General features: G+C 46.0%; 80 protein-coding genes across 82 annotated transcripts; 47 read left to right on the plus strand and 33 right to left on the minus strand.

Moving 5' to 3' along the window:
* Window positions 1-393: 393 nt before the first annotated feature.
* DFL_005595 (uncharacterized protein) lies at window positions 394-1,168 on the plus strand (the record flags this gene model as incomplete). The annotated part of the gene is made up of 2 exons (XM_067634878.1): window positions 394-643; window positions 741-1,168. 2 exons carry the CDS (start codon window positions 394-396, stop codon window positions 1,166-1,168), a joined length of 678 nt encoding a protein of 225 aa, XP_067489365.1.
* Window positions 1,169-2,354: 1,186 nt separating this feature from the next.
* DFL_005596 (uncharacterized protein) lies at window positions 2,355-5,010 on the plus strand (the record flags this gene model as incomplete). Its single annotated transcript, XM_067634879.1, has 4 exons — window positions 2,355-2,674; window positions 2,766-3,208; window positions 3,261-3,632; window positions 3,686-5,010. The coding sequence occupies 4 exons, from the start codon at window positions 2,355-2,357 to the stop codon at window positions 5,008-5,010; spliced, it is 2,460 nt and encodes an 819-aa protein (XP_067489366.1).
* Window positions 5,011-6,536: 1,526 nt separating this feature from the next.
* Window positions 6,537-7,589, plus strand: DFL_005597 (uncharacterized protein; the record flags this gene model as incomplete). Its single annotated transcript, XM_067634880.1, has 2 exons — window positions 6,537-6,954; window positions 7,021-7,589. The coding sequence occupies 2 exons, from the start codon at window positions 6,537-6,539 to the stop codon at window positions 7,587-7,589; spliced, it is 987 nt and encodes a 328-aa protein (XP_067489367.1).
* A 1,407-nt stretch (window positions 7,590-8,996) lies between these two features.
* On the minus strand, window positions 8,997-9,863 carry DFL_005598 (uncharacterized protein; the record flags this gene model as incomplete). The annotated part of the gene is made up of 3 exons (XM_067634881.1): window positions 8,997-9,645; window positions 9,717-9,764; window positions 9,829-9,863. The coding sequence occupies 3 exons, from the start codon at window positions 9,861-9,863 to the stop codon at window positions 8,997-8,999; spliced, it is 732 nt and encodes a 243-aa protein (XP_067489368.1).
* Window positions 9,864-10,576: 713 nt separating this feature from the next.
* DFL_005599 (uncharacterized protein) lies at window positions 10,577-11,362 on the plus strand (the record flags this gene model as incomplete). Its single annotated transcript, XM_067634882.1, has 3 exons — window positions 10,577-10,771; window positions 10,851-11,281; window positions 11,344-11,362. The coding sequence occupies 3 exons, from the start codon at window positions 10,577-10,579 to the stop codon at window positions 11,360-11,362; spliced, it is 645 nt and encodes a 214-aa protein (XP_067489369.1).
* A 322-nt stretch (window positions 11,363-11,684) lies between these two features.
* On the minus strand, window positions 11,685-13,281 carry DFL_005600 (uncharacterized protein; the record flags this gene model as incomplete). The annotated part of the gene is made up of 4 exons (XM_067634885.1): window positions 11,685-12,087; window positions 12,153-12,452; window positions 12,516-12,785; window positions 12,851-13,281. 4 exons carry the CDS (start codon window positions 13,279-13,281, stop codon window positions 11,685-11,687), a joined length of 1,404 nt encoding a protein of 467 aa, XP_067489370.1.
* A 938-nt stretch (window positions 13,282-14,219) lies between these two features.
* DFL_005601 (uncharacterized protein) lies at window positions 14,220-15,225 on the plus strand (the record flags this gene model as incomplete). Its single annotated transcript, XM_067634886.1, has 2 exons — window positions 14,220-14,633; window positions 14,707-15,225. 2 exons carry the CDS (start codon window positions 14,220-14,222, stop codon window positions 15,223-15,225), a joined length of 933 nt encoding a protein of 310 aa, XP_067489371.1.
* Window positions 15,226-16,066: 841 nt separating this feature from the next.
* On the plus strand, window positions 16,067-17,738 carry DFL_005602 (uncharacterized protein; the record flags this gene model as incomplete). Its single annotated transcript, XM_067634887.1, has 2 exons — window positions 16,067-16,509; window positions 16,601-17,738. 2 exons carry the CDS (start codon window positions 16,067-16,069, stop codon window positions 17,736-17,738), a joined length of 1,581 nt encoding a protein of 526 aa, XP_067489372.1.
* Window positions 17,739-18,148: 410 nt separating this feature from the next.
* DFL_005603 (uncharacterized protein) lies at window positions 18,149-18,925 on the minus strand (the record flags this gene model as incomplete). The annotated part of the gene is made up of 2 exons (XM_067634888.1): window positions 18,149-18,811; window positions 18,872-18,925. The coding sequence occupies 2 exons, from the start codon at window positions 18,923-18,925 to the stop codon at window positions 18,149-18,151; spliced, it is 717 nt and encodes a 238-aa protein (XP_067489373.1).
* Window positions 18,926-20,070: 1,145 nt separating this feature from the next.
* Window positions 20,071-21,874, minus strand: DFL_005604 (uncharacterized protein; the record flags this gene model as incomplete). The annotated part of the gene is made up of 3 exons (XM_067634889.1): window positions 20,071-20,840; window positions 20,904-21,607; window positions 21,672-21,874. 3 exons carry the CDS (start codon window positions 21,872-21,874, stop codon window positions 20,071-20,073), a joined length of 1,677 nt encoding a protein of 558 aa, XP_067489374.1.
* Window positions 21,875-25,638: 3,764 nt separating this feature from the next.
* Window positions 25,639-26,252, plus strand: DFL_005605 (uncharacterized protein; the record flags this gene model as incomplete). The annotated part of the gene is made up of 4 exons (XM_067634890.1): window positions 25,639-25,678; window positions 25,757-25,781; window positions 25,857-26,096; window positions 26,147-26,252. The coding sequence occupies 4 exons, from the start codon at window positions 25,639-25,641 to the stop codon at window positions 26,250-26,252; spliced, it is 411 nt and encodes a 136-aa protein (XP_067489375.1).
* A 957-nt stretch (window positions 26,253-27,209) lies between these two features.
* DFL_005606 (uncharacterized protein) lies at window positions 27,210-29,106 on the minus strand (the record flags this gene model as incomplete). The annotated part of the gene is made up of 5 exons (XM_067634891.1): window positions 27,210-27,294; window positions 27,349-28,598; window positions 28,658-28,753; window positions 28,806-28,869; window positions 28,940-29,106. 5 exons carry the CDS (start codon window positions 29,104-29,106, stop codon window positions 27,210-27,212), a joined length of 1,662 nt encoding a protein of 553 aa, XP_067489376.1.
* A 583-nt stretch (window positions 29,107-29,689) lies between these two features.
* DFL_005607 (uncharacterized protein) lies at window positions 29,690-30,246 on the plus strand (the record flags this gene model as incomplete). The annotated part of the gene is made up of 2 exons (XM_067634892.1): window positions 29,690-29,755; window positions 29,824-30,246. The coding sequence occupies 2 exons, from the start codon at window positions 29,690-29,692 to the stop codon at window positions 30,244-30,246; spliced, it is 489 nt and encodes a 162-aa protein (XP_067489377.1).
* A 1,155-nt stretch (window positions 30,247-31,401) lies between these two features.
* DFL_005608 (uncharacterized protein) lies at window positions 31,402-33,189 on the minus strand (the record flags this gene model as incomplete). Its single annotated transcript, XM_067634893.1, has 5 exons — window positions 31,402-31,624; window positions 31,956-31,976; window positions 32,038-32,439; window positions 32,499-32,669; window positions 32,732-33,189. 5 exons carry the CDS (start codon window positions 33,187-33,189, stop codon window positions 31,402-31,404), a joined length of 1,275 nt encoding a protein of 424 aa, XP_067489378.1.
* A 3,711-nt stretch (window positions 33,190-36,900) lies between these two features.
* Window positions 36,901-38,124, plus strand: DFL_005609 (uncharacterized protein; the record flags this gene model as incomplete). Its single annotated transcript, XM_067634894.1, has 3 exons — window positions 36,901-37,131; window positions 37,196-37,610; window positions 37,676-38,124. The coding sequence occupies 3 exons, from the start codon at window positions 36,901-36,903 to the stop codon at window positions 38,122-38,124; spliced, it is 1,095 nt and encodes a 364-aa protein (XP_067489379.1).
* Window positions 38,125-38,393: 269 nt separating this feature from the next.
* DFL_005610 (uncharacterized protein) lies at window positions 38,394-39,656 on the minus strand (the record flags this gene model as incomplete). The annotated part of the gene is made up of 3 exons (XM_067634896.1): window positions 38,394-38,419; window positions 38,504-38,574; window positions 38,638-39,656. The coding sequence occupies 3 exons, from the start codon at window positions 39,654-39,656 to the stop codon at window positions 38,394-38,396; spliced, it is 1,116 nt and encodes a 371-aa protein (XP_067489380.1).
* Window positions 39,657-42,478: 2,822 nt separating this feature from the next.
* DFL_005611 (uncharacterized protein) lies at window positions 42,479-44,377 on the minus strand (the record flags this gene model as incomplete). The annotated part of the gene is made up of 4 exons (XM_067634897.1): window positions 42,479-43,371; window positions 43,437-43,764; window positions 43,831-44,002; window positions 44,325-44,377. 4 exons carry the CDS (start codon window positions 44,375-44,377, stop codon window positions 42,479-42,481), a joined length of 1,446 nt encoding a protein of 481 aa, XP_067489381.1.
* A 1,929-nt stretch (window positions 44,378-46,306) lies between these two features.
* DFL_005612 (uncharacterized protein) lies at window positions 46,307-47,648 on the minus strand (the record flags this gene model as incomplete). Its single annotated transcript, XM_067634898.1, has 2 exons — window positions 46,307-46,951; window positions 47,016-47,648. The coding sequence occupies 2 exons, from the start codon at window positions 47,646-47,648 to the stop codon at window positions 46,307-46,309; spliced, it is 1,278 nt and encodes a 425-aa protein (XP_067489382.1).
* A 2,530-nt stretch (window positions 47,649-50,178) lies between these two features.
* Window positions 50,179-50,821, plus strand: DFL_005613 (uncharacterized protein; the record flags this gene model as incomplete). The annotated part of the gene is made up of 4 exons (XM_067634899.1): window positions 50,179-50,389; window positions 50,464-50,654; window positions 50,717-50,727; window positions 50,788-50,821. The coding sequence occupies 4 exons, from the start codon at window positions 50,179-50,181 to the stop codon at window positions 50,819-50,821; spliced, it is 447 nt and encodes a 148-aa protein (XP_067489383.1).
* A 1,216-nt stretch (window positions 50,822-52,037) lies between these two features.
* Window positions 52,038-52,967, plus strand: DFL_005614 (uncharacterized protein; the record flags this gene model as incomplete). Its single annotated transcript, XM_067634900.1, has 1 exon — window positions 52,038-52,967. One exon carries the CDS (start codon window positions 52,038-52,040, stop codon window positions 52,965-52,967), a length of 930 nt encoding a protein of 309 aa, XP_067489384.1.
* Window positions 52,968-54,274: 1,307 nt separating this feature from the next.
* On the minus strand, window positions 54,275-54,634 carry DFL_005615 (uncharacterized protein; the record flags this gene model as incomplete). The annotated part of the gene is made up of 1 exon (XM_067634901.1): window positions 54,275-54,634. One exon carries the CDS (start codon window positions 54,632-54,634, stop codon window positions 54,275-54,277), a length of 360 nt encoding a protein of 119 aa, XP_067489385.1.
* A 1,944-nt stretch (window positions 54,635-56,578) lies between these two features.
* DFL_005616 (uncharacterized protein) lies at window positions 56,579-57,618 on the minus strand (the record flags this gene model as incomplete). The annotated part of the gene is made up of 6 exons (XM_067634902.1): window positions 56,579-56,718; window positions 56,783-56,885; window positions 56,953-57,105; window positions 57,175-57,209; window positions 57,336-57,363; window positions 57,568-57,618. The coding sequence occupies 6 exons, from the start codon at window positions 57,616-57,618 to the stop codon at window positions 56,579-56,581; spliced, it is 510 nt and encodes a 169-aa protein (XP_067489386.1).
* An 803-nt stretch (window positions 57,619-58,421) lies between these two features.
* Window positions 58,422-59,342, plus strand: DFL_005617 (uncharacterized protein; the record flags this gene model as incomplete). Its single annotated transcript, XM_067634903.1, has 1 exon — window positions 58,422-59,342. One exon carries the CDS (start codon window positions 58,422-58,424, stop codon window positions 59,340-59,342), a length of 921 nt encoding a protein of 306 aa, XP_067489387.1.
* Window positions 59,343-59,492: 150 nt separating this feature from the next.
* On the minus strand, window positions 59,493-62,038 carry DFL_005618 (uncharacterized protein; the record flags this gene model as incomplete). The annotated part of the gene is made up of 7 exons (XM_067634904.1): window positions 59,493-59,949; window positions 60,008-60,705; window positions 60,783-61,081; window positions 61,170-61,651; window positions 61,707-61,828; window positions 61,890-61,913; window positions 61,988-62,038. 7 exons carry the CDS (start codon window positions 62,036-62,038, stop codon window positions 59,493-59,495), a joined length of 2,133 nt encoding a protein of 710 aa, XP_067489388.1.
* Window positions 62,039-62,596: 558 nt separating this feature from the next.
* On the plus strand, window positions 62,597-66,852 carry DFL_005619 (uncharacterized protein; the record flags this gene model as incomplete). The annotated part of the gene is made up of 8 exons (XM_067634905.1): window positions 62,597-62,677; window positions 62,762-62,949; window positions 63,018-63,072; window positions 63,141-63,742; window positions 63,804-64,230; window positions 64,285-64,440; window positions 64,510-65,083; window positions 65,141-66,852. 8 exons carry the CDS (start codon window positions 62,597-62,599, stop codon window positions 66,850-66,852), a joined length of 3,795 nt encoding a protein of 1,264 aa, XP_067489389.1.
* Window positions 66,853-69,863: 3,011 nt separating this feature from the next.
* On the plus strand, window positions 69,864-70,973 carry DFL_005620 (uncharacterized protein; the record flags this gene model as incomplete). The annotated part of the gene is made up of 1 exon (XM_067634907.1): window positions 69,864-70,973. One exon carries the CDS (start codon window positions 69,864-69,866, stop codon window positions 70,971-70,973), a length of 1,110 nt encoding a protein of 369 aa, XP_067489390.1.
* A 257-nt stretch (window positions 70,974-71,230) lies between these two features.
* Window positions 71,231-71,708, minus strand: DFL_005621 (uncharacterized protein; the record flags this gene model as incomplete). Its single annotated transcript, XM_067634908.1, has 3 exons — window positions 71,231-71,473; window positions 71,574-71,614; window positions 71,681-71,708. 3 exons carry the CDS (start codon window positions 71,706-71,708, stop codon window positions 71,231-71,233), a joined length of 312 nt encoding a protein of 103 aa, XP_067489391.1.
* A 536-nt stretch (window positions 71,709-72,244) lies between these two features.
* DFL_005622 (uncharacterized protein) lies at window positions 72,245-72,960 on the plus strand (the record flags this gene model as incomplete). Its single annotated transcript, XM_067634909.1, has 2 exons — window positions 72,245-72,439; window positions 72,547-72,960. The coding sequence occupies 2 exons, from the start codon at window positions 72,245-72,247 to the stop codon at window positions 72,958-72,960; spliced, it is 609 nt and encodes a 202-aa protein (XP_067489392.1).
* A 579-nt stretch (window positions 72,961-73,539) lies between these two features.
* DFL_005623 (uncharacterized protein) lies at window positions 73,540-73,875 on the minus strand (the record flags this gene model as incomplete). Its single annotated transcript, XM_067634910.1, has 1 exon — window positions 73,540-73,875. One exon carries the CDS (start codon window positions 73,873-73,875, stop codon window positions 73,540-73,542), a length of 336 nt encoding a protein of 111 aa, XP_067489393.1.
* A 128-nt stretch (window positions 73,876-74,003) lies between these two features.
* Window positions 74,004-75,501, minus strand: DFL_005624 (uncharacterized protein; the record flags this gene model as incomplete). The annotated part of the gene is made up of 5 exons (XM_067634911.1): window positions 74,004-74,108; window positions 74,172-74,547; window positions 74,601-74,688; window positions 74,755-75,029; window positions 75,479-75,501. The coding sequence occupies 5 exons, from the start codon at window positions 75,499-75,501 to the stop codon at window positions 74,004-74,006; spliced, it is 867 nt and encodes a 288-aa protein (XP_067489394.1).
* A 1,022-nt stretch (window positions 75,502-76,523) lies between these two features.
* On the plus strand, window positions 76,524-78,239 carry DFL_005625 (uncharacterized protein; the record flags this gene model as incomplete). Its single annotated transcript, XM_067634912.1, has 3 exons — window positions 76,524-76,542; window positions 76,607-76,892; window positions 76,952-78,239. 3 exons carry the CDS (start codon window positions 76,524-76,526, stop codon window positions 78,237-78,239), a joined length of 1,593 nt encoding a protein of 530 aa, XP_067489395.1.
* Window positions 78,240-79,637: 1,398 nt separating this feature from the next.
* Window positions 79,638-81,019, plus strand: DFL_005626 (uncharacterized protein; the record flags this gene model as incomplete). The annotated part of the gene is made up of 2 exons (XM_067634913.1): window positions 79,638-80,052; window positions 80,115-81,019. The coding sequence occupies 2 exons, from the start codon at window positions 79,638-79,640 to the stop codon at window positions 81,017-81,019; spliced, it is 1,320 nt and encodes a 439-aa protein (XP_067489396.1).
* Window positions 81,020-83,350: 2,331 nt separating this feature from the next.
* On the plus strand, window positions 83,351-83,951 carry DFL_005627 (uncharacterized protein; the record flags this gene model as incomplete). Its single annotated transcript, XM_067634914.1, has 3 exons — window positions 83,351-83,416; window positions 83,559-83,852; window positions 83,922-83,951. The coding sequence occupies 3 exons, from the start codon at window positions 83,351-83,353 to the stop codon at window positions 83,949-83,951; spliced, it is 390 nt and encodes a 129-aa protein (XP_067489397.1).
* Window positions 83,952-86,719: 2,768 nt separating this feature from the next.
* DFL_005628 (uncharacterized protein) lies at window positions 86,720-89,219 on the minus strand (the record flags this gene model as incomplete). The annotated part of the gene is made up of 5 exons (XM_067634915.1): window positions 86,720-87,673; window positions 87,730-87,896; window positions 87,959-88,418; window positions 88,574-88,928; window positions 89,098-89,219. The coding sequence occupies 5 exons, from the start codon at window positions 89,217-89,219 to the stop codon at window positions 86,720-86,722; spliced, it is 2,058 nt and encodes a 685-aa protein (XP_067489398.1).
* Window positions 89,220-89,700: 481 nt separating this feature from the next.
* Window positions 89,701-90,288, plus strand: DFL_005629 (uncharacterized protein; the record flags this gene model as incomplete). The annotated part of the gene is made up of 4 exons (XM_067634916.1): window positions 89,701-89,732; window positions 89,825-90,015; window positions 90,078-90,158; window positions 90,227-90,288. The coding sequence occupies 4 exons, from the start codon at window positions 89,701-89,703 to the stop codon at window positions 90,286-90,288; spliced, it is 366 nt and encodes a 121-aa protein (XP_067489399.1).
* A 40-nt stretch (window positions 90,289-90,328) lies between these two features.
* On the plus strand, window positions 90,329-91,502 carry DFL_005630 (uncharacterized protein; the record flags this gene model as incomplete). The annotated part of the gene is made up of 3 exons (XM_067634918.1): window positions 90,329-90,399; window positions 90,463-90,529; window positions 90,603-91,502. 3 exons carry the CDS (start codon window positions 90,329-90,331, stop codon window positions 91,500-91,502), a joined length of 1,038 nt encoding a protein of 345 aa, XP_067489400.1.
* Window positions 91,503-92,899: 1,397 nt separating this feature from the next.
* Window positions 92,900-93,166, plus strand: DFL_005631 (uncharacterized protein; the record flags this gene model as incomplete). The annotated part of the gene is made up of 1 exon (XM_067634919.1): window positions 92,900-93,166. The coding sequence occupies one exon, from the start codon at window positions 92,900-92,902 to the stop codon at window positions 93,164-93,166; it is 267 nt and encodes an 88-aa protein (XP_067489401.1).
* Window positions 93,167-95,898: 2,732 nt separating this feature from the next.
* DFL_005632 (uncharacterized protein) lies at window positions 95,899-97,110 on the plus strand (the record flags this gene model as incomplete). The annotated part of the gene is made up of 4 exons (XM_067634920.1): window positions 95,899-95,921; window positions 96,070-96,198; window positions 96,272-96,656; window positions 96,730-97,110. The coding sequence occupies 4 exons, from the start codon at window positions 95,899-95,901 to the stop codon at window positions 97,108-97,110; spliced, it is 918 nt and encodes a 305-aa protein (XP_067489402.1).
* Window positions 97,111-98,977: 1,867 nt separating this feature from the next.
* Window positions 98,978-101,656, minus strand: DFL_005633 (uncharacterized protein; the record flags this gene model as incomplete). The annotated part of the gene is made up of 5 exons (XM_067634921.1): window positions 98,978-99,976; window positions 100,037-100,335; window positions 100,398-101,115; window positions 101,173-101,272; window positions 101,331-101,656. The coding sequence occupies 5 exons, from the start codon at window positions 101,654-101,656 to the stop codon at window positions 98,978-98,980; spliced, it is 2,442 nt and encodes an 813-aa protein (XP_067489403.1).
* Window positions 101,657-102,221: 565 nt separating this feature from the next.
* On the plus strand, window positions 102,222-102,593 carry DFL_005634 (uncharacterized protein; the record flags this gene model as incomplete). Its single annotated transcript, XM_067634922.1, has 1 exon — window positions 102,222-102,593. One exon carries the CDS (start codon window positions 102,222-102,224, stop codon window positions 102,591-102,593), a length of 372 nt encoding a protein of 123 aa, XP_067489404.1.
* A 245-nt stretch (window positions 102,594-102,838) lies between these two features.
* Window positions 102,839-103,825, minus strand: DFL_005635 (uncharacterized protein; the record flags this gene model as incomplete). Its single annotated transcript, XM_067634923.1, has 1 exon — window positions 102,839-103,825. The coding sequence occupies one exon, from the start codon at window positions 103,823-103,825 to the stop codon at window positions 102,839-102,841; it is 987 nt and encodes a 328-aa protein (XP_067489405.1).
* Window positions 103,826-106,970: 3,145 nt separating this feature from the next.
* DFL_005636 (uncharacterized protein) lies at window positions 106,971-112,520 on the minus strand (the record flags this gene model as incomplete). Its single annotated transcript, XM_067634924.1, has 10 exons — window positions 106,971-107,630; window positions 107,692-107,985; window positions 108,051-108,551; window positions 108,649-110,364; window positions 110,420-110,752; window positions 110,826-110,983; window positions 111,076-111,481; window positions 111,602-111,641; window positions 111,715-112,129; window positions 112,223-112,520. The coding sequence occupies 10 exons, from the start codon at window positions 112,518-112,520 to the stop codon at window positions 106,971-106,973; spliced, it is 4,821 nt and encodes a 1,606-aa protein (XP_067489406.1).
* Window positions 112,521-114,378: 1,858 nt separating this feature from the next.
* On the plus strand, window positions 114,379-115,829 carry DFL_005637 (uncharacterized protein; the record flags this gene model as incomplete). The annotated part of the gene is made up of 2 exons (XM_067634925.1): window positions 114,379-114,941; window positions 115,007-115,829. The coding sequence occupies 2 exons, from the start codon at window positions 114,379-114,381 to the stop codon at window positions 115,827-115,829; spliced, it is 1,386 nt and encodes a 461-aa protein (XP_067489407.1).
* Window positions 115,830-116,638: 809 nt separating this feature from the next.
* On the minus strand, window positions 116,639-117,232 carry DFL_005638 (uncharacterized protein; the record flags this gene model as incomplete). The annotated part of the gene is made up of 1 exon (XM_067634926.1): window positions 116,639-117,232. The coding sequence occupies one exon, from the start codon at window positions 117,230-117,232 to the stop codon at window positions 116,639-116,641; it is 594 nt and encodes a 197-aa protein (XP_067489408.1).
* Window positions 117,233-117,600: 368 nt separating this feature from the next.
* On the minus strand, window positions 117,601-118,282 carry DFL_005639 (uncharacterized protein; the record flags this gene model as incomplete). The annotated part of the gene is made up of 3 exons (XM_067634927.1): window positions 117,601-117,799; window positions 118,031-118,119; window positions 118,187-118,282. The coding sequence occupies 3 exons, from the start codon at window positions 118,280-118,282 to the stop codon at window positions 117,601-117,603; spliced, it is 384 nt and encodes a 127-aa protein (XP_067489409.1).
* Window positions 118,283-121,007: 2,725 nt separating this feature from the next.
* Window positions 121,008-121,727, plus strand: DFL_005640 (uncharacterized protein; the record flags this gene model as incomplete). Its single annotated transcript, XM_067634929.1, has 2 exons — window positions 121,008-121,282; window positions 121,367-121,727. The coding sequence occupies 2 exons, from the start codon at window positions 121,008-121,010 to the stop codon at window positions 121,725-121,727; spliced, it is 636 nt and encodes a 211-aa protein (XP_067489410.1).
* A 3,441-nt stretch (window positions 121,728-125,168) lies between these two features.
* Window positions 125,169-126,295, plus strand: DFL_005641 (uncharacterized protein; the record flags this gene model as incomplete). The annotated part of the gene is made up of 4 exons (XM_067634930.1): window positions 125,169-125,216; window positions 125,287-125,574; window positions 125,647-125,883; window positions 125,945-126,295. 4 exons carry the CDS (start codon window positions 125,169-125,171, stop codon window positions 126,293-126,295), a joined length of 924 nt encoding a protein of 307 aa, XP_067489411.1.
* Window positions 126,296-128,585: 2,290 nt separating this feature from the next.
* DFL_005642 (60S ribosomal protein eL6) lies at window positions 128,586-129,512 on the plus strand (the record flags this gene model as incomplete). The annotated part of the gene is made up of 3 exons (XM_067634931.1): window positions 128,586-128,684; window positions 128,962-129,285; window positions 129,360-129,512. 3 exons carry the CDS (start codon window positions 128,586-128,588, stop codon window positions 129,510-129,512), a joined length of 576 nt encoding a protein of 191 aa, XP_067489412.1.
* A 947-nt stretch (window positions 129,513-130,459) lies between these two features.
* DFL_005643 (uncharacterized protein) lies at window positions 130,460-131,639 on the plus strand (the record flags this gene model as incomplete). Its single annotated transcript, XM_067634932.1, has 2 exons — window positions 130,460-130,648; window positions 130,722-131,639. The coding sequence occupies 2 exons, from the start codon at window positions 130,460-130,462 to the stop codon at window positions 131,637-131,639; spliced, it is 1,107 nt and encodes a 368-aa protein (XP_067489413.1).
* Window positions 131,640-132,374: 735 nt separating this feature from the next.
* DFL_005644 (uncharacterized protein) lies at window positions 132,375-133,995 on the minus strand (the record flags this gene model as incomplete). Its single annotated transcript, XM_067634933.1, has 3 exons — window positions 132,375-133,522; window positions 133,593-133,740; window positions 133,804-133,995. 3 exons carry the CDS (start codon window positions 133,993-133,995, stop codon window positions 132,375-132,377), a joined length of 1,488 nt encoding a protein of 495 aa, XP_067489414.1.
* Window positions 133,996-137,438: 3,443 nt separating this feature from the next.
* Window positions 137,439-139,850, plus strand: DFL_005645 (uncharacterized protein; the record flags this gene model as incomplete). The annotated part of the gene is made up of 3 exons (XM_067634934.1): window positions 137,439-138,744; window positions 138,800-139,744; window positions 139,810-139,850. 3 exons carry the CDS (start codon window positions 137,439-137,441, stop codon window positions 139,848-139,850), a joined length of 2,292 nt encoding a protein of 763 aa, XP_067489415.1.
* Window positions 139,851-144,303: 4,453 nt separating this feature from the next.
* On the minus strand, window positions 144,304-147,035 carry DFL_005646 (uncharacterized protein; the record flags this gene model as incomplete). Its single annotated transcript, XM_067634935.1, has 7 exons — window positions 144,304-145,106; window positions 145,160-145,690; window positions 145,748-145,827; window positions 145,883-146,068; window positions 146,126-146,644; window positions 146,715-146,818; window positions 146,883-147,035. The coding sequence occupies 7 exons, from the start codon at window positions 147,033-147,035 to the stop codon at window positions 144,304-144,306; spliced, it is 2,376 nt and encodes a 791-aa protein (XP_067489416.1).
* A 6,406-nt stretch (window positions 147,036-153,441) lies between these two features.
* Window positions 153,442-154,589, minus strand: DFL_005647 (uncharacterized protein; the record flags this gene model as incomplete). Its single annotated transcript, XM_067634936.1, has 6 exons — window positions 153,442-153,614; window positions 153,695-153,755; window positions 153,815-153,852; window positions 153,957-154,063; window positions 154,148-154,160; window positions 154,544-154,589. The coding sequence occupies 6 exons, from the start codon at window positions 154,587-154,589 to the stop codon at window positions 153,442-153,444; spliced, it is 438 nt and encodes a 145-aa protein (XP_067489417.1).
* Window positions 154,590-155,637: 1,048 nt separating this feature from the next.
* On the plus strand, window positions 155,638-156,018 carry DFL_005648 (uncharacterized protein; the record flags this gene model as incomplete). The annotated part of the gene is made up of 3 exons (XM_067634937.1): window positions 155,638-155,687; window positions 155,787-155,846; window positions 155,922-156,018. The coding sequence occupies 3 exons, from the start codon at window positions 155,638-155,640 to the stop codon at window positions 156,016-156,018; spliced, it is 207 nt and encodes a 68-aa protein (XP_067489418.1).
* Window positions 156,019-156,582: 564 nt separating this feature from the next.
* Window positions 156,583-157,608, minus strand: DFL_005649 (uncharacterized protein; the record flags this gene model as incomplete). Its single annotated transcript, XM_067634938.1, has 2 exons — window positions 156,583-156,948; window positions 157,018-157,608. 2 exons carry the CDS (start codon window positions 157,606-157,608, stop codon window positions 156,583-156,585), a joined length of 957 nt encoding a protein of 318 aa, XP_067489419.1.
* A 1,424-nt stretch (window positions 157,609-159,032) lies between these two features.
* On the minus strand, window positions 159,033-161,492 carry DFL_005650 (uncharacterized protein; the record flags this gene model as incomplete). Its single annotated transcript, XM_067634940.1, has 4 exons — window positions 159,033-159,619; window positions 159,681-159,934; window positions 159,997-160,766; window positions 160,821-161,492. The coding sequence occupies 4 exons, from the start codon at window positions 161,490-161,492 to the stop codon at window positions 159,033-159,035; spliced, it is 2,283 nt and encodes a 760-aa protein (XP_067489420.1).
* A 359-nt stretch (window positions 161,493-161,851) lies between these two features.
* Window positions 161,852-164,027, minus strand: DFL_005651 (uncharacterized protein; the record flags this gene model as incomplete). The annotated part of the gene is made up of 6 exons (XM_067634941.1): window positions 161,852-162,668; window positions 162,727-163,335; window positions 163,407-163,500; window positions 163,566-163,696; window positions 163,772-163,872; window positions 163,944-164,027. The coding sequence occupies 6 exons, from the start codon at window positions 164,025-164,027 to the stop codon at window positions 161,852-161,854; spliced, it is 1,836 nt and encodes a 611-aa protein (XP_067489421.1).
* Window positions 164,028-166,136: 2,109 nt separating this feature from the next.
* DFL_005652 (uncharacterized protein) lies at window positions 166,137-169,152 on the plus strand (the record flags this gene model as incomplete). Its single annotated transcript, XM_067634942.1, has 5 exons — window positions 166,137-166,824; window positions 166,889-167,648; window positions 167,708-167,719; window positions 167,778-169,045; window positions 169,100-169,152. 5 exons carry the CDS (start codon window positions 166,137-166,139, stop codon window positions 169,150-169,152), a joined length of 2,781 nt encoding a protein of 926 aa, XP_067489422.1.
* A 1,453-nt stretch (window positions 169,153-170,605) lies between these two features.
* Window positions 170,606-172,950, plus strand: DFL_005653 (uncharacterized protein; the record flags this gene model as incomplete). Its single annotated transcript, XM_067634943.1, has 6 exons — window positions 170,606-171,184; window positions 171,293-171,359; window positions 171,434-171,606; window positions 171,708-171,818; window positions 172,000-172,586; window positions 172,728-172,950. The coding sequence occupies 6 exons, from the start codon at window positions 170,606-170,608 to the stop codon at window positions 172,948-172,950; spliced, it is 1,740 nt and encodes a 579-aa protein (XP_067489423.1).
* Window positions 172,951-175,659: 2,709 nt separating this feature from the next.
* On the plus strand, window positions 175,660-177,211 carry DFL_005654 (uncharacterized protein; the record flags this gene model as incomplete). The annotated part of the gene is made up of 5 exons (XM_067634944.1): window positions 175,660-175,787; window positions 175,849-175,860; window positions 175,931-176,094; window positions 176,208-176,336; window positions 176,400-177,211. 5 exons carry the CDS (start codon window positions 175,660-175,662, stop codon window positions 177,209-177,211), a joined length of 1,245 nt encoding a protein of 414 aa, XP_067489424.1.
* Window positions 177,212-179,648: 2,437 nt separating this feature from the next.
* Window positions 179,649-181,150, plus strand: DFL_005655 (uncharacterized protein; the record flags this gene model as incomplete). The annotated part of the gene is made up of 3 exons (XM_067634945.1): window positions 179,649-180,005; window positions 180,085-180,949; window positions 181,011-181,150. 3 exons carry the CDS (start codon window positions 179,649-179,651, stop codon window positions 181,148-181,150), a joined length of 1,362 nt encoding a protein of 453 aa, XP_067489425.1.
* Window positions 181,151-182,105: 955 nt separating this feature from the next.
* Window positions 182,106-183,798, minus strand: DFL_005656 (uncharacterized protein; the record flags this gene model as incomplete). 2 transcript variants are annotated; one of them, XM_067634947.1, is made up of 2 exons in its annotated part: window positions 182,106-183,264; window positions 183,371-183,798. In XM_067634947.1, the coding sequence occupies 2 exons, from the start codon at window positions 183,796-183,798 to the stop codon at window positions 182,106-182,108; spliced, it is 1,587 nt and encodes a 528-aa protein (XP_067489427.1). The 2 variants fall into 2 exon arrangements, with proteins under 2 accessions (XP_067489427.1, XP_067489426.1); XM_067634946.1 differs by having other exon boundaries at window positions 183,371-183,600.
* Window positions 183,799-184,466: 668 nt separating this feature from the next.
* On the minus strand, window positions 184,467-186,641 carry DFL_005657 (uncharacterized protein; the record flags this gene model as incomplete). Of its 2 annotated transcripts, XM_067634949.1 has the most annotated exons (2): window positions 184,831-184,846; window positions 184,918-186,641. In XM_067634949.1, the coding sequence occupies 2 exons, from the start codon at window positions 186,639-186,641 to the stop codon at window positions 184,831-184,833; spliced, it is 1,740 nt and encodes a 579-aa protein (XP_067489429.1). The 2 variants fall into 2 exon arrangements, with proteins under 2 accessions (XP_067489428.1, XP_067489429.1); XM_067634948.1 differs by having other exon boundaries at window positions 184,467-186,641.
* A 728-nt stretch (window positions 186,642-187,369) lies between these two features.
* Window positions 187,370-190,168, plus strand: DFL_005658 (uncharacterized protein; the record flags this gene model as incomplete). Its single annotated transcript, XM_067634950.1, has 4 exons — window positions 187,370-188,837; window positions 188,894-189,788; window positions 189,844-189,915; window positions 190,126-190,168. The coding sequence occupies 4 exons, from the start codon at window positions 187,370-187,372 to the stop codon at window positions 190,166-190,168; spliced, it is 2,478 nt and encodes an 825-aa protein (XP_067489430.1).
* A 2,853-nt stretch (window positions 190,169-193,021) lies between these two features.
* DFL_005659 (uncharacterized protein) lies at window positions 193,022-193,786 on the minus strand (the record flags this gene model as incomplete). The annotated part of the gene is made up of 2 exons (XM_067634951.1): window positions 193,022-193,525; window positions 193,583-193,786. 2 exons carry the CDS (start codon window positions 193,784-193,786, stop codon window positions 193,022-193,024), a joined length of 708 nt encoding a protein of 235 aa, XP_067489431.1.
* An 8,382-nt stretch (window positions 193,787-202,168) lies between these two features.
* DFL_005660 (uncharacterized protein) lies at window positions 202,169-203,828 on the plus strand (the record flags this gene model as incomplete). Its single annotated transcript, XM_067634953.1, has 6 exons — window positions 202,169-202,200; window positions 202,275-202,392; window positions 202,475-202,540; window positions 202,764-202,902; window positions 202,967-203,681; window positions 203,768-203,828. The coding sequence occupies 6 exons, from the start codon at window positions 202,169-202,171 to the stop codon at window positions 203,826-203,828; spliced, it is 1,131 nt and encodes a 376-aa protein (XP_067489432.1).
* Window positions 203,829-203,868: 40 nt separating this feature from the next.
* Window positions 203,869-205,035, plus strand: DFL_005661 (uncharacterized protein; the record flags this gene model as incomplete). Its single annotated transcript, XM_067634954.1, has 1 exon — window positions 203,869-205,035. One exon carries the CDS (start codon window positions 203,869-203,871, stop codon window positions 205,033-205,035), a length of 1,167 nt encoding a protein of 388 aa, XP_067489433.1.
* Window positions 205,036-205,896: 861 nt separating this feature from the next.
* Window positions 205,897-208,347, minus strand: DFL_005662 (uncharacterized protein; the record flags this gene model as incomplete). Its single annotated transcript, XM_067634955.1, has 1 exon — window positions 205,897-208,347. The coding sequence occupies one exon, from the start codon at window positions 208,345-208,347 to the stop codon at window positions 205,897-205,899; it is 2,451 nt and encodes an 816-aa protein (XP_067489434.1).
* A 487-nt stretch (window positions 208,348-208,834) lies between these two features.
* DFL_005663 (uncharacterized protein) lies at window positions 208,835-209,658 on the plus strand (the record flags this gene model as incomplete). Its single annotated transcript, XM_067634956.1, has 4 exons — window positions 208,835-208,909; window positions 208,981-209,221; window positions 209,295-209,383; window positions 209,452-209,658. The coding sequence occupies 4 exons, from the start codon at window positions 208,835-208,837 to the stop codon at window positions 209,656-209,658; spliced, it is 612 nt and encodes a 203-aa protein (XP_067489435.1).
* Window positions 209,659-210,751: 1,093 nt separating this feature from the next.
* On the plus strand, window positions 210,752-211,257 carry DFL_005664 (uncharacterized protein; the record flags this gene model as incomplete). The annotated part of the gene is made up of 3 exons (XM_067634957.1): window positions 210,752-210,754; window positions 210,881-210,906; window positions 210,984-211,257. 3 exons carry the CDS (start codon window positions 210,752-210,754, stop codon window positions 211,255-211,257), a joined length of 303 nt encoding a protein of 100 aa, XP_067489436.1.
* A 2,060-nt stretch (window positions 211,258-213,317) lies between these two features.
* DFL_005665 (uncharacterized protein) lies at window positions 213,318-214,284 on the plus strand (the record flags this gene model as incomplete). The annotated part of the gene is made up of 4 exons (XM_067634958.1): window positions 213,318-213,478; window positions 213,535-213,686; window positions 213,773-214,047; window positions 214,105-214,284. 4 exons carry the CDS (start codon window positions 213,318-213,320, stop codon window positions 214,282-214,284), a joined length of 768 nt encoding a protein of 255 aa, XP_067489437.1.
* Window positions 214,285-215,987: 1,703 nt separating this feature from the next.
* On the plus strand, window positions 215,988-216,905 carry DFL_005666 (uncharacterized protein; the record flags this gene model as incomplete). Its single annotated transcript, XM_067634959.1, has 4 exons — window positions 215,988-216,150; window positions 216,339-216,451; window positions 216,524-216,769; window positions 216,843-216,905. The coding sequence occupies 4 exons, from the start codon at window positions 215,988-215,990 to the stop codon at window positions 216,903-216,905; spliced, it is 585 nt and encodes a 194-aa protein (XP_067489438.1).
* A 1,050-nt stretch (window positions 216,906-217,955) lies between these two features.
* Window positions 217,956-220,086, plus strand: DFL_005667 (uncharacterized protein; the record flags this gene model as incomplete). The annotated part of the gene is made up of 4 exons (XM_067634960.1): window positions 217,956-218,347; window positions 218,436-219,110; window positions 219,174-219,588; window positions 219,664-220,086. The coding sequence occupies 4 exons, from the start codon at window positions 217,956-217,958 to the stop codon at window positions 220,084-220,086; spliced, it is 1,905 nt and encodes a 634-aa protein (XP_067489439.1).
* Window positions 220,087-222,013: 1,927 nt separating this feature from the next.
* Window positions 222,014-222,976, plus strand: DFL_005668 (uncharacterized protein; the record flags this gene model as incomplete). Its single annotated transcript, XM_067634961.1, has 5 exons — window positions 222,014-222,088; window positions 222,283-222,355; window positions 222,413-222,657; window positions 222,732-222,797; window positions 222,884-222,976. The coding sequence occupies 5 exons, from the start codon at window positions 222,014-222,016 to the stop codon at window positions 222,974-222,976; spliced, it is 552 nt and encodes a 183-aa protein (XP_067489440.1).
* A 1,597-nt stretch (window positions 222,977-224,573) lies between these two features.
* DFL_005669 (uncharacterized protein) lies at window positions 224,574-226,027 on the minus strand (the record flags this gene model as incomplete). The annotated part of the gene is made up of 3 exons (XM_067634962.1): window positions 224,574-224,979; window positions 225,039-225,681; window positions 225,742-226,027. The coding sequence occupies 3 exons, from the start codon at window positions 226,025-226,027 to the stop codon at window positions 224,574-224,576; spliced, it is 1,335 nt and encodes a 444-aa protein (XP_067489441.1).
* A 1,776-nt stretch (window positions 226,028-227,803) lies between these two features.
* DFL_005670 (uncharacterized protein) lies at window positions 227,804-228,589 on the minus strand (the record flags this gene model as incomplete). The annotated part of the gene is made up of 1 exon (XM_067634964.1): window positions 227,804-228,589. The coding sequence occupies one exon, from the start codon at window positions 228,587-228,589 to the stop codon at window positions 227,804-227,806; it is 786 nt and encodes a 261-aa protein (XP_067489442.1).
* A 1,214-nt stretch (window positions 228,590-229,803) lies between these two features.
* Window positions 229,804-232,321, plus strand: DFL_005671 (uncharacterized protein; the record flags this gene model as incomplete). The annotated part of the gene is made up of 3 exons (XM_067634965.1): window positions 229,804-230,231; window positions 230,313-231,317; window positions 231,388-232,321. 3 exons carry the CDS (start codon window positions 229,804-229,806, stop codon window positions 232,319-232,321), a joined length of 2,367 nt encoding a protein of 788 aa, XP_067489443.1.
* A 1,682-nt stretch (window positions 232,322-234,003) lies between these two features.
* DFL_005672 (uncharacterized protein) lies at window positions 234,004-236,522 on the plus strand (the record flags this gene model as incomplete). Its single annotated transcript, XM_067634966.1, has 5 exons — window positions 234,004-234,184; window positions 234,252-234,553; window positions 234,625-234,674; window positions 234,727-235,167; window positions 235,241-236,522. The coding sequence occupies 5 exons, from the start codon at window positions 234,004-234,006 to the stop codon at window positions 236,520-236,522; spliced, it is 2,256 nt and encodes a 751-aa protein (XP_067489444.1).
* A 541-nt stretch (window positions 236,523-237,063) lies between these two features.
* On the plus strand, window positions 237,064-237,624 carry DFL_005673 (uncharacterized protein; the record flags this gene model as incomplete). The annotated part of the gene is made up of 1 exon (XM_067634967.1): window positions 237,064-237,624. The coding sequence occupies one exon, from the start codon at window positions 237,064-237,066 to the stop codon at window positions 237,622-237,624; it is 561 nt and encodes a 186-aa protein (XP_067489445.1).
* Window positions 237,625-238,390: 766 nt separating this feature from the next.
* Window positions 238,391-241,322, plus strand: DFL_005674 (uncharacterized protein; the record flags this gene model as incomplete). The annotated part of the gene is made up of 6 exons (XM_067634968.1): window positions 238,391-239,181; window positions 239,242-239,281; window positions 239,336-239,462; window positions 239,532-240,526; window positions 240,609-240,872; window positions 240,954-241,322. 6 exons carry the CDS (start codon window positions 238,391-238,393, stop codon window positions 241,320-241,322), a joined length of 2,586 nt encoding a protein of 861 aa, XP_067489446.1.
* Between the last annotated feature and the right edge of the window lie 2,484 nt (window positions 241,323-243,806).

The following is a 243,806-nucleotide window of genomic DNA, read 5'->3' on the forward strand; positions in this document are numbered from 1 at the left end:
TCGATATACCGCAATCATGATATTGCAGTGACTTTCTATTAGCATTGCATATATTACACATAACTCTAGTGATTGGTATCAATTATTTTAATGACCGCATTCGGTTTGCGATATACCCATGATCATACACGATGTCTACTCCATCGAACCCCAAACGGTGTAAACTCCGACCGTTAGGAAAATACCACAAATCAATGCGTTGTTTAAGGACCATTTCAAAAGAGGAAATTTATTTCGGGACAAACCTGATAAAACCGCCCACGCGTTGCATATCAAAGAATGCATTCCTAGAAATGGACATGCTGCCTCGTCACGACATGCGAGCTACTCCATCTGAGTTTGTCCATACCATCCCAATCCGAGGGTTCCTGCCAAGGGTTAAACGCACACAATATGTCATACCAAACCTCAACATCGATATCACGCTATATCCTCCCTTCCACAAAGCCGTTCAAACGGCTCTGGCTCCGATGGAGGGCAATACGGTTCCCATGGCGTAAAAGATACTTCATCGGGATGGATTTGGAAGGGAATACCTTCTGGGAGTTTAGAGATCGGTTGGTGGCGTATCGGCCGAGGAGGATTATGGACTTTAGAGGAGGGGTGCATAATTTGGTTAATTATTCGGAGTTTAAGGTTGATCGTACGTATCTCTTTTGGAAAGAAAATTGCCATCACGATCTTTTTGAAAGTTTTGGAAAGGAAGAACAAAGGCTGATTGTTTTGGGACAATTTTATAGCACAATGGCATCAATGGCTGAGAGCTACAAGGGTAGAACCGCCCAGTATTCAGGAGTTACAGGATGAGGTTACACGACAAAAAATCATGGTGGAAAGGGCACGGTTGGCGGATGAGAGGTGGGCGAAGGCGGGGACATTGTTGAAGAAGCCTAGTGAAAAGGAGGTTAGGAAGTTGGAGGCTAGTGCGAGGGCCACTGAGGCTTCGGATGGGAGTTTGATAGGGAAAATTCAAGAGATGGAAAGGCAAAAGGAACGGGTGGTAGAGAAAGTCGGGAGAGAGACAACGGTTCAAGATATGGAGGAAAGGTTGAAGGTTGAGAGGGAGAAGAGGGAGAAGGGGAGGCCGTCGGGGCCGAGTGAGGAGTTTCAACCGGCGGCTTGGACGCCGCAAGCAGGAGAAAGGGCGGAGAAACAAAATGCATCTTGATGCTAAGTATATATCTATTTCCGTAGATATGGCCATCATGAATGATGTTATCAAAAGCAAGTTTGTCAACAGGCTATATTATACCGGCAAAGCCGGTATACGGCAGGGATGCCATTTCAATATCCTTCCTCGCGGAACCAGATCCGAGAATTGTACATATGCACACTCATCGGAATTGAAAGCGACCCGGAATTGATATTATATTGATCACTAGGTCGAAACCATGTGTTTGCAAAGCATTCGGCTTTCTATGTTTTGAGCCCACCCCTCAAGGCTCGCATGGGATATGAATACTATCCAATAGCAGCTAAATAAGTATAAATGAGGCAGCCACATGGTCTCGTATAATAAACTCCAATGCAAAAGTGCGAGAAGGCGCCGAATACGAGACCGGGTTCTTGCCTGACCAATTCGGCCCAATTCTCCGAACAAGACCCGCCGGACCAGTCTTCAAAAATCGTCGTGCTTGCGGCGCTAAAAAAAATTGATTTGCAACTTAGCGGCAGATGCTACCTAGGTAAGTACAATGTTAGTATAGTTTGGTATAGTTTGGGAACTGCACAGCTGTCGAGAACTCCTCCGGATGCCATCCATATTGGGCTAGATTGTCGACAACTTCGGTAGGACCCCAAGCTGGACTCGCTGCCGCACCGAAGCTAACAGATGCAGCTATGATGAAGCTCGCCGGTCGATTCGATGAAGTATATGCAATGCAGTTCATGGTGTCGTTAGTTTGGTGTGGTTTTACATGTGCTGACATGGGAGGGGCCTGTTCAGGTTGTTGGCGCCCCTCTTTTGGGGGTGCTTGATAGAGTGCTGTTAAGAGACTCCCCCCACTTTGCAAATTAACCGCAAAGCCCGATATCAAATTGAAATTGAACTACTCGAGCTCTCTGTCTTTTGCGTGCTCCGTATACCATACAAAAATCTTTTAAATCTCTCAACCGGTGATATATCTTCCGGTCTTTTGTCTTTTCGTGATACCTTTAGGGTCTTTATAATCACTCGAAGCAACACGACGTCACCGGTCCCAACAACTCAACTCAAACTCCAAACTCCCCACCTCTCTCTCTCTTTCTCGCTCCCCTCTCTTCCTCCTCCTCGCTACATCACGAACGTCCACTTACCTTCATTTGGTTCACGATCTCGATAGTTATCGATAGACATCTCACTCGTCTTTCACACAATGTCCGCTATACCGGACGAAGACCTCTCCATTCCCATTCCTGCCTATCCTCCCCCACGAGAACAGCAACGCCATGCTGCGCGATCCGATCCCCCACCCCAAACCCGCAACCAACAGCGGTTGGGTCAGTACAATATCGTCAAAACCCTTGGTGAAGGTTCTTTTGGCAAAGTCAAGCTTGCCGTCCATCAGACTTCCGGTCAGAAGGTCGCTCTTAAGATCATAAATAGACGAAAGCTCGCGAACCGAGATATGGCCGGTAGAGTCGAACGTGAGATCCAGTATCTACAACTGTTACGGCATCCTCACATAATCAAGCTGTAGGTTCCATCGTATTCAGATATATGTAATGTCCCAATTTTCACATCCAGAGTTTTAATCATGGATTGTTTTCTTTTCGGTATGAGGCAGATACTCCGTCATCACCACCCCTACCGAAATCATCATGGTCATCGAATACGCCGGCGGCGAACTCTTCGATTACATTGTCAAACACGGCCGAATGGACGAAACCCAATCGAGACGTTTTTTTCAGCAAATAATATGCGCCGTAGAATACTGTCACATTCACAAAATCGTCCATCGTGACTTGAAGCCCGAGAACTTGCTACTAGACGATAATCTTAATGTCAAAATCGCAGACTTTGGGCTATCAAACATTATGACCGATGGCAATTTCTTGAAAACCAGCTGCGGTAGTCCGAATTACGCTGCCCCGGAAGTTATTTCGGGGAAGCTGTATGCTGGACCCGAGGTGGATGTCTGGAGCTGTGGGGTTATTCTCTATGTTATGCTGTGTGGGAGGTTGCCGTTTGATGACGATTACATTCCGACTCTCTTCAAGAAGATTGCCCGTAAGTCGATATCATCGACTCGTGTTCTGATATGCTGCTGACAATTGAACAGAGGGTACATATCATATTCCCACATATCTATCCCGGGAATCTGTATCACTCCTCAAAAAGATGCTGGTCGTCAATCCTGTCAACAGAATCACAGTTGCCGAGATCAAACAGGACCCGTGGTTCCTAAAGGATCTCCCAGACTATCTATGGCCCCCAGCCCAGGAATTCCTTGACACCGGCGTGGATCCATCGAGGATTCTTGCCGCTTTACCGAAGCCGCCTAAGCAGCTGCATGACAACCTTGTCGATAAGCTGAGTGACAAGCTTGGTTACGGGAAAGATGACTTGGTGGATGCATTGGAGCGACCTGAACCTAGTGCTATCAAGGATGCGTACGATATCCTCAAACACAACTATGCAATGCGGAAAGATGGTATGTTTCCGCCAACTACCTCATAGTGGATTATACTGACAAAGATATTGTAGCACGCGCATCGAAAGCACCGCCATCATTCTTGGCGCAATCGCCACCTGCATGGCATGCATTCCCTCATTCACCACCTATTCAAGAAAGTTTCACACCTCTCAGTCCCGCGGGCAACCGTGGTACCCCTTCACCCGGGCCAAATTCTTCAGGCGGGACAAATACTCCTCGCTCAGCTGTATCTAGCATCACTTCCCCAATAATGAAGCTCACTCTAGGCGGATCAGACGGTGTTACCAAGGACGACGTTGGCGCCCCAGCCAGCAGTTTGACTAATCCTAACATCCCGCCAAACTCCACAGTCTCAATCTTACCCACCAGTCTTCCAGAATACCATCGAGCATTCATGAAGGGCGGTCCCGGAGCAGCAGCAGCTTACCAACAGCAGCAGGCTGCCCAATCCGCCGCATCAGCATCTATCCCCATCAAGGAATCCCGTCGTATTCGTTCGGTCTCAAGTCGATCTTCTAGCCGACCCGACCCTATGACACCCCTTAATCCAGCCGCGCGAAAGTCGAGACCCACGAAATGGCAGTTCGGTATAAGATCGCGGAACCAGCCTCTCGATGCTATTGCATGTATCTACCGTGCTCTTAGAAAGTTAGGCGCCGAATGGCTTGTACCCGCTCAAAAGGATGGTGACAGGGGAACAGATTACGCCAATCAAGATCGGCATAGTGGCAACGAAAATTCGAATGATGACATACTTGAGCCCGAGACACCGCCAGGTACCCGTCGTGATGGAAGTAACAGTCGAAATAGTTCTTCGTCAACTTCATCGTATCGACAGGGCGGCGGCGCGGAAAACGAGATTCCAGAGGACCCCTGGGTGATTCATTGTAGATGGAAGAAACAGGGGTATAAATATACCACACCACCCAGACCTTCCTCTGCACATTCGAATTACAGCAGTGTAAGCCGGGGTGGTGCAGGTGCAGCGGGAGTGGATGAAGAAGAAGAAGCAGTCTACGTGTACATGGAGATACAGCTCTACCAATTGGAGAGTAATTTCTACTTGGTAGATTTTAAGTGTGGGGGGTATGAACGGGTTGATGCCGAGGGGAATGTAGTTGTGCCGAAGGAAGTTGAAAAGGTGGTCGATGAATTGAGGAAAGAAACTGAACGAAAGGGGGGTTTGGCGGGGACGACACCGGCAGACCCTAGAGCGGCGATGATGGAGAGAAGTAGGAGTACTAGGAGTGCTAAGAGTGAAAGCGGAAGTCAGTATAGCGGGTGGAAGAGTATTGAGGAGAAAGAGATCTCAAGTCCGTTTCCCTTTTTGGATTTGGCGGGCAAGTTGATAATCCAGTTGGCCGAAGCAGATTAAAAAAGGGGGAAATTCTGTGACTTTGGGACGAGTGTTGGGGGAAGGTTGGGATAGAAAAAGCTTGCATTGCATGCTCTGGAGTTTTTTGAATCTTTGTCTTTATTGGTTTATGCTGATGCTTTAGGTTCTTTTGCTTTGTAGTTAATATGTTACCGTGGACGTAGCGAGATGGGTAGGACCGGGTTGGGATAGGCATGCGTCTTTTTTCTCTTACGGTTGGCCTTAAGAGCGAGTTTTGGCCGTCTTATTCTTCTTTCTTCTTTAAAGGTATTATTTAACACTCGCTACTCATTTTCTTCGGGATCGTAGTGTTACTTTAGATAGGATTGGTATACAAGGTGGGAATTAGGCTTAGCAATCAATGTCAAATAGGTTTTCATGCGAATGTATTCGGATTCTGTAAAATGCCAGGCGGGGGTTACCTTGTGTACCAGATAACCACCGCCTCGCAGTTATGCTCGAGGCTAAGCTTATCGATACCATCAATGGCTACCTAAGCACACTGATTGTGTCTAGAACTTTATGCTCCAAACTTTTGGTTTTGGCTGAGCCGGCACTCATATCATTTCTAGGCTATACCGCTCCGTCAAATACTAGTCCGCAGCCCATCCAGGTAGATATTCTCTCGAATCAACTGAGTTTCCAGTACCGGATTCTGATGCGCACGATATTAAAAGGCGACGAGGATGCAGAGCAGCGCATATGTCGACCGTATGGCTGAGAAACGATGGAAATCGCAGCAACCGATTCCACGCTATGCAAGAACGTGCGATGCGTGTTTTCTTTCATTTCAAGACTAGTATTGGTGATACTAAACCGCTATCCGACTTACGAGGGGTAGCTGTGGTTTACTCGAATATTGTTTCGCCCCGAAAGGTCGGGATCTATCCAGCTTTATCTCTCATCATGCGGTCAATGCTCCTCGGTCTATTATCATTCTCTACAGTTCAGGCGTATTATATGACCTATTTTTGCTTGTAGATGCCAGGGCCAGGCCTGTTTCAAATCCCCCCGGCGAGATCAAACCAGAATGTATAGAAGAAAAGAGTTACTCAATCGGTAAATTACAAAATAATCCGGCCTCGTACTTCGATTTGATATTTTCATAGCTATCACTCGATATCACTTTATAGAGACACAAGGCTTATGTACTATTATACAGACTACCTTTTTGCCCAGCCGATACTTTATTTCGAAGTACTTAATGGTCACTTGGGAGACAGATGCCGTAATTACATGCTGGCGCGCCATGGCGACTGTAACTTCTCGGAAACCTGTGGTATTTTATGTGTTGCTGGTAGTTCTATGGTCTTCCCGCGGCCCATGATCCCTGCAAGCTTAGGGCGGCAACCATGACCTCATGTTTCGCTCATTTGGTTTTTACGGGCGGCTTCTTGCCGACAACTTTTTTGTTACCGACAAATAGAACCCGTTGAATTTCAATTACACTTGATATTATGACATACGAGGGAACAAAAACCAGGCTTCATTGAAAACAAAAGAATCAAAAGATAACAGATCTCGCGATGCTACCAATTCGAACATTAGCACGTACCGTACCCTCGAAGCGCCTAGTACCCGTACTAGCTTCACAATTCTCCACGGCTTCCCGACTCGCGCTCCCAAACCGGAAGGATATACCTTCGAATAACGATCCGAAGAATCCAAATCAACCGCATGTTCCGAATGTAAACTCCACATTAACCACCGAGTTCCCATCTGTTGGGAAGGCGCCACCGCCACCGGAGTTTGTTGGAACTGTGGATCCGAGCTATGCGAGTGGATCTAAGTTTCCGACGGCAGGCAAGGAAGGAGAGGTCAGTGGGTCTGTTAGGTCGGGTCATGGCGTTCGAGATCCTTCGGAAAGCGAGTGGGCGAAGTTTATCGCTGAGCCGATTAAGCGTGTTGGAGAGGACGAAAGAACTATGAGAGCTAGACTGGTTTGTAAGTGTAATCCGGCCGAATTTATGTTCATACGACCGGCTATTAATGATTTATTGGGTACGGTAGACCAATCTCGTAAAAGAGGTATTCTGGAAACCGACCTGCTGCTCTCAACGTTCGCAGACGAAAACCTGTCGAAGATGTCGATTGACCAATTGCGAGAATACGACTCGTTCCTCAACGAAAACGACTGGGATATTTACTATTGGTGCACTCAAGATCCTCCGGTGGATCTCACTGACGCTATCACACAACCTGACATACCTACAAAAGACGAAGGTGCGGTGACCGAGACCACAGCATATAATACTCCATCATCGAAGAAGACGGCGAGCCCGGTACATCCGGATGGGAAGATCCAATCCCCGCCCGGGCCTCAGGGTCTTGGAAGCATTGAGCAGCCTATGATGAACCGTGCGGGTTCTTGGGGAGATATCAAGGGAACCAAAGCCGTCGGCGGGGAGTGGGCGCAGACAGTTGGAACCGTCAAGGTTGCGTATAGACCTGTGCCGGAAAAATGGCAGAATAGCTGGGTTTTAAAGGCTATCAGGGATCATGTTGAGGGAAGGAGAGCTAGGAATGGAGGTGGCGAGAAGGCTAAGGGCTTGGGAAGGATGCCAGAGTTGAGGGTCTAGAGACAGAACTATTTCTTAAGCTTAGCTGACGTTGAAGCGGATGGGGTGTATACAATATCCAGATACCATTTGGAGCAGGGCGGGTTTGGCCGTCCCTTTAAGAGCAAAGCAATCATTAGGAAAGATATTCTAGCGCTAGTGATAATACTAATTGCATATATTAATGTACCATTCTAGGATACTCTCGTTGCAAGCCACCGTCCGCACGATCATCCAGGTTTATGATACCTGCAACCTAGGAACTAAAAACGAAGCCGGGATAATCATGGATATGCCTCGATCCATGCGAACGCATTCCAACGCTGCGGTATCTGTTGCACTTTAAACAAAAGACCAAATTCGTAATCCGGATATATTGACCTCCTCCCAAGGAACACGTTCGAGGCAAACATGATATCTATTATCAATTCCACCAGCAGAGGTACGTTCCCTATACCGGTCTTATAAACAAAGAAGCAGGTAGAGGAAGCAGCATACTCCCTCATCGGGTCGTCGAAGGGTCAAGGATAAAATAATATACATGCGGCCGAAGTATCGCAATTTGTTCCATCTCCAAGGATCTCGTTGGCGGTCCAGGACTAGCCGCTCCCCATTCGACAAAGGTTATTATAACCTCGAACGTATAACTTGATTTTGAGAATTATATGTCTGCTCTTCCTGCAGATTCATCCCGAGCCCATGATATATGTGAATAATATGTAATTTCGGCAAAATAATAATGTTTTAAGAAGCTTTGGAAACGCCATAGAGGCTTCATCTTCACGTAGTGCCCTCGAATAGTAACTTCTATCCCGAGACATCGTTGTGGTCTTTCCAGTTCCGCGGCTTTGTCGATGCACGGGAGGGTCCCTAGGTTATCCATCGAATATTCGGAAAGAAGAAGAGAAGTCCATGGGAACTGGAGGCCGCTTAATATCCCAACTACTAGATCTATGAGGGCGTGCTAGTGACTTCCACCATTTCACGAACCTATACGCCCGAGAGAGCATCAATCGCTTTGATCAAAAAGAGATAGATTATTTCTTTTACCCAACACCGAAAGGCTAATGAACATGAAATAAAGCCACAGAGAGAAAAGAAGTAGAAGAAAGGAAGGAAAGGGGAGACCGCTGTTCACCGGCCCACGATATATATACACATCATGAACAGTAAAAAAAAGGAACCAAAACATCATCGGAAGCAAACTCGTATGCACGCCATGAATGTTTCTTTTTTCCGTTTAAATCGCAGGAGCAATCTAAGAAAGGTGAATGAGAAAAACGCACTCTTGTGGTTCCATCAGCTTGTTCAGTGCATGCAACAAAGATGAAGACAAAAGGAAGTGGAGAGAGAATGATATCCGCCTGCGCCCGTCGTGGTATCATAGTCGGAATTTCTGCGGCCTTGGTACCCTATGGGTTGTCGCCACTAGACTCCCATTCCGGCATCGATACCATCCGCTTTCGGTATCTCTTCCCTAACCCTTCTCCAGACGGACTTCCAATCGTCATTGACCCTCTCGACTCCTCTCGTCCCGATTAACCCGATATTTCGTAGCCTGTTCAGCACCAATTGCATGCCTTTAGTGCTACTACCCACATGCTCCGTCATTCTCCTTGCCCCGAGGCTCTCAATTGACCTCTGCACCCCCTCTTTACCCCACCCGAACCCAAAGTTGAACAATCGCCTCTTCTCCGGCTGTGGTTGAACCTCTTGCATTTCCCCTTCAACGGTCTGTTGAGATTGTTGTCTTCGATTTCCAAATCTGCTGTCGAACCTAACTGTCGTTTGAACATTCGTTCCGGAACCCTCGGAAGCTGGAGTATAAACCTGGTGCTCAACCACGCTTAATATGGACGTATGATCCAAATTTCGTGTTTCGGTTTCCATAACCATGGTGTGTGGGTTTACTCGTGATGTTTCAAGGATATAAGAGTCGGAGACGGTGGGCAGCAGACGGGTGAGCGCAGCGGGGAGTTTTCCGCGTTTATGGTGGATTCGGACGGTGTGAAGAATGCCGGATTCATCGACATGACGGGAGATTACATCGGAAGAGATTACATGAGTGGAGTATGGACTGTAGGGATGGATACGTTGTTAGCAAGAGATGTAAGCGGTGGTCGTGTGAGGGGCCTACATATTACGTACTTTGGGTATCGGAGGAAATAAGCAAGGGTGACGGCGTGCCATGTGTAACTATTATAAGACAAAACCCGTGTTAGTAATCCGTCAATTAAAATATAAGACATTGAAGACATACTCATAGGAAAAGCCATTCTGATAAAACTTGACCATCTTGACGGATATGAAGGACTTTGAAAGGATATGAAAAAGGTTGGGGAGTTTTCCTTATCGCATGTGAAAAGAAGTCAGTAAGACTCTTCACGTCGGAGTATAATAAGCGCACAGGCTGCTTTAGCTAGACAGCCAAAGAGCTAGCGAAGGGGTCTTCCGTCGTTGGTGTCTTCAGATTGAATCAATGTCGATTGAAGGAAGAGGAGGAGAGGTTGATTGGATGGGGTGATTGTGGTGTCGTTGCAAGCAAGTACTTCTTTAGCCGGCTTGCTGCGGCTCGCCTACCAAAAAAGCTTGCCAGTGTGGGGTACCTTAAATCCGAGTTGAAACCATTATATCCGAGTTTCCTTAAAACCGAGTCTGGACGGTGTTTAGGTCACATGACGTGTTGTGACGCCAAGCCTTCAGGCGACACTCGCAAAAGGCCAGCTTAACAAACCGTCCCGAACGAAGCTGCTGCGGAAAGAAGGACGAGAAGAACCCCGTGAAGGTCCATCGACGACACGACAAGACAAGACAAGCGCACGGCCATCGCCACTTCCGTCATCACCATCTCTCCTCCTCCTTCCCGCTAACCCCCGTTTCGTTCTTCTCTCACGCCAATTGATACGAAAACTCGGAGGGGGTTCTGAACTCTCGATAGCAAACGAGCTCCCTGAGCTTTAGAAACGATATCCCTAAACACACCCTGATTTGGTACACACATATACACAATGAAGTTCCTATCGACGCTTGCCCTCCTCTCGACCACAGCCTCGCTAGCCTCGGCGCTGAAATTCGATTTATTCGCTCAGAATCAAGGTCATCGTCACAGATGTATTAGAAACTTTGCAGCCAAGGACACGCTTGTTGTTGTCACCGCTGTCATCGGCGGCAACAAAGGCGACGGGCAGAAAGTTAACATTCACGTAGGGCCGATATACTCCGATAATTATGATTGTAAATACACACACGCTGACTGTTTAATCACCAATTTCCATCTTGTAGATCAAAGACGCTGTCGGTAACGAATACGGAAAACCCAAGGATGTCGTCGGCGAGACCCGCATGGCATTCACCTCCCACGCTGACGCCGCATTCGACGTCTGCTTCGAGAACATCGCTACAAACTATCACCGTGGGGGTAACCAACTTTTCCGTCCTGTCGAATTGGATGTAGACATCGGTGCGGATGCACGTGATTGGAGCGCCATCCAAGCTGCCGAGAAGCTAAAGCCTGTCGAAATCGAGCTGCGAAGGATCGAAGAACTGGTTAGCGAGGTTGTTAGCGAGATGGAGTATCTGAGGACTAGAGAACAGAAGCTGAGAGATACCAATGAGAGCACGAATGAGAGAGTGAAGTGGTTTGCTTTTGTGACCATTAGCACACTGCTCGGTTTGGGGGCGTGGCAGGTCATATATTTGAGGAGTTATTTCAGGTATTTCTACCCTCGGCCGGAAGCTGTCCGCCAGGAAGGCATACTGACACTTGGCACTATAGGAGCAAGCATCTTATCTAAAATACGGCTGGAACATAAACCAGTACCAAGATGGCATACAATACATAATCTCTTTCTATTTTTGCGCATATATATTGTCTGTCCAATAGGCGAATTCTTCGTAATTCCGCACCAAAAGCATCAACTACCCCACATCGTACCTCGTATCACCTTGGACCTATACGTAACTCCGCCGAACTAGTATCCGATCTAGATACTCTCATGATTTTTTTTTAAATTATCACAGTACTCCCCTGGATGCGCTTTCGTACCAACTGATATTGTCTAGATCGTATAAACATCCAAGGTGTGGTATCAAGTTTAACTTGTAGGGTATAATCCTCTATTGTGCGCTCTCTTTCGCGGCGGCCGCGGCAGCAGCAGCCTTTTCAGCATCCTTCTTCTCCTTCGCAATCCTCGCTCTCTCCTCCTGCTTCTCAATTCCCCACGTCAAAGGTCTAACCTTCATAAACTCATCCAATTCTTCGTCACTAACGGTCTTCCTCCTATCCTGGAATCCCTTAACAAACCCTTGTAGAGTTTCAATGCACATCTTCTTCAGCTCTCCTGTCAGTAATTCACCCTTTCTGTAGGATTGTCCAATATTTGCCAACTCTTCATCATCTTCGAGGAAGAATGATAGGTATGCATAGCTCACGTCGACATCTGGGTTTCCGCCGTATTTTCGCTGTTCTTCGATGGATGTTTGTCCGCCGGAGAATGCGTATCTGTTAATCTTTCGTTGGCTGGAAAAAATAACTTTGTCAGTATGACTATGAAAACCGTGGAAAGTTTGTGATCGTATACATACATCTCCTTCGCGGTATCAGTCATATAGATGCTGCTATTGGGATCACTAGCACTCATTTTACTTCCTGGACCCCCGAGAGCCGGGAAGAACATTGAGTGAATCAATGCTGGTTTCTGGAACTTCAATCGTGGAGCAGTATCTCTCGATAACCGGAAGTAAGGATCCTGATCGATCGCACAGGGGATAAGACATGGTATCGACGCCACTTTCTTTGTGTCGGTGCCAAAGATGTGTGGGAAAGTTGTGGCGAAGGCGGTAGCGATCTGAACGGCGGCGAAGAAGACTTTGCCAATGTTTGCGCTGTGGTATTTCGGTGAGTTAACTTGTGATGAAAATCGATGAGATCACAAGGGGGGGGCATACGCATCATCGAATCCAAACACGCTTTTACTCTGGTTTGTGGTAATGCACTTCGCCACTGCCATGACGTTCTCGTAGAAAGCTCCACCCATGAAGTCAAAATCGCTAAAAATGAATGTCTTTTTCGGATCGAATCCTACGGCGATGATATCCTTCGCATTCTGTCGGGCATATTTCTTGACATCCGGAATCTTAAGTTCCTGCTTGAACAGGAACTTCTCATCGTCTGTCAACATGATTACCAATGGTACATCGAAGACTTCTTGCAACCACCTGTAGAATACCCCATCAGTTAGAGTCGACCACGGAAGCACAAAGGCCGAACAGAAGTTCCATACTTGGTAAACAAAAACGGAACCATATGTCCCATATGCATACTATCCGAACTCGGTCCTCTCCCCGTATACAAAAAGAAAGGTTTTCCCTGTTCGTATCGATCCAATATACTTTCCAAATCCCGATGGCTGAAGAAATACCCTCTCCTTAAGAAACGATGGGGTTTATGACCAGTCACACGCTCAAATTTGGCCAGCAATTCAGGTGAAATCTTGCGTGTTCCAAACTGCTGGATGAGTTTGTCGTAATCGATCGCTTGGACTCTCCCATCCACGACAGCGCCTTGTACGTTCCATGGATCGATGTTTTGTTCGGCGTTTGAGGATTGTGCGGTTGTAGTGGGGTCTGTGGGAGGGATTGTGGTGTCACTTGGAGTGGCTATTGGGGGGTTGGGGGTTAAGGAGAGAGCTTGGATGGATGGTGGGCCCGACATTTTGGTGGTATTTCGGTCGTGGGAGTGGTGGTGGATGTGAAAGGCGGGGTGGAATTCGCGACGGATTTCGATAGTGGGGTGTTCGACGAATCCGCAGGAACCTTGCTAGGGTAGCAGAGTTGTTATGGGTCCGTTTAATCTTCAATATGCAACTCAATTGAAAGGTATGTTTCACCGCTAGAGGAATTGAAGATACGGTTGCAGAATAGTAAAGAGTAAATCGATGGTCCAGGTCAGATGAGGCTTTGTGCAAGCAAAGACAGTCTTTAGCCTGAACCTCTTTATCAGTTTCAGGCGGTGTGTTGTCTGTTGGTTTGATTGCCAAAAGTTTCCGAATTTGGAATGGTTTCATGAGATTTCCAACGTCGTCGACAACACGCGGTTCAGATCTCCAAAAGTATGGATCTACTTCATACGCGTCCCAACTTAGATATATCGCATGATAGCGATAGTCTTCTAGCAAACACTTGGGCTTGAACGTTGTACTCCAATACCTAGATCGTCATTTCTTCTACAATACCCTAACGTTCGCATTTCACCGCATTCATCCGAACCAAATAACCCCCCAAACATCCTTAAATTATAAAACACCATTTATATACCTCCAGACGGAAGAATTATGCAAATTCCCCCAGATATCGCTCGCGAGGGCCTCCTAACCGGAACTGCGGGGTCGCTTCCCGGTTGAAATGGCGAGCGCTTCCTTTACATCCAGCCTGACAGGGAAGGTCTCACCCCGAGGCCATAACCCCTGTACCTTGAAAAATAACGAAGGACTTCCACGGTGGTAATATATCGTGAACCACGGTTAAAAATCCCGGTGGGAGACCAGTGTAAATTCCATCCGTGAAAAGGGAAAATGTATTTAAGAAAGAGGATTCATCCTTTGGCTTCCGAGTGTTCAAGGCTGTAGTTTAAAATCCAACGTAGTTAACACAATGGCGTCGAAAACCCTTGTAGCGCTCTCACTCCTCTCCTTCGCAACTGCCCAGGCTCCTGCTTGGGGTCAATGTGGAGGAATCGGTTGGACAGGCCCTACGACCTGTGCATCGGGCTCGAGTTGTGTAAAGAGTAACGATTATTACTCCCAATGCATCCCTGGCTCCAGTGGCGGTGGTACTACAACAACTGCTCAAGCGACTACGACGACTACAGGAAGTACCAGTGTGAAGACTGGATGGGAAGAAGTTATTGGCGAAGGAAGTTTTAACAGCTTCGGTAGTTTTTGGAACTACCTCTACCCTTGGGGATCGGATCACAATGGATCCGCAAGGATGAAGCAGGATAAAGTCTCCGTCTCCGGTGGAGTTTTGACTCTGAGAGCGGATAAGCTTAGTTCGCAGGATGGATACGTATGTTTCTCTTTAGAACTACCTTATAAACTGCGGGGATGGAGAATCAACTGACCTGATCCCCTCAAAAAAGTCCACCGCCAACCCCAAACCCGCAATCTGGTACTGGTCCGGCGCCGTGCACGCCAAATCCACCGTCGTAATCAACGACCAATTTCCCAACTGGGAAATCCGCGGCGAATTCAAGGCCCCAACCACGAAGGGCACCTGGCCCGCCTTCTGGCTAACAGGAACCCAATCCTGGCCTCCAGAGATCGATATCCTAGAATTCAAGGGCAACACCGAGAACTGGTTTAACACTTTCCGCAGCTCGTCCGATGTTAGTACTACCAAGGCAAACGTGGGTAATGCGGCATCCACGTGGCATCAATATAGAATCTGGGCGACAAAGTCGAATGCGAATGATGTTACGGTACACTTTTATGTCGATGGGGATTGGAAGGGGCAGCATAATGCTGCTGGGTTTGTGGGAAAACCGATGTGGATTATTATTAATTTGCAGATGGAGGGTAGTTCTGGGAGCCCTGGGCCAAGCGGATCGACTACCTATCAGGCGCAGAAGGTTTATGTCGGCAGGAGTAGAGCTTATTAGAGAAATGATGGATAACGAGGGTGTAAATTCGGATGGGAGAAGAGCATTGTAAATATCTTGGGTGCGAGTATGGCTTGCGTGCGAGAGTTAGCTGTTTGTACATAGTGGCTAGTTCCGGGTCTATTGAAATATTTTAAATTTTACCTCGAGTCACCATCAGCCGGTCCGATGTGTGTGTTAGAGAATACAAGGGCCATTATTTAACCAGTCTGCCTTTTCAGCACCCTGGGAGACCCGCAAACTCTATGTAACAATAACAGATTGCGCTATCACCATTGGAATTTCAGTTCTTCAGTTTGAAAATATAATTTCACTGTTGCAATCGAACCTTTCGCCTCCTGAGCCATTCCATGGAACCAATTATTCGCAAATTAACTCATAGTCCATGGTACAGGATTTTATATCTTCCTAGACGGATATGCGGGCCTAGGCACTCTTATACCCTTGTATATAAGAGACCAAGATAAAGCTTAATTGATGTTGCATTATAGCAAAGTTCCCTTTTCTCCGTATATATGCACATATACGCTATTTTTCCACATCCTTTTCTGGGAAACTTCAGCGGGGAAGCCCTTGATAATGGTGAATATCAGCCAATTGTTATTCGAAGTCGCGAAATATAGTTTTAGATGAATCAAAAAATGCGGGGTGCCGGCCCGTTCATACGGTTCGTAGCGTCGGCCCCTCAAAGACTTGGACTCGAGATACAATGGCAAACTGTATTCGTAGGCGGATATAAAAGAAGAGAGTCCTGGCACCCGAAACCAAGGAATTCAAGCAGAGGCCAAGTTGGCCAAGTCATAAATTTATAATTTTGAATAACAATCTTAACTATCTCTAAATGCCTACCCTCTCGAAGCTTTTACTAGCCGCAGGTTTTGCGGCATCCGTCTCCGCACAAACTTCCATAACCGTCAATGTCGGAACAACCTACCAAACCATCGAAGGCTTCGGATTCTCGCAAGCCTTCGGCCGCGCCGTCGAATTCAAGACCGCTCCTTCAAATATTCAAAAACAAGCATTAGATCTCCTGTTCAGCACTTCCACAGGCGCAGGCTTTTCTATCATCCGTAACAGGGTTGGGTCAGGTGGAAGCGGTGATAGCATCTTACCTACCAACCCTGGCGGTCCGAATGTTACTCCTAAGTACGTTTGGGATAATGATGATAGGGGACAAGTTTGGTTCTCGCAACAGGCGAAAGCTTATGGTGTTACTACTGTGTATGCCGATGCATGGAGTGCGCCTGGGTTTATGAAGACGAGCGGGTCGGAGACTACTGCAGGGTATGTAGTTTATCACATACGCGAATTCTTAAAAGAACATGGAGGGTATGGTTTATAAATGGAATGCTGATATCAAAATCGATTCTACTAGATATTTATGCGGTACAACAGGCCACACCTGCTCCTCCGGCGACTGGCGACAGGCCTACGCCAACTTCCTCCTCCAATACGTAAAATACTACGCTTCAATCGGCATAACTGTCACTCACCTCGGTTTCCTCAATGAGCCAGATTACTCCCCCAGCTACTCTCAAATGCAAATAAGCACCAACGCCCAAGAAGCAATCTCATTCATCCCAACTTTATATGACGCCGTTCAAGCCGCGGGCCTCAATACCAAAATAACTTGCTGCGATGCCATGGGGTGGAGTATGCAGAGAACATATACCACCGCTTTGGTTAACGCTGGATCCACACAATACCTTGGAGTGATCGCAGGTCACTCGTATAGTAGCGAACTTACATCTCCGATAACTAATACGATCCTTCCAAAGTGGAACACTGAGGCGGGCCCGGGGAGCATTCAGTTCACGACTACGTGGTATGCAAGTGGAACCCAAGCCGAGGGTTTCACATGGGCGAACAAACTTGCGGTTGCAATGGTTAACGCGGATCTATCCGCCTATCTATTCTGGGAAGGTTATGAATGGAAGCAACAGCAGTCTGCTTCGCATCTTGTGGATACGGATGGCACGAACGCTATCCCTTCTGGTATTCTTTGGGCGTTCGCAATGTGGTCTCGTTATATCCGTCCTGGCGCAGTCAGAATCGGAGTTACCGGCTCGATCGCAAGTACCATCACTGGTGCTTTCAAGAATACAGACGGTTCGATCGTGGTGGTGTTCACCAATAGCGGTAGCTCAGCTCAATCCGCAAAGGTTTCCTTCAACGGTTTCACCCCGAGCTCCGCAGAAGCCTATGTCACAAACCAAGGAAACAATTTCAAGTCCACCACCTACACGTTGTCAGGCGGCGCTGTTACAGTTTCCATTCCTGGCAAGGGCGTTGTTACAGTCAAGTTGGTTGGTGGTGGATCTAGTGTAACTACTACCGCTGTTACAACTACTCGAATCACTACTACGACGCCACAACAGAGCACCACGGGTGTAGACCCTGTAGGTTGTCTACAATGGGCTCAGTGCGGTGGTATTGGCTGGACTGGATGTAGAACTTGTCAGAGCCCTTACACTTGTAAGGTACTGAATGACTATTACTCCCAGTGCCTGTAGAGATGACGCACAGTTGTGGACGACGGGTGCTCATGTATATAAAGGAGATATTGACTACCTTGCACATACTTCACAAATCATCGCAACCAAATCCTCCGGACTAACTATAAATAACTGTCAATTTTGAAACCAGTATGTGCAAATCGATAAAAGAAAGCAGCCGCCCAGCTCTGAATTGATACTTCATAGCAGAAAATCGAAATGGACTATATATACAAGTAAGTATCTTTTGAAATCGGACCTTGATTGAAGACAACACTGTCGTATAAGCAAAACCTCGCCGACTATCAATATAAAAGTGTAGCTGAGAATGGACGAAAAAACCCAATGCATACAAAGTAAGAAAAACGCCGAAACAGAATAACCCGCCCCCAGAGCCCAAAACGAAATCCTCCCAAACATTCGATAGATCAAAAGATACCGTTGACAATTTTACCACCGATAGTAGCACCAGCTCCAAAGATCGCAGCATTTCCGAGTTTCTTGCCGAACTTCTTGCCGTGTTCCTCGAATTTGCTTGGCTGATTTTCTTCACCTGGTGTCGGCTGGCTGCCCCCTCCGTTCGCAACTTGCAGTGGTACGTTTCCATAGCCATAGCCGTCCTTTTCAGCGGTTGGTGCGGGTTTGACGTAGTCCTTAGGGAAGATACCGGTCTGACCGGTTGCTGGATTAACACCGCGCCACCAGTCGGCATTTACATATTCGGTAACGTTGATGGTGTCACCGGGGTTAAGAGCCAGGTCACCAGCATCGCTAGCGTGGTATTGGTAGAGTGCTGTAACGATAGAAAGCGTTGGTGGGTGGGTATATGCCGGAGGAGCCTGAGAGTAAGCAGGGGTTGGGACCGGACCTGTCTTCTCGTCGTAGGCTGAACTGTTATTGTTGTAGGAGGCAGTGTTATTCTGGGCTGATGGAGCCGGCGATGGAGTAACCACGGGGGTTTCTGCCCGAGCGATGGAGGAATTTGTTAGAACGGATGTTGTCGTTGGGAGGTCGGCTGGCGGTAGATTCGAGAGAATGGCGGATAGTTGGGCACCGGTGATGTGGCCAGTGTCGGAAAGGAATTCTAGTTCCTACGATGATATTAGTGACAATATCGTGATATCCTCGCATAAGGGAGTCACAGTACATACAGATCTGACGTTTCGGAGGGCCCTGGCGGCCATGGCGGACTGGAAGTCGACCATCGTGACTGTGATTGTGATTGTGACGGATGTGGAAGGATAGTGCGGTGTGGTAGATTATGTGTTGAAGCCGGCGGGAGTCGGTGTCTACGTTAACTCGCTTTTGACTGTGGTCGGTATTAATTAAAAGTTGACTCCAACCAAGATCCGAAATGCGATAGTTTACGTGAAGTCGAGTCAAAATTCCAAAGAGGCAAAGAAATCCGCATTCGCCAGCGTTTACGGTTGAGATATATGATATTATCGTCAGCAAAAGAAAGGAGTTGTTCGCTATATATAGCCGGCAGCACGGAAAGACAGCTACCGAAACGGAACTGTCCTTTGAAACAACCCTGTGGATGCCATGCATGGGTCGTGGCACAGCCTTACTATCAAGACGTTAATACGGCATCCCAAAGCGCACGTAGGCAGGGAAGCTCCAGTGCCCTCGACGGATACGTAGGCATGCAGCCAACTAGTCGATTCCCGATAGCTCCGTGTCTCGACAGCATTGGCGCGAGTTTATCAAAAATCTCGATGTGCTCTGTATGTACGAGCAGGAACGTAAAACTTTGCAATGCAATGCATCTGACGAAATTCGACTGCATTTTTTGTATGCACACGATGCCATGGACTTCGTACAACATTTTTAATTTATTTTTAACCGCAGCTCGGAAGCTTTATCGCTGGCAGTTGAAGAGTGATTTAATTTCGGTTGGGACCAGCTTTATAGACGGGGTTAGCCTCGCACCTGAACGAATCGCCATACAGACTGTCGTTCCACACACACCCCGCCGACTTTTGTGAATTTTTGACAAGATTACGACCTCTACTTGAGGAGCAGGGTATGGCTTAATCAGATTATTATTATTATTATTTGATACGCATATGCTATGTTACGTAGCTATTGTATCATTGTACTGAAATATAAAATATTGGCATAGCGGAGATGTCATAGATATTAACATGAATTGATGTGAGTGAACTGAAAATTCTATAAATCCCTTTGAAAGGGCCCGAAAACGAAGTCTCTGTCGTTCATTAAGTATGTATGTATCAATACACTGTTGAAGTAAAGTCCACCGGATGACATCCAATGTTGCGCTCCTGAGATCTCGTAATGTTAAGTTCCGGAAAACTTCGGTCGGGACTGCTTGCATAAGTGATAGTTAGAGCTCTCCATCACTGTCCACCACATCTTTGTGATCCTCTCCATGGCATGTTAGTTCGTCAGTCCCGCCCTCGCCCTCGCTATCAAAATAAAGCCTCCTTTCCATATCACAGCTGTCATAGCTGGACACCGTCCCATCCCTCCAATGCCCAACCATGGTTCCTAACCTGGCACCTTCTTCTAAACCTCCAGCAGTTTCAACATGTACCTCTCGTAGAAACCCTATTTGCTTTAGAGCTTTCTCAGGGTCATCCATGCTCCCTGCGTGAATGTCCACCATTCCATGAATAGTCGCTGAAGTTCGATACGTCAAACTGCCACCGCACCATGAACAAAAACCACGGTAACTAGTACGTCCATCACGGGTTGTGACAGCAAATTCTCGGTACGGCCAAGGGATAGGAAGAATATTGTTTTGTGGATCGCCGTCGAAATCCTCAGCACCGCTTTGTGAAGTACAAGGCACATGGGATATGTCGGATTCTTGTTGCTGAAGAAGCTGCGTTTCCCAGCGAAGAATCTCGAGGGATGAAGGTTGAGGAGGATTAGTAGGTGGGGAGATCATATCACATCCCGTTGAAGTTCCTGTTTTGTTTGGAAGTTGGCATACTTCCTTTACTACTTCTGACTTTGGGGTATCAGGCTTAGGAACAGATACATCCAAAGGTTCATCTGTGGGCGGGACCGAAAGTACTAATTTCTCTTTGCCCTTTGTTTTCTCCTTTTCCATCGATGACATGGCGGCCGACGCTTTGCCTTTCATTTTCGCTACAACGATATTATAATTTTAGTGATCGGTCGGTTACTTAAAAGACTGCTGACCAAACTTACTCCAAAGTCCTTCTTTAGACTTGGTCTTTCCCTTTTCTTTGGTTTTTCCCTTATCTAGTTGGTCAACAAGAGGTGACTGGATTCCTAGTGTTACCGATGGCGATGGATCCTTCGATGTTGAGGGAGCCGGAGATACAGAAGCAGTTGTAATCGGCGAAGCTTCGCCGGAGACAGTAGGCTTCCCACCCACTCCTCTTTCCCTCTTCCATATCCTTCTGTGGTAACCAGCATTCCCACTCCAAGCCGTCATGCCCAAGCCTGGCTTCTTGCTCGTCTCCCAAACCGGACTCTTTGGTGTCCGTACTTCACTCAAATTATCTTCTTCATAGCAACAACATCCTGTTGCATTATCCACACCCGCAAATTCAGTGTCAAATTCCGGGTCCTGCTTGATCGCCTCAAGGGTACTGTGCAACCTTGCAACCCTTTTTGTAACCTTCTCTGGTAATTCCTTCGGTTCAGAAGTTGAAATCGAAGATTCACCATCGGTGCTTCTCTCTGGGATCGACCTGCTCGCCTCTGCAATCGGCGCAGGAGTATTTGATGCTGACCTACTTCCCCTCCTCCGTCCGATTGAACTTGCAGGGCTCTCCGGTTCAGGTTCCACAAGCTTAGCCCTCGAGGTCCATTGAACCATTTCCCGTGGGAACTTGAGAGATGTTCTGGTAAGAGCCGAAACAGCACATTTGCATGAATGGCAATAACTGTATTAATAAGTCAGGACACAATTCTTACAGCAGCTACTTGAAACATAATACAGACACTCACCAATGAGCAAAACCCACAATCTCCTTATACAACTCCGTCTTCTGGAACTCAATCGAGAGATTAATCTGATACCTAAGCAGCGAGCAAAGACATCCTCCATCGATCACAATCGGCACCAACTCCTCCTCATCCTCAACACACAAATCTTCCTCAACATCAACTGCCTTCTCCTTCCCCTTAAGTTCTGACGTTCCAGTATCCATTGTATCTTCTCTTCCCGGTGAGGTAATGTAAGAAGTACCAGAACAAGACTCCGCAGCCGTAAAGGAATCTTCAGCCTCCTTTATTAGCATGATCACAAACCTTCCTCCAAAGGTAAGCGTCTTTTTTATATAATATCGTCCAATTGATAAGAGTTTCGTCACAATATAATAATTAGTAACTTTACCAACGTTACAACCTCTGGTCGTGAGCAATTTTGGCCTCCATAACGATACTCTTTTTATGTTTCGGTTCAGAGACTGGTGGAAATATTAGTCAGCAGGGACATAACTCGATTAAAGCTTAAGGCTAAAAAAGTATGGGCCCTCGACACTCACGATATCAATGGTTTTGGTGATAGTTTAATAGCAGTGGAAAGAATTGGTATGTATGATCGAATTTTATTCCATGGCGTTGTGTTTGAGGGCTATAGCTAATACCCCAGAACAAAATAAAACCTCTGGAGTTTTCAAGGTCCCTCGGAGAAAGTCCTCAAAATCCAGGGTCGAATTTAAAAGCCCATGCTTTGCGTTGCGAAACGTTGCGAATACGCAGCATTGACAGCTCCAGCTTCAGATGACTCAGGCCCAGGCCGGACATCTGCGGCGCCGATTTCGACTCCTTTACCCGTTTTATATCCTATCCTACGAATGATATTCGAGGTATATATGGGTTAGAAATGCCACCATCCCATCGGCTTGCTTTGGGGAAAAGCCAGGGACATGGATCGGAATATACACAAAGTAACAAGTCGGCTGCGCCGTTCCGCAATACGCGTAGTCTGAAAACTTCGCTAGCAACCAATTGGCTCTCACCCGAAAAGCGAATCATTTATGTGAAGGATCACGATAATATTCTGGGGGGATAATTAGATAATATTAATTGCGAATGCTTTCGATACCGGTGATGATTCGCTAGGCTCGAAGGCGTTCTGGGACGGAGTGAGCTCCGGCGTCGCGGCCAGGAGGAAAAGGCTTCAAACCAAGATATATGCATAGAAGATTAAACGAGTTTCATGATTATTAGTCTGCGCGGTTAACTTGAAGTACCGGCCTTCGATCATAAGCAGTTAACAATGTGCATATATGGTCAGCTGCACAGCGACCTGCAATATCGAAACTAGCGGAACTAACCGCATCATATCGATGGCTTTGTCAGCAATCCTACTTGTTGCAATTTACCGTCAACACGGAATTTCGAAATACTTTTTCGAGAGAAAGCTATGGCTAGGCCTTTCAAATGCATAACGTTAAGCTGATGGTACAAGCAATATACGGGCACAGTTCATAGAAAATTATGCATTTTAAATGAAGTTATGAGGGCACTGGTGCCCACAGAATATTTTTATAATTTATGGGCGAAGAGAAATATCTATGCAACAAATACTTAAGCTTGCAAGTACGTATTCAGGATAACTACTACAATAAAGATCTTAAATTGCACTTCCAGTTTTATAAAGTAAGGGGCATGGAGGGAATTTTATAGCGTTCTGGTGGACGATATAAATATGTTTGTATGTATCCGAATGCTGTACTTCATATCCTAGTATAGAACAAAATATCATAGCGCCAACGATCTACTAGTTGGTAACTTGAGAAGATAAGACCAATTTTTACTAAGTATTATAATTCTTGTCTCTGTCTAAATCTTTGCCACCCTCATCATCTTTGTCAATTTTGTTCTCGCCATTTCCACTATTCTCATCATTGTCATTATTTTCTTCGTCCTCATTATTCCTCTTAATTTTCCCAAGCTCTTCACTCTACTGATCACTGTTTTCGGAGGGATCAGACTCATACCCAGGATCTCTTTCTCTCCTGAGCTCCATTAGGCACTTTATTTCTCCTTTACTATCTTCGGCGGCCTCTGTGGCTATCTGTGATAATCCCAGATCAATAAATCTGACACCGGATTCGGAGATTGTAATGTTCTCAATTCTCACGTCCCCATGAAGTACCCCTGCTCGGTGTATGTTTCTCAAGGCCCGTCTGACTTGATTCCAAAAGTTCGCCGGCAGCATGATTGTAGCTGTAATCTGACCGCAATCCTCCAATACCAACACTTTCAACATACCCCATATAGGGAGTTTTGATACAAAAGTTAACGTTCGTGATCTGCTCCTCTTGGGTATTCTTACCTAAGCAGTCATAATGAATCATCTTCTCAGACTCCTTTTCCCAACTGTCCCTGACACCGATTCCATTGTTAAAAGCATTTTATTCTTACGCATTGTTACTTGTGCACGAGTAATATCTACGAAAATACATTTGCAGTTCAGGATAGCTATCTTTCAGCCTATTGCACTAGTGGAAGCTGGCCTCGCCGCTATTGCGGCGTATGACTTGTATTATAAATTGACTCGGACAGTAGAAATGTACAAAATTTCACAAACAAACTCATATATGCTAGCCTCACTGAAAGATGAAGTTTATTATTCACCACTCCATCCTCCTGGATGGCTAGCAGTAGCACTTCGAAGTATCTGGTAGTTACTGTAGTTTGTAAGTTTTTTATCGTTGCGATAGTATGTGACTATTCCGACCGCAATCTGAACTTCGAAATCTGGCAAAAAGATTTCGATATCAATGATTTGCCTGATTTTCTATATAGGATAATAGATCGGTTTTCCATTCCAAGGTACTCAATCAAAAGTTAGAAGGTGACCCACATCTGTAATTTTAATTCCTTTTTGAGGAACTTTGCGACTACTTCCTTGTGAAGAGTGTTAAGATCGACCGAACTATCTTGCTTGCTCCTGCTGCGCGCTGCTGGCAACAGTTCTCGCAGACGGCGGGATCGACACCCGCGAAGTCGTAGACGGTTCGACAATCCCCGCGCGATCTCCAACTAGGATCCTACCAGATTACCCTTTGAAGCGTCGCCTAAAATAAAACTAATAACATATGACTTTCCGTTGAGGGTGTATCTATCTCATCTGGAAGGTTAAGAAATAAAGTTGCTACTAGGAACGGTAAGGGCGGGTAAGCTTACTTGTCGTACATAACATTGGCGACGTAATCGTTGAATGTGTCGGAACCGTCTAGTCCGGTCGTCATCTTCTTAGTATCACCACGACTCTCAGCCCTTTTTTCCTTGCCCCAACCCAGGAATTCATTTCGAGCGATGCCGCGTGACTTATTAATCCATAGCACTGCTTACCCATGCTTGGCAGTGGGGTCATTGGGGGTCCCATATTGGCGCACGATAGGCTCAAGCAATTGAGAATGTAGAGATCAATTGCAAGCTCTGAAGCACAAAAAGAGAGTATTCACCCATTGATTGCGCATTGAGGTCCTATCTTTTTATTCCCCTTCAAGCTTCATCTTATTTTTTCAATCTGTGGGATTAGATCCACCACATATCTACGTCTCATACTAAAAATCATATCAAGCGACGCTTCAAGTGCGGGTCATCATACTGAGGTAGACGATGTAAGTTGAATTTACATAAAATGTGTGCAGCCTGCGCATAATCTTGAATTTGCGCGGCCAACATAAGCTGATCTCTTGCTTAACCTTTCTAGGATGCTACCGCGGGCACTTCAGAATACGATTCACTCTATGGCGCCGATCTGTACGATACATGATCCTTCTTAAAAAAGACGAGGATAAGGGCAGCTCTAGTTTATTCGGGCCCAGACTCTACCCACCAATGACATTATGATTGTACAGTGCTTCCGTGACTACATCGTTGATTGATTCCGTCAAAGGTGTGAGATTAAATTCACGTTATCCCTGTCGACGGCATTCATTTGGGTAGCGGTCAAATGGCTGAAAGGCTCCCGGATGCTGAAGTGCTTGAAAATGGTATGCCTCAAGAAGAAACAAAATTTTGGTTCGAATATAGAGCTTTTGCAATTAATTACTAATGTCCATTCACTCTAGATATTTCACCTATTCAACCTAGTTGGTATGATATATGATAGAAACTTTGGGAGCTGATATCTGGCAAATCAAAGGGTAGTACTTACAAGACAAATTTCAGGGTCCCACCAAAAGTTTTCTTCGAAGTCGACGACTTCAACGGCCCCTGGCTCCAAACCCCCAACTCCTACGACTTCATCCACGAATGCGACTGCCACGCCGCCGTCAAAGACTGGGGCAAACTCGCCGAAAACGTCTTCAAAACCCTCAAACCCGGCGGGCAGAGGGAATCTCAAGAGCATACCGTCGAAATCACCACCGACGATGACTCAGTCCCCGAAGATAACATTTTGAAACAATGGTACACGAATCTTATCTAAGCCACCGAAATCATCGGACGGACTTGCGTAGTTGCGCCGCATATTTTGGGCCGAAGGATCCGGTTGATAAGGAGATCGGGGCGTTTAATCTGATCAATATGGTGAATGCGGCGGAGGACTTTACTACGACTGCTTAAGCACGTATTCTCGGAGTGAGTACTTTGAAGATATCGACTTGAACGAGGCCGTAGAAAAACCAAAATATGGAAATCTAGAAATCGATTGAAGCGACACAGGCTATTGTCGATATCAAAAAGAACCTCCAGAATAAGAACTTCCACAGGTACTTCCATTTGTAAGTTCTCTGAGCACTATGTTTACCCACACCTCGATAGGGGTACCAGTATAAATTATAACTCTGATCTAGCTCTGTTACTTACGGCCAGAATATACACCAGTACTTCGCTAGCCATTGCCCCCTGCAAACCTCAATAGCAAAAATGAATTACAGTTAACGAGTTAATGAAACTCACATCAAAATAACTGCGTTGAACCTCGAGCTTCAAAATCCAACGTTCCGAACTAGCCCGCCAACTTGCTACTAGCTGCATCTGCACCCTACGTGCATTGCATCTCGTTTGACGCACAATCGTTTACATGCATGATGGCGTTTTAGGCAGCAGCTTTTCTTTCCAAAGATTCGATATCAGATCATCAGTGCATACATTCTACCAACTCACCAAACGTCTTTTAGTCAGACCGTTCCAGATTCCCTTGCATACCCCTCCTCACTAGAGTTGATAAGAGACATCTCGTTTTCTTGCCGATGTCGCTGCTAATCGGAGCTCAAGATAACACGAAATCCCAATCCAATTTTTGGTTATGGTCTATATCCAATAGAGCACCGACTTTTACCCACGCTTTTATCGCTGACAGAAACAAAAAACCAAAAGCCAATCCGTCCCAAACTATTGCAAAGAAACAAAGGGCAGCGTATCATTTCAAACGAAACAAAGACAGAGAACTACAAAAAACGGATGGTGAACATTGGAAGAAAGCAAAGCTATCGACGCTGGATCGAATTTGTGAACCATCAACAACAACGCCGTTCGACCGCATATTTCGAATTAAGATCGCCGAATGATTCTCGTCATTCATTTCTGTCCTTTCGGTCCGATAATCTGTCTTCGAGCTCCAAATGCCACTCGTTCAGTACCTTGATTGGCACCGCCCATATATCTATCACCTGTCAGCTTTGGTTTTTAATAGGATGGAGGGAAGGTTGTCGCTCACCCATACTGATGAATATCCCACGGCATCTCTCCACCCTCCTTGATCTCCTTATCGGTCATGAGTTTCCTATCTTCCTGTAGCTGTTCCTGATTTCGTTCCCACTCCTTCTGTCGCTGCCTTTCCAGCTCCATTTCCCTCTGGACAACACTCATGCCACCTCCAATGGGTTTCGAAGAAGCGCCCTTGAATCCCCATCTTGTACTAGCCAATGGGGAAGTCTTGGACGTTGCCGGCGTAGTACTCCTAGGAGGTGTAGCTGGTGGTCCTGGAGACTTTCGTGGAGCTTCGGCGGCATCGTCTTCATCCTGCAACTCGCGTTGTCGCTGTGCGGCTCGTGCACTGTGGGTAAATGCTGGTTTCGACGTTGGTTTTGGCGGAACCGGACGAGATTGATTCTCTTGCCAGGCACTTCGGAGGGCTGCTCGTTCCTCGGCGTCATTTGGTGGGATTACTGTCCGTGTGTTAGATTTCTGAGATGGTTGTTGTTTCTCGAGATAGGCCTTTTCTCGCGCTTTGGCTTCCTCCAGTTGTCGCTCAAGCTCCTTGATGCGATCACTTTCCGAGGAGACAGCTGCATGCTCTTGATTCAAGGCCCGGAATCTATTCGCCTCTTCTTGATATTCCCTGCGATCCTGGGCAGCCCGTTCAGCTTGCAGGCGTTCTTCGTACTCCTTTCGCTTAGCATCTTCCTCCTCACGAAGAGCGTGGGCTTCCTCCCGAAGTCTGATTTTCTCCTGTTCTGCTGCATCTCGCTCTTGAAGTTCCAGATCCCTTTGTGCCCGTGAAGCCTGCTCACGTTCCGTCTGCCTCTTTCGCTGAAGCTCTTCTTTCCTAAGCCAGTTGGCTTCCTCCTGTCTCTGTCGCTCTCTCTCTTCTTCGGCGGCCCTAGCGTCGATTTCCTCCTCGTGTTGCTTTCTCCTCTCCTCTTTCTCTCTTAAACTCGGGACGTGAGGTGCAGCCGTTGTGATCTGCCTCCTCGCACCCAGAACAACACCTTGGGTTCCTTGGGATGCACCACCCATGTACCCATACTGATGAATATTCCATGCTGGAGCAGTCGTGAGTTCATCGACGGGTTTAGACCACGAGGAAATGGCTGTTTTCGCGGGAACAGGTGGTTTCGATTTGCCAGTTGCGGAAGGGGAGATAACGGATGCTTTCGGACCGATAGCAGTCGGGAATGCGGAGGGGTTTCGAGAATGAGCGATTCGAGAGAAGGCACCGATGGTTTGAAGGACTTGTGCTGGATCCTATAGATCGTTCAATTAGGAGGTGTATATCGGGTAAGAAGTGTATTGTCGAAATGTACCTTGAAATCATAGAGGTCGACGGTAAGGAAGAGGTCGTGCTGTGAGAGCTTGAGTACGTCCTGGCAGACTTTCAGGAACATGGCGATATTCTCCATCTGCGAACTTGTCAGCTCGGTTTCTTCCACAACATTGCAATTTTAAACTTGCCTGTACGAACGGCATCTCGGACTTCTTTGGCTTGGTACTATTTGGCACCAACTTGTTCGCCAGTCTAACACCCAGGAATCCATCAGTCAAATACCCCTAGACAACTCCGGAGCTATCCGAGCTATCCCACATACCGACACAATACTGTTCCATCGTGCAGGGCGTCCATTAAATCATCAGCTGGTAACTGTTCGCCGAGAGTGCTTTCGATCCATGATTTTGCCTCGTTCGAAGCTTGTACCGTGTACTTTCCCAGCCGGAGCTTCGCAAGGTCCTTATCCAGGGAAGACACAGACGCCATGTTGATGGTAGGGGCACGATGGTAACGCTTGTAGAACTCGAACGTCGCTATCGTTTAAGCTGTTATTGCTATCAGGTGATTAATCAAAGATAATAGGACTGGAAAGCTAGGGTAGATAGAAGGTAGAATATTGTAGAGCCGTAGACGCAAGAGAGATGACGAACGAAGGCTGATAGCTGTTGGAGCGAAGAGGGATTTTAAGCTTACAATTGCACTCCACGCTAAGAATAGCAGGCATCGGGTAAATGTGGGCCATCATCGAGTTACCACAGCCAAACCCACCACCACAACCACAACCACAATCACTAACCTAGCTCTGAACCATTGACGGTGATGTACAGCTGGAGGGGCCTACGTACGCTAATTTAAGCCTCAATCCAGACGCCAAAACAGGCAGCTAGCTTTTCGCCGTATCCTTTTTTTCTTTGTCCAGGCCCACAAATTTGCGGCTTTGAGTAGCAGTTGGTGAATTAATTCATGCGAGAGTCATCGTTATAAGGCCACATCTCGCGACTGCATGTATGTTACATGCACCCTTTCACCCAACATCCATCTACCTCCATACAGACGGAATACCCATATCATGTCGAACGAAGTAATCAAGACGGAACAGCTCGACGCAGAGCGTTCGTTGGCCGTCATTCTCATGGTATGTATATGTCCAGTTAGATGTCATTGTATGTGCCGTATAAAGCTTGCGCTGACATGTCGATCCAGGAACTCGAGAAACTACACCGTCTCTCACCTCAAAATCTGCCAAAGTCGCGGTTGGTGGCCATTGTCTCCCGGCTGCCGACTGCCCAGGATATCCTTGCCCCCGCACCAGCCTCCACAGCCACAGCACACGCTTTTGCAACACTTGGATTCCTCAAACGTGTGTTGATTTCATCGATTTTTAGGCTCTGGTGGATTATTATCTATGGGCTAGCCTTGATTGGGGGGACAACAGTCGGACTTGGCCTGATGATCTACTTTTTGACTAAGCTACCGTGGGAGACTAGCTTTACGGCGGACGGCCAAGGCTGGCAGAGACACAGTGACGGATACTATTATTGGGGACAGCCGCAGGACAGCTATACGAGGACGGCGCAGGCGACGGTCCGAACGGAAATTCCGGAGATAGAAGGCAGGGAGCTGTGAATTTTGAGTTATTTAAGCATAATATAAGTATGAATAAACTTGGTCTCGTACCTTTGCTCACTTCCACTTCATTAGTCATCTATCTAAGTGTATTTATCAGAGTTACCGCCACTTGTGAGATCTAAATCTGGAAGATTTTGTGCAATCTCCAAATCGTTCCTCCTCCCAATCTTGTAGATAATCCAGATCTATTCCCATAAAATTTTCGATCCTTTCTGGGGACCTGCCCGGGAGGGATTCATCTAGGCTTTCGATCCGTTCTAAACCTGCCTGCTGTAGAGACGCTTCCCAAGCTCATTTATTTTCTGCGTCAGGCCCTGATTTTAGTTCTTCTTCTATTGCCCCTCCTCCTTCTATTACCTCTCCTTCCATTGGCCTTGTGTCCCAATTCCTACTTTGGCTTCCCGTGCGAGCCTGGGGCTGCTGAAGTGGAGAAAGCAGGGCCGTCCCCGTTTGTGGCTGGCCCGTATGGTTCTATGATCTCCTCGTCGTAACTATCTACGTAGATAAGCTCGGTAGATAAGTGACCTTTGCGCGGAGGAGAGACCCCTTTTGGCCCCAAATTCTGTGCGATTGTAAGTGATGGTATCAGTGTATCTTGAGTGACTTTGAGTTCAGTCGAATCATCTATTTCTGACAAATTCGACAGATCCAACAATGCACTCTTCTTTGGACTCTTTTTTCCGGTTTCGAATGTAGCGGTACCTTTACCTTGTGTTCTCGGTAGCGGAACTTGGAAGTTATCAGTCCCACCTCCTTACGAAATAAGGACATATCTCTCGATGTCGCCAGTTTCACCAGGACCCATCCGAGTTCAACGTCACTAGATTCTTTATTCAGAGTCAGCCTCGCCACCTCATCCATAAGTTTTGGTGTCGTCAATCCCGCCTTCAAAGAACCTAGCCCAAAAGCACTTCCTGGGAAGGTATATTAAGCTTCTTTTGTGCATTCAGCCTCAATATCTCCGACATTCTTTGCGTACCCGGCAGCCCCTCCGTTGGCTTTTTTTGGCGGCTCCGCAAGGTGTCCCAAATGCTCGTAACCCCCAACGGAATACTTTCTGTCTAGTTTTTCACTCATTGGTGGCGGCATATCATCCTCAACTACTACTGACGTCTCATCTTGGACAGGAATAATCCGATCCGCGGTGCTGGATTACTTTGTGGAAAATGAAGTCGCAGGATCGGAATCGTGATCGTGATCGTGATGTAGGAGCGGCTCTCTGGTAGATGGGAGTCTGTAGCACTCGTACCAGCGGTTACGGTCCACGTGGGTGACTTGCGGGGTTACGGAAGTTCGGGCGAAGCCGATGTAATACGGTCGAACGAGTGATGGGAAGAGGAAGATTAGAGCGTGTACCAAGGTGCTGGCCATCATCCTGTCCAATTATATTACCGTAAAATGGAGGCCATGCATGCATATAGGTTCGTGGAACTACCGCGAAGGGGGCGATGCTGCAGTGCTATGCGTTCACATAGCCAAACCAATAAGGTCATGTCGATACTTTACAATTGAAATCATTTTTGTGACTCTTGAAAACGCCTGATGTAACGCCCTTCCCTCTATAACAATTCAAACCTTCTTCGCCCATATCATTAAAAGGCCACTTAATATCAGGATACCCTCAAACAACCCTCTTCACGAGGAGTTTATCGAGAGACCGCCTTTTCTCCGCTCCAGCCTCGCAATCATAAACTTCACAAACACACCTTGTATAACTCTTCCCGCAACTGAAGATGCCTGTTAGAGACCGTTCTCAATCGCCTACGAAAGGAATGATAACAAACTTACTGAGCCGCCGGCATACCAAATATCACATGCCAGAAATACTCAAACACCCTCCCGGCATCCTCCTCATCAGTTATCAACAGCCAATCCATCAGCTTCTCGTAAAACGCCTTTGGTTGCTCGTGGACCTTTTCTCTTGTAACAGCAAATTGTGCACAGCATGCAACACCGACAGCTTCAGGGTATGAATCATTTCCGTACATATGCCCCCATAGCTTCTTCCAGCCAATTTCAATGCTTCCCTTGTCGAAGAATTTAGCTTGGGGGTGGAGTTCGGCGGGACATCCTGGATTCGGATTACAGCGGAGGTTCACGTAACCCTTTTCACGGACGTTGTCAAGGCGTAGCAAGTTCAGCATTTTGACGGCAGAATGGTCTGCGGATTCGGGGTCATTGTGCCAAGCACTGGAAAAAGCTGTCAGCTGTAGACCCCAAGCTTGTGAAACATTTCATAAGGATCATACCGAGGATAGCCGTCTTCATGGGCGTGAATGAATACATTGATATCGGAAAGATCATCGTAGAAGTCGATCAGGTAGGTGAGATAGGGCATCGATTCTTTGCCTTTATTGACTAGCACGTGGAGGTAATCTTTATCCGTCCTACTGTCTACGGCGTATATTGCTGGCCTCCAACTATATTTCTGGAAAGTCAGCTACCCAAGACAGGTGAAAACGCTTTGTGAAGTATGACATACTCTGGTAGCTTCTCTTTAACCCATGTTGCATCTTCTTTCCATGTCTTGCCCATTATAACCGTCTTCTCATGTTTTTCCTCGCCGGTTGGCTTTTTGGATCCAGGAGTAGATGATTGCACAGCATCCCCAGAAGGCTTTGTTCCAGTCGGTTTCTTCTCCGCTTCGGACATTGGAGATTCTCTCGCAGCTGTTGGGGTTTCGGTTTCGGGCGTCGTTAGCTCACCCTCAGGTATCGAAACCTCAGTTTCCGGTACCGATGAAGGTGTTGCTGCCGCCTCCACTGTCGATTCTGTTTCCGAATCCGCAATCTCGATATTCTTCTCCTCCCATTTCTCCGTAAACTCCCTTATAGGTAACAGATAACTCCTCGCGTTTAGTTTGTATAGCCATAGGATTAACAAGACCAAAATTGCGAGGCTTGCAACCTTCGTTTGGCCCAGCCGGCCGGAATTTAACATTGCGCCGATAATTGCGATTGGGCGTGAACGCTCTCCAAATAATATCCTTCTTATGATGCAACGGCCGATTTGCCCCGATGATTTCTATTTTGAAAGCTGGTTCGATCAATCCACGCGTTGGTGTCGTCGTTAATTTTGAGTTTGCGAAGTTAGTATTGCGTGGAAGTGAAGACGTGGGGACCGCGTGTTGCGTGTGATTATGATCCTGGTTTCGTGTAACAGGTCTCAGCTGCAGCGGCACCGACCAAACTAGGCTCGAAGATTCGACGTCGCGCGCGAACGAAAATACGGAGGTTCATAGGTCAAAAGACCTCAGGAGAACTTGTGATGAATATACTGACAGATTGGAAGAAGTGGACGCCAGATTGCGCCGGCAGAAAGCTAGGTTAATTGGCGGGAAGATTTCGATTAATTCAATGTTGCACCTGCTGGGCCAATCCAGGGGGTTTTAGCGCGAGAAGCTAACGTCCCCAACAACAGATGGCCCGCACACGTAACCCCGGTTGGAGTTGGGACGGGTCGTTGGATAAAAGAAAGACACATGACCTGTGCCGCGAAACCGACTTTTGTACGGAATTTGTGCGAGCTCGAGGGGTTAGGTTCTATACTGTTAGACAAATTTGCGGACTTCGAGATCAATATATGCCTACTTTGGTGCTTATGTTTATTCGTGGGCCTAGCAGGTTAGATGTCTGGACCTGAAACGAGCCCTCTGAGGCACATGCGGCTTAAAATCTGTATCACATCGAAGGAAGACTTCTTTAGCTCAGCTCAGTTCTTGGCCCCTTTTATATCGATGGCTCGGTTAGCGGCATGGGTTATGGGATATGGGAAATTATCATCGAAAGCATGTCGCACGACTCCACATTTCGCACTAGCTGTGGATAAAATACCTATGCATATGCCTCTCGACAAAGTAGGAAAGCATGCGGGGCGAAAAATCAATTCTCAGGCCTAAGCAAGCTTTTTCTTTTGATTGATCCGTTCTGGCAGGGACATGTACAATAGAAATACCAGTCTAGGCTCTCGGGTGCAGGCATTTCCACCAGCAAGCGGCAACTGGTTGACGATTTGCAACTGCAAGCTCAAAACTACAAAATAGCCCTGCTATGGGCGCAAGCATGGAAACCCATCCCGTCGACACGACATCCTAGCCGGTGGCTTTAACCAGATATAGCTAACCGCAAACGCTCATTGGTTGGAAACCTGTACTGCTGAACAACACGCAAAAATGCGACACCGGTGGGTGGGCCCAAGAGCAAGAGGCCCTCATCTGCAGCTAAGCACAACCCTGTTTAGGCTGTGGTGTTGAATGGGATATCTTAAGCGTGGTAGCTGTTACAACGTATGTACATACATGTAGCGATTTCAATTCAATATTGTTCGCGCGAATTAAACTTGGTCCATATCTCAATTCTGTAGGCTATCTTGATCATCCTGCCTGAAAAGTTTCATCAAGGTATCAAAATCAATTCTTGGTGTTCCCGGCGGTTGACCTGTCTCGCCAGCTATCGGATTGCTATTCCCAAAAGTAGGTCCACGCACCTGGGTGCTTCGGCTGGATTACTGGGACAGCATCATTGAAATTCATTCCAGTTCTAACTCACATCATAGAGTAAAGGTAGAAGTCCTGGTCGTTCAAGTCCGAGACGTATCGCGGTGGATTACTCTCGTCTGTCCGTACCGGTGGGGGGCCACTTTGCCTAACCGGGATATCCTTCTCGCTCGGTGTCTCACGTATCCGGTGTAATTGATCTTTCCTGGCCTGTACCAAGCTTTTCGGAGGTGTGTTCTGGTGCCGATCTTTGACATTCTGTTTCAACTGAACCCTGTCCGGTTCGAAGGTTTTTTCTTCTCTTGTACCCGCCTATCGAGGGGATCATCCGTAAACGTCTTTTTCAGTGCTCCTTTACTATATCGTGCCACTATCTCTTCGAATTCTGCAAGTTTTCCGTTCTTGTCTCCACCGCTTTGGCCTTGGATATTTACGGCCTGTATAGGCGGATAAGATTGTTGTTGAGCCTAAAATTGAAGGTATTATTCGGGCTGAGAAATTGTGGTTGAGGAATATACTGTGACTGGGTTGTAACTGAAATTGTCCGGCAGGTCGAAACTAGTATTGGTATTGATATTGGTTTGGCAAAGAAGGCAGTATTTCTTGAAACCGAGGCTGAATATCAATCTGGTGTTCAAGTTCCCCTACTAGTACACCATCCTGTGGAAGATAAGGTCTCCCTCTGGTAACTAGCCTTGGGTCGGATCCGAATTAGGAATCCATTCTTGGGTCGATAGTTTTTTGATTTTTCATAATAGCAGGTCCCCTATCGATATTCCTAAATGAAATATAGCTGTCAATGGTACCAGTTTCCCCCGGGAGAGGCTGAGTTATATCCGGGACCTCCACCAGGTCCTTCATATCCGGACGCGCCGTGCTGCGGCAGTGATAACACAACGCTCAGCATTCTCAGGCCGACCAGAGAACTCATCAGGACATTGATTCGTGCCTCTATAAAACCGATCAATTCTTTCCTGAACGTTTCGTACATCATCGAGTTTGGGAAGGGGTAGCAGTTCGGTAGATTTCAAGCCGAATAGATCTTGTACAACCACCGGGTCTTTCCTAAACTCGTCAAAAGTTATTCTCAGCGCCGTCAACGCCCGTTTATAGATTCCCAATCTGCAGGGTCATCTGATGACAGATTATATCGCTTGCTCCACGGCGGTACAACGACGTTTCCCGTACAGTAACTTGATCGTGTAGGATCATCAGGGAGGTGTGGTATATACATCGATCCAGCTACCATCCTCTTTCCCTCCTCGTAAGTTGGGCGCCTATCCGAAGGCTTGATATTTTGTAATTGCTCATATAAATCTATTGCTCGGTATTGGGAATATGACGCTTCATTTTCCCCTGCTCACCAAAATTTCAGATTACCGACGGGTTGACCTGAAGTTGTTGTAACTTTTTCGACGTACGTTCTATGAACATCCTCCCACAACTGCTATGCGTCTTCGATATTTTCAATACTCAGTATGGCCTTAGTTACTTTTATTTCGCTCAGACAGCCTCAAACCTGCCTTTCGGATTATGTAATTTATCCAACATTTGAAAACTTGTGAATGTAAAATTGTAGCTGTGGGCCTTTCGCTTCCTTGCCTGATATTCCTGTTTAGTTTTGATTGTGTTGCAGTTGCTACAAGTTTGTTTGGGAGTTAGTACCCCATTATAGCGTCCGGCTGCGTTGTTCCATTCCCATTGAATTGTGGCGGATAGACTATTGACCTTGATTTTGTGGCTCTCCAGTACCACCTCGAGTGGCCAAATACTTTTTGGTAATTTTTTGGTCTCTCTGAAGATACTTAAAAGACAAAGCTCTAGGTAGCAAGCGACATTACGTTGCAGCCACGTTGTATTTTGAGGTGTGGTTGCGTTGTCATACGCTTCGTGGCCCAGTAAATGCGGCTGAGCTCGGCAGGCGTAATCCGGGGCATAAACAAGGATCCCCAGATGCACGTTCGCTGTCCACGGTTGGTGACTCTTCCTGGGGCTCACCGAGATCACAAGATCAAGAAATTCTCTTGAAAACACTGGCTTCTCACAGCCTATTATAAATTCACAATGATTCCCAAACTTCGTCCGCTCCAATATCAATCCAAATTAACCTCCAAGACCCTAAGGACCAACCGCTGTACTCCCAAAAGTCTCCCACGATGGCGTCCATTATCAACAACATCATTGGCTATGCCACGGGTTCTGGCACCTCTGGATCCGCCGGCGGCAATGCCAAAGAATCTGCAGGTAAATCACAACAACTAGAGTTACTCGGAGAAATCGAAGAACTAGAACCTGAAGAATACGAAAAGATCGAACCTTTATTCCCTCATCTTCAGAAGGAAGGAGATCCCGTCGCACGACCGACACTCCGTAGGGTAAACTTTGAGGTAAGCTGAATCAGATCATTTCCTATTTCGAAAGTACAACGTCCAACAACACTATTATATCTAGAACTCCCCATTATCGAAATACGCAGATTTGGAGTGTTATGCCGCTGTCGTTGACAATGCGTACACATCAAAAGAATGCGATGAGCTGTTAAGAATTGCCGAGGCATCTTCGGCGGAAGGGTGGCCGATTGCTCAGGTGAATATTGGAATGAACCGACAAGTTCTCGATACCAGCTATCGTAACTCGGACAGAATTATATACGACGACAAGGCTTTGGCAGATAAGCTGCTTAAGAGAATAGAACCTTTAATAGCAAAGGATATTGGTTATATCGACCCGTTAGATGCGGGCATTGGGAAGGGTCCTTTGGGTTGGAAGGGATCTGCCGCTAAGAAAAGAGCAGACAGCTTCAGAATGACACGGTTGAACGAAAGACTGAGGTACCTTAGATATCCCGTCAGCGGATTTTTCAAAAGTAAGTTTCACCCAAGCTCATAATGTTCGATTGCAAAGGAAATACGATATTAATTAGAATAAAAGTGCACTGCGACGGCGCCTACACAACACCAGACCACAAGGAGTCCTCCCTTTTCACATTCCACGTTTATCTCAGCGACAAAACCGGTGATGTACCACTCCAAGGCGGTTCCACAAGATTTTGGGACTACGGAGCTCATTTGAAGCAAGAATTATCACCAGCGCAGAGGAAGAAGAGAGGGATCCCAGAACCGGACTACTACGATGTCGCACCTATTCCAGGAAGGGTGCTTGTTTTCCAACATGCGTTCTTGGTCCATAGCGGAGAACCTATTACAGCTGGTGTCAAGTTGACGATTAGAACGGACTTTATGTTCGAGCGGATTCCGGATGATGAAAAGGAGATTGAATATCGGAAGCACCTACAGAGGAATCAGTTGTTGGCAGATGAGATTCCGGTTGATCCAAGGGATGAACTAGTTGAACCAGAACCATCTCCTACAAATAACTAAATATGAAAGGGATAAGATCGTGTAAAATAAGATAATACACCTTCTGGCACTAAAACCGTAGTACCCGTATAACTTAACTGCAGAGGATTGATCACTTAAAATTCATGTACAGGTACATACTTCCGTCCCGTACCAATATTCATTTAGGCGGAAACCTGAACAGAGAATTATGTAATATTATAGGAAGAATAGAATCATAGTGGCATACCCCATACAGATAAATGACACGGGCGTAAGTAATTAGGAAAAAAAGAGAACCCGACGTTTTTCTAACTGTAATAATAACCAATCCAATCTATCGACAAGAATTAGTGTTAAAGCCAGCAATAGGGAGCGCTTTACCAGCACTTTCGTGCGAGGAATGGGGTCATAAACTTACAAACATAGCAAAAGTCACCAATCCCAAATCTGATCCCACCAACGGTACACTGAGAGCCAAACTCAAATCCCCTAGGATTGTTAGTACCTTGAACATGCGAGAATTTATGACAGGATAAAATATTTATAACTTACGAAGTATAGATTGCAACTCCATTTTTTTCGAGCCCAATACCATCACCCCCATCTTGTACACATCCCCCGCTGGTACTACGAATTGGGACATCAAAGGTCCAAAGTTGATACCGATCCGTCGGTTCGGGTGGTACACCGGTTGCTGAAAGTGTTCCGGGGTTGTTACTAAGTTGCCAATATGCGGTATACAAATCTTCGGCATTACCCGCTATGGATGGATAGATTGTGGTGGTGGAAGGAATAGCTTCAAGGAGCAAAGAGCAGAGATCTCTGTTGCCAGTAGTGGAGGTGACAGTGAGGGCCATGGTATTGTAACCAGTCTCAAGAGTAAATACACTGATGGTCGGGCTGGATGTCCTCCTGGACGTAGTTCTTGTGGGGGGTCTTGTTGTGATAAGGCCGTCTGAAGGTGGGGTTGACGTTGGCCCGGTCGATGTGGTAATGGGTTCCTCGCTGGTGACCGGTTCCGTAGGCGGCCCAATGGAAGGGCCAAAAACATCGTCCTCAGAACTAGTCGGGGGAGGCTGGTTTTCCGGACTCGTCGAAGATCCAGCTCCTGTCCCGCCTGCCTGAGAGTTTCCAGAACCATCGTTGTTTTTTCGCGTTAAAGCAATCGCGAGTCCAGCAGCAAGTCCGGCAATGATAAGGACTATTACGACACCGAGTATAATAAAAAATATTTTACGCCGTAGTCCACATATCCTTTTTTCTTTAGCCGGTATTCCCATCCCCATTGCTGCTCCCGCTCCCGCTCCTGCTACATGAGCACCAACAAAGGGAGCGGGCGCGAGCGGCGGTGGCTTGTCATGAAATTGCCCTGAGCTCACAAATTGCGGACCGCTCGGTGTGTACGGAACTTCCTGGGGCGCCCGGTCGTAATGTCCAGCATAATAGCCGCTTTGCGCATTATAGGCAGAGGGCATCTCAGATGCACCGACTGGATTAAAACCAGACTGAGGACTTAATGGAGCGGGCGTGCCGTATCGGCCTTCCTCCAATACACCTTCCTGACGACTCATTCTTGGAAACTCTCGTTGGGTGACAACGATCAGAAATATTAAAAACGCAGTCACCCTTTGCAGTTCGGCAATTGCTGTCGGGTATATATATTGTGTTCAGGAGCTCTATAGGACTGAATTAATGAATATCAAGAACGATAAGAGAACCAATCGATTAACGGGCGTTAATCGATTTTGTCGGAGTCAGAAATCAGGAAGAACTTCAAAAAATAGACCGGTTTCCTTTCAGGCATTCTATAGCATAGCCAGCATTTATACCAGTTGGGCGAAGCAAAGAAATCAGAAAATGCAACCACGCCTCCTCTCTATATATACGCCAAGTCGCTTGAACAGCATTCACCTCGAGACGAAACATTCAGCTCTTACAAATTTTTTCGCCAGAAAACCGAAAGCCTCGTCTATAATATCACCGGCCCGCAGTCCCCTTGTCACATTCAGACGCCACTGCGGCTCTTCTGCAGAACGAGACCTATCAAACGGCAGAGGATGGGGAACATGTCCTGCATGGCAATACATAGGATGTGTTGGTGCGATCCTTAGCGTCTGTGGTGTGCCCAGGTCAGCCGCACCGTATTTCCTATTTGGGCCAGAGTCTTTCTTGGGAGGTCCTGTGTAACGACGAGGCTGCGAGAAACCCACCTTCTAGCTTCTAGGCCGACTCGAGGTTGATCTCTTTGCCCCTCACCGTGGCACCATGCCATGCATGTATCACCAGACCCCTTCCCGAAGCTCTAACCCGAATATCGGACCAATGCGATGACAAGCCGCTGTTTTATTTCGCCTTTCAAAGGCGAGGAAGGCCGGGCTGCAAACAAGCGGGCAAATGCATCAATGCAAATTTTATCTAACATCTTATTTGATAGCTGCGTAGGGTCCCCGTAGTGGAATGTAGATTCTCATTGAGCATACATTACTATATATCTAATCTGGTGAGCCAAGTAGACCTAGTTCAGTATTACCCTCGGCACTCGAGTCTATTGCCTCCAGAAGAATTGCTTGCCTTCCAGAAAATAACTTTTTCTTCGAGCCCCTTTTTCGCAGAATCTCGATATCTCTAGTCTCTCGTCCTTTCTGTTCCGTTCCATGTTCTAGAGAATCCATGCTACTTACCAAAATTCCAGAATACCTAGGTAAACAACCATCACCTCTTCACACCTACGTCGACATTCCAAACTCCTAACTGTAGGAAAGAATCCATTGCCACGGATACATATAATCGACTATACGATAAAATACATTTGCTCAGCCCCAAATAAAGTGTTTCCTTGAAAACTTAAGTTTCTCCAATCAATCTTTGGAACGCATCTCAACTAGTAATTTCCTTTCCCTTTAGAAATATTTTCCAAAATCTTATGATTCAAAGCCTCTGCTCGACCGTCACTTAAGTCATGTATATATTCCTACTGGGAGAACAAAATTATCACCCGCGATATAAAGCTAGGGGGTAAGCCGGCATAGCATGCATCTTAACTAACACCGGAATACGACATGTCCTTATGTTTTGGCCGGGCCCAGCTCCCATCCCGGATATATCCAGATCATGATATACCTACCAATATTGTCAAACAAACGTCCATTCACAAACATGCTCCAAGATATGATCTTGAATACTATACCGAGATATCCCAACATGTACAATCAAATATACAGTCACCGTAGATGAAATGTTTCCCTCGCAGGCTAGAAACCGCAGTTTTCTACATATAACCCATCTCCACCTTTCACAACGGCATCAATATCAATCACCTACCCATTTCACCAACTACCCGCAACGTGGAGGCTGAAATGTTATGCTACATCTTCTGCCAAAAGGAATGGGTAGGAAATGACGGGACAAAAGGCCTTCCTCGCTGCATATTGAAAGGTTTCTGCGTGGGATTTCAAAATTGGAGAATACCACTTGATAAAAAACAAAGAAGGGACGGAACGCATGGAAATACGATACCCCTCCCACCGAATAAAATAACCTCGAATTCAGGATCCATTATGAGACCTAGGAAATACTACTTCTTCGCTACCCTTTCCTATGATCTATTATCATAGGCTCATAAAGTCGGCACTTCTGCAATACGAGCCCGAAATATATCTCAAAAAGGCCTAAGGAAAGAAAGACATATTCAACAGAAAAACCTATATCTATTTTAAACTACCAAAACACTATTTACTTACCTACCTCCTCCTTAGGTTTGTGCCTACTTACAGTGAAAAAATGTACGATGAAAACCTGAACGTGGACAAGGCATGCAACGAAAGAAGAGTAAAAGCATGCCAAGGAAAACACAAAGCTCAAGCAAAACAAAAAAAGGCGCACAAGAGGAGCAGTTTCATTAGCAAATTTTTTTAGACTGGGATGAAAGGGAGAATGGATGAGGCCATAAGAAAATGAAGAGGAAAGCAATGCTGTAACGAAATAAATACCGCCCTGCTAAAAGGAAACCCTTTGAAAACACGAGGAGTAGAGGACGAACGAAGGGGAACCCAACAACGAGAACAAGAACCATATGAAGGTTCTCTATACTCTTGAGGGGTCGTTTGGAAGGGGTCTATCGAAAGAAGGAGCGCAGTCAGCATTTGTACACGTCAAGCAAAAACCCCCCGATACATGTACAATGGATAGCCACAACTCCATCGCAGACATGAAACCGTGTGATCTGAAAGGCATTCCGTCTTTTTCTTGATCTTAATCTTGTAGTTCCTTTAGCTTATAGAATTGATTATGCAAATCTAATCGATCCCGCTATACAAAGCTCGAAACCAGGACCCCCTGTCCCCGTAGCTCAAATCCCAGGATCCCTCCCGCGCATTTACATAGTTGGCTAGATTCAATGGTCCAAAAGTCGTAGGTCAAACGGCACACTGCTCCCTCTTCCACTCTTATACTTCCACCCCCCAGGAGGCGGTCCGAACCATTCTCTCGGTTTCGGTAGCTCCTCTTCTCTCTTCCACCTGAATCTCATATCATCAACCACAAGCCTTCCATTCCCATTCGATTTGATCGAGTGAGTAGACGCTACACTATCGGGCCTACTAGGGATTCCAGACCTTCCACGACCAACGGCGGCGTTGATGTTTGACGATATTGTAAAGTTCGACACGTCTCTTCGGCTCGGGATTCGGCTCTGCGGCGGTGCTGGAGGCGGTGCTGGAGGTGCTGCAGAGGGGGTTTGCGGCGTAGGAGGATGGTTTGAAGGCGGGGCGAAATTGGATGCTGCCTTTGCAGCTGCAATTGCAAAGTTCGATTGGGTATGAGGTGGTGTTACTGGCATTTGTGAAGGAGGTGGCGGTGCGGCATTTCTCGTTGGCTGTGGAGGTGGAGGCGGCGGAGGTGCTGTCGGAGCGGCAAAGCTTGGTGGTGTTGGAGATGGTGCATTGCGATTCGGTCCTAGTCTGCTAGCACCGGGTATGGGTGGTGCTGCACCTGTAGGAGGTGGAGGTGGAGGTACTGTAGGTGCCGACGAAAGCCTACGTTGTGTTGGTGGTACCGGAGGCGGTGCCTGTGGCGCGTCTGAATATGGGCGAGGTGGAAGGACTCCTGGGAAGTTGGGGCGAGGTGCTAGGGCCGGTGGCTTACGACCTGGTATCGCTGGCGCCGACGATGGGAATGGTAAGCCAGGTCGTCCGCCAGTAGGTTTCGCAGGTGCCTGTCTGGGAGGCACCGGAGCCTTAGGTTTCTGTACTGTTTCGCTATCCGATAGATATGGCGAGCTATTATTTGCTATACGACTCTGATGTATTAGCTTTCCTGTGGCAGTTGACTAGTCGGATTACATATTCTCGTACCTCCAGTATCAATCCCTCCTGCATTCTTCCTCAACTTTGGTATGCCACCAGCAAATATTCCTGCAAGTTGTGGTGGTGCTTCTGCTCCACTACCGCCTCCTCCAAAGCCACCACCTGAATCACTCGAACTTCTCGGTCTATTCGCACCGACGCCTCCGGGAATAGGGGGCACGCCTAAAGCCGGCCGTCCAGGTACCGCCGGTGCAGTTCCTAGGCCTCCACTAGGAGCTGCCGAACTCGTTTTGCCTGCAACCTGTGGACCGGATCGATCGTTTGTAACGGCTTTTTTCAGTTTAATTCCTTTCGAGATATCGCCGAGCAGAGCTCCCTGGACACTCGATGGTTAGCACGAGACATGACGATAGCTAACATCTAGGATTCAATCGGAACATACTCTTCCAGCACCACCCCCGAAGGTGGAGGAGGAAGACCACCGGGAGGTGGAGGTGGAGGTGGACCACCACCGAAGCCGGGAGCACCAAAGCCAGGTGGCGGTGGGGGTGGAGGTGGTGCCGGCATGGTGTGTATTGCAGCCGGCTGGGAAGGATAAAGTGTATATGTCTCCTCTTGTCCCGTTCAGCTTAAGTGATTCTTATCGGATGGTATGTAAATTCTTATGTCGATTTCGTAGCTAGTTTTTTGTTTCTTGGTTGTGATGAAGTGACGTCGGCCGTATTAGGTGAAATGATATGATGGTGGTGGCGACGATGTGATGGTAAGAAAGCGACCCAGCTTAAAGGGTCACCAGATAGCAGGGGTGCAGGCTCCTTTTAAGCAACTAGCACCGAAGAGCAGCACGTTGTGGTCAGAGCAGCCTCGAAGTCGTCTTAGCTGCTGCCTGAACTGGAGATGCAAAAATTCGAACGGTTGACGACGTGTCGGGCGGACTTTTGCCAGGTTAAAGTGGTTCCGGTTGGTTGGCTTCTGTGGTTGGCTGTCATGTTTCAGCCTTGGTGTGTGGCGAAGTCCGAGCTGGTTCATTATACCACAACAGCCCCAACATGCGACGATAAAAGAAGAAAAACTCTTTATTTGAAATATAAATATTACAGAGGATATAATCCAAGAGGGTATCTTATTATTCCATGAGATTTGATCACGTGCCTGCCTATATATACAGCACTCGTTGGTGTATAAAATCACTCATCTTAAAGCAAAGTAAATTATTATAGTCCTATAATGTTCTGGGAATATGCTCAGTTTTCAGAGGGTATGAAGGCTGGCGAGATTATTACGGTAAAGCTGTAGATTTGCACAAGACTAATATAAGGTATGGCATGCCTCCTCCTTAAATTAAGAAAGTATTGACCTAGTTATATAGTCGTTAACTAGTCGATGAGATATCAAAGTTGGAAGCTTCGAAGGCAGTCCATTTACTTAAATCTAACCCAAATAATTCATTCTAGCAAGCTAATTAAGTACATAGGGATAAAAGTCTAGAGCAATTTGTCTAACCCTACTCTCAAGAGTTGGAACTACCTTCAAATCCAATGGATTCTTCTCGATCGCCTAAGCCCGGCCGTGCCCAAAGACTGCAGGGAGAAGGCACCCTAAAATCTATGCCATTGTCAAATCCAAAGGTATCGCGGGTGTTGATTTCAAGTCACATTTATGGATGGTAGGAACATGCTAGCGATTCGGCATGCATTTGATGCTACCCAAGCTATCCAACTTGGATTAAGAACCGGATCTATTACGAACTATCAAAACACTACAACGTCGTAACAAGTACGAGAGCTATGGGCACTATACGGCACAATGGGTTCTTCTTGCAAAGGAAGTTTCAACGCAGGTGTCAAAAGCAATCGTTATATCCTCGACAGAGGCATATCGAACGGGGATGTATTTGGAGGTATGTTGGGAATTTTGGAGGTAGAGGTGATGATTATGATGGTGCACTAAATCTAGGTGAAGGTGATTGCGGTGGGCGAGATCGGATAGATGGAGAGGTTGAGGTAGATGGAAGAGTCTTCCCAGATTAATTTTATCTACTTTAACCTACCCAAGTACTTAATTTTGGCGTGATTGGCAACATTTACAAGATCGATTGGGCTGTCTATTATGGCCGTATTACTATATTAAGCTTTGATTTTCCATAATACCTACCATGTCCGTAACACTGTGCAGCTGTGACCGAGACTAATCTTTCCAATAGCTATCATTAACTTTTCACAGCTATCCATGTTGCATTGGATAGATATATTTTGATAAGCAAAGGCAACATGCTAACAAGTATTTATAGTGTTTGTTCGGCCAAACATTCTTTTCCCAGGTGTCAACCAAGTTGACTTGAACCTGGCCTCGGGACTAACTTAGCGAATCTTTAATTTTCCCTAATCAGATGCCTGTTCCAGCTATATACTCAAACCGAGTTCAGACGAATACCGGTTATTTAGATCTTCTGGTCTCAAATCTGGTACCAACGAGATATTGAGATCGCGAGTAGTCTCGTGCCCAGCAGTCTCGATACTGGACAGCCTCCGAACCGGGCTGTCTGGTCCTCAAATTCGCGCGGCAGGCATGCATATTAAGGCTAGTCTTCTATATACATATGCCAAATACAAATACTTAAGTACTTAATTATTTAAATCCATACCTAGGTACTTAAATACAAAGAATGAGATACTAGTAATTTTGTGATATTCATGGTAAGATAATAACAATGTAGTACACGCTGTACCGACGCCAATGATGATGCTCCCCGGTATTAGTATTTTTTGAACGCCAAATTTTGCAATGCAATAGATAGAGAATGGAAAGAAAGAAAAAAAAAAGAGAGAGAGAAAGAGAGATAAAATGGCACATTAAAAGAAAACCCTTCACCCAGAGAAATAAAGATGAGAAAGTAGTTGGAGAGACGGAGAGAGGGACTAGACATGCTTCCACCCGTTCTCCACGAGCACATGCATCTCATCGACCAAACAAAAGTCTCCGCTCTCATCCCCACCAGTCTCCTTCCTCCAACTCGCCAACCTTTTACCCACCTTCCGGTTCCTCCACGGCAGTCGCAACAAACTAGTTCCAATCCTAACCGGTATGGAAATGAAATATTCCGGCCACTGATACATATGCGTCCTTTGGTAACGATATGCAGGGAAGTTATAGCCCACCCGAACCAGCGGGTTCATCCACACCCCGGACCTCTGCGGCGACTGAAACCCTCTCGCATTATCCGCATGTATCAGACAACATTCTGATCCTTCAAGATGTAATACGGACAGTGAATCGTCGATTCCACGGAAACGTAATGATTTCTGTTGGCGTGTAAACGGAGCAGCGTCGAAGGCGACTATGCCGTTCCAACAGCTTTGAACGGGAACCGGGTCTCCTCTCATCATTGCATTCCGGCTTTCACCGCCTGCGAAGAATGGGAATCGTTGGCTGGCAGCTTCCTGGCCGTAGATATCTCGGAGGGCGAAGGTGTCATAGTAGTACTGTGGCTTGTTGAAGTCGACTGAACAGGCAGCTGTATAATTTCCGTCTCGGGTCTTTAATAAGGTGATGACATCCTCGGCCTATGCAGCCCATCAGTATACATTCGATATAACTCCCAAGCATGGTGAGCCTATATAAACTTACTGTGAAAACCACATCATTCATAAACAAAATCCTATCAAAATTGCCTTTGCCCTGTCTTTGCAGCTCCTCCAATGGTTCTAGTAGCCGATTTCGTAATTTCGCCAGCATCGGTATCCGCCGTAGTTCCTTCTTCCCTCTTGACGTCATAACCCAGCCGGGCTTATCGTCACCCTGCGCCACCACTTCCGCAACTTGTTCCCGATGTGTAATCGCTTCGATTAGGACCCTCCTATCGACACCCATCCGTCCGAGTTCCTGATCCAGTTCCCTTAACATCGCCGGTGTCTCATCCCAGGACCCGTTCTCGTAAATACTAACAAACACATTCTCCGGGCCCAACTGTTGTATCAACATCAACAATCCATTGATCCAGTACGGTTTAAGAATTTTCCCAGATATCCAATGATTCGCTGCAATATACACCTTTCCGATTCCGTGAACCCTAGGTACCGTAACAGCCGGATTGTAGTCCCAAAGCGAAGCTAAGTCGTCCGAAGCTCTGTCATTGGGACCATGCAGGAAGTAGATGAATAGATGAGCGTTCAAGAGGAAGAATATGGTGGCGACGAGCAGGCGACGAATGAGACGGTTTTGCGGGGAGCTGCGTAGTCGAAGCATGGGTACAATTGGCATCTAATGAGAGACGAGAAGTGAACGTTAATCAATCGTGTTTATTAACCGCGAGAGTGAATAATCGAATGAATTACGACATAGCAGTAACTGAACGAAGTATCGGTGAATTCGAAGAGAGAAAAAGGAGAGTGTGGTGAGATTTCGGGATTCGGATCAGGCCAGAACCAATCCTGGTCTGCAGCCATGTGTTTTGTTTGGCTTGGCAGGCCTGCTGCTTTGATCCTTGGCTCGCGATCGGTCCACTTCCGAGCTTTATATAGAGGCATCTGACATCGCGCAGAGGAGTCAATTCTCGACACAAATTCAGCATTGGATATATTAGGGAATACAGAAACGATACAAATCTTTGAGGAGGAGATATTTGTCCAGATTAACATCAGGCAGTACTTGTACGAAAGCTACCTGATACATTTCAACCAAGTGAAATTCGCCAACTGGTCTCGATCTTTAAACTCCATCGTTTAACGGACCCATATTCCCGTTATCTGGGTTCACATTAGTTTGTACATCCAACTCTTTACGGAGGTGCAGAAAGTACTGAGCTAACTAACCACTAAGTAAATGGTACCCCGGTCAGGCAATAAATTGTTCCCGAGAGCTCGGCCCGGACGACACCAACGAGAGAAAGTCATGTTAATATATATGCCTTCTAGAATTTTACCAGTCGCCTAGGACCATGTCGTTCAAGTTCAGATGCTACATTAGACGGCATGGCCAATTAGTTTAGTCGCAAGCACTTTGACCATGGTCCCGTGGTTCCATATTGAATTCTTCGAGGCAGAATTTCGGAAGAAGCGGCATCGAATAATCTATCGACGGGATACAGCGCCTGTCAAAGTCGCATTCTCTACCAATTATCCAAAATGCATATGTTCCAAGGCGCCTAAACTTTCGCTTTGATCTTGAACTCTACCTTCGAGGCGGCTTTTAAGCCACAGAAACCGAAGAAAACTCGAAAGAAGGAAAGAAAAGAAATCCAATCAATTTAATACACATATTCCGTCTTTCTTATGCCTATCGATCGATCTTTCCTGTCAAAATTGACCAATCTACGCCTGCTACTTGGACATTCCCCTCAGGCATCATGGTTCTCCGTCGCAGTTGCCGCCCGCAAGCATATTCCCCTCGCTTCCATCACCATCCCTGTCCCCGTCTCCCAGAATAGGTTGCACAACCCTGCCTCTTTCCTCTCATATATTGCATCTGCGAGGAGGAAAAAACTACGGATTCCATTAAAAGAGAAGCCGTAGTACCGGAAAACTGAAAGGACGCAATTAACTCGATTAATTAAGCATTCAGCTTTCAAAAGTGGGGAACCAACGTTTGTCAAGCATTGGCACAGTAAGCTCCATGTTCGAGACAGAAACCACTCATCCAGACCCTCGTGTGCCCGAAAGCTCAACAGCTAAGAAATCCTCAAGAATAACCAAGATCCATACAACATCTACACCAAGATCTTTAAGAGTCCCCGGCGAATACTCAAGTGTTTATTTCGAGAGTCATGGGTGTTCCTGACTTCCCGCCTGCCAACAATCCTAGCCATTGCCGTCTAATTTCCAACCGGAACCCAGGTAATAATGTCTCGTTGCGTGCGAATTAAGACCATGAGCTCTGTTTTCCGCGGAACAGAATCAAGAAGGAAGGAACCCCGTAAAATCCGGATGAACACAAACAATCGCACAAGGTAGTATAACCTATTCTCATCATCAAATTAAATATTCCCCAAGACCCAATAGAGGGATCTCGACATTTATGCGATCGCTTTTATGTCCCCGCTCATTTAAATTTTGTTTCAAGAAGAGCTTTATACTCTCAAAGAAGCTAGAGCTATACAGAAGCATATTGAAAAGTAGAAGCTATCCGCCCAACCCCACTCATTAACATCCTTCTCCACGTATTTCTTACATTCAAGAAAAATCTTAATCCTGTTTGTGGATAATTCGCACAGTGCTTATTACATAACATCAGCCTCTCCAACATATTTCTCTATACTTAGTAAAAAAGACGGATAAAAATCCATTGCTTTTTCCAAACCACGAGCGAACTAGTCTAACCGGATTTTCGGCTCATATTAAACGCCATTTAGCGGTGGACCCCGAGGCTCTGCGGACGGTCCTTGCCCTTTTTTCTTTGAAGCTTCCTGCCACTGTTCTTTCTATATAATTGTCCTTACTACCCTCGTTCGTTTCTGGAGGCTTGTTTCGAAACCCTCTTTTTTTCGAATTCTTGGTGGCCTTTTGACCGTATTGCATTAATTGCTGGGTTATCGAAACTTCATTATACATAAGGTACGTGTAACCTACTGTCAGCGAACCAGCCACTTGCAACAGGACTACTAGTTTTCAACAACCCTCCTTTCTGTACATAGTCATTCGCATATATATAATAGCGGACTTCCCACCGTTGTAGTCTATATATAGCTTGCCTATACCATTGTCCAGAGAACTTCAAGTCTTATAGCCTTAAATAGTTATCATCACCAACTAATACCCGAATCTCTATCAACAGTCTAATCATTACATCCAAAAAAATGAAGATCACACTTGGAAGCATCTTCCTCCTTGCATCATGCACCCTGGCCACTCCGGTACCACATAGCGACCCTTACAAAGCCTCTGGTCAACAATCCGTCAATGTTAACCTCCTCACCGTCGCTCACCAAGCCATCAACGAAATTTCATGTGCCGAAACTTGCATCTTTGAGAAATACCCCAAGACAAATCCATGTAAGACTGAGCGGTGTAAGTTAACTCCATCTTTGCACATTATATCTTAAAATATGGCAATAAAAGCCAACAGCTAACCTCGAATAAAGGCCGAAATTCCTGCTCATCCTTCACGAACGCCTACTGGTCCGAACTCAACTCTTGCATTAAATCTTCCTGCACGATCAACTGCGGTGCTGCATCAGACTACGTTAAGAGCATGAAGCGTGCTGTGGACTCTCATTGTTCGTTCGTCGGCCTAGTGTTCAAGATCTTTGGACCAGATACTAGAAAACGGAAGGTCTTCCCTATCGCGAAGCCAAAGCATTCGAACAAGAAAGGTTATAACTAAATAAATAATAGAAGGTCAGCTAGTAAGTAGTTAATCGACAAAACTTAAACATAATAAGCAAGTAGCTAATATGACATCATAGTCTAGAAATTGTAGATGTTCAAAAAGGACACTAGCCTTATATTCCAAAGTCTATTCCTACCGTACAACCATGCATATAGACGGAGAATTTACTTTGTTTTTTAATTTCTTTTGTAATACCTTTTTTTCGTTGTCGCGCGTCTTCAGTCTATAGTACTGTCGACATTCCTTTCGCGGTTTCTTTTTTTTTCGACCGCACATTTTCGGTGTATGGCGTTTCTTATATTTCATTTTTCCCCCCTAAGATTTAGACTTGTACGATCGTTTTATTCCCATATGCTCGATCTGTATTTTGAATTTTAGAAAGCTTCGAAAGTACATCTGCCGTCATCAATTTTTAGAATCGAAGTCAGGCCTGAGATTCGAATTCGGAATCCTTTCTCCTGTCCCAGCTTCAAAATGCAACAATGATAACGAGAGCATCAAAAACCACATTCTTTTCTCGAAGCATTCCAAGCGAAAGTTGTTTAAATCCACCCTGTCTCGTTTCCGAACTAAAAAAATTCCCTTCAGGCCCCATGCCGTAGCTCCCTGTCCATGAGACTGCTGGAGAATGAGACATCCTTCACCGGTGGTCGATATGTGTAACATCCCAAAAGCCCCTCGCATGAACTCCCACAACACAGTCTAACCTCCAACGGGAAAGTCCGAACCCCTTCCCAAGACTGGTGCACGCTAACGCGCACCGCTTTCTGATGTCTCTCCAAAGATACGAAACACCCTTAGCATATATGCCAGTCTAGAGATTACATAGTGTGTTAAAAAGTAAAATGTACTTCGTAATCGAAATAAAGTCGTCCTTTGTAGCATGCAGATAGTCACGCAGCCGAGAACCGACGCTGCACGCGATGCTCAGCTGAGCCACTTTCTAACGGACGGAAAGATTATGATACGTTGTATAGCCCTCGGGGAGCTACGTAGCTAATATATCTATTCTAGAAATGTAGAGGACTTAATATATATAGCCCGAGCCAGGTCTCCATTGCGGAGTACTCTTCAGCTTCGACACTACGAGTCGCTCTTTTTTCTTCACTTCTGTCCAGCCATTAATCGGCCTTTTTTTGAACAGAAGCTGGTCTTCTATTTCGCTTCTATCTTCATTTTTTAATATTTGCATTTAATTCTACACACCCGTTCATAATCTCTTATCAAGGTATATCAATTGTGAAAGCGGGTCTTACACTATTACCTCGAAGCGCATACCAAATTAATATATACCCTCAAACTTCCCCCAAAAATAAAAATAAAAAAATGTCTTCCCACCAAGGCCACATCTGCTCCTACGGCTCCAACGGCGGCGACTGTATGGTCAAACAAAACGGTATCCTCATCAAACGTCAAGATTTCTTCCAAGATGCCCCCCGCAAATGGCCACGGGGCTTCGCATTCCGCTGGCATCTAAGCGGCACAATCCAAGGTTTCGACCATAACACCATGATCAGCGCCATCGACCGAGCCTTCCAAAAGTGGACGAACGCAACGAACCTGTTCACATTCCAACAAGCTCCAAACGGTGGTCATAATATCGAAATCACCGTCGCAGGTCCACAGGTCAACGATCCTGAATTCCCACCTCGTGGTGGTGGTACTTACACCCTTGCGAACGGAATGATGGGACCTCGAAGTTATGATAATCTAACCGGACGGGTTAAATTTAATAATACATACTCTGGAACCCCAAATTGGAGTGTGGCGGCTATTCATAACGTATTCGTTCATGAGTTCGGACATGTTTTGGGATTGGGACATGTGGCGAATGCTCCGAGCGCTCTTATGTCTCCGATGATCCCGAACATGAGGCAGGAAATCGGGTTGACGAATTTCGATATGAATAAGTTTAATAACTTTTATGCCGGGTATGGGAATTCGCCTATGTATCAGCAGCCTACAAATCAACAGCCTACGCAACCGCAGCAACCACAGCAACCGCAGCAGAGGCCGCAGCAACCTACAAACCAGTATCCTCAGCAACCACAGCAGCCCCAACAGAGACCACAGCAGGGAGATCGTTCGATTTGTGATAATGCGCATACGGAATGTTGGAGAAAGAGGCAGGCACAGGGGTTGGCAAAAGTCAAGAGGGGTAACAAGCACGTCATTGTGAAGAGGCAGTACAACGATCCTTGTAGACCGGAATGGGAGCAGTGTATGAGGGAGCAGGGCTTGATCCAGAAGAGATAGTTGATATCGTCAGAGTAGCGGATAGTATAACTATACTTATTTGCGCGGATCAACGTAGTCATTCTCATGAATTGTCTGTTCTTTCTTTCCTGTAATTAGCGATGCAATTTATCTAATGTATACGCAAGGAACTTCAGTGGCGGGAACCAAATCTCTAAAACCCAAATTTACATATAAAAAAAAGAGGATATACAGAATAAGATATTAAAATCGCCGCAAACTTTGCTGTGCAATGAAAGTTCTGTGGAGGTTGTATAGTTATTTCCGGCTGTGCTGCTTCGTAGTTGCGAACGTTGTCCTGACGTCGTGCAAGCCTCAACGGAGATATAGTCCGCCATCTGATATGATTCCGAACACAGTAAACATATTAACCTACCTACAATCTTACTCTCGCGATAAGTCGGAACATTATGCAGCCCTTCAACACCGTGGTCTCCGCTAAGATTCTAGACCTTTGGCGATTACTTTACCTATTACGTCCGTTGTCATGACGAACTCAAGATGTGGATAGGTATCAAAGAGAATCGAAGATTAAATTTAAAGGGAAGAAATAGGTATCGTACTATAATATACACAAAAACGAGAAGAAAGTAAAATATCCTTCATGGCGTCCCTTCCTGCGTTAAACGTTAAAAAAAGTTGAAGACATCCCCGGTCTCACTATCCCCGCCGTTGTTCTCGCCATGGTCGCATACATATTCATAAAATACATATGTCCCATCAAGAAGGAATTAAAGGAAGAAAAAAAAGTAGAAAGGGCCTTTCGCGCACTAGTACATCGTAGTCCAGTACTACAAAATCGAAATAAACCGTCCTCGAGATGCGTGCATCCTCAGCGGTATTTAAGTTTCCCCCCTGTTTAGCTTTGTTGTTTCAAACAATTGGTGTAACTTGTACTTGCCAATTAACACCGTTAATGGCGAGCAGGAAAGGGAGAGGATATTTGATAGAGAGAGATAAAGAGCGTTTTCATTGTCATAAATGGGTTGGGGTATCGAAGGAAATCCGTCCCAGCTAGGCATGTTGGCTAATAATGACACAAAAAAGGTGAATGAAAAGCTATATTGTGACGAGAGGTGAGAGAACCCCAAAGGGTGAGAGATGAAGGGTGTTAGGAGGGGTGTGAGGGTCCATAAATAATTCCGTCCCGTTGATCCTAATAGAAGTTGATAGAAAGTCCAAATAATTCCCCGATTCCAACTCCAATAAAATTATAAAAAAAGAAAGAGCTAGAAATTATCGGAAAGCGCCAAATAATTGTACTCAAGAAGCTTTTCCACCCGTATTATCCTGACGGTTCAGTCCGCTTAATAAGTAGGTTCTGGTTCTGGTGCAGCGGTTTCGTAGGGTGTCGGGGCAGTAGTAGCAGTCTCGTAGCCCAAGGTCTCGGTCGAGCCGTAGCCAGTTTGTAATGTTACAATAACATATTTGGTGGACGTCGAGGTGTATGTGGAGGTTTGTTCTTCAGAAGTAGTGCTTTCTTCAGAAGTAGTGCTGGTACTCGAGGTCGATGTTGTGGGTTCGATGGAGGTGGTGTTTGCACCGCACTGAACATCGCAATCAGGGGCATCGACGTAGTGAATAACAACTTCGAAGCCTTTCTGTTGGCTTGGGATCGCAAGGGTGAGGGAGGAGAAGAGGGCAGCGGCGACAATTGAGAAACGCATTTTGACCGTTTGGGGAGGGTTCCTTTTGTTGGATTTTTGATTTGGGAGAGTTCTTTTTCGAGGAGGTTATGAAACTGGTATGGACTCTTTAAGGATAGCAAAGAACGAGCGACTGAAGTTCAATGACTTAACGAGTGTGGATAAGAAAACGTTCTAGACGTTTATCTTCGTGCGCGTAACCAAAAAGGACGGGACTGGAAAAGGATAGGATATCCAGATAGAGGAGAGGAAAAAAAAAAACATGAGAAAAGAGGGTGCAGGGGAACCACAGACACTTATACCCTCGAGCACGAACCAGCGAGAGAATGCAAGAAGCCCCATGAACACAACTGGGAAACCCTTTCATCTCATCTTTACCTGCCATTGTTTCAGTGGCAGCATTGTGGGCCTCTGATTTGCACGGCGCTAGTGCAAGGTTAATTTCGGTGGGGACATCGCTCTTCGAGGGTTTTCCCACTCTCATGAGAGGAATTTGGCTGGTGACCGCAACGTTCATTTGGATAAGCGACCAAGAATTTAGGATAATAGGCAAGAAGCTGGTCGTATTCAACGATTGTAGGGATTACGGTGAGATATTTGTCCTTGATTGGCTGGATGGGGGGATAGGCAGGTGGGAAATTAAAATTGGACCCTTGGCGGGGACATACCCCATTATTCGACCTCTGCCTGTTTTTGCATAGATAATAACCCCAAGAACCTGCCGCGTTAAGCAGGATAGCGGGTGTCATGTCCGGCGTGACAGGCGCATTGGCTTCTGAGAAAGGAATTCAGTCGCAGATGTCATTGGTCGACTTCCTTCTACGGACGGTGGGCAGTTTTATACGATCGCGTTCGATCGTCATATATGATTGGGCTTGGCGAAAGGGTCTCTAAGACATAGACGTTAAAATCCAGCAGCTGAACACTTGCGTCAAGCATCGTGGCGAGAGAGTTCTTTTCCTGTGTGGCTCGGGAAAAAAAGGCTTTTTGTGCTGGTGCTTGTTGATGGGGGGTGTTCTGAATAGATTAATGATACGGTTGGATTTGAACCCCTTACCAAGGCAGAACATCTCGGTCGCACACGAGCAAGTTAACATTGTTCGCGCGACTTGGCCTTGAAATATTAAATGGGCATGCACATGCGTGCGCATGCTTTGGCAGATTGCATTAATTGCGATCACCGGTCAGTGGGTCTGGCGACTCCTTTCCCTTCAGATCAGGCCTTTGAGAGCGTAATGTAAACAGTTTTGGTGATGAAATCGCCACATTGAACTTGCGTGGGGACGTCAAATTGCTCGTCTCGGCTTTTGTGCCACATCCCGCCTCAGTGCATGGATTCCATGTCAAACTTCATTTCTTCGATTTCTCGGTAAGGGCAGACTCCACAAAATATTTCGTAAGAGTTTTGGCGATGATAAGGGAGATGACGCGGAATAAAGGGGCGGGGTTCCTGCTTCTTGAAGCTGTCAAATTACCATCGCAGGTTGTACAAAGGATAGAAGCATGTGGGGAAGCAGATGGGAAGGCTTGGGAGACGTTGTCGCGAATGTCGGATTGAGTAAACAACCAATGCAATGTCATACAGCCAGCTGGAATGGAAGCAAGGGCGCTGTGAGAACCACAGTTCTACTAATAAAAAAAAAAGGTAGAATCTTGGCCTCTAGAATTCTTCTAGATTCTGTGGATCGAAGATCAATGGACAATGGCCTGTTTTGTTTTCTGTTTCGACGAGGAAAGTTTGACCTGTCACGAAGCAAGGGCGGTAAGGTGTTGCAGCCTTGCATACAATTGCGGATCACTGGCTTCTGGGGTCCACCAGCACTAGTTGGCCGGCTATTGTATTGCATCATACTTGGATATTCCTGCTAATTCCACCAAGAGAAGAATTCCTTTTCAGGATTAGACACCAAGGTATAATAACTACTACCACAGGCCCTGTTCGATGTCCAAGATTGATGCTGTCGCCTATTCATGCTCGACATAGCTGATCTTGTATTCGACAATAACAGTATCCTCCTTAACGTGGAACCTTCCGACTGCGACAAAAACGTCGTTTTCGAGCCTCTTGTACTTCTCAGTACCAGTCTGGATGAATTTATGAGTAGCTAAACATGACCGTTAAAATCTCTTTTTACAAAAACTAGTTTATCGAAGGAGGGAGTATCTTACCACCACGCCATGAGGTTACTAACCCGGGTTTTGCTGTTCCTTGAAAGATACTGGCGATATCTGAATCCATATGGATCGCTCCGAGGTAGGAGAAGTTGAGCAACTTAACAAGGTGGATTAGATGAATCTAGAACATCAAACTATACGTTTAAAGGGCCGAGATTACTTACAGCTCCATCATCAGTCTTAAAGATACTCCTGACGTCGAGGCGTTGGATCTCCCCACTAGGGTCTCCATGAATCCAGTCGGCACCTGAGACTAGGGTTGCATTAACCTTAACAGGGTAGTCTGGCTCGGAAACAAGGGTGCCCGAGAGGATGTTCTATGGCCGGATATGAGATTGTGGTTTCTTTCTCAAAAATTATTGATTACAACGGAGCGAATTACATACGACCCAAGTAAGATTCTGCCCAGCACTGAGGGTGCCTGTGGGAGAATGTCGTCAGTCATTGCAATCAGGAATGTCGGCATTGTGTTGCGTTTCAAGATCGAGATAATGAAAAGCTTGAAAGCGGCTTTCTGACGGAAATTTAGGAACGAATTGATTCGTACCGACTGGTAAGCCCGGGGCAATGCTCAACTATTAATTTAATATTCAAACCTATCAGCAATTCACTTTCGCTCCAAGTTTTGACTTGAGATGACAAAGCGGGGTAGCCCCGCAATTCAGTTCCGATGAGCGACTACAGCCAAGCCCAACATAACGTCACAGAACAGTACATAACGACACCAATTGATGGCAATTCGGAACCATGACGTTAAAGAGAACAGGAACTTAACATACCAATGCCGTGAAAGCTGGCTTTAGGGTTGGAAATGCAGCGTCGGAGGCCATTGTGAATACTGTATCAACGTTACGCGTATGTAAAAGTATGTGATAAGAAAGAGGAGAAGGAGGAGAAGGTTGAGGGACACTCCGGTAAAATGGAAGTGTCGAAAAGAGGGAAGGCTTAATTGCTAGATCCATTGAACGTCTGTGGGACCTCGGGTCCACTGGCCTCCAACTCCAACATCAACACAAACGACAGGCATTCACAAGGATTGGTGATCCAGAACGAATTAGGTCTACAAGGTTTCGAAATCCTTTGGATAGTAGGGAATTAAGATTATCCTGTGAAGGCTGCGATAGGTACTTTCGAATTTCCAACGAACATTAATAATTTGCAAATTGGTGTCCTAGCCTGTCGCTAAATATATAGATAGCTTATATTGTTTAGGGAAGCATGCGTACACATCGCCTTGCACACATTAAAACGAAAGGTAAGAGCGCAAGATATGCATATCTATGCAATCTACGTACCTAAGACTATGGAATTTCTGCATTATTCTGTTTTATCGTTAGTTAGCTATGAAGTTCGACATTTCGATTGACTCAGGTTTGAAGTTGGCAAGTTATTCGGGATTGAAATGAGCGCCTTTTCTGTTCTGCTCGGGTGATACATTCCAACAGAGAATATGCGTTGCATTGCCGCCTCTCACTTTCGAACCTTAAGCCTCAAACTTTTGACAGGACCTGTATCCGGCAGCCGTGATCAGAGCGAACGTTTCTAAATTCCGGGCCTACAAAAACTTGGAAATCGGATTCAAGGCCGTTAGGACTTCAGACTCTCTATAACTATGGCGGAGTTACAAGGAACCATGTCCCCCTCTCCTCTCCTCCGAATCCCCCAGGAGCTGTTGCTCCAAATTCTCGTCTTGCTTCCTCTTGATGACCAAATCACCGTCATTAAAGTCTGTTCTGCTTTCCGAAATCTTATTCTATACGACCCTCTTCTTCGAAATACCCGCTACGCCATTGACTCTGGCGCCACGCGGGTTACTGGATCACTTAACCCATCCCCTCTACAAGATCCGAGATTTCCAGTACCCAATACTCACAAAATTCTGGGACCACGGTCGGTTCACCCATTCGCTAAACTCATTTGCACTTCTGTGGGTGAAAATATCACTCGATATGCCTACCGAAGATGCTATGATGGTGAACCACAACGGGGGATGATAATTGAACGCATTTACAACGACCCGCCGACACCAGAGGAGGCAGAAGCGGAGAAAGATACGGTTATTATAGCACTTACGCTGGGGATATACAGATTCAAAATCCAAGATATCACGGATTCCCCCTTCTTGGATGAGCCGTTTCTTCAGCCGGCTGTGGAGGATATGGCATCCACCGGACTGGAAGGACATAATTATATATTGGATACTGAGGAAGAATACGTCACCGTTGAGTGCCAAGTAGTTGTTCACAGAAACTTCTTCCTATATGATACGCCAGATCCTTCAGATTGGGAAGAACGCCTGAAGATTACGAAAAATACAACTGTTAGACAACTAACCGCGATTCTTATGAAAGTTGCGTTTCGAAAATTGGGGGATACAGGGTTAGAACCTGACGCCACAGCCGAAAACGTGATTCGATTCTGGAGGCTCTGGAGTCAGAACAAGTGGATTTTTTCGTTGATTCACTACCGCACATCGGAAGAAACCCGAAATATGGTATGGGCTTTGGAAAGTAATCACCTAGGGGATTATAAGGTATCAAGGAGGATTTTATAAAACTATGGGAATACCGTGGGGTAGTATGCTAAAGGCGGTGTAGATTTGGTACTATTAAATTTATAATTATCATTATTACATATATTATAACAATCTGCTATTCAGTGACCTCAATATAAATCAACAGTATGACTTGATGCGGCTCGGGCTTCACAACCCCGACCATATTCCCGGATCAATGTCCAAGAAATCGTCCTCCATCAACCCCAAGACATACCTATTCCCTGAAAACCAATCGCCCAACTCTTGGCCAGGATTGATGATAGGAACACTACCCGGACCAGGTGCGTTACTAACATTCGCACCTTCGCCAGCATGGTTTGAAGATATGAAACCGAGCTGGGAGAGATATGTGTCAAGATCGTTCCCAACCATGTTCATATCCTTATCTTGTTGCTGCTGTCCCTTAGCTTCAAAGTATAGAGCTGCAACTTGATGAAGCAGTTTACACAGACGATATAGTTTTTCGATGGCCTGCGAGCTCGAAAGTGCTGGCTGTAGGCTCTCTACGAACTGATCGAGGAGCTGGAGGTCGTCTGCATTTGAGGTTTCGATGACATGGCAGAATAACACAATAAATGGGGTAAACGGGGAGTATAATATTGTCCTAGTTCGAGTTAATAAAGCCGGAAATAAATTTTTCGCTTTAAAAGATATCTTCTTACCAGTGGAGATAGCCGGCCATAGCAACAAGGCTGTCTGCGGTCAGCTCCATACACTCCATGTGGCAACTAAATGCCGCTCTTGCTGCATCGATGCACTCGGCGTTAAATGTACTCGGGAAGCCTGGGGCGTTAGGGATGGCACGGTATATTAGAGTCAAAGTTGACAAATGTGTCACCCTGCCGGATTTGTAAACCATATCAAGTATCGTTTGATTCCTAGGGTCATTAGAAAACGTTTTCAATGAATCTTTATGCCCGGCTCCGGATGAAATGGAGAACTCCACCATCTCATTCCATATCCGCTCCATCTTTTCGACTAATAACCGTGCGGTCTCGACTCGTTGGCTAGGCTCTCTGGCTAATGCTGAGGGGCTGTACAAGTGTTGGTAAATTTCCCCTAATATGCCTCCGGTATTAATCCATAGACCAATCATAAGGTTCCAAGACACAGGCAAGGTTGCATTTCCAAAATGGCGCGCAGCCGAAATATCCCAATCTTGAATCACCGATGTACGCCCAAATCGTAGTGCTAGTCCTTTATCGAGCATATAACAAAACCAGAAAAGTGTAGTCCTCGCATCGCCGGTGCCATCTTCGCTTCGAAGGCGATGCCAACCTAGCGTTTGGCACATCGTTGCCGCAGTAGAGTTGAGTTGCCATGCAAGGCTCAGCTTAGAAATCTCGACCGCATATGTGGCCTATGGAGTCCTGTTATTACAGTTGGTAGGAATGGGGTGACCGATTATATCCTTATCGAAGTTATTATAAAACTTACACTTAAAACTAGGGCCTCGACCATATCTTTTCTGGCTGGTAGAAGAAGCGGTAAGTTGGCAAGAGCGGTTTCTAGGTTGTCTCTGGACATTATCTGATATTTGAGGCATTCTTCGTCAGAAAATCCCTCCGTTGCACTGCATGTATTATCTTGGAAAAGATAGTAAAGACCCGTGTTAACCGTAATGAATGTTGCAATACTGTAGTCTTCAGTCGGGAAATAAATCTTGCGGCATGCGTCAACAAAATCATCAATTGTGACAAACGTTAAGCTCATCAAAAATGTCACGGGTGGCGCAGCTAAGCACAGCATATGTCAGTCAGTTTGAATTTTCCGAGCTTGCAGAACTGTATTCGAATTCAAGCTATACAGGATCCGTTAACTAACTTTTGACCTTGCGTAATAGTTTCAAAATGACATCGGGCGGAGGTAGAGGCAATTGGCTATAACCTCCTTTTGGCATTGGTTGCTGATGAGCGAGCCTGCTTTCGAGGGGGTCGCCTTTCCGGTTTTGCATGCGGACCATTTTTTGGAGCGATGCTAGCGCATTTTGCATTTCGGGGTTGAGCTGTCGGCCAAGTGAGGTATTCGTCACAGCCTGTTCAATAAATTCGCTCGCAAATGTAGTATGGGCAGCTAAAGATGAATTACCCTCGAAGGCTTGGTCGGTATCCTCGACCTCTGGAATGGAGGCTCTTTCGCACCCGGTGTTGGGCTCAGGGGCGCTGCAGCTGGGTGATATATAATTCTGTGTGATGCTTTCAGAACGAGGTGTAGATGTGCCACCACGCTTCAGAGATGCTGTAAGCTCGCGAAGCATCCCCTCGATCCTTGTTAGACGAGCCTCGAAACTGTCGATTTTACTCTCGCTAAGGTTGTAATTCAGCAAATATTTTCAGATACGAATACGTGAGGCCGGCTCACTATTGATGAGAAATTAAAACTCTTTGTCTAGCTGCCCGAGGCTTCTGTGATGCGCCTGTAAAACTGCAATCCCTTTGTGTTATCCTGCAATTTGAGCAGGGCGATTCTCTGTCGCAACGAACCTAGGTGTGGTTTAGTATACTGAGGGATAGAACTGAGGCATAATATTTACTAGATTAGTACCTTTCGACTGCGGCATTGATCACACTGGAAAACAAAATTGATTAATATTATAATTCTCATCAGGTTAGTGATTTCGTTTATAGAATCCTGGAGCTCACCGTTCTTCGAGCCAGTCCAGGGCCGTCCGGTCCCTCGGGCGCCTCGGACATTGTGATGAAAATTGTATAGCGTCTAAAGTCCTGAAATTCTCGGATTTTCAAACAAACAATCCAAAGTCCGGTACCTAATCACCGATCCGGGCCATAAAAAGTAGGTGGTCGGGGGTGGATAGGAATTAGAGTATGCCAGATGCAGGAGGATCGAAGTAATCGCAGCGAAAAATACAACATGAGGTCAGAAAAACACTGCGTTGCCTGTTCCGCGGAAGCCGATTCCGAGCCGAAAGAGGAAACACTGTGGCTCGACCTTCGCGCACAGGCCAACTTTGAGGCTCTGTGGCGTTTATAGAGCCTCTCCGCGGCGCCCCGCGATGCCTTGAAGCAAGAACAGTCTCTAGAATCGGTTTTGTATAAATTTGGCCAAGAAAATAACAGCCTCGTACAGTGAGTTACATTTCATGTAGTAGCCGGATTTGGCTTTATAAATTTCTTGTCCTGTCCTGAAAGCTTAGCATGCACGTTGCGTTACCAAATTATATGCCCTTAGACACATATTGCTTGACCAATTGAGTCTCCTCAGAAAATACGGAAATGGGGAAGAAGAAAATTATGCCGGACAATGCGACTCCTGTAGTCCGTCCTCAGGGTGCTGCTGAACAATCTGACGACTCTTCGACAAATAGTTACGTTGTAAGTGTTTGCCGTATTCTAGTATCTCGGACTTGAAGTAATATATTCATGAGAACTGTGCTAATTCCAACATGAAAATATCAGAGAGTGTTCAAGTACAATGATACTATCGGATGGATCACAACAGCAGTCGGGGTAGTCTGTATGATTGCTGCTGGGGTCTTGCTTCCGTTAATGAACCTAGTCTTTGGAAACTTCGTCACTATCTTCAACGATTTCATTGCTGGACGCAAAACACCAGAGCAATTTCGCTCCGCAATTAACCACCATACGTAAGTGACCCTGTGCCATGACGAAAACCTCAAGTTATCGATATTTATGTAAACACGATCTCTATTAGACTCTATTTCGTCTACCTTTTTGTAGCGAAATTTGTACTGGTTTATATCTGGACGGTAGGCATCACGTTTACGATCTTATAACTTGTAGTAGTATGGTTGTACTGACGGAAGACCGGTTTTAGACTCTAGTTTCAATCAACGCCATACGTATATCGCGCTCTCTTCGCCTTGACTTCCTCAAACAAACTCTCCGCCAGGAAATTGGATTCTTCGATTCATCAGAACCCGGCTCTATCTCTAGCAACATCAACACCAGTGTCAACCTCGTCAACCAAGGAATATCCGAAAAGTTTGGACTTACTGTTCAAGCAACTACGACTTTTTTCGCGGCCTTCGTGGTGGCCTTCGTGGCACAATGGAAGCTTACACTCATAGTCTCATGCATCGTACCGACGATACTAATTGTCATTACGATTTGTGTCACAATCGACTCCGGTATTGAGAAAGAGTTAATAGCAACATGGGCAACTGCTGACAAATTAGCCGAAGAGGTCTTCGCGAGTATCAGGAATGTGCACGCATTCTGGGCATATCCAAAGTTGTCACGAAAATTTAAACATATTGTTGACGATGTGAGGGTACTGGGGAAGAAGAAGCCGCCAATCTATGCTGTTATGTTTTGCATACAGTTTTTTAGCATTTATGCTGGATATGGGCTCGCTTTCTGGCAGGGGATTCGAATGTACCACCGGGGTGAAATTAAGGATCCTGGTGATATCGTTACGTAAGTTTGGTATTGACTTCAGATCATTGTCATTAAGCTCTAATACCTAGGCTGTAATTAGGGTGATTCTTGCGGTACTTCTTGCTGCACAAGGGTTAACACAAATTGCCCCCCAGATTCTGGTGGTTTCGAAAGCCACTGCTGCGGCTAGCGAATTGTTCAAAACAGTTGACCGAAAGTCCAAAATCGATTCTCTATCTACTGACGGCCTTAAGCCACCTGAATTTTATGGCGATATCGTTTTCAGCGACGTCGATTTCGCCTATCCTTCAAGACCAAATGTCCAAGTTCTGTCGAAGCTTAGCCTTGAATTCCCGCGAAACAAGACGACTGCAATTGTAGGTCCTAGTGGCTCTGGAAAGAGTACTATTGTGGGTTTGGTCGAGAGATGGGTTACTCCACTTGGTGGAACGATAACACTTGATGGGAATAAAATCGAAGATTTGAACCCACATTGGTTGAGAACGAATATTCGTCTCGTGCAACAGGTATCTATATCTTCATACGGGCTTATTTCGGGCATCTACTAACACCAACTATAGGAGCCAGTGTTATTCAATGGCACAATCTTCGAGAATATAGCATACGGTTTGTCGGGAACACCTGAAGCTAATCTTGCCGACAATGAAAAATTTAAGCTTGTGGAAGAGGCATGTAAGGCGGCTTATGCACATGAATTTATTGAGAAGCTGCCAAAAGTATGATTCTGTTACAAAAGTCTAATAGATTTGTAGTTGACGAGATACTAAAGCGATCATATGAAACAGGGTTACTTTACTCAAATCGGCGAACGTGGGGCCATGATTTCAGGCGGACAAAAACAAAGGCTGGCGATCGCGAGGAGTATCATCTCAAACCCAAAGGTGCTTCTTCTCGATGAGGCGACCAGTGCTCTGGACCCTAATGCAGAACATATTGTTCAAAAAGCTCTTAACAATGTCGCTACGGGCCGGACAACGGTTGTGATTGCTCACAGGCTATCAACTATTCGAGATACGGACAACATTATTGTAATGTCTAAAGGAACCGTAATTGAGCAAGGCACGCATAGCGCACTGATTGCAGCCGGTGGCGCGTATTCTCGACTCGTTCTTGCTCAAAATATCAGCCAAAGGAAGAGTGAACAAGGCGTGGAACTGACTGAGAAACCGGAAGCTGCTGGAGATCTCGATACCCTTATGAATGTCCCTTCGAAAGCCGACAAGCAAGCGGAAGACTTTGAAGCGGTTCGCCACAAAACTCTACAATACAATCTCTTTAAATGTCTATTTATAATCATTGGCGAGCAAAGACGGCTGTGGCTCCCTTTCGCTATCATTTCCATGGCAGCAGGAATAGCAGGTAAGAAAACCCACTACCTTCCCCCATAAAGTTACTTGACAAATAATATATATATAGGTGGTACATACCCGGCTCTTGCAATACTTTTCTCTCGCATTCTCGATGTCTTCGCTCTAAGTGGTGACGCCATGATAAAACGAGGAGACTTCTACTCTTTGATGTTTTTTGTCATGGGGTTGGGAAATTTGGTCGCCTACCTTGTTCTAGGTTGGATGTCCGCTATTATTGCCCAGGAAGTCATGAATTCATATCGCTCTGAAGTTTTCAATAACACTATCCGCCAAGAAATGTCATTTTTCGACGATCCTGACAATACGACTGGCGCCTTGGTCTCTCGATTGTCAACTGAGCCGACGTCACTCCAGGATTTGCTTTCTGCGAATATTGCACTAATACTTACAATTGCCGTTAATATCGTCTCAAGCTGCATCCTTGCTATTGTTTACGGCTGGAAACTTGGGTTGGTATTAACATTCGGCGCACTACCGCTCCTTGTTGCCTCCGGATATGTCCGCATCCGCCTTGAGTATAAACTCGACGAAGACACGGCTTCAAGATTTGCTAGCAGTGCAGGTATTGCGACAGAAGCTGTCCTCGCCATCCGTACGGTTGCTTCACTAGCAATCGAGGATGATATCCTCGCAAAATACGAAAAGAGTCTAAGGTCGATTGCGAGAACCTCTGTTAAGAGTCTCGTACAAACCATGTTCTGGTATTCTTTAAGCCAGTCTATTTCGTTCTTAGCCATGGCACTAGGATTCTGGTACGGGGGTCGCTTGATATCCTTCGGCGAATATACCTCGCAGCAATTTTATACAGTCTTCATTGCTGTCGTTTTCTCGGGCGAGGCTGGGGCTTCTCTATTCACCTACACTTCAAGCATTACTCAAGCACAAGGAGCAGCGAACTATGTTTTCAACCTTCGAAAACAAATTGTCAAAGATATGAGAGATGAATATCCTCCCAGAGATAAAGACAATTCAGGCGGCCCAGCTACGGTCGAGTTTAAGGAACTAGGGTTTTCCTATCCACGTCGACCCGAGATCAAAGTTCTCAAAGGTATCTCCCAAAATATCCGTGCTGGCCAGTTTGTTGCCTTTGTTGGAGCATCCGGATGCGGTAAAACGACGATGATAAATCTTCTCGAGAGATTCTACGAACCCAGTAGTGGAGTATTTTACCTCGGCGGCGTAGAGTCCAGCTCAAGACATCTTGGACAATATCGACGGCATATAGCGCTTGTTCAACAGGAACCAGTGTTATACCAAGGCTCGCTTCGCGAAAACATATCACTTGGGGTCGAGGATTCAGAGGATGGGGATATTGGCGTCCCTGATGATCAAATTCTCGAAGCATGTCGACAAGCAAACATTGGCACATTCATTGCCACTCTTCCCGAAGGCCTCTCTACTCAATGTGGTTCTCAAGGTCTCCAGTTCTCAGGTGGGCAACGCCAACGGATTGCAATTGCTCGAGCGTTAATTCGTAAACCACGACTATTACTTCTCGACGAAGCAACTTCTAGTCTCGACGCAGAATCCGAAAAAGTGGTACAAGAAGCCCTAGATTCTGCTGCAAAAAGCGAGGACAGCGAAGGGAGAAATAGAACGACAGTGGCAGTTGCGCATCGACTATCTACTATCAAAAATGCGGACGTAATTTGCGTGTTCTCTCAAGGTCGAATTGTCGAAGTTGGGACGCACGACGAACTGGTTGAAGAAGGAGGAATTTATTATAAAATGTGCCTTGGTCAGTCGCTACATGCATAGATGTGCACAACCGCTTGGAAAATAAATAATATGTAACCTAGGCAATAGTAGTTAATTATATTTCTCCGCTCTAGTTAATTTAATTGCAGGTAATTGTACTTATGAAAATGTTTCCGTAATAATTCTAGAATAGAAGGAATTATTCCTCTTGCAACTCATCAATCGTACACGAAAAGTATCTTATCTTATACAAACACCAACGTCAGAAACTAAACCTCAGTCTCCGATATCTCAGATACTTTTCCATTCCTATCAACGATTCTGATCCCGAAGCCTTCTTCCCATCAGGAGAAACAATACCAGGAATCAAAGCACATCTCCTTCTTCGATCACAATTCGATTATTCAGCAAAAGTCATCCAATTTTATTGCACCGTGCAATCCGGTGTAATCAAAGAACATCTGTCCTTCGGTCAGTCAGCCTTTGCTGACAAGGGTCTAAAAGAAGGTATCGCTCCGGGAGTACCCCTAGGGAAGACCAAGGAGAGCCTGTGATTTCACGCGCACTGTTATCGCAGCAAAGAGTCTCACGGTCAGACAGTTGCTGAAAAGGATGACCAAGGCTATCTACCAAGAAATGGTCCCTTTGATGAGATATTGAATGTATATATCCAATATGTATTTATATAAAAATTTGAATCTCTCTGCCTAATATATCGATCAACATAGTCTAGTGCCAAGGCGAGTGCTGTCCCACCAAAACGAAACGATCCGGTATACTTATTCATCCTTCGTACCTACAACCACATCTTCAATAGAATCCCCAATAGGAACCAACTCCGGCAACCGGATTCTCCCATCCATGCTGCGTCCACCTTGCATGAACAAATCTATTATAATTATCAACCCAGAACACACATTGGTACAATTTATCAAGCGGGCTAATAGCCGTGAGGGTATGGCCCCAAATCCATTTTTTTTTCGTCTTCGGTGTAATAGCAGATTTCACGGATTGTACCGCTGACGTCTCGGTGGTAGCCTCGAAATGTTTGGATCGTGGCTGTTGTGGTCGACAGATCCGATGGAAGTTCCGTGGAGGGGACGGTGTTGGTCGTAGGGAAGGAGTTCGCCGAAGGACCAGCCTGAGCTTGGGGTGTATTGGAGTTCTTGGAGATGGTTGAGTTTATCGGCGGTTTCTTGGTAGTATACTCTGTAGATATTGGTGTTAGATTTGGATATATATTCTTATATCATCGAAGTTCTGAAGAATTGTAGATGCATGTCTTAGATGAACGTCATTGCCATCACTATCTTTCTCTTTAGTCTTGTGTCCAGTAACACCAATATTGCTATACAAAGCGGTGGTAACAAGTCGCCCGTCAATGAGGACAGGTTTTGATTCTGATCTCTCTGCCGTAATTCCTTCCCAGACTACTTCGATAAGTTGATATCTAGTGGCATCGCCCGAGGAAGGACTGAGATAGAACAAACGAATGCTCCCACCGCTAGTCTGGAAGGTAGCCAATGGAGTACGAATTACTGGCCGGTATGGAGCATCTAATGCGACTGCGGTGAGAGCATAGACATCGTCCTTTTTTTTTTTTTTGCTGTGATACCGTAGTGCTGGGAGACGATCTCGCCGGATTCTAGCTGGTAGAAAACTTTCTGTAGTAGAAATTTATATTAGTTTTATAGATTTAGATAGGGTCTTAGGGGTACTAAGGTATACTCACGACCCAAGAGATATCCCAAGCCGAGACAGCGGCTAAATTGCCTTGATAGAGAAGCTTGCTGTTGGATGGCAGCTCGACATTCTCTCCGACAGTTTGGGTAATGGCCTCACCTTTTTAACTATTCAAAATATATTTCGTTAGCATAGTACTATAGTACTAATGTTTTATCAAAGCAAGGCTGGCAACTAGGAGAATAGATATAATTACTTTGAAATAAACCTACGAACCTCAAAGTCGGCTTCAATAAGAAAAAACCTTGCTAGAAGGCAATAGTAAAGTTGTATATAAATGTTTGAAAGTTTCGTAAGATATGGATGGTATTTTAGTTTAATTCGAATCATGCTTATGATGGTGGCTATGAACTCGGACGGGAAACCACCTATTTATAGACAGAAAGCTCTAGCTCCATGATCTGAAGCAATGAAATATACGGAAGTCCCAACGTTAGGTTATAATATAAGTCTTGCTGGAAAGCAGGAAAGCATATGTATGCAAAAAGAGGTCGCAGGGCCTGTCCAACCGTAGTCCATTTATACTCACCAATTCGACTCCGTTCGGATGTATACAGCTAGCGCGCGGTAAGCACTTAAGCTAATTCAGCAACAATGCATACGTTATGTCTCCGAGCTATGACTATTTCTTGTTAATAATATCAGTAGTACTGAGTTTTGGTCACGACTGCGACTTGCATGGGCGAGTTTTGATGCAATAGTCGCTACAGAATCTTATATTAAAATTATTCGCTTCAAAGTCCGAATGCGACAGGTCGACGTCTCGTTGAAATATTTAACTGGACCTCGCGACCACTTAAAGCCAAGTTGAATAGGAGCTTAGGCACTCAGTACTTAAGTATTTAGCTAGCTTACCGAATCATCTCACGTGTTGCACGCCTAAATATTGGACCCGCGACGAAACCTAAATAATTTAGATAACCACAGTCGATAGAAGCGGGAAATTAACTGTTGCGAATTCTATATGAGATCGATGGTTTGTATGTTAACACCAGAGCCGTATCGGATCGTAGCACTAAAACGACATGAGTAATTTATTTCGAAATATTAGTTAAATACAAAACCGTCCTTCGAGTTTACAACATTAACCACCTAAAACCGTTTGCATATCCCCACGACCATTTTAATTTGGGATATCGAATCCCCCAAATGTTGCATTTTGACCGAATTCGCAAATGGAAATCCAGCCTCGAATCTTGCCACCTTATCGGTTTCTTGAAGATATAAACAGACTCTTCCCCTTAAAATCTTGAGAACTATATCATATCTCCAAGACAAATAAACTATAGCCGTATAACTTTCCTCAAGGGCGGACGTCGATATAAAAAATGCCCTCCTCCCTCCCACCCCTCCTCCGCCTCCCCCCCGAACTGCAACTCGAAATCCTAACTCACCTCCCCCGCCTCGACCAAATAACAACCACCCAAGTCTGCAACACCCTCCATCGCCTCCTCTCCACCAAACTGATAACCCAAACACACTACGTCCCCGTCTCCCTCTCCGGTCGTGCCCTCAAATTCTCCACCTCCTCCGAAACCTTCCACTCCGCATTCCCACGCACTCATTTCCTACTCGAAGAGAGTAGTTCAATTGAAAACGGTAGTTTAATATTCACCGCAAAAGCCGGAAAACCGGTGAATTATATTTATGTTCCCGGAAATGAATATACTGAACAGGAAGGGGAGTTGTGGAATGGAGATGTGGGGGCGTTGGATGTTGAGATTAGGGACGTTTTGATGAAAGAGCGTCAAGCTTGGGTACTGGTATCTAAAGTTGAAAAAGAAAAGGATAAAGAACCTGGTCCAGGAGAACCACTAGAAATCGACTACGAAGACTGGAATTCGCCTACAGTCGTCTTCTTCGCCGAAAACAAATTCATTTCAAGGTTCACCCGCGGTAGAGACTTAACTTACTCCTCCGCTCTAGACCAACCTTTCATCTCCCCCTTCATACTTCCTCTAACTATCCCCAACGAAAATGAAGAAATGATATTTAAATTCAAAATAGACATCTACAAAGACGAGTTGCTCGAAGGTCCCGAACCCCCGTCTGCCAAAAAATGGGAGGAGAAAATGGTGTTTAAACGGGATGCGAGTGTTAGAGATTGGATTCACAAGTGTCTTGAGAAGGTCTATGTGGTTGCGGTGGAGAAAGGGGTGGGAATGGAGGAAAAGGTTTGGGCGTCTATTCAGGTTGGGAGGGTTAGGAATGAAGATGCTTGGAGTGTTACGGCGGCTATATTGAGAGTTTCGGTTGAGGTTAGGAGGGAGATGGTCTGGGTACGCCGGGCGAGTGGGCATTTCTTACTTATTAAGAAGAAGATGTGGGAGGGGAGGGCTGGGTGGGATTGGGATAGTAAGAAGGAGGATGGAGAAAAGGACAAAGACAAAGACGAAGAAGAAGAAGAGAATGCAACGGTATCGATATCGTGCTGTTGATCTAAAAATGTAAATATTGAAGGCGGTAAAATTGGCTTGGAACGGTTAAAAATATCGTCTAGCCAGGAATATTTGACAGTTTATCTGTCCGTATCTTTCGATCTAATATAGATATCTCTTCGTAAAAAATCCGAGAGGCTCTTTCTCTCCATAACCACCTCCCTCCATGCTGCAATTCTTCGTGCATAATCTGCCGGCAACTGATCCTCCCATAAACCATCATATCTGCATAATATACCCCCAACAAACATTCCGCCTCACGTAGCATGCTTGACAGTCCCAAACGGCTGCGCCCTAACTTTCGTCCAATTAATCTCCGCATCCATTTTCTCATCCACCAATCCACAAACGAGCACATTATCCCCCCTAATCAGATACAATCCGTGTTCCACAACCTCACTAGGCGTACTCTCAACATCGGTATCTAGTGTTTGGAAGATGCGTTCGCGGGTGTTCTGAAGGATTAAATTTGTGGTTTGATCGTGTCCGAGGAGGGTTCCCTAGCGTGGAATCTTAGGATATTTTGCGTGGATTCAATATTATAAATTGGATATTGAAAGACTTGAAATATGGCTTTTGGTGGGGGAAAGGGTAACTTACGATGAGGGTTCTGCCGTCGGAGGTGATGACTGTGACGGTTTCTATGAGACAGGATGTAGTTAGTAGGGTCTCTTTGAAGATATTAGAAGAAGAGGAGGGTATCTTACTGTCAATGTAGGCTGTTAACTGCGACATCGTGAACACTTAATGAGGGGTATGGAGGGGGTATATAAGAATGGCGTGAGTGAAGTAACGTCAAAGAAACCGCTGAAATGGCGACAAAGCTCGTGTAACTTCCAACTTCCCGCGAATACAAAAACCAGCAGAAGTTCTTCTCGAAGCCTCAAAAAGTAAAATTTAAAAAAATGAAGGATGTGGATAATCGCCGCGTGCTTAATATCCGGGTGTTCTCTTTGTGGAAGTCGTTAAGTTCATTAAGTGAAGTGTGAGGCCAAAGGTGAAGTTGGAAGAGGTTGCATCGGGCTTTTGGGTGTGGTTTCGTGCGGCTTAAAACCGCACAGCTCTCCCCTGTCACATTTTAGTTTAAACCTCCAAGCTGGCTACTTCTCCTGGCAGCCGAACATCACCGCTTAATAAACTATACCATCCCTCCTCCTCCTCCTCCCGACAATACATCACGCGAGACATTCGATTGCCTCCGACATACCGCTTGCCACTCTTCCCATCGTCGGCGATATAAAGATAGAAAGACGCGAAAAAGAATTATCACAATGCGGTCGATATCATCCATCACGACAGCATTCCTGTCGCTTACCTCCCTCGTCGCAGCACATAACATCCAATTGATGGCCCATTCGCGAGAATGTTTTCACGAGAATCTACATAGAGACGATAAAATGACCGTGACGTTTCAAGTCGGTGATCGGGAGTTTGGTGGTGCTGGAAATCTGGATATCGATTTCTGGGTATTGTTCTCCCCCTTCTCTGTCGTATACGATGCCATGTCCCCTTCTTTCGCCGTATAATATCACCTCTTTACGGAATATGTAACTTACTGTTTGATGGTGAATAGATCCAAGACCCCTCCGGCAACCTCCGAATCAACGAACCCCACACCTCCCTCGGCGACCACTCCTTCACCGCCCACGAAGACGGGAAATACACGTATTGCTTCTCAAACGAAGGTTCCTCCGTCTCCTCCAAAGAAGTTTCCTTCAACGTCCACGGTGTAGTCTACGTCGCCGAAGAAGACCATCCATCCGACCCTCTCGAAAAGGAAGTCAGACTCCTAGCAGAAAATCTAAACGCCGTCAAGGATGAACAGGAATATATAGTCCTGAGGGAAAGAGTTCATAGGAATACTGCCGAAAGTACGAATGATAGGGTTAAGTGGTGGAGTATTTGTCAGTTGTTTGTGTTGGTGGGGAATTGTGTCTTTCAGGTGTTTTATCTTAAGAGGTTCTTTGAGATTAAGAGGGTCGTTTAAAAAAGAGAACCTGGAAAGGTTGGCGATGGGAAAGGGGGTGAAGGGAGCCTGTGGTATTGTTATTTCTGTTGTATATTTACGGTTTGAGAAGATATAAGGTCTCGATTGCGTCTTGAGGCTTGTGGACGGGTCGACGAGACGACTAGGTACCTACCTACGTAGCTTTGTGACATCAATCTATACGTTTAATCATGTATAGACCACTATTACTACCTCATTCGTGATTAGCGAGGATGTCATAATATGCTTATAGAAAGGGAACACTTCGAAGGAATACAGAGGGATCCAGTCATAGTCGTTAGTATTTGCTTGCCCAGCAGCATTCAATGCCGCCTGAACCCCTCAGTCCCTCGATCCCAAGAATCATACGTAATGTACATACATGTGCTTCTCGAATCCGAGATAATACCATTGTGACGTCGTATTAAAAGTACATGATCAGATGGTAAAGGAAAAGGTGTCAAGCTAAGGGAAAAAAAAAAAAGATAACCGTAAACGTGAAACAATTAGATAACTCGCTTTCCCGCATGCTAATATGTGTCGTAGGAAAATGTGTGTAGCTTCATAGAAAATCCCCAATTAAACATTCCTGTGGTGGTTGTTTTGTTGGGGGTAAGAAACGTTAGGATAGCCGGCGATGTTTTGATGATGGATGACCTTGAGGGGCGGTGCCACGATGATCATAGCCACGATGCCCATATCCACCACGATTCTCATGGCCACGGTAATTGTGACCACGGTGCGCAGAACCACGGTGGCCGGAACCATGATGCCCGGCACCACGATTGTTAGAAGAACCATAGCCAGAAAAACCGTGATCTTGATTGTTACCGTGACCGTGACCGGGAGCACCATGGCGAGAAGAGCCGTGACGAGAGCCATGACCATGACCAGAAGCGCCGTGAGAAGAACCATGATGACTAGAAGAAACGTGAGTATAAGAACTGTGGCGTGCAGAAAGAACCGTGACCGGAGCCACCATGACCAGAAGATCCACCATGACCAGAACCGTGACGATCGGAATCAGGGAAACGCTGGGCAACCTAAGCCGGAGCATTCTTGATTCCTTGAGACATTCCCTTCTCGTCAAAGGCATCGATCAATGGCTTGAGGGGTTCGAGATCACGTGGATCAAGGAGCGAGAACTCCTGCAAAGTTATGTAAGCAAAGGTCACAAATAGGAATTGGGAACGCGAGTTTAACGAACTTACCCTCGAAAACATGATAAAGTGAGCAAAGAACGAGTTCAAATGCGCTTCCATGCTCAAATGAACGATGTTGACGAAGTGAGTATGGTAGATATGCGCAAAGACGCGGAACATCTGCTTGAAGATGGCCTGGCAGCTGGGGAAAAAGGTGGGTGGGAAACCAGCCTCCTTGCCGACCCAAGTCTGACCGCCCTGAGCAGCGTGAGGAGCCCCAATGATTTGGGTCTGGCCACCAGTGTTGAGAGAATTGGGTGGGCGAGTGGGGAAGACGGTCTCGTCGGTGAGACGGTTGTTGATCCAAGTCAAAACGTACTCGATGTACGTAGCAGCAGGAAGTGGACGTGGTTGACGGTCGGTACCCAACCAATAGTAATCAGTACTAATAAACGTTAGTCCTACACACCGAAGGGGAACTCGCGGCCAGCGACTTACCCTGGACCAGCCGACATCGTCTTGCAGTGAGCGCAGAACTCAAGAGTCGTAGTGTAGAAGAGTTTAATATACTCGTAAAACTCAAACGCTAGACGACTAGTTAGTTTCAAGAATCCATACACCCCGTGGTCCGTGGTGAGGAAAGATAACTTACTGTTGAGAGCGATCCATTCACCTTGGTCGACGTGCTTCGGCAAGACTACAATGGTCTTGAAGTTACCCTTGAGAAGATGTGAATTGACATAGGGTTTGCAGATGAACAATGGACGAGCAACCCCTTGAGTTACAGGTCGGTGAACAACTGAGCTGGTGCTAGAGCTGGGAGTTCCATTCCCACTCCCACCGCCAAACGAACCACTAGATCCGGGCATGTTTGGCAAAGGTGGAGCCTTACTCCCCTTGCGTTTTCCATCCGGATTAAACTTACGGCTGTCATCAAAGAAAAATGTGAGCAACTGAATCAAAAAGATGATGATGATCGGAAGAACGAAGAGCAGAAGGAAAAGTTCAACCGAAGTTGAAATCAAAACAAAAATCATATTAAGGATTTTTTGGAAGTAGGGATGATGAGGATCATCATCATTGTTCCGTTCTTGCTTCTCCATGGTAGGCAATGTTCTTTCCGAAGAACAAATTGATGAAAATAGAGGGGGTTAAGGGAGCTGAGAGAGAAGAAATGTTGATGAAGTGAAGAGGAGGTAGGTGAGGTTCGAGGAGACTTGAAGCCTCCAAGGTCCTGAAAGTAGTAAACTCGACAGTAGACTCGGCCTAGTATCGGAACGCCCTCCAGAAAACAAAGCTCGAAGACATGCGAAAAGAATGTCGATACTAGGCCAGCAAAGCAAAACAAACAGACTGCGAGCTTGCAGCGGACATACCCAATGCTATTGAGGAAGCTCATCGTGAAGACCTAAGGAGATGCAAACTCCGGAATCCAAATATATGGTAATCGGTATCAAAAGATCCACCCGGCAGGTAGAAGTCGAGATGTTCGGAGTCCAGAGCCCAGTATCCAGAATCCAGTATCCAGCATCCAAAAGTCCAAAAAGAAAGCTACCAGGAGAGGATATCAGACGTATCAACAGGGAGTCCTACTCAAAATAGCTCGCTGTGCTTGCTGGCCGGTTCGGCCGGTAACGTGAGATAATGATAGAAAGGTTTGAGGTAATTGAGCCGAGGGGTATGGCGTGGTGATACGCGTCGATGGTTGACGTTGGAGGTTGGTGGAGGGATGATGGCAGGTGGTGGAGCGAGTTGGGAGGTTTGATCAACGTCGACGGTGGTTTTGAGTTGGTGTGGTGTTGGACGTTCTGCAGGCTCCCTCTTAGCTTCAACAAATAGCAAGTATCCCAAACTGTATTTTGAATTGCCTTCAAGCTCCGAGTTAGCTTACTAGGTTACTATAAAAAAGTATAAAGAAGCCTGAATAGTGCTTGCAGGTGCTACTGTTACTGCTACACAGCATAGTATAACATGGTAGCATTAGCAGCTTAACTGACCTGTGATACAGCGAGCAAGCTATGGGAGAAAGGTTCGAACTTCGTATCTCAATGTTAGGCTAGCCGTTATATTCGTAATCGTAGATGCAACTCCAAATCCAATCCTCGAATAGCTTCTGAATCAATACCCGTATGATAATAAAGGTTTAAATTGCAACTGCGGAAGAGACGAACGACGAGGGAGAGGAGCTGTTCGTGATAGTGTCTCAGTGGCCCCTTTCTTGTTCTCTCCGCTCCAAAGCAATGTGTTTAACCGCGATCTCAACTGGACTGCCACCTGCGTTGCGGTCTTGGTCTTGGCATTTCTGTCGCCAAACGTCTCCAAACTTCCAACCTCGACACCACTGACATCGCTCAAACCACCTACACCTCACAACCTTTCCCCACTCTTTTGCTGGTTTCCAGCGCTCTTTCCACAATCACAATGTCCTCTCCACTTTCAGGTACGCGTATCTTCTCTTTAAAATCAGCCAATTCGCTTCAACTAATCCTTGTTCGCATCTCCAGATATGTCGGACCCTCCACCACCCCGTAGGCGTCCCGTAGCCTCAGACGATGATGACGATGACGATGCCCGATCTATCTCCCTAGCTCCCGAAGCTACAGAAGAAAAACTCGAAAACATGTTTGATGACGACGAAGATGAACCAGTTCCTAAACCTCGTTCGCGACGGCAGACATCACCCAAGGACAGCGATGATGACGACCTAAAGGACGATGCCTCTGACTTAGATGCCGATTTATTCGGTGGTGGAAGTGACCTGGACATGGATGATCCTGGATCTTCGAGGAAGTACGTCAACTCCCTCAAGCTACACGGAAGCTCGAACGACTACTAACGAAAACTCATAGGGAACGAACGCTGGACGACTCGGAGTTAGACTCGGGCGACGACTCGGGAAATGAGTCGCGTCGACGCCGCAGAGACGACCAGTACGACAATTTTATTGAAGAGGAACGCGATGAAACATCTTACGAAGTTGATATTGGCCTACACAAGCTTCCCCAATCAACCGACGACGAGGTCTACCTCCTCAAAATCCCACAATTCATTTCATTGGCACCTCAAGTCTTCAAACCGGAGACCTTCCAGGCACCTAAACTCCCTCCCGATGCCGCCATAACACCTTACACCTTCGCCACAACCGCTATCCGATGGCGTCACAGCCCTTACGATTCGTCTAAGCTCGAATCAAACAGTAGAATAATACAATGGTCAGACGGTACCTTCTCGTTACAAATCGGTAGCTCGAGGGAAGGCCTCTACGATCTACCTACAACGCCCTTGATCTCTCCACCAGACAAGGAGTACAATCCTACACACGACAGCTTCACATTCCTGGCGGAACCTCTCGCAAATTCAAGATTGGTCCGATTCTTCGCACACGCTACTCAGACTATGGGTGTCGTCTCAGCTAGTAACAATCTTATCACCGATGACATCAAACAGATGGTTGCTGCGCGCTACCAAGCTTCCCAGAAGCGACGAACGGACGATGGCATGAAACAAGTCGAACTTTCCTATAAGATAGAGGATCCAGAGAAAGCACGACGTGATGCTGAGGCCCTAGAGAGAGAAGTTGAAAGGAATAGGAAAAGGATTGAAGCACGAAAGATCAAAGAGGCTGAGGCAGGAGTTGGAGGACCTAGGAAGGTTAGAAGAGGTGCTGGTGGCATGGGTATGGATGACTTGGAGGAAGAGGAAGAAGAAGGGAGGTCCTACAATAAGAAGAAGAGCGGCGGGTATTCGAAACGAGATAAGGATGATTATTACGATGATGACGACGATGGGTTCATCGAGAGAGACCCAGACAGCGACGAAGAAGAAGAGGAAGTCAGCGAGTCAGAGGAGGAGGAAGAATATCGAAGCAGTAGAAAGAAGGATAAGAAGAAGGGAAAGAAGAAGAAGGATAAGAGAAAGCAAAGAGAAGAGGAGGAAGACGATGAGGATGAAGAACCAGAGGCAGAGTTTACGGATGATGAGGAGGATGAGCCACAAAGAGCCAAGTCCCCCGGTAAACCAAAGGCGAGGTCCGCCTCAGAAGTTGGCGATGATGAGGACGAGGATGGGGAGCTATCAAGAGCTCCGGATAGGAAGAAGAGAAAGGTCATCATCGATGACAGCGACGATGACGAATAGTATACTTAAGCACCTATATACCTAGATCGCTAGGTTTTTTTTTTTCTAGTCCCTTCGAGAACATGTATTACTAGTCATGCATGCTGGTGCTTTTAACTGCCAGCAATCATAGAAGCTTCATCACTTATCTCTAGCAACCTACATAATCTTTCTTCTTTTTCAAGCGAGGAAAATGGGTGTCTTATTTCAATACCATGGCCTTTCAAAATCTCAAAAGTTACATATATAACTGCAACGGGGCGGTCTATGTAATTGTGGGTCGCCGTTCTATTTTGAAGACCCCCTCCCACGTGGATCCCACCCTGCCGTCGACGAAAATCCACAGACCATCATACCTGCTACCCCCATCTAAACAGACCTAGATCTTATAACCTAACTCTCCCTCCTCCAATTCACAAGCACACACCAAAACCTACACTACCAACCCAATCCCTGTCTGATTAGCGCTACAACGCTATCCCTCACACCTAAACCCAAACCCATAAGAAACTTAAAGCAATCCTCACCTCTACAAAATCACCCATCAAAATGCCTTGCGCATGTTCCGAAACCCCTCCAACCCCTCCCTCCCAAACACACACACGCCAAAACCAAAAACCCAAATCCTCGAACTCACCATCTAAATCTTCCAACTAATCTTCCCGGACTTTCATCAAGTCTACCGAACACATAACGGATATCCTCCACCTCTACAAAACCCTAAAGGCGAAGGATATAAAACTCTATTGGCGGGAGAAGATGTTGTTGTTAAACAAGCGATGAAGATTTGGCTTAAGACGCCTAAAGATGGTTATTTAGGTACTTTGAGGTTTCAAGATTGGGTTGGTTGGAATATGAGTACTGAGGAGGAGGAGAATGAGTATCCGACGGGTATTGCGGACTTTTTACGTATATATTAGCGGAAATTTTGAAGGAGTAGGGGATTTGTAAATTAATTCTTGCAGAACCAAAGTATCCCTGGGATATCATTAATTCAAGAAATTCCCTTCAGAAGATAAACCGTATCGGTGCAGGTCCAAGATAAAGCGTCGTCGCCATCGGTGCATCGCTATTTCCAAAGATTATTTTACGTAACTCGAGCTCTGCGTTGACCGGGGTGCTCCAGTGTGGTATTTTTACTCCCAACACAAAAACCCAAAAGAGTCAGACCTTCGAACTGACGAGCACCGTATCGGCGCCGGCGCGCCAGGCGGACCAGTTGTAGTTACAGGTACAATGCATGACGCATAAATAAAGAACAAGGATATTTTTATTCTATATGGGATGAAACTTAGAACGTTGTGAGAAATATAAGATCTTAGAAAATAGAAAATACTGAACAGCCAGTCTTTATTCAATGTCAATCGAGCCACCACGAGGCTAGAAAAGCCTAGATCGAGGCCGCGCGGGCCGGCTACAATGGAGACCTTCCAACTATTACACTTAACTAATCTGCCAAAGACGAACATAACTTCTCTGCCCCTCGAACTCCTCGAAGACATCTCTCTTCACGTCGGCAAAGTAAAATTCCACTATTCTTGGAATTTATGCCTCGCTAACAAATATTTATACGAAACAATCGGTCCATCGAATAATTTCCTTTGGTACGAAATCGTCGGTCGTTTCGATATTGGTAAAGCTACCAAATTCATAAAGTACCACAAGGACTTCAACTATGCAACACTCGCTCGACGGAAATCCGCTTGGCCGGACCCAAGATGTTGTGGATGTGAGGTTTCAGGACAGGAGCTAAAGATGATACAGAATTGGAGTCAGTTTAGGATTTTGGTGTATCTTTTGTTTTGTCAGAAGTGTTTGGATAAATATTATGTTTGTAAGTTAATTCTGCCATTCTGTGTCCGAAGAATTGATATCGGACTAACATTGGTATCACAGCTCTTACATCAATCGCGGAACTGCGCGCCACAGACCCAGTCCTCCAACATTTCTTCAGCAGCCATCCTGCCCTTAATTCTATCTGCCATGTATACTGGAATCGCCGATCCGAGCTCGTCAGCAAAGAACTCTACAACCATGTCAAAAATATCTTCAACATCGACGCCTCCGAGCCATTGCGTATTCTAACAGACTCGGAAATAAAAGAAATCCAAGAAAAAGCCAGCATGTTTATTCCAACATTTGTGCCCCCAGAACACCACAGACACGTTCATGGCCGCAAATATCTTGAAGGAGTAACCGAGATCTATCGTCGAGAGTATACTTCCCTCCATTTTCTATGTACCCCAGAGTATCTAGAAGAACTTTGGGAGGAGTATGATAAATTGATGAGAAGGCTTAAGCGCGATCGAATTCACTTAACTTCCACATTTTTTGAAGACACAAAAACGACTGGAATGCACGATCCTCGCCTCGCATTCAACTACTTTCGATTTGATTTCCACCGAAACCCTCGATACGGCCTTAATCGCAAAAAATATATAAGCGAAGAAGACTATCAAACAGAACTAAGTGAATACGAAGGACAAAAGGCAATTATTACAAGACATAAATATTGTCAACAAGCTTTAGTCAGCTTATTCGGACCAGGGGATGGGATAGCTTGGAGGGCGAGTCGGGTTCAATGGCCGGAGTTTTTGATGGCGCTGTTTAATCAGTGGCATAGATCCTCGTTTGGATCGGGGCTTTGGCTCCCTGACCGGCCGGTGGCGAGGTGTCCGTATTGCTATGGGTTTTTTCAGGGATCTGTTGGTGGGGATACCAGTACAAAGGATCTTTGGAGGAGTGAGCCGGAAAATCTCCTGGATCATATTTTGGGTGAGCATAGGGATATGGTTAGCTAATTTCGTTTTCTACCATGGTGCAATCTTGAAGAGCCGGTAAGGATTAAATATCTACTACGGTCGAATATATACACATCTTCAACTTCTCTCTCTAATTAGAGTGCTTCCTATAAAATATACTCCCAAGATTATATACTTCCAAACAAACAGGGCCATATGTCAAAATAGCCACAATCTGTCCAAAGCTCCAACCCGCAGCCTCATTCGAAATTCCAGCCTCCTCCATAATATCTCTTTGATATCTTTGCAACCGAAATATAGACCACATGCTAACACCTGCTAATATGGGGTTAACAACTATAAGCAAAAAAAGCACTAAATTCGTCGATGTTTTCGAGAAGATCCCACTTGCTGGTGACATCGACGTATACCTGGTTATTCTATCCAGAAGTTTCGATTCTTGATATTCTTGACGGGTTAGGTATATCCTTACCAACCCAATAAGTGTGAATATCGAGATCCAAAACCAACTTATAATCCCGAATGTGGTGAACAACTCTTGTTCCCTCCGAGTGATTCTTTCGGCCCCTCTAAGGCACAACCTCTGAATATTTTCCCACTCCTCCGTCGTTATTGTACTTTCAGGATTCTCTCCTATCTTACTCGGTGCAAAAGTCTCCAACATACGACTCAAAAACGGATACCCCGATAAAAGCCAACAAAATGCTAACGCCCTAAACCGAAATATCTCGGATTTTGCCAAAATAATCGTCTCTTCAGAACCAGTATACGAAAAAGAAGTATCGGGACTCGCCAAACCACCACCTCGATACCCAACTTGATTTGGTATAAAGGATAATTGTATCAACGATAACAACATCAGTGTCGAAACCGTCCATGTGATCTCCATAGACAGGAACTCCATCCCAGCAGCACTAAGCCCAAAGTCGACTCTGACGAGAAAGATAATACTTGCGATTTGAGTTGAGATGCAGAGCCATACGATGCATAAGTAGAGTGATTCGATGCATTTTCCGATTTGGCGTTCAGTTCTATGGCTTAGAAGGCTTCGGAGGACACGGTTTGAGGCTTCCCAGTAGGCCGTTAGAGCGATAATGGAGAGAAGGCTTAGTGAGTTACCGATTATGTAACTTGCTATTACCTGTATAGAATTTGAGTTCGAAAGAACTGCAATAGTATTATTATATACAAGAATCCCAAAAGACTGAATTCGATATTCTACCTACTCCTGGTCCCGCGATATCACCATTAACTGGCCCCCACAAGGCGCTGCATATTTCAGGTAGGCAAACAGCAAGACTACTCGGGTTTGTGAGGATTCCTTGTCCATAACCGCTATAAACTAAAGTCTTCAATTTTAAAATATAATCTTCAAAACTACTCCGCTCGCTCAGAGAAGTGCAATTGATAATACCAGAGTCCCCCATAAGTTATGACAAGCACAAGTTAAACTTAGAAGGCTAGAAGGCTCTGCCAGACTGAAGTACTGCTAACAGCCTCCCAGCATCGATATCCGAGTGAGTAATCCATCGATAAATATATCACATCCTCTGAAGCTGTACAGGTACGTGAACTGGAATAAGGCTTTGTATTTATATTAATCTATGGGCATATTAACAAAGGGACTGGGCCCACACTTCTAAAAGTACCAATGGTGTAATTGCGCTGGGGAAGCTGAGAATAATATATATTTATTCCTATCTGAGCCTCGTTTGCTCTTCATTTCTCGCTTCTGGTTGCAGATATTTGTGACCTTGGCTGCATGCATGCAATAGCACCCCTCAAAGGAGAATTGAATAAAGACATTTTGTCATAAGCTTTCAATCGGAGGTTGAGAGGCAAATGCATAAAAGTAGGGCGGGCCCCGAGGCTTTGTCTCTGCCGTTGCAGCGCAAATGTGGCTGGCTGACCTTGGAAAGGTTTATGATAAAACCACAAAAGATGCGCGCCAGCGGCACATACCGTCGATTTAATTGGGCCAGGAAGGTGTGACGAGATATTGTCAAAGATGAGGCGTGTATGTACATGTACTCACTTGTATCGATCATAATTTGATAGCCTCGAGCTCGAGAACAATAATCTGATATAAAAAACCCAAGTTGTGTCGCCAAAAACAGGCTGAGTAAAGACGAGGTTCTTGCTTAAGTGCTTCAATAATCTTAAAATTCAGAGTTTAAAAATTTCTCCAGTCTGCAAAGTTCAACGAAAATTTTTAAGATCTATATGTTAGTTAACTACCTGGGTAATTTCCTAGCAAAAATCTGAGAAGAAAAACAAGATTCAGGTGCAGATATCTGATACGAATCGGTACCATAGCCGTGCAGCGGTCTTCCAAATTGGGAAATACAGCATTTTCAACACATAATTACGATGCTAAAAGTAGTTTGGATCGCCTTAACGGCGATAACGCTGTTGGCTTCTAATTTGGCACAATCTGTAAGTTCAATATAGCTTAGCATTTAATAGTCCTCCGATCTTTGAAATCAAACTCTGCTGCATTACACAATGTACCAATTGTCAAGGAACGATGGCTATATTTTCCATATTCGAGCATGGCTAATGGGAGAACTCTTTACAGACATTCATAACAGTATTCACCACCTCTGGCATTGAAAATCGAAATGTCAAAATCAAGGTTTTAGCGATTAAGACTTCGACTGGTGTAATAAGAATCGTTCGAAAGCAAGAAACTGGAACCCAGTCGGCTTCAGAGATAATCTCCAAGCAGCCGGAATCTAAAGGGGGCGGAGGACGGACTAGTACAAGAATTTATACAGAACCTTCCCCTTCTCCTTCCAGATCTCCTCCTATCCCAACCTTCCTATTTCCCCTCCACCTCCACCTCCACCCAAGGGTGGTAAGACTCCCACAGGTAAAATGACCTCCAGTCCTGAATGTTAGAAATGCAGATACTAAAGCAAACTTCGACCGATGATTGTAGGTTTCCCAAAATGGGCATTTGTTGTTCTAGTCCCTATGCTACTATTTATGGCTGGAGCGGTTGGAACTGTGTAAGTTCCTCTCTATACGACCTCTAGATTTTCGAAATTTCACCAGTCTAACAATTATACATGATGATAAAAGTTGCATCAAGCGAAGAAAAAAACGAAAACAAGAACCGATTCCTGATCCTGCATTACCAATTGAATCACCACCTAAAATTCATACTGAGAAATTACCGGGGAATGTTTGAACGTTGACGTTGGAAAACAGAGCGTAATAGCCGCTGTGTGGCTTTATGTTCGTCATCTTTTGTGGTTCACTGGGACGTCTAACAACTAAACAGAAGGCATTTGATTGCGAAATTATCGTGGTTTTGTAAAAAACTACTTAACTTTATTCAATTCTATATACAGCGGGATTTACATTCGGAGTTCGCTATAGAATGGCACCAAGCCACATTATTCAGATCTAGGAGTTCTTCCATTGCAATATAAAGATTTTTGTGACTCTAAAATACTGATATACAAGTACTTAAGTAAATACAGACATATGCTATAAGGCCACGTGCACCCTCAAGACCTTTTCCATCGTGTTCTAGATACAGCATCCGAAAAGAAAAGTTCCGATTATTACTTGACATGCGGTCCCTACGACGCAGCCAAAGGGCCCGTCCGAAGTTAAAATGGCAATGATGTTTCATGGAATAAGTTTTTGGATACTCTGTAAAAACATCATTCTCATTCGATTTTGGACTGACGATCTTAGTCCTACGGGAAGCTTGTGTGCTTGAGAAATAGTCTTCCTCGTAACGACAACATGATGGTCTGACGGTACTATGGCATTCAAGTCTCCTGCACAAGTGTGCAAGAAAGTGTTCAAGAACTTACCTATATTTCGAGACATGAAGATGCTGTGGCCCTTTGGCTGTTTTCTCTGCATTAATTGAAACCTTCCCTATTCAGATATACAAATTATAGTTTTAAATTATAATAGGTCTTCATAGGTTAAATTCACAATTAATGAGCTCAATTCAGTCCAATTCGTTGGTCCAAACGCCCCTTGTTGTCATATATTCAGTTTGCGGCATATGAATTTTCGATATCTTCTTGTTTGTAAAATTATATAGCTAGCGGAGAAGTGTTAGTAGTTTAATCAATACGTAAGGGCTGATTTTATGTTTACCAGGGCAGTAAATCAATTCATAAAAACGGAGTCCCGGACTGCCGGTGTTATGACTGAAGTCAAACCTTCTACGAATACCATTTGGGACATTATAGTTACCCCTTATAGATACCCCTTATAGATACCCCTTATAGATACCCCTTATAGATACCCTTATAAATACCCCTTATAGATATTGATATAGAGCCACCTAATATGCTAGTTCGATGTTGACCGCGATATAAATAGTTAAATAGTTGAAAACATGAGGCTCAGCGAAGTCGATACGGATCCAGGCACCTAACCCGTCGCATGACGTCGGAGCATATTCGTTGTTCGACGGCAAAGAAGATTATATCAACGATTTATATTGTGTATACACGGCCATCCCTATGGTCTCCACCCACTTTTGCACTGTCTCTGGTGTATAGTAAAAGGAGATCTATGACATAAATATGTAGCAGATACTTCGGGAACAAAAGTCGATAGGTCATATGATATCACCCTTCTTGGAGAAGTACACCACCCTCATGGAAAAGCCACAGACCCCGATTAATTTCTGTAAATATATATGCTTCATAATAAAGGGGTTAGCGGGTGCCGATTCACAAGAGAAACGAGCATACATCATGTCGTATTTCTCTAGCTAGCTAAGTATCCGTGTTCGAAACTATCCAAGCCTTGTCATGAAACCATTGATTGTTAATCACCAATACATCACTTTGTGTGACCTTTGGTGGGATATTGCTAAGAGTTTCCTCGTCTTCATTCGACACTTGGGGCCTGGTGCCGGGGTATGTATTATATTATTGTAGTATAACTGATATCGATGCATTCTGCCAAACTCATAAATGAATCCGGGAGGGGCGTTTATACGAAGTATGAAGCTACCTAGGAAGCTCTGTTATAGAGCTGCGAAACATTCTTTGAGAAAATGAGCTCTAGGTTATGTTATATATTATAATATATCAGTATGCACGCTGCACACAGTCTGTCGGCTTAATACCGTAAATGTCTAGCTTTGCTAGATTCCCGTAGGAGCGTTGATCTTGAGCTATTGTATAGATGGGATTCAATATAAAATCACAACTGATACAGAAAATTGGTGATCTGGATATATATACTTTTTTCCTAAATTAAAAAATGAATGGGTGAAGTGTAAAGGATTAAGTTTAGGATTTCAGGAAGAAGGGGAGTGGGAGTTGTATAGGAGGCACGGATTTTCTGGGAGATCTAGGATGAATATAACAAATGGTTTCCAGAAGCCTTAAATTATCTTACTATACACGAAATGAGAAAGAGCGTCACCGTTCTAGAACATATAGGTAGAATCTAGGCCGAAGGGCTTGGTAGAAAAGTAGCTCTAGGCTCAATGCTAATATAACATGGTTCGTTAATTTTCTCACCAGGGGAGTTATCCCTAGGCGGATTAGGTAATATTATAGGTCTTAAGAACAATTCTAGCAAATGGGAGTAGAGCTCACCAACTGCCCGCAACATTTTAAAACAGGCTAGAGCACCATATGTCAAATGATGATGATTATGATGATGATTACGATGGCCAAAAAACGCACACAAGCAACATACCGAACGATTCACTCCTTTAACACCCCCAAAACACCTAACAATCAATCATTAAACAACCCTCTCCGCCAAAGATATCTTATTCAGACTTTCTGTTACTCCGGGTTGACGACTCTCTAGCCTCTCTTTCTCGTACATTTTCCATACCCCTTCCCATCCAACCTTAATCCTACTAGGCAATCCGTCCCATAAAGCTCCAACACCAGGTTCTCCTAACCGCCGCCTTTCCTCCCAAATACCCTTAATAATTTTGCCTAGCATGATCATTCCTCCGCCATCTTTCTCTGGGGTTTGTAAAGCTCTGCCGATGTATGGCATTAAAACTTCTCCCAGAATATCCTGATCAACCTCCACACCCTCACTCCATTCGACTAGCGGCGAGCAGATAGTATCCGGATCCGCCCCTTCACTCTGCCGTAACGCCTCACTACTCGCCAATTTCCCGCTATGACCTGCAGGAATATAATCCGCTCCAAACCACGGACCCCACAGTCCCTGCTGATGTAAAGCCATAGTTCTCAGAAGCTGTAAATCTCCAAGATAATACGCTCCCCGACGAACCATGCAGAATATCGCCATCCATAATGCATTCGTACCGTCTACATCGTCGTCCGGTAGCCATGCGGCGCCGGTAGCGTACTCTTCTGCTGCAGTTCGTAAATCTCGCATATTACCTGTCGAAGGTCCTTTCTTTCCAGTTCTGCTGTCCAGTTGGACTCTGTTCCAGTGGAGACCGAGCTGCATGTATGCCATCCCTCTGAATATGTGACCCATTGCACGTGGGTAGCCCCAATGGGGGACGTAGAGGTCCCAATATCGTTCCATTGTTTCTTGATTTGTTGGCGGTTCGACTTCTGGTAAAGGTGAGGAGTCGCAAGAGGAGACTATGTAGTCACCGAGGTTTTTGATTTCTTCGATGATGGGGAGAGATGGTGGGTCTGTGTGGTTGTAAAGTTTGATAAGGGCTTCTCCGAGGCGGATTTTCAAGCCCCGAAGGAATGTTTTCTAAAATCCACGATGTAAGTACGGCTTTGGTATTTCAGCAGGAGGCGGGTGACTACCTCAAGTGTGCGACCGCGAATGTGGCCGGGTACATTGGCAAAAACACGACGAGCTTCTTCCGTTAAATCTACTGCACGACGGAAGTCTTCAACCGCCGGAGTGGTGCCATTAGGCAGGCGGGGTTCGAGGAATCCGTCCTTGATGATACCGTTCATGAATGCAGCACCTATATCCTCATTCAGTATTAACATACGACCTTCTCTCTAAAGTGAAGTAGTGTAGACGTACGTATACTGAGTTGCAATGCAGGCCGTATAACGTCCCAGCTCGCTCCCTTGTCCAGTCTATTTTTGTACTCTGCTATTGTCTGAATAGGATTGAAGTGATCACCGACAGCATTTCTTTGCTGCTGCTCCAGCATATAGCACAACTGTAACTTTTCGAGGTCTCCTTCACCAAAGTATACAACTTTGAAATCTTCCATAGCAACAGACGTCAAATCCGCCAACGTTTGAAGTGGTCCAGAGATACCAAACGCACCAGGCGGGGCATTAGCGGCAGCAGGTAGGTTATGTTTCTGGAACTGTGATAGTTGGCGTAAAGCATCTGTGTATTGGATATCGGCCGTCCAAAGCCTTCTGGCGGCACTACCAAGAGGTGGCCATTGGCCTGGTTGCTCCCCCCTGGATATCCGTCGGTCGATTTCGCGGGCGATTAGTTTTGCTGGAGCATCATTTACCGACATGATCTTGAAATGACGTTAGCATGTTTTCCGTTTTCTTTATTTTCCATGTTGTGAGGTTTCGTAGGGATGTTATGTCATATCTCGTCCCAGAAGCTCCCGTGAGGTCATAGATCTCCACGTGCGCCCACAGTACAATCGGAGAGCGACTGAATACCCACCGAATCATCCCCTCCTCTCCTCTTGAGCTCACTCCTTTCTTCAATCCTTCTCTCCACTGCCGCAATCATCCGTCCCAAATCCGCCTTGACAGCTGGATCGGCTTCATTGTTCCTTCCCTCCCAATAGGCATCGATAGCCTCGTCAAGTCGGTCGAGAACTTCGAGGACATTGCCTCGGCGTCGGTAGGCTTTGCTCCATTTCGGATCACATTGGACAGCCCTGTCAGCGTCAGATAGGGCCTGTTCGAGCTGTCCTAGTTGGAGATAGGTTGCAGAACGGTTTGAATAGAGTGCGGCAGAACGAGGACTTAATGCGAGGGCCTGCGAGTATGCTGCAAGGGCGGCTTGGAAGTCCCTGGTGTAAGTGATAATGGCGATAACGATGATGATTAGCTATCCTGTCAACATAGGCACTAACTAACTAACAAGTAGATAATGTACCCTCAAATCGATCAATCGATGGATTGAAAAGAAGGAGGAGCACATGGCGAGAAAGAAGTAATTTGGTGGTGGGGGCTCCATACTGTTTGCCAAAGTGGATATTGCCCTGAGACTTGAGCGCGTCGCTGCGTGCGTTGTTGTCGGTAGGAGGAGGATTCTGGCTGGCAGTGGTTCCTCGATATGCCGCAGACGTCTGAAACATCATTCGGGGAAGAGCCGGCGATGGCTAAGCTTCCGTTCCGGCAGAAATCGAATGGAGATGGAATTATTTAAGATTAAAAGATGGGAATTCGAGGTTCGGTAGGGCTGTACAGGGCTGGCCTATCCGCGGCGGTGGCGTGCTGCTAATTACTTACCTACTTCCCCAATGTAAGTACGGTATGTAAGAGACTCCGGGCCAGCCGACAAATGCGCGGGACTGTTTGTAATCACTCGTATGCACAGGCCACCTCTGCGCCTCGCCCGATCGGGATATTAACAAGCTCCGACAGCTGTTTGCCTACATTTGAGCCATGGTCTTTATGATGTTGGATTTTAACTGGGCAACGAGCGGTACGGTTGTATGATATCAGTCGGTACCTTAGATTGGTACAGAGGGATGGAATTCCGGATACATCGATATATCGACATATCACGGTACATATTGGCCAGTTGCGGTCTTATGTCGTATCGAATCAATGGTTGCAATGCATGATATCACATATCAATTACAGACTCGGTGTGTCCGCTTTGATACCAATAGTTCCATTCAATATACGTGTGCATTCTTCGAGCTCCACTACGCCGATATGATCAACCTTTAAATCTCAGGAGACGAAATTACTTGATCGAGTTAAATCAAGTTACTCGGGTTCAAATTAAGGTTATTACCAGGTTCTCCACTTTCCCAATACGCCCTAGCTGGAGAGTAGAGGCTTTTACTAAGAACTCCGGCCGACCCGTCCTACGATTACGAGTGCCAATCCAAGCATTAGTCGTTTTCGTCGGCTCGCGGAGAGACGGTATTTCAAACGTATTGCATCAACAGATGGCGATAATCAAACTAACTAGTGCGTGCTATCAGCGTTAACGTCATTCTGTTTTCTTTCTTGTGGGTCAATTGGTGGAGAACTTCAAACGGATTCGGTGAGGTTAAGCTTCGACAGTAAGCTATAAAGGCTGGACGTTTCTCCCCGGAAGTTCTCTACAAATATCTAACAAACCTCAACTCAGTTCGATCTGAAACCGCTTTAGATATTACCATACATTCCACAGTCTTTCTTTCGACGATCTAATTCACGTTAGAATTCAATATATCAATCTACTTTTTTCACAATGAAGGAACTTCAAGTTAAGAACAACGCCGATGGCAAGGTTTTCGGCCAGCTTGTCGAGGTCCCAAAGCCGTAAGTCTTTATGTCCAAAATTCAAGATATAAAATACGTAATATTAATACAAAACGATTATAGAACCCCTGGGCCAAATAACATCCTTATCAAAGTCGCCGTTACTGGCACAAATCCCAAAGACTGGAAGGTCAAATACCATTTCTTTCTCTTTACTTTATAGACAATATACCAATCTTGAACTAACATTAAATCGTGTATAGTACATCACTGCCGAGAAAGGCTTTAACTCCGGAGACGACATTGCTGGCACAGTCGATGCTGTCGGTGACAATGTAGCTTCGTTTCGACCGGGCGATCGTGTCGCCGCCTTCCACGTCATGTTGACTGAAAATGGATCTTTTGCCGAATATGCAATTGCCCCTGCCACTACTACTTTCCACATCCCGTCTTCCCTTTCCTTCGAGGATGCTGCTACTATCCCACTTGTAGCTTACACTGCTGCTATTGCATTGTATCAGGAACTCCGCCTTCCAGCTCCATGGTCCAGACCTAGTGGCGAATCTATCCCATTTGTGGTCTACGCTGGTAGTACCTCCGTTGGCCTTACTGCCCTCAAACTCGCCCGTCTGAGCGGTCTCTCTCCCCTCATCACCATTGCTGGAGGTAGCAAGGACGTCATCGAGAAGGATAATCTTGCCGACGTTATCATTGACTATAGAAACAACCCTAACATTGCCGAAGATATCAAGAAGGCTCTTAACGGAAAGGAATTACTCCATGCATTCGATGCATTCTCCGAACATCCTTCCGCAGAACCACTCGCCGCCAACCTTTCACCAAAGGGCAAGCTCGTTGGTATCCTTCAATACAAGCAGGAACTTCCCAATGGCCATAAATTAAAGTTCGCATATGTTGGCAGCGGTCACAAGGTTTATCCACCCCTCAACACTGAGGAGGAATCCAAGGCGGATCAGGATTTCGTTCAAGTTTTCTCCAGCTATTTGGAGAAAGTGTTGAAGGAAGGGAGGTTCAAGACTCATCCTGTTGAAGTCTTGGTTGGCGGATTGAATGGTATTCCTGAGGGGTTGAATAAATTGAAGGAGCAGAAAGTCAAGGCTAGAAAATTGGTAGCTAGGATTGCAGAGACCCAGGGATTGTAATTGCTGAGGTCTTCCAATGAAGTTTTAGCCAGGGCTAGTCGGTAGATTCGAGCCAGAAGAATTGAATAAATGTTTTTACCCTCACAATAAAGCCTCCTGGTGAGCTCTATTTCGTTTTGTGATTTTATATTTTGAAATTTAATTCACTTCTCCAATTTCTGCTTGGGAAAAAGAAAAGAAAAAGAAAAGAAGATGTGCTACGTCTACGATCAACGAGATCAGCCCATTGTGAGAAATCACAGCATATATACAAGTACAATAAAATAAAGAGCTACGGGAAGTAGGTTATAATAAATCAACCGCTACCGAACGATCTGTATGTTCCATATGTCACGTATGCAATTTATTCATTCAGCAGCCCATCTACTAGCTACCGGCCTCGACATCATCTCGTAACCAAAATGGCATCCCTTTCCGAACATCGGCGTGTAAAGGTAGACCCCAGGTGCTCACTAGAGACGCTCCAGGACGAAATCAATTCCGAGCTAACCCCCTCCTTGCCTGTCGCCAGTTCAAAATACTTTCCTATCAAATCTCAGATGCCCTGTATTATCCAAACAATTCCATGGGGGCGATCAATTTGTCAAAACCATGCAGGCAATTATGTAGTGGTATAGGTAAGCTCGGGGATGCATAATATTCTCGCCGAATCGTCGTGCGCGACCATTCTACGACCTTTTCCTAATCATATTCTGGTCCCGCGCTAGGGTGATACATGTCACATCATGTTTTCCATGGGTAGCTGAAGTCGCCACTAACCGTGGCAAGTCCCAACACCGCTAGGAGATATTAAGCACTGGTGATTGTATAGAAACGGCGATGAAAGCTACTGATATCACTAGAGACCAACTGTGGGTAGGTTATCTTCACTTGTCTATTGCCAAGCATCAATGAATTCTTGACTAATATAATATAATACGATATGGACGAAATCTAGATACGATTTTCGCTCCCAGGCGATCTTACGCAGACGAGAAATATTCTCTCATTTCATGAAAACTACATCGATACAATCGAAAAGGCCATATCAAACCTTCATACACAAAGTGGTACCGCATTGGCCCCAAGTGAGAGAGAAATGGCAGAGACACAAAGCCATACTGCATCACTACCAAATGATAAAGAAGAAGCAGATACACACAATCACAATAAATCCTCGTCAAATGAAAAAGAAACGGAGAAAACACAAAGCAATACCGCATCACCACCAAATGGGAAAAAAAAAGCTGTAGGGACACAAAGCGGTCTTGCCTCATCTCTAAATGACAAAATAGCGGGGAAGACACAGAACGATAATACATCACCACCAAACCCACAAGCTCCAGCTCCCACACTTCCGGGCGAACAAAGTTCATTACCCTCGCTTAATCCCCAGACCATAAGCTCCTCAGTGCAAAATGAAGAACCAGTTTGATGTTGAGAAGAACTTCGAAGGCAATGGCATCGGAGAACACAACGGCGAAGAACACCACGGCGGGAAAAACAACAGCGAGGAAAATAATAGTAGGGAAGACAACAGCGGAGATAATAGCAGTGAAGATAGCGGCAGTAAATACATCGGTGATGAAGAAGTCTGGGGACGCCTCCACGAAAAACGAGATTTCAGTCAAGGCGAACCTACCCCGGCCGCAGACGTCGCGATTCCCTCCCAGAAACGTCGATAATACCGGACGCCTACTATGTAGAGAGATTTATAGATGGTATTGCGCCGCATAGATTAAGATGGAGAAGAAATACGTACTAAGTACAGTGAAATCAGGAACTAGTACATGTGTAAGTGTATTATCGGCACAAGCTGGTCCAGATAACCTGTAGACTAGATATATATATATTTTCCTTGATCGATCTACGTGTTGTCAATGTGTTAGTTTTAGGTTGCACGAGAACCATGATGCGGCAGCTGCTGACGTTCCACAGATGCCGATATCTCGACCCAACATTTAAATATTATCATCCTTACAAAACGTTTGTTTGCGGTTGATTGAACAGATCAGTGGCTTGAAGGCCCGATACTAGCGAAATTCAAACATGCATACGGGGGATTTGCTCAGGAATTATCAATTTCGAAGCCGATGGTAGAGTACTCCCGTATCAAAAGTCCGATTGATGAGGGTCTACATAATTCCTGATAAGTATATATCTCGCTGTATACGAATGATACAAGCTTAGTCACTAGCTAGTAAGGATTAGTTCGTTTCCAATAGATTTGATATTCGGAAGACTTCAGCCGTATTATCGCATCGCCAGGTATATATCTTGGCTAATGTGTCTGCCGATAATACGGAGTATATATTGGCCATATTAAGGTGGTATAGCCAGTGCACATGGTGTATTCCATGCATTTCCGCCTTGCGGGCTTGCAAATTCAATGCCATCTTGAAGATTATAGTCGCCGCTCATAAAATGCCAGTCTACGGAGGTCTAAAATTAGATACACATGTTCAATTACATGTTTACTAACACATGTGGTTTCCTAACTGGGTTACCTATATTAATATAGGATATATATTCTGCCTATACGTGACACGGCAGGTTCACTATAATAAGTATTAAGGAATAACCTTGTAATCCCTAGGAATTAGGTCAGCTGGATAACTCGAAAACTTGCCAGCACTTTCTGATTCCTCTTAAGAGAAAAAATATAGTGTTCTTCTGAATCCTGATTCAATGCACATCGATCCGGGGAGTCTCGTCTTTAAACTTATAAAGGTTTCAGATTATTCGGAATGATTTCGGAACGTGCCTGTAGACCGCCACAATCGAGCTCCGAACTTCTTGGCCTCGCAACCTACCTCCGTGACCTGGATAAGGGTGAATTAGGCAGAATGCCTACGCGATGGGTAAAAGAGATGACCCCCAGCTTTTAGACATTTTCACAACTAAGTTTTGTTGTCACCCTGTTTGACTTGGAGGAAAGAAGCTAGAAGATGCCACGGCATTGGAGATCAATAGCTAAAATATTGGATTTTGCCTCAACACAATGCCGGAGTGTTTCGCATATTTCATGGTCACGCTTTCGGCCTCGAGCCTCGCGTTATATGGCCTTCGGTCGAGCTCTCCCGGTTCTTTGGATAGGGATTCTCTTTTAGCATGCGGCAAAATTCGTTCCGGCAGCCCGCTAAATAATCCGGAAAAATTGTTCAAGTTCGTGGGGACATTCTCCACCAAACACGTTGGCTAAGGGCCCAAGGCCAGCCTTGGGAGAATTGGGGTTCCCTATTCTTGCCAGGGCAGGGCCTTTAGGTCCAAGTTCGGCATAGTACCGGCTTCTGTAGGGAAGAAAAAAAGCTTCATTCGTGTGAAATATGTCAGCTGAGCTGCTTGTTATGGAATTCCGAACTCTCATTGATCGGACGACTATGACGGCTAAGGGACAACATAGGTAGCTATAGTTTGTCTCGACAAGCTTGCTGTTTAGTGTGAGCACGAGATTAAGAGTCGCTAAAGGATGTTAGCCGTCAAGACCATGTTCGTGGTTAACTAGCCTGCGCAAAGATCGTATTTTGGCAAGCCAAAAAGGTGGGGGAATTCAGGCTAAATATGGGTAATTGCGGACGTTGACGCAGCTGCGCCGTTGCATCACTCCCGCCTCCAATTGACAATCGAATACGTTTCGTTTGGTTCTCCATCCCCACTTTTTTTGCTTCGGTGTCTCTGATCGTTACAGGCTATTGCACTGGTCGGTAACTAGCAGAGTGTATCTTGATATCAGCTAGCATCGGGAGCAATGGCGGCTGCAGGTGTCAAGCAAGAAGCAAGAGGTACAGCAGGAAGCCGTAGGAACCCTGGGAGAAACCAGTCGGAGACATTCATATGCATTTGATTCATTCGAGAGCTTGATAAGCAATCTATCGGGATATATCCACAATCACGGACGGCGATGGATGACAATGCAATGACAATGCCAGTACAGTGCTCGATATCAATGAGCAGCTATAGCGTGCTAACCATGGGCCCCGTTGTAAGAAATAGCGTTAGTTAATGCCGAAGACCATGACCAGAGGAGAAAGATTTTTGCGGTTGAATCTAAATTAAAATCAATTAAATTACCCTAAGCATAGCACGCGAATTAGCCATCCGCTATGCCGCCGCTCGTCAGGACGGTTGCAATTGCTTTTGCTTGAGACTTAAAAGGCCTAGCCAATAATACCTTAGTCCAGGATAAAGGTAATGGTCTTGCGGTGGTTGGCTTTTGCTTTGCTTTGTTGGTAGCCATTCTGCATGGATATATAAAGCTCTCAAGATGCTACTTTTCCCAGCCCGATTAAACTTCAGAGCTCCTCGATCTTTCAAACTCCCAACGACTCGTTTACTACTCCAAACCACCGTTCGTATTCATATTCAACCTCGGATTGTAGATATCAATAGACCTCGATTCTATACCATTGCTGCTAAAATGTCTGACGGACAGTGGACTTCGTATGTCACTTTCTCTAATATACCCATACTACTTTTTATATATCACCGTTGTCGTCGTATAGTCTCGATGAGATGTTGCGGATGGCTCTGTTTTCTCTCTCTCTTTCACTTAAATGGGTTTGCGACGCTAACAAATTCTGTGCGCTAGTGTATCCTACACCCTCAACACCGGTGACAAGATCCCAGCCATCGGTTTGGGAACTTGGCAATCCAAGCCAGGTGAGGTCCGAAATGCTGTCGCCGCCGCCTTGAGGGCCGGTTACAGACATATCGATACGTATGTTCTGCCTCCAATATGCAATGCATATACGATTTCGTGGGCATATAGCGCTAATTACGTCTCATTCCAGCGCCCTCGCATACGGCAACGAGCGAGAAGTCGGTTTGGGAATTAAGGACTCTGGCGTTCCACGTGAGGAGATCTGGATCACCACCAAGCTCGATAACACATGGCACAAGCACGTTAAGGAGGGTCTCGCCTCCAGCTTGAACAGCTTGGGTGTCGACTATATCGACCTCTACCTTATGCACTGGCCATGTTCCACCGCCCCATCCGAGGAGGGCAACCCAGCTTCTCCTCCCGCCAACCCCCCTGTTGCCTACACCGATATCGACTACCTTGATGCCTGGAGAGAGTTGGAGGAGCTTCCAAAGTCCCAGGTTAGGAACATCGGTGTCTCCAACTTCGACATCACACAGCTCAACAGGCTGCTAAGGAACGCCAAGACCGTCCCAGTATGTTTACCAAAATCACCATTTAAAAAAATCTGTGAAAAGTAAAATTACTCACAAATATATCTTCATATAGGCTGTTAACCAGATCGAACTCCACCCAAATAACCCAACTCACAGCCTCACCAAGTTCTGCGCTGATAAGGGTATCCACGTCACCGGATACTCCATCCTCGGCTCCACCAACTCCCCTCTCGTCAAGGACCAGACCCTCGCTGGCATCGCCCAGAAGCACGGCAGGTCCATCCAGCAGGTTCTCCTCGCCTGGGGTCTCCAGCACGGATACTCCGTCATCCCCAAGTCTGTCACCGAATCTCGCATTGTCTCCAACTTCCAGGTTGACGGCCTCGTCCTCACTGAGGACGACTTGAAGGCCCTTGATACCCTCAAGGACCGCTTCAAGGTTTGCGGTGACGACTGGCTCCCACACAAGATCTTCCTCGACCGCCCAGAGTAGAAGATTAAATTCCTATTTAATGAATTTCCTTTATTTTTTTTATATATAATTTTTTTTACTTTTACCCTAATTTCCTTAACTGTTTTGATGCTGGCGGTTGAACGATTAGCGAAAAAAAAAAATCCCATTCATGAGCTATTCTACGCTCATTTATTATACACAATTGAAAGAAAGAAGTCTTGAGCCATTTTGTCTCCCCTTCTCTCGATAAACTTCGATTGCATTGGCTTGTTCTTTAGGGTTCCTTGTCAACAATGCTTTTTCAGTCTCGAGAGTAATATTTTGGTTCTTGCTTTTTGATACTCTCCCTTCTCCCCTTCTTTCTTTCTTGTGTATAGTCTTCCAAATTTGGGGCTTTTCTTCTTCCACCAGCCTTTTCCTTATAACCTTCCTTTGAGCAATGTTTTCCTATATAGATTCTTCGAAATTTCAGGAAACGATGAAGAATGATGAAGAGAGAACACACAAACAAATCCCCATGTAACACAATTATATCTGAACACAAAGAGAGAAACACAGAAACCAGCAAATCAGAAAAGAGAAAAAGAACGAATGAATACAGACGAGTAATCGGTATTATTCCCAATTTGATCGTCCGGACGCCCCGTTATATAAGCCAATTGCCTTTCTACAACGAGGCGCGAGGATTTCTAGTAAAAGTGGCTTCGTAGACTCGTCTATCCCGAGGGGTTTAAGTAGATGTTTAAACGTGTAGTGTAGTTTGAAAATTTGCAATTGATAAATCCTTTTACTTATGCGGATGCAGCGCCGTAATGGCCATTCTGCAGTTCTCCTGATAGAGTGCTAGTGTTCATCTAAGCTAAAACTGTTTTAACCTAAGCACTGGATTACTTACCCGCTAGCTACACCAAATGCTAGTAATCTGACTAAAGACAGTTTTTCTTTCTTTCTTTCTCCCAAAGTCAGAATCGTCTCCGTAAGCAATCGTTTCCGATGGTATAATGTTTTGAGGATGGACTGCCTCCGAAAAAAGCCACGAGAGAATATGCAACCCCCAGTCCCAACTGCAAAACTCGTGGTAATTTAGCCTGAATTTAAGAGAGATCTTCGAGAAGAATCCTTCAAGGTAGGCGGAAAGGAGGCTTGAGCCTTTAGTCTTTACTAGTCATTCAGTCGAGCGGGGCTCGCTCGGTCCCTTGAAGCGAAGGAAACTGACATGGTGGGGACCATGGTAAGGATGTACTTTGCCATCCAATGGAAATTGAATACAGCCCTGTCATTTGTGGATTTATTTCCTGTCATTTTAGTGGTCATAGAGGCCACAGCTCGTAGAATAGGAATCAAATATGAAGATTGAAGCTTTTATTCGGCTCTGGTCAATTGTTTTTTATGACACACAAAAACGCCTCATGCATGTTATAATTATGCGAGAAAAAAAGGATCATATATATGCATACCCGCGGTTCAAATTTTTTAAAGTTGCTCGTGGGAGAATAGGCTGAAGTGGTGCATAGTAGAGGAGGGATGGAGTTATGAAACTCGTATATATCCTTATTTGGAGACGATGGGGCGCCGGCATCTAGCAACGTCGAGATACTTGAAATTGCGTTGTAGATTGTTGGATAAATTCGGCTTCATGATAGTAGTTGGCAGCGTGTCGTGTCTACAGCTTACGAACCGTCTAGCCATCTGCCCGATAGGCCGTCGGCGCTGCAATGCCATGTCAGCGTTGTTGGGAATACATCAGTCTACTGAGATTCATGAAGAGTCATTCGATATGCAATTGCTCGGACCGCGTCCCGCATTTGTATGTATTCCAAGTATCTCCGTTATCCCGCTCGAGCTCGAGTCTACAGACATTCATCATCATCCGGGACGATGACAGATTATTCAGGCTATAGTAGGATCATAGGAAACTTCCAAAGAACATCCTTAGCCATCTCCATCCCCACCAAGGCCCCGTATTCGGCTCCAACTCCGCCTTCAATTCGACATTGATCAAGCATTCCGCTGTCTTCTTCTCATGCTTGATCTTCAAAATCTGTTGTTTGATATCATACTCCAACTCCACATACCCCTGATCTCCTTTGTAAGCAAATGGCGCATCATCTGCTGCACTGAACTTATGACTGCTTCCTTCCAAGACGACTTTATCCGCTCTTGCTACGGCCCATGTCAGAGTAACTTCCCGTCGCATATAATGGTATACTGGCACAAATATCTCAGTAGTCCTCGAGATCTCCGTATTGCCGTTGGAAGCAGAGTAAGTCATCTTATAAATAGCTTTATGCGCATCAAACTCCGCATTCTTTGGGTCTCCAGCCGTCTTTGGAGCATACGGCCGTACCCACGACCCAGTAGCTCGACAACCTTTATACAACTCTCCAAACATTTGTCCGCGGGTAAGGACATGTCCATTGTCGTTCACTGGCGGCACAGGACTCTGTTTTGAAGGATCGAGGGGTACTTCAGTCATCGCTGGATCTCGCGTGACGACAGAAAAGTCCTCGCTGTTCCAACCGTCACCGCAGGCGAAAGGTGCTCCAAGGGTGCCATCGGCGTTACGAAGGCAGTCGGTTTCGAGGGATAGAGTCCAGAGGGTCCAGTTCATCATCAACCTTTCCATAGCGCCGCAGATGGCGTTCATCATTACTAGTTGGGTGTGCATGTTTCCGTCTTCGTAGGCGGATTGGTTGTTCATATCGAATGGGATACCGGTTTCTCCTATCATCAACGGGGTCGGGGTGTTTTTGATCTTGTTAACAGCCGTATCAACATCCTGAGTTTCTGGATGAGGAGGTCGGAAGACAGCGAGTTGCTCAACACGGGTAGCAAATTGGGCGGTATAGTTATCCTTGAGACCTGATTTACCATAGAAGGTAAGTGATCCCATCTCACGAGAGCCCTGAAATTACTCGAATTATCATTCTAGGAACGGAATAAGGGGGGAAGGGGAGCATTCTACCTTAGCGAGCTCTGTAACATTGAAGTTCACGGTGTACCATAGAGCTTTCTCGTACAACACCCGGATATCGTACCAATGGGGTGCATACACCAGGTTGTCGTGCGTCGCGATCTCGTCAGATAGCTCCGTTGCCGACGAAAACCCAGCATCTCCACCTGGCGGAAGGTGTATATGTGGTTTGAAAGTCGGTGGATCAAGATTTGGGATCGGTTCTACGAACATCCAGTCGGAGGCCTTGCCACCTTCTAAGGCTTTCTTGATCGCAGCTTGATACTGCCGAACGAACGGGACGTAGTAATCTGCCAGAGGATATTAGTTACTATAGATCTCCTACTGAGAAGGCCCGGAGCTTGCGAAGTACCTCTTTCGAAATTGACAGGCTCTCCCGTGTCATGCTCATTCCTGAAGTACGTATACCCTTTCTCGCCAAGTATAGGACTACCTTTCGAATCCAACTCATAGACTCCGAGATCTTTCCAAATATCTGGTCCGACCCAAGCTTTATGATGCTTGCTATTCAGGGTTACCTCGGGATACATCGGTCGAACCGACGGGCCAGGCCATGATCGACGATAGATGTAAACGTCCTCGACCTTCGCGCCTCCTGCTAACGCCATGCCTTGTAACGCACTTGGCATATATCCTAAATGCAAATAAACGTTCTCATTGAATTCTGTAAGGGCGAAGAGGCCGATATATCCTGGGACTGGCTCATTGATGGGATCAAATCCAATGATGTTATCCAGGTGCTTCAACCTGAAAGCCAAGCGAGCGTACGCATTGCAGTATGCTCTTCGTAGAACGGTTCCCACGTTTTCTCCTTCTGGTGTAAGACAGTTTGGTGCCCATTTCTCGCCTCCGAAGAAGAGTGTGAACATAGTAAGCACAGCAAACTTGCCGTAGTTTGTTGGCCATAGTCGGTCCGAGGGCGATTTGAACGGCTTCTCTTCTTTGGGAGAGGTTTCGGATTCTGGGGTATATAGAGCTGCGGCACCGGTAGCCCTGAATTTCTTAGGATCGAGACCGGCGAGCTTGAACGTCCATTGGGGAGCACCAGAGCCGCCCGAAAAGCGAGACCACTGATAAAAGAGTAATTAGCACGACGTTTTAATGATACAATCCCGACTTAGACGTACCGTATCTTGATGTCCATCAATGAAGACGGTGATACCATGTTCGCGAGCCTTTTCTAGGACGGCGACAATGTAGTCTATGTATTCCTCGTCGTATTCACCCCTGTCATCCGAAGTATTAGGCATAAACTTATCCCAATAGCATCATTCACACCACATACAGCTTCTTGGGCTCCAATGCTTCCCAGACTACGAGGAATCTAACAACATTGACTCCCCATTTTGCCATCCGCCTGAACCACTCATCTGCTCTCTCAACGGTGCGAAATGGCCGTCCGACATAGCTGACCTTATCGCTATCGTAGAACTCGGCGGTTCCGACAACCGGGGCATTCCTTGGAAATTTGGCCGTAGCTTCGACATTCAGACCACGTAGCAGGATATGTCGACCGTGTTCGTCGCAGAAAGAGTCTAGACGTGGATGGCTACGAAGCTTGCGAGTGGGGCCAGCAGCGCAAGCAGGGGCGGTGATGAAGAACTCGTCCATTGCGCGAGAGTATATACGAGGGATGGAAGTTGAGGTAATTGTAGAATGAGAAAGTGCGCTACATCATAGTTAAGAGGATTTATGGATAGCTACACGCAAGTCGGCCGCGGCCTTTGCGGGATGCGAAGTTAGTAAACCCTGAGATGCAATGTATACGTAAAGAAGGCTTGGCTGCGGCATGGAATACGTTGAACGCGAAGTAATCGGCGGTTCTTACTGGTTTGAATCAGAGCTAGTTAGCGAGAACGAGAACTTCGACCCGACAACGTCATCTTTGGAGGTTATAACAGCTATGCTATTAATTATCATTTTGGTCGCGTGCGATTGAACTTCTATTTTGCTTCTTCAGAGCTGCAGAGCGGGCTCACCAAGATGCTGTCATGTCGAGAGACCTCTTGCCTTCCATGGGTATGGTGTTGAGGGTTAACCGTTTCGGTTAGCTGGTCTGACCCGGCCAGGAATTTGAAGGCTTCGCAAACCCACGGGCCACGACATCACCACAAGTCCCCAGCTCCGCCCGCCGCCCATTGAAGCATAGGCTATGATGTTTAGAAGAGTTTTCTTCATGTTCCATCACATCCGATCAAAGATCAAGCGAAAATCCATACGAACACTAGCAGAGTCCATGGATATCAGGGGTGTATGCAAACCTGGGTACCCCGGTTTCCTCTACGTCGAAGGTGAAGATTCTTCAATCCGGGCATACGTGAAGGAAATCAAGCGTATGAAATGGCAATCCGTCGAAATTAGACGGAATGTGCAGGAGTCTATCCCAGATGACGTTTGGAAGAACAAAACCAACAAACTGGAAACGGGACGGCTAGGAGGTCCTTATACGGTTATTGAGGTTGATAGTTCAGAAGAAATGAGTAAGATTCTAAGAGCAGCTGGGCTCGAGGAGTTTCTCCGCAAGGCTATGACCGGGTCGCATGATTGAACAAGCGACGGCTCACGGAGAGTATGATAAGCTATACCTAGGCACTAGTACCAATGCAAGTTGGCAGGCTACAGCTTCAAATGTTGGATTATAAAAGTGACTCGCAGGTCAGTAATACTCAAAGGAAATATATATACAGGAGCCGATCAACTAACGCCTTCAGCTACAGTAGGACCCGCTAATTTATATACATTACATAAACGATATCGAATTCTTGGAAAGCCGGGACATACAGCCTGCGATTCCTATTGCATGTCATTAACTCTAGTATTCGCTAGTACACCTAGGCCTGGTAGGGAAACCCCCTTGGACAACATATACCGCTTCAACCCGATGGGATCTAGTTTTAAACTTGGGTTAAGCACAAGTTCACTAGCAAGAACGCCGGCGACAGCTGGGGCAGCGAATGATGTCCCAGATGCCTGTCTACTCCCTCCGTCTGCGGTCGTGGTCAGAGCCCAGCCCGGGGCATAGATGTCGACACAGGATCCATTGTTGGAAAAATAGGCTTTCTGATCAGCTATACTACTAGCACCTACACTTATGATGCTTTGGGTTTGTGAGTCCTGGTTAGCGGCGGATGGCCAATGATTACAAGAATCTTTGTTATCATTCCCTGCCGATGTAACGATATGGACACCTGCCTGAACCAAAACGGTCAGATTTCCGAATTCTAGAGGGGATCGGTACATCGAGTAAGATCCAAAGGACATATTGATGACGGACCCCGCAAACCCTGGTAAGTCCCGACGGTTTTGGTGGTTCAAGAGGACTTGGGCAAGGCATCGACTTGTTCTGAGTCCGCTTCCCATCTCGCACTTTAAACCCCAGATATTGGCGTTTTTAGCGACCCCGTACTGGCTACTGCCAGCCACACCGGCGACCATTGTCCCATGGTCGCTAACATCACTCTTGCCGTCGTTAAAGTCGTTGTATAGCATTTTCGCTCGACCACCGAACTCGGGATGAGTGGTGTTAATGCCACCGTCAAGGATATAAACGTCGACACCTTGACCAGATGACTGATCATACTGATACTTGAAAGCCATATCGAGGGAATTAGATCTGACTTCTGGAGGGATTGGATCTGGGTTTGAAATACGTTGAAGACCCCAAGGTGCATTCGGTTGTTCAACTATTGTTATCGCCTCTTGTCGCTTTTCAGAAACTAGTGGAGCTGCAAGTACGACAAACATCGTCATCACAAAAACAGGAATTGATGGTTTGTGCATTTTGCGGCCTTCGTTGAGAAAAAAAAAAAGGATATTTACAGATTTGCAAGTTTATTGTAATTGATTACCAAAAAGAAATTGGAGGAAGCACTACACTTAAATGATTAAATTTTTTGTGATAATCTTCTAGAAGCCTTCCACCATATCTTCCAGGGGCCAAGATCGTACATGATATTGTAATGTGTTCTGAGATCTCTCGACACAGAGTGAAGTCCTCTATTGAAATCTGAAGTCTCAGTACGAAACACGGCGAACACATACCAGGGGAAAGGTCTCGTACAATCCTCATACCCTAAGATTCACAATCCAACGATGGCGACGCAAACTATAGCTAACTTGATTGATACAGGGAGAGACCAAGTCTATAAACCCTTTCGAATACTTGAATTCTTGGGATTCTGAGAGCTCAGCTCCGGCGTGAACTTCGAACGTCCAACTTTGAGTCCAGATTTCAAAATACCACACTCATAATTGTGTTGGATGATTCTTGTTCTCCAATTCTAGCATTCTGTATGGAATATTCAATGGAATAACGCTCATGCTTTGTGTGTATCTGGTAAATTTAATATTAACGAATCATTTGAGGTCATATCTTGAATCGGGGATATAGAGTATTGACGGTATTACCTTGATAAAGGGTAGAAGCTTTCCGGGTCAAAACTCTAAACATTCACTCGCACACAAAGGATGGGCCTCGCCCGATCTAACAGCCAATTGAGCGATTGAGATAACGCCAGATCAGATCCGTGAAAATAAGCACAGTTCAGACATACTATTAGGGTACTCTTGGCTTTTCACCCCACTGTATCTACAAAAGTAAACCTAATTGCCAAGGATGTCCGTGGTACGATCGTACAAACGCAGAGGCTTGCCTGTAATACAGATACGATTGACTCGAGTTGGGTCCGTTATCTTTAGAAAAGGGCAGAGATACTTATATATAGCGCTCAGAAAGCGGGGGTACAGAATTGAAACTAATATTTTAATTACCCTCCGCCAAGCAACTCCCATCTATAAATCCTCCCCGTAAGTTACGATTAGGGTGTGTTAGGATCGGATGAGTATCGCGGACGAGATGGATTTGCACGAAGAACATTTGAGTATGGCCTTCAATTTAGCTACCATTTACGTTAGCTTGGTTTTATGCCGCTAGGTGTATCGTTTATCCCATTACACTTACTCGCAAAGTACCCTACGCCGAGTCGACTTGTATGCGTGTCTCAATGGTATGAATTCTACTGGAATGTTATTCAAGGCGGACAATTTCTATTCAAAATTTAAAAAAATGGTACGAAAAACACGGTACGTGACAAGTATGGCACTCAGATATCTTAGAACGAGACTAGCCAGTACCTATCGTAGGTCCCATAATCCGTATTGGCCCGAACGAGCTCAGAATTAACGACCCAAGCTTCTGCAATACTCTCTACGCCCGAACTATAAATTTGCACTTTACCTAGCTCACTATCGATTCGGGGGATCGATTGACGTTACTGTGACAGTCACTGACCCTATAATTCACAAAAGTCGAAGAGCTATTTGGAATCGCTTCTTCTCTAAAGCCCAAACCCTAAAACTTAGCGGTACTATCCAGGACAATATTCGAAAACTTACAGAAGTAATCGCGGAATCAGTCGGTGTACAGGGGGCGAGTGTACGCATGTCAGTTCTTTTTCGGTGTCTAGCACCCGATCATATCAGCGAATATGCGTTTGGCGAGAGCTTAGATACTCTACGCCAGGGCCGTGATAGCCCGATTGCGGAAGGAATAAGGCGAACTCTAGTTCGTATCTGGTTGTTCGACTTCATTGGCCGTTCCAATACCTAGCAACCATGCTTCCGTATAGCTTTGCGAGCTTGTTTGCGCCTAAGAATTGAAGAGGACTGGTTGATTTCCAGGAGGTACTTATATCTGCCATGTCAAAAAAAAAAAAGTTTAAAGACCCACGAGCCCACCCCTCCAACAGAAAGAAGTTTAGGTGACTGATAATATAACTTACGAGCATTTAGGTTGTCGGAGCATAAGTCAACGATGTCATGCAAAACATCATGTCTCTAATCAAGAACGAAAGCAAGCGCGAGCAAAATCGAATCAGATTACAATCTTCCAAAGTTTGATTGATGGAACGCCCCCGGGTCATCTGAAAAGCCAGTCTTATCTCTTAAATCTTCACGAGGAACTTTAGTCGGTGAAGCAATAATGACTTTAAATGCAGGAATGGAGACAACTGCTACCTTGCTCGCAAATGCTGTCTATCAAGCATCAATTGACCAAGCAATTCAGCGTAGACTCCACGGCGAACTTATGAAAGCATTCCCGGGTAAAGATTTCGACAATATAGACTATAAGAGTTGCGAAAAACTACCTTACCTAACAGCTTTTATCAAAGAAAACCTTCGGTATACTCCTAGCTTTCCCAGTCGGTCACCTATATATAGGGTAGTTCCCAAGGGAGGCACATTTTGCGGCAAGACGTATATTCCTCCAAATGTACAGTGCTCATTCCCTCCTTCAAAATCCACCTATATCAGTTTTCTAACACGTTAATTTTATACACCCTGACCGTTGTGTCAATGTCTATCTACCTTATGCACCACAATGCCACAACTTATACGAACCCCAAGGTCTTCGACCCAGATCGTTGGCTAAACATATCAGCAACATCGCCGCAGGAAAAGTACTCCGTACCATTCAGTAAAGGCTCTAAGTCTTGTTCTGGGATACAGTATGTAAATCCGAGTCTATCGCCATCACATCTAACATCCACACAGGCTAATGCAGTTGACTTTGATATAATAAACAGCCTACGCTGAAATTTACGGAATGCTGGCAGTTCTGTTCAGGAGGTTTAAGTTTACTCTGCACAAGGAAAAGAGTTAACAGAAAAGTGGGTGGACCATATGATTCTGGATACCCAAGCTGAACCAGTAGTTTCTGTGGAAGAGTATGGCTATTAGCATTTATATTTACTTGTCTAATTTCTAAATTTCTCGAGGAAATCTTTTCTCGAAGACTAGTAAACGGATTTATACAAACACTCTTCGAGATGGTTTCGGTGTTTCGCCTAGGCGCCTCCAGAGTTTAAAGCAAATCGTTGGTTTTTTAAGCTGCACACAGGATTCCTTGCCACAATTATAATCTAGACTATCTCCAAACATCCCTGACATTACGCCTCCGTCGGGTTTCCTCCTCGTGAGTACCAGGGTTTTCATAGCCGCTTGACATATTTCTACTTCCATAGGATTGGCTTGGCTCATCAGTGTAGTCGTCTCTAGAACCGTGAAGTCTACTACGACTCTGGCCCCTATCTTTACTTCTATCATAATAACTGGGAGGATCTACGCGGTCGTGATGGTGATAGTGATGACCGTGATATGGGGGCGAGGCTGGTCGCCTTATTTCATAGTTGCTCCTCGCGTAGTCCTCGTATTTTGGTGCCGGCTTATTGTTTTCATCTTTCTCCTCTTCTTCATCAACTATCGCTCCAGTCGCCCGCTTTGCATGGCGGTTGTGTAGTCGTCCTTTAAATAGTTGTCCCAGAGAGGAATAGGGACCGAATAGTCGGTCTTGGATGGAATCTCCGATATAAGCCCAGCATAGAGCAAAACCAAGTACGAAAATAGTGACTGGGATAGCTATCATCCAGAAAATCCTTTGATCGCGGTCTATATCCCGAATATCTGTCGTGTTCATTCCGAAGAAACTTGTAACAAAGTTAAGGGGTAGAAACACAGTAGTCACAATTGTGAATACCATAATTGCCTTTCCGTTGCCTTCCTCTTTCAAACTAAGGGCCTCCTCAACCTAAATGAGACGTATCGTTAGCGGCTGTGGCCATGTTTACCCTATTAAAATGTGGGCTTACAGAGTCGTAGAGAGTTTTTGTTCTTTTGAAATGGTCCTGGACATAATCTCCCTCTTGTCTAAAGAAATCCTCCATGCCTCCTCCCATTTTACCGCGGGGAGGGCTGTAGATAATGGAATATGGCGATCGAGGTTCTTTCATATCTAAAGACCCCTTAGGATGGAGTAGGGTATCTACTGCCATGAGAACTCTATATTGAGCTGCTCGCACATGAGTGAAAGCACTAACTTCAGCGCCAAGGTTAAGTATATCTTGAAGAATTCTCTGTTGCGGTCGGTAATTTGCTTCAATGTTCTGATTCAGTTGTTAGCCTAGTTCCTGTTAAAATATTTTAAGTTTCTTTGAGGGAAGGGTCTAACAATGTTCGTTAGTCTCTCACGATATATGCTTATTGGGCTTGACGCCACCTCCACCGTTGTGATAGGTAGGCATATCGAACTTCGTAGAATGAAAGCCACTATGGTTTCGGCACAGGCTTCTTCGTAGTTCATTTGATCTTTCGTTCGACCTGTTAAGATCATACACATAAGTTGAAACTTCCCTTCCCTCAATCTTGATTTGCAAGTATCGAATTTTTTATAGACCAAATGCTGGACGGCAGTTAATTTGTGTCTCCCCTCGGGGCTAGGGCCAGTGGAGGCACCATAGCATTTGAAGAGCCCAATTTCCACGGCGGTTAAAAGCATTGCCTCTGCAAATTGCAGGAAGGCTTCAAATAGAGCGGATGGAATTCTATATCTCGGGTTCTCTATATTGTCCCCGGCTACGCCGGTCACGATGACTTGGATATGGCGATTAATACTTTCTAGTTTTGGAAGTATGTCCGAGCAAGAAAGCTGTGGGTCTTCACTAAGCTCAACCTAACGCTGGATTAGTCACAGTCCCTGCTATCACAATCTTGAGATTTACAATGCGGGTCGTTGTTTAAGAGGTGGGGGGCAGAATGGCACTACTTACTGTTACTACCTGTAGAATGCTATACCAAAGACGCCCAATCAATTCACCATCCTTCCAATTCTGAGGGATGAAGAAAGAAAAGATTTTTCGGCATAGGTCCAGTATTTTTTTCCGCTGAGAAATAAGCTCTATGGTTCTGGTCTTCTCAGGAGAATCTGCGGATAAGAGTGTGGCGTTTTCGATCTCCTTCAAGGATTTCTCAACTTCAACGTAGTCGCTTGAACCACATGATATATATGCATCATGTACGTGTTTTGATTCGGATGTTTCGAGCCTCCGGTGTAGTTCATTTAGAATACTTTTTAGTATGCTGTAGCTTTCGTCACTCGCTTCAACTTCCGCGGGGGGGGCTTTCTTAAGAGTATTGCTGTTACGGGACCCACGAGAAGCCGACCTTTTTCGAGAAAGAAATTGCCGTTCGATGAGTTTGTTTTGAGCAGATGCTTGTGTTAGCCATTGAAATACTGGAAGCACCTTCGGCAGCTCTAGGATAGATTGCGTTTGGTCCGGCAACCCCTTCTCATTCTCCTTCTCCGCAGGACGCTCGCTTGGTAGGTAAAAGAAAATAGAATCATGATCTTGCGGCTTTGGCTCTTCCCTTTCCTTTAAACTTGGAAGGCGGACATCTGAGAGATAATGTCTACCAGCCCCATTTGCCGTTTCCCGTACATGATCCGACATCGCACTTGGTAAGTGTTCAGTGGTCTTAGCAGTCGAGATCGAGGGTAAACTCGGTCGACCTGGTACAGATGGTGCGAACGTAACTCGGTGACCCGCTCTCGCCAAACGTTCAGTTCTCGCCAAATGTTCAGCTCTCACCAAATGCTCTTCAGCTCTCGCTATATGTTCCCTTTGCATCCTCCTCATCTCCAACTCTGGCTCTTCAGCCTTGTATCTTGTTAACTTTTCGACATGAATGTCACCACTTTCAGTAGATTGCTTGGTCAACGGCCAATCTCCAGATCGTGGTGTACGACCCGAATTCTCCTGGTCACGGTACCTGCTACCTGGCATCTCAGGTTGATTTGCGGGTCGCCGCCGAGGCGCTATAGGCCCACTTTGCGGCAACTCGTCTTCAGTATCCGACTCTGAAGATGTTGAACTCGAGCTCGTCTCTAACTCAGCAGTGAGATCTTCAGTCGGCGATACTGCTCGGTTGGCAGATGATTCTCCTGTTGGTTCCTCGGATCCGCTTCTTTTAAATGAGTATGGACGGGATTCTCTTTCACCCGATATTAGTGGGGCAGGTAAAGCTAGGGGAAACTGTCGGCGGGATCTCCTTCGAGAGTCTTCGCTATCTTCGCCATCCCTATCATATCGTGACGGGATGTCAGTCTCATCAGCAACATCGGTGATTGTTGTTCCTAGTCGGTCCCTAGATTCTAGAGACGGGGCCCGAGGTGACACCCTTGAGCTGCTGCTTCGGTCTAGGCGGCCCGAAGAGGCAGGGTCATGACGTCCTCTATCACTCACGGCAGGCCCGGAGTGCTCTTCACTCAGAGATCGAGAGTAGAAGGTATCATTCTGACTAGACGACGAGTGAGGATTTCCTGGTACAGTCGGGTTCGAGTGATCGTATGGGCGATTGATAGGTGGCCGACGATAAGGGCTCACTTCCCTTGGCCCATATTCACCCGGATGATAAAAGCTATATGATTCACTCCTTCGCTGGCGGGATCTATCTCTCATAGCTACTACCCCTCTATTCGGATTGTTCTAGAGATTCTTTAGCAGTTTTCTTCATATTAGATTGTTTAGTAAAAGAACATACTTCAAAATCTACGTCGCTGGGTTGACGAGAACGGATGCGTGACGGCGGCGCGGTTGACCTGTACTGTCGTCCCCCTGGAGATGGAACGAGGGCATAAGGATTGTGAGGAGGCACAGGGAGAACGGCACGTCCAGGAGGGGGGTATAGGGTTGCTTGGCTGTCCTTTAGTTCCAATGTCACCCTGAAGAGCTTCAGTCGATTCTCTCCTAGTTTAGCCGCCCAATTATGGGAATCCAGAACTGTACCGTCTTTGCATGATATTGTTGCATCCTTTTCTTTGTAGGTTTCGTATCCTGAGGGGCGAATCACCTTCTTCAATTCGGCTTGAAACTCCTAGCATTCGAAGGCTCGTCAGCGAAGAAGCTTTAGTAAGGATGCACAGTATTATATCAAAGAAGCTACCTACAAACCAGGTTTTGCATTTTTCAGCTGGGAAGTAATGCGCCCCGTCAAAAGTGGTCCCTACACGAATTGTAATACCGTCATCCTGTTTACCATCTTCGAATTCGATGTTGGGGCCGGCAATATCCTGCAAAGTGGAAGGTGAATAAGTCACCAGAAGTTCTAGTATCCGGGAGTACCATAAAATTAATCCTTGGTTTTCTTCACCAATTTAAGGCGTGACTTCAAACGGGCTTTTTGAGTAGGGCACTTACTATCATTTATCACAAGTATCCACGTTTGTACAACATGGATAGCTTGATCTTTCGGTACCAGTTTACTCGAAAAGGTAGCCTGCCTCTTATCCTCCTCAAGAGTAGATGCCATATTCACCGTTGTTTGCATTAATGGCCGGGGTGGGTGGTCCGAGCTTTCGAAGGCTTTAGGTTGTGCCTTTAATATCGATGGGAGCTCAAGAGGCTGGAGCTTAAAGGTCGGAATAACAATAAAAGTGGCCGCGCAGCATTGTTTCCCAGATTTCCCATCACACCGGATAGCGCCTTCTTCCAGGTACTTGCCGTGTATATAGGTCCGCTCCATTTTATCTTTCACCCTCTCAAAAAGGTCCCATAAGATAGTCAAGTCGTGGTCTTCGAGATTCGAGATTCTAAGAACTTGTTGCTGTACATTTGCAATATAACTAAATTAAATTATCTAACTTTGTAATGTAGCTACCTGCAGCTGGGAAGTCTCCCGGTTGGCTAATTGGCCAAGTCTAAGAATTTTAAGGAGTACTCTTACCTTAAACTCCTCCAAGTTTAGCACAGGGTTTTTATAATGACTAATCAATGCAATTAGTAGTCGATTTTATAAGATAAACTGGTCTTGGTCCATAAATCTAGAATCCCACTTACATCCAACGAAATCGGATGTCATCTAAGTTTGTTTCTTTGCCGCTAGGGTTCGGGCTAGCTGCAATAAGCTTGATAGTATCATCTTTGATTTCCGCACGTATAGACCGCCTTGCAGAAATAATCCTCTTGGTTTCGCATTTTATTGATTTTTGCGACTCCGGTGGTTTTCGATTGAATGTGAAAGGCCGACGATAAGTACTACTCCCCTGGCCGCTGGGAATGGTAACTTCGTGAAAAATATTTTTTAGTGGCGAGTTCCCGTCCTCGGGTGACTTCAATGCAACATCGAACCACCAGGTATGAGGCTGAGGGTTTAATACACGTGGTAGAGGGTCGTCTTCAATATCGGGCTTGAAGGGATAATTTAGAAGATCGTATTCATCATCTGAACCACTTGATTCATCGCCGTTCTCGTCTGACAATTGTTTTAGATATATTAGCTTCTGTAATTCAACTCATGTATCGAAGGATTCCCGTTGTGAATAATTAATTGGATCCGAAAACACACCAAATAATGAACCAGCTGGCCGTGCACCCATAGAATTCCGTTTTATTTGCTCCAATTCCTCCGGAGTAATATTGTAAACTACAAAATCCTTGCTGCTTTCAATAAAATAAAACCCTGAGTCTATAAGGCTTTGCCGAAGATTGGGGTACCGGCGCTGTTTTGTGATGAGTTCCGTCGATCGAGTACTCCCCGCTGGTTTATACCTCCATTGCGCTTGAGGTTGTGCATGTTCGCGATCTCCATATCCCTCGGATCGTGCCCGGGACCCCGATGGTTCATATTCATCCTGTATATCCATATTCTAGGGTGTTGATATGATCAGAATTTGCACGATTGTAAACTTCAAACCAAAACTCCACCTTTTGTTCAGGCTTCAAACGTGCAGACCGAGTTAATTGGATTCAAAGCCGCCTGTGGTCCAAGCTGAAAACTCGAAAATGAAATTAGAAAACAAAGGGAGGGACAAGGAGTGCCGTTAGAATATATATCGGCCAACCTCTATAAACATGATATGTTCACATAGGGTGGAAATTAATCGATCAATCCTCATCAATCCGGGGAGGCTGTGCATAGTAGCTTAAGCCTTCAAGGATCTGACAACTGAACCCTCGCAGCCTCGTGCAAACCATCCTCCTCTATTGACGATGCTCCAGGCTAACTAGAAGCATCTCATCGAACCTGCCTATATGCACGCTACGGCATTCAAATTAAATTGCGAAGCGTCTCGTGGATCATTTGCATATGCGCATGCGCATATTCTGATATAGGTATACCATACGTATGGGACGATAGAGCCGTTTGTGTTTTTTTCAGCCCCGTCTAAATTGGAACCTCGCAGCCTGCCGAAGCTTCACCAAATGCAAGGTTTGACGATTGCCTTCCTGGGATGTGCCTATGCCACCTGTATACATATTTTAGTCGCGCTTAAAATCAATGCTTATCGAAAACGTTGGAAACTTGCATCTGGCATTGGCAAACCCCGACTTTAAAATTCTGCAGCCAGGGAAATGTTAGTCGCGAGACTAGTCTGGGAGACGTGTGTAATGGGGGTTTCGGAGAGAAGCACAAATGTGTTGGAGGTTGGTGGTCACGTGGCCCGTGCTTTGCTGGTTTTTCCAGCCAAAGAAAGTTTCCAGCCAAAGCTTGTTCGGGACCAAAAGTTTTCCGAGATTCATTCATACTCTTCTTGTCTCGCGCCCAGGCTGTTCCGTCAGGAAGACACTCTTCCGTAGAACGAATGGGTTCTACAAACGACGACATCTTCACTGACATTAGTGCTTGCTTCAAGCTCGTTTATTAGAAGCAATGCAGAATACTCCACTTTCAAGGCAACCGCACCCGATTGGCCTTCGACAAAAGATTCTGAAATGCAAGTAGCTCGCGATTTTAGTTAGCGTGCATGCAGACATCGGCCCAACCTGCTGTTCAAAAAGCCCTCACAGCAAGTTTACTCGACAGCGCTGTTCTCCGTCGACACTTTGGGAACAAAGCCAACAGGGTTAGGCCCAAAAAACATCTTTGGCTGGAGCGAGTCTCGACAAATATTTCTCGATTCGTTTCAAACTTCCGCGGCGTGCGGACCCAAGAGTTTCCGGCACTTGCCATCCACATTTGACCGTCTTAACTTTGCTTTATATGCACTGTGAAGCAGGCGAAACACATCCCACACAGGTACAGTCTGGAAGAAACCGAGCCTGGACAACACTCTGAACCCAAAGTTATTACGAACTCTACAGTTTAAACCTTGGTGATTCCACCCGGGGGATATTTGGACGCCGGGTGACAGTAGGTTAAAAAAGGAACATCTTCCCTTTCTTCCTCCTTCCATTTCTTTATCCAAGCCTTTTATCCTCAAGGGAATAAATATTATTTTTCCTATTTTCCATAGCCAAGTACCTACAGAGTACTTACATACATCCTGCATTTCTTCCCCCTTCGACAAAACCTGCACCTTTTCACCATCATACATTCTTGCATACAGATCCGCAAGCATACTCGACATCAGCTACCTATCTGATCGATCCCTATTGACCTCTAAACCTCACACCTAGTGATTGATTTTATTCCCAAAAAAGTGCCTTGTCATTTAGCGCATAAACTATTTTTATCAGTTCTACCAGGACCCTACTTGTCCTACCCAAACTTTCCTACCAAATATGCCCATCACCCTTCAGCATATAACCGCCGATTCAACATGGCTAATCACCCTAACCTCACCTCATAACCCCCCATCACATACACCTTTCAACATACTAGTAGACCCCTGGATTGTCGGTCCATCCGAAGTCTGGCACCCAAAGTTCGCGCAAAACCACCATACCACTCCACCCTCCATACCTTCTCTCACGGAGTTAAACCCCCAGCCAGATATTCTATTAATATCACAAACTAAATCGGATCATTGTAACGAAGCTACATGTCGACAACTTTCTAAGGATGGGAGTTTACAAGTCTATACGGTACCCGGTGCGGATAGTATAGTCAAGAGTTGGAAGCACTTTAACCCAGAAAATGTGCATAGATTACGTCCGTTTACGAGTCGTAAAAGTGGACGAGTCTCGCGGGTTCCGATATATAAGAACCCAGTTCCCAGTAAACTTGCGGATGAGTCGAGTACGAGCAATGAGACGAATAAGGATAAAGATGAAGAAGACTATACCTTCGAAACAGACCCTTCCGTCGCCGCGATTGTCGAACTCGCCTTCTTACCCGCTCTAAAGTCATGGGAGATCCCGAGTATACATATCGGCTTGGGGATAACATATACACCTACTCATGATCCAGCGAGGAAAACGCTCCCACCGTCCCCCCACTAACCCCGCATTCAACTAATCTTCTTCATCCAACTATCCCTACGGCACATCAAGTAACAAGCGCTATCACTCTCTCCACAGTCCCCTCAAATATCTCCACGTCCCCAAGCACCCAGTCCAATTCTAATAATAACGCCCATACCGACTCTCCAAACCAATTTCCTAAGAAACCAGCCCCGCCTCCTAAACCTTCTTCAAAGAAATCTATAAACCTAAAACAGCCTGGGCCCAAAAACACTTTAACAGACTCCCTCCTCTACACCCCACACGGAGTCCCTCCGTCAGCATTAACACAATACCTCTACTCCCTACCACTACCGCTAACCGCCTTCCTCCATTGCTTCGTAAAAGTCGATAATCCAAAATGGTTAGGCGGCACGGTATCCTCTGGACTTCCAAACGCACTTAAGATCTTAACAGAACTTAAGAAGATTAGAACTGAGCAAGCTCGGTTGACCGAGGAGCCGATCAGTCCCAGAAGTAGTTGTTCTACGGAGTTCCCCCTTGGGGTTAAATATCTAGTAGCAACTCATGACGAAGAGGTTAAACTAGAGGGGTTTTGTAGTCATTTTGTTAAGAAGATTAAATGGGAGGTTAAGGAAGTCGATGAGGAGTTAAAGAAGGTGGCTGGTGATGAGGCTTTGGAAGGGAGGAAGGGTAAAGGGTTGAATAGTGGTGATACTGAAGGCAAGATTGAGGGGAATGGAGATACAGAGAATGCGAAGGCTTGGGATGGTCCCGCTGGTATTAAGTTATTGGATCTGGAAGTCGGTGAGAAGGCGGTGTTGGCGTAGTTCCCCGTAAATGTACATATACATACCCATATCATTATTGTAATATTGCGCTTTGGTTCTATTTATGAGTTTACGAGTTCTCATACGAGCATCTATTGTATAAACAGGTTGTCCACTTTTGACCTCGCTCGTTAAAAGTCTTTGCATCGGTAAAATAACCTCTGGTGTCCTGTTACATGTTTGTTCAAACATTGTTCATTACGCGCCAGCGAGCCAACAGATAAATTTATTTCTGAGAAAGCACTTGAATAAGTTGATAGTTATCTGGCAATCCATAAGATTGCCCAGCAGTCGGTAACCAACTTTAGATTGACTATATTGTTAAGCTGAGACTATTCTAAAATATTTCCCCGCCCCATACCATGACCCCAAAGTCCAAGGTAAAACTCCAGCTAAATCGCAAAAGAAGAACGCTAGAAGTAACACTAGAAGTAATATAAAAGTCGGTTGAACGACCGAAAGCACGAGAACGAACACCTGGATTTCCGGATGCAATAACCCCTCCCTTACCGATGACTCTGTATGGTAAAAACGCCGTAAAGGAAAAGAAGAGAGCCCAGAAGTATGTGAAGAGAAGAGAAATCGAGAAAAGGTAACAAAGGAGACGAGTGTGGTAGTTGAACCATGAAAAGGGAAGATCGGAGACCGAATCAAAAAGCTGCAGAGAGAAATATATATCGAAGAATGGAAAGGGCGCCCAAACAAAACAGTCGGACGACATCAAAGAAGAAGAGCCCAGTGCCAAAATATAGTCTTAAGACCAAGCCTAACCCGAAACGGACCCAATCAACTCCACGGATGTCTCAATACTATTGAGTGTCATCTACTAGTCTTCCCATAATCCCGCCATAGGCCATAACCGTTGAGTTCCTCCCAAAAGCTTCATTCAGAATCGTAGCTGTAGCTTCGGCGCTAGCCCACGTAACTGCCTGTACCTTCGCTAGAAGTCCATAGTCAATCATTGTCCTTGTCGCATGTGGTGTATGTTGCCATGTTTGGACACCTAGACACCATCCACCCCACATACACTCCTCAACAACATCGAAAAGTTCCTGTGGTATTCCTCCCCACTTTGCGACTTCCTTACACGCTCGGCCTAATAACCACATCCAAGAATGGGACATCCAACGATTATAGGCGTCGACGAGATATGCATGTATGACGGAGGAAAGGGTGGCGGTGCTGGTCGGGTCCAAGATAGAACTGATGTATGGAGCGATACGAGAGAAGAATTGTGTGAGTTTTATGGCCCGAAGGAGATGCTTTGTTAATGTTCGGTTGATGAGAAGTTGATAGACGTTGTAGACTAAGTATGGGAGGAGAGGGGCAACAAATGGGATGCCGATCGCGACAGCAGTCCCGGCTGCTGCGCTTGCGCCGGTGATTTTAGCTACTGGATCCATTATGTATAGTGGGGTAGGATCGAGTCGTAATTTTTAATGTCGCAGTGCCTGAAAAAAAATGTATATTGAAGGGTAGGATATTTGTAGAAGTTGTGGGCGTGGTAGGTTGCTAATCCATGCTTTGAATGGCTACGAGAGAGGAGTTATTGCGTATCGATAGCATGGTTAACGTCCAGGAAAGTGTCGTATGTATGAAAGTGAATAAATGAACGTTTGGTGGGCGGATGGGTGTACTGAGGTGATTGTGCAATCAAATATACGCCTCGTCTCCGCAAATTTCAAGTACCTAAGCAAAATATGCAAGAGTTCCTCCCTTCCTGCACTTGTGAGTCGATGGAATGCAAAGCAAGCAAGCAAGATGCCGTCAGTCAGCTAGCGACAACGACGGCGAATAGAATTTGAGGGGTTAACTGGATTTGTTGGAAAACAGCGAGAGTGTAGAATCGAAGTGAGGAGAAGGGAAAGGTGGTGACGAAGAACCTGACGGAAGTGGCCAAATGGCGACGAATAAAAGGTGTGACTGTGAACGGGCTCAAAGAAGAAAATAAAGGCGGGATGAAAAAAGACCTGTGGTGACCAGAGGAGCACGTCAGCAAGGGGCTTATCCGCTATGGCCGTCGATTCGCTGGAAAGACGAAGAAGGACGAGAACAGAGGATGAGGATGCGACGGTAGCTAACTTGGAAAGGATATCGCAGATGGTCGCATCTCCGTCCTATCGAAGGGCAGTCCCGCGCATGAAATAGGATAGCGGACCAAAATTGGTTAGGCCGGAAGAACTAGGGGAGGGCTGCCATACTCGGAACGTGGTTTGCGGTTGTCGATATGAAGCAGGATGAGGGGCTTTTGGTTTAGTTTGGTTTGCTTGGACCGGCTCGGGGAGTTAAGCTGGCATTTCCGTCAGCATCATCCGGCGGCGGGAATTCTGTTGTCGACAATGCATCGGCCCAGAAACATGTGATCGGAATGCGAGGTCTTGAAGTTTTGAGGTCGACGATGGTGGTGATATAGGAAGAGGAGAATGGTGATAAGAACGAAGTTGAGGACCCATATTAGGAGTCACTGCAATTTCGGGGATTCCAGCCAATTCCGATTCCGGCGCCACACCTGATCTAAATCCGGATATGCCACAAAAACAACACATTCCTCAGCCACATAGCGTTGTTTTACACCTCTTCATCCTCTAACTCACTCTGGAGTTAGTCTCAGATGGTCTCGCCTGACCTCGGAGCTATAGAGCTAAAATGTGATATCACATACTTCATAATCGTACTTCATAAATTTAGGATAGCCCCATTACACAATAGGCGCAGAAGGCTGAGTAGAAAACCAGAAATACATAAACCGCTGGCACAGACATGCCGAAATAATAGCCTCGTTTTCCCGATACTTCGAAAGAACTGCATCCGTGTGGCACAGCTATGGGATTCGGGAAGGGAATCTTGCGTACGGGGCGGATGGAGGGACAAACGAATAACCATCATGCATTTCTCACAATTTACTCTGGGCCTAGTAGAGGGCGGCGCAGCTAGCAGATCTTTATTACTTACTACCATTGGACCGTTAGCCATTGGGGTAGATTAACATTTGGATGGTCTTGTACAACGTTTCACAAAAAGGCAATGTGAGTTCGCCCCTAAAGTTCCTGATACCATGGGCTGGATACTAAAAATATGGTGCTAGGATCGAATATAATCTTAGGATGAAAGACCCCAGCCTTGAAAACAGACCGCAGGATATCCTATAGGCCTACAGTAAGTGCGTGGGATTGCGAATACACTTGATTAATCCTCAACATTCCTAAGGTCCCAAGAAATGAAAATCGATTATAGTTTTGTTTCCCTACACTATTAAGTATCAATCTAGAATTACTATCAAATCCTCGACACCCTAATTTCCATAGATTTCTAGCCGATACCACGGTCTAAACAGCTAGTGACAATTAATCGATCCGCTCCGAAACGGGTACCATTGCGGTCTAGTAGGTACCATTGTACCGAACCCATTTCCCATTAACCTGATGTGCCTCGAGCGCAGCCGTCAATCCACTAGTCTTGAATCCCTGATAAATCCGTCTCTCCAAGAAAACAAAAGAACTCGACATTGAAATATTTAACCAGAGTACTACCTTATGTCCCCAGTATATACACGCAGTGGGAAAGGAAAGCGAAGTTGCTCTCATGTCGCCACACCGAGCCCAAGCTAAACCAAGCCGCAAAAGTTTCCATTTAAACTACACTATTCTAGCAGACAATACCTACACTGCTTCGGGGAACTTCATACTTTTTTCAAAATTAAACCCATTTTCTCCATAGGCATATTACTCGCCTTGCACATATCCCCGCGTCCCAAAATCAAATATGTATATTACAATCGATTAATACCTATACTAATTTCCCCTTGGAGGTTACAGATAAAATTCCACCGTCGTATATAAAGGCAAAACGTCGGGTTTAACTGGATTTGAGGAAATAGTAATCGGTCCGTGGCATTACTATAGCAGCAAAACAATCTGGGATTCTTATGTTTGCGCCCTGACGAAAGGCCAGTATAACCTCTTCAACAACTTCCCCATAATCTTCTCAACTCTCGTAGCAGAGAGATTTTGGGTTATTGTGGTATATATCATTCACCAATGCGGGTCTCATTCAAAGCCACGGGACGGCCTCCGCAAGGCCTTGAGGTTTACGTTTGAAACTCTTCCGCTCTAGGCGTTATCACGAGTGGGTTGAAGATTCTAGCCAGTTGGGCGGGAAAATGCCCTGTTCGAACTCGAACTTGGTTTAAGAACTTTGGAATAACCTTCATTGCCCTAGGTATACTAGTCGGATTTCAGGTCGCTGGAGTCTATGTTAGCAGGATCGAATTCGTGCGGGTAGCTCGACTCAAGTCATCGAACACTTGCAGTCTATACGACTCGCCCCCAACGAAAATAGCTAGGGTTTGGGATATTCTCCCCTTCTTCGCTCTATAAATGATAATTTGAGTCTCCCAGATCAAGCTATATTATCAAAAATATTTCAAGTATAATTACGGTCCTAGCGATCTGCATATTAATACTAGGAAAAGGCTATTTTTTCGAGGCAACGGTACCTTCGACCGCCCAAGCCCAAACCCCAAGTCCTCCTGAATATTTCACTCGACTTGGGCGTACGGTGTACCCATCTGACCCAGACCTCACACAGGGAGGGTTCGCTTTATCTCATAATGACTCCTGGTTTCGTTGGCAGGAGGATCGAACTCCCGGAAAGGACTTCGTGTGGTGTGAAAATGGCGGTAGCACTTTCGTTTTCGAACCAACTCAGAATCAGTTCGCGGCCGCGGGGGGGACTTCGTTCACAGGGTATGGTAAGATCATTTCCCCAACTACTAAATATAGCTTACGTGTACCTTAATTACGAAACCTAATATAATACAATAGGAGCCTGAGTCCACAGCCTTGCGACGGTATATATTTAGAGTGTCCAAGCAACTTATTCTGCATGTATCCGAACAGTTTCGTCTCATGGCGTCCGATACTAGAACTCGGGACTTTTAACCAAAGCTCTGCCAAGAATTTGGTAGCTGATATATCGATAATGTTTACTTCATCAAGTAAAGTATATTTCAAGCAGCCTGTCAAAGATGAACTATATAAAACTTCGGGCTACTTGTTTGGATTCGATGAGATGTACTCCGGCTCAGCAGGAGGCCCTGTTGGTGTTCTATCCTGTACTTAGCAGCTTGAAAAATGCAGCAACGAGGGCATCAGTCCCACTTGTATCAGCTTGCATTCCATGAACTATTTCCGAAATAACAACTTCGACGCCCTGGGACCGATATTCACTCCCATTCAGAAAAGCTTGGCATCTCTCTATATTTTGGCTGTTTCACAGTGGTACGAAATTGGACTTCTCGCGGAAGAATTCAAGGAAGACATACTGCTCGCGAACCAAAAACTCATCAATCCCGGACTCTCAGAAAACCTACCGCCCAACTTTTGGCATCAGGAAGTCAAGAACCTAGTGGCAATCGGAATTCTCGGCACGATCTACGAACTCAGGACTTATGCGTTAGGCAAGAAGGCTTCGCAATATACAAACCCTTTTGTGGAGAGCACACTGTGGGTGAAATGACTTACCACTCCATTCTACAGTATCAACGACCCACTTTGCTATAAAAATATGGTGTTAATCGACGCCGCGGCCACACATGCAACATTCAAGATGGTACCCGTCGTCTTTATCGTATTATTGGGGCTCAGTATCATGATTCTGTCGGTACTCATAGAGCCATTGTTTTCAAGAATATTTATGGAATTTCCTGCCACACAGGCCGGTGCCATCGCATGGAATCTCAACGGCCTAGTCCAGTTATTCAGGTTGGCCATGGAATCAACTGGTATTGTTTCTTGGGACAATGGCCTCATTGGCTCGATACCAACTACTCAAAATGGAATGCTTATGGCAGTCCCAGACCAACACGCCGGGTCCAGAAGAGTAGGAGAAAGGCTCTAGGTTCCAGACGGGGTCGGCTCCGACCGCTCCAGTATTAGCAGCCCCAGCCAAATACATTTGAGGCCAACTCAGGTCGACCAGGCAATGGTATAAATTCAGATTCTTCGGATTAGATCGCCTACCATACCTACCTCAAGAGTTGTTAGCCCCTGCGCCACTACAATGTGCATCTCTATCTCAACACCTAGCTCGACTCCGCACACTTTTTAGCTCGTCGCACAGTCGGTTTCACCGGCCTGAGAAGCCAATATGGTAACAATTGTACACGTATATATATTGCATTGTCCCCCAACTCCTATATATTCTTATTATGGTATCATTTGATGTACTCGCGACACTCTCTCTATGCCTCTAGTCTTATGTTTTTTGTATTTTTGTGTTAGTTTTTTGTGTATGATGTTTACTGGCTTTGAGTGCATGGGTTGGTGGCGTCAAGGCAGGTTAGAGTCTGTGGTTGTGTTGATGTGTGGTAGAAATTTTAGCCAAAGAGTTCCAAGGCCAGGTTTGTTTGGCCCCAATTGGACTATAGGCTCAAGATTCGTTCGACCAAAACCTCTTCGGTTGTATAATTCCTACGATATTCTTTATTTGAAATTTGTAATCAGATATTCCCAGAAATTGACTTCAGGATGTAAATTTCCCGAGTTTCTAATGCGTTTCCACTGGGACTGTGCACTGCGCTGCGTTCCTCTTCTTTCCGTGGATGTCTCAACCACCAGAGATTCAGAAACCGTGGATCCACCAAGATCTCGAGCTCCCTTCCTCGGCTTGACACTACCCATCCCGTGATAGTTCCCGATCTTTATATGCAGGAACGCCCATACTTGCAAGGTTGTAGCCATTTTTCGAGTCCAGCGTAAACTTAGTCACACTTATGTTAGAGGCGGCAATTTCTAGATGCCTCTTTTATCCTGGTGTCAAACTGATGGGCCGTGTCCAATACAAACCGCCTCAAACCCTTCGCCGTTCGAAATCTTGCTCTTCATGTTAAAACGGTAAGCTCCAATTTTGGCAAGTCCTCATATACCACCTCTATCCAATTATCGGTGCCTACCGTAATTTAACCTCGCAGAAGATGGCATGCGTCCATTTCGTCAAGCGGATGGATTCACCTTCTGTTTCATGCTCGTATACACATATCAAAGCTAGAAGTTAGCCCACAAAGAGTATATCACGATATCGGCATACACAACGGCGTCCCATGTTGTTCCTACCACACGTGTCCTATCAATTCGATTGAGAACAAGCGAAATAGTGGGTAGATAACATGCCGGTCAGTCCGAAAGCGAAGAAGCTTGGTTGAATAATATACATTCCCAATATCAGATTGTGGTTAAGATCTGTAGGAAGGTCGCAATTCCGTGTGCTCAAACGAGGAATGAACCTTGTCTATAGATATCTACAACATCCCACCAGCCCACATGATACAGATGAAAAAAGGACAATGATACTTCAGAAACCTGCAATGATCCACGTATGGAACCTGAGATCGCGCAGGCAGCTTTCAATACAAAAAGTCACAAGATACGACATCGTAACCTAAAAGTCCCCGGACAAGCCACAAAACTCAACTGAAAGGTCTTTTACACATGTGGGATTTAATTGGAAGTCGTCAACTAAGCTTTGAGCCGACAATAAGCTCAGCTCCGACCAGCGGGTAACCGATCTCCTTGCGCGGACCCGACAATCTTACCCCCGAAAAGCAATTTGAAGAAGCTTCAGATCCTTCTTTGAATGTCTTACATCCCGTTGCTGTCCACCAAAAGTGCGCCATTCTGGAACGCATTTTCGCTAAGAAAAGCAGTAATTTATGCATGAAAGTGGAACCAAACCGACGAACCACCCAAAATCTTGTGGTGCTGCCTTGCACACCTTAGCTCTCGTCAGAGCTCGTGATGTTCGAACCTCAGCTTGCAACATGGGGTTCATTTTGGAATATTAGTGCCGATGCGCGATGGGGAACTGTGATTCCCGCAGAGTGGGAAATGAGTGCAACCCTTCCAGAATTTTGTGTTTCCGATGAGTATCAGAGAACGAAATTTTTTTTCCACCGCCGCGCTGGAACTTCGCTTGGGCATGTGGAAGTTTGACATGTCCATGCGTGGGCGGGAACATCTGCTGTAAGTTTTTGATCTTTTGCTTCATTTTTATGCCCACCCCGCGGTATTCATGCAAGCAGCCGGCACACATACCGTCAATAGACAAAGTTATTCGCAGATGTAATTAATAACTTCATCAAATGCAAATCGATCGAAGCTAATCAAATACAATGCTAGACGGAGCACTATCCTTCTTTCTTGCCCTAACGATAGTGGAGCTAGTCCCAGATCCAAGGCGCTATCATGATACCAACAGTACCGTTCGATATTCACAAGATTAAGCAGCAGCCCTACAAAAAATTGACCCAAAGGTCCCAATATCACAATTAAACACCGTCATCTTCAGATGTCTTAGTCCGATTCCATGTGTTCAGAGCTATAACCCGAGAAGGAACCACACCCGACCAGCCCTTGAACGACCGTTCCTTGAGCCAGGCCGCTCTGTGTTGTAATAGGAAGGTGGGCTTCAACAAGCCTCCCCAAAACCTCTCCAACCGTGGCCCGGACCATCGCCCCAATCTTCAAGAAGCAAAAAGCACGCAAGAATCACGTACGGCAATTCTTGAATTAAGAAGCTTGAAAAGAAAATAGACAGACATTCCCTTGAAGCCTTGATAACGCCAGTTTTGAAAAGTAATCCAAAAAAAATAAATCAATCAATAAAAATAAAAATAAAAAAATAAAACCATTGTTCCGAAAGCCTAAAGGCTGGCCCAATTTTAGGGTCTACCGACTTCCCGTTGTAACATGCTGGAGGTCCTAGCACGTCTTTGTAGGTATATACAAATGTGTCGCCGGCCGCTTTATATACGTCCGCAGTCCCTGCGTGTTTTCTGACTAAATCGTAACCTCTTTTTTTTTTTTTTTTTTTTTTTTCTGTGTTCCCACGGATTGAATCGATAATATTAATTGCTGGTCGAATATACGAATCGAATTCAAACAACGGACTGGATTCGTATCGTCTTACACGAGGATCTCGGGCTTTTAAGCCTCATCCTTTCCGACATCTCTCAAATTCCTGGATCTGGTTTATCAGATTGCATTTACCTTGTTGGCGACCCTACGATTGGAAGGAAAGACTTTAAAGATTAAAAAACGACTAGAAGATCGGTCGATATAACAAAAGATGGCGCAACCTTCATCATTCCTCAACCCAAACTATATAGATCCGCAGGTCAAAGGGCACTACCTAAAACCCGTGATTATAACTTTAATGATATTATCTGGGACAATAGCGGGATTACGGATTATTACTCGATCATCGATATTACGAAGTTTAGGGCTAGATGATTGGATTATTATTCCATCACTGATAACGGCATATACCTTGTCGATATTTAATATGATGAGCGAAGAGTACGGGTGGGGAAGGCATATTTGGGATATCAGGGTATGGGATGATATAATTCGGTATATCGCTAAGAGGGCTTCCACTGATAACATTTTATGGATATATCTAGCCGCAAGAATGGGTCGTAATCCGACAGTATCAATTCGCAAGTCAACTTTTATTTACCTACTCCGTCGCACTTGCAAAAGCCTCGATCCTCATCTTTTATCTAAGATTTTGCACAACCAAGAAGTTCAAAGTGGCAATATGGGTGACATTTGGTCTATTGATTTGCTGGGTTATTGCAATGTCCGGTCTTATTATCTTCCAATGTCATCCGGTATCCAACTTCTGGAAGGAAATACAACTATTTGAATACCGAGCTGGGTGTTTGCCAAATGAAGCAGATATGGTATTGGTATGTTATAATTAAATTACGATAACGAAGTTTATAGTCGAGCTTCGAAGCTAACACATTCGTCGAAAATAGCTTCACGGAATCTTCAGCGTCGTTCTCGATATAATCGTTCTTGTTCTACCTGTCCCAGTTGTCCTCCACTTAAGCCTACCGACTAAACAGAAGGTGGGATTAATCGCCATGTTCTCACTTGGCTTGATAGTGTGCTTGGCTGGGTGTCTCAGAATCGTCAGCATCCGAAATACCATCTTGACTCTGGATGTTTCTTGGTATGGCTACGACTTGTATATTTACACATCTACCGAAGCAGTAAGTTAAATCCATCTACAGAATACAGCATCTGCAAGATAACGGCTAACAAAACCCCTAGCATGTCGGTATTATTTGCGCCTCTATCCCATCTCTAAAACCTCTCATCGCCATTTTCTTCCCCCGACTCGCAGGAACAACCTACGGTGCCGGTAGCAGACGAAGATCCAACCTGCCCGACGAATTTGCAGGAACTGGCAGCCGCGCAGCTCGTAATTCAAAGGGCTACCCTCTCAACAGCCTCGTCGGTAGCGAAGAAACCGTCTACATCAGACGAGACGAAGAATCCGGGCCAACACCACCTTGGCCCTTAGCAAGAACAAAAACCTCGGGTACCCCACCTATGGATGGAGTACTAAAAACAACAGAAATCGAGCAGGTAGTTGTGCTAAGAGATGCCCCGTTTCGGTAACCTTTATTACACTAGAGGGACAAAGGTAATGGTGTTGGATATTTGTTGAATATAATAGCTATGATATGGGTGGAGTATCGTAAGCCAGGGTAATAGGCTGCAGGCTGCTTTAATGTATAGACCCTTGGGATGGTGTGAATTGCGGACGCAAGCTTGGGTCTTGATATCACGGAATCTTATGTATAATGTTATGGAGTTCGGGTCTAATTACTTTTGTATAGCGGTTTGGTATATCATTATATAAGGATACCAATCTTACAGTTTTTATATAGTTCTATAGAAGTTCTAAAGGACCAAAAGATACAAATAAATCTAATACTACACGAAATAACCATGATATGGTATCTTTGTGTCTTTAAAACGAGAGCCTTGACCCCCAACGCACAAAATGCGACATTAAACTTAAATAATGAAAGTAGCTTCACCAGTATATTACTAACATGCTCAGATTAAGAACCGCCTCAAAGGGCCGCCAATGCCGCCAATGTGAATATATGTTAGCCATGGTAGAGTCGCTATAATCTAGTAGAACCACCGATTATCTTCAATGCGGTCAACAAAACAACTTAGATATTTGGTATATAAATCTACCCTTCATGAATTCAATCCCCATCTTCCTATAGGATTATATTAGTAGCTAAAGCAAATCTCCGTGTTAGTAACCGCTTCCACGACATATAAGCCGGTAACTCTAACCGAGTGGCGGAATTGTGTCCGAGGCTATGAGTTTTCCGAACAAGATTTTGAAGTTCTGCATGATTCGTGGTGTTCCTTTGGTGCCGACTTCTCCCAAGGTGCTTGGACATCCATACAACCGGCGACTCCAAAAGAATTGATGTCTACGACCACCGGCAACACTCGATCGATGGAATGGGGACTCATTTACCGAAAATTGAACCGATATATGCGGATGGCAATGATCGGAGTTACTTAGCGATGGGGAGAGGATTTCCGGGCTACGATATTGTGGCACGTATGAATCTTTAGTGGGTATTGCTTATAATTACAGCTTTTAAATGTATAGAATTCATTGCAGTTAGGTCTCAAGCTAATTATTAGATGGAAAGCATACCGTCTGGTAGAAAGTGAAACTGCAGACTTGGAGACAATAACGGTATACGTAGCAAGTGCGCAAGACCCCACCTTCTCGAACCTGGAACCACAATTCTCCGGAGAGGAGGTTTCTTCAAGGGCATTGCCGTTAGAAACAACAGGGATGAAAAAGCATATTAGCTAATTTCTAGCCACGGGGGTAACTACACATCACGAAGCGCATGATAGTGATACGTTACAGGAAGGAAACTTTCTCGTTATCGAAGGAACTGAGAGACATAGAGCAATGGGGTCGGTTTGGAGAGAACATAACGGGTATTCTACAAGAAGACAATGACTACTCGCGCTTTCAGAACTTTGCAAAGGAAGATGAAAAACATGCCACGGAAGAGCCCCTGGCTGGCTGATCTGTCATTGGGAAAAATATCTAGACGAGCGAGTCAAGAGGTTGAAAATGAACCACGATGGCGTTTCCCAACCACTGAAGAGGAAAGATCCAAGCGATTACATCCAGTTCAGTATGTCGAGATACATAATTATTATTCAAATCGTGCAGGAGACCCGAGAATGAGAGGGGGGAGAAGATGGATAGATCCGCAGTTAATTTTGAAGCAGCTGCAGTTAGGGAAATTCGATCAGGTGGCGAACGATGTAAAATACCTGCTGCCAGGTAATCCAGATAGAAGTTTTGACGATAAACCTGGAAACAATCCTGAATGGATCCCTTTCAACTGTATATCAAATAGCAGACGTTTGAGTAATAAACCGTATGCATGTACATTCGTATCGATCCGCTAGGTGCACATTGTCTATGTTGCTGTTGCATGTTGTAATGGGGGTAAGGAAGTTTTCAGCCATTGTGGCGAAAATATTCCGTTTCACTGTGGCGGTGCGCATGTGTGTTTCCGCGTGTGTTATTGTGTTGCAGATGTGTTTGACTCAACCAATCAGAGGCCGTGTTTGGCTGTTGTGTGAAATTTTCTAGCCCTAAGCCCTCATCCTGCATTTGGCCTTTTGGTGAAGACCCTCTTTGAGGTTAGCGCGCCTGGCAAGGACCGCACCACCAATTATCGCCTCTCAACCGACGACCAGAGAGAAGCAACACCACGAAAACGAGATCCCATACCCATTTCCTATCCCCGACCGACATCACCCTTCGCACCTTCGATCGAGCTAACCGGCACCTCGACCTTTCTCTAACGGCCCTTCCTATCTTAATCATATTTACATTTTCGACATGTCGACGACAAAGACCTTCGGCTCGGGTACCCGGGAAATTCCTGCCAACAAGGCTTCAAAGTGGTATCCTACAGCGGACGTTGCACAGCCAAAGAAGGTGGGTTGATGATTATTCTCAAATGAAAGATTGTACGATGATTGCCGCGGTGAACCGGTGGATGATGATATTGGACAAGCGGTATTTGGTGATAGCGAAGGTTTCGACGACGACGGTGTCATGATCGATGACGCTTTTGATTGAGATGGATATAAAGGAACCGGAGGAACTGGAGGCATAAAAGGAACCGATATTTGACAAAACACCGTGGCAATCATCAATACACAAGATTTGGGGTCTTCAGAGGACTAATTAGTCGGAATTTTCGATACAACAGGCTCGCAAGACCCAGCATCCAGCCAAGCTGAGGGCTTCCCTTGTCCCAGGAACCGTTCTCATAATCCTCGCCGGACGTTTCCGAGGCAAGCGTGTCATCTACCTTAAGCCACTTGAGGACGGCGTTCTCCTCGTCACTGGTCCATTCAAGCTTAACGGTGTCCCAATCCGCCGCGTCAATGCTCGTTATGTCATTGCTACCAGCACAAAGATCGAACTCCCAAACTTAGATTTGGCTAAGTTTGATGACAAGTACTTCGCCAAGGAGGAATCCAAGAAGAGCGGAGAGGAGGAATTCTTCGATGCTGCTAAGGCTGCCAGTGAGGTAAGCATAAAATAACAGGGCGACGACAAAGACACATTTGATATCAGAAACTAACTATGAATTCGAATTTACAGAAGAAGGCTCTCCCAGAGAACCGAAGCGCCGACCAGTCGGAGGTTGACAAGGCTCTCCTTTCAGTTATCAAACAAACCCCACAGCTTACTTCGTACTTGAAGTCCACCTTCAGCTTAAGCAAGGGTGACAGACCTCACCTCATGAAGTGGTAGATGTGTGTACCTTGCTTTTGGAGACTGAAATGAACGAACCTATAAGCGATTCTCTTTTTTAAACCACTCCCGTGCCCACAAAAACGTCATAAGTCAATATATCCCTCCGCGGACTTTTGCCGTCTCTATATACTTCTCAATTCCGTACCTTAAAAAGCCTTTAAGGATGTTTCATTTGTGAACCGGTCTGCAACTTCATTCGAACTCGGATCCTTTTTTTTCTCGTCTATTCGACACACGACTTTTTCGGCAGGCTAGAACGGCTAGCTGGATTAACTGGGTAAAAATTGTGATGGGAAGGAACGGGAACTGAGATGGAATGATACAGTGGACTGGGAGGCTATTTGGAACATCCTGGAGGCCTTTTTACCCCTCTCCGATACACCGCATCCCATCTCCTTCAGTGTTACATACTATTTTAGTGCTTAACGGGCTTGTTTTTCTCTCTCCGTTTTTATTTCCATTGTATGATCATCTCTTTTTCTGGGCTGCTGCTTCCGTTTTTTACTTTTGCTCTACCACCTACTACTTTTTTTTTTTACTTTTTTTTATTTTTTATTTTTCATGAAAGACTTACAGCTCCCAGATGAGAGAGAAAGGATACCAGGTCAAATGAAACCTAACTGTAACTTGATGAAGAAGAAGGGGGGAACGCCCCTCCAGGCGTGCTTGTAATGAACAATCCAAAGAACATAATCACCATTAGGCTCTACTAGTCATTAGTGAAGTAACTACAATGTTAACCTACGTTACGCAATGCAATGGACTGACGTTGAGAGCGCCCAATATAATGCGCCACAATAACACTTGTGTCACGTGAGGCGCGTCTTTAACCAGCTTTCGAACATGAACCTCGCGTTCCCTCAAGCCACCACAACGACATCCTGGTTTATGACGTTTATGATCAATGGGTCATCAGTACACTCTCCATCCCTAATCCCCATACGATGGATGACGACTACGGGGATATTGATGATGCAGCCTTCGCTGCGGTAGCAGATGCCACCGAAATGGCCCATCTAGCCTCTAGGGCAAATACCCCAGCAGGTCCATCAAAGCAGCCGGTCGTCCAGCCAGTTCCTCGCAAAGTTCAAAAGCCGAGTGGTCCGAGTTCCATAATAGTCAATACTCGCCAGGTATATCTATAATACTTTGTAGGGAAAGAATAAATATGTTTCATTTTACTAATTGAGAAAAAAAACACTTTAGAAAGGAAATCCTCTACTCCCTTATATCAAAAACACACCCTGGGAATATGGCGACATACCAGCAGATTACCTTCCAAACCCAAGAACTGCTATGCTTTTCCTCTCCCTCAAATACCACCGTCTCCATCCAGAATACATCTACACCCGTATCAAATCCCTTGGGCACGCCTACACTCTCCGCGTAGTTCTCGTCTTGGTAGATACAGAACAACACGCCGACCCTCTAAAAGAACTTACAAAAGCAGGAATAATCCATAACTTAACTATAATGTTAGCATGGAGTCCCGCCGAAGCAGGGCGGTATGTGGAACTTTATAAAGCATTGGAGAATACACCAGCAACAATGATCAAGGAACGCCAGAAGGAGGATTATATGAGTAGAGTTGAGGATGTGGTTACTTCAGTTAAAGGAGTGAATAAGACCGACGCATTGGGATTGATTATGATGTTTGGGAGCATGAGGGCAGCGGTGAATGCTAGTGAGGAGCAGGTGGGGTTGATACCTGGTTGGGGTGAGAAGAAGACGCGGAGATGGTGTGCGGCCGTTAGGGAGAATTTTAGGGTAGGCGGGGCAGTGCTAAAAAAGAGGGATGAAGCTGAAGGTGGGGTTGAAACAACGGTGCTGTTGAATCCGATGGAGGACGAGGAGAGATTGGCGTTGAATAGACGGTTGGGAATTGCGGGGCCAGCGAAAGTAAAGCAAAAGGAGGATATAGAAATGATTGAGTTAGATGAGGATGAGGTGCAGGCAATGATCGAGATGGAAGAGGAGGAGAGGAGGAGGAAAATGCCACAGGATGGAAAGGTTGATACAACTGGTGCCGCTAAACAAAAGGCCGCGCCATCGACTACGACGACTACGACGACTACGACTGAAGATGGAGTTATGGCAGCCTTGGCAAAATTGAGGAAACAATAAAAGTATTTATTTTTGTTGACCGTCTACGAGTGGTAGGAAGATTGGTTCAACTTGGGTTAGGCCGCATTTTCGGCATCTGCCGCTAATGCTCTGTATACCTTTTATATAAGCGCAACGTCGAAGACGGGCGTTTGGTGAAGCCTGACTGCAAGGCGAATCGATGATGAGGCATGTATTTTCTTTTTTTTTCTAAGACCTAGATACCCATTGATTTCACTTCTTGTATACAATATGCCTTCGTCAATTCAGTACAGCAAATCTACCGTCAATTGACGTCAATTCTATATCTTCACAACATCGGACCACTTAGCCGACCCGTCTAGATTAAGTCTCTATCAAGTAAAAGTAACTTTCCACATTTCACAACCACAAGGCTCTCTAATTCATGAGAAATGGGAGTAAATCTATAATGACGACTAGAATAGAACCCAAGGGTACATGTATTGCACTCTTAATTATGAATTGCTATGCTGACGTGCTTCTATTCGGAGCATACGTATTATACCGTGAATCGGGTAAAATGAATCGAAAACAAAAACGCCTAGCATCCCACAGAACTTTTGATCCTGTATGCCAATGATAAACTATTGTACAAAAATACTAATACACAATGTATACCTACAAGGATAGTGCTTTTTAGTTGTCCAAGGTGAAAGGGTATAGGAAACTCGAGGATTAGGAATTAAAATTAGTAATTGTCTCGCGGAAGGGGACATTGATGTAACCACCGGGATCTTAGATCATTAGCCCTATAGTGCATCCAACAATCCCAATAGCCAACCCAAACAATCCACCGGCTTGCACCCGCAATCCCACATTTGGATGACTCGTTTCCGTAGATTGTGCCGCTCCAGTCGTGAAACTTGTAGGACGAGGATTTTGCACCGTTGTCGCAGTCGGTGTAACGCTAGCCACACTCTCAACTCCCTTAGCATTAGGTACCCCGCTCTCCGTCAGTGTACTATTCCTGATTTCGAGGATATTACTCTCGGTAGCATTGAATATAGTTTGTGCCATCCAGATCGCTTGGCCGTCAAGATCATACACCACATAGGCACTCCTGAGGAATGTATCTCCAAAAATGTATGTACCGCCAAAGCCGCTAGGCTGAGGTTGGATCCCGAAGGTGCATACCGGATTTCCATTTTCATCGGTCTTAATGTGACCCTTGGCGTCCATGATGTAGTTTGTGAGTTCCTCCATCGGAATTTTGATTTTGGGGCCATCAGAGCCGCCGAATTGGTAGGTTACGAACTCTTCATGGTTGTTGCTTAGGGAGCATGGGACTACGTATGCTTCTAAATCCTGGTTCCAGACACCGCCGACTTGTTTGACGATTGGAGTAACAGTAGAGTTCGGGAGATATGTGAGGGAGGAACCACTGTCGAGAACCGCTCCGAGTTTTTGTGCAGATATTGTTCTTTCGGCGCCGTTTTCTCCTATGAAGCCAACAGAATTGAGAATTACGAGGAAGTTTGTGGGTACGCCGACGTCACTTTCGATTTGAATTGGGAGACCGATTAACTCTCCCATGTATTTTTTGGTATCAATGCCGCCAAAGAGAATGGAGCCTTTGTCTGATTCTTGGTCGTTGAGGTAGAGACTGTAGGCGTGGGAATTGATGAAACCGTTTGAGACAAGGCTTTCGACTAGGCCTGGGTAGGCAACTGCGGAGGCAGAATTCGAAGTGTATCCGATACCCATAATTCCGGCGGAGATGTCGGTCTCATAACCAATACCCATTTGGAGCTCAGGCAAAGTACAATTTCCAAAGGAAAACTTCTCGGTTATATAATCACCTATAGCATGAGTGTCATCCAGATAAGATATTTTAAAGCCGTTCCTGGAGACTAGTTTTCGAGAGGTGGAGAGAGCAGGGCTGTCTGGTATATGAAAAGCGAAATTAGTTACCAGTATATGCGATGAGAATTATTGATCGAGTTTTAAACTTACATGCACCTTCGGTACATGGTTCTTCTGCACTACTACAAAACTCGGAGCTGGCCGACGGTACCCATACGTCGCTGCTACCAGTATCTATCTGGAGCCGCATTTTCTGAGGCGGAGTCCCGACCTCTACATCAATGTAGTAAAGTAGATACTACAAAGCATAATTAGATTCTGCTTGATTCAACACATAAATTGAAAACGTTTTGATGCATACCTCATTATTTAATGCTGATTCAACGGTCCTCTTTGCCAACCGACTCGAAGAATGTTTATGTCCTCGAATTCTCTGTCTATCGAAATCGAGTGCCAGAACACGATCTCCACTTCTGGCGATGATATCGGAAGCTGCAACCAATACCAGTGGATATGTTGCTAGGCTTGTAAGAAGGAGAGCGGTTGTCCTCATCGCGCCGTTGATCGAGGCCGGGTTACTCCACTGCACTCTCTACGTTTTCAATCCAGCGGTTTCCTGTTTTTGTGTTGTTTTGGGTGATATTGTGCGTTGCGACTGATGTCCTGGTTGCCCAGTTGATCCTCAACGCTACAATTGCAAAGTGCACAAGCGCAAGCCAGACGGTAATATGATAGTTAATATGGAGTAAGGCTGATGATAATATAAAACGTAGATTTATTGTAAGATGAACAATAGAGGGTCTTGGAACTCCGGCAAATCATCACTGGTATATATATTATTATATATTTAGCAGAGGGCGAAGAGACTAGGAACAGTACTCCTGAGATCCTTCCATTTGAGATTCGATTCTGCAGGCTTCGGCAAGAGCGGAGCGTTGGTGTATACACCCCAATTACGCGGCGGAAACATTGGGGAAACTATCCACGATTCAACCCAAGCCCTCGCTCTTGCTTTGCCTGGCAAAATTAGTGAGCTAAACAGGGAAGCCGATGTTGAAAAAGGGATTGGCTTGAAGGACTCTACGGGAAAAGCTAGCTAAGCTAGGAGGGCTAAGTTTACGATATGAATCAACGGGAGGATGAAGTCTTTCCCGCACCCACTAAAGAGACTGGAAACTTTCCTTGCTGGAAGCTAAGAGTCTAGGAGCAAAGTTTCGTCATCAGCAAGGGAAAAGATCGATGTTGCCTCGGAATTTGGTGGGATTTCTGAATTCAGACTTTTCTAGCTTTTGGGGGTTCGATCGATGGCACATTCCGAATTGACTTTGGCTGCCGATGCGGACCGACTGACCAACTACATCGTGATATTAGTCTTGTCTCGTGGACCAGTGGCGCATGGTGGTTGATGCGACTTGGTGCGTGGTGGCCTACAACTGAAAGTATATGAAATGAGCCTCGGTACCTTTAGGGTAGGTCACTTACTCTGTATTTTGATTATATTTATCTTTCTCCTACTCTTTTGGTAGAACCTGTTATGTCCGTCCGAGGCTTTCGGTGACAGCGGATACAACTGTACATAGGTTTGCGCGAGGCGTAAGAGTAAGCAAGGCCATTCATATGTTCGATCGTACGGGAAAACTTTTACAGGTTTTGGCAGACGCCGAGGCTGCACCATATACCGCATGCATGCTTACCTATTCTTTCTTGTAGATTCCATTTTTCTAGAGTGTACGCATTCAATTCTCTTGAAGACTAACGAATTACTAAGTAGCCAATGTCCACATTATGTAGATAGCCGTCGCTACAAATGCAACGGTCCCCAAGCGAGATTGGACAGCTTGGCGCTGAAGTTGGAGTCGAAGCCCAGCCTACGTAATGGCGTGAAGATCATGGGGTTTGACTGAAGTTGCCGGCCAATTGATGGATTCTATACCCAGATGTCTCCTGCGAGGTAGGTAAGAAGCATACTAGTACTTAGGTAAGTCTGTACTCTGTAGACTCAGACTCGCACGCCTATTCAACACAGTTTGGTTACGAAACCCCAAAGGCTAACTAACGTGTGTTGTCGAGACGTTCGATGCTAAGCCACACGTAATGCATCACCAACGTGAACGCTGACATCAACTAGCCTCGAGTCCTATCGACAGATAGAATATAATATTCTTTTGAGAGCAATACGAAGTTCTGAATATAGAAAATATCGATTCTCACGAAAATGACATTATCGACATTTCGATCCAGACACTCTTATAGCCCTCCAAGGCGGACCCAGCCCCGCTTCTTGAGAGGTTTAATTCCAATAGATTGGGAACGTCTTAGCATACGCAAGTAAGCACCTGTCATTTGTTCGGGACCCTTGATGATTTTAAACCCACGCTAATCTTAGTACCGGTGTTAATGCCGAAGGGAGCAGCGCAATTTAAGGAGCCATGATGGGCAGCTACCTCCAATTGGTTCCACTGCTCTTGGGCAATGAATTCAATACCGGCTTGGTTTCTATGATGAAAGCGATAAATGAAATCATGGTCAGACCAACTGTCTGTGTCCAAGCGAACAGGATCAGATGCAGCTGGCCTGCCTGCCACAACCATGCTACCTACATAGTAGCATGCGTCTTGACACGCTGCGATGCTCTAATGCCGCCTGCGCAGGCACCCGATGATTGCATTTGAATTGGGCTTCGAAACCGGGGAGGAAGATTCAATCTCAACAACTCCCTTGTAGCCATGTGAGCTGGCCGCCATGGATCAGTTCGACGGACCGGTCCCCAATTGGCTGTCAGGCTAGATAACGATAAGATCTAACCATTGTGGTCAAGCAAATTTCATCTCTTGCGTCTGATTCGCGAGCTGGACCTGCACGGGGTGGGGCAGTAGCCCCTGGACCTTGCAGACAAGGATTCTGAGTGATTAAACCCACCAACAGGGTCGAGATCGAGGGCAACCGAATTCCTGGGTGGCCCAAGTTTTTGCCTGCTTCCTATTGTCAACAGCGACGACGACAATCGATTCGGTTTTGCTAACGAGCATATTTCCCCTGATTCTGGTATTGTACGGTTCCGGAAAACTTTGAACAATCGCCACGACTCGATTGTGTCTGTTCAGGCGTCTTACGGAAAGCCACCGTCGAAGAGTTTCTCTCGAACTTCGAGCTTCAAAACATACTTCACGGCGTCTGCTCAAATTAGTAGCCAGGGATCCTGTACTTCTCTCCCGCTCTCAGGCTTCGGGAGACACCAGAGGAATCTGCGTTCGGATATACCTCGCTAATTGATATCATCCCAATCAACCACACTTGTGCCGTTTCGAAAAAAAGGTTTGTTCTCAGTGATGAAGTTTCCCACCCCTTTCCACTTTCTTTTTTCTTCTCCCTCTGGTGATACTTCTGTCCCAAACCAAGACTAACCGTGAATAATCGCACAAAGGTCTTCTAATAATAATAATATATTCCTAGATCCTGGGAAAGCCAACAAGAATAAAATACCTATCCTACGGCTGCGGCTTGAACCTTTTTAGTTTCTTTTCCATCTTCTTTTTCTTTCAAAAGAGAGAAAAGAGTTTTCCAATCTCACATTCCTACTGTTGGCATCTACATCCGCTCCTGCATCGCTAGTTGCAGTTCCCCAAACACAACAGGAATCGAGACTTACTCCTTTTCCTCCTTTTTCACACGCAGCTCAGTTGTGACCCATCGCCTGCATATGTCAGTTCGTCTAAATCACCCACACAGCCTGAAGTACAAACTCGCTTTTTACTCGCAACATTCTCCGAAGTTTCTCACTCCACCTTCCACCGCAGCACGGATAGTCTCATGAGATTAATTGTGCGGTGCCTTGCATAAGTCGGACAACATACACACAAACAACCGCCTAAACAATATCCATGCGCTGAACCATAACGTAGGTTTACTGGATCCAACTAGGCAGATTTGCATAGCCCACTGAATTGCATCACCTGGACTCCTTTCTCCGGCTAGAACAAAAGATAGCCGCCTGCGATGGCGACCACATCAACATCGATGTATCGCCAAAATCTCCATCCTCATAATATTCCCCGTAATGGCTCTGGTGGAGCTGGTGGCAGCAGCAAGTCATCCCGCTCTTCAAACCCTCGCCGAAAGTCTGCCCCCTCCCCACTGAATACAGCTCAGCTATCTGCAGACCCGGAGATAATGGCATCTCTTGTCGAGTCATTGGCAAAAATAGCCCCTTCTCCTCAGCACACCCTTTTCTTTGAAGGACCTAGTGCCGATTTAATACCTGGCAAGGACGGCGCAACCTATACAACTTCTAACTCGCCAGTTCGAGACTATCACCTCCTACATCCAGAAGACGCTGCGACACCCCCAGTTGTCAGAACTAGCAAACGACAAAGCGCTAGTGGCTCTTCTCAAAAATCCTCCAAGGATAGCTTTTTGGGCAAACGATCTAGCTTCACTACCGATGTTCCGAATTATATACAGTCGTTTTCCCGAAGGAGCAGTGAAGAGAAGATTCGAGCGAGCGTTCCCCAACCCCCAAAAGCAATCTTGCGCATGAGCAGCACCGAAGATATACGCCTTCAAAACGCGGAATCCCATCAACTCCAGACTTTTAAGTCTCCAACCACAACCATGGAAGCCCTAGCTGCTCCAGCGATCAATGCCGCAGCCGCACTGTCGGTACCTGAACGCAGGTCCAGTTACGGAAAATCTGTAACTTCCCCTGACAGAATGAAATCCAAACGCGACTCACGACGCCATTCCGCACTTGCATCTTCGACAGCCGCCTCTGCTGGTTTACAGTTCGCCACAGCTCTCTCCACTCCTACGAGCCCCACACAGCCGAAACATGCACCGCATGCTAGTACAAATACCACCAGTACTTCTTTAAGACGACAGAGTTCTCTCCCGCATAGCACCTCGCATCCGCCAGTTACCAGCCATCGACGTTCATCTAGTGGTCGATTGCGGAGACGTTCTTCGCCACCAACATTATCCCAACAGCCTCTTGGTGGTTTGGATGATAGAGCTTCTGATGCTGACTCTATTGACGATGCCGTCGAAGCCTATCTATGTTCTCCACGGTTATCCCAGAAGCTCCGATTTCCTACATCTGGACGAACAATATCATTCAGCGAAGTCGGAGATCCAAATGGATATGCAGTGTTCATCTGCGTTGGTATGGGTCTGACGAGATACGTTACAGCTTTCTACGACGAGCTTGCCTTGAGCCTAGGTCTTAGATTGATTACTCCTGATAGACCTGGTGTCGGCGAGAGCGATGCTATTCCGGAATCCGAGAGGACAGTCTTGAGCTGGCCAGGTACATTAACCTTATATTCTTGTGGGTGTAGGCCTATTGCTAACATTTATTTTAGATGATATCTTGTATATCTGTCAGTCGCTTAAGATCACAAAATTTTCTCTGCTAGCGCATTCTGCAGGAGCAATCTATGCATTGGCTACAGCACTTCGTATGCCAGGCCATATTCGTGGAAAGATTCATCTTTTGGCTCCATGGATTCCCCCATCTCAACTTGAGACTATTTCGACATCACAAGGTGCACCATCGCCAGCAGCCGTCCCGGCCTCGCAACGTATTCTGAGAGCATTGCCAACTCCATTCCTTAAGGCCGCGAACTCTTCTTTCATGTCCGCCACAAGCGCATCGCTCACTACATCGCTACCAAAGACTCCAAACAAGAAGAAGAATAGAACTAGTGGGGACAAAGGGAAACTTCTAGGTAGTCCTGGCAGTGGAGCGACTGGTGCTAATAGCACCAAGCGACACTCAATAACATCTACTGGTGTGGCCTCCACTACTCTTGGTTCCCGAATGTCTTATGAACCCCGCTCCCCCACCATTACTTCCGTCATGGAGCAAGATGCAATCAACAGTACCGATGCGATTATTGCTGCTGCTCTTGACAGTGCTGCAGAAAAGGAACGTCAGCACAGCTATGACGAACGCCTAACTCATCAGATTTGGAGTCTTGCTACTCGAAATGCGAACCCTGCTGTTGATTTGCTCGTCTGCCTTGAGCGTTCCCGTCCTATTGGGTTTAGATATGTAGACATCAACCGCCCTGTTGTTATTCATCATGGAACAAAGGATACAAGGGTTCCGGTTGAGAACGTCAAGTGGTTGGGCCAAACTATGAGGAGGTGCGATGTTAACGTCTTGCAAGGCGAGGGACACGGGTTAATGGCGAGTGCAAGCGTTATGGGAACCGTATTGTCCGATATCGCTACAGAGTGGAGGGAATGGAAGAGAGCTATGGAGAGCAAGGTTGCGGCTGAACAGAAGATAAACAATCCATGGAGTATGTAGTGAGCCCCTTTTATGAGTAACTTTAAACTCCGGCACTAACATAGTCTGTTTTCCTAGGTCCTTTGGCAACTACACCTGAACAGGGCGAAGTGCATTGACTATCCTCCAGCCACGTTCCTTGGGCCCACAAGGGGCTAAGTTGTTTTTTCCCTTTTCTATTCCCTATATTTACGCTTTGTCTTTGACTTTTTACTCTAACGGTTTTACATCGTTTCTAACGGCTGCGATTGACCACGTTAACGACAACTGATCGTTTCCTTTGGCATTTTCGGGATATACAACGGTTTCGGGTTTTTTTTATTGGCAATACCCATTTCGTCCACTCACTCTTTCGCTGGACCATTTTCGATTCTTGTAGCATAGTATGGTTGGGATTACGATCTATTTAATATTTTGCCAGTTTATTTTTGCCATTTTACCTTGCGATTTCAGTTTTTTGATCCGGCGCTTTGATTATGCATTTCTTTGAAAGGGATACTAATGTTCGATGTTCTGATTTTAAGCCAGTCGGCTTCTTTGCAGTTTACTTAATGCGCAATAATTTCTTGTGCTTTCCTTGCTCTTTCACATCTTCTTTTTCCTCTCAGCCACAATCGAATGATTTGTAAATCTAGCTAAGGCAAATATGAAACACATGATTCCTGACACAAATTCCACGAAGTCTACCATGGGTCAGAAGAATTTGAAGCCAGTTGATCTCTAAGGAGATCAATAATCACCTCCGTGGCAATTGTCTAATTCTTATCCGCCACCCCAAAATGATCCGCCGCGTTCAAGTTACAGGTTAACTGGATAAGCACCACATGGTTTTTATATACCATCGACACCAGGTCAATAAGCTTAATTTGCCTCCTGGGGTTTCCAGCCAATCGGTCGATCAGTACAGGGTACATTGGCGAGGACCTTAACGAGCGGGATCGTCGCAAGCCAGAGGTTTTAAACCGAGGAGAACGCCTTCTGAAACGATGAAATGGTCTAGAACATTGTTTGAGGTTTCTGGTAATACGTCGGAGAATAGCCAGGCCTACAGGTGAATCTCCAGATTGAGTATAAGCCGCCAAAAGTATAGCGGTGTGATACAACTACCAACGGGTTAAAGCGCGGCTACAAAGCTTCAGCCAATTATATTTCAGATTGACTGATTCCAATTGTCGGCAGAATATAATTGGACTATCTCAAAAGCAGCTTTTGAGGGTATTGAATGGAGAAAAAGATGGTTGGAAGCCTAGCTTTCGACCCTGTCTTATGCAAGGGGTGTGCGTAGCTTCTCTAGTATGTGACGATAGCCAAACAAAATTTTTTGAGAAAGCTCGAGCTCGAAATTCCGGATTCGCCTGCGTGAAACAAGTTTTTTTCTTCTCATTATCAATACCTTCGAGGAGCTTCCAATTCACGCTTGAGCCCGTGCTGCCTGATGAGAGCTCATTGCGAGCTAAGGCTCAAATCGAGGCCCTGCATGCATACGCGGCATGCTACAGCAGCTTAGATCCTGACGGTATACATGTACCAAGGCTTTTTTGCTTTGTTATAAGTACCCTTATTAATAGAACCGTGGCAAGATTTATGTAGGAAAATTGATGGAATTTTTAAATAAAAAAAACAGACGGGAGCATCTGATTGGGTCTTTCTTAGAGAAAGTACCACGAAGTACCAACATCGTGCATCAAGGCCTAATGCCGCATAAAGGCTGTTTCGAAGGCAAAAGTAACGCGGCAGCCTTGTCCATTGCAGAACAAGCTCCATGTGGAGCTAGACGGATGATCTCTTTCGAGTTGAGGTATTAGCGTGTCATGAAAAAATCTCTGGCACGGAATGGAAGTCCGGGTTTAGCTTGTGGATGCGAGTTTTCAAGTTTCGAGATGTAAACGGGTTTCCATCGGTGTGTACGTATAAGTGCTTACAGTGAGACAGGATTAGAACCGTCGATGGAATATTATACTGGAGTTTCCACCTTGTGGCGATGTATCTCCGCTGTTGCATTTTTGCTGAACAACAAAATATGCCAGGCCTGCATATAGTAAATTTAATATTTAAAATAACGAATGATAACATTAAATGATATTAAATAAGCTCGAGGGAGGCGCTCTGAAATCCGGGAATCTCATTACCACCTTCGATCGCATCGGCATCGAACCACCGATATCCCGTTTGCTAGTCGTTAAAGTAACGAACTAGAAAATCTCTTCTAAATATCCTGAATCAAAGATTATCTAGCGAAATTTCTAACATCCTCGTCGTTAAACCCCCCGGGGTGCCTTGTATGCCCCGCAACTTAATCTCATCTGAGATTGTAAATATAACTAGAATTTTCACTTCGTTCAATTTGCCATTAACTCCCAAGCCTGCGGGATATAAGATCAGAAAAGTTCCTGAGTATTAACTTTGGGCGTACGAGGGAACGTTCCAGCCATAACATATGTTCATAATCAAATTGTCAACTTTCTGAGTAAAAAAAAAAAAAAGAGTTATTATGTCGTTTCTTAAACCACGTAGAATAAAGTTGAAGTTAAGGAATTCTAATCGAAGACTGGCAATTAGTAGTTCCACACCTACCCATTATATAATATGCTTAAGTACCTAATTGGTTGAGTCATTTCCCAGTTAAAAAGAACTCATGTTTGAATATCTCCAAGGTTCAAAGGTATATATGGATTCTTCCAAGGGTTTATCACGCAGTCTAAAGTCAAGTCCTTAAATTATCGAACTAGGGAGAAGTTGTTCTTTTAACTGCTGACTCGAGCACATATACGTGACCTTAAACAGCGATAGACAGTTTGAAGTTGGCTGATATTTCTCCGGGCTGGTTAAATTCTGTTCATTATAAGCTTTATTCTTCGCTTTGTCGGAGGCAGACTACCTAAATCACTTTTGATATATCGCATCATTCTCTAGACTTTTCCTGGAGACCCACGCTTTTGACCTTACGGATCAATGGAATTTCATTCCTACAGCGGGAGGGGGTTTTGGGAGGTTATAACGGTACGGTAATCAAAATGTTGAATTCTCCCTAAAGCTCTATTGAATTTCACTTACTCTTTGCATATATGTCTTTGAATATTTCAATTATTTTCCGTAATTTTATAGTCATAGGTAAGAAAAAATAATTGATAATAGTAAAATCAAAATAGAAACCGATATCTGCATATAGATAATATAATACTAAGAACATACATCAAACCGCTGTGATACTTGCCTAGCTTGCGCGGTCCAGATACTACGCCTACCAGTAACAGAAGTAATATAGTAGGGGGTGACCATTCGTAGCTTCCTTGCCTTTGAAACAAAACAGTTTCACTAAATCTATCGTATTCAGGTGGGCTAGACGCTATGTAAATTTAGACTTCTTGGGTGGCTAAACGTCTCGTGTGTTGCAAACGTTGTATCTTGTCCCAGTCTTGCATTTGATGCTAGCCGAGACCAGGGCGAGCGTTATGTCAAGGTGACCTCATCCTCATGCATAGATTGCCGTGTCCCCCGACTAATTGGATGGAAGATGTGATTTTTGAGTGACGTAGACATACATATTCGCACATGCCCAAGTCCCCTCCGGTATTTCCAGGGTCAGTCAAAGTCACCAATCGTTTTTTTTTTGTAAATTTGTTAAAATCCGACACCGTACCCCTCTATTTTCTTGGAAAGAAAGGAGTTCAAAGGATTGGTTGGAAAAGGTATTCCGGACCCTGCAGAACCCCTTGTAATGATGACGATGAGGTCAGTTAGCGTCGACTGTGGGCTGCTCGATCGCGCGTTTCACGGCACGGCGTCGGATTGGCTATGTGAACTTTCCGGATCCGTTTTCGCTACACAGTAGATATCTAGCGAAATTTTATGGATATTTGTGGCTGTAAGGTTGCGCAGGACATTTGTCGGAATCAATTTTGTATTTAAATATGCTACAAATATATAGGTCGAGATAAGGGTATGGAAATTTAGCGTACCCAATTGACATCAACTTTTCTGCCTTGAGCTCTGATCACTCGTCATACGCTAAGTGATGGAAAGATCATACACAGTTTCCCAAAGTGAAAGAATACACCGGTAACCTCCGCTTTTACTCAGCCTATCAAAAGGGTTGCTCGCCATACAGAAGTAACCGACATGAATCTGAAAAACCGCTTTACAAGAAATCTCGTTGAAAACTATGAAGCTTTTACTCTTTGAAAGTCTGCGACTATACACGGACCCAAATTTAAAGCAACAATATATAGGGCATATCGAATCTACTCCGCGTTCCAAAGGCGGTAGCGCTATTGTCCCCATTGAATGCAAGGGAAGTAATGGAAAGGTACGAAAAACCAAATATCATTTAACACGTATTATGCCTGCCATGAAACCGAATGATAGTGATAACAAAATGCAAAATATGTCGGGCCGTCTTTCCAAAAACGAGAACAACAATAACATTTGCGTACCAGAGCGCCTAAAGACAAAAACTCAAGATCCGGGGGATCAATTTGCAACCAATATATAAAACCTTTCGCCCTATTAAAAAAAGGAAAAAATATAAATTTTGAATTTTGAAATCGAGCCCGCCCACACGAAGAGGAGATGTCATTGCCGTTTTTGTTCATGAATATTTGCTTCATGGCTGAGGACATTTTCCATCAATGTCCAATAGGAAGGATCGACGTGATTTAGCCAGTTCGTATGCTCCATAGGTGAAGGGAGCTTCAAATTACTAAATCCTAATCCTGCGCGCCCATAAGATTCGTAGCTTGGCCAGAATTTTGGGACAATTGGAGGGTCAACTCTAAGGTTGTTTGAAGGGACTACTGGAGTAATATAAAGCGACTTGTGGCCCGAAGGCAGGGTGGTTGTGGGGATAGAAGGGCCAGCAGCACTTGAGGTGATGCTAGTGGGGCTAACGGAAATATTGAAAGAAGTAGAAGACGAATTGTAATCGAGATTGTTGAAAGACATCGTAGAGGATGAAGCGTCGATATGATTCACATAACCCGGGACTCTGTACTCTTTCTTCAAGATTTTTGCGACTTCGTCGAACAGATGGAGGCTTTGTTCAACTGTTGGCCGTGATGGTGCAGCAGCCTGTAACACTTTTAAGCATGTGTTTAGCTCACCACTAGTGGCCACTTGAAATGGCTTTGCAAATATTGTTGAAGCTAGCAGGATAATAATGGAGACCTTGAAGGTATGTTGGTAGCATAGTTCGCTTTGGTAAAGGCGGAACCCTCGTTCCCAATCGGGGTATTTCATCATTCGGTTGAGGAGATGCACCGTAGATTTCCCAACTTCAACGGATCGTATGAAACAGCGGGTCCTGAGTTTACGATCGAGCGAGGCGTCGGTGAAATACCGATACATGGAAAGTCTAGTTGCCATGGCCAACACGGCGTCTAAAACGTGTCAGAATAGGAACAAGGGGTAGAAAATTTGAGGCACAACTCACGTTTGACGAGTACGGGATCTAGAGGCTTGGAATTCTCCCAATCGAAGATACCTTCCGGAAAATTTGCCTCGATGGCGTCGAGTTTTTGCTCAATCTCGTAGATGCGATACTCCACCTGCTGTTCATTCCCCGGCTCCGCGTTTAGCCGCAAGATAGGATCAATGTACCTTGCATTCGAGATCATTTGTCGGAAAAGAGCACTACCTGCGAATGTATTTGCTCCAGTGGGGGCAGCATCGAACGCTAAATGAATTAAATCACTGGTATCATTCCTTCCCGGTTCGTCCATATCGATCTCTTCTTCGTCTAGTATGGGTGGTCTGCCGAATTGCAAGGCAAGTTTCCTGTCCAGGAGGAAAGCACACCAAAACATACGCGAGCGGTGTTCATATTCTGGGGGTGTAAATTTGCCCTCTGCTGGTTTTCGGTGAAGGCCGAGATCTTGACAAACTCTTGCAAGTGATCCTATCGTCATCCATGCAGGCGACGGTAAAGCGGAAAGGTCGAGATACATCCCCATCACCATTAATACTAAATTCACTAGGGATCAATAAAAGTTCAGGATAGGGGGCGATTACGGCGGCATACCTTCAACATCAGCTATGGAGTACATTGGCTGGCTCAAATCGTGGAACTTCTTTGCACACTCGAAAAAATGCCAACCTCGCCTATTGGGAATACTGGTTAGCTAGACTTCAAGTAGGCTGTAAACTTCATACTTGCCTCGAATTATAGCCAGGTGTTTCGAACGCATCTAAGTCGTCGGAGCACAGGCTAGCGTAGGCGTATATTACCATGAGGACACAAAACACCCCTGTAACAGTTGGCTGGTCGGTGGGATATATTGGAGCCTCGTAAGCCCGTTCGAATTTGTTCAAGATTATCGGCCAATAAAAGATTGGGGCAACTCTACAGGCAAGTTAGGGTAGTCCTGGTTTTATATTTTACTGTTGGAATAACAAATACCTTGCGGTTGAGTGGTGAAAAATGTTGAAGAGTTTTTGTCCGGTGGCCTTGGGCGGCAAGAAAGCACGAAGATCTCTCATCTGCGAGCCGTCGTTATAAACCGGCATATTTGTTGGAAAGGTCTTTGCTTCAGTGCTCTTCCAAGCATCGAGAAGTGAAGTCGTGTCGTAGCCTAGTCTTTCCACATATTCCTGAATCGAGGCAAGGAAACCCAAACCGGAGGTCGTGCCAACAAAAAGATCTTCATTAGTGCTAATATCGTAGGAAACCCTTCTAAGAGGCTGCGATATAGAGAGCCGCGGAGACCGGTCACTTGGGGAATTCCCAGTAGCTGTGGAATTAGAATTAGAAGGACTGTCTGGTAGTCGATTTGTCGTCGTGAGGGGTATTTCAGAAGACGATTGGATCTCAGGGGTGCTGGTATCGATACTGCTGCGGTCTCCGGATTGTAGCTTCGCCTCCGCAATCTTCAACTTCTCATTCAACTCCTGGACTGTTGTTTCTAGCATTCGAAGGCGTCTAAATAGTTGGTACTTAGGAAAACGATGTTCCTAGGGAATGGGCACTTGGGAAAGACGTTGAGACCTACCTAGCCGGGCCAATTTTCTTTTTTTCGCTTTCGGGATCTGAAAACTTGCAGAGCAACGATGCGGACGCGCAAGAAGAACAGGTTCCTTCTGGGGGGGCATCACACTGCACACTACCAATTAATCCTAACGCGAATATTGGGAGCTTGAATCAGTTGTTAACGACTGACCTTCGTTTTTCGAAGTCTACAAGCGTCGCATGCCCTGCTCCGACGTCTTTTTTGGAATGCGCGCTTGTTGTTTTGTCCTTGAGGATTTTGTGGGCGGGGTATCACCACGAGATCATCCTCAGGTACTGCTTCTAGACTATTGCTGCCGTCCATTAATCTTCCCTCCCGATTTGAGAGCTGCGTGCCCTTTCAACCTCGCTCTATAATATAGAATTTGGTCGGATTTTCGAGAGTTGTTGTTTTATGTTTGGAGGGATATATTGGGATTTCGGCCGGCGCGGTGAAAGATGCCGTGGGATGGAGCGGTATAGCTAGTGCCACAGCGGTCGTTTTTGAGTCGGTCAATGCATGAGAATCCAAGATGTTTTGTTAGCCTTAAGCTTGATCGCCGTAAGCCGGCTGAGTATTTCAATAACAAGAAGTTTTTAAGTTCGCCCGTGGCGGCTCCGTAGCGACACGACACGACCCTTCGCTGCAGCCACTCCTTTATGGAGCCCGATCTGTTCCAGTAACGGCCGTTTAAATCCCTGCTCGAAGGTCCGACTTCTTTGTCAGCTTGGTGGCAAGCAAGTCCAATGGGCTAGAAGAGTTTGGCGTAAAGTCGATGCTCGTTAGGGTCTTGTGCGGCGGTGGTCTTGACTGGATGGGATAACGTCTGTCTGGCTCCATGTTTGCCGCTTTCGAAACCGTACCTCTAGGTTCCTTAGTCGAAGCTTCCACAACCCACACCATCCCGCTTGTGTGAGCACGGCCTTGCACCACATCTTGTTCTCGCCCAATCTCCCTATCCCCGTTGCGGTTATTCCAGGTCCGTGTCTTGGGGGTGTGATTGGTGGGCGCAAAGTCCGACCAAACAAATTTCGGAATCATTATACAGAGAGATATATCACTCAGTCCTCACTATGAGCAATCGAAAGGCGGCTTGCTCAATATCCTTGGGATGCGAGGCTCCAACTTTTCCAGCTGCCAATATCTGGTGTCGATGCCCAGGAGCAAACATGTGTTGCGGGGCCAGTGAATAAGCAGACAGTTTGAGCATTGATGCGGCACGGCTACAAAGTGTAGTAGAGTGCGGCACTGAAACGTGCCGACTCGGACAGTTCTGGAGACCTCGAACTTCGAGGGTAGCGTAATATCTGGGGTTTCTCCGCTGTGATGATGGCATTCTCGGGCTTGGAAACTAGTCGGTTGTTTGATGGTACCGAATCCAGACCATTTGCACCATGGCAGATCCAACTGCCCTTTTGCCAAAGAAGGCAGCTGGCGAAGGCCCCCAACAAACTTGTGGCTCCATCCCTTTGGCTTCTCTGTGATGCTAGGTATCTCACAATGTATGGTGCTCATGGTGATGCAACAGAACTTCTATCACAGCTTCACACATGTAGCATGGCCCACATTCCGAGCCAGCCACAAATTGGACTCTCCTGGCGACTAGGCATAGACTAAATCCTTAAATTAGCTGTGAAATCTCGCGAAATGCAAGATAGGATGCAGACGTACTTAAGTACATACACATACACACTTGTTCGAACTTCTACCACTTTTTCAGAAGATACATACGCGTGGCAGAGGCGTATCTTTCAATCAGGCACTCTCAGAGTTTCCATGGCCTGTCAATTCATAGATCAGTCTGAAGTCTGGGCATAAGCCACGGGCAACTGCCTTGAAATCTGTGAATCGAGTACCCATTCGTTAACATCGCCAATTTCTTTCGTTGAGTAGGAGAACACACTTACATATATTGTAGTACATTGTGGACGAGATGCCCAGGAAGGGCCCACCATGGAGGTATGACGATGAAATGGGAAACTCGGGAATCCCATACCATTTCCCATACACCGGATATCGCCTTCTTCCCCTGCACACCATCGAGAGAACATTGCCAAAACCTGGAAGTTGGTGAACGAAGTGTTGCCGCAAGTTCGAGAAGCGTCTGAATGGTCGGAAATCATCATCCCTTTATCCGGTCTGTACCACAACCTAATATGGTCACGAGCTGCCGAGGTGTTGGTTGCTCGTTTGCTACAACACATTCTGCTAATTTGATAAAAACGCTATTACGATCACGTGGTTTCAAACACAGAAGCTTAGGGCTCCAAACCCAAATCACGTGGAGGACAAACGCTCCAATTTGAGTCAGAGAACCGTTGTGGTGGCGGGAGTTTTCAGAGTCATCCCCATCGACATATTTCCCATCGACAACCTCCTCTCTTGCCCAGCGACATCACGAACGAAAGCTTCTTAGCTCCTACCGTTTACCCCGAATACCAGCCTCAAACTCTACATCGACACCAGCCTCTCACACCTCACAGACAATATGGGAAAGGTCCACGGCTCTCTCGCCCGTGCGGGTAAAGTCAAGTCTCAGACTCCAAAGGTACGATCGCGACCTGGCTGAAGGAGGAGGAATTACCGACAACGAACACACATGTTTTTTGAGAAGCATTCGACAATGGATCAGGGCCCGGCTGACTGGTGATTGTTTGGAATATAGGTCGAGAAGCAAGAGAAGAAGAAGTCTCCTAAGGGACGTGCAAAGAAGAGAATACTATACACTAGACGTTTCGTCAACGTCACCCTCACCGGAGGGAAGAGAAAGGTGCGGAATTACAATCTTTGGAATAGTCATATATGTCCAAATTGCTAATCACCTCTTACAGATGAACCCCAACCCTGGATCGTAATCTTATCCACGTTTACTTTCCTTGCTTCACGTCCTTTTCCTCGCAGTTTATCTCATCGCCTTTCTCCCTTTTTATTATCTGGGAGTTAGGCAAACCCATACATTTCCGGGCAAGGCGTTTTTTCTGCCGTTTGTACATTGCTGGTCGACCTTTGTCTGTCTTCCTTTTTTATACCTCTCACACAATTTCACGAAAGCCCGACACCTTAATAGTGGAGGAAATTCCGAGCCTATCTTTGAATATGCACTAGTAGAATGTATATCAGGAACCGCCGTTGAATTGAATCTTCCGTATTCACAATCAAGTTGCCTCCATCTACCTTGAAATCGCATCGGTGGCAAAACGAGCTACCCTTTCGCTCACCCAACGTACGTAGCATCAATATTTCTCGCTAAATATGCCTGGTTTGATACGGCGTTGCAGTCAGTCTCAAGCAAGGTACATGACTAACGTCTCGTTGCATCGAAATGTTTGGTTCGCATATGTGCATGGACCTCGACCTGCTTGTATTTCCCTGGTTGAAGCAATAGAGTGCCTGAACTCTGGAGCCTGAACTCTAGAGTGCCTGAACTCTAAAGTGCCTGAACTCGGGCTCGCTAGCAGGATTGAACGCCATATCTCCACTTCAAAACCTGCCTGAAGTTATAAGCAAGGCAGCTTAAGTACATAGCTGCTATTTGACGAGATAGTCTGCTCGCGGATCCGTGTGCCGTCCCGTTTCCCTATCGACTTTGGATCTAGATATCTTGGCTCACAATGGAAATTCCACAAAGCTTTTCATTTGCAGCCTTGAGGCTCCTAGGTTGGGGACCCACCTCCAGTTGGGACAGAATCTGGGAAAATTTCTGGTAAGGGATATGATCTAGCATTAGCAGTGCATGCAGAAGTGGACCCACGCCTATTCGCAGGACGGGTTACGTACCTAGGTAGCTTCTTCCCGTCTAAGTCGGTACTCGCCGTTGTCACTTCGTGGAGGCTGCTATACGACACCATACTCGTCCAAATGGTACATACAGTGCAGTTTCTTGCCCCCGTGTCCTCTTTGCTATTTGCCTTTGAGATTATCAGGTGTCTTACCCCTATCTGTATGCGGATATGCACACCGTTTTTCAGGTTGGGGAAACTGCCTTGGGGTATACAGTAGAATATCCGTCAAGCATTGATCTCGTCTCGATTTACTTACAATTACCTTCCTTTCTTCCACGGCTCTAGCAAGCATAACCAATGTATGATTCGTCACAATTTTAGCTGGATGGTATTTTGGGGAGATTTGAATCAACGTATTAGTCCGAAATGATGGCTAGATAGCAGGAGCATGTGCACCAGGCCAATTGATTAGTGCAGGTATGTTGAGACCCTTGGTGGACTGCCTCCGATTTCACACGTGGTGCTTTAGCACCGCTCAAGCTCGTCTAGCTAGTCGAAAGTTTAATCGGTTTAGCAAGAATTCGACGGGTAAATTTTCCGCAGAGTAAAAGCTAGATTTCATCTGAACTTTTAGTAGTATCAAATAGTATATAGGCCGCTTTATATGTTTCAAAACTAGTACTACAATAAAGTCCTAAGGACTTTATAGAATCCTAGATATTAACCCCTTCCAAGTGGTTGCCTTGAAGTTGAGAATAGAATTGTCACAAATAGCTATGCTTCTTGTGCTCCCTACCTCGTACTCCCCGGCCCACTCCAGCCTTGCATCTGCCTGCAAGTTCCTTCGATGCATATCTCGCCGTATACTCAGAATATGGCCCCCATAGGTATCTATAGATCTCTTCGCGTACTTGCCTATCCATACGCAAGCTTAAGTGGGGGTTACACACAAATCATACATTCGCCCGCTCCAGTTCACTTCTATGCAAGTATATTTGTGTGAGGCATACAAGTATTTCATCCCTACCAACCTATCATCGTCAGTATGAACCTTTTAGCCATGCCCCAACATGAACATGAATATGCCGTCCGCAAAATGTCTTCCAAAAGTGAAAAAAATGTGACAGAAATTTGAGAAGTTTGGCTATTCGAAGATTGGTATCATAAAATTCGTTTCTATAATCGTAACCATGAGCTTGAGAGTATGCCGTGGTAATCGAATCTAGACCTCGGATCTCTCGATCTGGTTGGTAACTGTCATGTCTACTTACATACTTAAATAAGTTTCCATGAGGCAACAGAGGGAGTGTTGCGTACGCGTGCTGAGGTATCTGACACAATTAATTGGACTATATATTAGCTACCTCCAGCGAGACCGGCTTCTTCCTGTCCTCAAAAACTTCCATCAATGTTCAATTTCAATCTATCAAAGCTCCCAGTCTATTGAAATCATATACTTCCACCGCCATTCTGTCCCCATACCTTGAACCGTGCACCGTCTGACAAAGACTATTAAAGAATCCCAAAGTCATCAAAGGTTAGTTTGTGATCACCTTTCCAGGCCGCCCCTACACCAGTATGCGTACATACAGATATGCTGTGGAACCGCCCTGGGGTAGGCCCGATGTTAACTTTGTTGTAGACGCATCGGATAGTCGCATATCCATATCCTAAATCAGAAACAAGCCTCTAAGAGCTGTTCTTGGCCAGCTAAAGAACTCTGTAAGTTACAATAGCTCCAGAGCTCCTCCTTCCGGTGGCGATAGGCTCAAAAGAGCTCTAAGTGGCAATTGTTCCTTTTCTAACATATGCTCTGTACTCACCAAATAGTAGATCTATCCTTAAGTGAAATTCAATATGTGTCGTTACGAGAAGATCCATTTCCCTGCCTGTGGGCACTCAATCAATCGCATTGTAAAGTACTGCCACTTTGCGAGGACCGATCCGTTCCACCAATGTTTTGGTGTCCAGACCCAAGACCGCGAAAAGGTCTCTGAGGCTGGAGTCAGCTGCCCGCCTTGTGGCGGGCCAGCAGTTGTCGGTCCAGCTCAGGACTAAACTATTGCTCAAGTACTAATTTTAAAGCTAAATAAGGAGCCTAAAAATCCTTTTGCCGTTATTCTTCCTACAATCAATATCGTTTTCCTTTTTTTTTTCTTTTCGGCAGGCCCTGCTTTGTTTTTGTTTCGGGTTCTCACGTAGACCCAAATGTTTTCCAACTTAATTTTCAGCACACACACAATAAACTGCACAAACACTATTTTCTTTTCTGGAAAACTCTCATACGATAGCCGAAATCCTGGGGGGTTGTTTCTAATGGAGGGGATGCATGGAAATCTGTTTGACCTGTGTGATGCTTGCCGTGTTGTTTCGTTGTATTTTTTGTCGTAGCTAGTCACAACCACACCGCTCTATGGGCGATGAACGTCTGGTTATCGAGACAATGAGAAGAATTTACCCCTCATTTCTTGATGAAGCAATTCGTAATAGAGCACACCGATTACACAGTCTATGGGAAAGGCGTGGAGGAGCCCCTACGCCTGAGCTTTAAGGCTATATTATGTGCATTATTAGTCCCCGTGCATGAACTGCATTCATCATAATCTCCAATCTCCACGGTCTGTGGGGTCTGCGGATTCGTGATCATATCGCGATCTCGTAACCAAGGTCTCGGGTAACTAGCCCAGTGTAATTTCTACTCAAGGAAGATTAAAAGCTTTGTTAGGGAGGATTCTCGGCCAGTGGTCGGAAGCCAGGATGAAGCGAGGTGGCCGCACAATGCATTAATGGGACGAAACTAAGATAGTCGCCTAGCTTAGCTTTGAATCCAATGTTTGCTGCTATCATGCACGTCTAAGCACTCTTTCGTGGGTAGCTGGGGGTAAAGCATATTGCTGGGGTTTCATTAATATTGATATGACATGTCGAGTCTAGGCTCTGGAAAGAGGCATCTGATCCTTCCTATTGCACTCTTATATCCTTTAGGTGCATGATGCGTAATATCTCAGCTAGTCTGAGGTCTCGACCTTGCCCACAATGTTATACCTGTTGCTGAAAAACGTGTACCAGTTCTCCAGAGTCTCCATCTCCGATTCATTCAATCCGGAATAATCTGGGACGGCATCTTCAGGTTTCAGGGAAGACTTCCCTAGTCCACGGGAAGCATCCTTCCCGGTGAAGACTGCGGATGCATCGATGAATCAAACCGTCAGCCGTGACGAAAATTAATTAAAAATAAGAATATTGTAACGGGAAACGTACTGTGATAAGACCCACCTGGGCCATATGACTCCTTCTTGTTTGTGACGTCGAAAACCGTGCCCTGCATGATGACTTAACTCACGGGAATGGATCGAACGATTGCATGGGTGGCATAGCTACCTTGATAGCTACATAGATAGGGTACCCCTCATGTGTCCCTAACCAAACGAAAATGGGCGGAAGTTTTAAACGGAGTCAGCCAGTATTCTCCCAAGTTATTGTGAAAATAATTACTTTCGAGTAGCAGGCTGAAAATACTCACCGTCACACTTGGAAAGATATTCTGTAGTGATAATATCGTCCTTTGGAGGAGCCAATTGAACCGGTTCCTTTGGTTGAAACCTGCCAGCCATTGTAGTCTCACGAGTTCTAGATAATGCAAGCGGCGGTTCAGTTCGGGGAAGCCACTTGCATGCATCTCGGTGAACTGGGGGTTGTGTGATTGCTTCTTACCCTTGCAGAACGCCTTAAGATACTTCTTAGATCTGATCTAGGGGTGCCCTTAACTTCCGCTGTGGCAACCAAGAAATATGGGATCGTATGTATGTAGATAGGGAAAGGTAATATGACCTGTAGAAGTGTGCGTTGTGGAGAGATCTCAACCTTAGGATGGACGTGGTTTTATCCCATGTTGAATTCACATGGAAAACTTCAACCAGATCCCCAAATTAAATGACACCACAAGGCGGTGGTTGGCCGAATTCGTCCCACCTTCTATAACTTTGCAACCAATTGTGCAACATCAAGTATTCAAGTACTCTGGAGAATGTACCTCCGTCGACTATGATTCAGTAGCTAAAGGGGCTTTAAAAGCCTCGGTAAATATGCACAAAGTAACGCCTTCATGACTGTGGCTATGCTCGGGCACGGTAGTAGGTTCTTCCGTTGCCCGCATTGCAATTAGAATCAGGGTCGGACTGATAATCAAGTCTGTTTTTCAAAAAACTGTATAATAATATTAAAATTTATAAAAATTAAACCAAAAAATTTAATGGGGTGTATACATCTATTATTATTATTATTTTTTTTCTTAATAGTTTAAATTTTAATATTAATCTTGATATCACAAAAAGTTGCCACAGTTGTCGTCCATAAACTTGTTTTCGCTACTGCGTGATCTCAAAACAAGGAAGGCCGTTTTGTTTGCTACCCCATATGTACAAATCGTACCCGAGCCAGTCGCTTCAACCGATTTATACTAAAAGACCGATTTAATTTTCCGCCGCTTCCAACTGGGAATCGAGCGCTTGATAACTGGCTGATTTAGTCTCTCTTCTAAAATATCGGGCCCCGATCTAGATATTGAGGCTGGATTTGTGGGAGGCTAGTCTAGACCGTTCTTTATATAGCGGCTATGCAAAGAGATCTAACAATTCACTTCACGTGACGATGCATGTGTCGTCCTTAAAACAACGTCCCATACGTGAGGGCCAATGTCATGATGTTTAAATAAACTTCAAGGAAACATGTCTCTTCCTTGGTCTCAATTTCAGTCTACCAAGCAGCCTGCTTGGACCTGCCTAACATAATTGGAAGCCCGGAGGGGATCTGGAACCCACAAGTCTACATGGACTGATCCCACTGCCGCGGCTGTCTGAGGGGGAACCGGGGAACCGGTCCCAAAAGTAAGCTCTAGCAGGCTTATTTCAACCCCCAACTGCAAGCTAAAACCCTGACACCAAAAGCGGCGTTGATTACAACCTTGGCTACAATAGTTGAAGAGCTGCATCGTCGGCATCTGCTGTTTCATCTCACGAAAGACTGTACCCTGGTTTTAGGTATGGTGACTTATGTGAGGATCTCTCTTTTGCGAACTATCAGAGCGAATTTGTCTAATAAGTATGTAGTTCGACCGAGCTAGTCAAGTTTATGGAATGTATTCCATACTTGGGAATTCGCATCAAATATCGAAAAACGGGGCTATCGAGTACCCACCCGGCACAATGATTATAATCTGGAAACTTCTCATAAAATATGTCGCAGGAATACTTATGTGCGTCCTAGCTTTCTTCCTTGGAAATCGAGCCTATTGGAACATGAGCCGAATAGCCCATGATTTTCTAGATGGATATACTAATTTGAGACGATGTAGAAACTTTTTCTTCTTTCCTATCTACAAACTGTGCAACCACTATCCACCAAGATTGTTCAAGTAAGTAAATGTTCCGTCAAATTCGTCAATCGTTTGAAGAATTATATGATAATTTATGTACGTTTTGGAGATAAGTCCTAACGACATCTCGTTATATATGCAGGTTTACTACCTCCCTAATTCCTGCAGATCAATCCACCAGGTTTTGTTAAACCTGACATTAAGGTTCTAAGCGCCCATTACTACGATAATAACCGAGCTTCGAACCGAGCATAACCTTCTTCCCGTCGAGACTAACCCCTTGATACTCTACACGCAAAATTCACCACCTCTGCAAAGAGGAAAATAGTGAAACCCGGCCCCAGGGAAAGTTTCGGAATGCGGGTCAGTTGATACACGTTAAATAACAAAAGAAGAGAAGAAAAACGCATGAGACCTCCAAGAAAAACCTTTCCCAATAACGATTAACTGGGGGCAACCCAAAAGCTCCGCAGTACCAAGATTTCGACCAAGCATTATGCAACACACAGTATCCTATGTTCATTCGCTATTTTATCCTTTGCCCCGCAACATCTATAAGCATGGACAGCAAGACGAGAAGATTTGTGGTAAAGGAAAAAAAAAAAAAAAAGGAAAATAGCTAAGAGAGGAAAAAAAGGAAGGAGATTCATCAAAGCATAAACTTTTGTATTTTTCTTTATCCCAAAAAGCCGTCGGGTGACCCCACTCAGGTCGAAAAAAGAAGATGGGTGAATGGAGAGAATGATGTTTAGGAAAAAATAAAAGATCTAGAATACTACAATAGCAAGTCTTTCACCGAAATCGGTTTCGATTTGGCACTAAAGCTCATCATTCGTTCCCTAGGAGAATGCTGTGATTGGTGGTCGGCAAGGAGTAGTAAGGCGTGAGTGGCCTCTGTGTCTGTGATCTCAAGTGCGGGTTGGTGCGATGGGATTGCTGATAACGCTGGCGAATAGTCTGCAGTAGCAACGGCGAAGTCATCGGCCTCGTCATCCTCCTCATCGTCGTAATCAACCATCTCTTCGCCTGTCCCGCTTTCTGAAGCGGAAAAAGTTGGTGGGCTGTTGATGATGCTATCCGAGCCTGCGTTGCGGTACACTTTGATAGCCTCTTCAAGATACGCAAGGTATTCGGTGGTAGCCTGCATTTAGAAAACCAAGTTAATAAATGTTATTTGTGTATAGTAACAAAGTCAAAGTTAGTATCTTACCTCGAGAATGGCGAGTTTATGCATATCCTGATTCTTACAAGCAGGAACCATGCTCTTAAGTTTGGCGAACTGGTCGTTCATTTTTGATCGACGCCGCCTCTCGATCTCTGAATGTGCGGTCTTGCGAGCAATCTTTCTCTTCGCTGCAGATACACCAGTTGCTTTCCGCTTTGTTCCGGCAACAGCCTTAGTCGTTGTGTCTTCCACAATGGCTGGTACTACCTCTCTAGGCTTCATCTGAATGATTGGATGTTGCCTGGTAGGCGGTGGTCCAATAACAACATCCTTCCTCTTGCTTGCAGTTGTACCAGCACTAGATGAAGTCCGCCGTCTCTGCTGTACTCTTGGTTCATCTGGATTGATCGGCGTCAGTGAGAATGGAGAAGTCGGAGACAGTGGTGGAGCCTGGTGAGTTGCCGCGACGATGTGTGCTGAAGAAGTGACTTTTAGAATTTCTGGGGATAGTGTGATTGCAGCAGGACCTAGATTGAACGATGCATCTATCGAAAGTCGAGGAGTCCGTCTTGGTGCCAACTCTGTAGAGGGCTTTGGGGTAGGCGGCAGCCTTGGAGAGATCTTGGTGTGTTGCATTTTTCCCCCTTTGTTATTTAGGGAAAAAAAGATGCTAGAGCCGTCTCGCTGGGAGAGCTATCCGCGATGAATTCCGTGATTGATACTATCGTCGGGGAACTAATGTATAGATATACCCTTTGTAGTACGAATGGAAATATTCGGATGAACTATAGAAGCGAGCGGACAAAAGGGTAAAGAATCGCGAGATATATGATAGCTAGCTTATCAGATAAAGACCTATTGCACCGCTTCACTGCGGAATAGAGGCTGTCGATACGAAGTTCGAGGAACTTGAAGCGGACAGTGTTTGAGGATATCGACTCTTGGTTTGCAGACCACAGCCTCCATTGTATTAAAGATTCCTGGAAAAGAAAAGAAAGTAATTGCAGGAAATGCGCACAAAGCCGTCTATATATTGGAAGGGGTGTGAAGATGTGGGAGAACAGGACATGGCATGGTCGGATTGTACAAGAAACATGGACGTCTGTCCACTGACGGGACCAGATGGAACGAACACCTTATCGCTATGTTCCGCCTTTTTTGCTGTTCACCAACGACGAAAAAGAGCACCCAAAAAAAGCTCGCACACTGCCACCAGCCCTCTGGAGCTTTCTTCTCACACAGTCTAATGTCGCGTGCTTACGCTCGTGGGAAAATCTCGAGAGTTGATAGGATGGGTAATTGGGGGGAAACTAGAAGTCAGTTTTCGCTTGGGGTCCTGAGACGGGAGGACCAACAAGTTGTTGTGTACGAAGTAGGCTAGTTGATATTCCGAAATGGACACACGTGTGGCGAAATGGCGCTTGTCATTGGCTCGAATTGCTCGGACGACTTCGATTCAGGAAAGGCCGCACGTGCGTAGATTCCTGTATCGTTAAAGTGAGAACCGCCCCTTTGGGGGTCGCACTTCGCCGGGAAAAGGACTGTTTAGTCTGCGCATGTATACCCTCCTCGGAGTTCTTGCGCTGGGGAGACCTTGTTTTCGGACTGCCTCGGGTTTGTGGAACGTCTTTCTATTTTAACCTGAGGTGAAGTTGAAACTACAACTTTCAGGGTTTTTTCATAGTACAGGAAGGTGCAGTATCAGAATCGAGATCAAGAGGGAACGGGGAAAATAGGTAAATCAAAAATTCGAATATTAATTCAGATGCACAAAGAAAAGTCGAATGACTTACTCCGCTATACTCCCAAGGTTGACAGGCATGAATCTTAAGTATATTGTACAATTTTTTCGGTAGTTCAGTTGTAGAAAATGTTTTAATGTGACAATCCCTCAAACCAACGGAGATCGCCCACAAGCTTAACTCAATGTCGTGCGCATTTTCAGCGGCCGTTTTCCCGCATATTTATCGAGTCAGGCTAGACCCTTTTGACGGCTCAATGAGTTCCGACAGCCTGCGTGTGCTGAAGGTATTGAGGGTAAATGGGTCCCCGAAATTTGCTTAGTTCCATAGTCTCGCCGTTCCGTCTGCACCAGCACTGAACAACCAAGGCTGCTTTGGATGCCAATCAACGTCTAGCACACCCAAATGAGCAGTAATCTTGTGGCCCTTTAGCACCTTCAGGGGGACAATGAGTGCATTTTCCATCAGGTCACTATAAATTCTGCCGTGGAAGACTTGAACGGTTCCGTCGTCGCTCGACGAACAAAAAAGCGGGAATCCGCCACGATGGAAGGACACTGCTCGTATCCCCTTGTCATGGTACCGTAAAGTCCGATAAGGCTTGGTACTCAAGTCGAGGTCATGCCACAGCAGTCGCTTATCATAGGACCCGACAATAAGGTTATCACCCTGAGGGTGAATGTCAATTGACGAAATCCATCTAGCACCTGGCTTTAAGGTTTTGCTCAACTCGGCTTTCGCTAAGTCATAGATCTTGATATATCGCTTTGTCGCAACAAAAAGCAAAGGCTTCGATGGATGAAACTGCACTCTTTGAGGGATACCCTTGGTAACGCTCTTTTCTTTAAATGGCGTTTGCGAAAGATGTGTCGAAACACGGTGTATGCAAACAGCTCTTCGGACATCTATATAAAGCAGGTCAATATCGTCATCAAAAAATGTGGCGGAAGGAGGTGTTTCGCGAACCTTCAGGTGAAACGGTCACTAAGTAGTCTCCTCTTCGGTGCCATGCAATATACTTAACGGTCTTCCTCATGGTTATTGTGACTACAACACCCTCCTCTTCTAAAGCGGTGTCGGGTTTAGACCATGTGCCCGGAGCTTCCTTCTTCCCTTGCCGGTTTGCCGCGTATCCATATCCTGCACTTAAAATTTCCTTGCCCTGGTTCTCCTCTTCAAAGTCAAAAATTGGGGGTACCACAAGCAGTATTTCGTTCCCGCTAGAAAAGCAATTAGTCAGAGAAATCCATTACACTCCACAGACGCTTTTGTGGGACCTTACCAGGCGGCGGCTAGAATCCTCCCTTCTGTTGTTGGACGCCATGTGACAGAATCAACTGCCTCATCGGACGACACCTTTAATTTCCACACCTGTCTTCCCGTTAGGATCTCCCAGACTCGAACTGTTCCATCATCACCCCCAGTCGCCACCCAGACGCCAGTGGGATCTGCAGCAACCGATCGAACTCTTCCTTCGTGTCCTCTATAAACTGTGGCGCATGTTGTCGGAAACGGCTTAAGGTCATCGGGTGAAGGGAGTTTTGGCAATAATGACGCAGGATCAATATTAAGCTTATTTCGACGCACACGTGGTGCTAGATAGAGATCGAGACATCGCTCGAATCGCTCGCCTATGAATCCGTTGAAGCCAGGCACTAAACGAAGAGCCTTGTGGGTCCGTGGGAGATAATTTTTCTCTCGATCTTCAGGATCCTGCTCCTCCCATTCCTTCTTTTCTTTGTCATTCGGAAGGTATTCCGGAGGAGGGTTATAGCTTTCGTCGTGTGTAGGAGGAGGTAATTTCGGTGCTGGGATGTTCATAACATGGTCTGGTTTGGGTGGCGCATCGTCCGCCCAAATATCATAGAACTCAGGCTCTTGAGATGTCTCTGCTTGGGGCTTATGCGGTAGGATTCGGCCTTCCCGGATACCCCTCACGATCTTCATAATACGCTTTTGCTCATGTTTCGATGGGACAAAACGACGCTTTGGCTCTGGGGCACTGCTCAAAGGCATTTGCTCCACCTTGCTACTGAACCACTCCACCATATCCTATAGCCACCATTAGAAATCGTGAAAGTAAAGTTTTCAAGCCAAAGATCGTACCGGGTAGGGGTCGAAGCCCTCATCTGTAATTTCAGACCGCTGCAGCTTTTTGACAATCTCCAATTCCTCCTCTGTGAGGTTCAATGCAGCTCCACTATTCTTATCCACCAATCCGGTCCAGCCTTTTGGTAACTCAATGCTGTCCAGTAACGTGTCCAGAGCCTTCCCGGCAGCTGGCCTCATTATCCTCTTTCCGTTGATATCATAGCCGATGTGAGGGTAGTTTTCATAGTACTCTAGTGGGATATTTCCAACCGTGTTCGTCTCTTCTGCGTCCGTGTCATCGCTATCGTATACCGGTTCGATTTCAGGGTATATGTATCTCGGATTTCCATCTGCGCCAGTGACAACTTTGACGTTGTCCGCCGGTGATGCTTCCTCATCATCGGAAGCATCATCATTGGCAACACCATTTCCCTTTGGAGAGGTCTCATCTTCAGAGGGTATCTCGTCGGAGTCTATTTCTTCCTCGTCTTCCTCGTCTTCTGCCCCGCTAGAAATTTCTTCCTCCTCGTCGCTATCCTCATCCCCAGCAGTGAAATCGGAATCGTCGCTGGAGTCTTCGTCGCCATTGATCTCAGGGATCTCGAATTCATCCTCCGAAGACAAAACAGGTTTCTCTGCTTCTGCTTCTGCGCGCGACCGCTTTCGGGTAGTAGCTTTAGTCGTCATGGTGCTGGCGATGAGCTTGGAGCTGCTCGTGTGTGGAGGTCGGTTGGGTGTTGAAGAATCTGGTCGCAAAACTTTTTTTTGCTTGCGAAATTTGACTTTTTAAGCCGCACTGCCGCACTTAAATGCAACGTCGCACAACTAACGTCACTTTCTGCGCGGCTTCAAAGAAAAAACAACATGAAGATGAAGATTCATGATATGCAAATAGTAAATATTAAGATAAGGATATGCACTAAAAAACGCTCATATGACATAATAATGCTGATAAGATCCATGGTAAAACAAAATAAATCCTTAACGCCACTACTTGGGCACATCTCAAAGAGGCCGCACAGAATTTGTGAAATTCTGAAGGTCATTTAATAGCCCGGCATACCCCCTTGATGAACCCATTGAGGTGACCTTCCACGTGTCACACTATCTTCTAACCCTCTGAGCATCGCCTGTGGGCTTTGGTGGGGCGATGCATAGGCTTCGCCCAAGTCCCGGAGTTGAGCAACCAGTGGCTCTGAGTCTCGGTAAAACCTTTCCTTGAACTTCTCGATCTCAGTCCATCGCTGTCCTAGCATATCTAGTAAGGTCCGGATACCTAACAATGCGGTTTTTGCTTTGTAGCCTACCGAGCCAGATAAGAATGTATTCCCTGGCCAGTTAAGAATATCTATGAGCTTTTGTCCTAGACTGTAAGCTCTGATAGCGTCGCAATAGGTATAGTGAAACCGTGGACCGCCTTCCAAGAGTAATTTCTGGAAAAGCCGGACGTATTCGAAAGTATTTTCGACAATTGCAACCCTGATAGACTCGCTGAGGTCATGGACTCGAGGGTTTGGTAGATCTAGGTATATTTTCATATAAAAGTACTCGAGTTTAAGCATTTCCATTTGGGTGGGCTCAATTGAAGGAGGGAGGTTGTTTAACCAGTCCCTCAAATCCTGTCTCCGAGCATCGCAATAGTCCCGGGGTGTACTGAGTTTCACTCGTTCTGAAAACCATAGATACTGGTACCATTGTGAATTTATCTTACTGAACTTGAATAGTTCCATAGCAAGGGTGAGTGATATTGGCTGTCCGCTCCAGTTGGCAATTTTCGTCGCCACTCCCTCAGGGTGAGGCAGCCGCACATTAATAGCATCGTCAGAGAATGAATATGGCCGTTCGTAGGTCATGCTAATATATCTTTGAGAAATATATGTTAATACAAAAGTCCTTGTAACGATACCACGCACCAACGTACCTATCATAAGTATAAACCGAGTAAAATATTCTCCTACGGAGCTCAGCTTCATTCGCTGTTTGTTTTGAAGACTTTTGTAGGTCTTGATGAAGACCAAGATCGATCAGGATTCGCACTGCGACTCCGATCAAGTACCAAGGATTGTAAGTGCTAGGTTCGAGGAGAGCATATTGTATCATCAATAATGTCGCCTGTATCCCAATAGTAGAATAAGGAACCAATATTTGACGAGAATGGCCAACAGCGGTGGTCACATATCCAGCAGCCCTTAGCTTGGCTGTTGCATCTGTTCCTTTTGATATCGATAATGTAGAAATTGCCAAAACCATATAGCAAATGTATAAATCTCTGGACGAAGCAGTTGCTTCATCTCTAAAGACGGCATTAACGGACATAAATAACGACGTCTCGTCGAAAAATGGATAATGGGAGAATATGGAATCGAGGTAGTGCTGTATAAGCTTTAAGGCAGTATGTCGGTCCGGTAAAGGACACGGCGTCAGGGATGGGACGATATCTTGCTGTAGAGAGGCCGCCCGCAGCACAAGCTTGGAGAACGACATGTCTTCGGTGAAATCGTATAGTCCTTTACTTGTAGCGTTGACAGTTCTGTAACGGGTGGTTGTCACATTAGCTGTGGTGTTCTTGAGTATTTTATATTCGGGAGCTGACATCCTCACATAAAACCCAAGTCTGATATTAGCTCCTCCACCTGAGCACCCTCTGCTCGCTTTCTAGCTGACCCAACCATCCCCGTTGTACCTGCCGGGATCCCTATGGAGCACCATCATTAAACCAAGTTCCAGTCATAGCCAGAACACCGGGGGAAAAGTATATACCAGTTCCATCAGTTCCACTGACGCCACTTGTGAAGTGGTCTACCTGATTGGATGGGCGGAATGGCTTTCCAGTCAACTGAGCTTTCTTCTGTTCTAGCCGTTCGATTTTAGCTTCCAGAGAGGCGACATAACTAAGAAGGGGTTTAGTATATAATCAAGGCAAGAATTTGCATGGCTTCACCACCCATTGGAAGAGTTTTTCTTACCTCCGCTCCTTCCCACGTGCGAACTGGTCACTGCTGCTCGAGCACTCCGCTGACTTCCCATGTTTTTCGCACGCGGAACAAGCTGGCAGCTTGCCGTCACACTACTTTGACGATATGAGATTAGATATTCCTCGAGATCTTTAGTCAGCTACCCGAAATGAAGTTTACCGACCTTGATTTTGGCTCTCCGACACGCCGAACAAGCGCTCACTGGCCTGCTCACGCGCAGCGGTGGGGTCTGGAATTCGCTGGACATTGCCGATAGCGTCAATTCGATAAGAAGGGATTAAGCTTATGGCTTGAATGGACTAGTCCAACGGGAAAAAGAGCTGCTATCGTCGAATGAAGTACTATTGGGTCAATAGACTTCGCCCTGATTTGTCTCAATAGACGACGAGAGTATTTCGCGAGAGAAAGCCCTACGACACAGGTAATCGCAATGAATGACAAAGGGCCAAGCCAAGCCAGCTCACGGTGTGCCCGATGGTGTTTTTCTCCGTTAAGAAGCAGCTAACAAACACCCTAGTTAGGCCTGAACTCGAACCGGCGCGGGTGCGGGGTGTCCTGGATCTTGGATGCAGGATCTGGCTTCAACCAACTCTAAAAGAAGACACAACATGCCTTTTAGAGTCCGCAAAATTCGCGGAATGCATGGAAACAACATAGAAGCATCGATTTTTGTTTCTTCGTCATCGCTGGGTCGATTTCATGCTCTGCGCTGTTGACATAATCTAGACTTAAGCATCGCCCCACTGCAACTTTGCGTTCCACGACTCAGCCGCTGGGCAGACGGAGAGACTGACGGCGCGGCCCTTCGATTTCGAAGTTCGAGCTTGAACAAAAGCGGACCCTCAAAAAAATTAGGCAGGAAGCCTTTCAGCCCATGCCGAAGCGAAAACGTATGAGCTTACGTTCAACGAAGCTTAGGTCATTGGGCAGGAAGCTCTGAAAGTGCCAATTTGCGACCCCACCTTCAATTATCTCATGATTGTGGGAATATGTGGAGTTTCTCTCGAACAGTGGCTTTCATCGACATGTAGTCCGATTGGCTCAAACATCACATTTTATCAAGGAAGTCCAGAAGCTATAGCCAAGGGTGCTAATAAGATGTGGCCGTCATCTTGCAAGATCCTCGGTACTTTACCTGACCAATCCAATAAACGCACAGAACAGCGAACGGCTTGCAGAAAGTTTGCGAGCGTGATGACCCGGGGTCTGGGACCATTGCAGCTTTTCATCCCAACCATTGTCCTCGCTGTATTTGTAAATAAGACGATATCCTTAAATCCAGGCACCGAAGAGCAAGGATGAGCGTCAGCATGGCTGCAAGCAGGAGAATTTCACAATGTATAGTCCGGAACCATTGATAGGCATATTAATGGTTGGCGCACCGGATTATATTATCAAGGAAGAAGCTTAAAATCTGACATGATGCCTGGCCACATTATTCTTGACCTTTCGACGCAGCGCAGCTTCTTCTTTCTACACATGCACACCCTAACATTGATATCGACATCGACGGTGTCCTTGCATAAAAACCTGTGCTGCGGCCGTGCTCCCAACTAGTTCCGCCTAATGTTGCCGCGAGAACAGTTCAAAGAATGCCTCAGGGCTCTCCCAATTCTGCCTGATCCCGGTCAATCCTTCCGTCATTGCACACATACGCTTGCTCCGAGCCGAAACATACCTGAGTTCATGCACTGTGTTCATAGTATAGTTATACAACCACAGCCATGGTCTAAAATCAGCTTGATAGCTTGATTTTTTCCCTTCCCTCGAACCGTTTTTCAGTCCCGTGAAGTTGTTGGTCGGTCTATACAATCAGCTTGTTCCGTTTGCTGCTGCCCACTAATCCACCCGCAGGCGGACCTACAGGTACTTCAATCATTTAGCCCCACTTGGGATGCAATATGCGACTAACGGCTTGATAATGGCTAGGAAGCCTACGGTATATCAACTAGAGACAATTACCAATATAGAAAGGATAGTCGATACGATTAAGTTCTTCCGGCATAGATGTCTGCATGGTCTTTTCCCGACGCTTGAGAATTGTATGGTGTACCTCGATTCTTCTTCATCGATAAAATAGCCGCTTTCTGGGCGAGGTTTTTGACTTACCGCTGGAGCTTTCTTTTTTCCCAGCTTCCATCCGCCTTCTAACTCCGAGATCACGAGTTTTCCACCTTTCGCTTTACATAACCCTGTTTCCGAGTTTGATCATTAGTTATCGATAAACCCTATTATATCAAATTCTCTATCCTTAAAGACTCTGAGTTTACGAGAATATCGAACATTGGCTGCTGTCATACGGCGGAGCAGCGTGCGCTTCCCCGAGTCATAGTTCCCCAAACTCCAACCTCCCCGCATGGCTACCTTTGGAGCTGGAAATCCGATGGCCTACGCCCCACAATCTTCACCTCAATACCGCCGGCAATCTGTTGCTTCGTTACTACCCCGAAAATCGACATCGACTAGTTCTTCAAGTGGAGGTGCTCAATCTGCTGAAAATTCCGGCGCTAAAATCCATACCCTCACAGCGTGCAATCGATGCCGCAGCAGAAAGAGTCGTTGTGATGCCTCGCTACCTAAATGCGAGCCCTGTCAACGCAGCGGATCACAATGCGATTTCTGGGACGCGTCGAAAGGGGTAGTGCTATCGAGGAGTTATGTTATATTTTTGCAAGATCGAGTGAAAGCACTGGACCAGGAAATTAAGCAGTTAGAGAAAGAGCTGCCGCCTAGTAATGGACTTGACGATGACGACCTCGTGCGGAGCATGGGAATGGTCTCACTGTCAGACGAAGAACCAGAGCGACATTTTCTCGGATCATCTGCAGGATTACAGCTGGCAAGACTAGTTGTCGAATTTGCAAAGAAGAATACCGTTACGCACTCCGTCAAGGAAATTGTCCCACCCACGGAACACGAGCCAGCGAGGTTCCAAGGGAAGGAACGTCGGGCAAGTGCATTTGCGTTAAGCTCTGCACCCATCGATAAGTTACCAAAGAGGGAGTTAACGGATAAACTTGTATCCGAATTTATCTTTAAGAGAGGTACGAAACTAGATCCATGGACAGGCATCGAACGTAGACAATAAAATATGCTGACGGGTTCTAGCACAATTTATGTTACCAACCCTTCACGAAAATACTTTCATGAGAGATGCGGATGAGGTATATGCTGGATCTACTGACCCGCACAAGAATTTTATTTTGAAAATGGTCCTTGCCATCAGTATGCAAAAGATAGGGAGTCAATACTCTGGGCTGGCTGATGGTTTCTACCTCTCGGCTCTGACACACCTAGAAGCGGTGGTCGGGGCTATGAACCTGAGTACACTACAATGTTTTTGTCTTATGGGACAATATTCTCTTCTTACCCCGACGCGGACCGGCATCTATCATATCATTGGATTGGCTACCAGACTATGCATTGACTTGGGCCTCAACCAAGAAAGTACGATCACAAAAGATATATTCGGAAATCCTTTAGACCCCCTAACAATCGATATGAGAAGACGTCTATTCTGGGTTACCTCTTCAATGGAATCCGGTCTTTCTCATATCCTAGGCCGCCCTTCCGGATTCTGTACCGGAGATACCTTTACTGACGTTCAATTCTTCCAGCCTTATGATGACAGTCTTATTACAAAAGATGGAATCTTGCATGGCCCAATAGCAACCAAAAAACTAGTATCTATGCATTTCTTTAAGATGAGGAGAATCCAGTCAGAAATCAGACTCGGCATCTATCAGAACTTAAAAGAGACGCCGAAGGATGATCAAGATCCCTGGTTCAAGAGGATGCATACGAAGCTCGACGAGTGGGTGAACAGCGCACCTGGGAATGGTGAGGGCAGTGGTCTTTCTCAGGAATGGTAGGTTTCCACGTCCGAAGATTTTGTGGCTTCCAAGCGCATCTTGCTAACTGTTCTAGGTTCCGTCATCGGTATATGCTCGATACGTTACACCCCAGTTTTTGTAACTTTGACTAACCTATTGCTTAGCTATAATAATATGTTGATCTTTCTATATCGCCCGAGTCCACAAATTCCCAGACCCTCACTGGAAGCAACGATCCTTTGCTACGACTGTGCTATCAAGAACATCAATATCCAAAAGAAGATGTTTGACGAACGCACCGTTGATATGACATGGGTTCTTGTACATCAAGTCTACATGACTTGTATCATAATGATGTGGTGTCTGTCATACGAGGATATTCGGAGACTTCATCCACGAAACGAAGTCGCAAAGCACATTCAAACAGGGTTGGAATGTATGGATATGATGGTGGAGCGTTGGCCAGGTGTCGGCTCTGCTCGCGAGATCTTTTGGCGGTTGTCAATAGTTGCTCTACAGAGCTACGAGACAACCCCATCTGATGGTCGCTCTAATATGCCACCTTCAACTGGAGGGCCCCAACCCACGGCGCAGGCAGCGCCTCCTCCGCCCGTGCAGAAGGCGCCAACGCCTACAAGGACGATTCGGAATGCGTCTGCGACCCCTCCGCATGGCCGGTCACCGCCCCATACCCCACCATCTTACTCCCCTGCTAGCTTCCATACAACGCCCTCTTCGAGAATATCAATGCCAAGCACTTCGTCGATTGGGCCGCACCATGCTTCAATGGATGAACAAATTAATGGAACATTCAATAATTCGGCTCCGATAATGCAATATCTCAACCAGTCCTTTGACAGCACCAATACCCAGTATGGAATAATTTCACAATCTCCTCCACCTCGCATGCATTCACAAAGCCCCTCCGCATCCAGTGGTTACTATGGTAGCAATAGCCCGGCAAGCGATTTTAACAACCCTCCAACGCCTGGTACATATACAACCGACGAGATTACCCCACGACCATCAGTGTCAGGTTACAGCTTTGAGCCATACAGCATGAGCCAACAATCAATTGAAATTGCTCGAACATTATCTGAAGACTTGGGAATATCGCCCCAGACAGTTATACCCCCATATCCTGTTGGAATACAGGAACACTTATCAGCCTATCAGCCAACAAACCCGGCAACAACCCTACCAACAATTACCGAAGACCCATCAGCTCCTTTCGCAACTTCATTCCCAGGCTCGGGTCAAATGTTCAACTTTTACCCCTCTTCTGAAGTTTCGAACCTCCTGAACTGGACGACTTCCGGTCAAATGGATGTACTACATGGCAACCCGTATACGAGCAACACTTACAGAATGGACGTGATCGATCCGCAACAGGCGAATGCCTTAATGATGTCTCTGGAGAACGATAGCCAAGGTGATATATTTTCTGGGATTCCTTTTTCGACAGGATCTTACCTTTAATTTATAGTTAAAATTAATGATATGAACTTCCAACGACGGCCGTCGGTGTACGATTATTGAGTTTTTCATAACCGAAAGCAAAGGAAAGGCAAAAACGGCACAGGGTCGAGAAGATTCACCCTATATATTCTTTCCAACATTTAATAATTGATTTCCTTTACAATTGACGGCGGCTTAAGCGACGTATCTGGGATATGAATCATTTTGTGAAGGATTTCAAGCGTCTTTTTTTTTTCTTTTTTGGTAATATTGCTTTATCATGATCGGAGATATTTTTTCTAATCGGGGGTTACATCGCATGTTGCATTTTTCGTTTCTACGTTTGCATATTTCAAATTCGCCATTTTTCTACGATAGACTTAATGTCAGAATAGCAGCCTCAGTTTCCCAGCATTATATTATTTCCTGTTCGCATTGATACGAAATATGACTCCTTGCGGAAATATCCTCCATCTCCTTTAAAACTGTATTTGTTGGCAATTTTTAGTCGTTTTTCCAGCCAATGGTTATGAAGAGCTCGAGAACGCTCACTCGAGTATTCGTTTCCTCAAGTCGGTTTCGCCTGAGCAAGCAAGTGGACCTTTCAGGAACAGAGCATCATGGAGTTCGGAAACGTTTGGAATCTGGAGCTCTAACATTAGTTCCTACCAGACACAAGTTTCCTACTCGGATGCTATCTACGCCGTTACACCGAACTGACGGACAAGTTCATGCAATTGGCCGTTTTCCCTTAATGCTTTCTTCCCAACCATCTCGTGAAGTTTTCTAGTTTTTCCCTTGTTTTCCCTTACTAATTTTCTCGGGTTAAATTATCAACAGGTACCCGGCACTATGCGACTATGAAGTACGACCTCCTTCCTAAACCACCAGCCTCGGCAGCTTTAAACGAGCAATACGCAGAGCATTAGAACAACCGCAATGAGGAAGCATGGCCCACATTTGGGACCCTTCTAGAACGGGAAGTTTCTTAAGCAGGAATTTGATCCACGACAAGGATTCTAGCGCACAAATGTCTGAGATTGAATACATACGTCAAAGCTCCGCTAGCTACCCCTCCCCTGCCTGTCTCAGTTCCAGAAACCCGGGGAAGACATCGTAAGGTTCCGTTTCTTGGTGATCATGCGGTAGGAAATGTGTAATTCATACACCGGGGTTCACTGTGATGTTGGGAGAAAAGCCTGGAATTGATAGAAGGGATAGATTAGAGTTCCTCTCCTAAGTTTCCGCTACGGGAAGTTCGAAAATTACAGATGTCGGCTGCAATTGGACCAATTATTTCAGTTGGATAGAGAGACATTGAACTTAGCCTAGGCACCTTTACACTGTCCCGTCAAGAGTGTGTGTACATGTATCGCAGGAGCTTATATATAATAGCTGGGAGCCGCCCGCTTTCCAGGTAGAGGACAGAGAAGAAAGAGAACAAACGTCCTTCTTGCTTTTCTGGCTTTGTCCAATTGCTTCCATTCGTTAATTTTCTGGTTATTGGGTATTGTCGCTTTTTTATTGTTTTATGATGTTTGGCGGTGTGAGTTTCTCCGTCGCAGCTACGGCGGCCTTAATGGTTGGCGCAGAACTGGTAGCGGCGTCGACACAGTTCGCAAGAAACATTGCATTCGACTCGCCGTCGATAAACCACCCGTTTCTCGCGGTCCCCAGACGAGGACCTCTGGACAAGCGCACAGTGTACACCGGTCCCCTCTTCTTCACGCATGGCATCGCCAGCGGAGATCCATATGCAGACTCCGTCATTCTCTGGACTCGTGCGGTTCCGTTGGATGTCAACGAAACAACACATTTGTACGAGGACAAGAAGCCAGTCTGTGTAGCATGGGAAGTCTGGCAGGACTACGAGTGCAAGGAGAGACCGCGGAAGATTTTCAGCAGCGGGAAGACGGAAACGTCGGGTGATGTTGATTATACCGTCAAAGTTGAGGCTACCGGGTTGGAACCTTTCCAGACTTACTATTACAAATTTGCAGCTTGTGATGGAAGCTCTGAGAGTTCCCCTGGGAGGACGAAGACTATTCCTGCGCCTGATGCCTGGGTCGACAAGGTCACTTTTGCGGTTTATTCGTGTGCTAATTTTGCGGAGGTGTGTATATTCCACCTAAGCCTTTTAACGATATCGATATCAGATATCAGTTTGTTCTTGTTCTATTTGGGAAGTTGAAGTTATATTGACTTGCCGTTAATCCGCCAGGGATTCTATAACGCGTACGGAACCCCAGCCAGGAAGGACAAAATGGACTACGTTATTTTCTTGGGAGGTATGAAAATAATATGTCGCGATAAACGGATGATTTGGTTATCGATATTATATTTGTTAACCTAACAAATCTAGACTACTCGTATGAATATATGGAGCCATCCTTCCTGCCTGGAAGAACACCCATGCCTTTCAAGGAAACCATTCAATTGGTCGATTACAGAATCAGAATTGCCATGCAAAGGCGGGATCCGGACCTATCGCTCAACCATGCCAACTTCCCCTGGTTCAGTGTCTGGGATGACCATGTTAGTTGCTCTTACCTCCGCAAATTTCCTTTTCCAAGCTGCAAGCTTGTAGAACAGATGGATGGTGATATGCGGTTCATAAGCTGATATACTTGTTATAGGAGGTTGCAAATAACGGCTGGAAGGACGGCAACCCTGAGGACGGCAATATGGTCAAGGAAGGAACTACATGGGACCAGCGCAAGCATAATGGACTTCGTGCACACTTTGAGGTAAATTACTCTTTCTTACCCTCCGGGTTTCCTTTTGACGAACTCCTCGCTTCGAGACAAAGGCAAGGCTCGAGTGGAAGACGGAAAAAAAATGAAAAAGGCAGTCTCCGTCTCACCAGGGACTTCGCCATGACTTTCGGGCTAACGCTAACCCCACAATTCTCGGCTTTGTCATGAATAGTGGATGCCAATCCGTCAAGTTGACTCGGACGACTACTTTCGCATTTGGCGCAACTTCAAGTTTGGAAAGTTGGTTGACCTGAATATGCTCGATACTCGTTACTACGCCCGCGACAAGGGTGATGATATCCCTGGAGCCGCATCGCCCAAGAGGACTATGCTCGGCGCCAATCAGGAAAAGTGGCTATACGATCAGTTTGATGATAGCAAGGATCGCGGTGCCATCTGGAACGTGATGGGCAATCAAGTGCAGTTCTCCAACATGAATGAAACGGCTGTCAGCGGCGAAGATCTGTACTACGATGGGTGGATGGACTACCAAGCCCAGAGGAATCGGATTATGCAAAACATCATTGATAGGAGGCAGATGAACACTGTTATTCTTACTGGCGACTACCACGCCCTATGGGCCGCGGAGTTGACATATCCTGAAAAGATGAAGTATAACCATCTCACCGGTGACGGCGCAATCGGTGTCGAACTTACTACGACATCTGTTTCCAGCTACAGCGGTTACGGTATCCTCAAGGATAAGGAGTACTGCCAGAACATTTCAGCTAGGGTTGTAGCGGACAATGAACAAGTCAAGTAAGTTCCAACAGCGGGAATACCCCTAGTTTTGGATAATTTTCTTCCCAACAGGCCGTCTGCGCCCCGTTTACGCCTACACACAAACACCCTTGCAAGATTTGATCACGCTAACAATCGATTTTTTGTGAAATAACACAGATGGGCAGAAGGTTTCTACCGTGGATACTTTGTCGTTGAATTTACCCCTCAAGAGATGAAAGCCGATTATTTCAGCATGGAAGTGACCGAGAGAACCGACGATGAGATTCTAGCGGCCACGTGGATCTCAGAGGCCGGTACCAACAAGTTCAAGAGGCCGTTTGGGAAGGTAAAAACGGGTGTCCTTCAGACCGAGTTAAACCCTTGGGCGCACAGGAGTTGAGACCGCAATAAAAGCGACGAAATGAATGGGATTTGGCATAAACGAAGAAAAATATAACTACGACAACCTGTTGCCTGGCAAAGTCTAAACGTCATGGTTGTGGCTTCGAAAAAAAAAATCCGGATACGTGCCATCCAACAGGGCCATTTATTGTGCAAACGATACGGATGATTTCTTTGGGAGTGCTGCTTTGGTTTCTATTGGAAGACGAGTCAGGAATATACCCTTTTTCATGTGACTGCGAACTCAGGATTTGTCACGGAACGAATGCATGTATATGTATCATAACTTTTTTTTTGTATATAAGATATTATCGTTGGAAATCCGAGGGATCTAATCTTCATGTTTAATACCAACATATCCTCAAGACCTTGACATAAATTTGCCGATGCATTCAAATTTGTGAAGAGCATCGGACTGAAACAGTCCTGCGGCGGATTTCTTTTGGGAGCACCGTTGACAAACCTGAGAACTATGCTAATCTGCTTTGGGGGCGGCGGAGGAGCATCGAGTGCTCTTTGCGTTTTACAAATTTCGTGACTATACCGATTCTAGAATACGTATATTGCAGTTTTGTCAAGCAGGGCTCCTGTGAAGGGGTTCTTGTTGGCGTCTATAGATGGGCGTAGGTGTAGACGGTTCTTTCGAGAGAACAGAAAAGAAGAAAAAAAATCCAACAGTTTATACCATGGCCAGGCGGCGAGTGATTATTATGCGTCAAACAAAGACATGAAACTTAGCTAAGCTCGATGGAAGACCCTTGTTCAGAACTGGATTTCATAGACCCAATGAAATATATTGAATTTGCCTTGGAGGGTATGAAAGATTGGCGTGTAGTCTTTTGGAGGTTTTGCACGACTGGTTGAGCGGCTTACCGAGAAAGGGAAGGTAACTCACAAAGTCCATACTGACGGAAAATATCGATGATACTTGATATTAAGCTGTTGGATATGACCAATACTTCGTACGTTTACCCGCATTCAATGGGTTTTCAAAGAGTCAGTAGTTAGATATCTAGATATAGAGATAACGTTGGCGGAGAAGCTTACGACATTAATAGGATCAATCGTCTAGTATAAAATACGATGCGCGAGTAATTCCGATGCATATGCACGACTGAACGTTAGACGTCACTAAGCTCGATGGATGAATTGATCGATACCTCGCCATTTAGTACCAAAATAGAAGATAGTTCTTGCCATAGTACTAAAATCCAACATGTACTTGAATTGGGATCATGGGCATGGTGAATGAATGGGCTGCGCTGTTCCTTGCAACGCAGAAATCTCAAAACCCTTGTAAGATCCAACACAGCTCAGGAACTCGACCCAGACAATGGGAACGAACGACCAGAATAATCCACGAGCCTCTCGACAAATAACAACGGAATCAGACTAGCAAGCCTTTCAAATTTGCGGGGTTCGATTGGTTAGTGAATAGGGGAGGCTACAGGTGCCATTGAAACGGATTTGAATAGGAAACGATGTCATCTAATTAGCTAAAGTTAACATGCACATGCACTTGTATATATAACCCGGCCCTTTCCATCAGAATGGCATGCCCATGTCCTGCTAACTTTTTTTCCTTCTCTGTCTTCTCGTTTCCGTTAATTCTCCAACGGCAGCCTAAGGATTAACTTGTTTGTTATTGTTATTGGTATACTTCGAATTCCTTACTCACCTGGTAACCTTTCATCCGTCCTTTACAAGTTTCCTTCTTACAAGATCCTGGTTTCCTTACCTATCCCGCGGTTCGCTTCCGTTTTTTGTGTGACCGACTGCAGCTTTTGGCCCTGCTGTAATACCCAGTTCTACGTGTCTTGACAGCTTGCCGATGTGCTTCATTGCTGCACTGCACTGCACTGGTACCGCAGCTCGTAATTGACCGACTTTCTGCTGGCGGTCCTATCGATACTTATATAACTTTTATTACTCTTAAATACCTGACCGATTGTGTTCATATTTGACCATATATATCGGAGACGTTGGGTTCGAAGCCGGAAGACAGGACGTTGTCGAGGCAGCAGAGTACCGCACGCACCAGTGCTCATCAAGCGAAACGCAAAACCCTCACTGCAGGCTGTAAATCGATACCAAACCACCAATCCTTCTCCAAACCACCTCTGAACAACCTCTTCCACTTTCTTCGACATTGCCGTCCGACAAATATATCCCTCATCGTCATCAATCCCCTCCATCAAAGTGCATGCATGCACTATCGCTCGTATAAATATATATATATCTGAGATATAGCTTCATCCCGTCTCTTGCTCTCCGTCCTGCCGGGACTCACCTACGCTTCTCTTCCTTCGTTCCATCAATCTTCCCGTCTCCCAAACGTTAGGTAACCAATCACTCTCTGCTCGTCTGTCTGGCCACCTTCTAGGACAGCTGACCGTAAATTCCTTCTCATCGACGGTATATAATCCATTTAAAGCTGCCTTCATCCTTCCGAGCTTCTCCTCCTTCTTCACTTTTCATCAACAACAACTTCGAATCAGTCATCACCTCAAGTCTGCTGTGCAGCTTCCCATCCTGCTGGCAGTCTCTCCATCTCTTCCTTCATCTCCAACATATTTACTCAACTCGGTCTAACTATCTCCTCAATCTCATCTATTCCTAGCTCTCCCTTTGGAATCTTTGATTCTCTCATCCTCCTTCTCTTCTTCCACTTGGTTTTATCTCCCAAACACATAAACGCATCATCGAGATGACTCGTCAAATGCGTGGAGCTGTCCATCCAACGGTTAAGGCTAGAAATGAGATCACTGTCCCCGCTGACAGTCAGCTCTATGCTTTCTGCTCTCGCATGAAGCAAACCCCAGTACGATCGATGCTGTAAGTGCCCTCCATCGAGATCCTGATCTTCTGCAATGGTAGCTAACAGAAGGTTGAATAGCATGGCTCATGGGTAAGCCCGAACTTAGACGCGTCTCTTTAGACTTTCGAGTCTTCCTAACGTTGGCTTCCCATCTCTTTAGGTGTTGCTTTGATTTCTTCGAGAAAGGAATCTGCAAAGCCGGTAACGACTGCAAGTACTCACACCTTAAACCTGGTGATGAAAGGAACCTCGTCATGGACTCCGAAGCTGGTCTCCGAAGGAAGAAGTATTATCGTCCAGAGACGCTCGAGACCTACCGCCCAGGTAAGTGGACTAGCAATGCATCTATCCTTCCGAGAGGGGCGTCTACAATGCAGGCTGCCACGGTTTTTTGCATTTTTGATAAGCTCATCTGACATCAACTTCTCTATATGCAGGTAGCCAGGACGTCATCTGCTTCACCTTCGCTCGTAAGGGCTGGTGCATTCATGGTGACAAATGCTGGAACCAGCACATTTCACCACCGGGTGACCTTTTCGGTGAACTCGGACCCAGGACTTCCAATGGTTTGCCTATCTCCAATACCCCCTCCCCGGACCAGGACGACATGCCAACTTTTCTGGACACAGGATACAGATCTGGATTTGGGATTACCCAACCATTGGCTCGGCACCACTTGCTAAGAAATTCGCCTTCTCCTTCAGGCTTGACTAACCCCAACTGGTCTTCTACTACAATTGCGCCCATGCACTCCGGACAGCATTCCGGATATCATCCTGGGCAGCATCTCGGTCAATATCCTGGACAGCACTCCGACGACTGTGGCAAACAGAAGCAGCCCTATGATCACTCCTCCTCTCGACCTCACACTCAAAATAAAGGGACTTACTTCTGCAACCCAGACCCCCAGCGCACTGCCGCTCCAAACTGGCGTATCCCCAACAATCCAGCTGCTATTGCCGCTAGTACTCCCTCTCCGGTTCAGCCTGCCCCGGTTTTCGAGGCTACCCCGGCTCCGATCATCAAAGCTGCTCCAGCTCCTATTGCCAAGCTGCTTCCAGTCCCGGCTCCCGCTGTCAAGTCCGCTCCCGTTCAGGCCGCAGTCGTCAAGACTCCTCCGATCACTCTCCAACCACAACCGGTCCGCTCTGCTCTCACTGAGTTCAACTGGCGTCCAATTATTCAGGACCAAGCCGCCAACTGGCGCAAGACCCCGGGCACCAAGAAGTCCACCACGGTTGGTAGCGGCAGATCTGTTCTCCCTGTCCTTCAGATTCCCACTCGCACTGGTGCCCTCCCTCGAGGCAATGGGAATGCTGGAGTCACCACCAACTACAGCTTGGTCAACCTCTCCGACGATGGGGAGTACGACCAACGAAAGTATCGAATCGGTGGATTCGACATTGGACGTGTCCAATCGACCGTCCCCTCCCTCCACTAAATCATTTCTTACGGAAATTACGGCATCTCGACAAGTCGACACATGCTTTAACGACTGCGAGGGTACCTCTGTCAATATAAAAAAACGGGAGAGAAAAAAAAGATATCGCAACAAAACTGGCAAACGAAATAACGATATGGGCTTTTCTTATTCTTCACAGCGAGCCTAAACTTTTCCTATGATGAGCCTACTCCTCTTAATGTTGTCTCACAATTGAGGCTACGGCTCACTCATCACGATCTCGAGTTTTCAAACTCCTCACGATTCCCTTCCGCCACGACTCCTCTATTACAGCCATATCCGACAATAACCCTTTCTCTCTTCTTGATAGGGGGCTCCCTCCTTAAAAGGAACCATTTGACGATGATCAACCCCACGATCTCGTCTCCTAGAGGCCATCTAGCCTCGACCACCCTCTTCTAATTTTTTTGCTTTCTGCATTCTACTGTTTATGTTTCTGTTCTTCTTTTATCTAATTTTCTGCGCTTTTCCTTTTGCTCGGGATAACGGAATCGCATAGCATATCCTTACTGTTTTTGCATTTATCATTGCTCTACTTTCCTCGCGCACTCTGAACACAGGCATTTACAAACTTTACATGACATCGCATTTAATAATGTACGTCTGTAGGTTTAGCACCTTCGGAAATGTCGTAACGAAAGATTCGTTTAGTATTTCATTTCGTCCTTTCAGCGGATGATAATGGATCTATTACTGTTAATGAATATCCCGCAGACCTGCCGAGAAAGCTTACCAAATTCTACCGTTTTCTGCATTTGTTTTAGTGGTTTTTGCCGGCCACAACGGCTTTTCTGATATTTTATTCGGAAAGCCATACGGAGCATTTTACTCCTTGGTCGATCTTTTAACGATCACCCCATCGTTTGTATTGACATTATCTTCTATCTCTCTTCTCCTCCTAACTTCGTCATTGTCTATCTTCCCAACGACATGACATGACCTGTGTTTGCTGTTGTTTTCTGCTCTGCCTTCGTTTCTTCTAAGACGGCATCGTATCATCTTACCCTTTCGCTAGCATTACGCTCTGTTAGCCAGTAAAAACACTGCCCTTCCGTCTTTTAATTGTCGCCTTTGAAAAGAAAAGCCCGTATGCCTTTTTCAATACCGCCGTCGCCATTATGGAACTCGCGAGCTCCACGGCTTGTTTGCTGGAAACGAAAGACCACCGCAAACAACGAAATTGACCAACCAACCAAACCAAGTCAACCTATCATTCTTAATTACGACACTGGGGTTTGCTTTTCAAGAGATTTTCGTTCCGAAGTATTAGCCGCTTGTTTGCCCTTTTTTTTATTTTCAGTGCTAACTTGTAATCTTTCTTTTTTCTTCAACAATCTTTTTGTAATCACCAGCTTGCTGTTGCCACAATTGCTGTACCTGAAGGCGTTATCGGTTGCTTATTAATTACTTAAAATTGGACACTATGCAAACAAATTCAACAGACGAATAATTTACTTGGAAAAATAAATATTTTCACCCCGTCCTTCGCCGTAAACAGCATGAATCCAACAGGTCCAGGTTTGCTAAATTGTGTTGGTTTGAACTTACAACAATGGTGTTGCGCCCCAACAGGCTTGAAAACGTCATGTGATGTCGTCATGTGATCCTCCTTCCTACTATTTAAACAAGCCACCCTATGTAAATAATTCTTCATCGACAACAAGACACTTCACAACTTCAATAGCAATAAAAAGAGATTCACGATAGCTTCAACTATCGACCTCCCAATTTACCTCTTTCACTTTGACAACAAGTTCCCTTCCAGGAACAACACAGCGGGAGGTTACAAACCGCGTTCGGCAAGATGCTGAATCAAGCGAGAGACGAAGCCGGGGATAGCCTGGGGAAGACCACCCCACCAGCCTGTCCAGGGACTACAATTACAAGTTCTAGCCCCATATCTGGGGAAATCTGATGGTCGCAGATGGAGCTGAGCTAAGGAACTATCTCCATATATTCTGCCGAATTCGGCCGCGGGATTCAACGGCGATAACGGATGAGGTATAGTTGAGTGTACGACGTTGGGAGACTGGTTATACGGTCGCTATGTGCGGATTATGACTACAGAACGGGATGTTAAAGAAGAAGGATCCCGGCTGGGCGTCATTGTAAAATGCGGCAGGTACCGTGGACAATCGTGTATCAGAATGTTGTGACATCGTTTTGCGCCGAGGTTGAGGATACATATTCCTTTAAACCGGCTTCGAGGCTTACTTTATCCAACGTCCTCTTTTCTCTTACTTCTTCTCCTTCCCCGGTTTCTTTCTAAAATTCCATCTTCAACTTCAACTGTCGTCATCGTCATAACCCTCATCCGGCACCAGCCAGCTTGAGCCTCAACCTCATCAACACGCAAAATCCAACAAAGTCCCATCTCATCTTCAAGTCTCGTAACCCCATCGTCACCACCACCACCATGTCTCCCTCATCTTCCACCCCTCGTCCATCCCTCACAAACCCCATAATCCCCTTCTCCGAACCCGCCTACCTCACCGGTCTCCCATCTCCCTATTACAACGACTCCCACTACGCCTGGCAAGCCCACTGTCGTTCCTTCATCTCCTCCCAATTCGCCAATGCCCTAGCCTGGGAAGACGAAGGAGATGTCCCCGACACGCTTTTCAAAACCTTCGCGGATGCGAATATGATCGTTCCTGCGTTTCCTGCTCCGTTGCCTATCGAGCAACTTAAGGCGGCGGGGATACATGAGTTCGCGGGTGGATTGAAGATTGAGGATTTTGATTATTTCCATTCGTTGATTTATACGGATGAGGTACGTATCTGCTCTTTTTATATATCGGCATGAAAGTCCAATATCAAGAGGTAACTGACCAAAATGATTATAATCAAAGATGCTCCGGATCGGTCTCTCCGGCCCCGCCGCCTCCATAAACACGGGCGTAGCCTACGGCATCCCTCCGCTCTACAAATTCGGCTCTCCATCCCTCCAACGCCGCTTCCTTCCCGATCTTTTCCACGGCCGAACTCGCTGCTGCATCGCAATCACCGAACCCTCCGCCGGCTCCGACGTAGCCAACATCTCCACCACCGCGACGAAATCGTCCTGTGGGAAATACTACATCGTCACCGGTCAAAAGAAATGGATCACAAACGGCATCTGGGCTGATTACGCCACCATGGCGGTAAGAACCGGCGGTCCCGGTCCCGATGGTATTTCGCTACTTTTCGTACCGTTGAAGGAGAACGAAGGGAAGGGTGTCGAGAGACGAAGGATTAAGATCTCTGGCGGGGGCACAAGCGGAACTACTTTTATCGATTTGGATGAAGTTAAAGTCCCAATCGAGAATTTGATAGGAAAAGAAGGAATGGGGATGAAATACATCATGACGAACTTCAATCACGAACGTCTGACCATCGCCATCGGAGCCACCAGATCCGCGAGGGTGGTTTTGGGCGCGGCAGCAGAGTACGTGATGAAAAGAGAGGCCTTCGGGAAGACGTTGGTGGAACAACCGGTGGTCAGGCATAGACTTGCGAAGTGCGCCGTCATGTTGGAAAGCCAGTGGGCTTGGGTGGAGCAGATCGTGTACATGATGCAGAAACTGGAGAAAAAGGTGGGGGATGTGGAGTTGGGTGGGGTGACGGCTATGTGCAAGGCGAATTCGGGGATGGTGTTGAACGAATGTTCGCAGTGTGCGGTGTTGTTGTTCGGAGGGAACGGGTTGACGAGGAGCGGATTGGGAGAGACGGTTGAGAGTACGTCCTTCTCCTTTTTTTTTATACGTATCTTTGAAGGTGTGCTGACGATCCGGGGTAGAAATATTTAGGGAAGTCAACGTGGTTAGGATTCCAGGTGGGTCGGAGGACGTACTGTTGGATTTGGGGGTCAGGCAGCTGGTTAAGATCTTTCAGGCGAAGACTTTGGCGTCGGAGGCTACGAGGGGGTCGAAGTTATAGGATCCTTTCGTCTTCCCTTTAACCTTTTTTTTTTTAGATGACTACCGTTAAAACGGCGGATCCGATGGGGACTTTATCCTTTACGAAGGATATCGTACCGTACACATACTTTGCTGTTGGTACGTCCAGCCACGGCACGGGGGATATCTTCCCCTTCCACGTCGGAAAGTGATCCCGATATATACATCATTACACTCTTGACGGACACGAATATTTTCTTAATCAGTCTGTCCCTTTGTTCTTTCGAACTCATGCATGTAAAACATAAACACCGTGCGCAGCACGGACCATTACATCGAATATCGTACCGGTCGCACCTACCTAACCATTGACCGTTAGGCTTCATACGCATAGTTTGCCGGTGAAGTTCTTATTGATTAGTAATAAATATTTTGTATTTTTTTCTTCCCCTTCCCCTCCATCCCGATTGTCGAGGTGCGAAGTAGATACATGTGGTCCGGTTAGGGTAAAAGCCTGGCCAGCCGGACGGTGTGAGTGATCAAGAGTGCGATGTAATGGAAGAGGACCATGTCGGATAAGAATACACGGGGGAACGGTGGTAGAGGAGGCGGAGTATGGGAAAGAAGAGAAAGTTGAAGAAAAGACAAGAAAATCAAAAACACCGTGACCCGTCTAATGAAAGGAAAATAAAGGAAAGGAAACAAGCTTCCTCGCAGATAAAGGTCGGGGAGGAGGAGGCTGACACGTATTATCCTCTCCCTATGAAAAGAAAAATAGAAAAAGAAAAGAAGCCGTGGTAGAATACACATGTGGAGAAATGAAGTAAGAATACAAGAACCGTTGATAGAAAAAGGTATGGCAAAGGTCGCACGTGGTGACCAGAGCATAATCACACCGTTATCGAAATACTTTTGAGTATCATAAATAACAGTTCGAAAAAAAAAAAAAAAAAACCCCAAATATCACCTCGCACGCACAGAGGCTTTTGCCAAACCTAAACCCCAACCATCTCATACCCGCCTCCTCCGTTAACACCAACCTCTGGTTCGCCAAGATCGTATTCGTACATCCCTCGGCGCCACTCCGGCAAAACCCTCGTCTCATAGTAAAGATACCCGCAAAGAGCACAAAGAGTATATTTCCCCGTAGGTCCATCCCTAACACCCCAGGTATTCAACCCGTTGATGCAACAGTGGCTGCACTTCCATTGGAGTATCATGGTATCAGGAAGTGGGACCGGCGCACTAGCCAGTTGAGCAGGAGTGTTCGATCCACCTTGTCCGACAACGCTACCCTTGCGCATCGGAGAGTCGTCCCGGTCTCGAACCATCGGCTGACGCTTTCTTCGTGAGAACGTATCGAGGATCTGACCGCCCGGAGTCCCAGGAACGGGCATTTCAGGTGTCGGAATACCATTAGTTCCGTACAACCAAACCTGAGCCGCGTTGACTGGGTTCAACCTGGTCGTTTCGCGTCTCAAGCGACGGGTCTCTCGTTCTCTGTCGGATTCTCTACGTTCGACTTCATCTCGCGTCAATTTATCGATGTTCGGGCACCATTGGCTTCCGTAATTCTCCGGATCGTAGCGGATGCCTTGGAATTGCGGGTGACCCTCGGCCTTCCAGTTGTATTGTACGATATTACCGGAGAACAGATCCTTTTTGGCTTTGAGAAGCTCCTCGCGGATGGCGGTAGTAACGGCCCCGCGGAACTCTCCGTGATATCCGAGGTCATTGCAAATAATATTTGCCCACGTCTCGGGGGTGATTTCTTCTTCAAAGAGGTTGTACGTGAGTTGGTCGGTCAAGGTGTCGACCCCGCATTGGACGTTTATTTTGATGGGGACCAGATAGAACCCTTCATCGCCGCTGACGGGGTCGATGAATTTCTCCGGGAGGGGGAGACAAGCGATCGGAGCCCATTCTTGGCAGGCAGTGCGGATGGCGGTGACAAAGTCGTCAACAATCAAACGGGGGTCGATGTCAAGGTCCAAGCATACTTGTCGTGCGAAGCGTTCAAACGTGATGTCGGCTTCGAAGAGATTCCAGGTGAATTGCTCGCGGATCTTTTTGGTCGAATCGATGTCCTTTTCGAAGAGGACCGGGATGAGGACCTCGGGAAGCTCAGCAGCCTGAGCCATTTGCTCCGGGGTCCTTTCGGTTTCGTAGAGTATGTCAGTCCGGTTCATGACGGGGAGATATGAAGGTGGGGATGGATACGGGCGCGGGGAGAGATGAGAGAGAGAAAGAAAGAACATACCTTCTCCACGGCAGAGGTTTCGGTGGGAGCTTGCCCGGAACCGTAACAGGTTCCGTGATCTCCTCCGGAACGATAGCAGCAGCACCCCCACCGGCGCCACCACGTCTTGACTCCCTGTCTCCAAAGTCGTCGTCATCGTCTTCGGCATAATTAACAGCAGTCTGCCCCCTTCTGGCAGATCTCGGCGGTAAGGTAGATGTAGACGCTTGAACAGCAGGGACGACTAGCATCGTCTGTAACGAGCCCTTTATGCGGGTAGCATAATTGGTGGTGTATGCTTGCGGTTGTAATTTGTAGAGCGATGTGTCAGGTGTGCCTGCTGCACCAGCTGGAGCTGCTCCGTTGCCATTTGTTTGGGGAGCCGGGGTGGATGAGGCTCCACGGGCAGCCGAGTTCGATCTCGATAGATGTGGAACTGGGGTGGACATTGTGATGGCGTGTGAGGTGGGTTGCCAGGAGGGGACGGTTTGATGGGCGCCGAGTTACGGTGCGGTCCCCCAGTCAGCCTGGGAGGACGGCCAGTCGGTTGTTAGGATGTCGCGATGGTTGCCGGGCGGCAGACGACGGTAGCGATGGCGATGACGGATTGTTAGTGATGATAACGTCTGATGAAGCTTCAGGCGCGTTTTTGCTAAGCTCTAGTTGACGGTTTCAGCTGTGGCTGGTTTCGCGGAGACGTAGAGGGCGGTAGGAGAAGCGGAGGGGCCAATTGGTTAGGATGGATGGCAAGTGGCTTGGATGGGAGCTTTGGTAAGGTTACGCGGGGTATTCTGAAGCGTAGGTGAAGGTGACGGGATGGTTGGTGATGAGGTTGATGGGATGTCGGTTGGTGGAGAGCAACGTCCTTCGTTGATGTTTGCCGCAGAACAGGCGCGTCCTTGCGCTCTTTCAGCCACACCAAACCCAGCCAAGCTGTGGCTCATTACATATCACTTGCCACATTTTCACCACGTCCGATATGACGATAGATATCAAGACAACGGAAATATCGAATCGATTGGTACTTTTACTCATTGATGCACGATATCTATATCTACAAGCTATACTATACTATATCTAGGTATATCATATGATACAGAAAGAATTAAGAAAAGGACTAAGCGGTATTCCTCATGCGTCTCTTCTGCCTCTTCCTCGCAATTATCTGGGCAGCCCTCTTCTGCTTGTCCCATTTCTCCGGATTCCCTTTACCCTTCTTCTTCTCTTCGGCGTCCTCTCCTTCTTCTTGTTTTTCATCGCCGCCCTTCGACCACTTCCTCTTCCTATCGCCCTTGCCTTTGAATTTCTTGTCATCACCTTCGGCTTCCCGTTCTTCTTTCGTCCTGGGCAGCCTTCCCTTTGCTGATTTTTCCTTCTCTTTTCTCCTCTGCACGACCTGCACATTCTCCAGCGCAAATTCCACGATCAACCGTCTCTTCTTGTCATCTTTGCTGACTTCCAAGACCTCACTCCCTTCCTGTTTATCTTTCTCCTCGACTGTCAAATGTGCGACCTCTCGTCCGTTCAACCATCGCAGACCCATCAAGGCCCATCTATGTCCAATGTACTCGATAAAGCCGTAACCCATACTCCTTCCGGCGCCGCTCTTTTCCCTGACAATCTTGGCCTGCTTGACCACACCTTTACCCTTAGCTCTCCTCTGAGCCTCTTCTTCCTTTGCCTCTTGTCCACCACGTCTGGCTTCTTCTTTACTAATACCCTCTCGCTTTCCATCCTTGGCTTCTTTTGCGAACTCCACAACGGCCTTTCTAGCCATCATTTTGAGGTCCTTTTCGGTAATATTCCTGGGGATATTCCTAACGCTCAACCGAACCAAACTCAAGTGCAGGCTGGTGTTTTTCTCCAAAAACCCTTTTCGTTGTTTATAACTCTCTTCTCGCATTTTGATATCTGCTTGCGAGAGCTTTGCGTACAGCGGGTTGTTCTGCGATATCTGTCCTTCGTTCAGAAGGTATAATCTTCTCCGTTCGGCTTTAACTTTTTCCCGTTTCTCGGTTCCAACGGTAGTCAACCTTCCAGCTTCTTCTTTGGATACAGCCTTTGAAACGGAAAGAACTCTTCCGTCGAGGGTATATTTCCCCGTCGGGTCGAGTGATTCGGATTGTAAGACCGAAGCTTTGGCACCACCTTTTCCGGAGGATGGGATGTTTTGAACAGTGTTTTTTGGAGCGTCGGTGATGCATTTTTCAAAGTCGGATTCATTGTAGAATGAGACGAAGGCTGTGCCGCGGGGCCGGCCGGTGTCTTGTTCCAAGACTACACGGGCGTATCGTATCGGACCGAAGTTTTCTTTGAAGTGTTCGAAGAGGGCGTCGTCGTCGGTCGTGAAGGGGAGGTTACGGATGAAAACGACGGTGTCGTTGGAGGATCGGGGGTGGCCGTCTTCTCCTTCGTCTTCTCCGTCGTCGTTTTCATCTTCCATGTCCTTCATGTCGTCGTCCGAGCCGGAGTCGGAGTCGGAGTCGAGGGCGGCTTGGTTGAGTTCCTCGTCGATGTCCATTGCATCTTCTACTTTTTCCTCTTTTTCATCATCGCTGTCGTCCTCGTCTCCTTCGGTAGCCTTTTGCTTCCACTCGTCCTTTTCCACAGCCCAATCAACAGCGACGGTTCTCCCCTCGATTTCAGTACCGTTCATAGCTTCGATGGCCTTCCGTGCACTCTCCTCCTTTCTAAGCGTAACAAAAGCAAACCCAGCCATGGGACCAAACTTCGACCCATCCTTCCTAGGAATAATAACCTCCTTGACCTTTCCAAACTTCGTAAAATAAGGCGTCAATTGTTCCGGCTTCTTCACGGACCACGGTAAATTCCTGACGATCAACCTCGGGTTCCTCTTTTTGACGTCCACATCCTTCGCTGGTTTTCCAGTCGCGATAGATGCAGAAGAAGGAGGCACGGAAAGTCCAGATTTATCACCATCTCTATGTCTAGCCTGAGCGATCTCGACTTTAATATGTCTACCTTCGAAGGCCTTGCCGTTGAATTCTTGGACCGCTTTGAGAGCGTCGGCCGGGTCGGTGAATGTGACGAAACCGAAGCCTCGGGAGGACTTCGTGGAGGGGTCGACGACGACGGTCGCATGTTTCAGAGGGGCGATGAAGGAGAAGTGGGCGGAGAGGGAGTCCGTGGTTGTGGAGTAGTTGAGGGAACGGACGAAGACGGTTCGTTGGCCGGAGATGTCGACGTCTGATGCCTTTTGGTCGCCGTTTTCGGTGGCAGTTACCGGTGCATCGGAGTGGATGACCTTTTGTTTCTTCGGGGGAGGCGCCATCGTTCTGATATTCGCAGGAATACAATGGTGCGGTGAGGTTGACAGTTGAAGGTTTGGAGAAGCGAAGAAAGAATTGAAATTTTTCCAAGCGAGCGCTCGAACTTTTTGGTGTTTCCGCACAGACCCACCTTTACCATACATCGAAGCCCAGGCCAGGAATAAAAATAAAATAAAATCGAGATTGTTGATAATATTATGTAATATCGTTTCTCGAATATCTTAAAGAGTAGATACAATTACGTGCCTTCAAATACAATACCATCTAACCGTGGCCAGTGCTGTGGCGTAAATAGAGATTGAGACTCGGGCGGGTCCACTCAAACGGCCCGCCACTCAACTTCACTTTATATCTAATTACACTTTGTATTCCTCTCTCTCCCTTCTCCTGAACATTTATTTATTTCTAAACATCGCCGTTCGGGGGGCTTGATAAATACATCTGCCAGTAACTATCGAAGTCGAAGTTAAAGTTGAGCTGAAGTGGAGTTGAAGATGTGAATTGCGTATGCTATCTGGCAAGCTCGCTTGGACCCCAACGTATCATAACCATCAACATATCACCACCATCCATCCACGGCCTCGATTCCCGTTTAACCGTCATCCGGAAGCTAGCCGGCTGTATCTTTGCCTGGTTGTTATTCTTACGAGTGGTTGTAGCTGCGATAAGAGCTAGCCAAGGAGCTGGAGCTATAGGTGCTCGCCGGGTCCACCACGCTGCCGCCGCTGCCATGCAGGAGGAAACCGCCCTCCGTGCAGAACAACCACAACCTCGCTCGCTCGCTGCTGCTGCCACCGCCACCTTTGATGATGACAACGGTAAAGACGACCTCGGCGCTATATCAGTCATGACCGATGCCAAAGAATGGGAGGAATCTTCCACAGATCCTGTTGCAATGCCACCTTCTGGTCTATCTGTCGACCCCACCGATTCGTCAGATGTCTCCACATCCCTCTCCAAACTCGATATATCTCCCAAATCCCCTACGAATACGAAAATAAAGGAATCTCTATCTCAGACCCTCCCGAGTTCTCCACCTGCTCCAGCTCCTCCTCCGAAGGACAAGCCCTTGCCCACCCCTGAAGACGTCCTCTCGAAAGCAGAGACAGCTCAATCTCAAACTCCAACAAAGCCATCCGGCAATGCTGCCCTGCCAGCTTTACCTCGTCCTGAAAATGGAAGGCTGCACCCGGGATACTCTCAGAAATCTCACGGCCGTTCGCTATCCGGCTCGTCCATATTGGATGCCGCCGAAGAGGAGGAAGGACAGGATGCCAAGGGAGAGATAAGAAGCATCATGTCCCAGTTCTCTCCAAAGCTGCCCCCACAATCCGACCCCGAAGTCTCGAAACTCTCCCCTTCCCCGTCACCTACTACGAATAATGACGAAATATCTCTATCCGAAAAGACACCGGCCTCGCATATCCCACCACGGACATCCAGTCTTGAGAACCTCAGACCTGCCGCTAATACTTCCACCACCGCAACAACCCCGCGATCCCCGTTAACGTCATCGTCCACCGAAAAACCTCTACCCCCGCAACTAAACCGTCGCTTCTCCACAACCCTGGATCCCCACTCCCCCGTCGAACCCGCCCCACCCCCACCAGCACCGGATCCAGAACCCCCGCAACCGTTCGACTTCCACCGATTCCTCGAACAACTCCGTCACCGTACCGCCGACCCCGTAGCCCGCTTCCTCCGTTCCTTCCTCAACGAATTCGGAAAACGGCAATGGGTCGTCCACGAACAGGTCAAAATCATCTCCGACTTTCTCGACTTCATCCATAACAAAATGGCCATCTGCGACGTCTGGCGCGAAGTCTCGGATTTGGAATTCGATAATGCAAAGGAAGGAATGGAGAAGCTTGTTATGAATAGATTGTACACCCAGACTTTTTCCCCTGCGATAGCGCCTCCGCCTTCGCTGTTGGATAAACGTGGGAAAAGACGGCAGAATCCCAACATGCCGGGGAGGAGAGGGCAGCATCAGGAGGATGTCGAGAGGGATGAGATTTTGGCGCAAAAGGTGGCGATATACGGATGGGTTAGAGAGGAACACCTGGATATAAAACCCGTCGGGGAGAGCGGACGCAAGTTCTTGAGTTTGGCGGTACAGGAGCTGTTAAAGATCAATAATTACAGGGCACCGAGGGATAAAGTAATCTGTGTGCTGAATTGCTGCAAAGTTATATTCGGTCTGTAGCGGTACACCCATCTCTACATCGCTTACGAGGATACTCATAATGGATAGGACTACTACGGCATGCAAACTCGACACAATCCGCAGACGACTTTGTCCCCCTCCTGATCTACGTCGTCCTCCGAGCCAACCCCGAACACCTCGTCAGCAACATCCAATACATCCTCCGATTCCGCAATCCCGACAAACTCGGCGGTGAAGCCGGGTACTACCTATCGTCACTTTCGGGGGCGATACAATTCATCGAAGGGCTGGACAGAAGCAGCTTAACCATCAACGACGAGGAGTTTGAAAAGAACGTGGAAGAAGCAGTAAGGAGAATCGCAGAGGTGAAGGAACCGATCAGTCCCGTTGTGGGTAGCACACCCAGAGGTAGCGTGAGCGGTGAAGGAGGACAGGGACCACCACAGGGCGGAGCCAGTGGTGCCGGCGGGAGGAGCGCATCCATGTCCGCAGCCGCAATGGCAGCGGATACACAGGAGAGGGTTAGCGCGGAAAGAAGACGGAGCGTGGATGCCAATGCCAATGCCAATGTCGGAAGTGGAGATGAAGAGAAAGCGGCGGTGGCAGGATTGTTAAGAACGATACAGAAACCGCTTAGTACAATCGGAAGGATATTTGGAGATGATTCGTCGAGTCAGCAGAGTCAGCAGGAGAGTACGAGGCAGTTACACCCGGTGACGGTGGATGCCGGGCCGGTTAGTACGCCATTGCCGGGGAATACGCCGCGAACGAGTCCGAGGCCGAACAGCCGGGAGGGATCGCAGCAGCAGCAGCAGCAGGGTCAGGATCAAAATCAGAACCCGCCGCCGACGAATGGTTTTCCCGGAGCGAGGTATTTACAACCTGAGGCACTGGAAGCGGCGGAGAGTGCAGCTCGGCAGGCGAGTGCGGAGACGGCGGAGGCGGTAAGGATACAGAGGGCGGAACATGAGAACGTGGTTGGGTGAGTATTTCTAAATCTACAGATCGGTCAAGGAGATGCTGATGAGTTCGGGTAGGATACTATCCGCCATGTTCCCAGATTTGGATAAAGACATCATTGACGATGTGGTGCGGTTAAAGGATGGGAGGTTAGTAAGCTCGTTGAATCCCATTAAGCTTTGGTTTGTGTGAGATTTTTTGTGATTTTTTTGATTTTCATATGCTACTATATCATCATCATTTTACCATCTTGTTGCGAGGTTTGTATACTGCTACTTTTCTTTCTCACTGAGTACACGTTTTCAAGCGACGTTGTGGGTTATAGGGGAGAAGCTAACGAGCGTGGGGTGATATTATAGAGTCGGGTTGGCGGTCGATGCATGTTTGGCGTTGAGTTCTTGATTCCAGTTTTTTTCTCTTTTTTCCTATCATTCGGTGAAGGTGGGGGTTTGGGAGATGGGGTGGTTTTCTTTCACGGGTGGCATCTGGGGGATTTCTTCAGCTTCTTTTTTTTCCCCATTCGTTCGTAGCTTTGGATGCTGTGTCTTTTTCTTTTCGGTTGGTGTTTTTACCTTCGATTCTTTATTAATTACTATCCCGCCCTGTTGAAGCTTTGGGGAAATGGATTTTGGGGCAGTAGGGGGTGAGAATGTAATGTACTGGAGATGCTCTGGGGGCTGTTTAATCAATCGAAGATTGTATATTGACGGTGGGGGTAAATTCTCCCCAACAATGTAATGTTGAACAACGTCATGCGGGTGCAGCTTGCCAGGCCAGGACCTTTGTGAAATCGAAATGCAGTTTTGAAACAAATAGATGTCCGGGTCGGTAACGTTATGGGTTGTCGGAAGTATGCGTGAAGTTATGTTTCGACGGATATTATTGTAGAAGTGATCTGCAGGGGAAGGTTGATCCGGATGCTGGGGTAGAGGAAGAGGCTCTTTGAGGCTCCGTTTTGGTTAATAAGTGTAACGGCTTTTTCTACGGTTGTCGTTACTATTAATTCCGACATCATTGTTTGATCCTATTGACTCATGGAAAGTTACTCATCATCTCAATGCTATTTTGTACACATACAAGGTGTATATATCGGAAAGCGGGTGCGATGTATTGACATCGAAGCTTCGGGACTTGTTTAACATGTGAGCCGAAGGATAATAAACGGTTTTAAGTTTTTTTTTTTAGGATATCTGGGTGTATGCAGGTTATAATAAAAGGTTGAAGTGAAATAGATCTTTTGTACTTTGAGCGATGTCACCCAAGACCGGTCTATAGCTTTTGGGCGTAATCTTTAAAATAAGGATACCTGTGTACGCAGGTGGTAGAACAAAAGTGCATGTTAACGAGCTCGGCTATAAATTTTGTGTGTAATATTAATAGTTCCGTCTCGGGAAGATCTATCGTTACTAATGTAATGGGATTAATAGTTCTTTTCTATGGATTTGTTTCGGATGCTTTAGGTAAGCCGGTAAAGTGAGCATGAGGAGGGCCAAAATCCGGATTTCCTTTTGGGATCTGAAAGGTGGGGTTTTCTTTCACGCCAAGTCTTGAGCCCCTCGTGTGAAGGTTGTCTAAAAAACGGCGATGCATAACCCCGGGGGTATGGATTTCGTATATATATCCGTATCTACCGTCTATGATGAAGACATCGATTGGGGCCAATTAACTGCCCGGGCGGGGCGATGTGCTCAGGGTCCTGACTTTCTAGCTCTTGTGCCATACCAACTAGCTCTCAGCTGATCCATCTCGATTCGAAGCGCTTCGCCACACCCTCTTTTTTCTTCTTCGTCTAGTTGCTCCTCATGTAAAGTGTATCTAAGACACACATGTACATAGGCGAAAGGCGCAGGATAGGGTCGAGTTGACCGGGGTGTTTGTATGGCCTCCTGATCGAGATCCTGTTCTCGTTGTTAGTAAGGCAGTCATATCAAATTATAGCCTCGATTCCAGACAATCGTGCTTTTCTCCATTTCCCTTTTTTTTTTTGCGTCACGGAATGTTGCCATTGTTTAAACCTCGCGCAATATTTCATTCGCAATTGGTTAGAAATTTTGTTTGGTTCGGTAAAAAAATTTCCTTTCGGTGGCGAAAGTTCTGCGCCTACCTTCTTTCAAAAAATTTCCTATCTCTTGTTTTTTAAGAATGTGGAAAAACAGATCTCAGCCGCACGTTCGAGGTGCTGGTCGATTCGGAAGGCACTGAAATGAAAATCGCGGGTTTTGCAGGTTCGACCGGGATGTACCGTTTTTTCGGTTTCAAGCTAATGTTGATCTAAGCGTGGATCGGCCGGGGTGTATGGGTTTTCTTTTCGAGATTTCCATCTTGTCACCTATGACTCCGTTTTTGAAGGATCATGGGGGGCAGAAATAGAAACTGCGCATGCGGAGCTTGGGGTACATACACACATGTATACTGTATACGTGCGTATGTAGTGTAGGCGATGTAGTATTTTATCGTGAAACCGGCGCAAGTACTCGGTTCCCTCTGGCGCAGGAAAAGGGCCGACTCGACAATTGGTTCGTTCGGCTGACCCCTCCCATGAATTTTCGAAGGATTTTAATCTCAAGCCGTGGTGTAAGTGGCATTTTCGTCTTCGTTTTTGCATTTTTGTCATTTTGTTTCTTTCCGAGCTCGAGAGTGGTTATTTTTTAATTTGATTTTTTTTTATTCAACAAAAGTTTTTGTAGGTCGAATTTCGGGTGTTATGTAGTATAACGTTACGCGCTTGGTGGGACCTCCCCTGAGGTAACTCTTTGACTTGGCCAGGTCTGGTATTCTTTTCTGTTTCGGTGCCGTTTGTGCCATTTTTTTAGCCGTTTTGTCAATTTCGGGGTTCAAAGGTCGCCCGGGCCCGCTCTGGATGGCGGGTGCCTGCGCATGCTCCACGTCAATTGCAATGTTCTACGAAAATTTTTGAAGATGTTTTTTGTGAAGTTTCAAAAGAAGAAGTGTTATTATTTCTTCACAGGTATGTAAAAAGATAGATCCAAAAATTCCTTTCTTTGACTCCGTTTGAACACAAGAACAAAAAAAACGACAAAGAGGTATAAGGGTACCAAGTTGGAGACAGGAATTTGCAAAACGCCAGAAGATTAATTTTGCATGCAAACATGTATACTTGCAAAAGTAGTCGGAAATTTATACAAAGGAAATCGATAATAATAATAAAGAAAAATCGTGATATGTTCATCCTCCTTGACTAAACCATGTCATAGATTATTTCCCCCACTCTTTCTTAAATCCTAGATATTCGGTTTATTGGTGATAAGGTTGGGATGGGGTTGGAGTTGGAACGGTTGGGTACTGCTGTTGCTGTCCCTGGTATCCATATCCAACTGGCTCCGGAGCGGGATCATAAGATGGCTGCGAAGCACCAGTCTGCTGAACACCAATTGGTCCCATAGAAGCGGCGCCAGCCTCAACACCACCGGCGTTCCATCCCAGCTTTCCAACGCGGTGCTTGTGGCATCCGATAGCGTAGAAGGCGAGGGTGACGCAGAAGGCGACCCAGTTGAAGGCACCGAATGCGGCGCCGGCAGCGCAAGCGCCATAGGCGGTTTTATATCCGCTGTAGATTCTACCGTCGTAGTCGCTCCAGACGGAGAGGAGGTTGGCCCAGGTGGCGAGACCGGCGAAGGAGATGAGCCACCAGAGGACGGCGAAGGCTTCACCGCCGAGGCAGAACCATTTGAAGTAGAATTGTGGGGCGAATTTGGGGACTAGGAGGACGCCGGCGAGGAAGATGGCGGTGTAGATTGACTGGAGAAAAGTTAGCTCGTTAATCTTTTACATAGTAAGCATATACGGAGAACATACGGTGAAAAGAGCGAAACCAGCTCCCCATCCGATGATGTATCCCTTAATCTGGCCGAGAGCGACACAAGAGCAGACGAAGACGATCAAGGTCAAAACGATCTGAGCATATCTGATGAAGATGAACCAGCTTGGGACCGCTGGGATTTCATTGCCCATTCCTCCGATGCCTGAACCACCGGGAGCACCTGGTTGTTTGGCTTCCATTGTAGTTTGTTGGAGCTTATATGAATGAGTAGTATTTGTCGGGTTTGGAAGTCGATAGATGGTCCGCGCTTTTTACTTAGGCCCCACTCTTGATTTTTTAAGAAGCTCTTAAGCTTTGCTTATGTGATGGTAAAGAAAAGATAATTCGGAACTTTGGAGACAGGAGCTGCATCTTTTATATTATTTTTCAGCTTGGGCCTTCTTTCTGTTCTTTGTATCTTTACCGCACATGATATCCCGCTATATTCGCAAAATTTGCTTTTTCTCTCAGCTAGACTGCTCTTCAGCTTCGAGACGGGATTAATCTTGTTGGTAACCACTAAGGCTCATCAAGGTCTGGCTCATGAGGATCAAAGGCCCAAGACCCAAGGAACCCCTACTGGTGTTGTTGGTCCTTTGAAGAATGCCCGCATGCATGGTGTTTTACAACAAACGAGCGGCCAAAAAAGCAAAATTACCATCCACATACAAAGCAGACAAGATGGCTTCATAATCCTTCGAAAAAAAAAAAATGATGGGCAGGGTCGACCAGACTCTGGTTGGCGCGCTAGCGAAAAACTAAAGCTAGAACGAACGGAAAATGCTCGGTAATATTTTTCTATTTGTTGCGGTTTGTTGGAAAAAGTCTTGGGACTTTCCTTAGATCTTCTTGTTAATTTTGACAAATCTTCGGGAGCTCAGCCGCAAGCCTCTGTCTTAAAACGATCTTGCGCGGGATCTTTGTGCATTGTCCATTTACGGAGCATATAACATACATGAGATACTTCTTGGAATGCGTGGGTTTTGCCTGCATTGGGTGGTAACTGTGGGTACCGCGACCAGATGTCCCCTCTTATCGCTATCGTGGTCACTCTTTCATCCTTTTTTGGGGTTAGGATTGGCGAATGCAGGGTCAAGCAGTAAGGTTTGCGATATCATTGGTCAGCACTTTTTTCCCGTTTGTGTAACTCCCCATGTGGTTTCATTTTGCATGCTTCTTGGGACCCACAGTTCAAAGTTCATAGTTCACTCGAAACCAAGAAAACGAAGCCGAGGGTACGTACTGTGTACCGTGGCACGCATCAGTTGGTTAGTCACCCACTGCGCCATACCGACCACACCATGTACCTTTGCTCGCTCAGTTCGGCGACGAGTTCCCTAAAAGTAGACTGGGGTGCTTGCCTCATGATTTGAGATTCCCTCTCAGGTTAAGCGTGGCAAGGCGTCTGGGAAGGCTGAGTAATGAAATCCAGCACAGAGATTATGTACTAACGTGAGAGAATTTAGCCGGAAAGTCCATCAAGCGAATATCCAAGGATGCGTGCTGTCGGAGCCTCGCGATACCTCCAACTACAAGTCATTATGGTCCCAAAACTTTCTTGTTTTCTAACCGACCAGAATCGGGAAAAATATACAGGATTAATCCAAGGTGGAGAAGTCCTAAACCTTGGAAGGGATCATCCAAAAATAGAGTGGACAAGTTTCATGAATCGAAAGAGAAAAAGGCGAAGCTAAAGTCGTTCGTCTGTTCTTTCCTAAATTCTGGGCCCCGGCCAACATGTCATCAATGCCATCCACATGCTTTCCTCCCGAGGTCAATTTCGGCGAAAGTATTCCGAACAGAACGTAACTTTTTTTTACCAAGCTTCCCGTGCATATCGAGCTTTCCCAGAAATGGACTATATTTTTGTTATGTAATTGTTTGGATATTCGGTCTTTCGTTTCCAGCCGTTTTGACGACCAGACGAATCGAATCGATCTCTAACCCTCCCCTAAGATCTGTACAATACCTTCCATACGTGAATTTGAAGAATGTAAGACACAGATGGGAATCCTTCGTGGCTTGATCCTTCCCGTCCTGCAATGTGCATATCGTTATTTTCAGACAAATCGTCAACGGGAAACTGCTCCCATCTCCCTACAAGGAAAAATATATCGGCAGCCCTATGAACTAACTCATCGCCTGTCGAAACAGAGGGCGGGAAGAACTGCCCAGACACATAAACCCCTCTCAGGCTGTAACTATACCCGATCAGCCGTAGTAAATGAAGGTCCCAAAGCTATAGCCATGATGCATGAGTTTCGTTCAGGCTTCCAAGCTTTCCCCAAGAGTGGCTGCGCAAGCTGCGAGAACAATTGGCCCACTTTTCTTAGCCTCTGAGAGCTTTCTCAAACAGCTTGCGTCATCTAAGATACTCGCAGGGCCACTTCACCACGCTTTCCTCGGATCTGCATCCGAGAAAGCACAGCCGCGAAAGTGGCACCTTTCGCTGGTGATAAGTTACAGCCACATGAAAGTGGGTCCTCTCGTTTCTCTTCTCGAATCGAGAAAGAATTTCCACAGTGTTTTAATTTTCTTCGGGAGAAGTGTTCTGGAAGAAGTAGTCTATCTTCCGAGAAGATAGGTGGGAAATGCATATGATAGCTGAAGGAGGTTCGTGCGGCTGTAGATATCGACATTCCGGAAGGTGGTCTTTTTTACAATACGAGACGTTGCCTCCACAAGGACCCTGATCTTCGATCCTGTGTTGCGTCGCCGATCCAACAAATTGACCACGAGAAATGTTGATCGATCGTCGACCTACGTAGACGTTTGTGGGTTGAGAATCATAGCCCTATCGGGAACTTTCCGAAACAGGAACCATATCTATATCTCTCTCCGGTTTACTCCTGAAAACTAGAAAACTGCCTTACATGCCCTGTATATTGTAAAATCTAGAGACGTCCTCTTAATCTTGTCAGCCTTGTCATTTTATCTAGACCTGATTCGTGCATAATACTATTCGGTTTATAATTTATAGGTGCACTCTTTTTATATACCTATCTATCTAGATGCGTACGCGTATCCGAAACTTACAAGAAGACGACGTGTACAGGGCATGGATACTAATTTGATTATTACTTAAGTATTTGGTCATCTAGAAATATAATTTGTTTTTCTACTAGTTGATCACGACTATCGAGCAATATCCCCTTGTCCACTTAGGAATCATTAATCCCTCTACAGTGTGATTCGACTGGTAAAGAAACCGGACAACAGTCTGTTGCTCCGAGAAATTAAAAGAACTTAGGTACAGAGAATTGGGAGTAGCAATATTTCGATCTGCAATGCCCTAAGACAACGAAACAAACATGTTCACAAATACCTGGAGTCGTATTTACACAAACCACTTAGTACCTACCTACCCCCTACGATCAAGACTACCACCTACCTGTATGCCTAGGTACTTAGCTATATATACTATCTCATCAACAATGCAAAAGTTTCCCGCCGAGACCCGACGACTATCATTTCGAAAAAAATCAAACAGGGTCAAGGGCCGCAAAAGATATCATGATCGCGACTATGCTAGAGACGTACAAACCTCCTGGGTGTACCCAGGAATAAAGCTTCAAATCCTGGTTGTTGGATAGCCGGATTTGATTTATTCTACATCACCAAATTAATGGCGATGAAATATATAGATAATGACCGGATGGTTAGACCCCTCCTTCAAGACTGCAAGTCCCTGAACGGCTCGCCCTATAGATCTAGTGTGGCCTTGCTAACTATGGAAGGGACATTTGTCGGCAAGGATGATTTAGGGGCACGAATGCCTATATCGAAAAGAATATGCAGCACCAACGAAGATCCGATAATTGGATACGATAACCCGAGCCCGTTTCTAAACTATTCCCAGGCTTGCCCACACCGCTTTCCGAAAGCAGTGGATCTGGGATGAGTCTCGCGAGGTCCCGCTTGGAACCTCTATCAATCCGTTCTTTCTCACGCACATGGCCTCCACCAAACATTATATACAGTAGTTCTATCCCAACTATTATGTACATGTGGCCTCATCCTAATATTATGTAACATACCTATGGCCTCGTTCGAAGTATGATCGGGGCCGAGGATCCACGAAACATTGAGCTGCCGTCTTGATGAAGGTATATATACCCTAATATTTTTAATATAGCCTTTACTAATGTGTACACAGACATCCTCTAGGGACACATCGCATACGATGAACTTCAGAAGATGGATGGTGCCATAACACAATGGCGAGAACGTATTTGGATGCTCAGGGATCGGACCTAGATATTACTTCCAGATATTATGCGGGCCAGCACATGCCAAGAACAGTATTTGCAAGCGAGCCGTCTATATATGAATCTAGACCAACTAGGAAAGAAATTCGAACGGACTTTAGGGAAAGAGTAGGTACGTACATCGCATTTACTTATGAAGATTGCTCGGAATGCTCATGTTTAACTTCAAATGACTTAAACTAGATGCTACCCCTCCATAGGCGTCTAAATGCACGATTGATGTGTGAGGAGAAAAATAAGAAACACGATACCACAATTAAACTGCTACATTTCCGCAAAAAGCGAGACCGCTTGGTTGTAAAAACCCAGGCCTAGAATCGGTATTCTTAAACCTTCAAGTTTCTCGACAAAAGTGAGTACTTTCAATCTCTTCCAATTGGAGTCTAGAATTGATGGCCACGTCGTGTTATCGTTTAGCTAACATTTTTGTACCTCCCTTTTTTCGATAGAGACTTTCTATAGCATAGGTGCTATCGTCGTGTTCACCCGTTTCTGGTCATTTATTTCGCTATAAACTTATTTCGCTATACTAACCAGGTAACGGGAGCCTCGTACTCATTACCCTCGTCGCCATGCCCCCGCCCTCCCTCTCGATCTCGCCATATCGGCTTTCCGTCAAATTTTTAGACGTACTGCTTGGACGGCAAGGTTGGCAAATAATACGGAAGGCCGGGTTAGATGTCCCTGCCCGGTTCCTCAGTTCTACATATATCACGATATCCATAGCATGAGCTGCAGGTCTCTCCTGGTAGCTAAAAGTATGAGAGGTTAGGGCAGAAGAAAAGGTTTGAATGTGGACGCCGTCTTTAGTGGAAATTGATGGATACGGCCGGTCGGCGCAGCAGGGTCACCGTATCATTTTCAAGTTTCCGTCGTCTACAAGGACGATAAAGTGCGCCAAGTGGTCAATATTAGGTCAGTTCACCCGTTCCCGACGACGCCTACCCAATCCCCCTGCTAGACGAAATTACCAATAGACTTTCTGAAGGGTATTGGTTAGCAGTCGGAGAAATTTCGGCCTCATATTACCAGAGAATGGTGAAAGAGACCTATCGATACAGAACGGCGATGGGGACTCGTAGAGAACACGAGATGTTTGCGGTAGCTCCAATGGGTTATACACGTTCTGTACCTGTACGACATTGACAGAAACTTATGAACCGACTCTTTGGGAAATCCTGGGGGTTCGTCGCCCTGGCAGGCGCCAAAAGTAGCAACCTCCCCTTTTTTTTGGTACCTGGTCAATGGATGAGAGCGATTTTGGTCCCTTTACCCAAGCCGGATTCTAAGAGACCTTCGGACTTGAGAGGAATTTCTTTGCAACCGACGTTAAGACTATTTTCTATAGTCCTCCTTGATCGAATACCACCATGAGCTGAGAAAATACTTCCAGTTACGCAGTCAGGATTCGGACCACTGTTTCGAACGACGGGGAACCTCTTTATCAGTCGAACTTTAAACAAATAAACTATCACGTTTTGGGGAAACCAATATTTGTGGTTTGTTGGATTTTGATCTGTCAATCACGTGTAAGCTGGTAAGTATCACGTGATAACCCAGAAAGTCAGCAAAGTTGGTGTGGTACAAGCATGCAAGGGGCCCTAGGGGGCAGCTAGTGGGACGGCACACGCGGGATCGGCCGGTTCTAAGGGGAATCGATACAGATTTAAAATGCAATGTTAAGTTATAGTTTAACTCAACAGGGCGTCCCAACGCCGAGCGAGAACCAGGCGACACTGGATGTTCTATACAAAGATACTTTGGTCGATGCAGCGATACTAGAAGCGCCATTCTGTAGATTCCGGGGGATGACAACCAGCTTTTGCGAAAAGAGTACCTCTTCCCGAACAACCGACAGTACAACGGAACCATCCGATCTTTAGGGACGGGAGGGTTACGGCAGTCTACCAAACGCTCCACGGTTCCCTACATGTTTCGCTCCTCCTCAAGGTTTAGCGTTAGTAACATACTGCTGAGATAGGGAGCTAGGATAGTTAAGATAAGTACACACAGTGTCTAACTCAGATCTACGTGAACGATATATATATCAATTAGGGTACTAGATTAGTCTGGAGGCCAGTACCAGATATACAAATAACCTTTTTCTTTACAAAATCCAACATGTGCTAGTTCAAAGATTCTCTCATTATGAGCTTTCCCTGAACGTGGTATATGATAGAATACCATTACATACTTAATTTTAAGTAATACCAGGGGCTTCCAACGGGGTATCAGACATCAGGACGGTCGTAGGGGTGTTTAGGCAGTGCAGTCTTCATATGATTCTGTATTTGTTAAAGAAAAATATACTCGAGTCCATACAAGGCTTGTGGTGTCCCGGTACGTAATCCAAGTACCGCATAATCCCTAGAGACTGGCTTGTTTTCTTGGCACAATATACTCTCAGTGGCTTGAGAAAAATGTAGTAGCTGTGACGTTGTGGAACTATTTTATTAGGGGAGGGTAGCGGATTTCCTCTGGCGCATTCTAAGGGCGGTTTCAGAGTCGACAATTAAGCATTCCTAGCTAGTGTGAAAAAGCTGCTTTAAACGGGCAGCTGTTTTATCAAAGCAGCTGTGCGGTTATTTCTACACTAAAAGGTCATTAGTAGTTAATACGGAGAGATGTTGGAGATTCAAGATTGATTGGATTTGTGAATTCACAAACGGAATAAACCTTTAATAGGCTGATAGGTATCCAGGATAAAGTTGGCACACGGCCATATATGCATGCACATACATATAAAGGGGTAGGTCAAACGGATGAACTGCTTTCCCCCATCTATGTCGACTGTTCCCGAAGGGTAGTGGAATTTTTGCTGAAGCTAGGCTCGAGGATACCTGGGTAAGAAAGTCGGATAGGGGTTTGGGATACCTAGTTTTGACCCCTACGGCCCTACGAATGGTTATACCCCCTTCTCCTATCTTTTGAAATTTCTCTTGGTTCTACTAATATAACATAACTTGCGGTGCCCATACCCTTCTTTCCGTCTCCTTGATGAAGGAAGGAAAAAAAAGGTCAACATGGTAGACACGAAATTATAGCTATATAACCCAGCGGGTAGTATACCGTGGGTTTTATATTAATTAAATAAGAGCGAGGAATTACTTCGCGTTCGATAAGCGCTTCTGTTCAGCACCTGATGGGCCAGCTTCACCGTTTTAAAATCCAACTCTGTGTTTTCGTTGATGTCCATTCGGGGTGTGTGGTATTTGCAATTAGCGGTTTATGGAAGCCATCTCGGTAGGGAGCAAAGCGAACCGCTTCTTCGCCTGCCCAACCTTATGCACAAACCAATTTCCGAGATCGAGCGGGGCGTCGTACATGTGCATAGCTTTGAAACATCCAACGGCACGGAGCATGCGAATTGTTTTCCCATTCTGACAGATGGTCTCGATTTTTTCCCAGGTTGCGTGCTTTAACTAGCCAGAGCTTCACATGCGATGCATATGGAGCTGAGCTAACAGCCGACAAGGCCTGAGCTCAGCAGCGTAGTGTTGGAAAGCTCAACCTCTTCATCACACTAGACCGGAGCTTCAGGCTCTCCACGGACCAACTGAAAAAGTGTGATATCCAACCTCTCGAAGCCAACCTCTCGAAGCCAACCTCTCGACATTCAATTCGAGGTCTTACGAACCTCCCTTCTAGAAGCCAGCTAGCCGCCAGCCATTGTTCCGGACATATCACTACGATTGATCGAAATCTGCACGATGTGGGGGTATTGCATTATCTCTGGTGCTCAGATAAATTGGCCCGTTTCTGCTAAAAAAGGTTCCCAAAGTGACGTCGCGCACCCCCAGTCTAATATGGAGAACTTCCGGCTTCCCGCTTCTATATGAGGTGACAGAGCCTTGGGATCGAACAACCGAGCGCTAAAATGATCTGTTGCTTTGAAGAGCTGTCACTGTCAGCTTCGGTCTCCAACAATGTTCGCTCGTACACATAACGCAACCACATGTTGGTTGGCCCGGGTTTTTTTTTGTTAAAAATAGCTGTGGGATCGAGAGTGGGACCAGCCGATGGTGCTTTGCCCTTGCAGCTTCAAAAGAGGTGTGGGCGCGTATGCGAGAAAATTTCATGGCGGCTTTTTGATTGGCCAGTCGCGACAAGGCAATCGACGAAATCTCAAAGCCAAGCCGTTCATCTGGCCACTCACGTCCCGTCTTTGGCCCAGACATTAGAGCACAACCCGGTCATAGTCGTAGGGATTGGCGAATCAACTGAGGGGTCGTCGTTCGTTATCTTCGAAATCGCCAGGAAAATTGTCATGTTTGCGCACTCGTCCGGGGAGTTAGGAAGCTGTGAGGCCCTACCATGGAGAAATCCTCTCGCCCCGACCTCTTGAGGTGATATAGGCGCCCGCAATTTACACAAAAGAAAGCTTGCCCTTCGACCTCTTTTTATATTTCTTTTGTTTTAGACAGCAGAGGACGCCGGCGCATTTTAATCCGAAGGTTCCCCAGGATTCTGACGAATCGCAGGCCGTATTCCCATCTACACCTGAAGCTGGATTTGCATCACGGTGCGCTCGCGTTCATGTATGTGCGCTCTCTTATAATCCACAAAGGCCCATCGTTCCATGCTTTTTTGGACATCATTTTTCACTAACAGTTCCAAAAGAGTTTATGTCGGAAGACGCACTGGACGGACGAGTTTCCTTCTTCCTTTTCTCCTTTTGATAGTTCAGTTCACCTGCAGGAAGGGTTATAGATGTTTTGGTTTTGATGTTGGACGTTAATTTCTCGACTCTGACCAAGAACTCGAGAAGAGAAAGGCCTCGCCACGAGTGATACCAACTGCAACTGCATATACAATTTTAATCCTTTCGTTTTCGAATCTTCATTTCCAACCGGACAAGTCTCTTCTTCAAGTGGCGTCTGTCGCTGGATCGGTAGAACAAAACTTTTAGAAGCTTGTCATCCTTTTCTGGTCTGACTGGTTTCAGAGGTTCTCCTTCTTCCGCCGATATTACCCGCCCGTCCGCCACCTCTTTTTCTCACCAGCTCCGCTCAACGTTACCTTTCCTTTATTTGTATTATATCAGAAAGGTATGCTCTTAACATTCAACCCCATAGCTTCCGGGTATAGCTAACGATCAAGTTAAATCTAAAGTCATCACTATGTATTATTCGATATTGCTTTCTGCCCTTGTTGGCATTTCTTCGGTCCTGGCTGTCAATTTTGGGGGGCAGGATTTGCCCGGATGCACCAACGCTTGCTATAAGACTGTTCTCGGACAACCCGGACTATCAAAATGTGACAACAAGGTCTTATGTCTTTGCGACGACTATGCCATTCTCGGTGCTATTCAAGACTGTCTAAACCGTACAAACGACTGCGGCAATGGTAAGGAGCGAACCGACACGATCTATCAAGTCCAGGAAGTCTGTGATAAAGTCATTTTGGACGCCGCGCAACCGACGACATCCGCTAGCACTTCCGGAAACCGAGAACAGCCCGCACCGACAGAATTGCCTGAACCCACAAGTCTTGAGGAAGCCGAAGGACGACTGGGTGCAAGTGCTTCCGCTTTGATCAACGAACGGCCTTACCGATTGTCGACCGGGGCAAAGGCTGGAATCGCTGTCGGATCGGTCATCGGCTTTTTTATCATCGCTTTTATTGGTGTCTGCTGCGGTTGTTATCATTACAAGAACCATGTTATCAAGAAATTCAACCGGGGCATCCAGAATTCGCCAGCGATGCCATATCCTGTTGAACACAATGATGATAAGAAGGGAGGACACAATTCATGGTTCGCCGCTGGTGGCGGCCTCAATATTAAAACCCACATTCGTGGAGCCACGAATGATAGTCATGAACTGGGGTACGGATTCGATAAAGAATTAGGACTGATGATATCAGCCCCTTCAAACCCCCGTAAGTACACGACGACTAAAATACAGACAGTAGATATCCCAGAGACGGTGCACACAATACCCCGGGCACCGGCACCGGCAGTCTTCCCGCATAGAAATCCAGTGAGCCCGCCACCTCATAGTCCTGCGAGGACAATGTCGTTGGGCAGCGTTCAGGCGGCGCAGAGGCCGTCCCTGATGCTCAGCCCTTCGAGTGCTGTCTTTCCGCAAGCAACTATCGAAGAGTACACACCGCGAAACAGTTTTAGGGTATCAGTACAGAGTCTTCAACAAAAAGGTCAACCTGGCCCACACATAAACATCCCTTTGATGTTCTTCACGCCTGCCACACCTCAAGTCAACAATTCTTCCCCAACAAGCCCAGCAAGCCCAACAAGTCAAAACGGTGATATCTACGGGTACTATGGTGGAGATTCCGCCGGCCCGGACAATGGTATCGGAGTTGCCCAATCAAGTATCGATGAGCGAACTACGTCTCCTACTCCTTACGATCCTACAAACAACGACCACAACCTTGCACGCACCCCTAGTCCATATTCTGTAAATGCATCCCAGGCCTCCCCGCATAATTACGGTACTAGCCGCTCCCCGGAACCAAGAAACCCAACCCCGGGTTTCGACATTTCTACGGATGCTAGTTCACGCGTCTCGTCCCCTTCTCCATCCCGACCGGCTGGGGCGGGTCTACACATGCCACCCCGCTATACCCCTTACGCATCCAATGCACCCACTTCGACGGCTCCTCCACCACCAGTTCCATCCTCTCAAGAACAGACACCACAAAGCCCCGAGGTAATTGATATGTCTGCTGCTCCCGTCACAATCAACCGCGCAAACTCCAACGCCTGGCGTCTCTCCGTCGAACGCGCTGCGGACAGGGCCATGGATAAAGTCCGTACTGCCGCCTCTGCTGCTACCACATCGACTCCTGGTTTCGCACAAGTTCCGGAGGAAGAAGAGCGTCTGACGAAATCCGATCTCGCGAACACAGTCGACAACGACAGCCGCGGTCGACGCAAGAAGAGGAACCAGTCTCAAGGTGCTATCGCCTACGGAAGCACAAACACCACACCGACTAAACATGATACCAAATTACGAAGTGGAAGTATTGGTGCTAGCCGAAGCCCAAGTGGTAGACGGACATCAAACGGTGCCGGTGGATACGCGAGACGAAGCTCCAGTCTCGGAGGCTACAGGAACCGACATAATAGTTTGAGTTATAACCAAATCGACGGTGTTCCGAAGACTCCTAGGAGAAACAGCCGGAGAGGAAGTAACTCGAGCAGCGTCATGATGATTTAAAGAGACCCCGTGGCCCGGTTGTTTGATGTTTTTTACTCGATCAATGTGCATACGAAAAACTACATGCATGTCGACGTTCGCCATTGATTTTTGCGTTTTCTTTTTGGGACAGGACTTTCGACTTCTTTTTTTTCTTGTAATTTCTTCTTCTTCTTCTTTTCTCTTGTTACCGGATGCATTAACTTGTTATCTCGTCTAGAGGAGGGGGAACTTCTCACCGATCAGGGCTTAAGTGCTTGTCGATGGGCTTCTTTACATATTTTTGAGGGATTTCTTTCAGGCGTGCATTGATATCCATGGGCTTTTCTTTTTTTCCCCTACAGGTCTCTCCTTTTTGTGCATACTTGATACCACTTTCCTTTACGGTGTACTCTTTAAACTACTTTTCTTCGATACCTTTTTCTTTTCAAAAAAATTAAATTATTTAATATTCTTTAACTTCGACTTTTCTTCTCCGCTTTGTTTGAACCGTGATCGTGCAAACTCGTATTAACCGTGGCATCTCTAGCTGCGAAGTGTGGAGGCTAGATTTCAAGACTCCGGATCAAAACTCGAAACTAATGCCAAAAAATTTAAATGTTCAAAACATGTTACTCGTAACGGTAATTATAATTATTTAACCTTTTGCTTGTTTTGATATGTACATGCCGAATGAAGGGCGGTGGTATCTGAAATATATACTTTATGTGTGTGGAGTATTATACAAAAAAAGTTCAGCCCATTTTCTCGCGGAGTTGAAGAACCGATAGCCAATTTTTATCTTACGCCGAATTTTCAGAAAAAAACCGAGAAACCAAATTTTAAACACCTTTTCCAAATGCAATCTTCCATACAACTCGTAATCCCCTCTGTAAAAGTCTTTTACGCTTTCGCAGAGTCGAGTTCTTCTTCATGTTCGTCGTGCTCGTGCTCGTGCTCGTGATGCCGGAGGTTATGAGACGTCACTGCTTCGTGATTCGCCAGAACTTCCAATGACTCCCCGCCCTCTGCAACCTTGACCTTTGCAGCCTCCCCGGGTAGGATTTGGCCTTGGATTAATCTCATCGCTAGTGGATTCAACAATTGCTTCATGATCAGCCTCTGTAACGGTCTTGCGCCGTATTTTACGCTGTATCCTTTGTCTGCAAGCCATTGTTTCACACCATCTCCTAGCTCCAGGTTAATCCTTCTATCGTCTAGTTTCTGTTGGACTTCTTTCACTCTCAGGTCCACAATATCTGCGATAGATTCCTTTGATAGTCTCTGGAAGATGATGAATTCGTCGATTCGGTTTAGGAATTCTGGTGGATAGTGTCTTGCGACTTCGTCCGTGATTGCGGTTTTGATTTCATTTGGAATCTTGCCGGTTTCATCTCCTTCGGGGGCTTCTACCAGGATATTCTGTCCTAGGTTTGATGTGAATACAATGATTGTATTCCTGAAATCGACTTTTCGACCTTGACTGTCGGTGAGGTGCCCTGCATCTAGTACTTGAAGTAACAACAATGCGACGTCTTTATGCGCCTTTTCGAATTCGTCGAATAGAACAACAGAGTATGGTCTCCTCCTTACTGCTTCCGTCAATTGTCCCGCATCTTCGTAACCGACGTAACCGGCTGGAGCGCCGATGAGCCTGCTGACCGTGTGTTTATCCATAAACTCACTCATGTCGAATCGAATCACCGCATCTTCAGAGCTGAACAAAAAATTGGCGAGTTGACGGACGAGTAGAGTTTTCCCTACACCTGTGGGGCCGAGGAACATGAAGGATCCCGTAGGGCGGTTAAGACTTGTAAGACCCGCACGTTGGAGTCTGATTGCATCTGCGACTGCTTTTAGAGCTTCGGGTTGGCCTTTGACTTCCTTTGCGATTGTAGATTCCATCTGTACGAGTTTCTCGACCTCGCCTGCCATCATTTTTTCTGTGGGGATTCCGGTTGCACGGGAGACCACTCTTGCGATATCATCGGATGTGACCGAGTCGTGGAGCAGTCCGCCTTCTTTTTGCTTTGATGTTATGTCCTTTATTGTACGTTCGAGGCGTGGGATTGTGGAATAGCGAAGTTCGCTGGCCTTTGCAAAGTCGCCGGTACGTTGGGCGGCATCTAGTTCTGTTCTGGCGGCGTCTAGTTGCTCTTGGGTTGACTTTATACTGGCAATTTCGACTCTCTCTTCTTCCCAGATGGTGGTGAGGCGGGCGACTTCATCTTGTTTTTCCTGAAGTTGGGTTTGGAGTTTCTTCCGTCTTTCGACGCTAAGAACGTCTGTTTCCTTCTTGAGGGATTCCAGTTCAATTCGGATTGTTAGGATCTCCCGGTCGAGGACTTGGATTGGCTCGGGCTGTGATTCTTGTTGGAGCCTTAGTGCCGAACATGCTTCGTCCACTAGGTCGATTGCTTTGTCTGGTAGGAACCTGTCGGTGATGTAGCGATTGCCATATGTTGCGGCTGTAACTAATGCGCCGTCGGTGATACGGACACCATGGTGGACTTCGTATTTTTCTTTGATACCTCTGAGAATGCTGATGGTATCTTGAACTGTGGGTTCGCTGATTTGGACACTCTGGAATCGTCTTGCCAGGGCTACATCTTTCTCGATTGCTCGGTATTCATTCAAGGTTGTTGCACCGCAGCATTGGAACGATCCTCTGCTCAAAGCCGGTTTTAGCAAGTTAGAAGCGTCGATACTTCCTTCTACTTTACCCAAGCCGAGGAGATTATGTAGCTCGTCGATGAACAATATAACCTCTCCATTCGATTCCTCCACCTCTTTCATCACATTCTTCAACCGCTCTTCAAACTCTCCTCTAAACTTAGCACCTCCAATGAGTAATCCCAAATCCAGGGAGATAACCCTCTTATTCAACATCGAAGACGGAACGTCGCCTTGAACGATCCTTAACGCCAATCCCTCCACAATTGCTGTTTTTCCTACACCGGCCGGACCAACGATCACAGGATTATTCTTCGATCGACGGGAGAGGACTTGAATACACCGTCGAATCTCCCCTTCACGTCCTATTACTGGATCCAATTTTCCATCTCGAGCTCGAGCGGTTAGGTCCATGCCATAGGTTTCTAATGCGGAATTTTCGGGTTCGGAACCGAGATTCATTCGGTGGGTGCCACCCGGTGGGACGGGACCACGGTGGGTGGCGTAGGTTCGGTTATAGATGAAGGGAACGGCATGATTGAGTGATTGGGTTGATATCGCTGGGAGGATTGTACGGGTGAGGTTGGTTGTTCGAGGTGAGCGTAAGGATTGGGATTTGATGGATTGTGAAAGGTTTCTTGCTGCCCTTGAGGGCAGCCGGGATGTCGTTCGGGATAGCATGGTGGGGGTATATAGAAGCATTGAAGCCAAAGGGTCGGGTAAAGTGAAAGGAAAGGAGGTGACTGGGAACAAAAGATGAATTTATAGAAGAGAGAGAGTTATGGACCAGTCAGGCCATCATTGCATACAGGTAAAGACATCCACAGACTCCATCGAAAAGATATGATGATGATGTCTGAAACCCTTCGTCAAATGGTATCGTCTCGAACATTCGCGAAGTTCAAGCCAAGGGCTTCTGTGCAACGCATTCCCGGAACGCCAAGACAATGTGACATCTTCAGGCGGTCTTGGCTTCAAATCGGAACCTGAACCGCGATCTGGCCCAAATAATTTCATTTCGGATTTCGACACCAGGCAGCTTGGCTTCATTCGTTCGTTCGTTCATACTTCTTCAAAAGGCCTGGCACGGGTATATGTCACTTCGTTCCAGTTACTACTACCACTCCTCCGACGGAATCCAACTTGAAACGAAAGAAAATACCCAACAATGACGGCTGCTCGTCGCGTCAAGCTGCTCGGCATAGCGGCGTTTACTCTAATCATCATCTGCCTCTTCTGGGGCGTACGAACCACCAATTCTCCCATACACTACAATATATAACCTCAATACTAATTGACAATACTACGGAATAGTCACAAACCCGTATCGACCGCCGAATCGCCCAACAACTTCACAATGAAGAACGACATCGCCACAAGGAGGCGGTTAAGAACGGCTTCGACAGCGAAGACGAAGTACTAGAAAAGCAACTCAAGGCTCAGAGGTTAAGGGACGCTGAAATCGCTGCGAAGGAGAAGGCGAATGCGAAGGCTCCGAATCCGGGTGTTTGGGATGTGGCGACTGAGTTGGATGAGATTTTGAGGAGAAGTCCGAGTATGCATTATACGCTTGTTTCGGGGGGTTATTAGGTAGTACGGGGTGGATTATGCTAATGAAGGGGAAATAGTTATAATATTCTCGAAAACCTATTGCCCTTACTCGAAGGCGGCGAAGAGATTGTTACTGGATAAATATACAATTACCCCAGCGCCTTTCGTATGAACTCCCCTCCCAAATCGTCATATAAAGTACAATAGGACAGTTGCTTAATGACTAATATCTAGGTTGTTGAACTTGATAACCACGAACATGGCTCGGAAATCCAAGATGCGCTCTTAACGCAAACAGGACGAAGAACGGTCCCAAATATCCTAGTTTTGGGCAAGTCGATAGGCGGCAGTGATGATATCGCAGCATTGGAGTCAGAGGGCCAGCTCGTCGGGAGAGTAAAAAGCTTGGCGGGTAAGAGGGTGCAAATGGTCAGGACCTAATAATTTGATAATATTGAGACGGATCCTTGACTACTGCAAGGCGTTTTTTTATCCGAGGTATCTTTGTACGAAACGTTGTCTGTATAAATGATAAAATTGTGGCTTCTAGGAAGCAAGTAAACGTCCAAGTTAGTACGTTTGGGTTCCTCATAATTTGCACCTCATGTGCAGCGTAGTCCATTCACGGGGTAACATATCAAAGTCTTTCTAGACCAAGGTACCACTTCCCATCTGATGCCGAATCCCAATCTGATATCAAACCCCCAGAGCTAAATTGAACCGATATATTTCCGGCGGCCACTATAAATTCCCCCTTCCTAAAATTCTGGAGGTTTTCTAGAAGGGAAAACTTTGGTGAAGTCTCTGGGTGGAATGGTCCGAAAAGTTCTTCCCGGAGAACGAAACTACTTTAACTGTTACGTGATTTAGTGAAATGTAACATGCAGGGTCTTAAGATCTTCAAAGAACCATGGGACGAAATACGCCCAGTCACGCTTGTAATAAACAAGCTTTCTAGTGTATGCAAAGCACGATATCCAATACCATGGCATAAAGTCCTGTAGTCAAAAATCCTATGACCTTGGGAAATAATATCCCCTCGATAAAAGTGTTCCAACCCCTTCCCTGGATATTCCAGAACCGTCATATCCGGTCAATCAGATCAGCCATAATTACACAATATCATATCAACCCTTGGGGAAAGGTCTTGGAAATAAGATTTCCGTTGCTAATGGGCATGTCTCTCGCCAAAGTTTCACCAAGTTCGCCAGAAAAGCTGAAAAAAAAAAAAAAAAAACACCGTGCTACATGCGTTGGAATATCGGAGAGGAACTGTCCGAGACATGACTTTAGGCTGCGGTATACTAGTAGACGAAGTCCTGGTCTTCGAGTGGGGATTTCATATGATTTCCAATTCTACCAAACCCCACAGCATGGGGTTCGGACGAGAGGGTTTTGGTTCGGCTGGGGTATATCTGGGAATCGATATAGGACAGAGTCCGATGTGATTGATACCGAATAACCCCTGGTCGATGAGGCTATCCGATACTTTGTTCGGGCTAATATAGTAGATATCCTGATATCTGATCATAGGATGGTATCTTTTCGATCTTAAGATCTTTCATAACTGCATAGACCAAAGCTTTAAAGCCTCCTCCGAAACTTGTTAGATCACGATCATATTTTCTACTCTGTCCTTGATATTGGGAATTTTTGTATCCAGAGAACTCGGCGAAGACATCACAGCAGGTGAGCAGAATAAAGCTCTGTTTTTGATCTAATATCCAAGATACTGAGCTACTAACTTTAGCATTTACTTCAAATAGTTTGTACAAAGTTAACGACAAAATGCATCACGGTTTCAGACACCCAGAAGCCCATATGGAGACTCTCACAATGTTTCCTACTACTCCCGCTTCCACCGCCAGCTCCTCAATCTCGATCACAACTCCCACTTCCATCCCCGCCACTACACCCGAACCCAGAACCCACCAGAAGATACCTAGACGGTGGTATAAAGGCGATTGCTTCCCCGTCGAACCCCAAGCACGGAATACAAAAACCAATGCTGGGTCCCAGTCTACAACGAATCCCTCATAGACAACGAAATCGCATAATCACCAGTACTCTGTTGTTACGGTCGGCTCGACGTCGTCGAGTTGTGGATATCAATGTATAACGAACTTTACAGAAGACCATGGTGGGGATATTAAGTATACTGCTCATATTAAGTGGTGGGCGAAGTGTTTGCGTCAATCGCCTTTGCGGCTTGATCCTATACCTTATTTATAATCCGCCTGTGAATCGGACGTTGGAGGTTGGGATGGCGATGTGTGTGGATCGGCCGAGTCCGAGTATGGTGGGGGTAGAACCACAGTGGGGCAGAAGTTATTGGTTATTATGCTTTTATGGGGTGGTTTTGCCTTGGGTTATGGTATAATCAGGATAGAGGAGATTTTGTGTATTGCAGCGTACCGTTGTTTTGTAAATAAGTGTATATAAGTATTTCGCCCATATATCTCTTCTTTCTTAGATGTATTTCCAATTGTACATGTCTGCGTGGCTATAAGCTAAGATTTTTAATCTCCCTAACGTTGAAACTATTGGATTTTATAAGGCTTGGGAAATCTTGGTTTACGTATAAGATGAGAGAATTGATCTAAATTTCCTTAATTCGTGAAACATACGTCTACATGGACAGTTAAAGATGGTATCCAAGGCCGGCCTCTACAGGTCAAACCCCGAACCTGTTGTTAATGTTGAGGTACTAGCTGGGTTCTGGCGAACTCCGGAGTCTTTACGGAAATCGCGACGGTAGCTTAAGCTGCCTTGTTCATTACAGATGTTTCTCATTAAATTTTTACTTTGATTGAAGGATAAATTTTCGTATCAATGAGAAATATCAAGAACGGGTTCGGTTCTCAATATCTTTAAAATTTTGGTGTTCTATCCAAAGACGTCTGATGCACGTGTATACGCTACAAGGATGATCTCGACTCCCCGCTGAGCAGAAAAAAGCGTCCGTAAACTAAAACCCTAGCAATTAGAGCGTTCATTAATTCTTCTGGGATAAAGTGATTGCAAGTAGTCTAACTTTACGGAGTAGCCCGAATTTAGCTTTGAAATATTTCCCTGGTCTATGGTCATATATGCATATAAAAACCCAACGTTCTACAACTCGCGTGCGTATGGAGTTATTATCCACGCTCCAAGGAATAAAAACTGATATTAAAAAAAGACAAAGAAAAGACATTGTCGAAAGTAATGTAAGCTGTGTACATTTGGGTTACACGTGTGACTAGAATCTAGAAGTTGGAATATAACGACACTCTTCCACAGCAAGTTCGAGATCCCATGTATGCCCGAGAATCATTCGGTCAAATAGGTGGTGAAAATGTAAAACTCCGGGAATTTGAGCATTTCTAAAGCGTATTGACGTCCAAGGTCAAGCTTGGGGTCTTCTTTCAAAGTTTCTTCAAGGAGTACCAACTTCGAATACATCCGATGGACTGAAATAATAAAAGCAAGAATCTGCTCAGTATTCGCCCTAGATCACTGGTATAGTTCAAAAATTAGGCTAAAGCTTGGAGATCCGCGAGATACTGAGTTTTCATGGATCAGATAACTCTATAGATCTACCTCAAAGGTTGGTTTCCCTTCTCGTAGCGCTGAAATGTTCGTTACGTGGTATGCTTAGAACATACAGACACTTGATTCTGCATGCGGAACCTCGCGTTATATATCCCTCTCGTTTTGCAACGTTAGTACTCAGAACTCGGCGTTGGGTTGAACATACAAACCCAAACTTTCGTCTCCTCATCTGGTTTGGCAATCTCTTTAATCTGCAATTTCTTCCGCCAGGTCTGGGTACGGGACAAAATTTCTTCCCTAGAGCGGCATTTCTTTGTTAATACCGTTCGTGTTAGTCGCTCCCGTGATCGGTGATCGGTGCTTTCGCTAACATGTCGGCGTCCTCAAATTTAGGTTCGAGAATTCCACTCTGCGGCAGTTCGCGTCTATTTAACCAGGCCAACCGCTATTGATCGTCCCCGACAGCTGAAAGGCCCCCAAAATCCAAAAAGTTATATTTATAGCGTTGATTTTCAACCCGGTGTCCTTACTTTCAATCTAGTCCTACTGCCCTTCCCCAGTCTTTCATAATGGATTGCGAAAAGACCTTCCGAGTCATAATCAAGGCTATCAAGAGCACCTCTCTCGAGTGTTCGACAATCAGCTTCGAAAACGTCAGTGACGCGGACGCAGAGACTATCTATGATAGTTTGTATCACCCGATCAACAACCTTGAATCGAGGCATTTCCGGTTTGCTACCCGAGAGATAATATTTTATTGTCTAGCCGCTAATAGCTTCTCGGCAGGTATAATTTCAACAGTCTTACTAAAACGTTAACCGTCAAGATGCCGTCCGAAATTCATGAAGTTGGCCTCGGTTGGATGTTCTCATTCTGCTCCTGGAGAGAATCAATGCCACCCTCGTCGGAAACAGACATCGAAGTCCTTGCGTCCCCAAGTAAGTCTCTTCCCGTTTGAAAGAACTTGCCATGTTGAAACAACAATCCCTTGTTTCTTCAAGCAACCGGCTGACAAATATATTAGAATTCGACAAATTTGACCCCCCATACCAAAACTCTATCAAAGAACCGGATGGCTTGTTTCGAGTTTTTGGATCGAATTTCCCATCTGTTGTTCTGGAAGTGGGATGGAGCGAGACATGGACGAAACTCAAATTAGATCGTGATCTTTGGTTAAATGGAAGTGGTGGCGTAGCTCCAGTCGTAATATTGATAAATTTCACAAAGACCAGTCGGGGGGTGAAGGGGGTTGTTGAACTAGCCTCCCGCAGAAACAGCGAACAAGTTATCCAGTCCAAGGTATGATAGGGCCGTATTCTTGAACAGATCGACAGAAACCTGACATGTTCTACATAGCCTATCTGGCCGGTACCATCAGCAGGGACGGAGGACCCCTTCATTCTACTCGGAGAGTTGTACGGTTCGCATCTACCAGCTGAATACGATCCTAGCACTAAACTTTATTTCAAGATGTCGGTTCTCCGGTCTAGAGGCGAGAGACGTTTGACGGAACTATCTCTCTCGGCTTGCGCCTAAGACTTCTAACTACCAAACTTTGCACCGCTAAATGCTTCTCAGATAGAGAGGCTTAGAGTCGTAAACGTTGCTAGAAGTAACATTATAGCGAATATATGTCTTCCGGTCGTGTTAACTTAATAGACATTTACATTTTTCGGATTCATCAGCCCTAAGAAGTCAATCTCAGGATTGAAGTATTTCCAGTACGGACCAACTGGATATACGATATGGAATCGACGTCTAAAAAGGAGAGAATGGATATATAATGCGTAATAAAAAATCATATCGTACTTATTCGGTTAGATTGTATGAGTTAGTATGTAAATATAGAATTCGTTCAACATGAGGTGCAGTGTCGTTCTTCGAGCCGCAACTGTTGCATTATCTGTGTTGGAAAAGGTGGTGGGTCAATTTAAAGTGCTAAATAAAAGCAAACTAAGGACGAGATGAGGCTGTGGTCTCAGCAGGCGAGCGGCTGCGGCTGTGCTGATCTGATAGAAATGATTCTCCTCCGGGCACCGGACACTTTGATACTGGCATGATCATGATCCTGCCGTTTGGATTCATCATCTGCCATGTACGTAGGCAGCAGGCCTGATATTTTTTCTGCTCTCGTAGTCGCGCCGGCCGGTGTGCCGTCGCTAGGTTGCAGTTACCGGTAGCAGACCAGCTAGCGGCGGAGGACCCTGGCTGAAAATGTCAAAGGTAGTCGTAATCGATGTCACGGTGCTGGTCAGCCGCCGATGGGAGAGATTCCGTTGTCGACGGGAAGCAATGCATCTGCAGTGCATGATAGATATTGATCTATGGGTCGCCCCGGGCTGGCCAAAATTAAACCACCGAAAGATTAATCCGCAGGCACGGCCTGAGAGTCTATTAGTTAATTAGACGATGGGATTCTGCAGGCCCCAGAGAAAGGGCATCGAATTCTGCAGCTCGAAATGCAATACCTGGGGGAGAGATCTGGGCCGGGGTGCACTCTTGGGGGCTAAGCTTTTGTTTCATCCCGTCCACTGTCGACTGGAAAGTGAACGCTGTCATTTCCTAGAAGCCATAGTTAATACCGAAGTATCTTGATCTTAAAAGATGGAAGGACTTACTTAATCTTATAATTACGGGGGAAAGAGACTCCTGAATGCTACTTGGGTATTATAGTATAATATAACTGTTGCTATTTCGAGCCATGGCTGTTGAGGTTGTGGCGGTTTAGTCAGTGCCCCATACAAGAACGCTTTCTCATTTCCAACTTGCGTCACTTCATCTCCTGTCCCTCAGCTCCCTCTCTTCTACTTCTACTTCTACTCTACTTCTTCCGCTTCCACTTCCACTTCCCCCTCTCCTTCTCTCCAACCACTCATCCCTGACCATCCGACTCCTCTTATCCACAACTGCCATCTCCCGCCGACCGTCCGTATCGCCTCCTATTCGGAACCTTCTGTTTGTTCGAGCTGCCGTCTATCATTTAAAACCCCAGGTCTTCAGTCCTCGCCGGCGTCACATCAGTCAGTCCGTCAAGACACGCCATCCCTCGTGCAAACCGTCTCACACGCTTTATCTGCCGTCGAAAAGTGCCGTAATCCACTCTTCCGTCAATTAAGTATCTCGCGAACCTTCCTTCCCGGTTTCGCGGCTGCCAAAACGCCGATACACGTCGTCTTCTCACCTTCCCAAAGTCCGCAACCGTGGCTTCCAAAACTGCCACCCTTCTCTCACCGACGAATATGCCCGACGGTGGTCCTTCAAGACTGCACTCAGGCTCCGTATCTAAAGGCCGACGGAGACGGTCTAGCAGTATCATTTACGTTGAGCCACCAGAGACGATCGAGCAGCTTTCGGATCAGGTCGCGTTGCCGAACCTGAATGCCAACTGGGTCAATAATAAAGGTTAGTTTTTGAGACATCGGTGCCGGAGACAGCGGGAATACTGGAAAAAGAAGGAACTGAAAGCTGGGTCGTATCCGCTTCCCAGGAAGGAAGATCGGAGAGAATTCCAAGCTTCCCGAAGTGATCCACCTGGAACCGGGTAGATAAAAGTGAAGTCAGGAAAGTTACTAACAGCCAACGAAAAATAGGTGCCTGGCTAATTCATCCAGTATGTATTGCTGGTTTGAAGATATTCTATGACACAATACCTGGAGTTTCACAGGAAACAAGCTGGACGTTGACCAATATCACCTACATGGTTGTACGTAAACCTTACCAATGTCATCCGACAATGACATCCAGAGGCTGACACATAGCATTATCGAAACCTCAGGCTACTTATCTTATGTTTCATTATGTCCAAGGTATCCCGTTTGAATTCAACTCGGGTGCATATGACAACCTCAATATGTGGGAGCAAATGGACAATGGCGACCAGTACACACCCTCAAAGAAGTTCCTGACGTCCATGCCGATATTACTATTCCTCCTCTCTACGCACTATACGCATTACGATTTAACATTCTTTGTCGTCAACTGTATGGCATTGATGAGTGTTATCATACCGAAGCTTCCAAGTGTATGTCTTAGATCTCAGATACCCATATCTTCTATCGAATGTATGAACCAAGCTAATCCTGGGTCTTGGCTAGTTCCATCGAATGCGAGTCGTTATGCCATGGAGCCAAACGATCGAAGAGGTCGACGGCGAATAACCATCCTAGCCGGCTTCCTTTAATTTTTAACACGCATTTCTGGGTCGTTTTTGCTTTCCGCACGTTTGGTTTAGAAGAGCATCTTGTCGAGGTTTCTGTATACCGTCAGCAAATTAGAGCCGTCGGTCATTTGAGAAGCCTGGCATTTCGTTTTTTGTCTGTTGTTTGGTTTTTCCTTCTCGTCTCTGTCCAAAATATCGGCGTACTGTACAGCTTTTGTCGCTTTGCCCCTTACCCCCCCTCCTTTCTTTTGTTTGTCGGCCCAGTTCAAACGATGGATCTCTCTGTGTTTATTTTCGGGGAAAGAGGGGATCTTGAGTGTTTCACAGGGTAGTGGGAGGGTTTATTCTGGCCGGAGAATGGCCAACATATCAAACTCAGGATTCGGCGACTGGGATATGCCTGGAGTGAACACAAACACCATTAGCAGGGCGGCAATGGTGATAGATTGATGGTTCTTCTTTTGAATCAAAGTTACCATGCACATGCATTGCTATTTTCTTGTCTTTTCTCCTTTACTTGAAGTCCTCTCTCAGCCTGTGGGAGAGTAAGGCTGCCGGGCTACTACCACTGTGGATATAGATGCTACTGTCATACTCGAACTCTGCCAAGCTGGTACGATTCAGATGATTCTCTGAATAAGTACCTTCTGCTGTTATATATTCCTATTCAATTGAGTCTGTAGTCGTTCGTATACCTTTGATGGGTAGTCCGTTATAGAAGTGTGACCTGGTATCAATTGATGTGACTGTGGGGAGGACCCTTGCTGGGATGCAGGAACCAAGCCTTCGTGGTTCGGAACTCGGTTTTGGCACCTAATAATAGGTAGCCCCAATCAATCAACCAGATCTTCAACCTCACCACCTCACCAAGTCTCCACATTCGCTCATCACGCGACGTATCCCCCACCGGATCAGCCTTGGAAAGCTGGATATGGGTTTTATGGTTTTATAGGTCCCAACAGCTCGAGATACTATCGTTACTACAAGTCGCGTATCCCTTCCTACCGCACCGCGCCTCCCACGGCCTAAACCTCTACCATCGCCCACCATGAACACACACACACCAATGGCGGCCCCTCCACACGGCGGCATGACCCCCGGCAACCTTCCAACATTTCCTTTCTCCCCAGCGGTCTCACAGGCCCTCGCTGGTTCATCACCCCACCCGAACCTGAAAAAGTCACCACATAGCTCCGCGCTTGCGCCATCGTTATCGAGCAGTGGCTTGCAATTCGGTTCTCCTGCGAGTTCTACGGCGGGCACCAAGTATCTAAACTCGTTAAACTCGTTATTAGGCGCCGATGGAAGCGGATCCGGTGTCGTTGTCGGAGGAGGGGAGGACAAAGAACGGAGTAAGCTTAAGAAGGTACTCAAAGTTCTAAAAAGTCGGCCCGGGAAGATTTCGGAGGAAGGGATTAAGAGGGTCGCTCGGAGAGCTGGGTGAGTTTTATTCCATGAAGCTATCTTCTATCCGTATAAAGTCTGTGATGATGTGGTTAGTTTGGCTAATCGGTGTCTCGTTGAATAGAATGCAATATCACACTGATAGTACCACACTTGTGAAAGGTGTTCACACGTTGATAATATCAGGTATTATAGTGGTAGTAGATGTAGACTTCAAAGGCGCAGCTGTCTCGCGCGTCACCCTCTCTTTCGCCGAAACTTCAGGTCCCACAGCCGAATTCTCAGACCGAGCTGCCAAAATCCTCGAAAATACGCTCATCTCCCTGCCATCGTCACCACCATCATCTTCACAGGCTACAAACCCTTCAACCGCGAACTACAGTATAACCTCTTCCCTGGCGCAATTCGCTGATAATCTCGAGCGTTTCGCCAGGTCAGACCGACTCAGCCATCTTCCTTCTCTGAATTGCTTCAGTGCTGTAACGGGACTTTACGTTTCCATGATGAAGATTTGGGAGAAGGAAGTGGTGAGGTTCGGTGGGGAGGTTGAAGCCATGTGTAAAGGGATGGGGAGGCCGGGGATGCATTTGAGAGGCAAAGTAGGGTTTTGCATTGATTATTGGAAGGAGAGAAGGTTTATTAGTGAGAGGAAGGAAGGGAAGGGGAAAGGACGAGAGGATGGGAAGGAGAGTGGAAAGTTTTGGAGGGTGGTGATCGATGTTGATGAGTTGCCGAATGAAGGGTATATTACGCCGGTTAGGAATTCGGAGGATTGGGTGTCGGATAATGTCCTGAAGGGGTAGGTTGTTACTTCTTATGGTGGTGGGAGCGATGAGAGAGATGGCTAACGTTGGGGATATAGATCGGAGGGTCTCTTCGGTACGACTGACACTCACGAGATCGACTGGATTGAACCACCGCTGAATAACTACGAACCAGCTACAAAATCTGAAGTTCTAGCCCGACTGAATAACACCCGCTTCATTGCGAAGCTAGACCCTCCGGTTGTCATTAGTTTGCAAGATGAAGTCGAGATTCTAAATGCAGCCGGAGCATCTACAATGTCGCAGGTTATGCCTGGGCCGTTAGAAGGAGTGTTATGTCCCAAGATCAAGGGCGGGAAGGAGCCACCGGTGAATGGCAGAAAGGTTTACGCAGGAAAGGAAAAGGAAAGTGCAGAACACACTTATAATTTGAATACATTGAGGCCGGCGTACGGGCGAGTGTTGGAGGAGATTCCGTTTTCGCATCCGAGGCAGCTGGGAGCTATTTTCCAGGTTTGTATACCCTATTTTTTCTCTTCTACTGCATTCCGATTTAGGCATGGCAGGTGCTAATATCAATGGTAATAGATCCTACGAAAATACGCCTGCTTCAGCACAATATTCCACAGCGCATTCCCAGAAGATCTATCACCGCCATCATCGCAACCGATTCAACAACCGCAGCAACAACCAGATGTAATGGACATAGATGATTTCCTTTCCGATTCCATCCCCGCTAAACTAGCTGTGCCGGTCGATATATCAATGAACACCCTCCCACTAGGCTATTCGTTGATATTCCCATACGACAACGAAAGTATCAGCCAGATTGAGATTAATATACTCAACAACGCGGAACTGCAGATATTGGCCGTTAACGGAGGGGTGGCGATGGCAGAGGTGGAGAGTGTTAAGAAGGTGGTAGAGGTTACGGAGGATGTGGGGATTTTGGTGGAGTGGATTAGGAAGAAAGGAGGTAGGGATGCTGGCGGGGAGGCTATGGTTGAGTAACATATTTACCTGGCTATAGGGCTTCAGGAAGTTGGATCTATCCCGTAAACCGAATTTCTACCCGTTAGAGGGTTCGGACGATAATGTAAGTCTTTTTTAGATGGGATGTTCGAAAGATGGGAATGGTGTTTTTGTTGGATACCCACTTCGGCGTATTTATATTGATGCATATGCATAGCTACAAGCTAGCCGTTTAATGACAATGTTAAACACGATCTAGCTTTGACATGGCATTCTCTACGTGGACTCGGCGTCTCCTGATATACTTGCTGGGTGCTCAAGGTCAATAAAATGCAGACAATTGATCACGTCTAACATATATATCATGATCCTCTTTGGTTGGGTTGGCTACTTAAGAGGTATGATGGCCTCCGGCATCGATCCCGAGTTGACAATGGATTATTGTTGGGGGGTTTGTGATGATAATATACTCGTGTTCTATCCGTTCTCACATCCTCGATATCCAATGTCAAGGACTTGCGTTGAAATTTGTTGCATTCCGCACCCTCCCCCTTAGTTTCCGAGAGGACAGGATCTAAGGATCGATCAAAGATTGATTTTATATTCGAATCTACAATCTATCTACCGGTCGGAGGTATAATCGAACCTGAATATGGACAGTATTCTATTGTAGTAGGGATCCGGCCGGCTTGGCTACTGCGTTGCGAGGACTGAACATACAACGCAAAAGCCATGTTCACAAGCCCGAGCTTGGGTATGGAAGCTGTTCAAGTTATCTCCACGGTGTCTAGATCTCGAGTGATATGATATATCGATGATAACAGAGTATTCTCTTCTGAAGATATACGCATTCGAGTACGTATTTCCCGGGTGTCTCAAGCTTGGTCAGAGGTGCACTTTTGGAGGCTAGCTAAGAAGGAAGTCTGATCAAGAGATCAAGAGATAGATATCCAGCATATGCACGGTCCAAAACAAGGATATTCTACCAATCACGTTATTTCTGGCCCCTTCTTTGTCCGACTAAGAAGAAATAAAATAAAATAATTTTTTTTGCCTGCGACATGCCTAAGCAAGTGCATACCTGCTAAGTAAAGTAATTATCTTTCTCTCCTGACTTGGACTTGGACTGGCTGACAATAAAAAGTTGTCGTGTCGGGTGCTTTCGAGCTGACAGGACCGTACATACTGCAGCTGGAGACCGGTGAGTCGTTCTGTTACTGTCTTGCTGGCATTTAACCTTTCCCCTTACCAAGACCTCGACCTTTAATTAACTTCACCTTTTCCCTTCCCTCTCCCCATCACCCCCATCCATCTCATCCATCCATCCATTGCTACACCATCACCACCCAGCCATCCGCGACCTCCGTTAACGAATTCCGTATCACGAATCGCTTGCAGCTGTATCCCATCTGGTCCGTTGTCTCCTTCTACCTTCCTTTCCCCTTTCTCTTGAATCGCTTCATCGACTCTGCTGTACCCTACTGCCTGTATTGTTCCTGTCGTCATTCACCTAGCTCGCCTTCGAGTTTCTCCGTTGTCGTTTTTCCATTGCAGGGCACATAGACACCCCTTTCCCTGCTCAGTCAGCTTCGCGTAGCAGCATCGTCATCCTAGGCATATCGTCCGTCGATTTGGCCGACCTGTCCGTTCCCGTCTAGAGGCTCTAGGTTTCAGGTCCGCTTGTCGTCGTCGTCCAACACATCCCGGGATACTCTTGTGTCGCCAGCTTGGCCTCCTTGTTATTTTGCCCTGGCCAGCTGTTTTATCCAGTCGCATCCTTTTTTTTCCTGCCACGCTTCCTTTTCTTCCTCCTCTTCTTCCTCCTATCACAACTTCGGGGGTTAATTCCGAACTAACCGATTTCACTTGTTTCTTGAACAGTCAATTTTTTTTCTATTCAACCCAAATATATTTTATTTATTGATATCACGGGAATACCCTTGTTTGGGTCTTAAAATCAGTCAAGATGGGTATGATAATTTCGAAAGCGCTTCAAAGCATCCTCGGTAAGAAGGAGATGCGTATTCTTATGGTCGGATTGGTGAGTAAATCATCCTATATCTGTTTCTCTGGTAGATGCTGTTCTAGCGTGAGATTTGTTGTATGGTGGTGAGCTTTGGAAGTCTCCGGAGATGTAATCCTTGTGTCCTCCCGAAGCTTCCTTTATCCATACTACGGGTGCATCGCGTCCGGACAAGCTTCTCTAGAACTCCCAGCTGACGTTTCGATCAACAGGACGCCGCTGGTAAGACTACCATCCTCTACAAGCTGAAATTGGGTGAAATCGTTACCACAATTCCTACCATTGGTATGTCCCCCCGTCCCCCTGCCCACCATTTGATTACCATTCTTAACCGTGTCTTAGGCTTCAACGTCGAGACCGTCGAATACAAGAACATCTCCTTCACCGTGTGGGACGTCGGTGGGCAGGACAAGATTCGTCCATTGTGGAGACATTACTTCCAGAATACTCAGGGTATCATCTTCGTCGTCGACTCCAACGACAGAGAGCGTGTTTCGGAGGCTAGGGAGGAACTTCAGAGAATGTTGAACGAGGACGAACTCCGAGATGCCCTTCTTTTGGTCTTCGCCAACAAGCAGGATTTGCCGGTATGTTACACAAACGGATAACCAGGCCTTTCCGATTGGGAGAATGATGAACTGACGGAATGGGAAATCATTAGAACGCTATGAATGCTGCCGAAATCACCGATAAGCTTGGATTGCACAGCTTGAGACAGCGAGCATGGGTACGTCACGCGACCTTACGCGAACCATTTCCCCGGGTGAGAAATGTGACCGAAAGTTGAAACGGAGGCTAACATCGTGACTACAGTACATCCAACAAACCTGCGCTACTTCCGGTGACGGTCTCTACGAAGGATTGGAATGGCTCTCCCAGAACATTAAGAAGAAGGCCGGCATGTAAATTTAGTCTTTCTCGGCCCTTTTCTTCTCGCTTTCTTCCTACATAACTTATTTTCTCTCTCCTACACTTCCATCTTCCTCTTTTCTTCCTCGGAAATTCTACCACACGATGAACGAGATATTGACGACCACGAAACGACAAAAAAAAAAGCACTAGACGGGCTCTTGTTCGAGGAATCGGAGGGAGTGGGGGGTAAAAGGAAAAGATTGTTTAACTCTGCCAATTGTTTTTTAATATACCTGTTATGCTCTCTTTCGAAGTGGAAAAGGGAAGATAAAGATAATTACAAGCATTTTTTGTTTCTTCAAATTCTCTGAATACCCCCCTACTCTCCCCTCTCCTTTTATTCCTCTACTATTTTTCTCTCCGGATTGAAAACTTGCGGTGCGGTGCTGCTTTTTTTTCTTCTCTTTTTACCCTCTTACTAGCTTTCATCAAATTTGAATTCAGTATGACCGTGCGTGTCCTTATTTTTGTTGAAGGAACGGAGTCTACTCTACTTACTACCCTTTAGTTAACCTCCCGATAGCTCTTCTCTGTATGATCTAGTCTGCTGCTGTGCTGCTTGTGTTTTTGTTGGACCCGTCTTCTTTTTTTGATCGCTATGCTCTTTGGATGTTAGTTGATATTTAGATATATCTGTGTTAAAGGCTTTCTTCTGGTCGAGTGACCCCGGCTCTCCTCCTCGTAGGCGTCATAAATTTGATGGTACCATCCCGGTATGAGACTTCGACCCGAGATGCACATTGCTTCGAATCCCTCTCCCCCGTTGCATGAAATGCACTTGTGACTACGGTCTGTGCGCTTTCGGTATACGTATCCTCTTTTTCTACATGAATATAAGATGTGACATCTTTGAAGGGGATTAAGCCGGAAGGGTATTGGTTGGGAGCCATATACCAGCCGTTCCTCCTTGACGTCATGGTATATCATGTCATGTCGTATCATATCATATCATATGGCCGCGCGGGATCGATTTTTTTCATGACAAGGACGGTGCAACGGCTTAAGGACACGGTTTGTTGTTCAATCTAGAGGAAGAAGTGGAGGGGGGCTTGATACGCCGGATATCGTAAAGTCTGGGGTTGGATGTTCGATAGTTATGGTTAACAGTAGGACGTTTTGTCGGCGGGTATGCATGGTTCGACTTAGGTTGATGACTATAGTATAGCTATTATTCGATATAACTAATGAAGTCCATCAATTTTTATTTCATCATTTCGTGTAAAAAACACTGGCCATGCAGTAAAAAAACCGGTCTGTTGAACACCCAATCGCTCAAAATTCAAAAGCAGAAGAAGACCACGATTTCCATGAGACAGGAACTTCACACAAAAAATAACGCTGCGTAAGAAGTGAATAGATATGCAAAGGCAATGGCCGTGAAAAAGAAGTAAAAGTAAATGGTTGGGTATCTTTAGACATCAAATCGTTGTTGTTGAGAACAGCATGAAACGCCTCTAGAAAAATGAATGAGGAAATGAATGAATGGAATGAAATGAAAATATATCTTCCTCCTATTCTTTATAGTACCGGCTTCAATGGCACTGCTCGAGCATGATATGTTGTCGACGAGAGAGTGTGAAAAGGAAGGTGTCTACAAACTCAACCACCTCCTCTCCCTCAAACTCTCCTCCCGCTCTTCATTCAAATAAGCCTTCTTCCAATCCCAATACTCCGCCAACCTCAACTCGGCGTACGCAGCATAATCGAAATCGATTTGTGAGATGGTAGCCTGGATTAACGCCCAGATACCCCAATAAAATCCGGGAATTCCACGGAAACCATCGACTTCTTTCATGACCTTTTCGATTTCTTCTTCGGTTACTTCTGGTGGTTTTGTAGAGCCGTCGGTTTTGAAGGAGGTGAAGGATTCGAGGTAGGATTTTATGAAGGAGCGGCGGGTTGAGGAGGTGGGGATTAGGTTGTAGTCGCAGTCGAAGCCGGTCCATTCGGAGAAGTGGTTGGCGATGTCGAAGGCGCGTTCGGTGGGGATGGCGTATCTATTTTTTATAATTAGTCGGAATTGAACCTCTAAGATGGCCAAGTGGTAAGGACATACTCATAATCGATAAAAGTGACTTGAAGTTCCTCGGCACTCCCGATATCAGCCGGACAGAACCCAGTCCTCTTCTCCTTCTTCGGTAATACGATAACATTCCCGCTGAGCAGATCGCAATGACCGAATACGATTTCTCCCAAACCGCTAAGACCGGTATTACCCTCAATCCATTCCAACTCATCCCTCAACACCTTCTTCTGTTCGACCTCCTCGGGCTTCTGCTCCGGAAGTGCTGAAATCCACTTTTGAAGAGTAAGCCACAGTTCTGATTCGCCCGGTTTGATGCCCTTTTCTTCAACGGCTTCCTCTTCTTCACCATCGCTGTTGCCACCTTCACGGAGGAAAGCTTCTTCGTCACTTTCGATGATGTCGTCGTAGACCAATTCTGGTACTCCGCTGTCAGGGGAGATACGACGGCGTGGACCCATGAGTTCGAGAGCGTCCATTAGACCTTTGGTGTCTATCTTTGCGTGCCATTGTCCTAGACGCTTTGCGACTGCGGTGTATACTTTTGGGAGGGAGAGGTCGGCGGGAGAGGTCACGCGCCCGGGGACGAAGCGGTAGATCAGACCGTTGTTGAAGCGGGCGAGGAGAGGCGGTGCTAGGGAGTGGAGGGCGAGGTAGAAGTGGTTTTGGCATTCTCCTGTCATTTACATTAGTCTTTCGATTATATTCAATTGGGAGTATTCAAAAGAGTACGTACGACCACGATCGATGAGGACATTGGTACCCTTCCCGTAAGCCCTGAGAAGGGCAGATTCCATCTCATCGATCGAGACCTTCTCGGCACCGGTGACGGGATCGTGGGTGATTTTCTTGTGGACGCATTTGAGCAGAGTGTTTGTGATGCCGTCGGTGAAGCGGATGAAGTCGAGGTGGGCGGGATCCCAGTCGGGGAAGAGGGTCAAGATGAGATGAGTTGCGCAGGCGTTGGCATCGGCTTGGGAGAAGGTTAGGGGCAGGAATGTTAAGGGTTCTTCGTCGCTCATTTTTTACTATCGAATTCAACCCACTGCTTTTTTTAAAAAAAAAATAAAAATTTAAAAACCAATTTGAAGTATGGGAATTGAAAGATGAAGATATGGGAATTAAGAGATAGGATAGCTCGGAAGAAGGGGGTGGGGAAGAGTGGAGGAGGAGGAGGACAAAGACGGGACAGAAGGGCCTTTCGTGGCTAAATATTAATATTCTTAGTTCGGGGGGTCTCCAACAACGTTCGAGGTCCTTTCCTCTTTCTCTCCTTCAATAGCCTCAAAGGGGATATCTCGTAGCTTCAGGGTTTATTATATATCCGAGATGGGCGAACTGGCATGATCGTGTGAGGAGTGTGTATAAACGGTCGGCGCACGAGACCACGCAAAACAGCTTACGAAGCTCTGATTTCACAATCACAGGCGAATACACCAAACGAACGTTCGGACGAATTGCATTCACATTGCCCTCGAAAGCATAACTCTGTATAGAAAAAGGCCCCACAGCGATATCGCTTTAAACCCCGTTCGTAAAGTCTGGGGATGTCGGGTGCCTTTTGTTGGGAATACCTGGGAAGGAAAAAGACCGTTGCATTTGCACATGCTAAATTGGGCCTGCTCTTACCATTGCTATAGGCTGGAGATTATGCAGTTTACTTGGCTCGTGTGATGTGATGGGGAAGCTCTCTGCTGGAGCTCAGGGGTACAGCTCTTTTGCCTTAAATAATAGACAGCATCAAATGCACATGCGCCGTGGGGAGCTGCGGATTGGTTAGGATCTTTCATGACTTGATATTTTCATGACATCGGATTGAAAGATTCTCTCGTCGATTTGGTGTCGTGTGAGGTCGCCCACACGACTCTTTCCCCCTTCTTTTTCGTTTGTCGACGTATTAAGTTCCTGTCAAACGCTTCGTTGGTATACATACACTATTACGTAATACCGATCGATGCGCGTGTATAATTTTGAACTTCACGAGGCTGCTGGGATTTATTGTCAGTGTTGATAAAAATTTTTAATTCACTGCAAATAATCCGGATTGGGGGAAGTGTGGATATTCGACGTTCCGAGTTAGAGTACGTGTTCTAGCTAGCAATGAGCATGGAGTTATCCTAAATATTGATATAGTTTAATACGTCTTGTACCTAGAAGAGGCTCTCTTTTAAGACCCTTCCGTCCTGCGTCAGGTATACTTTTCCAAGTTTACCCTGTCTGACCTGGAAGACCTATTACTTAACTCCGTTGCCGGTGCGAAAAAAGCTCCCACCCTGATTGCAGTTTTCCCTTCGAGGTATCTTGTAGGCCAGGTTTTAACTCGTTTGCAGGTTCCCGTTCCGAATTTTTCATGTGGGCGGGCTGGGCATGTTACTGTCTATCACGTCGCCGTGTGGGGGGTTAACCTATAAATAACGAATGTCGACTTGGTTTGATTTGGAACTTCGATAGGCGCTGTGGGTCAGAGACCAGGTGCTTTGTAGGCAGGGCCGACATCGGGTCGTCCCGAAAACCGGATACACCCGTTTGATGTCAAAGTGTGGAGATTTGTTAACTATAGAATTGCGGGCATATATAAAGCCCGAATGCGGCAGTACGGTATATATGATTGTGGTTCTAAAATACAACAAATGTGAGAGCTAGATCCGTAGAGACTCGGATCGCAGACCGGGTAGACACAGAGCATTAACCGATCTTCAAATTCGGACCCAAGCGATCCATCTTGCATTTTCCCGAAATGCCTTCCCAGTCGAAGGCCCGGTGCTATAGGCTAGCCCTGTAAAGATTAAAGTACACTATTACGCCAGCAAATACCCCCCATCAACCTGAATCGTCGTCCCCGTCACAAACGCACACTTCATGACATACAAATAACTCTCCGCCGAATCCTCAGGTCTACCAATCCGTCCCGTCAGCGTCATATTCCTATACTTCTCCGCCAGCTTCTCAACCGCCTCGGCATCTCCAAAGCTTTCGAATAACTCCGTTCTGATAGCTCCGGGGCTGACGCAGTTCGCCCTCACAGGTTTTAAATCCTTCGCCAATCCTCGGGTTAACCCTTCAACTGCCGTTGCAACTCCAATGATCGGACTCCATCCATCACCGGGCTTTGCGGCGTTTACACCGCTGGTGGTGGTAAATGAGGATTCCGGGGAGATGTTGATGTATTTTGATACATGCTTTGCGAGTAATAAGTTTCCGATATATCGAACCGTGGCGGCGGATGCAGCGCCCGACGGGGTTACTTCTGATAATTTTGGAAGACCGAACGAATCACCAGCGGTGTTTACCACATGATCCAATTTTTTCGTTCCATTATCGGTTGCGTATTCGTATGCGGCGATGATTTGGTCTTCGACGTCTTCGGCCGAAAGGTTAATTGTCGTTCCCCTGATGTTTTGGGAGAATTCGGGGTATGAGGATTGGAGACGGGAAATTGAGGATTGGAGTTTTGAAGGGGAGGAGGAGGCGATTATCACGTTTGCGCCGTGTTCGAGTGAGGCTTCGGCGACGGCGAAGCCGATGCCTGAGGTGCCGCCGATTATGAGGATGTTTTTGGAGTGGAGTTTGTTGGTGTACTTCATTTTTTTTCTTTTTAACAAAAAAAGAGAGGTTTGGTCACTTAAATATTTATGGATTTTGGGTAATCGATTGTTTTCAATCGAGAGTTTGGATACTTATTGGTATTCATGATGTCCAAATAACGTCCGGATCGAGGAGGTTTATATACAGCTTTCCCTCTCTCCATACCATGCATATGTTGCAATGTTGATAACCTCATGAGCTCACGGACCACAATTACCACCCGCCCTCCGTGATAAAAGCAGAGGACATACGTGTGTGCGAAATAATTATAAATTACCCCGGAAAAAACCATCGAACCGTAGGTTTCGTGCCCAATCCCCGCCTTCCCAATCCCTAACCATGTTAAGTAAAAGCGCAAAAAAAACAGGCTTCAAAGGCAACGTTGGAATTTGCGGGGATAAGTCGCTTCCGTTGCGGTTTAGTAAGGCGAAAATTAGAGATATCGGCCGAATAAGCTAAATAGCATCCTGAAGCGGTTCTGTCTTGCCGTCGGGGCTGGGGCTTCGGGCTTCGGGACTTAAAAAGTACGGATACGCAAGGGATGGAAGGGATATGGTTCACCCGATACATGCTGTATAACGTTATATCGAACACCTTCGCCGCATTCTCACCAATTTGATATCAAATCAGGTAGCTCTTGGCGCTTAAAAGGCAGGAGTTCGGTGCTATGGTGATAGTTATCCGTCAGGGTTAACGGTTTTTTTTTTTTCGATCGTTGATGTTTTTATTTTGTAGGAATTCATGTTGGATATATTACGTATCCAGGATAATCACATGTTTGCCTACCGGCTGTCAATTGATATCCATATGGTCTTTTGATACCTATAAATGCCAATGCAATTCTGTGTTGAACCTGTTTGATTTCCAACCATATTTTCCTAAATTACCTATCTAGGAAGTTTGCAAAGTACCGCATTCAGCTATCTTTCGCTAACCAAGCTCCGTTGCCGCCAAGACCTCGCTCGGAAGCTCGGAACACCACATATTTTGGTAAACAACATCAACACAAAGGAAAACATGGGTTTCGAGGTGCATGTTCAAGCTTCAACAGCTCCTCCTTCTCTTCTTCTCTTATACTCCTTTTTAATATATATTTTTAATGTCGAAAATACAACTTCACCGTTATATATATATCCCGGACTTTAGCCAACCAAACCCCTCACGTGTTCACGGATATCTTCTATTATAGGCTCCGGCCTACCCATAGTCAACAATGACATCCCTCCTCGCATCTCTAAAATCGCTCCTACCCCATTCGTTATCGCCCTCAGAACCACAATGGACCCTCCTCCCAACCTCCTCTCCAACATCGCCATCCCATAACTCTAATCTCGAAAAACGCCCCTCCGACAGTAACAGCGATACCAACGGAAGAAATAATAACAACGGCATATGGCTAACCATCCTAACCTTCCCCTTCACCTTCTCTCTAACTCTGACAACAATCCACACCACCCATTTGAAAGATTACAAACTCCCGCCGATAACCCGAATACGCAGTATATTCCTACAATTGTTAGTAGGATGTGTGGTTATTACCAGCGTTACCATGGTGTTTGCGTTAAGTGGGATGACGGGGTATACGGTTCAGAAGTTGGGGGTGCATTTGGATAGTGATGCTGTTTGGAGGGGGTTTCCCGTGTATGTATTTTCTTAATTTTATATATTTACCTAGGTATATCTGGTGGGGACTGGAGGGCTAATATACCGGCGGGGTCTCAGGATGACGAATTATTATGGTGGGATATATGATTTGGTTCCGAAGGAAGTGAATGTTGCGGAGAATACGGGGCCGAATAACAAGCCCAAGGCGCCGGCGGGGTATGGACGGTTTATACGGCGTCAGTCGGACGTTAACGATCCTCCTGTGAAGGAAGTCAAAGATACCACTCCTTCACGGGAACCTAAGGATTCCAATCTTCCCACCCCAGCAGAGTCTAAAGACTCCAACTCTCCAAAGGAATCCGAAGACCAGAATAAGGATCCGAAACCACCAAAGGAAGGGGAAAGGCCACAAAAAAAAGCACCAAAACCAATCCCCTACAACCCCTACCCCTCCTACGCCACCCTCCCGAACTACAAATCCTGCGAATCCCTAGTCTCAAACTACACCGGTCGATCAACTCACATAAAAGCCTACAAAGGAGTAATGAAGGGAATGCCCGACCCCGCCTATGGATCCTACGAAGCACTTGGACTCGATGATTCAGTCTGTTTCGAACGTAGGATGAGATTCGGGGGGTACGGATGGAAAGATAGGGATGAGATTCCTAAAGATGCTAAGGATGAAGATGTTTTGTTTGATAGGGAGTGGGGGGTTGATTGGCGGCAAATACAGGAGGAGTGTGTTGAGATGAATTCTGGGAGGTTTCATAATGGGGAAAGGGGGAATAAAGATGGAAAGAAGAAGAAAAGAACGGCGGTGGTGTTGAGGGTGTGGAACACGTACCCCTTCACCAGGTTTGACTACGTGGTTCTGAGAAGTTTGATAACGGAGTTGAATGTTAATACCGGTGGGGAGTACGGAGTACATTTGTTGATGCACGTTAAGGATATTGATGATGATAAAATAGACGTTAGGAATGAGAAGGTGAGGAGGAAAATTTTGGAGGAGAGTATTGCGGAGGAGTTTTGGGGGATTACGACGCTTTGGAGTGAGAGGTTGATGAGAGAGGAATACGAAGAACTCGAAGGGGAGGAAGAGTGGAGGGGGCATGGGATTTATGAGTACGTATTCATATTTTTTGAGATATCAAAGTTTATTGGGGGTTTTGCTAATTTGTTTTGGATGGAATAGTGCGTATAGGAGTATTTGGCTACCTCAGCAGTGGTTTTCGAAAATGCATGAGGAGTATGAATACTTCTGGAGTTTAGAGATGGATGTTAAATATACAGGACATTGGTATCATTTATTCGATAAAATCGATGCCTTCGCTCGGAACCAGCCGCGACGGGGACTCTGGGCTCGAAATGCACGGTTTTATGTCCCCTCCGTCCACGGGACTTACGAAGAATTTACGGAAACAGTGGAGAAACAAAGTTCACCCGAAGAAAGAATATGGGGCGCTATTGAAGGGGTGAAGGTTATCGATGAGAAGTTGAAGATTAAAAAAATATTCGAAAGAGAAGAAGATGATGAAGGGTATACATGGGGTAAAGGCGAAGACGCAGATTTGGTCACTTTATCTCCGATGTTCGAGGTGGTCAATACCACCTGGGTTATTAAAGATGATTTTACGGGATATGGAAACGAAAGGCCCTCGAACGAAAATTATAATACATATTGGACCGGACCACCCCGACGCGGTGCGGTAGTAGCAGTCTACAGATTCTCGCGAAGACTGTTAACCGCCATGGAAGCAGAGAATAAAGGCGGAAGGCACATGGGTGTGGAAATGTTTCCGGCTTCGGTGGCGTTACAGTATGGATATAAAGGCGTATATGCGCCACATCCGGTGTTCATGGATAGAAGGTGGCCGGGGAGGTATCTTGAAAAGATATTGAATGGGGGGGAAAATGGGAGTTCGGGGGGGAGCGAGAGGAGTTTGTTCGGGAAGAGGGAACATCATTTTGGGGGTAGTGGGTTTTATTATGGGAGTTATTGGCCTAGGGGGGTTGTGGGGGTTTGGATGGGTGGGGAGTGGGAGGGGAAGGGAGGGGAGGGGTGGGAGGGGGAACGGGGGAGGGGATGTTTGGGAGGGATGGTGGTGCATCCCGTTAAGGACTTGTAGTCACCTCTCCACACAAGACTAACCTCTCGTCTCGTCTGAAATTTTTTTTTTTAAAGGAAAGTATGGAAGCTTACCTTGTTGCATACTAGCGAAGGACTGGTATATATGACCCGTGGGATGGATGGCGTTATTGGAGTTTGATAGTGGTGGTATTTTGCATGATTTAATACACAAGACTTGAGGAATGATCCGATATAATATATCATTTATCTAGCTGCAGCTGTCAGAAATGAGCTTAATTGTCTTTCATCCTTCTTTTCTTGTTCGATTTCGAATATTTTTCTGGGGGGAAAAAGAAAAGAAAAATAGATTGACCCGCTACAACCGCAGCAGGGTCCCGGCTACGATGTAGTATACGGGGTCGCCTGACGGGGTTTCTTTCCTGTGATTGTGGGGAAGCGGATCCAAAAGGGGGTCCGGAGGGAAGAAGAGGGAGTGCCGTGGGCATTGAGGGAAGACGAGGAGCAGAGAGCTCACACGACCACATTTCGGAAATTCCAATGCGGATAATTTACCCCCGCTTCGAAACTTCTTGCTATTTTTCACTATGAGACCTGTTTAAAATAAAAAACAAAGGATGGGAGTAAAAAAAGAGGGGCTTCGTAATGCAGGTTGGATTTTAGTTTATTAGGAAAGGTGGTGGGTTTGAAGGGGAGAAGGGATCATAGGACTGGACAGGTGGTTGTGGAATGTGATTGATATTCGCTCACTCTTCCCACGAACTCACTAAATTAACAAACTAACAGTTGAGCTCGAGGAATCAGATTAAGGATGTTGAGCTCTACGTGCAAATGCACACTTACTTGCTTGAGTAACGTACTCTGCTTATCCTGGTACTATAATACTCGAGGGGAGAGTATAAGGGAAGGGAAGGGAAAAGATGCGGATCATACTGCCACCGAGTTCGAATCTCAAAAACCCAAGTACTGAAGTCTCTCGGTAGTTTCCCTGCACGAGTTAATCCGCAACTAGCAGGTCCCTTCCATTCCTTTCTCTAGAGCTATGGCTGTACCTGTACGTGTCGGGGACCCGTAGATATAAGTATCTGTACAGCACGAGTAAAACATGTTTGTTCGCGAAGCCAGATCTGAAGGGTATGTACGGTGAACCCCTCGTGGTCTGAGCCAGTGGACAGGAAGAACTGATTCCAAGGCACCCACCCGTTTCCTTTCTTTTTTTCCCTGCCCTTTTCGTCCAATGTTCGGGTTGTAGTGTGGTGGGCCAGTAAATCCCGATTTAGATGCAGGGTCGACCACTAATATCATGCGAACCGCGACTTTCCCCATTTTTTCTTCCTCTCGGGTTACGTACCGTGACGATGTTGATATCCCATTACATTAGTTGATGGATGGTGGTATTGTATTAGCTGATGTGGGGGTGTGTCTGTATCAGCTGGAGGAGGAAGAAGAGGAGGAGATGATGATGACGATGATGATACTCTAATATACTCTTCTATACCTAACACTCTCCGAACTGATGCTTGCTGTTACTGCTACTGACTTTTCCTTCGAAGTAATTAATATTAATCTGTGGCTGGCATTTATTGTTCTTCTCTTCTTCCTCCTCTTATTTTCTCCCTCCCCCCCTCATTCCTCCCTTTCTTTCTCTTTATTTATTTTTCTTCTTGTTAAATATTATATTATATTCTGGCTGGCTGATATTTCCGGTATCACCATCCAAAGATGCGGTGCATCTGGTCACTGCTCGCTGTGGGCCTGCAGACGTCATTCTTACTAAACACAATCAAACTCGCGTCCACCTCTCCCATCCTAAACGACTTTCACCAGCAACCCCTCGTCACCGTTAGTCAACCCGAGGAACCCATCAGGCGGAAGCTTCATGGCCGATTCCTCCATATCACAGGTATTTCCCTCTATCCCCGAATGATATGTTTTGGTTTCAAAAACTAAGATATGATTAAAAAAAATAGATGTCCACCCGGACCCCTTCTACACGCGCAACGCCTCGGTTTCCAAATCACACGAATGTCACGGCGACCGTGGCCGTTCGGGATACTATGGTGCCGAACGGTCCGATTGCGATTCTCCGTTTACCCTCGCGAATGCTACGTTCGAGTGGATTCGAGAGAATTTGAAGGATAAGATTGATTTTGTGGTGTGGACGGGGGATAGTGCTAGGCATGATAATGATATTAATCATCCGAGAAGTGAGAGTCAGATATATGATCTGAATAAGATGGTGGTCGGGATGATGGTTGATGTTTTTAAGAAGGTATTTTTTCGCCCTTATTCTTTTTTTATTATGGTTCTTTGGGTGGTGATGGTGGCTGATGGTGTTGAAAGCCGATTCCTGATCATGACGATAATCCGAATAATGACTTGATCGTTCCAATGTACGGCCTCCCGTCTTCTTATATATATTTGAACCGAGCTAACGAATAATAGAATACCAACCCTCGGCAACAATGATATCATGCCGCACAACATCATGCTCCCCGGCCCCACCTCCACAACCCGCACCTACCTCGAACTCTGGCGGCACTTCGTCCCCGAAGCCCAAAAACACGTCTTCGAATACGGCGCCTACTACTGGGTCGAAGTAATCCCCTCCCGTCTCGCCGTCGTTTCCCTAAACACGATGTACTTCTTCGCATCAAACGCAGCCGTCGACGGATGCGATGGTCCCGGGGAACCGGGTTATCAACAGTTTGTGTGGTTGAAAGTGCAATTGGAGTTGATGAGGTTGAGAGGGATGAAGGCGATTTTGATAGGACATGTTCCGCCGGCTAGGACGAAGAATAAGCAGGCCTGGGATGAGAGTTGTTGGGCGAAGTATGTGGTTTGGGGGTGGAATTATAGGGATGTTATCGTGGGTGGGCTTTATGGGTACGTTCTCCCCCCTGGGTTTCGATTCTTTATATACGTGCGTGGTCGGAAGAGAGGCTAATTTGTTTCGAAGGCATATGAATCTGGATCACTTCATGCTACTGGACACAAAGTTAGCGAACAAAATCATGGAAACACCGGATGCCAAAGAAGTTCGAGCTACTCAAGTCGAAACATGGGAAGAACTAGTCCACGTCGAAGCTGCAGGTCCATACCTCAGCGAACTCCGCGAGGTTCTCTCAAAGATCCCAGAGCCGCCAGAAGCCCCTAAGAAGGACGATAAAAAATCCAATGACGCCCCCTCGGAAGAAAGCAATAAGAAGAAAAAGAAGAATAAGGGCAAGAAGGGTAAAAAAGGTGGTAAGAACAAGAAAGGCGACAAAAAGAAAAAGCCAAAGAATCCGAAAAAGGAGCACAAGAAATATATCGAAAGGATTGGTGGGAAATATGCGGAGCGATATGTCCCCATTCTCGTGTCGCCCAGCGTTATTCCGAATTACTTCCCTTCGCTTCGGATTATCGAGTATAATATCACGGGTGTGGTAGATGATGAAGGATATCCCATCGAACCACCACCTCTTGAAAAAGAAATTCTTCGTAAGAAGGATACAGCAGCACCCGTTGAACCACCACAGCCACCAGCCGCTCCACCCGTTCCGCCTGGAAAGAAGAAGCCGAAGCCGAAGCCGGATCCGGATGCACCTACTCCTCCACCGACAGGGAGCGCGCCTGGACCAGCCTACAGCCCACAGTCCCTCTCCCTAACAGGAATAACACAATACTACGCCAACCTAACCCGTCTAAACGGCTGGGTCCCCAGAGAAAACGACGACGAAGAAGATGAATTCGACCCACCTTCTTCCGGTGGGAAAGATAAAGACGGAAAAGACCAAAATCCCAGAAAACCACGACAAGCACCATTACCATTTGAATTTGAAATCGAATATAGAACATCGAATGATACCGAGGGGTATAAGGTTAAGGATATGAGCGTGCGCAGCCTTGTAAAACTTGCCAATAGGATGAGGGATTTGGATGTGAAGGCTAAGTATCTTGATATCGACGGAACTTATCTTTGTGATGGCGAGGAAGGGTATGAAGCTGCTGGGTTTGATGAAACGTATATATATGAACGGGAGGAGGATAGTAATAAGAAGAAGAAAGGGAAGAAGGGGGGGAAGGGGAAGAAGAAGAAGGGGAAGAAAGGGAGGAAACATGGGGATCACGAGAAAAGACGGCAGAAGAAGAATGATAGATTGTGGCATTTGTTTGTGAAACGTGCGTTTGTTGGGGCGGCTGGGAAGAGGGATATTCAGAAGGTTTTTGAGGGGGAGAAGTGGGCTGACGAGTTGTAGATGGGTGCATGCTTTTACTAGAGGAGAGGTCGAAGTGGGCGGTTGTCTCTCTTTGGCTTTTGATCAATTATTTTTTTTAAGTACATTTTTAGCGAGTTGTTCTGGTTTTGCTTTTCACGATCGCTATGGGTTTATTGTACTATGATGCATTATGATACGGGCGTTTCTCTCGATTAGTGCTCTACCTGTTCTTCGATCTTTTTTCTTTTCTTTTTCTGTTCGGACAGCAAATTCTGTTTGAGGTTTATGGCTTTTATTTTCTGTCTTTTCCTAGAAATATGCATACCCGGAGCATTCACTTTTTTGATTGAGCGCTACAGAGGAAAGATCGATGCGAGATTAAGCGTATCATAAGAACAAGAATGGTGTTTCTATATATTCACTTCCTCGACCCTATAATTATTATTATCGTATCTAATATGTATCATTCCGGACTACCATCACCAAGATTCGACATATAAAAAGATCCCTAGATATTTTATACAGTCCCGCCTTCCACACACTCTCGTGGGAGAATTGAAAGAAGATATAAAATACGAAAATGTTCACTCCCTCCTCCCGCAAACCCCTTCCACCCCTCCCCGGTCCATCCACCCATATAGCCACCACCCTCCCCTTCATCACCTACCCCCAACCGCACTTCCACCGGTCCTGGTACCGCAAATGTCTCCACTCCACCCCTACAGTCCGTATCCCCTACGGTCCCGAAGTAGAATACATCGAATCGGAAGCGAAGTATGTAATGGCGAACAAACATAGGATGTGTATGTGTGATTCTGTTGATGGGTATTTTTTTGAGGAGGTTGATATCGTTGGGGGGAATTATGAGGAGAGGGAGGTGGTGGAGGAGTATTGGAGGATTTTGGAGTGGGAGGGTAGAAGGGAGGGGAAGGGGAAGGGGAAGGGGGTTAAGGGGTTTTTGAGGGGGGTGAAGGATGCTGTCAGCCCGGGGAGGAAGGGGAAGGAGACGGAGACGGGGGAGGGGGGGAGGAAGAGGGTTTTGAGGTGGGTGCCGAGGTGGAGGAGGTTGGATGGGAGTTGTGGGGGGTGTATTGCTGCTGCCGCTGAGGGGGGTGTGGAGGTGAGGTGGAGGGAGGTGTAAAAGCTTGTTTTCTTACTTTCTTTTTCTTTCCTTTGGATTCGAATGGTTAATACCGCTGGCGATTCTATTAAAGCAGATGTACACTTATGACGTCTGGGTACGAGGCCGTACATGTTCATATAAAGGATCTTGAGACCGGTGCTTGTGAGCTCGCGGTTTCAAATGATGTAAGACTCAAGTATGCGGGGAAAGCAAGTACGCTACAATCCTTGCTAGGATATATATTCCGATCTTAGATATTCCTTGGACTTTTTATATAAGCTATCGTAGCTAAGCTATAGCTACGATATATAGCATGTTCTCTTGGGAGAAAAAGAAAGAAACGAAAAAGTAGCACAGGAACGTGTAATATGACTACCAAACTAACTGACTAAACGCAGTGTTACGTTTTGTGTGGTATTTCGGGTTTTGGACGTCAGGGTCACGGGTTTGATATGTCCAGCGGGACAGCCTCACCTGCGCCTGTAGGGCGTGGACAACTCGGGGGCATGCACTTTTTGGTGCTCTACGAAGGATTTGTTTTTTCGTATATAATAGAAAAAGATCGAAACCGAGGACCCATAGGGCGGTATAAAGTATTTTCTTTCATTATATATATTTTAAACATCTCTTTTTGTGGAAGAAAAGCCAAGAGGGATACCTATCTTCAACTTTGGAACCGTCTACAACTTCACTATCGACGGTGTTCAAAATACAACAAAGTCAACACATATCTGTAACATATCACCGAATGTACCATATTCTATAATCCTAATAAAGAGAAAAAATGGCAAGAAGCAGGAGCACATCCCCCACATCCCCCCAAAACAATCCGGCCTACCCTTCCCGCCCTCCATCATCCTCCCTCCCTCGCGACCGCAGCATCTCCCCCACAACAGCCCACACACACGGCGCAAGCCTCCAACGAACAACGTTCGAATCCCGCCAGTCCTCATCTTCGCACCACAGAAGTACATCTCGCCAGACAGCCGGTAGGAATAGAAGTAATTCTCGTGGAACCCCCGTGATTTCTTCACCTATCAGGGGGAGGTCTGTTGTTCAGCAACAGCCGGTGACGAGTAACGCCCCATCGATATTTTCGCATTCCGGGCCGTATTATTTAAGGAGAACGAATAGTGATAATGCTTTATCACATAATTTTAAAAAGTCGGCACAAACGCATCCACATGGTTCCGGAAGGAGCGGTAGTCCATCGGGTAATAGCACGGTCTGGACAAGCACCATAGCCACCATCTCTGCTGCTGCCCGATTGAAACCCGCGGTGTTACCACCATCATTCGGAGAACCTTCTTTACCGGACGGACTCGAGGCCGATACGGAGAAAAAGATACAGGAGTATTATAAAGAATGCGGACTGGAGTTTGAACCGTTGGATAGGGCGGATGTTTTCGAGGCCGTGGACGAGAAGTTGATGGGGAAGGAGATTAGAAATTTTGTGGTGGATTTTGGGAGGGAGAGTGCGTGGGTTGCTACGGATGTTGAGGAGGAGAAGACGGAGAAGCTTTTGGGGAGTTGGGAGGAGGGGAGACGGCCGGGGGAGGTGGGGACCAGGTGGATGTCAGTATTTCCCCTCTCTTATATATTGGGGGTTTGGGGTAGGGGCTAATGTTGGTATAGTGCAATCTTTGATGCGCACAAACAGGGTGACTTTTTGAATGTGAGTATCCATCAGAGTAAGGTTTGGGAATACATGATTGATTGAGTGATGTAGAAAATACTGTTAAAGTACGGGTTATCGACAAGATTGAGGGCTACGATGTTATCCCCACCCGGCCGCGGTAACCTCGAAATCGCACAAAAGGTCTGGCATTGGTCCACCGTCGAATACGGTTCTCAATGTAAGCCGCTGTACCCCCTCTATACATCCCATAGTTATACAACATGAGTACATACTAAAGGTCTTATAGTCCTCGCCGTGGGCTTCAACATGCTCCACAACACCGTCTCCCGCAAGATCCTCAAGCGCGCGCGGGAAGACCTCCACGACACCGCAATGCTCCAAGAAGCCGCACGTCTGAACCCCGAAGCCACCCGCGAGGACCTATCGACATGGCTTAAAAACCTTCTACGTCGTGGTAAATCCGAAAGTCCATCCAATTCTACAATCTTACCGCTTGCGAATCCGGTAGTTGATAGTAGTGATGGAAGTCAAGCTGAAAAGGCATCTGATAAATCCACCGCTACTACGGCTTCGCCGCAAAGTCTTTTTAGCGTGTTATATAAACGCATGACCACACTTGGAAAATCATCGACAGAGGATTCGGATGACGATGATTTTGAAACGGTTCGGGAAGCTTTACGGCGGCAGTTTTCATCGAAGCCCAAACGAAGGAAATCGAAGCGGTCAAAACGTACTACTGGTTCTAACCCCTCGTCGGACAATAACAATACTGCGAAGGATACCACGGAAACCGACTCCCTCGACGACGAAATGAGCCTAAACCAAGACTACGACTACGACTCCGACGACTCCTCCTACTCTGACGTCTTCGAATGCAACGAAGCTGAAGAAAACTACAACGACATCCACTACAACCCCCACATGCTCCGTCTCTGGATCTGGCTGATAATGACCCACGACGGTACCGTAATCTCCATCCACGAACCCATCCCACCCATGAAAAAGGAAATTACGAATCCCCGGGATATTAAGGATACGATATCACATATTAGGCGGAACGTAAGGGTCGTGTTGAGATGTCTTTCGAAAGCTGGATTGGCGAAGAGGAAGAGTGGGAGCAATGATGTCGAGGTGGCTATGGAACAGGGGGCTATGGTGGTTAGACGGACGGTCGGGGAGGCGAGGGATTTGTTGTTTTATTATTTGTTTGATGATTGGTATGCCAGTTGGAGTTTGGCGGTTGATAGGGCGCATCCTTATAGTAAGGAGTTGAATGAGATTGTAAGTCCCCCTTTACTTACTGCTGATAATATTATTGATAAAGTCGCAGGCTGATATGGGTTTTTTTTTTTTGGAAATATAGAGAGGAGAAGATCCGATGCTCGACCATATTGATAAACTTCACGATATCGCACGAAGATTGGCGGGGTTGAAGAGAGTTTATAATAGTTATGAGTTGATATTGAATCAGTTGTTGGAGAATAAAGCGTACTTTAGAGAGCCGGCGAATAAGTGTTTTAGCATACTCTCTATGAACCGGTTTGAACGGCTGAAGCATCGGATTTCGCAGCTTGCAATAAGTGAGATTGAGGATTGTGAGAAGGAGGCTAATGGGTTGATTTCTTTGGTATGTTATATATTCCCCAATACTAACTTTCTTATTTATGAGGGATGTGGAGCTGATGATATTTTATTTATTTATAAATAGACCTACAACCGCCTCAATTTCCGCGAAACCAAAGCCGTCGAAAAACTTTCACTGCTCTCAGTGGCACTCGCAAAAGTCACAATGGTATTTCTTCCTATATCGATTGTGATGGGATACTTTGGGATGGAAGATGTGAAGGGGATAAGTGGCATATACGATGCGGGGAACTTTTGGACTGCTTCGGGAACGGCGTTCGGGTTGACGTTGGTTTTTTTGTGGTTTATTGGAGGATTTGGGGGTAATTTTGAGGGGATTGGAAGGTGGGCTGTTGTTAAGAGGTGGGTTAAGAGGAGGAAGGAGGGGCGGATGGCGAGGAGGAGGTATGGTGGACGGATGGGGTATGGGTATGGGTATAGGAGGAGGGATTGAGATTGTCTCGTCTCCAGACTCTTCAACTTTGGGATTGGTATATGTACGAGTATTGGGATGGCCTGATGCTTTTGTTGTGGAGTTTAAGGATGATGTTCTCGGGTGATTGTATATGTTTTGATAGCTTCTTTGTTTCCCCTGCATGTGTTCCTTTTATGCAGTAGTAATGGGTGCTTGGTATTGGCAGTTGTGATTCTATACGAACAGATTTTATAAGATATATGGCCATCAAAATGCAATCGGATTCTATCCTTCATTATTTTCTATCCTGACTGGTATTAAAATACAACAAAGTGAAGTGCTGATATCTCGATTGGGGGGATGCGGCATTGAAGCGGCAGTCTGAAAATGCGCGAGACGGAGTTCGATCAGAATTCTTTCGGCCTACTTCGTGCCTAGCCTCGAGTCTAGGCGCTCTTGAGGCGGAGCTTTGTTCCATCAAAGTTAACTCACGTACGTCGATGAAAGGTATGCTCTGGTTATGGCTAATCGGCAGTTGACTATATATATCTTACTAGCTCGAAGCGCTCTCTGCACATCGATCCGACTATGCGGCAACTTGAATCATTTTCAACCCCATTCGGCCGGTAATATCAGTTTCAGCCATATCTTGTCGTGTTCGCTCGAGTTTGATGGGATGGAGCAAGATATTTCGGATTGGTTTTACACTGGCACACTTGATACCTTTCGCAAGACCCAACTTCGGACAAACCGAAAAATGAAGTACGGTCTAGATCTCAGAATATTGATAATCAGCAGGGAAAAAGAGACCATCGGTACCCTCACGTTAAACCGCACGGTCTCATATCACATTCAACTTTTGGGATAACCCATCAACTTCCCAATATAGCAAGTCCAAAATATTTACTTCGGTTACTTATCGTCCTAAATTCCTTGAATCTTCTTTCCCTAGGTTTTGGGGGGGTATTAAGCTTTGATTTACGAATGATATTTAAACACTTGTAGTTCGTATCGGCTACTAGGGTCCTCGTGATAACTCTAGCCCCGCCTACGGAAGGAGGTATTTGGGAAGCCGCCCATGTGCCGTATCCGTGGGATTTTTTTTTTTGTGTGATCTGCGTTGGAAGTTTGGATGACAGCTGTTACTGAGCTGTTAGCTGGGACGTTACCAGTTGGGTGTAACTATTCGGTGGGGTCGGGACTTAACAAATGTTTCGAGAAAAGACGGAATGGTTTGTAACCAACCAAAACGAACCGCTTGGCCTAACCAACTACTTCTATTTCTGGATCTTCCCTCGGAACTGGTTTTCCGGCGTTGGGCCAACGGTTATCGCATGAGGTTCATGCGTTTCGAGTCTTTTTTTTCTTTTCTAACTGTACGGCTTAACTCACAAGGCTAGCTGGTTTCTTCTTCTCCCCCCGTAACTCGTAGGCTGAAAACTAAAGGAAGAAAAAAAAGAGTCAAAATGCATTATACTCGAATCGAGGGATGTTGAGCCCAGGAAACCTCTTTGTGGAGAGGGTGCGTGCGTGGGGGACCCTGCATTGCAGATAGTTGACAGATTTGGAGGTGGAAGCGCTGGCAACCCCCGCTGTGCGACGGTTTCGAACTCGGGAAGGTACTCGATTTCGCTTTCTCTCTTTCTTTGAAAAATAGCTTGATGTATATATCGATGTATACGGGTTCCGTTGCAGATTCCGGGACGGGAACATGTCACATAATGCGCATTTATTTTTGCTAAGTATGGAAACACTGGTGATTTTTCAGCTGTGGAAGACCCTTGCCATGCTAGCTATCGCAAGTCCTTCTAACGATGGCGTTTGTTAGATATCAGGTTGAAACGAAGCCCACTTTTTTTTTTTTTTCGCATAGCATTCCGTGGGAGCGCCAACTGCCTGATTAAGATCATCAGATTCAAATCGATCTTTGAAATCCGATAAACGGCTTGTGAAAAGCTTGGCCATGAGCCGAGCCGTTTTCTATAAACGGACTGCAACTTTTTGTTATTTGAGGAGAGCTCCATTTATCTGAAGCACGAGAGACCGGTTTATCGGAACTTTCGGTATCGGAACGAAAGGACTGAATCATGCTGCTTGCTTACGCTTATGCATCGCATATTGCGACTTGAAAAGAAAAAAATACAAAAAGTACGCTTTTGTTTCTTACTAATCCAACGGCCTGGTTAAATTCCCAGAAGCAAGAAAATAAAGCAGCTTGCTAGCAGCTAAGCTTGGATTTTTCGGCAGGTGAGTGCCGTCTGTTTGGAACTGCCTAATAGGATTAAAGACAAGTTGATTAAAGGGTCTAGGTGGCGATCTATCGATAGGAAAAATTTAAAATCCACATTCATAGGTAATCAGATTTCTATTCAAACTGATAGGATAATACGATATGTAGTCTAGAAGTTAACATTGGTAGTCTTCGGGTGTTGGGGCCTATTGGGGAAGTATTTATTTCGAAACGAAAAAAGTTGCGATATTGGGGTTTAGTGTGGCTGGAGGGTGCTGGCGAACAGAGGTAAG

This window comes from Arthrobotrys flagrans (assembly GCF_004000055.1).
Source record: "Arthrobotrys flagrans strain CBS H-5679 chromosome Unknown unitig_9, whole genome shotgun sequence".
NCBI lineage: Eukaryota > Fungi > Ascomycota > Orbiliomycetes > Orbiliales > Orbiliaceae > Arthrobotrys > Arthrobotrys flagrans.